Source organism: Copadichromis virginalis, linkage group LG5 (genome assembly GCF_057382275.1).
Source record: "Copadichromis virginalis isolate Kocher_CV1m ecotype Utaka linkage group LG5, C_Virginalis_male_GT1.1, whole genome shotgun sequence".
In the NCBI taxonomy this organism is placed as follows: domain Eukaryota; kingdom Metazoa; phylum Chordata; class Actinopteri; order Cichliformes; family Cichlidae; genus Copadichromis; species Copadichromis virginalis.
The window spans coordinates 21921306-22182969 of NC_140622.1; the positions used below are offsets into that span (position 1 = coordinate 21921306).

Genomic DNA, 261664 nt, shown 5'->3' on the forward strand with positions numbered 1-261664 from the left:
TAATTAAATATTTATGTTAAGGAGAGGTTGAATACACCCTAATAAAGTGTCCAGTAAGCGTGTTAACGTATTACCTCTTGCTATTATTGGGCCACGATCAATAAGTAATACAATAATTTAAAAATAACAACACACTAAAATCAAGTGTTGTTGAAGTCTATTTTATTTATTATACCTTCCAGTTCTTTTACTTGTTTTGTTCTCAGTTCCTCTTTGAAATCTATTTCAAGTTTGTTTTTGAAGACGACGATGACAGCGTGTTTTACGCTTCCTTTTTAGAGGGCGTCCCTCCGCGGAGACACATCCTGACGCACCGTCAGGCACAGAGAGATCTGAAGTTGGGTGAATATATCCTCGAGTAGTGCCGAGTCATGCAAACTGGCTTCTGCTGTTGTGATACCACTTTTTTTTCTTCACTCTTTTGTGAAGTAGGCAAATTACGAGAGCGAGTCGGCGCTCTGAGGCATTGTGTACTTTGGCACAACATCACTGCAGTCCCACACCAGCACAGGCGAAGTGCGCGTGTTTGTACTGGAGTTAGTTTAGGTGAGTGGAGCGCTCCCTCCCTCCACTCACCCCACCCCCTCCCTCCCTCCTCTGGCCTTATCAGCACGGGGGCACCTGCACGCCTGCGCCAAGCTCTCCCAGCCCCTCCATCATCTGTCCCTTAGCTCCCACATCCATTACAGGGCAGGACTGATAGCATTTGCATGTAGACCGAAAGAGGGACAGAAAGAGAGGGAGGGGGAGAGAGAGAGATGTAGGAGAGTGAAGCAGGGGGAGGCGGAGGGAGCATATGACACAAAGGAGAGGGAGAGAGAGAGAGAGATCGGAGCATTAGAGATAGGAAAAGGGAGAGGGAGGCTGCAGATATCGATGGTGTTAACGATGGAGCGTTAGGATCCAGGGAGGTGACAGTTAGCCAGACCCACGGCTGGGGGTAAAGACATTTGAGGAGGGGGGACTCCTCCTCGGTGAGCTCAGGGGGAGGCGGAGGGAGGAGGAGGAGGATGGGCCTCGAACACAGACTTGCAATGGCACTGCAAAAATTGGATTAAAGCAGTATGGTAACGTTTTCTGATATCCTTTTTTTTCTTTCCTTTTTTAAATTTTTCATTTTCATTTTCCTGCGCTGCTTGTGTCTCGTCCTCGCGTGCTCGCTGGCATCACGTCCCCGCGCGTCTCCCGCTGAGTGAAGAATGCACAGGCATCACCCTGTCCTCTTGTTTTCACGCCATAGACATCTGCCATCTCCATCCTCATCCTCACCGCTTCTCTCCCGACCTTCAGGAGTCTCGGCTTCATCCACAGCGTCGCTCCGTGGATCTTTTATTATTATTATTATTATTATTATTATTATTACACGTTTAAACAGAGACACCGCGTCAGGTTTGAGCACCACCGCAGCCGTCGCTATATGCCGATTTGCGCTTTTTTTTGGTTGCCCACTTCACCCCCTCTGATCCTGCGAGTGATAGCCACTCAAAAAAGCATCCCACTTTTTATTCATCTATTTTTTTCAGAGATCAGGAAAAAAATGATGTTGTTTTTCCATCACGGGGCTGCAGTCATGCGTTTTCCTCTCCATCACACCGTGATTGTAACCTACTTTTACAATCACAGCGCGTGCTCATTTCACGCAGTCGCGCAGATATAATGTAAAATAAATCCTCGCGCCATCCCGCAGACAGAAACGAGAGCAGTGCTGTGAGAAATATCTCACAGCACTGCTCTCGTCATGTGTGAGCCCAAACTCGTGTCTGAGGGTCTGATTGCTGCGTTTTGACGTCAGGCGGAGAGTCATTATCAAACGCGCCATCTGCCAAAGCCGCACATAAACATATAATACTGACCAGGGAATCCCGCGTGGATCTGTCAACGCGGGGTCTCGTCGTGTAAAAGGGATTACATCCTCAGGCTGTTATGTTTTTTGTTTTTCTGAAGGAAAAGTCAGACGAAGGTTCAGGCAGAAATAGATTTACATACACGCTCAGCGTGTCTTTAGCATTAAAGTACACGCCACGTGCTGCACACCTTCGTGGGTTTACATGTGTAGTTTGCTTCGATCTTAACTAATCGTCATCGTCTTCTTCTCCTTCTTCGTTTTTTGAGGCTCAGCAGGGCAGGAAGCATCATCTAATTAATGCATGGTGGCCTTTCTATGTGGTCTCTAATCTCTCCGCTAGATCGGTTAAAGCTAATATGCCCCGAGTGGGCAAAATGACACATTTTGACAGTCCCATCGAAGGAGGTTTATTTATTTTGTTGAGTGATTTTACTGAGGTTACTCCGGTGTTTTGTTTCTGGCAGTTGAGATCTGGAAAATATAATCTGCAGTTTAGAAAAACAGAAGAAATTTTGTTTCCTGCAGAAAGTAAAGATTCAAATACTTTACATTTTGTCTGTTTCTGTGAAGATAATTTTTTGAATTACACACAACTAAAAATGAACTGAGTGTTTTATGTATGCGACCTATATGATGTACTTTAATTATAAACGAAGCATTACTGTTTTATTGTCATACAGCACCAGTCTTGAGCCAACCCTTGTCTCTTTATATTTTGCTTCGGCTTTCCAAAGGTCTTTCAAAGTTTGTTCTCACTTTCAGTCCAGTCCTTGTACCTTGTACCTTGTACCTTGTACCTATGAGTCATTCAAGAACAAAAACAACATCTCACTCAAGGGATGAACCAGTGTTGTCTCTATATGTGACAGAACATTAGCAAAGAACCGATTTTAAATTGCATCATATCTAATAAATATTTAATAATAGATTTTTTAATAAGTCTAATCTAGGCACTTTGTTACTAGCAGCCTGTCACAACAGCATATAACTTGTTTCCATTTCTTTAGCTGAATCTTTGAATAATGCTTAATATAAAGTTTAAAGGAAGGAAGGAAGGAAGGAAGGAAAGGAAAGGAAAGGAAAGGAAAGCCCTGACACAGGACCTAAAAGATGCATCTGACCTTGAATGTCCTTCAAGTATCCTGGATATCCCTGAAGGCTACTTAAAGAAATTACAAGAATTACAAGAAAGCTTGAGGAAGAGAGTTCAGGCGGTCATAACAAAATATTGAATTTCAAGCTTGTTGGAGTTGTACAAACTCTGTTTGCCTTAATGTGCTGTATTTATGTTAAGTTTGCACATGTAAATCACTGCACCTATTTCCCATTAAAACACATAGATATAAGGAGTGGCTCAAGACTTTTGCACAGTAATGTTTATGTGAATATAACACCAATAATAACAGCCTGTGTTGGCACCACATGTCTGCAGATGAACTTCTTTTCTTGTAAAACCCAGTCTGTGAAGAGTCAGCTACAGTGAAGATGTTTCTCCAGCGCCGTTTATCTGAATAACCTTTGTTATCTCTACTTTTACACTTTTATACTGATGAGGCTCTGATTCCTTAGTTTGACTAACACCTCTAATGTATCTGGAGCAGTTGTAGCTCTCTTTTCACCCCTGAATAGCAAGTCACTGCCCTCTTGTCCCCTCAGCTGGACAAGAGTGAGGTGGCAACTCTAGGCCTGCCCTCCACTACCAGCCATGGAGGCTCTGACACCAACATCAGCATGGACGGAGCGGGGGCAGCAGCGGCGGTGGGGTCGGTGTCTGGGGGCATGGCGGGGGGAGCGGAAGGTGCTGTGGCCGGTGAGCCGCAGCGGACACGTGCTGCTCTGGAGCATCTGCAGCAGAAGATCCTAAAGGTCACCGAGCAGATTCGCGTGGAGCAGGAGGCGCGTGACGACAACGTGGCGGAGTACCTGAAGTTGGCTCACAACGCGGACAAACAGCAGGCGTCCAGAATCAAGCAAGTGTTCGAGAAGAAGAACCAGAAATCGGCACAGACTATTGCGCACTTACACAAAAAACTAGAGCACTACCACAAGAAGCTGAAGGAGATAGAGCAGGTAAGTGTGTGCGTGTGCGTGTGTGTGTGTGTGTGTATGCACGTGTCTTTCTTCGTGGTCTATTGGAACATTTATCTTATGAGTGACTTGAACAAGTGTTCAGTCTATCTTTGGGAGCGCAGTGGAGTCCAGAAATAGACTGATGATTTCCCAAACACTTATTTAAACCAGTGCATCCCCCCTGTGCCTCACCTGATTCTTCACAGGGACTGCTTTCCTCATCTGTGTTATGAGGGTTAAAACTTACCCTCATAACATGATCAGCTCTCTCCTTTAGGATCCTCCACTTCTCTGCTTCCTCATTCCTTTTCCCCTCTTCACAGAATGGGCCAGCCCGGCAGCCGAAGGATGTCCTGCGGGACATGCAGCAGGGACTGAAGGACGTGGGAGCCAACGTTCGTGCTGGGATAAGTGGATTCGGAGGTGGAGTAGTTGAAGGGGTTAAAGGAGGAGTTTCTGCTCTCACGCACACGGCCGTTGTCTCCAAGCCACGAGAGTTTGCCAGTCTTATAAGAAACAAGTTTGGCAGTGCTGATAACATTGCTCACCTAAAAGACACGCTAGAGGACGGAGTTGGGGGCCACGCTGAAGACACCCCCACGCCCCGCGCCCTGAGTGGAAGCGCCACCCTGGTCTCCAGCCCAAAGTACGGCAGCGACGACGAGTGTTCCAGCGCCACGTCTGGATCCGGAGCGGGCAGTAATTCTGGTGGGGCTGGTGGAGGAGGAGGGGGTGGTATGTTAGGCCCAACGATGGGGAGCCCCAGATTGGACGGGCACCACCACCACCACCATCACATGCATAGTTCATGGGACTCTTTACTTGAGGGTCTGCAGGAGATCAAGGCCAGCCAGACGCACATGGAGGACGCCATCGAGGACATGAAGGGCCAGCTGCAGAGCGACTACTCTTACATGACTCAGTGCCTGCAGGAAGAGAGATACAGGTAGATGTCCCTGCAAAGAAAAGCAATCACTAACGTGCTACACTGAACATCAAGATGCAATTCACACAAGGAAAAAACAACTCAGTCCCCACTGCTCCTTTTAAAATCATCATTAAATATGTACTTTAGAGCAGGGGTGTCAAAATTAAGGCCCAGTCGCCAAAAGTGGCCGGAAAAGTGCCGTCCACTAGACGTTATTGGAAAATGTGAAGGAGGGCATCGGGTTTGAAATTTCTGACTACATTTTCAGAGCTTTACAGCTTTTCCTTCTGATAAACACCTCCCCTCTAACAGTGCATGCAACACAAATTAATTATTCACTTAATAATTCATTATTAATTAAGTAATAGATAAACAACAATAGCACTCAGAGAGCACAACTCCCCCTGAAGGTCAAGGAGTATACTAAAGCTTTTGTTTTGCAACATGCTGTCTGACCTTTGACCTATGACCTTAAAGCCTTAAATGCTAGTGTATTTTATTATCTTTACCCAGACGATTGGTGCAGAATCGGCCAAAATCTTTGGCTTCAATAAGCTGCAATAACTTCAGATTTTGACATTTCTTCATGCAGTGTGTGATTTTGTCATCGTGATCAATTAGGGCATCATATTGAAAAGAATTACAAGCGTGTTCTCTCCATGCCCTTTCAAATGTTTTTTTTTAACCTTGGGCGCTAGAAAATGAAGGTCAAGGTCAAATGCTTAGCCAACCTAGGTAATCATGTCATTCAAGCCTGTTATACTGTTGTGAAGATTGAAGATCCATAAAACACTGTGGGTAATATAAAGTTTATACTGATTTTTACATTTGGTGTGACCATGACCAGATTTCCTCCCAAATGAAATCAGCTGAGCTCTTATTGATCTCTACCATCACACAAAATTTCAAGATGGTAGAGTGGTAGATGGTAGAAAGCAACAAACAACCAGAGGATGAATTAAATACAAGGAAACTTCTATTTTTTTGCCCTCTACTAAATGTATGTTTTGTACAATGAGTCCACAATAATAAAAAAAAGAAAAATAAATGACATCACAGGGATTAAATATGTAGATAAACCATGTAAAACAAGTTTGACATGCATGCTTTGGAGTACAGTGTGTGCTGCGCTGTGTGTTCAGGTATGAGCGACTTGAAGAGCAGCTGAATGACCTGACGGAGCTGCACCAGAATGAGATGACCAACCTGAAACAGGAGCTCGCCAGCATGGAGGAGAAAGTCGCCTACCAGTCGTATGAGAGGGCGAGAGACATTCAGGTAAAAACAAAGACTCCGATAGATCGTTGGAGACTTTGGAGTTTGCTAGAAGTTGGGATCAGAGCTGTGTGTGGGCAATATGTTTCTCCAAAACCTGTATATGCTTCAAAGACGTGAACGTACAAACTGTGTTTACTGACTGTGATTTTCAGAGGTAGTTTCAACTCTGACTAAAGCAGTTGAATTAAGACATTATCATTCCCTGTAAAAGGTGTCTTAGATTTTCAGGCCTTTTAATGAGGTTTTGAAAAACAAAATCGCACTAAGTGGGTTCATTTCTTTGGGATCTGCACACACAGGAGGCAGTCGAGTCATGCCTGACCCGCATCACCAAGCTGGAGCTGCAGCAGCAGCAGCAGCAGGTTGTCCAGTTAGAAGGAGTGGAGAATGCCAACGCTCGAGCTCTGCTGGGGAAGCTCATCAACGTCATCCTGGCGCTCATGGCCGTGCTGTTGGTCTTCGTCTCCACTCTGGCCAACTTCATCACCCCTCTGATGAAGACCCGGGCCCGCGTAGCCGCCACCGTCCTGCTGACATTGCTGCTGTTCGTGCTGTGGAAGCAGTGGGACTTTGTGGAGCTGTGGCTGCTGCCCAGCTAAACTTCCTGAAAGACACTCTACAGGAGGAAGAGGAGGAGGGGATCAGAGAAGCTGATTCCAGCTCAGTTCGCCATCACTGAAGGGACCCAGAGACTGAAGTGAAATGAAAGCCACTGCGGCGAGTTCCCTTTGAGTTTGAAGGCGGAGTGAGAGAGAACAAAGCACGGCACTTTTTAGTCGAGACCCGGCCTACAGGGAGCGCCGAGAGGTGTTTACAGAGCAAAAACAAGTGAAATTCTCTGCTTGCCAAGTGACAAAAGACATCCTTCCCTCTCACCCACATGTACCGGCACTGATGACCAACCGTCGATCGCATCGCTGTCACCAAAAACTGAGTTTCTTGCAAGAAATCTTTGGCCTTTTTCTAATGATTTATGATACATTCATTACAAAGACAGGAGCAAAAATAAAATGCCCGATCATGTTTGCTGTAATCTTCATGTTGAAGCTAATGTGTATTTGAGAGGAACAAGGTGTTTTTTCTTCTTTTCTCCATGAATGTTATGTGCTCATGCATGTCCTCATATGTGCACTGAGATGCATCTAGCTGGCATGAGTTAACATGTCATTACTGACAGACTGAATCTTCTATAACTGCCATTTTGGTGTCAGAATTGCAGCGCGGATCTGTCGTATCTCCACTCGGTGTCATTCCCGGTTTGTTTCACATTCTTCTCTGGTGTTGAAGCAGTGCTTTTTCTTTCGTTTTCCTTTTTTTTTTTCTCTTGCAAATGAATGAATAGTTAAAAAAAATCTGCTACAATTCACCATACTGACTCAACAGTGTAAAAATCTGCTCTGTCCACAAATGCATTTTCATATTATATCTATTGTAGAACTGCTACTATCCACAGTGTCAACTTAACTGGCATGTTCAAAGTTTATATCCAGTTTGCAAAAAAAGAAAAAAAAGAAAAGAAAGAAGAATTATTGCTGTTTTATTAAACAATGTAAGAAATAAATGATTTCATATATTAGGCTGACCTTGATCCATCTCCTCATCGTCCTTCACGCCGACACCCGTTTGTTTTTTTTACTTTTAAAAACGTATTTGCATATGCAGGCACCAAAGTGTATTCTCTTTTGATTGCTTATAATAATTGTAAGATTATTGCATATAAATGGGTGGTTTTGCTGTTACAATGTGAATGCATGGGAAGCATAAAAAAGCAGCAGAGAGTGGATAAAGCTCCAGCTCTGACTGTGTGCATAATCATCGGATTACCTTTGGTTGGAAGAGGTAGGCCCGAAGGACGGGTAAATGTTAGTTTGCGGTGAGCTTGGCCATCCTTTTGCTCCACCCTTGACCATTGCATACAAACAAAGTAACATAGATCTTCCATAAAAGTCAGATATGAAGCATGGAAAAAGGGAAATTTAGGAGCTTCCAGTGTGAAAGAGTCCCATAAGCTGATTGATCTTAAGCATTTAAACACATACACATACCTTAAGGGAGCATTTGTAGAATGCTGTTTCAGACACTGTTGGCATGTTTATGGATCACAATTACTGATTCATATTTTTTTCATTTGGGAGTGGCGGCCACGCCCCTGATCACTTTACTGTTAAGGCAAGAAAGAGATTTACATTTGATTATGAGCACCATCAGATTATATTTCTAAGAACACATTAGTGGTTAGGCCTCGGATCAGCTGTGCATCCATCTGGTAACCTGATTATTTCAGTTCTACTTTACTCTCTTGGCTCAGCCATGAAGCTAAATTCATGAAGCTGCTCATAACCTTCTTTTAATCAGAATCACCACTCCCTCTGGAAAAAATACTATATAAAAAAAATAAATAAATAAGCAAGAGAACCAAAGCATCTCAATTTTGTTTTGTCTTTTTAATAATTACTGTCAGGCAAAACCCATATGACCATTACATTTATGACAGGTATTCTTACAGTACACGACAGAACTCAAGGGGATCAGAGCCGGTGGCATGGCCACACCTGACCGCTAAAAAGTAAGACATTCATCGTCATTAGATTGTTCCAACTGTCACAGAGTTCACAAATGTATTTTGCATTTGACTCGTATCAAACACAGTTTTTCTTGACAACCTAGCAAAATCTAAAGACCTCGATAGAAACAGCAGAGTAGAAAACAAAATAAAAAAAGACAACAGAAAAAAAACCCCAAAACACATTGTATATAACAAGCAGAAGAATTCCTGATTTTCTTAAATTTCCTGTCAAGATGCGAGATGTACAATATATTGCTTTCAGGTGCTCAACTCAAAAATGGGTACCCCAAAAAACAGATAAAAGAAAGAAAGAAAAAGAAACCACACATTCTTCGGTATCTACCCTTTAACTCGCGCCCCGTCTCCGGCAGGTTAAGAGAGGCGGCATGTCCAACCCAGGCTCAGACCGGTCTAACCGCAGGAGGAGGAGCAGACACTTCAAGGTGTTACGGGAGCCGACAGCAACAGCTCCTCCCGCAGCTTTCCACTGAGTGTCTGATACTCGTGCTTTTTGCTTCTTTTCATGGAACAGAGCGGCTACAAAATAAACTAAAAACAAAACCTATTCATGTTCACTGAGAGCCTTGAGCCTAAGACACAGTATCCAGTCACAGCAGTACATCTGAGGGAGAGGACATGATGAGATACAAATGACACAGGGGTGAGTATTAAAAGTTTCCATAACTGACGTTTCACGATAATTAAAAAAGCTGAGCAGAAGGCAACATGGAGCGTGGACCATCAGTGCGGTCGCTGGCAACGTTAAAAATGTGTCGCTTCATGTAAAGCTCAGCGGTCAAACGCGCGATTACGTGTAAAAATGCACATCGTCAACATTACTGTGGCCAAACGCTCCAAAGTCCAGAATCCGTGTTGCCTTTTTAATGTAAAATGCTGTCTCGGGGAGAGCGCCTGGTTGTTCCCAGACTCAACAGACACGAGCCTGATGGTTGTTGTTGTTGTTCAGCAGGACAGAGTCTGACCACAGTCTTCAGGCCAGGAATCAATACGCTGGTCCTACAGGCTGAGAAACCTGGGCTTCATTTACGAAAATGTTTTCTTACAGAGTCAAAAGTAAGACATAAACCCAGAGCTTTCTGATCTACTAGCTATGGCAACATTACTCACCACTATCATACTTCTTATCTGGATTGTGCTGCTAAAATGTTATGACATCTGGGAAAGCATCAGAAAACCTTTTCGTGAATGCAGCCCTAAGTTTCCACGCACAGGTTATCATCACAGCGAGAGGTACCTAAGCAGACCTCTGGGTATAGAAGAGAATATAGGCCTGAGTGTTGCACACTTCCTCCACACTGCAAACCTTCATCTCAGAGTCATTACAGTGGACCCAGAAACCTGAGGATAGCAAATGCACATTAAAAAAGATGTTAAAAAAAACAACAACACAGCAGAACATTTGCATCTTAAATAAACCACAGGATGCTGTGCGCTCTTCCTCACCTCCTTCTGTATTGTAGCAGTATGCGGTGTAGTGCCCTGAGCCGAAGCCTTTACCATGATGCATAACTACAGCAGACAGATCGTAGGTGTAGCCTCCTCTGTGGACAGAGTGACCTGAGCCTGTGCAGCAGTATGGTTTGATGTTCAGAACCTGGTCAAAGGCCACATGGACGCCGATTTTCTCCCTGTGGTTCCGCCCCGACCATCTGCCGTACAACAGGCGATAGTTAGTGTTGCTACACTTCACAAGCCTCGTCTTACAAAAAAAATAAATAAAGGTCGAGCACCCCAAGTTCACAACGCAAACAGAAAAAACAAGATCAAAACTACAGGAAATCCTGAAATTTCTTTGAGAAATTTCAAAGAACTTGGTTTGGAAGTAAAAAAAAAAAAAAAAAAAAAAAAAAAATTATATATATCAGCCTTTACAGAAACTTGCCTGAAGCGTTTGAGGTGCAGCCGGAGAACCTGAGGTAAACGGTAGATCAGAAGCTGCTTACATGCTTCTGACAGAACTAAGGGTTTGTGGGATGATTTCCGTCTTCTTTCTGAAACCATGAAACAAGGAGATCACAGGTTACTGATGCGAGGCTTTGTTTCCGCTGCACAAGTGACGCTTTCTTGCAAAATCTCAGGCTTTGCGAAAGTGTTGTGTGGCTCTCTCAAAGCTGCCAGCCTAGTTTTTAAGTCACTGCCTCCGCCGGAGCTGTCAGCAGGAGATTAAAGAGCTTCTTAGACAATGAATAAATAAATAACACCGTTGGCTTCATTAATCTGTTGAAAGCATTCAGTCATTCAGGTAAAGGTCACTTTACACACAAATGTTCCTCACGGGTACATTCAGATGCACCCACAGTTCTACAGTGTACTCTGTATGCACACCATGGGTGAAATCTGACAATACATTACCTGACAAATCATACTTGAGGTAAGTGTTTACACTTTACTGATGTTTATTTGATGATTTGGGACCACAAGACTTCGCACTTCAGTAAATACAGCAGCTTTTACCTCACCTCCCTGAAATGAATCACTTAAACATTTTTTCCTGATAGATCCTGTCTCCATTCCAGTGAAAACTTCTAACTACATAACTGGAAAATCTGTTTTCTAGTAGCGGGGTGACTAGTTGTTCTGTTTACTTAGAAGAAATGGCTACTTTAGTAGGAAAAATGCAGGAAAACAGAACACTAGTAGTTGAATGCAGCTTACATTTCTGGATGTATGCGAAGCCGGCAGCCTGAAATTTGTCTCAAAATCCTACGTGACCATGTGATGTGATCTGTGCGTGCCAGGCCATTCGTGAGTAGGAGGATGTCTGTAAAGTTTCAGACATTTGTATGCACAGGAATTGTGAGCAGCTGATCAGTATTCATTCAATATTTATTCAAATGTGGATGTGCGCATTTGTAAAACAGTTTCGCGTGTGGTAAAATTGCTTTGAAATTGCGTGGACTGAAGCACCTGCTTGTGTGTTCTCAAACGCTACACACACATCAATACATACATTTGTAAATCTTGCTTTATGCATTTGGATCACACTGAATGCATGTGTAACACTTCGGAGACGAACTTCTCTCCATCCTGAAAAATCAAGTCTTTTAACTGATAACGTCGGGAAACGCATGCATGCGGTCGTAATCCTGTGCAATCCTCTTCATTTATGCGACAGTTTGCATGTTACTATTGTGCGTCTGATGAGAATGAAATGACAGCTTTTAATTAGTCATGACCCGGGTGTGCGTTTAGTTCCGATGCCATCAGATTAACAGGAAAATGTTCTGAACGCTTCATTTTTACAAGTTGCTGTCCTGACATTCTCAGTTATTCATAGAAATACCTCGCAAGAAAAACTGCATTGACCTTTAAAGAAAAAGCAGGGTCCGGAGTCAAAATGAATAAATCATGAAGGGAAATCTATAACTTTAAGTTCCACTTTGGATAATAACTTATTTAAAACCAATTCCCATTAGAATCCAAATTGTGTAGGTATGGTCCACTATCCAGTTCTCTGTCTGATGAATCAAGAGAATAATTTAACTGCTAATTGATATTTTAGGGTTGATAAGCAGCTTTATCAGAATGCATCCAAGTTGTCATATAATAGGCAGATATCCTGAAACAATACAGATTTATTCAACTCGAGCTTAAGAAGCAAAGTCTTATCAGCTAATAATGAACTTAAGACGAGCTTGGCTTGTGGTGCATTAAACATTGTACTGACTGTTGCAGTGGTTGCAGGCGTAGATGCTGCCTTCAAGAGCCTCCATCTCTGTAAACTTGGACAGCATCTCAGTGAGGGTGCAGCTACGCTGGTAAGCCGTCGAGCTCGAGCCTTTGTCTATGCTGTGGTATCGCTCTGGAAACTCCAAAGACAAATCCCAGAATGGCTCTACTGTGTTAGACTTGTGCTTACAGGATAGGCATGTCACCTAAAACATACAGAGAAGAGGAGGAACACAAGCAAAGGTGAGTGTGACGACGATTCCAAGTTTCAGCTGTAGCAGAACTCTGGAAAGTGGTTCAAACAAATAAATAAACTGATTTAATAAATGAAACAAAAATATCTGCCTGAATTACAAAACCAGACACTTCCCCATTCTAACTACATTCCAGCACAGGTTTATGCTCTTCATACATGATCACAATCAATCAACTGTCTTCTTTGGCCTGCTCTTCCAGGCAACTGCTTAACCCACCGTGTCTCTGCATTTTATTCTTTAATGCAGATGCATGCCTCTTTTTTATTACTAAACTCACAATCTTAACTGTGATTGGTCAAACCCTGCAAACAGAGCTGAACAGATGCAGTTAAGACTTTTTTTGTTTGTTTATTTGTTCACAACACCAAAAACACATCACCTTGAAGTGGATTGAATTTTGAATTTTAAAAATTAAATCGCAATTAGAACTGCAGAGTGTCGCCTTTGAAACTGCTGGACTTTGGGGGGAGGGTGTTCTGTGTAATGCGTGCATGTTGCATGGGAAGCGTTTTGGGTACTCCACCGTGCTCCAACAGTCCAAACACATGGATGTAAGGTTAGCTGGTGATTCTAAAGCAGCTATAGGTGGACATCACAGAGACAATACACTACAACGCACCATTGTAGTGTATTGTAGTGTAAGTCTGGTCCTCCTCATGCACCACCCTAAATGATTATAGGAATGTGGTGATGTGACATCTAGAGCAGGGCGATATGACCAAAAATATTTATCACGATATAGATTTGAAAATTTGCGATAACGATATAACTGACGATAATTGACACTAGACAAAATACTTTACAACTCCACTATTTTATTAGTGCAAAAAAACAAAAAACAAAACATGTATTTTCACTTAAACAAGCAGCTGTTTTTTTGCATTAAAGTTATATAAAAACGTAACAGTGCAAATGCAAATTCCTTGCTGACAGTTCAACCAAAAAGCATTTCCAGTAGAAACTGGCCGACATATCCTCAGCATAACCAAGTATAATATCCACAAAACTTAAAAAGAGGTTATACACACACAATACAGTAATATTATGTTGAAGCACCGTATGTATCACTCCGCGAGGCTCCCGCCTAAGATAGCCGTAATGCGCCGACAATCCATCAAGCGGTGCAGGTTCGTAGCTTAGCAAAGTCGTACTAAAACATTTTCGAGCGCCGTGTACATAAAATCGTTTTGAGGTCAGTAAACACAACCAGAATTCAAACATAAGGCACACGGGATTATAATGGGCACTGTCGATTTTCAGAAAAATCAAATGATTGATTTTAAGTGTGCTGTATTTACCAAAAAACACGGTAATAATGACGGCCCGCTAGCACGCTCTACCAAAAATAGTGCTTTGTTGTGTATCTGACGGACGAAAGCTAAACCAGTTCCACACCACTGAAGTTGCAGCATTTTTACAAACCAATTCTGGTTCATCCGTTTCATTCAACAATCCGCTTTCGCCCTTGTCATTCTCTGTCGCCGCCGTGCCTTTTTCGCCATGTGCGTATGAAAACAAAGGCACTGCGCACGCGCATTTTACCCATATTCTATCGTGATATTTCATTTTCTTGTCGTTGCCCAACATTATACCGGTATTACCATGAACGGTATGATATGGCCCAGCCCTAGTGACATCACAGTTTTTTCATGCAACCACAGACTTTGATTAACTGGAAATCTGTATCCATGGCATCTGTATCTGCAGCACAGTGTATAAATTTCAGCTTATATATAATTGATATTAACTGATATGGGCCTTTGTGATTGGTAAGAGCACCTAAGTTGATACCTTTTACTGATGTCAGTGGCCGACGTTTATCTGATGTCTCATGTGAATTTTCTCAGTGTTCAAAGTTAACTGGGGACTAACTGAAGGACAGCTACAGGAGCTGATTACACCTCTTCAAAACAATGACTACAGCTTAACTGTACCCGGTGAAGCATGTTTTTGCAGAAGCATCCCAGAAACAGCACCTACTAAAAATACCACTGGGTCATTTTTTTCTCCTTTTTTTTTATCTTGTCTTCATCTTGTAGGAAGGAAGTTAGACCCAGGAGAGTAAAGAACATGGTCAATTTTCAAAATAAAAAGGCATGAAGACTAAAACGCTATCCTTTTACTTATCACTTATTAATTAACATTTATTACTTATTTTATTATCAGATTTGTGTCTCTGGCACAAAGGGGGAATATAAATATACAGAAATAATAATGAAAGCAAAACAAAACACAAAAGTCAAAATCTTGGCATTAGCCCAGAACTTCACAACAGACATGCAGAAATGGAAAGCAAGAGGGAAAAGAGATAAATACACAAACAAAACAACCTACATCACACTGGACAACACTGACTGCATGCAGTTATAAGTTAGGAGTCTCACCTGGCTGAGTAGCTGCCCGTGAAAGATGGTGTTGAGAACCTTTAGCACTTGCTTGGATAGTTTCCTCTTTGTGATGGGGATGACTATCCGCCTTTTGGACCCCTCTGTGTCCAGCTCCTGCTGCACCTTGTCCAGCAGCTCACACAAGAACTCCTGGGCATCCTGCTGGTCGTATCCACGGAAAGCTGGGATGAGGTTCCACACAGAGTGCAGCATGGCAAAGGGAGATACTAAAGACCACCGGCCTGACCACATGACCCTGAAAAGCGTATGTAACTCATGGCACAGAGACATCTGCTGGCGGGTGGAGCAGCGAGGAGGAGGCGAGACGCTTTCCTTTTTCCCCACGGGCAAATTCCAACAGCCCGCCTTCCCCATACGTCCAAGAGGGTATTCTGCCAGCGCTGTGTTACCACTGCTGACCACACCTCCTGTCACCCCCTTCATCCCCTGGGAGTGGTTGGTCTTGGCAAGTAGCTCCTCAGTCTCACACAGGTCCAAAGTGAGAAAACACTCCCTGAATTTCTGCAGGTGGCTCAGCACTTGCAATATTGAGTTCATGTAGCACGTGTTCCCCAAGTTGCGCAGACCGGTGACCCCCGGAGCGAGTCTCCGTCGTGTGACTGCATGCGTGGAGTAGTATCGCCTCAGTCTGGCAGCTTTGCCATTCTGAGAAGTCTTGCGGGACAGGGTTAAAAGTGAAGGCTTCTTTTGGGCAGGAGGAGGAGGTAGGCGTTCTGGAGGGTCGCGAAATTTGCGTGGAATGAGTGTGATGGTTGAACGTGGCGCCTGAGTAAGAAGCCTAGCACTCTTCCTGGGAGGAACATTGCCAAGTTCTTCCATGAGTCTCTTTTTCACCTCCTTCTTTTGTCTTCTAGCTTCCTCGAGTTTCTCTTTACGCTGATTCTGGAGCTCCTGATGTTTGCTGATCCACATCCGGAGCATTTTCCCCAGGAGTGCTTTCCTCCTGTGCCGCAAGGCCAGCTGCATGGCGGGCTGCGGCCCACTTTCCCCAACCCAGGGAGTACACTCCCCCCCTGTTGAAGAGCGCAGTGAGCGCCTACCCGGGCTCCGAACAGTGGAGAGCGCCCCTCTGAGGAGTTTGAGGTCACCCTCTGCGTTATCGTTGAGTACATAGTCTCCACAGGCAAAGCAAAAAACATCCAGCTCTCGCACCTCCATAGCCAGCGGATGGTGCGACTCCTGAAAGTGTTTGAGTGAGTGCTCCTCCATAAACCGTCCACAGGCCACATGGGAGCACTTGAGGCAGGCCCACACCGAATCGGTGGTGCTGCAGTCGACACAGTGCCATTTTTGCGGATTAAGGATCGAATGGTCTTGGCCTAGGCGAAGGCGTACCACGTGCTTACAACGATCCATTGCTCCAGATACACATGTGGCCTCAGCGATAGGACACACGTCCCGCAGCCAAACAGCAACTCATTCTGTAGAGGAAGAAAAAAAATAAAGCAAGATTACTGCTGATAGCAGAATCCAGTGTTTTTGTTTTTCTAATGAAAAGACTGCAGTGTATAAGCAACTGTCACAAAACAAAAAAGAAAGAAGATGTACTAACTGGAAAAGGAGTTTTTGTGATCAAATTCTGGACAACACATCACAACATCTGCAAAGAACACAACAGGACAGTTCAGCCCGATCACCCATGCCCACCGTCAGCACCAGCGGCTCCAGAGAGAGTCTGAGAAATAGGGGTGAAAGCTGCAATGAAAAAACAAAAAACAGACAAAGCAACCACTCCACCCCACCCCACAACGACAGAGATAAATCACACACTTCTCCAATTAATGAAAACCACGCATTTAGGAAATTCTCAAAAATCTATCTTTACACAAAAAAGTGGACTGAAAACAAGTGACCATAAAACTTCTTAACAAAAAGTAACATAACTAAATAACTCAGGAAGTGACTTTTTTGTGGAAATCTCCTCCAGTTGTGACACCGACTGCCCTGGTTGACATTACTGTGAATAAACGTGGCAAATGATTGACATCTACAGGAATCACACACGGAAAAGGAACTGTTATGTCGCTCTCGTTATTTAAGAAAATCAACATGTGGCCATTTGATCAGGGGCAATAATTAAAACGGAGCTTTAGGGCAAGGAAATGATGACATGAACGTCTGTCTGTCCATTGAAATGATATTCTTAACGTTAATGGATGTAGTTATGTACCTCACCAGTACCAGCGCTGTGCTACATCACTTTCTTTTTTATCCATCTCTTTGTGTAAATGAGCCACTACATTATAATAATAATAATAATAACAATGGATAAAAATAATAATGGCAGCATCAACTTTCAGGTCGGCGCAACTGTTTTTCAGTCGCATGCCACGCTTTTTGCACGCTACAAGTTAACCGCCTCAACTCCTGCATGTGATATTCACAAATGTTAGAATTTCTCCACTGTGTCTGTCCGTGTTTTAAAAAGGATGCCTTCTGACTCAGACAGGCTGGCTCTTAACGCCATGCTAGGCTATCCCACCATCACCATGCTGAAGAACAAAGAGCAGCCAGAGAGCGACTCTCCAGGAACATCCAACAACTTTGTTGGTCCGAGACAGCCCAGCAGGCAGCAACTTAGCTGCCGCCGCTAACCGTTTTTATCCACGGCGGCTGTGCTTAGGGTTTACACCGCTTGCCCCCCCCCACCACCACCTCCTCCCTCCCTTCCCTCTGCTGTGTCTCGCCTAATAACGCGCGGAGTTAAACACGGATTTATTCGCTTGGCTCCAAGCAGCTAACAATTCGCGTTATCTGCTCGCCACAGTTGCTAACGTTAGCTAAGCTGCTAACCTGTTTGTTGAGGACAATCGAAGTTAACCTAACGGCTGCCGTCGGTCGCTAACGTTAAGGCTAGCAAACTGCGCCGTTAACCGTTAAAAAAAAACTACCCGGTGACATTCACCGCAGGAAGCCGGCTGCTGAAACGCGGCTCTCGGCCCTATCGGTGCCCCTCACTATATTTGCAACACCTGATAATGGTAAAGCTGGGTAACGTTACCATCGCCAGCATCCATCCATCCGGTGTACACTCAGAAAGCTGCTTGTTGTCCTCCTCACAGATTGAACAACCCAACTCTCGATCCGAGCACAGACCCCGCCGCTCTCATTGGACTGGGGCTGAGCGGGAGCCGGGCTCTCATTGGCGGAAGGGTTGAACAACAGGCAGCAGGATGGACCGTCCGTCCGTCCACCCACAGCGGCCACATGGAACAATAACCGAGGCCAGAGTGGAAGCCGGGTTTAAGAGGACAGCCGCTACCCCTGACCCCCGGTGTCCCCGTTAAACCCCGTGCGCGCCATGTGTCAGCACGGTAGTGTTAATCTGGTAAAAAACACCTGAGGCGCGTGCGTGTACTGTGCGTGTGTTTAGCTTTAAGATCCCTATTAAGCGCATCTCCTTTGGATGCTGTCGTGGGGAGGGACTACTTTCAAAATGCGTCAGCGCAAATCAGTGTAATTCAAGTTTAAACATAAAAAGAAAGCCGCTGTCTAGAAGAAATGCGCAGCATTCAGGGAGAGTTTGAAAGCTTAATAACATATCACAAGTTCTAAAAGAGAAGTCATGTCAGTTACATATACATACATACATACACATATAGATATATACACATATATATAGATATATATATATACATACATACATGCATACATACATACATACATACATATATATGCATACATACATACATACATACACATATGTATATACATATGTATACACATGTATATATATACACATATATATATATATATATATATATATATATATATATATATATATGTGTGTGTGTGTGTGTGTGTGTGTATATATATATATATATACATACACACACACATACATATATATATATATATATATTTTTTTTTTTTTATTATTATTTTTTTTTTAATTCAATTACTGGTAATTTAATAGGACATTGTTCTGCATTTTTACTCCCCCCCCCCCCCCCTGCTCTAACATAAGAGTCCACTCGATGCCAAGCATAAGTGAGATCTTCAGATTATTGTAGATTAAAGTGTCTATTCTCAGATTTTAGAAGCTAGATCCAGTCTTTTGGACATTTTAACAATCCAATATAAACAATCGAACTTACTGTCACCCTAAGATATCTGCACAGATACTTCTTTGTAATTTAATAAAGCATTTCCACTGTAAACTCATTACATTCGTAAGCACAAGCCTCAACCTAATACTGGAACACTAATCCAACTGCATAAACCTAGGGATTGGACTGACTATGAAATTCCTGGACCTGTAGTCAACATTTAGTTCATTCATTCCTGTCTTTCTGACAGAGAAAAACAAAGAAATCTGATTGTTTAAAAAGGAAAATCTCTCACCTGCTTGTGACATCATCTTTAAACATTCAGCCAGCGCAAAACTTGGATGATGCAACAGATAAAAATCGACCTCTCTCACTGATAAACGTCATCAGATCAGTTGACAGTCAACAGGGCCAGTGTTCAGCTGATAAATTGGTTCATCCCTGTGTAAACTAGCAAGAAATCAATGAATACTTTGTGCCTCTACTCTCAGATAAAAGCGCACCATCAAAAGGGCATCGCAGTATGAACGCTCAGAGACTTTGACTACTTGTTTTCACCGTGTCTCTTTATTGCAAATGCTTTCATCCAACACTAATGTGAAGTTCTGCAGTGATAATAAAACCCCAGACGTTCAAAAAAAAAAAAAAATGCCTGGGTACCAACGCTGATCCATAGGACCAGAAATATACCAACATCTGTACAAACATGGAGAGAAAAAAACAGATATCTTTGTTGCAGACTCAGCGCACATTGGTTCCAGGGATTTGCAGCTTGCGCAGTTTGTTGAATAACTCCAGGTACTGAGTCATGGTGTCAATACAATCTGTTGGTGCAAAGAGTCCCTCGGGCTTGGCAGCAAACACAGATGGCAGTTCAGGGACGCTGGGGCCGAGAAAGGACTGCATAAACTCCTTCATGAGGTTCCAGCAGTCCCCAGGAACGACACAAGGGCAGTACTCCACCTGAGGAAGCAAGCCAGGAGTTAACGCCTCAAGGAGAGAAAGCAGAAGGACGTGACTCGTCTTTATCACAGCATATATACATATACACGCACCTCTACTGATATCCCTCTGGCACTGGAGCTCATCGTCACGGTACCAACTTTTATCAAGAAGTCGCAGTAGCGATATCTCGAACCACGAGACTCCACCTTGTGTCCCTTGGCATTCTGAAAGTGACTTTTCAGCTTCACCATGAGGACATCAAAATTTGCATCCGCTATTAGGCAGGGTCCACCTTCAAACAGAGCCAGGCAGCTCAGGGGGGTTTCGGAGTTGTGCATCACATACAGGAGCTTGGAGGGCTGACCTACAATGGACAGACAACACTTAAAACTGTCAGGTGAGATGAGGAAGGAAATGAAGGTTCCATAAAGTTAGAGAGGCAAGGCTGAGATTTGCAGCTGAGGTTTGGACGTGTACAGTGAGGGATAGTAGATATATTGGGCAATGGATGTTAAAGATGGAGGAGCTGCCAGGCAGGAGGAAAAGAGGAAGACGTCAGAGGAGATTTATGCATGTAGTGATGGAGGACATGTAGATGGTTGGTGTGACAGAAGAAGCTGCAAGGGTGAGATGGAGGCAGATGATCTGTGGTGACATCTAAAGGAACCAGACTTCTGGCCATATAGATATACAACTATTACTTATACTGATGATGATTGTTATTCTCCCACAGATACATTCAAAAACTGTGGCAAAACAGTAGCCAAAGATGCACAGGAGGAATCAGCGGTACTGAAGAGGACAGTAGCAGTATGTCGATGGAACTTGTAACATTTCTAAGGAGGTGCACACCAGGCTGCTGAAGCATAAATCCCCCAATAAAAGTGACTGCCTTACTGTGTTGACCTAACTACAGCCAATCAAACTGGTAAATGAACCAGTACACCAGTACTTATGTAGCTTGTTTTAATGTAGCTGAGTACTCAAAAGCACTTCCTACTACAAGTCTCACACTCACATTCATACAGTACTTTTGTCTATGCCTAAGTGTTTTCTAACACACACACACACACACACACACACACACACACACACACACACACACACACACACACACACACACACACACACACACACACACACACACACACACACACACACACGGATGCATCAGGGGCAACTGAGGGTTCGGCATCTTTTCCATGGATACTTCAGGATGCAGACTGGAGGAGATGGGGATCTATGACGCTCTCTACCAGCTGAGCCACAGCTTGTGTGACAAAAATGTGAATTTTGACGTTTCGTTGTTTTTTTTTAAATATACATGTTATGTTTGCTAATATTGGTAAATAGACTGCACTCAACAGATTTTGTGAAGTGGACATATATATATGTATATACTGGTTTTGCAAGTATCTATATGACACTGACTTCATTGTACCTATATTATAGTCAGTCTAGTCCTTACAAATACTTTATAGAACTGTGACGTTATATTTGTCACAATTTCTCTTGCCCTCTTTGCCAGATCTCTCTAGAATTTTTTTTAATGTCAGTGACACTTAGCTGCATAAATAAGGGAGATATGAAAATCACTTTGCCAAAAAACAAGTTCTGCTTTGTGATAGAAATGTTCTTTCTTACTCAAAATGACTCAGAATCGTTCGTGAGAGATCTGTTTGACAGATTATAGGCCAATAAGTCATTTACAACAGTTCAAATACCGGCAATCTTTTTTTTCTTTGCAAACAATCACACGAAAAGGGGATAAAATACTCTGCAGCCCCACCTAGACATAGACATCAGGTCACCCTCATGGGTGAGTGCATTAATGTGATCTATAAATCTGAATTCTAAAGCTCAGAAACAAACAGATAAAAAATTATTACTGCTGGAATTTCCCGTGGCATGGTAAGTCTCGCAGTCCACGCAGAAGCTGCCTTGCTTCACGGCGCCCAGCTGCTCCAGCTTTTTGTGCAGCATGTCCACAGTCTGCTGCACGCTCTTCCCCTCCGCCACGGGCACCTGGCACACACTGCGGGGCACAGCAAGCAGAGCACTTGAGGGACCAGCATACACTTTGCCCTGTGTCACGTTACCAGCATTGTTGAGTGAGACAGAGCCACGCTCCGCGGATCAATGGGACAAAAAACCACGCAGGATGGTTGAGGCTAGGCTAAAACTGTTTGAATATTTAGGGGTTAAAAAACGTTTAAAATCAAACGTAGGTTTAAAAACCACCTTACCAAGTAACACCCATTGATGTTTTGCCTCTCTTCACTTGTAGTACGGTGTTTGAGCACTTCCGGGTTAAATAAAACCCCTTCCGGTAAAGTGAAAGGAAACAACAGAAAAAAAAAATATTATTGATAATAAAGAATGGTGAATATTAACACCGTTTCACAATGAAACAGTCAACTGACGTTGTTGCACTTTTTTTCTGAAGTGGTCGCCGAAAGCCGGATGTTACGTGAGTGTGTTGCGTCACTTCCTTCTCCCCGGACCTACACACGTGTTGAAGCAGTGACTGTTTACAGTGTTTGGTGAGGTCTGTCCCGTAGCTCGCACATGTCCACGGGAACATCCACACTGTGGTCACAGCTGAAGTAAAACCGCAGCGATGCCGAAAGTCAAACGATCCAAAGGTGGAGGAGAGAAGAGCGGAGCCGCGCCAGTGGCGCTGGCCGACCAGATCCTGCAGGCGGACATTGTCCGAGCCAAAGGCCGGGTCAAGATCAGAGACACCCGGGAAGAAAGCGACGACAAGTACGTGGACGAGCGGTTGTCACGGAAAATCTTACAACAAGCCCGCATTCAACAAGAGGAACTTCAGACCGAATATGGGCTGGCACCAGAAAAGAAGAAAGCACCAGTCACTGTTCTCGGTAATGTTGGATTGGTGTCGTAGTTATCCTTAAATTGGCGGATATTTGAATAGAGTTTGATGAGCCAAGTGCTAGCACCATGGGCACATCAAGTCAGTCGTCTTTAACACACATCGCATTTGTTCAATGTCTTCTGACTAGATTAGGTAGCTTTTGTTTATATACCTACATTTGTCCTTTAACTTTCATAATCCACAACATTCCACAGCGCACATCTTTTCATGAGAAAAAACTAATACTAGCTCTGGTTTGCAGTCTTGTTACTATACATATAAAATACACTCTCACAAGCACATTTTAAAATATAATTAAAAAGCATTTCTCTGGTCTAGATATTTATTTGTAGCAGGTATGTCATAATCTATAAATACAAGTAATATATCCATTAAACCTTTATCATGTGCAACCCCGTTACACTACTAATGTTTTTTGTTTGTTTTAATAAAATTATCATAAATGTTTTTATTAGCTGAAGGGATTGATCTGTTAATCTGCTGCCTTTGTAACTGCTTTTACAAAAAAAAGTAAATATTGAAAATTTGGTAGGTTTTGAAAGTTGCTTAAATGAATAAAAATTGAGTGTTATCTGTTATCAAGTGTGAAAGATGCTCAAGAATTTATTAAACAATATTTTTTAATCTACTTTTTTGGGTTCTGAAGTATTGGCTGCAGAGATGCGCATATAAACAAAAATATCATAAAAAGTTTATCTTTAATGCCTGATCTGGACATATTTAATATTTAGTTTTTTCTTAAATACATACCAGAAAATTATAAAATAATAAGACATTTTTAAAGCCTGAATTGTCCTCCTATTGCTAAATGACCTAGGAGTTTTCCACACAAATACATAGAAGTGCAGCACATGTTGAATCCATGTTAAAGTGTAAAATCTTTCCTTGTGATTGTCTTTATCAAGAGACATTACTTAACTAAAATATTTACACCCAAAACAGTTCAGTGTGATCTTCTAATGAGCCATCTCCATCTTGTAATCTTATTTTAGGGCCTGAGTCTCAGGATGCAGACTCGGATGAAGAATGGCCGGCGCTGGGAGCAGCAGGTCCTGCAGATGTTGAGTACGATGAAGAAATCGTCGTTGACGCTGAAGATGAGAAGGCCATCGAGATGTTCATGAACAAAAACCCTCCAGTGAGGTGAGCTACACCATCGCTTTAACTTGAGGCGCTGCGAGCTCAGCAAATCCTTAGCTTTGTGTTTGTACTAATGCTGTGCAATAGTGGAAAGTTTGGTATCGAGTAGGGGTGGGCGGTATAAACGGTATACGGTTGCAACGAAATGAATTTTGCCAATGGTAGAGATTTTGACTATAGTGCATGTTGATGGTGTCATCAAGCTGCGCCTGTTTTGGTCGAAAGCATTGCAGTGGCTGCAAGCAATGTCATCTGCAATTTGGGCGACAGTAATAGCAAAGAGACGAAGCTCGTTTTAGAAAAAGAGGAAAGCCAAAAACTGCGCTTCCTCCACTTCCCTACCATTGATTCATTAATGTTGAATTCTCTCGCAGCAGCTCTATTCCCATGTTGTTGCAGTATATTAATAACTAACCTCGTATTGTGGATGGATTATCTCAGTTGTTCTCCTGACTGAAGTTTGGTCCATGCGATTGCATTTGTCCCTGACCATCGGACCCTCACGTAGAGCAGGGTGATATGACCAAAAATATTTATCACGATATACATTTGAAAATCTGCGATAACGATATAACTGACGATATAATTGACACTAGACAAAATGCTTTACAACTCCACAACTTTATTAGTGCAAAAAACATCAATGTATTTCACTTAAACAAGCAGCTGTTTTTTATCTGCATTAAAGTTATATAAAAACGTAACAGTGCAAATGCAGATTCCTTGCTGACAGTTTAACCAAAAAGCATTTCCAGTGGAAACTGGCCAACATATCCTCAGCATAACCAAGTATAATATCCACAAAACTTAAAAAGAGGTTATACACACACAATACAGTAATATTATGTTGAAGCACCGTATGTATCACTCCGCGAGGCTCCTGCCTACAATAGCCGTAATGCTCCGACAATCCATCAAGGGGTGCGGCTTTGTTGTTTACCAAAGTCGTACTAAAACATTTTTGACAGATTTTTGAGCGCTGTGTTCCACATAAAATCGGTTTGAGGTCAGTAAGCTCAACTAGAATTCATACATAAGGCACACTGTCGATTTTTGAGAAAATTAAAGGATTTTAAGTGTGCCTTATAGTGCGAAAATACAGAAGAAAAGAGTATATCGTGATATATATCATTACCGCACATGCTTCAAAGTGTACCGCGATATGGATTTTAGGCCATATCGCCCAGCCCTAGTATGAGCCAATACCAGCACTTCTAACCTATAAAGGAGTCGCCTTCAATTTGCAAATTCTAAATATATTTTAATGACAGCTAAATCTCTGGTTTTTGCTTTCGACAATAATTAGTTAAAACAGCAAAGCACATCTTTTTAACCTTTCATTTAATTTGAAACTTGTTTATTGTTTTTTTGTTTTTTAGAGCTGTAATGTTATTATGGGTTTTTGGATCCGGTTCTCTTGTTGCGATCAACACAACAAGGTTCATAGTGCATGTTTGAAGTGTAGTTTTTCATTTCCAAAACATAACTTATCCAACATAATTCAGTCGGCTACATAATGAACATGGAGGATAGAAACAAATTACCGATCAAATTGTGCTGGTATTGATCCGATACCAATACCAGCACTGGTATCGATATTTGGATTGGTCGGCAAACCACTAACTCCTTTGTGGCTCTTGCAGACGGACGTTAGCTGACATCATTATGGAGAAGATCACAGAGAAGCAGACAGAGGTGGGCACGGTGATGTCAGAGGTTTCCGGGTGTCCGATGCCACAGCTGGACCCAAGAGTAACAGAAGTGTACAGAGGTGTCGGTAAGGTAAGTTTACTTCAAGCCTACCACACGTCAACTAACTGGGAGACAAACTAAAGGAAAATAGACACAGTCAGTGGAGAAGCCCACTGGCCCGGTTAGTCATGCATATCATATCGAGCAGAGGGGGAGTTTGTACACATCGCTTGTATAACAGGTGTGTTTTTGTTAATGGAGACATGTTTAAAGTTGCCCTTTCTCTTCTTTTGCTTCAGGTTCTGTCGAAATACCGCAGCGGCAAACTGCCAAAGGCCTTTAAAATAATACCTGCGCTTTCAAACTGGGAGCAGGTTTTGTATTTGACTGACCCCGACTCCTGGTCGGCAGCTGCTATGTACCAGGCGACGAGGTAAACTTTGAGCTGATGCGCTTTGTGATGATTCGTTTTCCGCAAGTTCTCTTAAGTGATATAATGAAGTATTTTTCCTTGTTCCTTTTAAAGGATATTCTCGTCCAATCTGAAAGAGCGAATGGCCCAGAGGTTTTACAACTTAGTGCTGCTGCCTCGAGTACGGGATGATATCGCAGAATACAAGCGACTGAACTTTCACCTTTACAGCGCCCTGAAGAAGGCCCTGTTCAAACCGGGAGCATGGTTTAAAGGTGAGACTGAGGATTCGAATAAATACTTAAGATTGAGAACAGACTGTGACAGAACTGAGTAGAAGTGTGTGTGGAAGTGATTACAGAAATCTAGTAATCATAGTAATATAGAGTCATGTGTTTTCAAACTAAAGCATTTAAATAAATGTTATGTTACTGTACATTCTAGGTGTTATATTTAAATGTAGCAAACAAGCAGAACTAATTGGACTATTTCTGAAAAACCACTGGTGAGCCACATGTGTCTCAGCTGAAACACTGAAATGCATATTTTCAAAATGCTGTGCGTTCATTTGACACACATTTGTTCATGAAGAGTATTCATATGAAAAGAGAAGGAGAGACCATAAAAGTACATCTTTCCTTGTGTTACAGTGCTGTGATTGCAGCCTTTCCTCAATTCCCTGTGAATGGGAGCCATGGCCTTTAATTAATGGTGATGACAATCTGCGCATCAGTTATAATGAAACTGATATTGTGGCTCATTGTTATGCAGTGGTGCTGGAGATGCCTACAGTCTGCTGAGACTGACTAAGTCACTTGGATGAGTCATGAAATGTTTTGTAGATGAACTCTGTCAGCTTTCTAGGATTTCCTTACTCGGGTCGCTGAGCATTTTAACAAAAGTGTTGCATTAACTGTGTAGGAATGACAACTGTTGTGCACATTGAAGAATATGTAAAATGTCAAAGAACAGTTTCCACTTTCTGAAATATCTTTAAGAATTCAAAGTAAAGGGTATCTGTGAAGTCAGGACAAGTTCTGGAAGAGAACATCTCCATAAATTTGCACATATGCTGAGCAGAAAGCAAAATACCCACATGACTGCAGAGCAGCTGCTTGAAGCTTTAACTGATTGGGGTGGTTGTACTGTTTCGCTGTGTTGATGCACAGAAGAGATCTTGTCATTGGCAGCATCTTTGTAAGCTGGGAGGAATAGATTTCACTGACTTTTGGCAAATTTTGCATGCAAAAATGATGCATTCAGTCACGACAGGGAAACTGAAATAAGATTGGGGTATACAACTGGACAGTGATCCAACATAGACTTTGAAATCCACCATGAACTACTCCAAGAACCCCTACAGGCTACAGCTGTGTGTCTCTCGGGCCTGTAAACAGTAACCTTTGTTATTGTTTGATTAAATCTTCATCGAAGGCTTAGATCCAGTTGCATGTAACCCTTGGAAAAGAAGTGGGTACATTAAATGACTGAGAGGATTTGGCAGCTTGTTGCATTGCAGAAAACAAGCTTTCTGGGACATCTCAGATTTCCAATTTCAGCACTAAATTTAGAAATATTATTCTGAAGACCCTGATGGAGGATTACAGTGTCCATAGGGTAAATAGCACCATTGGTTCTGGTAGGAAAGTAATTAACACACTCAAATCTAATTGGGTCAAAGCGTCTTTCATACATCCACAACTGATTGTTGAGGATGATTTTTCTTTAATCTTGTCAGTCTTGTGTTCACAAATTGTCCCAGTTCGGTGGGACTATTTTCCCTAAACATCCTGTGACCTATATTCTGGCAAAACGGTAATGCGAGATGTCACCACTGTGTGGCAGTGTTGCTTACGAAGATGTATTTTATAACCCACGAAGCATGAGAGAGTGGGAGAGTGAGAAGTGATCAGAAGCATGCTAAATATTTAATTTAGTGGAGAATTTGAAGACGCTAGAATAATGTGTTTAAAAAGCTTCAAATATTATTTTTAACATAATTAAGCAGTGGGCAAACTTGTGCAGAATCACCTTAATTTGGATTTCATGAGCACATGCAGCCCAAAGAAAAATAACAGTAATAATAATCATAATCATAACCATGTTATAATGATTCTAGCATATGTATGTATGTTTGTAGGATCCTGTCTACTCCTAGACGAGTGGAGCTATTTTAATGAAACTTTGCATAGACATTGACACTGACCGTCAGTATGTATGGCATATTGAACATCATAGAATGAATGATATATATGATGGGGTGAGATAGAGTGGAATGCTTTGGTATAGAATGGAATAGTATAGAATGGAATATTATACAGTAGGGCTGTGCGATATGACCAAAATCTCATATCCCGATAACGATATAAATCACAAAAAATTTAATATTTTCTGTAAATTCTGTGAATCTCGTCTTGCGTGAAGTGTTTCCAGCTGGGCGTCATGTACCTGGAGTCGAGTGTTTTAACCGATGCATGAAACGACACATTGTTAGACAGGTTTTAACGGCCGCCGTTTTCTTTGTGAGTATTTATTACACGGCGTGCTGCGGGGAAAAGCCTCTTCTAACGTTTAAGTCTAAGGTTTATTTTTTAGCACCTGGCGGCTCTTTTTTGCTTCTCATCCGTAAACACTCTGCATACTTTTTCACATGATTCCGTTTATTTTGAAAATTCTCAACAGGATCTTGAGTTTTATTGTGAAAGGTTTATGTGGAAATTAACAAGAGGACATGCGATGGTTTTACCATCGTTGTTGCTAACGACAACCCATAAAAACAGGCGCTTGTCCATCTGTAGTGTGGTTATATTAAATATAAGAGAAAGAGAGAACTTTAAGAAATTAATATAGCCACTACAGTGACCATCAAAACGATGAAAAAATATTGCCGTAAGCAGTTTATTTTGCGACACCACGAAACAAACGATAGCGTAAAATGAAACAATAGACGTTTTTCTATCGTCATCTGATATATATCGTTATATCGAACAGCCCTATTATACAGTGGAACACCATAGTATAGAATGGTGTGTGTATAGAATGGAAAGTCATATTATACAGTGGGGTGTCATAGAATGGGAAGCTATAGAATGGAATGCTATAACCATACAATGGGATGCCATAGTGTAGAATGGAGCGCTATATAATAGAACATCATAGTATAGAATGTAACATAGTACAGAACGGTGTCACCAAATGAAATCCCATAGTATAGAATTAAACGCCATAGACTGCAATTTCGCAGTATAGAATGTTGTGGCACAGAATGGAATGTCATACAATAGACTAGTGCTGCAGCTATCGATTGTTTTAGTAATCAAATAATGAAAATGTGTATCCTATTGATTAATACTATTGACCACTATTGATTGATACTTTTGTCTTATTAATGAGCAATAATAAATATTCAAGAATGATCAAACACAAGTCAGTCAAAATGAACTGCTCATTGGGTTAAATTTTAGAAATTCTAGTGTTTTAAAGTTTAACTGCATACAACAAGATGTTATATTTAAAACATTTTTAAGATAACTTTTCTTAAATGCAAAAACATAAATAAACTCAAGTACAGTGAAAGACAAATAAAATAAGGTGTATATTCAATCTAAACTAAGGCATCAAACATTTACCTTGACTCTGTGTTCTTGGAAGGCTTTCCCCAGTGTTTTATCAGTAAAGGTTTTAATGGTGATTACAGGAACAGCGCTGCTGTTTTGGACGTAGGAGAAGTGTTTTCATTTACTTAACCTGAGCACACCATCTCAGTAACAGCTCCGCCTCTTTGCTCTTCACGGTGTATAAACACACTCCAGCTCCACTTTGCCACTGTTGCCTTTATCAGTGTTTTTGTTTACAACTGGGCGCTGCACGTGTTTAATGTTGTTTTTGTTCATACATTGCTCCTAAATGCATTTCTATTGCAAGTCTGTTTTAAGTCACAAATGACTTGCCATAGAATGGAACATCATAGAATTGAGTGTTCCATTAGAGTGTATAATGGCATAATACTATAATTAATTGAAAATGTTAAAAAAAAACAACTTGCAGTTTGATCCTTAATTTTTTTACCTTTTTTTTATTTCTGTCTATTATAATTTTTCTGGAACACTTATTTAACATTTTTTTCCTGGACCTTCACACAGGTATCCTGATTCCTCTCTGTGAATCTGGGACATGCACTCTCAGGGAAGCCATCATCATCGGGAGTATCCTCACGAAGTGCTCAATTCCCGTGCTGCACTCCAGGTGAGGCTTCCTCACTGACATACGCTGGCAGACAGATGTCAGCATTTGCTCATGTGACGTATTAACCAGCTGTCCTTGAAGGCCTCATTCTGTGCAGTGCAGGCAAGTTAACACAGAGTTCAAGGTTATCTAACAAGCAGTCTTTCTTGTCTTTCAGCGCTGCAATGCTTAAGTTGGCAGAGATGGAGTATAATGGTGCCAACAGCATTTTCCTGCGCCTCCTGCTCGACAAGAAGTACGCCCTGCCTTTCCGTGTTCTGGATGCCTTGGTGGCCCACTTCCTGTCCTTCCGCAGTGAAAAACGCGAGCTTCCTGTGCTGTGGCATCAGAGTTTACTCACCTTGGCTCAGCGCTACAAGGCTGACCTGGGGTCTGAACAGAAGGAAGCACTGCTGGAGCTGCTCAAGATACAAACACACCCACAGATCTCTGCAGAGATCCGCAGGGAGCTGCAGAACTCGGAGTCGAGGGACATTGAAATCGGGCTCCCTGTTACAGTGGAAATGGACTGATTTGGTTCGGTTTTCTTCCTTAGTAATGTTTCCTCAGCGTGAAAAAAAAAAAATCTTGGATTTTCAATATTCTTCTTGTCATGGGATAAAAGAGTTTGGAAAGATCAGTGTCTTGGAGTTCGCACATTTGGAAATGCACATCACTAGTGATACTGCTAATGTAATTTCGTATCGTCACGCTCAAGCTTTTTCTCTACAGATGCAGAGGAGTGGTCACGTGGCTTTTCTGTTCATCTAAATAAGAACAGCTCTGTTGTTATGAAGCAGAACATTGATTAAAAACGAACTGAATCTTTAAACATTTGCCATCAATGTCCATTTATTGCTTTTGCCTGTTAGAGTTCTGTAGGAGTTGTAACATGTTGAGTATGTCAGATTACCAAGTAGAGAGCTGCCTCTGGTTTTAGACATTTTTACAAATAACTTCACAGATTTATATCACCAAACTAAGTTAATGAGTCCTGCATTACTAGTGTATAATCGTGTCCGTCTTGTGAAGGAGTTTAACAGCCATTAGGTAATTCAGTTTATTGACCTCAAATGGAACATAGTTACACCAAAAAAGTTTGCCCTGGGCCTTTTTGTACACTGCTCAAAACCTTAAAGGAACACTTTGAAAGCATCAGATGTCACTGGGGAAAAAATCATGCTGATCTCTACTGATATGAACTAACTAAAGTGTTAGGAATGAAAGGTTGTCACATCATGTGATGGAAATGAAAATGATCGACCTACAGGGGGTTGAGTTCACCGGCGGAGTCTCAAAACGGGTCCAAGATTTTCATCCTGCCACCTAATGGCAGTGAGCAGATACCGGTTCTGCATATGGTTTAAGGACCACCTTCGGCCCTGTCAAGCTCTCTTAGAATAACTTCCTGTCTCCTGGAAGGAAGTTTCAAAAGACAAGAAAGGACCCCGCTTGTCTCATTGATTTGCTCTCCTGATATTTAGACTGTAGTATTGATATTTTAACCTTTGCCTTTGTTAATTCCCTGAAACACAAAGCAGCTGAAACTGATTAACAACGCCCTCTGCAACTTAACTAACCAGATCAATATCTCAGAGGTTTACCTGACTCGATGCTTTAGTCTGACTAAAAAAAAAAAAATGCTTCTTTGACTTTTTTGAGCAGTCTAGATTTGCTGTTGTGCTTGGGTTTGTTGTCCTGTTGCAGAACTAATTTCAGTCAAGCTTTAGCAATCAGAGGAGTTTATTGTGGACACAATGCAAGGTGCCCTCCACCACTGTGTTTATACCGGTACGCTGTGCTTGGTTTTCACCAAACATAGTGCTGTGCAACATGACCAAAACATCTCAACTTTGCTCCTGTTTATCTAAAGGACACTGTTCCAGAAGTCTTGTTTTCTCAGGTGCAACTTTTTAGAGAGAAAAGACTTTCTTGTGAGAACCCTTTCAAATAAGCCATACGTGTTCAGTCTTTTTCTAACTGCTGTCATAAACTTTAATATTTAGCATGCTTGCTAAACCGGTAGAGTCTGAGATGTAGTTGTTGAGTGAGTTTGAGTGAGCATTGGCTTGAATATAGTTGAACTAAATGCCAACTACAGAAGTTGACCCAAACTGCTTTAGAGACAGCTAGGCACATTTATATTCAAGGTCTCCAAAAAACCTAGTTTCAAAATACATAAAAAATTGAAAGGTTGATTTTGTAAAGTAAATATTACAGTGGTTTAGTGATCATTAAAATGTGTTCAGTATTTGTAAGTTAATGATGACTCATCTCATAAATCCTGACACAGCGCTGTCCTCTATAAGCTGCCTTTATAGGCAGAAAGTGTTGGTATCGACAATACTAGACCTGTATTTACTTGGTATCAAATTTGCTGAATGGCACAGAACAAAAATGAACAAAAAAGAAAGTTCCTAAATAAGGCTATGAGATATGGGTGGATTTTTGTTTAGAGGTCTTCGAGATTTCCAGGGGAAAAAAATTCCAAAAATATTTTTAATTTTTAGTAAATGTATATGCATTTAAAATGGCAAGGAAGACAAGAAGAAGACAAAATGCAAATAAGCTGGAAAATATTCAGCTTTAATTTTTGTTTATTTTTTGAGGGCTAAAATAAAATTCAGTTCAGTTTGAAATTAATACTCTTAAAGAAAATTAAAGAAAAAATATTGGCTGAAAATGGCGTCAGCAGCTACTGGACAGCTAGCTAAAAGAGGAATGGCCGCCATAACGGACCGAAGCTAACGCTAGCTAAACGGTTTATTGATGCTCCTTCACTGAACTGGATGTGCCTGGAAATGGAGGGCTTCAGAGTTGATCCGGAGATGGGAAATGTTAGTGAAACAGAGCAGGCTGTGGTCCCCCGGGCGAGCAGGGACCACGCTATGACCGGTGATCTCAGAGTGCTACACAACCTGCGGGCCTTTGAGGAGACCAGCCGGGTGACCTCCCCCTTTGACGGGGTGCAGACAGAAGTCCAGCCGTACATGAGAAGGATACTAGCTGTGTGGATGTTTCAGGTATACACTCATCAGTCACAGTGTAATTTTCCACCTAGTTCAGGTGAAATAAACCAGATTTCTGTCTGACAGGTGTGTGAGGAGCAGAAATGCGAGGAGGAGGTGTTTCCACAGGCGATGCGTTACCTGGACTGTTACCTGAGCCGTTTTGCAGTTGAGAAGACCAACCTGCAGCTGTTAGGGGCAGTTTGTATGTTCCTGGCCTCCAAAATGAGAGAAACGATCCCCCTGACTGCCAGCAAGCTTTGTGTCTACACAGAAAACTCCATTTCAGTCTCAGACATTCTGGTAAAGGCATTAACTATTATAAAGGAGCTAATATCCTTGATGTTTATCTCCCCCCAAACAGCACAGAAAAACTACCACCACTGACCAAGTCTGGGTTATAAATAAATAAATAAATAAAAGTAATAATCAAATGCACAATTAAGTTTGGTCGCATAAGTCTGAGGGATCCCACATAATAAGTGAATAAATGAATCTGCTTTTCCCACTAAAATAAAATGTATTTATTTGACATCCTTGATGCTTTTTATGCTTCTCTTAAAGCACTTTTTTAAAACCTCTTTAGGCTTCTAATAAAAGAAATTGTGAAGGGATTATACTTATTTTATTTAACAGATCATTACTGGTACATCCCAAGTATACACAGGGAGGCTGGATTTAAACCCAGGACCTTCTTGCAGTGAGGCGGTGTTGCAAACCACCCCACTGTGACCCCTCTTTCTGTTGCATTTATTGCAAATATTCAAAGCGACCTCATGATTTAACTGAGCCTCCAGTTTGTCTCTTTTAAAAGTGGAATCTGTAATACTTGTTTTCCATGGATCTCACGATAATCCCCAAAATCAACACTGTTGCTTCTTAATCTGTGGATAGTTTTCCTGTTTTGGCCGCATCCAGAAAGGCCAGCTACATTCCCATGAACCTCAAATATCCTGGTGGTCAAATGAAAATCAGACGGCGCAATGACAGTCTTGTAGCTTTGCTTTTGTCATGAATTTCATGAGAGGACATTTATAAACTTAACAGAAATGCATACTTTGACCAAAGCAGTGCTTCTCAAACTGTGGTTTAGGCCTCAATGATATGACATTGGGCAACTGCAGATGGATCGTGGACACACCTTTCAATACTTTTATTCCATCTGAAAAGGAACAACAGTTGTAATATTCATTGAAGACTAAATAGAGACACTTATTGGTACGATTTCTAAGGGCACAATTTTATCAAGGCCATTTTAGAAGATCTTTGTAGGTAGGAAGCCAGAAATGTTCCCTTTTCACAATCATTTTTTTGACCAAAGGCTTGCAGGCATGCACACTGTTCAGGACACGGGGGTTTGACTGAGGGGTTAGGGTGACCAGCACTCGTTGGCTGATCTGAATGAGCGTTCCTGCTGTGGGATTTTGATGGTGGACTGGCTTCAAGGAATGTGTGTGTGTGTGTGTGTGTGTGTTGCAGCACTGGGAGCTGGCAGTGGTGTCAAGGTTAGAGTGGTGTCTGGCCTCCGTGGTCCCCTCTGACTTCCTGGAGCCAATTCTTCACGCTCTCCCCTTTGTCCGACCTCCCCACCTTCAGAACATGCGCAGGCATGTTCACACCTACATCGCTCTGGCTGCCATGGGTACGTTGCATAACTGAGTTACCTAAACATGAAATGGTATCCCCAAATGAAAGACAATATCAGTCAATTTAGTGTTCAATTTAAGGCAGACAACTAATGGAAAATACATTTTAACAAAAAAAATCTTGTAATGTAATGAAATCATCTCATTTACACCCCCCTGTAAAACAATCCGTGATAAGACTTTTTACTTCATGATCATCAAGGGACTATTTAAGCCGTGAACAGTGGGCATCAAACAGCCCCAACCATGATTACGATGTGTCAGCAGTTCATTTTGGATAGTGAGAGCAGAGTTTGTGTAATCCTGCATTGTCTGCTATGAAAGACCTGCATCCAGCTATTCAGCTGGCCGAGTTCCCACCTATCTCTATCTGCAATACTGCCCGAGGCTGCAGGTCACAGGGATACAGTTAGTTGCTGCTCTTTCAGGCAGCTGTTACACATTTTCAGCCCCATAAAAATAAGACATTTTAACCCACTCTAAGGGTGTAAAGCAAGAACTGAATGGCTGAGTTTTTGTCTCACCATTTCTCCTGCTTCAAGCAATTAGGATATCATATTATCCTGTTCTGGGAAGTGTCTGTTTTAAGCTTTTAGGTTCATCTGTCAGGGTGTGTCGAGCATGGTGGCGACCATCTGTCTACCATCTATTTTCTTTCTCAATATTGTGTGGACAAAGTGCTCATTATTAATAGAAGACACGAAAGTAATAAAACGTTTTTAATTATCAGAATGCAGGTTTTCAGTCTTCCCGCCCTCCACTGTAACGTGTGCCTGCGTGAGCATTGCCACGCAGAAGCTAAAGCTGCTGGACGCTGGCGTGTCTGCAGATTCAGTGATAACGTTTTTGGCCGACCTTTTGGCCGCTGATCAGGTAAGGCTAATGTTTAACTGACTGAGTTTCAGGCAGTATCTCTTTTGACTTTGCCCTTTCGTCAACAGCGATGGGTGTATTTGTCGTCTTTGATCAAACAGCCTGAGAACTGCTGCAAACAAACCACTGTTTAAAAAGCATCTTAAAACATATCCATGATTATATGTGCGGCCTTGTCACCGCTGACAAATTCATTGTTTCTATGTGAAACGTGGCCCCGAACAGAACGCCCTGCTCCTCTGCTATGACCAGCTCAGGATTGTGTTAGAGCTCAGCCTGCCCTCCAGTTTTCAGGATATGGTTTGCAAGCCAAAGGAACACGGATCAGGGAGCAGTTACACCCCTGCTGACATTCAGGATGTTGTACTGACACCGACATCCCCACCAGAGGAAATCAAACTAAAACACTCCTCCCTGCCTTGAAAAGTTTACTGCCAGGAAATGAAACGAGAAGGCCAGATAAGATGGAAGAAATTCATCTACGTGGCTCTTTGATTAAGATTATTTTTTTGTGCATGCTTTGTTTAAGAGTGTTGTTTTCTGGAATCGCGTAAGCAGTTTTATCCCTTGATCTACATAAAAACCTGCTGTGACAGTGAGAATTAAATTGCACCCAATCCTGCCAGCAGTGTTTGCACATTTTAATTGTTACTTTTTGCAAATCTAATACTAGTGATGGTGGTTCTGTTAAGTTTAAACTGAAGTCTGTCTGCGGTTCGGGCTGTGCTGAATGCAAATGAATCCTGTTATACGCCAATGCAATATCTGTATGAAGGCCATTAACAACACTGGCCAGCAAATGAGTTGTTTGTTGTCGTTTTTTTATTGACTTCCTCATCCCAGCAAGGACAACACAGCAGAACAGTCACACAAATGATAAGCCAGTAACTTTGGCAGACATGGTTTAAATTAAACCTGAAATATATGGGATAAGGGAAAGGGAGAAACAAAAACAATGAAATGCCCACATTACAACAAACACATTAAATTATTTTATAAAAGCAAAAAACAAAACAAACATCCTACAAACAATATTTTCCTTGTCACACATGAAAATCAAAGATCATATGTGAGAATGAGTTTTACCTTCATCTTAATACAATCCATCAGATTCCAGAAATTAAGAAAAAAAACTTTCAATAAAAAAAATAAAAAGTATCTTTTGCAAATGAACAGGCTTTCAATTCCTGATGAGCCTCCTTCATCAGAACCATGTTTCTGAACAACATGGTTCTGCAGCTTGCATCAATGGCTTTGTGCAACTCTTGTTACATGACACTGATACATAAATGGTGTATTTATCAGGTTTCAGTGGCCTGAAAGTGCTATTCCAGGCACTGGCTTAGCATCCAAATTAAAATCAAACATACATGCTGATGTAGCTGAATACCAGGAGTATTTCATAAAGCAAGACAGAGCCAGGTAGCTACGAAAATATCTGGTCAAGCTTAATTAAGGATCAATACCTGCATTTATGATTTTAATTTGAACTCTAGTTTTGATTCAGTGACTACTTTTTGGCAGTGCTATTTTTAACTGGTGTTATCTGGCCTTATAAAATACTACGCTGTTCCATAACCGATGATTCAACTTCATAAAAAACCCCCAAAACAAATAGTAATTAGTTGGGGAACTTCATACTGTTGATTTTCAAAACAAAACAAAAAAAAAATAACTGGGCCCCACCTGTTTTTGTAAAACTCCCACACGTGTATGTAGACTCAAAGGCTATTTGTGCACTTGTATCAGCGCAAGCTAGCAAGCAAAGGCAGGTTCGACTGGTTAGGCCAGTAATTCATAGGGTCACTATTATTATTCAAGTCATTATCCAAACACAGAACAAGTCATTTCAGGAAAAACATTTATAAAAAAAAAAAAAAAAAAAAGTCAGTAGTCCCCGTTTCAAACATCAAAACTTGGCACATTTTGCTGGGGATTTTTAGCGCCAAGGTTTTCCAAATCTGCTCTTTGGCATCTGTGAAATGTTACCTTACCCATAAACAAAACTCATTCCAACATCGAAACTGTGTGCTATTGCCGTCATCATCCTAGACAAACATCATGTTGACAGAAGATTACGAAGCTAGAATCCAAATAACACTCATTGAACTTTCTCAAACTTTCTTGTTGACAATAAACCACAATGCAGAGTATTCTGCTGCTGTAACTCGGACACAAACCAGCTACATTCAATCAGATCTACTGTAACTGTATTAAAAATGTCTCCCGAATTTCTGTCTCTGAAGTGCTTTTGGTTTCATTGTGAATTAATTGACTAGCAACCTCTAACAATGAAAACCAGAGTTCAAGCTCTCTTCTCCTGAGACTGTTTGATGAAAGTCAAATTGCACTCTGTAACATTTCCTTTGCGTAATTGCATTTCCTTATTTTAGTTTCGGTTAAATCAAATCGACCATCTCAAATACAATCAGTCTTCTCCCTTTTTTTGGTACTGTATTAATTCCTGAATTCTGCCAAAATGATCACCTTACAGTGTTCTGGTATTTTCACACAACGCACTTTGGCTTTCATGACCACAATATTGTTAAAGTCACTTCAAAATTCAGGATGACCACTAATTCTTTAGCCAGCATCTTGTCCCTTATTACTGGTCTTCAGCTTGCATTGGAGCTTCGTATGACCATGGCCTGTTTGTAAGCCTCTGTGACGTTATCACAGTCTGAAATCGAAAAGGCACTGTCAGCCACTCCAGACTTGTAACAGTCCCAGGACCTCAACAGCCCATCGGACAGAATTCTGTCTTCTTGGATGTCCAGAAGGTTATCAGCAGAAACGCAGCCTCTCATGCTCGCCTTGGCTGGTTTATCCATTTGCATTGCTGGCCTCACGTGGTCTGGTAGATCCAGCTGATCAAAGGACTCTGAAGATAAAATGCTATCTTCGCTGATGGCTCCGCTTGGTCTTGATCGGCCACCTCCATGAGGCAGAGATGTCGCCAGCTGGTCCAAAGACCCAAACTCATGTAACCCACCAGAGGAGAACTTTCCATTACGCTTGAGGATGCCCTTCCTGTAGGGTGCTGAAGGGCACTCTTTCGTTTGCGTTACCAAGCCAGAGTCACTGTTCTCTGGAGATGATGAGTAATACCCCGACTCTTGCTCAGCAGGCTTCTTTAGGATACCTTTGCGAGGCAGCTGTGCAGCTGAAGGTGCTTTACCTGGTGCAGACAAGTCCAAGATTTTTTGTGGCTCCACTAAACTGACAGTTGATGTTTCGCTTATCGACTTCTGTTTCACACTGTTACGCCTCTTCAGAATACCCTTGGAGGGCCGAGTGTCTGTGCTACCCTCGTGAACTGCCTGGGTGATGTTATTCTCCTTATGTGACCTTCGCAGGGACCGTTGTCGGACTACATCCCCTGCACTGCCCTGCGTGCGGAGCAGGCAGCGCATCTTGGAGCCATTCTCCAGTAAAGGCCTGGATGTACGACGCAGCCAACTAGCAACACCGGCCAGCCCAGCAGGCTGTGATGTTGACGGAGATACTGGGGCAGAGGTCTGCTCCACATGACTGCTCCTTCTCTCACACAGTAACGGCTGCGGATAGCCCCAGTTGAGCCACCAGTGACCGGCAATCTCCTCTATTGTAGCTCGGCGGTCAGGATTCACCATCAGCATCCAGCGGATGAGTCCACATGCATCTGATGGAAAGAAATGGGAAAAATCAAGACTCCTATAAAAGCTAAAATATAATTTAGCTTCACTGAGGAAAAATCCGTTTTAAAAACTTACCAGAGGGTTTGTTTGGTTTCCGGTAGTCTCCGGTGCTGATCTGCTGCACTAGCATCTTGTGGTTGTTCCCGTCAAATGGCATGGTTCCGTGAACCAGCGTGTACAAAAGCACCCCAAGAGACCAAGTGTCCACCTCTGGGCCATGGTACGGACGCCCGTTGACAATCTCCGGGGAGGCATATAAAGGACTGCCGCAAAAAGTCTGAAGTAACTCGTCACCGTGGTAGAGGTTCGACAGCCCAAAGTCTGCAATCTGTGAGAACAAAAGATGTGATGTGAAGCGTATTTTCCCATTGAAGTTCTTCAGTTACAGCGCATCACTGTTAGTTATAAAATGCGTAACGCAGGCTATTGATTTCAATCCACGTGCATACCTTAACATTGCCGTTGTCATCCAGTAAAATGTTCTCCAGTTTCAGGTCCCGGTGTACGATTCCGTTCTAAGAGGAAAAAGGATTTATTTTTGTTTGTTTGTTTTTTTCCTTCTTTTTTCCTTCAGCTTTGTTTCATGCATGCTGTTAGGGATCGGTTTACTGGGAGTTGTCTGCATTACGTAGAAAGGATTTGCTTTACTGGGTTACACCACATTATTCTCTAACAGAAGACCTCTCTGGTACGTCAGCAGTGCCTCATTGTGCTGTGCTCTGTAGGGGGGCATGCCTTTGACTCAAGTTTGCATTTGCTTCACTTACAAAAAAAAAAAAGCAGGTCAGCTACTGCTCCTTACATATGAGCACTTGCTGTAGCAACGAACACATTCTTTGTGTAGCGTGGCGTTCATTTATTGTTAAAATGCCATCATGAAGAAACTTTGGAATTTGTCGCTGTGCCAAATGTAGGTGATATAACAGATGGCCTTTCTCTGTTGAATAACGTGGATAAATAAATGTTTAACGAGACATCAGACCTCTGTAAAGAGGTAAAGGACAGGTGGTTAACACAGTAATATGAAAGGGCAGGTCACTCAGCAAATACTGTCTAGCAAACGTTTATTTATAAATGCTTTGCCAAGCAGAGCCATGATAAAATATAGTGTTCACTGAATGGTGGTAATTGCACAGCTCTGGGCTTGCTAGAACAACCGATTGCTGTGTGTGTGTGTTCTGTTCCTTCACACCCTCATTAAACTGTGAGACCATGCGTGTGCATGTTGGGATTGCTGGCCTTTAGCCTTCACTTGGTCTCAGTACAGACCAACTGTTCATTTTCCCCCAGGCTGACAGTGAATAATACCCATTATGTAACTTTGGAGGTGCCAGCGCCTTGGAAAAACAGTGAATCTGAGCGCAGCCCTGTGTCATTAGGCTTAAGACAACAGCAGGTTGAAGATCCGATATGAGAAAAACTGCCTTACCTGATGACAGTAGTGGACAGCTGACACAATCTGCCTGAAGAAATGCCTGGCCTCCCGCTCGGGGATGCTTTTCTTGTCACAGATGTAGTCATACAGATCCCCCCGGCTGGCATACTCCATGACAATCACAATTTTGTCCTTGTTCTCAAATACTGAAATACAGAAGAGCAGAGCTCCTTTGAATTCAACGCTTCAAACCATTTGCAATACTTGAGCTGTGTGAGAGACGTCCATTATCTGTGCAACCACTAATTTACACCAATTACAGCTATACAGCAAACAAACGTGCACTGAAGTGGAGAAACGCTGAGTGATGACCACCTCATCAGGCGTGAGGGGTGCTGGAAGACACGGGGCTCTGCGCATTATCAGCGGCGCCGGATTACGGCAGGAAGTTGCCACTTACGTAACTCTGCATCAGACTTGAGCACAAAGACGTGCGTGACAAAACTCGGAATCTCAAACAGAGAGACTCCTTCCCCCCACCCAAGATATCACGTTTGTATGTAGTGTGTGGGACAGAATGATTAAAGTCAAACCCAAACATAGTCATTAGCATTTTGTTTTTGAAATAATGTACCTTCATATATGGTGATGACGTGCGGATGACAGAGCGAGGACATGATCTCGATTTCTCTGCGAATGTGAATCAGATCTTGTTCATCCTTGATCTTCTCCTTTCTGATAGATTTTACGGCAACCTTTAAGAAAGAAAAATCAATAAAGTGAGAGGTAAGTAAGAATGAGCTCATGGAATAATTAATCATCCAACAGGGAATCAAACTTTTTCTTCCCCCATGTAAGGTCTAAACCACTTTAATGGGCTTCCTTGTGTAAAAAGGGTTAGAAGTCTGCTGGAGGGGGTTACATGAATAGAGACAAAACAGGGAACGAGTGAGCCTGTACTCCAGCTCCCTCCAGCTTCTAATGCTAATGACAACTCTAATGGTCTAGACCTCGAGGTGTTTCAGCAAATCTAATTTTAACACTCAAAAGGACACAAGAGACTGTAGGAGACTCAATAAATGCTAAACCACAAGGTGCACAAGTTGGGGAAAAAAAAAAAATCAGTGACAGTAATATTCACGTCAACTTTATCCAACTTTACTGGTTATGTTGCTCAAATAAGGCATTTTTTAAAATCAAATTCAGGTCAAAAGTTGCATAATTATTGATTAAAAAGCAAACAAAACCTTAATGCAATGATCAGCAGAGGTATACTAGATAAGTCATGTCTATTAAGTGCAGTATGGTTTAAAAAAATAATAAAAAAATCCACAAATCAGCCGCTAGTTAACATAAATTGCCGTCCTCCCACTGCTTGTTTGATTGCGAGTGGAACAATGAGCATTGAACTGAAACCTGTGCCGTTTTGAACTCCGGGTCAAGTATTGTCTGTTTTAAAGAAAACTAGAGTTGGCCGTTAGGTCTGCGAGGCCCACAGAAGTAAAAATTTAAATGTGAATAGCATCTCAGTCTGAACTCGCAGGCAAGCTGTATTCATGTCATTCTGTTGCCCATTGGAAGCGCAGATGCTTGGGATTCCTCTGTGCGCCGAGTGCGTCATCAGTCCACCCCAAGGTTGAAGAGGTGCTGTGAGGCACCAGATGGTGCAGGCGGTGGGGTGTCCTCATTTCTAACCCTCGAGGTTCCAGAGACAGGAAAATGAGTAAAGCAGCGACTTGTCATATCCGTGTCAACGCGTGACCTGTCTCCCCGTCGTGAGTCACTGTCTGGCGTGGATGCTCTTGCAAATAAACCCCCGTATTCCCTCCACCCGGGCCCGTTTCCTGACTCTGAGAATGGAGGTTTCCTGCATTTGTTTGCGTAGCTGTCAGACAGGCCTGAACTCACACTCATGACCAGTTCACATCCTTGTGAGGTTATCTGTGTGTGTGCAATCTCTGTTACAGACAGTCTGCTCCACGTAATAAGCACAGAGGGGCTGAAATCTTTCACATTTCACAGCAAAGACTCAAACCACATTTCTGCACAACACACACAACTCATGAGCCACCATTATCCCCCTGGCCATTTGCACCAGACAGCCCTGTTAAAATGTAGGCTTAGTGAAGCTTTGTAGAGTTTTAATCAGGTTTTAATCAGGTATGCACAAAATCATGGGTCGATCCAGAAGTTTAAAAACTACATTTTGGGACAGATTTGATATCATTAATATCCTTTTTATTTATTTTTATTCCAGGGAAACAATAAATCATGATATAAAAAAAGCATGTTTAAGGATTTCTTAAGATCCTTAGATCAGCTCTTCAGACCATCTTGGAATATTTATCCCGTGCTCAGCTGATGTGACAACACAGATGAGTCACGCAGGTGAGTATCGGCCTCTGAAATCAGTAAATGGCACTTTGTTTACAGGTATACGGAGTCACTTTATCTAAATAAAGCAAGTATAGACGCAGTCTTAGGAGCTCAAAAAGAAGGCAAATGGACTTTAACTTAAAGAAGTCTGGTTTTTTTTTTTTAAGGCTGTCATGACCTGAATGACTGAGAACCTACACAGACATACAGACACAAGTATTTAACCAGTTTAACTGTGGAGCATGAGTAAAAACGCCCCTGGGAACTCTCTTGCACAATGAATTAATTAACAGCTGATGCAAACCAAGTCTAGGGACTTAACTGGGGCGTCTGAATACACAAACAGCATTCATGTCAGGCACCGAGTGGCAGATCAACCCCTATCCTGATGTATGTTGACACCCCACCCCCCAACCTACCTTACCCCACCTCAGTGGATTATGCAATCAGACTTTTGCACTTAGACAATGGAAACAGCTGTAATGCCACAGCACGCAAGATGAAGCCACTGTTTGTTTTTGTGTCACTCCCCTGAGTCAATGACACATCTCTGTCCATTATGTTGTCAATAATCAGGCGTGCAAAGGCTTCTCTGCTAAATGCCATTTGTTGGGTGTGAGATTCAAAACACGTATGTGGGCTAATCAGTATTTTGATACTTAAAATAAAATAAAAAAATTGTAGGTTTGAAGCATCAGGAAGCTGCCGGCAAGGATAAATCCCAGCCACCAACTCATTTCTAATAAAAACAGCAGAGCCAGTCGGTGAAAGAGCAGAAATGGGCGTGTGTGGACACGGCTCAACTTGTATCACTGCATGTTTACTGTAAGCAGCAAAGGGAAGGGGAAAAGGATTCTAACACTTACTTCCTTGACTTCTCCACTTTCACAAAAGCAGGACTTTTAACAAAGGGCATTTCCGATAAAGTATGAAACAGCAGCCAAGTCAGGCTTCCCAAGAAAAGGCCGAAGTATCTACAGCAGGAACGTTTAGTTTTCATTTTAAAGTCTAGATGTGGGCTTTGATTTGTATCATTTTAACACACTTTCCGTTTCCCGGTATGTTCGATAAGCCACGGCAAGTAAACAAACCATTAGGCAGCACGAATGCAAATCACACGTTTATCGAGAGAACAAAGATTTTAATAGGTTCACCAAAATAAACTCAGGTGCCAGTTTATTATGTGGGTTTGTTTAAATTGGTTTTAAGTGTTGTTGTTGAGTCAGGGTTTGTTTTGTGGTACCACATGACCCTGACCCAGTCCCGTACAGTATTTTTTAACTGGTCTCACAATCAACCCACTTCCACATTCCTTTCTAAAATATTTAGAAGCTAAAAATAAAAGAGATCCAAGATCTTATAATCAAGGGGAAACCCCCCTCCTTTTTATGCCTCTTTTAAGGGCTTATCTTTCTAATGTTTTAAATTCCTCGCATTTCCCCTTAGGCCATGGAGAGCTGGAATTTACCTGGAAGCCCAATTGCAACCCCCGCATCCCCCCCCCCCCCTCCTGTTCCTTTTATCAGAAAAAAAAACCCAACAAAAAGAAAGTTACCTAAACTGCTTCCTGGGGAAAATAACTTACCCAGCCCTCACATGGGCTAATTTAAAAAAAAAAAAAAAGAGAGAGAGAGAGAGAGATAGAGGTTATATAAAATGCCTTGTGATAAATTTCTGTTGAAACGCCATGATAATGACCTCAAACTGGAGCAGATCTCACTGTTTAACCTGAATACACCATGAAGAAGCATGGGCAGATGCTTGCATAATTGCATTTGCGCTTAAGACAAATTTAAGCGCTTATCAAGCAGATCAGAAAGAGTCTGCGGGCTGGCGAGGAGGAAATTATTAGATCATGGTCAGTATATTCCAGTGTGAACGTAAGAAAAGTCCATAAATAAACACACTGAACCCTTCGGCAAACTTTAGCCAATAGACAAACACCTCAGGAGAGATGGCAGGCGCACTTTCAACTTTATTACTTTACAATCCGCCTTATAAAAAATTAACAATATTATTTTTCTTACAATCCAGCAATACTTTGCTTTTTTCAAAGTGAACGCTCTGCGGTAGAGTTTCCACGCCTTTATTTGAAAATTCAAATCCAAGCGAGCTCTACCTGTTTGCAGACAGTCAGTCACCTAAAAATAGCGCTCGCTGTCTAAACAACAGGTGGCCGATGGGACAAGCAGTCCAAAGACTGACGTGAGACTGACTGCAGGTAAAATGTGATCAGATTAAAAATAATAATAATAATAAAAGAAAAATAACACATTGCTTACCAGTCTACCGGACCTTTCCTTGGCCTTCTTCACCTTGCCGTAGGTTCCTTTTCCGAGGGTCTCCAGAAACTCGTACCGGTGTTTCAGGTTGTGTTTGTGGTGGTGCCTCTTCACGGCTTGTTTTTTCACGGGCACCTGGAATTGAGCTTTCCCGAAGGGTGTGTTTTCGTCGTGAAAAGCTCCCCCGACGGACGGCCTGTTGCAGGCTGACGAAAGACGGGCAGCGCGTAAAGCATCCATGCCGACCCCCGGCAGAGGTGTTGTCTTGTGTCGCTTTACTTTCAGAGCCAGGTATTAAAAATGCATTCCCTCTGTGTGGAGCCGCAGGCACGCTTCAGGTTAAAGTCTTCAGCTGAGAACTGCAGGTTAGTGTGATCAAGAAGCTGTAGGCAGGAACTGGAACATCTGCGTGTTAGCTCGGTAATGCTGCTGGAACTCAGCAGCAGGTAGGCAAGAGTGAGGGGGAAAGCGGCGGAGCACCGCCCGCAGACGGACACGTCAAATAGTGGAGGGGGAGTTTCAGGTAAGGGAGGAGCGCTGGATCTGCTGCACCGCGCATACCGTGGAGTGAACAAACAGAGCGAACTAGTTCATGTTGGATTTACTGGCTTCAGCTTTATTTAAAGTTAATGTTAAAAACAAGAAGAAATGATTCAGTGTTGCCTGGTAACCTCTTTTAATTCCCACACATGCTTTGTTTAGTTTTTTGTTTTTGGGTGATTGGTGTAAAAATCTGTGTTCCGCAGAAACAGACCAAGGACACCCCACGAAGACGAAAAATCAAAAAACAAGTGGGGCATAGAAGTTGAACAGGTAGTTGCAACATATCCAGTGGTTGCATTTAAGTAAATTTACTCAAACGACCGCCATCTGAGGTAACCGACATGTTGACCTACTTTGCTGGAATATTTCTATCTCATGTTACTTCTAATTCACTCACAGTTTTAGTTTGAATGCAGATGGCTACCAAACTATGTTATAATATTGCAGATCAAACAGTAGGCCCATACACAGTTATTAAAATAAACTGTCTAAGCATTAATGCATCATAATATATATATTTACATAATGTTATTATTTAAAATATATATATAAATACAATGAGGTTTGACCACGAGAGAAGACAGCAGTGCTTTTTTTATGTGATCATGTTCACATAACGCTTCTTCTGTGCATGATGGATCTGTATCATGCGTTTGTGGACGGCACAGGGATTTGTGGAAGTGTTCCTCAGCCCATGCAGCAATTTCCATGACAGAATCACACCTGTTTTTGATGCAGTGCTGCCTGAGGGCTTGACGACCACAGGCTTCCTTTCTTTAGATTCTCAAAATCTTTTGATGATATTATGTACGGTAGCCGATATCCCATTTCCCCCTATTCATAAGAAAGAAAACCTGCTGGAGTATGAATATAAACATAAACATCCACACACACGAGATCTCATATGAGAATAGTAGTGCAAATGACCCAGTGTTGATTATAATATTAATGCTATCAGCAAATGAGGTAAATGATGACATATGATACTATAATCCTCTGTGATAAAATGCAGATGGATGGTATAAGAGTGTGTGGTATTATAAAGTGTTGTTGTGCATGTGTAGTTTAAAAATGTATTTAAAACCTGAACAGGAGTAAAGCATTACTTCTGACAGAGGTTTGTTGCTTATTTTGAAACCACTGTGTAATCACTGGAGCTTATGCCTCAAAGCTATCCTCTTAAAATGTGATGAATAAGCCAGCTTCTTTCCTATCATTGCTTCTTGCTTCTTCTTCGTTTCCAATGAAGTAGAGAAAAAAACAGTTGCATAAATTGGCTTCCACAAGGGCAAAAAATGAGTTTTTTTCTTTTGCTTTCTTCTATTCCATCAGTGCACCGCATTTTCAGTCCTGACTGACTTCATGCAGCTATTTGTGTTTGGATATTCTGATCTAAATGGGAAGCCAGTGGTGAGCTGGGAGAAGTGAAATCTGGAACAGAAAACGTTTAGATGAATAATGTTGTTACAGCTATGGGCCACTGGAGGTCAGCAAGCAGTCACTGTTTGCAACACTGCAGGCTGGTTAACCTCATTTGAGGCCACACGTTCATCACTATATATTCAGTAAATACTTTAAGGCAAAACATCTGACAAGTGTTTGTCAGTCAAGACAAGATGAGCCGCCTTCCCTGATCTTCATGAATTAATACTTTAAGCCAAGCAAAGCTGCGTGTTCACACGTTCTGTTTTAACTGACAGGACCTCAAACTTTTATCCTGTTCTCCTTCAGAAGCTGAAAAGTCACATACAGCATTACATTTCACTGAAACAAACAAGCTGTTAGTCAAACTTGAACTGCAGTTTTTCCCACTCTGGTTGCCTGCGCACCCCGCAGCGATGCTATGCGTTAGCAGGGGGTCTGCTCCACATTTTGGGAACCAGTGTTCCAACTCGTTGGCCTTTTTCTGTTTACCGCTCAGTAATGTTTCACAGATTATTCACTCGTGCATGCAGAGGAACATTGTGAACAAATAAACAACAGTGATGTAGAAAAAAAAGAACACTAATATAAAAGTGCTTTCGCAGCACTTTTATATTGTTTTGGGAATCAAATCAAAATACCAGCTAGATAACCAAAAATGTTTTGTTGGCAATGAGGTCAGGTCAGATAAGGTCAGTGTGGACTGTGGTGTTCGCAGATGACATTGTGATCTGTAGTGAGAGCAGGGAGGAGGTATGGGAGGTCAGTAGAAGCAAGACAGAATACATGTATGTAAATGAGAAGGAGACAGGTGAAGGTAGATCACCTGGAGTCAACCATCTAAAGGAACAGACAGTGCACAAGAGGTGAAGAAGAAAAGTGGAGTCGGGGTGTAGTGTGTGGAGATGAGTGTCAGGGGTGATTTGTGGCAGAAGGATAGCAGCAAGCGTGAAAGAAAGCATTTACACGATGGTTGTGAGACCTGCCGTGATGTATGATTTGGAGATGGCAGAACTGAGAAAAACACAGGAGGCTGACCTGGAGATGTTAAAGTTTTCACTGGGAGTGATGAGAATGGACAAAAATAGAAATGAGTAGATTAGATCGACAGCTCAAGCTGAGCAATTTGGAGACGTGCATGTGCAGAGGAGGGGACTGTGGATGCATTGGACAAAGGGTACACACATTTAAATCTTTATTAAAAACACATTTATTCTCTTTGGCATTTGACTCGAGTGCAACATACTTCTGGACAATTTTATTTTATTTTATTTTATGTGTTGTGGATTTTATGTGTTGTGGATTTTACTGTAGTTTTTCTTGGGGCTATATACTTTTAATGTATAGCAGTTTGGTCAACGCTGTTGTTTTAAATCTTCTATATAAATACATTTGACCTTTGACCTTTGACAGGTCGCTAAATATTAAGCTGCCAGGTATGAAGACAGGAGGAAGACCATAGAGGTGATTCATGGATGTAGTGAAGGAGGACATACAGAGGGTTGCTATGACAGAGGAGGATGATAGGGGATAAAGTGAGATGGAGGCAGATGCTCTGCAGTGGCAACCTTTTAACTGAAACAAGAAGTTTCAAAAGAGAACATAAATGAATCTGTAAAGGGATTGTACATGTGATGTCCAAATATTATTAGTGTTATCTGACGCTATATCTGGAAATATTATACATTCATTAAATCAGATCATATAAATTTTGGCAGAGAAAATATTCCTGATTTGATCTGACCTTAACTAACCCTTTCAAAGATATTGTTTATGTAATTCAACCTTTCTGCCAGAAGAGGGAGCTCACTAGCAGCTTGTAGTCCTGACACATCTCTGCACTCAGTTTCTCACTCTAATGGGCTTGGAATGGGGCTAATAACAGCCCCATATTACTTGTAATTTCTTAGTGTCTTTGTCTAGCAGAAGTTTGTCATGTGGAGTGATATAAAAATGATTTGAATATAAAGAAATCCATGTGTCATGAGAGGTAACCGCATGCTGGATAGACTGCGAGAAAAGCAAGGAAACTTGTGGTTGACCTAGAATTAACAAATTATTAAACTAAATAATTAAACCAAATGTACATGCCGGTGATAGTATAACCAAACACAAAAGCAAGTTACATTCATTTCCTAGGATATCCATACATGTGTGCTCATGAATTAGTTGGAGAACTAATCAGTAAATCTATATATCTGCCGGGATTATTATTTATCATATATTAGACTGTGTGCAAAAAGCCATAAACCAGATATTTTCCACTCTTCTTTTTTCGTTCATAATTGCTTTTTTCCCAGGCTTCTATATCTTCGCCTCCCGGTGGAAACGGCGTTCTCTCTAATGCCTACACTTCCCAGAATGCCGCCTGGGCCCCGCCTTTTCCCTCCGCACACCGCTCTCGTCGAGTTTCTGTTTTGCTGTGATTTCACTCCTGCTTCTCTCAGCTATGTGATTTGGACACTCCTCGCCCTGCACCACTCTTCCTCTTCATCGCCACCACCAGCGACAGCACCCGGCTCGGTTTGGCCGCTGTCAGTCGTCGGTGTTCGGGGGTAGAGGATGTCCGCTGGCTCCACCGGGCCACTGTTGGTTAGGAACGGTCTATAGCGCAGCCTCCTCTGGAAAAAACGGAGGTTTTTTTTTGGTGTTGTTGTTTTAAAGTCGTGCTTGGGCTGTTTTTGTCGTTGACAGGCAAACGCTAAAGCCGGGCCCTCTCTTTTAAACACGGGGCTGCACTGCTGTGAAAGTGTGCCTCGTTAGGTTAAATGGATATGTGTGCCGTGCCAGGCTAAGGTGGGGACGGATCGGAGATGCCCTCTGGCTAGCAACGCTAACTTTCAGTGGACCGTAGCTAGGTCGCAGAAGCACTGATTTCTTAGCGTTTTGGCCGACACAACATAGCCTTACAGGCGTGCTTTGGTTTTAAGACACTCAAAAGTTTGTAGTTAGTAATGAAAAAAACTGCGACTATCAAAAGGAAGTAAAAATGATTAAATAGCGGTAACTCGAAGCGGTTTTCTTCCACTCAAAGCTTGACGTGAAACTAGCCTAGCCGTGCTTGTCAACGGGACAACAACAAATGCCTTCTCATTCACGGGCACAACAGACTGTGGGGACCGTTCAGCACTGACACACTCCTACTTCATGTATGTTTAAGGACTACCTGTTAACTTGACTCATTTTCTTTCTTTTTAATTAACAAATGCTAGCAGGTGGTTTTGGGCGAGCATGGGAACTAACTAGTTAGCGCGCAAGGAAAGGTGTGTGCATTAACACATTTCGGGTTCACTCAAGGTGTTTGGCACCTGCTTAACCACTTAAATCGCATCGAGGACAAGGCAGCAGCAGCCCAGTCTGTTTAACATGGAGGGAAATGCGCAACAGCAGAAACCGACTCCTCTAACTCGGGAACTGACGAGAGTATTTACCAGCTACAACAAGCACTCCGTACAGCTGAAGAAAAACCTAAAGGAGACTAATGCTTTCTTCCGGGAAATACGGCAAAACTACAGCAATGCTTGTGCATCGACCATGAGCTCGGCTTCAGCTTCTCTGGAGGCAGGTAGGTTTGAACACCACCTGGAAATGCATCAGTACTGCACCCATATGTTTGCATGTTTAAAGCACCCACAGCCGGGGTTACACTTAAGCATGCCGGACGGAAGTAAAAAGAAAAGGCTAACTGCTGCTGCTACTGCCAAGTGATTATTGCACCAGCGGGCAGGTTGGGAGCAAAATCCATTCATTTGGGTCAAAGAAAACTAAAGAGATTAACCCCCCCCCTCTGGAAAACATGTGCAGAATAAGTGCACCAAATATGCTGAGAATTATGCACTGGCTGCTTGAGTCATTTCTGATTAGATTGAAGTTACGGGTCACAGATTTCTTGATATATATATATATATATATATATATATATATATATATATATATATATATATATTACTCGCCATTACATTTGTGTGTCCGAAACTATGAGCACTGTCAGCAGCATCATTTCATCACATAATTATCATCAGATAATTCAGATATCTGTTTCTGTGAAAGAAACGGACTAGACTTGATAATCATCTTCAGGAATTGCATACAGAGAGGGTCAGAGTCTGTACTCCTCCTCCTCTCCGTGTTGAATGTTCAAAGATAACTGAAGGTTAGCCATAATCAGCAGGGAAAAAAAACGAGATTCATCTTGGAAATGTCCTGGGTATATATACCTGCTCTCTCTCTCTGTGTATGTGATTGTGTGTGTTGGGGGGCGGGGGTCCTGTACTGGTATGTACATTTCTGTGTAGACTTGCTTGCGTTATTGCTTCATGTTAGGTCAATGAGGGCAGGTTAGAAGTGCAGTAAAGCCACTGTAGTGTTAGAAAGTAATGCAGTGGTATGTGACTATAAAGGGGTGGCTGTTGCTGCTATGCGCTGTCTTCGTTATGTAAGTGTTTTAGACTGTGACTCAGCATCATTGGGGATTATATCAGAGCCCTGCAATGATCAAAATGAATCGATTCTTCTGTTTGCGCTTCATACCTTAGGGGACAAAAAAATAATATTTGATCAAGAGTGGTTCATTGTCTCTGCTGTGGAATATAATGTCCTGTATTCTTGGAGTTGTGTTAAAATACCAAGAATAATATAGATGTAATAATCTGAGTGTCCTATCTTTGATAACAGCGCTGACTAGGGGTGGGAGAAGACTTTAGTACAATAGTATATTGTATTGCTTCTTTATGTGATATGTTATTGATAAGGGTGCACATGAGCCAATATGAAGGTCATGAATGAAGTGTAAAGATAACCTGTTATTCTTATTAATGTTTCATAAAAATAATTTTAAAAAATCCCATATTTATCTTATATGTACTGTGGTGCATTACCTCACTTCATTCTTTGAACTGTATTAGTGCTTCCTCTTTTTTCAAGCCAGCTTTCTCTTGATTGGCTGAGTCTTGCAAACAGAAGGTTTGAAAAGCAATAATGGTGGGAAGACTGTTCACAACAACAGCTGGGTATCTCTGATGACTGTATTAGTGATATTCAAGTACTTGTAGGATATCGTATCCTACAAGTACTTGGATATCAAATACTTTAAAGGTATCCAGGACACCTTTAAAGTATTTGTGCCCAATTTTCTTTCTACTAATTTTACAGATACAAACCACCTTTTAATTCTGATTAGTTTGTCAGGACAGTGGAAAATCTTTAACCATAATGCCATATCTATACTGGAAATAGCCTAGGAAAGCATGCAGTAAAAATTAGCTGTACTGTGATTAAAACCGGTTAGGAACAGTTTCATTAATAGAATAGCCCTTCATTGTCATTTCGCTTGTACAGCGAAATTATGAGTGCTCCACACTAGGGCTGGGCGATATGACCCAAAATTCATATCTCGATATTTTTTAGCTGGATGGCGATATAAGATATATATCTCGATTTTTTTTTTTTTTTTTTTTTTTTAAGCCATAAAGTAAGAACAAAAAGAGAGTTCTTAGTCAAAGCTGTGTCCCAGATGTCACACAGGCACTTTTATTAACATACAGCACAGATGTACATGAAAAATTACTCAAAATTAAATTATGAGCATTCATTAAATAATCATGCTCCATAAATAAAAGAAAACAAGGTTGTTTTTGTGCTAAACAAAGAGCTCACAATTGTGCAGTCAAAATATAAACTAAAAGACGCTGAGCGTAATAACAAAGACAGATTTCACAGCTGCTCTGTTCCCAAGTTTTGCTGTGTGACTGACAGCCTGGAGTTTGAAATCCGCTTCATAACCACGTCTCTTACAGGTGCCATTTATGGTCCTTATACACACACAATACGGTAATATTACGTTGATGCACAGTACGTATCACTCCGCGAAGCTCCTCGGTAGCCGTAATGCGCCGACAACCTATCAAGCGGTGCAGCTCCGTAGCTGACCAAAGTCGTACTCAAACATTTTTGACAGATTGCTGAGCGCCGTGTACCACATAAAATCGGTTCGCGGCCATCAAGCACAACCAGAATTCATACATAAGGCGCGCTATCAACTTTTGAGAGAATGAAAGGATTTTAGGGTTAGCGCTGTTAGCTCGTTAGCGCGGTTAGCTCGTTAGCACGTTGACGCCGTCCAGCCCCACGCATGGGGCGATGCGCAGTAACTCGTTAACGGAGATTTGCCGTGTCCGTCTTGTCGCTGCCTGCACGTGAAGCGATGGGGGAGGAGGGGGAGTTGTCTTCAGTGAAGGCGAGGCGGAGTAACGTTGCGTAGAGACAAAAGTGGACGAAAGAGAGGCAAACTTGCGGCTCCACAACTATAATTATAACGTAACATAGACTATATCGATATAAAGGATATTGTCACATCTTATATCTCGTATAAAAATATATCGATATGTTTTAAAAACTCGATATATCGCCCAGCTCTACTCCACACTACCCCGGCACACGCATGTGCAGTAATAAATAACAAACAGGATAAATGGATGCAAACTGGAGGAATATATACAAAACAGTAGAAAGGTACACATTAGAGGACAAAGTGCTTGGAAGTAGTGCAAAGGACTTGGTGTGAGGATCGAGTCCATGTGTGAGTGGCCTTAAATAGCATTCCCACCAATTTGAAGTTCAATTTCAGCATCGGTTAAATATTATTTTGGATGATAGTTAAAGCCCTCTTAGTCATTGTATTCAATCACAATGAACAGTTGAAGGGTTCCTCAGAACTTCTAGTAGACATGGGCATTGTGAGGAGAGTGGCAGATATCATAAATGGCAGCCTCCATGTTTCAAACTCCACATCATAATGCTAGCAGCACTAGCTCTTACAGACTCAGCTGAATCTTCACTTATTTTCATTGGATTATTTCAAAGTTATTTATGGGGTCAAAAAGAAACAAGACAGGAAAAATCCAACACTGCCAAAGTGACATTAATACTGTTTACAGGCTTTTAACCGCACAGCTATTGTAGAATGAGCTGAATGAGATTTCCTTTATCTAACCAGAGACTGTTTAACGTGTGGACGTAGCTTTTGTGTTGGGAAAAATTAAGCTAATGGGGCTGTTATGCTCGCAACATCGCCTGTGTCGCACACCCATTTTGATGTCACGTCATGTGTCGTGCAAATAGAATAGAATAGAATTCAACTTTATTGTCATTGCACATGCACAGGTACAGGGCAACGAAATGCAGTTTGCATCCATCCAGAAGTGAACAAAAAACAATCTTTGTGGTGCTTTGTTGGTCATGCGCCTCTTGATTTTTGTAACCTGGTGTGTGTTGTTTTTTAGCACCATTTTCATGATATTCCAGCACAGAAGCTCACAGATATACAGAGGGAGATATTGGAACCGTTTGAAAACTTGAGTTTGTGGAAAAAACTTTGCAAAAAACCTTCAACAAAGTCTTTCTGTTTTCCCGTTTTCTCCTCCTATAGCAGTGTTTATGTGATGATATTGTCTGAGTGGCGACACCTATCCTTCAGGAGAATCCTGCAGTGGCTCCCTGCACTGTAATGGCGGGTAAAAATACAAGCGACTATGAGACAAGGTTGTGACCACTGCGGCAGGTATACTGGGGGCTTGATGAGAAAGTGCCTTAAACCTGCGTTCTGTGTAAGGGCCACCAGATTGCGATAGCTGCTGTTGGGGGAAAAAAGGACGTCTGGTTCTATAGAAGTCTAAGGGAAAATGGCTTACTGTGTTTCCCCCTGTAAACACATATTAATGACAAGTGGTTAGTCAATTAAAAATCATTTAAATTTTTATTTTATCCAAGTTGGAAATTAAAACGCAAATCTTAAAGCTTCAAAACGGGGTTTCTGAAGCCAGTGGATGACATCATGCTAGTTACATCCATGTTTTTCTACTTTCTATGCATCTAAGATGACTGTAACATCTAACAAATGGTAGGTAAAGTTGAGATGTCTAACTGATTGGATTTTTTAAAGGGATGCCGATAGCAATATTTAGTGTAAGATAAGATTTTCTTACAGTTACACGAAACAAACACAAAAAGTCAGGTATTACTTGTTTATTGTTATTTGCTTTTTTTTAATGCTAGGGAATTGAGGAACAGCTTCTCTTTTAACAACATTCAGCTCTTCATTCTGCCTTTGAAAGCAAAACCAGTGCAAAATCCGTGCACAACACAATCTCATGGTGTTTTTTAGATGTAAAAAAAACCCCCACCATAAATGTTTGCTCAAACACACACAGCCAGTTTAACTTACAAGAGTCACCACTTTGACTCCTTGGTTTGATGCGTATCAAACAAGGGTAAAGTGAATGCAGGTTAATAGGACTACAGCAAAGTGATTTACCCATTACAATGACTGATATCTATCCGTCATGTCACATTAATTTTTCGCTGGCTAAACATTCAAAAACGCTGTGAGGAGGAGGTGAAAAACAGATAGCATGCTGATGCTGACACCTGTAGTGCCGACCAAGAGTTTCTAAACAGCTTACTGAGTCTAACTGTTTGTTCTACTATACTGATGTGGTTTTAGATAACATATCCTCTTCATGTTGTCCAGGTCAGCTCAGCTGCATCTCGTTCCCTGCTCACGAAGAAGAGTTCCTACGCAACAATGTGGGTGCTTCCCCCTACATCCTTGTGCTGGGCCAGAACTGCACTGCTCGCTACCAGCTGGTCAACAGCCTTCTAGGGGAGAAGCTGCTGCCACTGGGCGGTGAGGCTGGAGAGCCTTGTGAAGGAGTCCAGGGCACTGTCTGCAAGAGGAGGAAACTTTGTTTCACCCATGGGAGACAGACACGGCTCAGCTTGGCACTGCCTGGCCAGTATGAGCTGGTGCACCAGTTGGCGGCTAATTGTGGTCGCTGGGATACTGTTCCCAGGGAGGACTTGGAGATCCATGAGGAATATGAAGACCCAGCCCACAGGCTAGCAGAGCTGGAAATCACTCTCCACCACTCGCTGCTTCAGGTAGGCTTGAAACATGTGCAGATGTCGAGAATTAACTCTGTTTAACAGTAGAGAGGGTTTGCTTTGCTTTGCTAGCAATAAGTAAGACTCATTCCTAGGTGGTGTTGGACTCTGACAGGGTTCTCCTTTGTCAACATTTTTTTTAAAATAAATATTGTAAAGAGAATTTCAAGGCACAACCAATGTGCACATTTCCTCGAGCAGTGACCTCCAGCCCGTGGTGGGGAGTGTGCAACTAGGTGTGAAGTGTCTTTGAAGAGAATGAGCTGTTTAAATCCGAGGCCATGTCCCTCAGACAGAAAAGTGTGGCGTTCCCTCTCCGGGCCAGGAAAGAGTTTGAACGAAGGTGTGAGAGTTGAGCATAAAAAGCTGTTGATTTATAGGTTTATCCACGTTCTTGCCCTCAGTGATCACTACGATTGTAGATAAAGACTGAATTAATAAGATTGGAGATAGCAGCACGGATAATGAGTTTTGTTCTGAAGGGTGTTTGGGTGAGCCATTCATGAAAGGCTTAGAGTAGAGCTGATACTAGTGTTAATTGAATGGAGCCATTGTTGGTGGTTTACGGATCTGATTAGGATGCCTGCTAAGTGAGCTCAGGAGCATAAGTGATAGACGGCTAGATCAATTTTTTTTACCCTCATAATTTAAATATGTAGTGTGACATGAACCCCTTTATGTGAGATTGGTGCCATATATGTTTCCCATTGATGTACGGTACACTATTGCACACAAAACTTTCTTTTCTTTTTTCTTTTTTTTTTTTTTAAGTAATTCGAAGTGAAAACTATTGATCAATACAGTCGTGTTTACTAGTCCTTTTACAGAAAAGTAAACTAGGATAGTAAGAATATCCTGAAACGTTTTGTCAATGAAGTTTTTCTTGAGGAGCATTTTAATTTTGTGGTCAACCCGCAAAGGCTGATGTTTCAGACATTTAACTGGCCAATTTTGTTCCGTCTGTTATCAGCAGAGTGGATTTAAGCTGTTCTGCCGTTATCAGTTAGACTTTAACACAATAAACTGGCATTAGGTAATGCAATGCACTTTTTATACCCGTGTGGTTACTTGTTTAATGGAATCAATATAACAATAAACATAATCATCGTCATAATTTACAACCTTTCATAAACAAACATGCGTTTCTTTCAAGAACCATTTGACTCCAAAGCTTCGAGCGGTTGTGTAGTTATTGTTGTAAAGTTCATTAGGGTGAAGGCAGGTGATTTTGTCTGATTCTTGATTGAAAAGGTTTTGGTGAATCTGGTGTGAGCAGATTTATGGAAAATGATCATAGAGTCTATTGTTACACGTTATAGACTTCTAGTAGAACATGATATACAGGGTGGGCCACTTATATGGATACACCGTAATAAAATAGGAATGGTTGGTGATATTAAAGTCCTGTTTGTGGCACATTAGTATATGTGAGGGGGCAAACTCCTCAAGATGGGTGGTGACCATGGTGGCCATTTAGAAGTCGTCCATCTTGGATACAACTTTTGTTTTTTCAATAGGAAGAGGGCCATGTGACACATCAAACTTATTGGTAATGTCACAAGAAAAACAATTGTGTGCTTGGTTTCAATGTAACTTTATTCTTTCATTAGTTATTTACAAGTTTCTGACCACTTATAAAATGTGTTCAATGTGCTGCCCATTGTGTTGGATTGTCAGTGCAACACTCTTCTCCCACTCTTCACACACTGATAGCAACACCGCAGGAGAAATGCCAGCACAGGCATCCAGTATCCGTAGTTTCTGGTGCTGCACATCTCGTATTTTCACACCATAGACAATTGCCTTCAGATGACCCCAAAGATAAAAGTCTAAGGGGGTCAGATCGGGAGACCTTGGGGGCCATTCAACTGGCCCACGACGACCAATCCACTTTCCAGGAAACTGTTCATCTAGGAATGCTCGGACCTGGCACCCATAATGTGGTGGTGCGCCATCTTCTGGAAAATCTCAGGGAACGTGCCAGCTTCAGTGCACAAAGAGGGAAACACATCATCATGTAGCAATTTCAAATATCCAGTGGCCTTGAGGTTTCCATTGATGGAGAATGGACCCACTATTGTACCCCATATACCAAACCAAACCATCACTTTTGTTGTTCCAACAGTCTTGGAGGGATCCATCCAACATGGGTTAGTGTCAGACCAATAGCGGTGGTTTTGTTTGTTAACTTCACCGTTCACATAAAAGTTTGCCTAATCACTGAACAAAATCTTCTGCGTGAACTGAGGGTCCTGTTCCAATTTTTGTTTTGCCCATTCTGCAAATTCTGTGCGCCGATCTGGGTCATCCTCATTGAGATGCTGCAGTAGCTGGAGTTTGTAAGGGTGCCATTTGTGAGTAGCTAATATCTGCCAAAGGGATGTTTGACTAATGCCACTCTCCAGTGACATGCGGCGAGTGCTACGCTGTGGGCTCTTGCTGAATGAAGCTAGGGCAGCCACTGATGTTTCTTCATTAGTGACAGTTTTCTTGCGTCTACGTTTTGGCAAATCCAACACTGAACCAGTTTCACGAAACTTAGCAAGTAGTTTGCTAACTGTAGCATGGGAGATGGGTGGTCTCGTAAGGTGTCTTGCATTGAAATCTGCTGCAATGACCCGGTTACTGCGTTCACCAGATATCAACGCAATTTTGATCCGCTCCTCACGTGTTAACCTCTTCGACATGTCAATGGCTGTGAACAAAGAGAAACTTGTAAATAACTCATGAAAGAAGAAAGTTACGTTGAAACCAAGCACACAATTGTTTTTCTTGTGACATTACCAATAAGTTTGATGTGTCACATGGCCCTCTTCCTATTGAAAAAACAAAAGTTGTATCCAAGATGGACGACTTCTAAATGGCCACCATAGTTACCACCCATCTTGAGGAGTTTGCCCCCTCACATATACTAATGTGCCACAAACAGGACTTTAATATCACCAACCGTTCCCATTTTATTACGGTGTATCCATATAAATGGCCCACCCTGTAGTGTGAAAATGAAATTACACTAGCTTGACTTCGATCGAGTTTGCAGGCAGAACTCTCTTGAGCTCCTGCCACAGCATTTCAGTCAGGTTGGGTTCATTGCAACACCTTGAGTCTTTTCTTTTTCAGCCATTCTGGGGTAGTTTAGCTGCTGTGTTTGGAGTCATTACCCTGTTGATCCATATTTTTGATCAAGCTTTAGCTATTGGATAGATGGCCTCCAGTTTGGCTTTAGAGTACGTATACAGAGGAGTTCATGGTTGACTCAACACTTGCAGGGTGTCAGGGTCCTGTGATTGCAAAACAAGCCCAAATCATCACCCCTCCACCACCGTGCTGACACTTGTTATAAGGTGTTCATGCAAATATGCTGTGTTTGGGTTTTTTCCTAACATGGTTCTGTGTATCATGTCCAAATATCTCAGTCTTGTGATTTGTTTGGATGCAACTTTTGCAAACATAAGTCATTAAAGAAAAAAGCCTTTCTCATGGTTACCCTTCCAAACAAGCCACACTTGTTCAGTCTTTTTCTAATTGCACTATCATGAACTTTAACATTTAACATGGTCACTGAGGCCTGTAGCGTCTGAGATTGTAGCTCTTGGATTTCTTGCAATATCTCTGAGCATTGTGCAGTTTGACCTTGGGGTAAATTTACTGGAAAGACCGCTCCTGGGATTATTGGGAGCTGTCTTTAACATTTTACACTTGAGAATTATCTTTCTTAACATTTGGAAATGGCCTTAAACCCCTTAGATTGATGGGCAGGAAGAGTTGCTTCTCTAAGATCATCGCTAATGTCTTTCCTCCCTGGCATTAACACAAACCCAAATGCTCCAGACTTATTAACTGCCAGAACTTCAGCTTTTATAGAGGTGCTAACATTTGTTGTTGATCAGTTAGTCAAGTGTATTTCATTATCAGCACCTGGCTGATGCTGACCCGGGAAAATAGGAATTTAGCGTTTTGGTTTAGTTTTTGTTTAAAGTAATAATTATATATATATATATATATATATATATATATATATATATATATATATATATATATATATATATATATATATATATATATATATATATATATATATATATATATATATATATATATATATATATATATTAGTTTTTGTTCATATCAGGTTTTGATTTAAATGAACTTAGAGCCTGGTAAAGATAACGTTTTTGCTTTAATTTTTCATCATGTGGAAAAATGATGAAACAGTGCTTTGATTACGGTTTATTTCAGTCGTGAAATGCATTTAAAAAAATTCAGTGTGTACTTATATTTTGTGAGCTGATATTTATTGTTCTCCTTTTTTCTTTTTTTTTTTCCCTTCATGGATCGATTTGTTCTTTTCATCATTGTCTCCTGTTTGAATTAGCTTTTGCTCACGTGGCTTAGCTCATAAACAGATTACTGAGCAGAGCTGATTATTTCTTGTGCTGTTCGTTTTTTCACTTGATTTGTGTTGTTGTTTAGGCATGCAGTGTTTCACCAGTGTTCCACGCTCTGCGGTCGTGTGACCAGAAAATCACAGAATCTTGAGAAAATTAAATGATTTGGTTTGGTCTGTGAATTGTAGTCATTTCTTATAATGCTTGACACATGGAAAGGCCTCCCAAAGGATCCCAGATCTCCAGAAACTAGGCCTGGCTTTTCCAGCCCACCCGCCCAACCCCCTTACGTAATGCTACTGGTCTGGTGTGATTCACATGACTAGGTCATGTAAAAAAACAGATCTCAAACCCTTTGGTGTGGTACAATTGCCATGGTTACAGTTGAGATCTGGGACACTGGGTGTTCATATCACTAGGAAAAATATTTTGTTGTGTTTTGTTTTGTTTTCAATGGCATAGATCAGCATTTGATGTGGGCTGTGCTAATAAAAGAAGATCCATTAAAAACTTTTCTTTAAAAAATCCAATAGTGTTTGGGTTTATACACACACATCAGAATATGCGTGTGGGAGAAAAACACAACAGACAGAGATAAATCCCAATCGTGTTAATTTGTAAGTACCAAATTAAAATTAATTTAGCGGCAGTTTAGTATTTTACAGATTAATGTTTGAAGGAAAAACCTCGATACTGAAAACAAAGGCGGTTGTTACAAATCTCCGTTTACTTTCATGTGTGACTGGAGGGCATGAGATGTGCCTTATTGTGACGTTAGAAGCTGAAATAGCTGACATATTTTTCAGTAACGATTCAGATTCAGTAAAAAAATTAAAGACAAAAGGACCAGTGTGATCTCGTATTGTATGCATTTGATTAACTACACTTGAAGAAAATGAAATCCACTTTCTTCAAACCAGACAACTAAAGCAGCCCAGTGCTTTATGTCTCTGCTGAACGAAGAGCAGAGAGTAAGAAATAAATGGAGGCACAGAATCTCTCTGCTGGCTGTGGTATTCACACACTCCTGCCATAGAGGAGGCCAGCAGATGAGAGCTCAGTTGCTAATTGGCCCTCACTTCATCCCGGGGTATTTACTCATGCCTCCTGCTTCAACTTAACTGCAGTCTAACCATGTTGACATATGAAGGTGCTAATCTACCACCATGTTTCTAAAAATTCTTTTGAGGTATATAATCCAATATGTTTACTGCCACACTTCTGCAGACTCTTATGAACAAGTGCGATTTTGCCAGTCACCCTTAAAATATGCATTTAGGAGAAGTTTATAATTACTTTATATGATTGTTTCTCTTTGCTGTGTTTCTTTGTAGAAGCCCAGTCTAACGTGGGCTTTGAAGTCTTATTAAACCTGAACAGTAACATCTAAATACCCTACAGGCTTCCTCTTGAAGGGTTGTTATTGAAAACAGGCTCCATTAAGGCAATTCAAACATTGTATTGATTTTGATTGGTTGCAACCAAATGTTTGCAGGCTATCTTTGTTCCAAAGAGACTGCTCAGATGGCCTCGCTGCTTGTTTCTTGGAGACAGGACTGACTGTCTCCTTTGTGTAGCTGTTGGTCATTTCTGCCTTTTTTCCCCCCTCTGGCTTTTTTTTTTCTTCTTCCTCCACCCCGTCACAGTCTCTCCTTCTATTTTTGTAAATGTCGTAAATTATTAAGGGTTAAGAAAATCTTTTTGCATTAATTTTTTTTCTGCCCTGTCACAGCCATTCCCAAGACCACTACAAATGTTTGTGCCATGATGTGTTCAGAATTAGAAACGGTCTGTGTCGTTTCTTTCCCAGAGGGAAAGCTCTTTGAACATCTTGTGGCATGAATTGTAGATTGTATTTAACAGGAGTTTGTCGTGCTGGTATTTGAGGTCATAAGGTTAATGGCCGAGTTAGAGCCTGACTAATAGCAGTCCATTGGTTAATGATCGGGAATTAACCAATTACAGATTGGTATCGGTGTATTTGCCTTTTGATTTGCACCAATATGGAAGCTTGTACTTGCTGCCAAACCTAATGCAGAAAAACAGGCTTGGACAGTTTGCAGTGTGGCTTCAGCTTTTGTTCAGTTCTCTATTAGCAGGGCACATATCACAGCCGAGCAGTAGGCAAGGGTTCAAATATTTGGTGAGAGTAGCTCTTTAGTTTGTTTTGTACACTGGGTTTTAGCAACCAATCGTGTTTAAGCAGGCATTTTGTTACATGTTGAGAAAAAGATGAATTCCAGTTGCCAAAATGCAATCTCGAAGTCATCATCATCTGATAGTGTTTTATTAGCTCTTTAATGTTCATCTGCATTTGTAAACTAGCCAGTGCACAGCACCGCATCTTGGTTTATACTTGCGGAAAGGAGCATGCGCAAAAAGTGATGCCACGTCAGCTGAAGTGCTGGTGTGCCGCTACACTTTGGTGTTATCTTGACGTGCACATGACACCGCAGGTTGAAGACATAAATGTAAGGCACGCCTGCCACGGCTGTAATAGCTTGGGAAAAAAACTTTTGAAAAAAGAAGACATTTAAAAGACTGTTTCAGCTTTTTTTTTTTTTTTAAATCTATGCCCTACACCAGCACCCATGAGACACCTATAGTGGGGTAAATAATCATTTGATTCCCTGCTTACAAAGGGTTGCATTGATGTCAGAGAACCCTGATTTTAGTTTCATCTGACCACATCACTTTCTCTCAAGCCTTCTCTGAATCATTTAGATGTTCACTGGAAAGCGGAAACTGCGCCTGTACATCTGCCTTCTTGAGCAGTAAGACCCTGTGGGTCCATTACAGCATGATGTGTTACCATTACTGTTCTTGGTGACTGTGGTCCCATCTGCCTTCAGATCATTTACAAGCTGCTCGTGTGTGGTTTTGGGCTGATCCACCACTTTTCCCATGACCATGCTCACCCTATGAGGCAAGGGTTTGACGTTGTTTGACCTATGATTTGGCCCATGATGGTGGAGATGTTTAAATAGAAGAAACTGATCCTATGGACAGGTGCGTCTTATATACATAATGAGTTGAGATCATGAGTATATATAATTGATTGACTGTAATCTGTGGGCCACATAGCGAGACAGCCAATCAGTGGGATCCAGAAGTCTGGCTGTAAGGGGATTTACTTTACTTATTTACTCATAGTCACTTTGTTTATCGGCCTTTTGTTTGGTGCCAAGCAGAGGTTGAACGAAGGTCTTATCTGAAGTTTTTTTTTTTTTTTTTTTTTTTTTCCCCTGATACTGTTGAGTTTTTGTTTCACACATGGGAAATTGTACATATTTTATTACATGTACAATAAATAAGGTAACGCTGTTTTCTGTCCTTATTAGTTTTAATTAAATGACGCCAGTTTCGTCAGATATTTGTGAAATAAACCCGGCGTCATCCTTTTAGTAGTTTTTGTATTGCTAGATTTCACTAAAATGTAAATTTTTATTTAATTTGATTGAATTGTCTGTTTTCTAAAAAGATGAACACGTTGCCTGTAATGATGTCTACATAAACATTTGGTTTTAATAAGCGTCATATTGTTTTGTTTTTGTTTTGTTTTTGTTTTGTTTTCCCTCGTCAGGAAGCAAAGGTCATGGTGGTGCCTTGCCCAAGTGTCCAGCCCATAGAAGAAGCTCTGGAAGACTGCACTCGCAATGTGATCCCAGTCATACTCTATGCCATCAACCAGGACTCCCTCAGCTCAGAACAGGTGGCACAGCTCTGGAAGGTCAAAGAGATGCTCTCCTTTCCCATCTGTTTTGTCCGTTTGCCTGACAGCGTTCCAGCAGCATCCCCAGAACGTGGCCGCCACACAGAGAAGGAGAAGAGCCCCCTTCACAAGCAGCTACTGTCACTTGGCTTTCTCAATAGCCCGACAGGAAACAGTTCCTGTGGCACCCCAACCCAGATGCCCACACCGGGCTCCAAGCCCCAGAGCATGTTGGGTGAATCTTTCGAAAGACCGCATCGGTTACTGGTGCCGTTTGCTCGCCAGGTGCTTCAAAATCAGCAGGTGGAAGCTGCCAGCCTGCTCAATGGACTTCACTGTCGGTGTCTAGATCTTTTTATCAACCAGGTCAGACAATGATGTTTCCTACTACTGTTCGTCTTTATTCATATGTTTGTATGTATTGCTCTACTGTTTCACAGTAGACACAGTCACTTGATGATTTTCTTGGTCACAGTGGGGGTCCAAACAGACCTTTGTCCTTTGTGCCTCACTTTCCTGCAGGCCTTTGACATGCAGAGGGACCTGCAGATAACACCACGCAGGCTGGAGTACACCCGCGAGAAAGAGGGTGAACTCTTCAACTCCCTTATGGCCATTGCTAACCGCAAACAGGAAGAGATGAAGGAGATGATAGTGGAGACACTCACCAGCATGAAAGAGCAGTTACTGGAGGATGCTGCCAACCTGGAGTTTACAGGTGAGCAGATAAGCACCGGTGCTAATAGACAGGCGTAGGATCTTTCATACTATAAGGGAAATGCCATCTCGACCTGTTTGTAAATGGTGAAATGCACAAAAGATTGCGACACAGATTACATCAAAGTATCTTAGTAATCTGATCGGCTTGTTTGTGTCTAAACTGTTTTTCAGCTGTGATCACATAAACTTCTGGCAGATGTTGCTTAGCCTTGAAAAAGTATAAGGAAAACCACAACTAATGTTTTTATTGTTCATAGTGATGATGATGATGATAATAATGTTTTGCACCTCACCTCATCTGTAGTCTTTCTGTGTACGTCTGCACACACAATGTACAAGGTTGCTGTTTGAATGAGCATCGCAGAAGATGTGTTTTAACCTTAGCAGTACTGCGGTTTCCATGTCTGGTGTTTGTGGCTAGCATAGATGACTTGTTGATTTCTGTGGTTTTTGGTAATTTGACTCTGTGGCTGTTAGATGTCACCAAGCAAGATAAGGTTTTCTGTTTCTGAGGAAAAACTTAAAATATTTAATTGTGACTAATTAACATTAATATATCATTAATAGAGCCCCAGTATTTCTATTTGTGATTTGTATAAATGGAACATGTTTACGTTTCCATCTACAGGAGCCTGTTGTTGGGTTTTTGTTTGTGTGTTTTTTGTTTTTATTTATTTTCATATTTTTTTGAGGGGGGCGTATGGGTGTTGTTCGAGATGAATTTAATCACCCTGATAATATTTTTGGCTGAACACTGGCACACATGCATGCACGGTTTCATTAGTTAAATTAATTAAGTAGTTAAATTAAACTAATTATTCCTCTGATTACATGGTGCCATCCATCCATTTGTTTTTCCCCCAATTATCCAGTTTAGAGTTGCTGGGGGACAGTCCACTTTGTAAGGTATACCATGTTAGGAGCAGATTGGACCCCTTCGCCCCAACTTGGGCATTCAGAACATCCTTAATTCTTCAATGCAAAAATTCAACAAGGTGCTAAAATGTTCCTCAGAGATTTTGGTCTGTACTGAAGTGATGGCGTCACACGGTTGCTGCAGATTTGTTAGCTGTGCATCCATGATGTGAATCCCCATTCCAAAACACCCGAAAGGTGCTCTATTGAATGAGATCTGGTACCTGTGGAGGCCACTGGAGTACAGTGAAACCAGTTTGAGATGCTTTGGACTTTGCAACATGTTGTGCATTCTCTGTAAACAATAGAGATGGTTAAGTGGGAAAATCCCAGCAGGTCAGCAGTTTCTGAAATACTTAAACCAGCTTGACTGACACCCAAAATCAGTCAGGCGAGTTTCAGTTTCACCTTTCTTCACGTTCTGATGCACCTTTTAAACTTTAGCAGGTCGTCTTGACTGTGTCTGCGTACCTAAATGCATTGGGTTACTGCCATCTGATTGGCTGATTAGAAATTTGTGTTGAACAGGTATACATACATGGCCAGTGAGTGTATCAGTGTTTACAGCCTACAAAGCCAGACTGTGCATAGTCTTTAGATACTTGCATAGATCTAAACAGATGTAACCAAGCCATCTGTGCTTCACAATCTGCCCCCAAAGTTTGGCACTATCTGACTCAACATATTCAGAAAGAAAAGGCAGTCATTGCCTGTTGCTTTTGCTCCGGGTATGTTTGAGAAACAACTTCTCTTGGTTATCTGTAAAACATTGAGTAATACTCCGTGCAGGTGTTTTAACACTGAACCATTTCTTTTTCTTTTTTCCCCTTTTAATCAGGAAATTGGCAACGTGCACTTTTTCCACCCATAACCTTATCATCAGTGTTGCAACATAAATAGATTTTTCTCCTCTGGAGAAAGATAGTAGAGATCATTGTTGAAACTACAGTAAGTCTGACACAATGCTTTGTACACAAAGGAGAAGAAGAACTGTTGGAAGCAGAATCCAGTGTAAAATTATATTGACAAGTTTGCAAACGCTATTGTGCCAACGTCAACCCTTTACTTTAATTACTTCAATTTAAAAAGTCCAGCTTGGCTCTGGATTGTCAGTTCATCAAATTAAAAAAATTAATTCAAAAATGTATTGAGTTTATCAAGAAATTACAGAGAAGAAAGTTTGGACAGTATATTAACTGAAACTTTCTCTTTCTAAAAAGGAAAAAAAAATAATTTGAATTTGGTACGTGGTGTTGTACGTCGGGACTATTGCACTGACGTTGAATTGTTTTATTTTTTTCATTTTAAAGCTTTATTATCTGTGATTTGGGCTGTTTTTAAACAAGTATGAAGAATTAAGTTCCTTGTTTATGCAGTTTCTACAGGCCTTCAAATCTGCTGCCAGACAATGAACATCAAAATATTTTAAGGACTTCATTCATCGTTCTATTTTAACTTAAACTATACTCTTGAGAGTCCATACTCATAAAATCATAGTATCAGGTAGTTTCTATAAAAATGAAGTTTAACTAGTTTTTTAGCTAATAGAATTCAGAACCTTTTCCCCGCTCCTACAGCACAATTAATGAGTGATAAAATGAAATGTGTGTTGGAGCTTGCAACCTTTTTTTTCTTTCACCTTTCATCCAAAAACATGGGTGTTTTAAAATGTGTTTACACTTATTAATATTAGTGATGATCAGTAAAAGGCAAAATTTATAATATTTATAAGAATTTTTTAAGAATTATTTTTAATGCTGGATGATGATTAAAGTGTATGATCGCTGCTCGTCATCTTTGTTGGCTCAAACCCTGGAGAGTCAATCTACCTCCAAACAGCATGAAGAGTACCTGTGAGGTAGTTTGCCACCCTCTGGGGATGATTATTTTTCTTGTAGGAAGCGTTGTTAAGTTTGTTCTTGTGGAGAAACGTGATTTTCAACAAGTAGTCTTCGCAAAATCCGATGCAGTCATATAAATACTTTGAGTTGATCCTCCAGTACACATGTTGAGCATCAAACGAAAATCCAGTGACATCAGTTATTCAATATTTATTTGTCCTTATTGTTTACATGTGCCACACGTTAACATGACAAACGGTGTTCTTTTACGTCAAATAGACGTCATCGTGACAACAAATGGAGAGCCTGTTACGTCAAAAGAGATAAAATCCTGCATCAACCAGATCCAGGAGCTGATAGTGGCCAGTTTGAATCAGGCTGTGGCGAATAAACTCATCAGCTCTGTGGATTATCTGAGGGAGAGCTTTGTAGGAACTCTGGAGCGATGCCTCAGCAGTCTGGAGAAGTCCAACTTTGATTCTTCTGTTCACAATATCACTTCTGATCATCTCAAACAGGTGGGTGAGAAAGGAGGCTAATGTAACATGTTTGTGTCAAGAAATGTAAGGTGTGAACACTAATCGCATATAAAAATGTCAAGTATTTCATTAAAGCTTAAAGGGGAAACTTTACTGAAGGGCCAACAGGAACAATGGTCTTTTCCACTACAGAAAGAAAGTATCTCCTGTTGGGTTGTGGACTTCTGAGGGCCTCTAAAGAAACAGGAATTAAACCTAAAACCATCACAGTTTTGAAAGCTCATTTTCAGAAGCACAACAAAGATGTGTGACATCCAGTGTCTCTGGTTTGCTTCTCTCTTCTTTTATATCACTGTTTTTACCCCTCAGCCTTTATTGTTGTTATGTGGGCGAGCGGGGTTAATGCGATGGTGACGTAGGATTTTGAATTTATACCACAGATGTGTGTACTAGGATGTGTCTTTTATGTTTTCTCAGTTCAAACGTTTGAAATGTTTTCTATGTTCTATTGCGAATAAAATATGAGTTTGAGATCTGCAAATCATTCTTTTTTTAATATTTCACACAGCACCTCAATTCTTTTGGAATTGGGTTTGTGGTTTTGGTTAAGATGGACTCTTTTGGTGACTTTATCTTTTGTAGAGCGCCCGTCTACAGTTTAATTCTAATATTCTTGTCTTTGAGTCTGACAGATACAGTTATTCATACTTTGTGCTGTGTTGTTGAACGGTGTCACTGTCAAAGCTGTTGCTGCTGTTACATCACCACATTAGGTGAGTGGATGTTACACAGTGGAACAGAGCAGCCTGTTCTGTGAACTTGTGCCTGATTGAGTTCCTGAAGTGGAAAAGTGGTTTCTCACATGTTATTTGAGATGTTTGTTTTTTTGTTTTATTTTGTTTTTTACACAAAAGTAGAATAATGAGCTCTTATTAGTCATGCGAGAAGCTTTTTAGACTCACAGATTGTCTTAAAATTTGGGTTTTGTGCTAACCCTTTTCTCACCTGTCACAGCTGTTAAATGCTGCCTATCACGTAGAGGTCACCTTTCATTCTGGATCTTCTGTCACGAGACTCGTTTGGGAGCAAATCAAACAGGTCGGTGTCTCAAACATTCACACAAATCATTTTTAAAGTACTCGGACTTCTGATGAGATGGCTATGTTTTTCCCTTTTGATATGAGTCTCTTCTTCTTCCTTGCAGATAATCCACCGGATAACGTTTGTTAACCCTCCTGCCATCACTCCAGAGTGGAAGCGCAAAGTGGCCCAGGATGCCATCGAAAGTCTCAGCGCTGCCAAACTGGCCCGAAGTATCTGCTCGCAGTTCAGGACCCGGCTCAACAGCTCCCACGAGGCTTTCGCGACATCTCTGCGTCAGGTTAAAACCTTCTCTTTTGCTTTAGCTGCACTTTTCTTTCCTATTCCTACAAATACTTTCCCCTGTATGATCTTAAATATACGTAAAAAACTGTCAATGAAATGGTGATGATTCAATAAAGGTTGACTACTCACCAGTAACTCTCACTGCAGTCAAAAAAATGTTGGTTTTAAAGTAAGGCACCACCTCCAGGGCAGTGAGGCTGTGAAACTAGAGCTACCGCTGGTGTATAGGGAAAAATCGTGACCACAGCATCTACACATTGTTGTTTGTTTGTTGAGCAGCAGAGATGAAAGTGCCGTGTGATGCTGCGGTATGCCTTATGAGACGTTTCCTGGAACTCTCACATATGCAGAGAGGTATTTGGGACGGCTCTACTATTGTTTGTGTAACATTAGCAGCTGGTTTCACAGGGAGTCCAAAAAATGCGAGAGCTGGGAGCAATTCACAGCAGCTTCTTTGAAAGCCCATTCTCTTTAGCAGCTGCAAGACTAAAGGCTGCTAACCGCACAGCTCGAAAATGGACAATTTATTAAATCAGTGAAACTTATTTAAATACCACTTTTCACAGATACAAATCACAATAAAACAAGAAGTAAAAATGTAAAATAACAATGTCAAACAATCGAATATAGCATAAAACAACAAATTAGTTATTTAATCAGATTCACTGTTATTATTTTTGTATTTATGCAATTGGCATGCATGGCGTGGACATCCCTCCATAAAGCCCCCAACAGATGAGTGATGGTATTTATCACATGACAGACAGTGTGGGCCACATCAGTGTCTCCATTATCATGCAGTTACACAAATACAATGATTTATTGTGACGGAAGAGGAGGTGATGTTGGGTGAACATAACTAATTGAAAATAAGGTTATTTATGCTTCTGATCCACTTGTCGAGTGCCGTGGAAACCAGCTGACTAAAATAACATCATACGTGTGTCACGTTCCTGTTGGAGCGACCAGAAAAACAAGCAGGACATCGGCGAATAACGGACATTAAAACGCAGGCTTGGTGTGATATTCAGGATTAGTAACACTTGAAAGTCTGATAAGGTATTGTTGTCACCTCACCAGACAGGTGGGCGAGCTGCGTGGACTCCCAGCTTTGTGAATTCAATAACTCAAGAACACAGCAACGTAGGATTTTCAAATTCATACCAAGGGTGTATCTACTAAAAATCTCCAATAAGTTTGAATCTTGGTGACCTCGACTTCATTGTCAAGATCACAGATGAAGTTTTCTGAAAATCTTGTGAATGCGATAACTCGTGAAGTTACCTAAGATGTTCAAATTGATTTCATGGTTTTTTACAACGGTGTGTAATGGCCTTTGTGCTGAAAAGAGCACACGACGATGATACTCGGCACTTTACACGAGCCCCTAAGGTGATTTCACTTACAGACTACAGACCTGTAATTTTTCCCATTACTGAGCTGCATCTGGGAATCGGTAGAATCAGATATCAAACTATCGGCAATTTTTCAGCTTCTTGGTGCAAAATATGGATGACCTCCAGTCCCACCGATTCTCAGAGATTCTCACGTTAAGCAACACGTTACAGCTTGCAGCTCCAAACTTTTCTTTTTTCTTATTTGCTTAAATACAAAGCTCATACTTCACATACATGAGTAAATAAGAACCGAGAAAAATGTGTTCTTTATACAATCAAGCATTTTTTTTAATCACTCTAATTGTTGTGAATTTTTTCCTGCAGATGTCTTTTAATAATCTCAGCTTGTCTCGTGATTTATTTACGAGACAAGCTGAGATTAGCATAGTTCTGTCTTTAGCTGCAAAGCTGCCTTGTGTTGAATATATGAACAAATCTAGCTTACTCTGTTGTTGTTGTTGGTTTTTTTTTTTTAAATTGTTGTTTATTTTGTTTTCTGGCTCAGAATCGGCCTGTGGGGAACATTGGATAAACAGAAATGTCTTTTCTGGTTGAGCTGATGAAACCCCAATTAACAAAACTAGTTAAAAAATAATTTCATTACAAGCCGGGAGGGGAATTTCCTCTGGAGCGGCATGAATTGTCTTTGAGTTGGAACCAAAAAAATTCCACAATGCAGGAAAAACCCTGATGTAAACAAATAAGTAATTTAATTTACTTAACAACATTTGAACTTGCAGTATTTTATTAGTTTGGTAATAGTTAATAGTGAGCTGTTAGTGGTGACCAAACCGTGTAGATTAGAGCTGCTTACTGTTGCTCTCTGGTTTAAAAAAAAAAAAAAAAAAAAGAGGAGTGAGTCGGTGAGCTCCTCTGCGCTGACCTCTGACAAATGACGTCACATAGCCATAGGGGTCAAAACAGCTGGCCAGGGGTCACTGAGAACTTCAGGGCCAGCTAGTTTTCCATGGTAGTATCTCACGCTTTAATATAAAAACAACATACAGATGGATTGAGATTATTGAATCCAAAAACATGTGGTCAGAGCTGTACTGATGTACAGGGTGTGCAAAAAGGACAAATTTTACATTTTCTTTAGTCACAAAACCACAAAAACCTTTAGTTGAATCTACAAAAATGGTAACGATAACCCAGTTTGACAGACATAAAATAACATTTTGTACTAATAAGATGATTCACCAAGGCTGTTAGTTGAACCTTGGTATATCTCAGCATGGTGTGATGTGGTGTTCTTAAAAGAAACGGAGGAAACTTAAAATGTGTAATGAGCTGCTTGTGCTCATGCTTCTGTAGAGAGCAAAGCAGTCTTTGACTCATGTTAGTGCGACTCTTTTGAGACCAAACTTGTTTTACTATGAAGGAGAAAGTTCTTGGGCCAAACAAACATGATGGGTGGCTCAATGAAGCATTCATCAGCTCTGTACATGGACTCTGTTAGTTAAAGGGCTGTGCTTACATTAAGTTTAAACCTTTAGAAAGGAGCCTCTCTGCTGGCTTTTTTTCCCTACAAAAATAACTGGTTAGTAACAAATTTTGGAAAATGTTATTGCTAACGAATGAGATCAGCCATTTGATATGTCCTAATGCAGGGCATGAGTTGTTACGCCATGTGTTGTGTTTGCAGCTGGAGGAAGGGCACACGGGTCGTCTGGAGCGCACCGAGGACCTGTGGCTGCGTGTGAGGAAGGACCACGCCCCTCGACTGGCCCGCCTGTCTTTGGAGAGCCGCTCTCTGAGGGATGTGCTGCTGCACGGTGAGTCACCACCGAATTCCTCTGTCGTTCCCACAAATGGGCACAGCGCACTCACACGTTTCTGCTAACTGTGGCTCCGTCAAGTTCTAAATCTGAACTTAACTAATTTAACTCCAAGATGTGTCCCTGCTTGAATGAAAAGTATAAATTTTAGGTCATGGGGGAAAAACACAGGGAGACTTTCCACTCCCAGTAGATGAAACTGTACAGTGAAGGTCACTGTATATTTGAGTGTGAGTACACTACTTAAAAATAGGCAAATCTAATTTAGAAACACAATAAGTGACTGGTTAAAATACTCAGACACTGGCAAAGTTTCAGACTTAGCTTCAAAGCTGCATTTATAAACACAATCTTATTATCTGCAATTCTTTTTCTCTCTCTCTCTTCTCACAGGCAAGCCCAAGCTCGGGCGGGAGTTGGGCCGGGGTCAGTACGGCGTTGTGTATTTGTGTGACAGCTGGGGAGGACACTACCCATGTGCACTAAAGTCCGTGGTCCCGCCTGACGATAAACACTGGAATGACCTGGCTTTAGAGTTTCACTACACACGGTGAGTTATTAGGAACAAGTGTTTGAACACAGTCGCGTCTTCACACCAAACAGCTGGCTCCAAATGCATCGCAGCTTTACTCGCGCTCAGCAGCTGTGACTAAGAAAGTTTCTCAGGCAGCAGGTGCATTCATCAAGAGCAGAGCTCTGCTTATAGAACATGACAGGCTGCTTGTTTTCAAGGCCAAACTCCACCCAGCTTATAGAAAAGTAGTTTTGGCTGTTGAAGCCTTGAGGCTCTTTTGTGTCATGTCAGTGTTTATTTTTAAAGGTGACAGCATGAGTTCGTTAGCACAGTTAATGCTTGTGCGCTATAACCTCCTCAGCTCTGAGGAATTCTGGAATCTCCAAAACTTTGCAGAGGCGAATTTATCAAAGGCAAACAAGATTGACTTCAAGATAACAGAAGTATAAGCAGAAGAAGGTGGACGGGGGTGAGAAGTAAACCTTTTATGATTTTATAGCTAAAATATGTTTTCCCTCCCCTTTCTTTGGGTGTGTGCGTCTCCTCAGGTCACTGCCCAAACATGAGCGGCTGGTCGACCTGCACGGCTCTGTGATCGATTACACCTATGGAGACGGCTCCAGCATATCTGTGCTGCTTATCATGGAGCGGCTGCACCGAGACCTCTACACAGGCTTGAAGGTGACTCGATAAAGCAGCGAATAACAGAGATCTTAGGTCATTGTTTTATAGGAGCAGCTCCGTACTCTTCTACTCTGCTCTTTACATCCTGTTAAGTCTCCGGTTTCTCTCTCTCTCTCTGTTGTTTTTGTTCGTCCCTGCCAGGCTGGTTTATCACTGAAGGAGAGACTGCAGATTGCTCTGGATGTGGTGGAGGGGATCCGTTTCCTCCATGGTCAGGGTCTCCTGCACAGAGACATAAAGCTAAAAAATGTTCTGGTAAGTTCAGATCAGCTGTCAGTTAGACCGGCTATAGTCTGTGACTGTGTAGCTCTATCAGAACTCTATATTATCAAAGTAGCCCACGTTCATAAAATACATGGCACAGTTGATCTGAATGACACCTTTCCAAGCACAGAAGAAAATGCACTCCATAGGTTCAGCATCATACAATTACAATAATCTCTACATCGATTACTCACCTGTGATCTGAGTCACAAATATAAACAGTCTGATTACACTAATAAAATGCAAACAGCTGTATGTCTGTTTCCACTGTGAATAATAGTAAATGGGCAGAGTGCTGACAGAAAACCACCATAAAGGAAAATACAGCATGTCTCAGGTTTGCAAAAGACCACCTGGAGGTTCTCCACACAAAGTAAATGTAAATCTCAGGTTGCGTTGTTTGTGGGAATGCACAAACCGTCTGGACGGTAGTATGTTCAAGTGTTAGTGCAACAACAGGTCAGCAGCTTTTGGAAAATGCACTCTTACATCTGCTTGGGAAGATTCCCTCCTGTCTGCAAAAGAGGATGTGATCCAGTCTCTTAATGCTATAATGTTGAAGTGGGTCAGAGATGATCCTTCCTCTATTTCTTTGTGGAAATCTGTAATCTCAGAGGTTGTGAATATGGAAGAACGTGATCAGTGGAACGTCTGTTGATTTATAATCTGGAATTGAATAGATGACACGGATGATCGCCACCTTTTTGGTCTAAAGTACGTAGACTGGATTTATGGACTAGTTGTTGTATTTCACTATATAAAACGGGCCCTGTGCAAGTGCGGAGTATTGTCTCATTGCATTACTGATGTCACAGCTTCAGTTTAACAGCATCACTGTAGCGTTGTTAGTTTTTTGTAGTTTGTTCTTTTATCTTTCCCAAATTTAATAAACAGAATTGTGAGGAAAAATGAACAAAGCTTCATCCCAGCTCTGAAGTCTGTATTCAATGAGGAAACAGTTAATTCAGTGCACAAAATTAAATTATCAGAGTGGTTGTAGAGATGTTGTGGCATGGTCTGCCCAGGGTTAAATCAGGAAATCTCATAAATATTGGACAGCTTTGCAGGGAGAAATTTTCCTAAATTTGTCCTTTGTGTTGTGTTCGTTCTACAAGGAGCATCTGGTGGAGGTTGTTGCTGCTGAATGAGGTTCCACAAGTTAGTAAAATCAAGAGTTTTCTTAGTTTTTCCAGCCTTCACATTAAATGCATGTGATAATAAAAGTGTTCAACAGATGCAAGTTCAGTTTAATTGTTATTAGTGTAGTTTGATTTAACTCTGTTAATAGCTGTAGCCAACATTAGAACTACAGTTTCCAATCTTTATTTTAAACATTCAAGTAACAAGTGTTAATGCACATAAAAAAATGAATAAACATGAAATCAAAGAAAGCTTCGTATTTACATGGAAAAATAAGTTGACCCCTTCTTGTTTGGAAAAGCGTAGGAGGAATCACATGCTTGTTAATGCCTGCTCCTGTCTAGCAGATCTTGTATACCTGTTTTGATTATACAATTGAAAATATACACGCATGCTATAAATAAATATAAAATTACAGACTGCAGCACAATAGCTATGCATGCGTCCTACAGCTGGACTCTTACAACGAGCCATCTGTGTGCACGAATGCTCTCAGGTGACTGTAAACTTGGCCTTTGCATAAAGATCAGACCACATTTTTATGAGTGAAAATTTAAATACTGCAGTATTTTCTACTTGATTAGATAACCATCTTTTTGCTTTTTCTAGTTGGACAAACAAAATCGGGCAAAGATCACCGACCTGGGCTTCTGTAAACCAGAAGCCATGATGTCTGGCAGCATAGTAGGAACTCCCATCCACATGGCTCCAGAGCTGTTTACAGGTATGATTATGGGGCAGTGCATTAAAAAAAGAAAGAGTTATAAGAGCAGGAAGTCATAACTGCAGCTTGTTTTGTGTGTCAGGTTTTAACTTGTCTCCACTGTGGCATTGTCTCCCGACAGGAAAATATGACAACTCTGTCGACGTCTACGCCTTTGGGATCCTGTTCTGGTACCTGTGCACCGGTTCAGTGAAACTTCCAGAGGCTTTTGAAAAATGTTCCAGCAAGGATCAGCTCTGGAACAACGTTAAAAAAGGTAAACGGCCCTTTACCAGACTCTTTGAATCTTGGAGAATGCAAATCATAGTTCAGTTTGCGAATTTGGGAGAGAGTTACGATGCATGCAATGAGATCATAATCCCAAAACAAAATGTACACTACAGTGCCAAAAGTATTCACTCATTGAATTCAGGTATTCTAGTCACTTCGACAACCACAGGTGTATAAAATCAGGCACGTAGGCATGCAGACTTCTTCTACAAAGTTAGTGAAGGAATGGGTCGCTCTCAGGAGCTCGGTGAATTCCAGCGTGGTGCCATGATAGGACGCCACCTATGCAACAAGTCCAGCTGTTTCCTCACTACTAAATATTCCACAGTCAGCTGTTAGTGGTATTATAACAAAGTAGAAGCAATTGGGAATGACAGCAACTCGGCCATGAAGTGGTAGGTCATGTAAGGAAGTGTAACTGTCACTGCTGAACACACAGATAATCTGTTGATTGTCAAACAGGGTGAATATTTGAGGAAATATTTGGATCGCTCGTGTTTCGGCCAGAGACTCACTTGTATCCATGTTGTCCTCCATCAGGTTCCAGACCAGAGCGCGTGCCTACTTTTGACGAAGAGTGCTGGCAGCTGATGGAGGCCTGCTGGAACGGGGACCCCTCCCAGAGACCCCTGCTTGGTATCGTTGAGCCGAGCCTGCAAAGTATAATGAAGCGGCTCTGCAACTGCAACTCGGAGCAGAAAAGCAGCAGCCTGGAGGACTCAAACTGAATACACTCCAGACAAACTAACACGTGTGTGATAGAGATACTGTTTGGAAAAGTATTTTTGTTGTATTTATGAAGAACGGAGCTGAACGGAGAATTTTGGAAAACCAGGCACCATTTACAAAAACAAAAAAAGGTGTCCAAGTTGACCTCCTTGTTCACACTTGTTGCATTTACATTATTTATGAGATGTTGACCAGAAGTTTGCAAATACGTGTTTTATTGATTGTGTAATTGATTTGTATACAAACTCTATTTGCTTGTTGCTGCACTGCTAATTGCTACTTTGTCATAGAAATGTTACTAGGTTCAAAGTGTTTTAAAAGTAGTCCATTCCCAGTATTATGAAAAAATATAAAATTAATTTTAGATTGTATTTAAACTGAACATGTCTGTCTATACAAGCACATCTTTTTTTAAATAAAATTATCTGTTACAACCAATCAATCCTGTCGCAGACTCATTTTTAACTCAATTTTAGGAAACAAGTTTTTAAGAAGTTTTTAGTAGAAATGGACTTTTGGGGACATTTTCTTGCGTCTCATGCTGATGCAAAGGCAAAGCTGGAGACCCTAAAGGCTCATCACCAACCTTTTATTAAAAAAAGAAGGGGGGAAGGGATAGCTCAGTAGGTAGAGTGGTGGCCCCATGATCGGAAGGTCGGGGGTTCAACTCCACTGAACGGCTACCCTGAGGGTACCCCTGAGCAAGGTACCGTCCCTACACACTGCTCCCCGGGTGCTGCATTGGTGGCTGCCCACTGCTTCACTAGGGAACTATTTCCCTATGGGGACTAACACATACACATTATTATTATTATTATTATTATTATTATTATTATTACATTATCCAGTATTGAAAGTCTGTTTTACAACTGATTGTTAAATATTCTTATTGGTTTTTAATGTAACACTTTTTTTCTTTCTTGCATTTGAGGACTTTTCTCAGGGAAAATTATAATTCAAATGTTTAATAAGCAGTGTTTTTCGGATATATTGAGTTTGTGCATTCATTTCAGAAGCAGCTGGAGCTCCAGACAGAAAGCAGGTAAAGAGCATTAGCACCATCTAGTGGGCTACAGCCTTGAGTTGTAATATTGAGAGACAAGTTTGGACAGTTACGGGTGACTCGTGACACAAAGCTCATACAGTACATGATAAGAAAACAAACAAAATTCATCCAGCTCCATTTAAAAGTCTTAACCTAGTCTCTCAGAAAAGTTTCCTAATATATTATAAATAATAAACAGATTAAAATATCTGAGTGATGAATCACCAATAACTGCAATCATACTTTCCATCAATTTTGTTTTTAGAATGATTATTTTAGCCTTTATTGGACAGAGGTCAGTCAAACCCAGGCCAATTGTGGTCACCTGTGCAAACAAATGATCTATAAAAACACCTTTTATGTCTGTTTTGTGGTAGTTAAATCTTAAGTTAACCTGCTTGTCATCAGACCATGGTTCATGACCAGATCAGGATATTTGGTGTTACCGTATATTTTTATTTCGGTATAAACTATGACTATGCGTCTGTTTTTAAATACATAAACACAAATCTGGCTTTTTTTTTTTTGGTGTCTGTTGTTTTAAAACACAATCAAACATTTTTCTTGTGTGTGGTGATTTTATAGAAACAGACCTGAACTTTAAAGCATGAACTTAAAAACAAAAATGAAAGGAATGAATGACTGTGTTCCCAGCACTCAGTTTTTTCTGTCTGGCAGCTCATCTCTGAGAGCGGCCTAGCAATGACGCCACTGTTAACCCTACAATCCAAAGGTTAGAAAAAACAAACACAGTTTTTAAAAAATGAAAAATGTACAGTTAAAAGGTTTACCAGTGAAATAGCAGCTCGCATGTCTAGCTTAGCTTAGCATAAAAAGCAAAAATAAAACAACATGACTCCCAACAGGCCACATGAGGACCTGGGACTGTTGTGGAAGCCCTTTCTAATAAGGGTGCGGCCCTCCATGACAGTCCGAGCTCCTCATGTGGCCCTTTAGGAAAAACTAATCGCCCACCACTGCCATGGCTTTTCTCAGCTGCCTCTGGACTGCTGTGGGTGGAGGTTAAAGTCCCCACTAAACACTTAATATATAAAGTAAAACTATTGTTTTTACAATTTGTCATTTTAATGTTAGAAAAAACACAGAGATAACATCTGTTTCAATAATCACAGCTGTCAGGCTGAGCTTCATTACCATTTTTATCTAAAATAACCGTTTCCTGGCTGTGGCTCTGGATGACTCATTTTTCTAGCTCTCAAGACATAAAATCACGCGTTTCCAAATTCCAAAAAGATTCCAGTGATGTTCATTTATAAGAACACAACAACACTCTAATTTTTAAAGTTACAGTGTGTAAGTGTGATCAACTCTTTTTTTCTTTTTAGAGAATATAACCCATGCGTGACAGCTGCAAACAGCTGTACTGAAGGACTATCAAACTAACACATCTGAAACGCAGCGTTACCTGAACTGGCTCCAATAAATAGGCCAAAACGACGGGAATGGTAGAAAACAGTTTAATCAGTACAAACAGGAGCGGCAGAGTGAAAGACAATCCTCTGTTTGGACACCAGTGTTATAACACCATGACTGACGTGGTAGTGTTGGCATGAAATTTATACATTAAACTCATATGGTTGGTAAAAAATGGCTTCACATCAATCTCAGTAGTTACTCATATGAGACTTTTTTTTCTCTCAGATATCAAGAGTATTTCCTAAAATCAAGGTCTGAACGTGTGTACATATTTACTAACATTTAACAATATGTTCTCAATTCATTTACAGGCCACTCTGTACAGTAAAAATGAATTACAGCTCAAATTTGCATGTATTTAATTACTTTACAAAAGACACAAGCTTCGCTGCTAGTCTATAAAATACAGCTGTTTAGTCACTGAACTCAGATGTGTGCGTCCCTCGGATAAAACAATGAAAAATTCCCACGTCCGTAAAAAAAAAAAGATGTGCTCTCAGTGGCTTACAAAAAAAAGTGTATCAAAAGTCCTTTGAGTCTTTACTTTTTAAGCTCTGCACATACAGGTTTGTTCCCACCTGTGGCCTCTGGAAACATCCTTCAGTAATCAGTAGCTTACATGGAGAATCCAGGCAGATGCAGTCAGTCTTAGTGAGCAGCTCACGGTCCACGAACACGCAAAGAGCCTTTGAGGACGACCCGCACTCGAGCGTGTTGCGTCTCTTGGATATTTTCAGGCCTGTAAAACCTCAACAGCCTGAGTCTGAAGTCATCGAACGTCAGACGGGCAGAGACGGCAACAGCTCCAGTGACCAGAGAGACGGCACAAAACACAGCAGTAGATGAAAATGGAAAATTTCCCTGAATGTTTGCAAGTGTACAACTAAATGAGCCTGAAAGTATGACTTCTTTTTATTATCTGTCATCAAAACGATATAAAAATCCTGGAAAAATAAACAAAGTTGGAAAAAAAAATGGACCACCAGCCAATCAGGACAGTAAATCAAAAAAAAGTGCATTTCTTCAAGTATGTAAACAAAACCATTTCTGTAAAGGGAGAGTGAGGCTTGTTGTGTGAGGGTGCGGGCGGGGTGGTGGCGCAGGGACTCCTGAAATTTTGGCACACGTGTATGAACTCGCACGCACACATAAACTCCTTCAGATGACGAGAGGGGAAGGGGGAATTCCTTCTTTCCACAGTTTATCAAGGGGGAAATCCAGTGCTTCCTGTTTGCAGTCACTCTATGACCTGCAAAGACACACCCCTCCGTCAGCAAGGTCACATGGAGGTGTTGAGGTGGCTGCTGGGAAAACAGGGTGGGTACGATGAAGATGAATCAGAGGATGATGGGATGGAGAGACAAGTGTTGGAAACGAATGCAATAAATTAAAAAAAAGGAAATAAAAATGACAATGAAACACACACACAGACAGATACACACACAGATGCACACACGGGCTGTGAGGGGTGACCGAAAAAATGATGCACCAATCTGAAGACAGTGATCCTGATTGTTTCTGAATGAGGATCAGAGCTTCATGGGATAAAACTAAAGAATAAAAATCTGAGATTTTTGGAAAGAGAAAAAGGGGGTAAAGAAGGCTGGTTAGTAAAGTGGAATTCACACTGCTGTGAATAATGACTGCATCTTTAAAGTACCTTTTAATGAATACAAAAGTGTTTACGTCTGAACCAGCCGCGGGCCACTGGTTTTATACAGTTTCACAGTAAAAGATTTCCTCTCTTCTTGCTGCATCTCCAGGTTTTTGTCTACATGATCACAAATAATTTCTGTGCCTTTTTTCAAATACTTTTAATGTGCAAATTTGACGATCTGTCTCAATCCTCTTTGCAATGAACCTTCTCCTAACTGAGAAGCTTTTCTAGCATCCGTCGGTATCAAATCTTTGGCCTGATTTGTTCTCCTACTAGAACAAGAGTAGGGTCACTTTTAATTTTTCTTAACAGCTGCTAAAAAAGACTTAATAAAATCCTATGGATACTGTCACTATGTTTACATTTATGGCACTAAAGCTTTCATTACCCTGTGAAAATCGTCACCTATCACTGCGTTTACAGTTAAACTGACTTCATGATCAGTGACACTGAGACGCCATTTAACAACCTTAAACTAGCAGTTTTATAAATGTGGTATTTTTGGCTTGTTGTTCCAGAAATCTCAAACTGTGTGTAAAAACCACACTTAAGAGTACTGTGTATGAGTCTTGAGCCCCACTGTTATTTCTGTATATGTTTTTAGACAATAGCTGCAGCGATTTATTGAAACACGCAAGCATAAATGTAAATATAGCAAAAACAGAGTTTGTACAGCTTTTAACGTGTTTCGAAGTCAATATTTGCTACGATCTCCTTTATTCTTCAGTCTGAACTCTCTCTCTTCTGGCCATAATTAAGACCTCGAGAAAGTCTGCAGAACTCAAAGTAAAATATAAATGGGACTCAAGACATTTGCGCAGTATTATTCACATGTTGCACATGCACATGTTGTCTTTGCTTTATTCTGTACTAGTAAGATGTGTTTGCGTGAAACACTAAGCTGCCTTAAAACAATGACAGAAAGCTGCCGATGTCCAGAACAGAGAAAAGGAGTGATGGCAGTAAAACTCACATCTAAAATAGAAAAGTTCTAAACTGCTCCTTTAAACATGATGGCCACAGAAATTTATTACATATATGATATAGTGATTAATCCAAAAATATATTGATCTTTAAGGTTAGTGGCTATAGTGATAATATGTTAGACTTAAGTGAACTCTTTGAGCCCACACTGACTTTCACTGTGTACAGGATATCAGGAATGGTGCTGTCTTCCTTTGGTTTCACGTTAACATTTAAGCGGTTCGAGTGGAAACGACACAGACTACCAGGAATGAAAACGACCACTGATGGCAGCAAGACTCATAATTTGACAGACAGCTGAACGAAACACTGAACGACTCCAGCAACAAACAGCGGACACACACGTAGGCGACGACACTGATGCGTTTGCATGAGTGAGTTTCCCTTTTCTCAGAATCTGATGCTGGTTTTCATCTGTATCAACTTCCTGATACTCACTCTGATCCCGATGAGTCGCCGTCCACTGTCCCCGCCTTGATGCTCAGGGCGACCCCGTTCAGCTGGTCAGGCAAGCTGCGTTTAGCCGAGGCCGCTCGACTTTCACTAGAGGAAGATCCATGAGGGGACGCCGTACCCGGAGCGTTTTCGCACAGTTCATTGTTGATGCGGTTGAAGCTGTTCCTCTCCACGATGGGAGAGAGCTGCTTCTTCTTTAGGATCCCTGGACCGGGGTAAGATTTGGTTTAGCTTATTTATTTAATAATGGTCAAGCTAAAGCTCTGAGGTTTGGATGAGCTTACCTTTGTGAGGGTGGGCGCTGAAGTTCGGCAGACTAGGCAGCAGTACCGTCACGCTTTCCTTTGTTCTGTCGTCTGATAATAACCGGGGGTCGCGGACGATTGGCTCGTGATTGGCCAGCCCTTCCATCTTCGCTCTGTCTCCACCCGTGAGCTCGCTGTCACTCGCTGTGGCAGCGTACTCTCCGGGCCAGTACAGCTTATTCAGACCGTTGTCTGGAAAACAAAAACACACAGAGTGAGCTCAGCTCCTCTGATGGGTTGATGTTCCTGCTTTACAAACATGTATTCTTGGTCCTCGTAGGTGAACATACACAAATGTAAAGATCATGAAGTAAGAATCCAATTTTCTTATACTGGATTCTTATTATACATGTACACAAATACACACAAATTATACACTTTTCTTTCTGGAACAATGTCCTTTGGACAGATGAGACCGGAGTGGAGATGTTTGGTCATAATGCATATCACCATGTTTGAAATCCAAACACAGCAGATCAGCCCAAACACCTCAGACCAACTGTCAACCACGGTGGGGGGAGGGTGGTGATTTGGGCTTGTTTTTCACGCATGGGACCTGAGCAGTCACAGAGTTGCTCATGCATTCCTCTCCTCTGTCCGACGGCTAAAGCTCGACTGAACACGTGAACATGCAAAAGAACAACAACGCCAAGCAAAAAAGAAAATAAAGTAAGGTGTCGCACCGATTCAGACCTCAACGCCACTGAAATCCTGTGTGTGACCATAAGAGAGCTGTGTGTAAATGAATGCCAGCAAAGCTCAATGAATAGAAGCACCACGGTAAAGACGACTGAGGCAAAACTCCTCCACAATAATGTGAGACTGAACGTCACGCAGAAAACTATTACCTCAAGCTGCTGAATCGCGGCGTGCATTTCGCCTTAGGTAAATAAATACTGACCCATTGTGTCGTGTCATGGTTTTTTGATAATCGCAGCTTGTATCGACCTCATTTTAAGACCTGCTAAGGACTACGTAACTTTTTTATATTCCTTCTAAGACTTTAGAACAGGGGAGGTGGTACAGCCTGTCCTCCATCCTTACATAAGTGCACTTTCTTTTCACTCTGACTGTTTGACTGCTTTTCAGAAAGTAAACCATTTTGTGGTGTGACTTTAGTGTAAAGGCAATGCATGTGAACAGGTTCATGTGAGTACCTTGACTGAGTGGTTGGGGTCTGTTGGCGACATTGGATGCCAGATTTTCCCAGCATTCCTCTGGCGGGAGGGGGGCCTCCTCATCCTCGCTGTCAGAGGAGTGAGTGGAAGCGTAGGAGCCGCTCTGGTCGTCCTCCAGAGACAGGTCGCTGTCCGAGTCGCTGTCGTGATCTAAACATTGACGGGTTAGCGTCAGTGAAAAACAAATCCAGTGACTCCATCAGTGCAAAAGTGGGAAAGTGAAGAACAGATCTGAGGAAAATGAGCACGCTACCGTCCAAGTGCTCCTTAGTTTCATGGAAGAGCGACGTGTGGTCATTGAGAGCGATGTGTGCCTGACTGTTACTCAACCCGTCGTCACTGAGAAGATGGAAACAGTTCAGTTCACTTACTCAGTCCGTCACTCAGCACACTGATAGTAGTTTTTTATTAAGTGGTTTCCTCACCGGAGGACAAATGGCACGTAGCTCTGCTGGCTCTTCCCACTCTGCATGGTGCCGTTCAGCGACACGCTGGATTCGCCAAAGGGGAGGTGGTACAACCTCCCGTCCATGTAGTTCGTGTTGCATTTATAGCTCTGGAATTGGAGGCAAGAGGCAGGCAGAGAAACATGTTATAAAAATACGATGCAGAGTTATTTCAGATGTAAAGAACATAACAGGGAGTTTATTGTTCCTGCAATTTTTTTGTACAGATGCTAAGAAACAAACTTGGATCAGAGAGAAAAAACTTATTTTCTTGAAATTTATTCTCTAAATAATATTTTAACTGGTCTGTCATGTGAACTTGTCTCTGTTTAGTCATTTGAAGGATATATCACACTTTAAAAGACTCTAAGTGAAGACAACATTTTCACCCTTTCTCCAGTAAGCCACCGGATCTATCTCTAAATCTACAATTGAAGAAGGTCTGTCACGAATCGACTGAACAGCCACACTGGAGTATCTAAGAGAGGCCTGGCAAGAGGATCTCATGCAGAAATCACAGCTCCAGAGCATGTGCACACGTAATCAGTTCGTGCCAGATGTAGCAGTTCAGGATACAGCACAGATCCCCCTTTCCAAACTCAGATCGTCTATTTCCTTCCTGATCAGTGCTCGCAAACACCGGCCTCTCTGTCTCTGTTTTTGGAATGATGAGCACAACATTATACTTACAAAAAACGTCATATTGAAACTGAGTTTCATCCTTCTGCCTGAAAATCAGTTTCAATATGACTGATTTTCAGGCACAAGCATAGGTCTTTTTGCTAAGAATATCCATTCAATATCTGAGTGAGTATTTGTCTGTGGATTACATGCCACGCTCCAGTTTACCTGTTTGTTTACAGCAACAGTTTTACGGTGAGGTAGCGCTCTTTGGCACAGATGAATGAGATTTATTTTACTTGTTTAGTAGAGTCAGTCATTTAGGGCGGAGAATAAATCCTTTTTTATAAAATGTCAAAAAAAGCTCAAAGCTCAGTCTGTTGGGAACAGATGGTGCAGTATCAACAGCATAACTGATATCTGAGATAATTACAGATTTATTTCTTTAACAACAGCTGACGCCATATTTTAGTTGTTTTTTTTAAAGAAACTCCAAATATGACATCAGCCTAACTACGTATCCCAGAGGTGTCAAACCGAATGAAATATTTTCTCGCCGCTTATTGCGAGGGACTCACGGAGGCCTTGGATTTGATCATGTGATCGGGTCGCTTGCGGCTGCAGCAGTATTTCATAGCGTTCCTTGCTTCTTTATTGAAGACAATACGGAAGAAGAAAACAAAGGGACCCTGGAGTTGGACGACAGGAAAAGGTTAAAGGTTAGCAAAAAGGCACAACTGAGCCTTTCAAGCAGTTTCAGGGTGAACCGATGGGCTCACCTGCACACAGTTGAAACCAGCGAACAGATAGTGGAAGATGATCATGTCGCTGTTGACGGAGAGCAGTGCGAGAAAACACGTGACTGAAACCAGGAAGAGGACACAGCCTGCGGTCTTCAGGCCAGAGCTGCAGCGAGAGGAAGCACAAAGAGGAGTTGGCGAGGAAGGACTTCTGGAGTGACCAGTGACCTGACTCGGAAACCAACAACAAGAATTCAATGCAACACACGGAAAAACAGAGCAGCACATGGATCTGAGGATAAAACAGCAACAAAAACAGCAACGATAAGCATGCCGAAGCTGTGTGCCTGAGATGACCATATTCTCTCTATGACATCATACAGATCCAAGAGTAGAAAAAAACTGTCTGAAACTGAGTGCTTAGAGTGGCCTGGGTCAGGGGATTATTGCAGAAAATATAAAAAAAAAGAACATGCACAGACAGCAGCTCCCGAAGAGCAAGGGCTAGACTAAAGATTTGATGTTTTATGATGTTTATATTACAACATGCTGATGTCAGCCTCGTTTCTTTTCTTTTTGGAAATACCCAATAATGACATCTGCACTGGTTTCATAGTCCCTGGGTCCCCGACCCTGGTTCAGCTGGATGTTTCTTCCTGTCAAAAGGGAGTTTTTCCTCTCACTGTCGCCAAGTGCTTGCTGATTGTTGGGATTTTCCCTCTACTACTTGTTGGGTAATTTTCCTTAAATTTACAGAGGCTTGAGGTGACTGGCATTGTGAACTGGTGCTGTATAAATAAAACTGAATTGAATTGTGTTGCTAAACAGTGACTGCCTATGTACAAAAATTTTCCTGTCTAAACATCCTCTAATCAGGTAGGAAGTAAACGGCGCTGGTGTTGAATGACAGGCCGGGACACTCACACACGAGACTCTTTCTTCTCGATGCTGTGGTGTCTCAGCGAGCAGGAGGCTCTGGACGACAGGATGTACAGAAAGATGTTCATCTGTGGATACACAACACACCAGTATGTCACTACTGGCAACACAGCAGGAGTTTGTGACAAAACTAAAGTAAAGTGAAGGTCTGCAGTGCAGCATGTTAGAAGAATAAACAATAATTAATGTAGCGTGAAAATGCTATGCACGCTGCTGAGGTGACAGCTTTACCTCCGTGTCTTTATATCTTTTAGTAAAACTACAAGATATTCATGTGCGATTGGATGGATGGATGCAGGTACTCACCGACACCACTATGGCGATGGGTCCTGCAAAGCTCCAGATCAGGGTATCGTACATAGACAACCAACAGAAATCAGGGTTTCCATAGCCTTCGGGGTCCAAACCCACCGCCAAACCTGGAGTTGACCCCAGAAAAAATAGACAGTGTGAAAAGTTTGTTTAATTTTTGTCTTGATTCACTCTTTACTGAAACTATTTTTATCTCCAGAGGATGATGTCACAGTGAAAGTTACTAAAGCTGAATAAATAATGACTTCTCATAGTGTGGCTGGGTATATAGACACGTTCTGTGGGTTTATAATCTGTACAGGAACTAACTGAATTGGCTATTCAACGAAACTAATTTAACTGTAAGACTGTTGATAATGACCAACTTGTATATCTGATATTCAGACCCCCGGTTTGATCCTGGGAAGAAACACAAATCTCTTTAGTTGTTGTGGTCCTGGGTCAGGTTTGTCGCATTAAGTTAGTTAAACTTCTGCGATATTGATCTGGTCAGTTAAGTAGCAGAGGGTTGTTTCAGTTTCAGCTGCTTTGGTTTTAATGAAGTGAATAACAGGTGGACAGATTGATATCCCTGAAGTTTAACTGACTTTGTGTTATACTGTGATGATCGAGTGTTCCCTTCTTTCTTTAGCAGTGTACATTTATAGAAAATCCTTCTGCAAAATAAAAATGTTGGGAAAAGCTAAAAGATTTAAAAAATGACTTGATTCAAAGAAATGTTGGATGGATCAGTGTGGAAAGACTTTAAAAATAGCCAACAGCTGACGGCCAGTAATAATATAATTGTGATTATCTAAAAAAATCTGATCAAGAAAGGTGACCCTGTAAAAAAACACCTTCCTCAAACCTTTTGCGATGTCTTCAGCTCACAAAGCAGATATAATGAAAAAGATCATTCAAAGATAATTCAAATTGGTTTGTTATTTTTATTATCCACTCAGCTTTATTTTAAAAAATTAATTTGCTTTTAACGTCTTTGTGATTGTGTTTGAGACGTGTCTGATTCTTTTCCTCATTTCTGCTCCCGCTGTCACGAAAGACGTTATAAAGGTTTAAGATCCTCGTTATTCCACTCAACACACAAGCTGGGTGGAGTGGTTTTCCTTTGTCGAGTGGGTTTTTAATTCGAGGTTCACACCTGTGATGAAGGCAGGAACTCCCCAGCCAATCAGGTAGTAGAATCTCATGGGTCCATAATTGATGTCTCTGACTTCGCTGATCATGCGGTAAACATGCAGCCCCTCCAGGAAGAGCCAGGAGAAAGTGCAGAGGTAGAAGAAATGCAGCAGGATGGCGATGACTGTGCACACAAACTGCAGAGCGAATACAGAATGATTAAAACTTTGGGAGCTCTCAGAGCCGGAGGGAAGAGGTGAGAGACGAGAACCAAAGCGCTCACCGGGTTGTCGGCCTGGTTGATGCCAAGGATGAAGATGAGCTCTGAGAGGAAGAGAGCGGTGGCTCCATTGTTGATTATGCTCGTCTTGTTGCACTGCATGGCTCTCAGGCAGAGCAGGAAGATCGCGGTGAGGAAGAGGAAGCCCAGCGTCACGCCGGCTGTGCTCCACGTCAGGATTTTGATGGGCAGGATCTCTCCGTTCTGGTGCGTTTAGAATGAGAAAATGCGACGTTACAGTGAGGAGCAACTCTGATTCTGATCACATGAGAAGTGTGAGTGTCACTCGCCTCCCTCCTGGAGATATCCATGAGAACCGCGAAACTCGTCATGTGGTAACACTGGCAGCTGATGTGGGTGCTGTTTCTGAAAACCACCTCGCAGCCTTTCGCCGACCAGCCGCCGCGACCAGCTCTGACAGACAAACACAAACGTGAGCACAGCACAACCTCGCCCGGGCGCCCCCATTCACTTACAGCTGCACTCACAGTATGGTGTGGTTCCAAAAGACACAGATGGGTTTGGAGCGCTCCTCGGTGGCGACCAACCGGAACTGCACGGTGATGGGTTTGTCCAGCGCGTGCTGCAGCAGCGCGTCGTTGTCGTGCACAGTGATGCTGACCACCGGGGTGTTGATGACGGGACGCTTTGGGACACTGAGGCAAAAATACACGAAAGAAGAAATAGTTTCTTTTTTCTCTCCTCAGGAAAGGAAATGAAAACGACTAAAAGCAGCAGCAGATTAGCCTCTTTATACTTTCTACACTCTGAAAAAAGTCAGAATAAGTTTTATTACCGCAGACTTCTCTTATCTGGATCGTAGCTCTCGGGCAGCAGTGAGGCCAGGCTGTGAAAGATGATCACGCTGGCGACGGCGTCCTGCTGGCTGTCATCGGGGTGGCGTTTCTTCCTGCTGGCCGAGCGGTTCCTCAGCGAGGACTCTGGGAAGACGTCCAGGTGTCTGTGGCCCTTCGTTTCCACAGGTGGTTGGAAGACGGAGTCTGGGAGGGTGACAGCCGTCTCCAGATCCGCAGGACGAGGGCCCCTCAGGGACTGATAGCGCGGCAGTTTGGCGCCGGCGAAATTCATCTTTTTCAAACGGTCCACGGAGATGACTGCAAAAACCAGCACACGGGGAAGGTCAGAGAACGCTGCTTCAAAACGGGCTTCGCCGTTTTTAAGTTCCAACAGTTAATCTGAGAGAAACGAATCTGATAACTTTCTCATTTTAGATTAAAAAAAAAAAGAGGACGTCTGAATTTAGGGCTTTTGTTCAGTTCATTTTAATTTCCTCACATTTTATAAACCATGCGATTTATCTGTGAAATAAGAAGTTTAATGGAAATAAAAGGACATAATCTGCTAAAACCTGCGACACAGAAGAAGGCGAAGGATGCTTTCCCTGTGACTGAACTGATATTGTTCAAAATCTTTATAGAAAAATCATCAACACAGCCTGTTTTTAATCTGTAAGTATGAGAACCATACTAAGTGTTTGTTTTTAAAAATAAAGTTTGACCTTATTTTATTAAAACAGAAAATGGAGCCTAACAGGAAATAAATATTCCCAGTTTTTACTGTCATTTTTACCTCCACGTACCTATTTTGTTGTCATGTGGCGGTTCTTTTTTCTGCACACAATAACTGCTAGCTTTTCCACGCTTGAGTCACATGCACAACTTTTTTCTTGCTCTTATTTGCTTTTTAGACTCTTGAATAAATCCCGTGTATCGTTTTCGTCCACGCAGCAAACTGATCAGGTATTGAACTCAACCTTTATTTGATCTCGACTACACATGAATGCTGTGATTGGGGTTTGCACCACTGCCGGTTTCTTCATGGCAAATTCTGCTTTAACAGCTGTGACGTGCACGTTAAACGGTCTTTACTGTGCCTGATACGAACTCTTACACAGATAGCTCAGAAAACCTCACAGCATGCGAGTGGGGAGTCATGTGTGAAGCATTTCCAGCAGTTAAAGGTGTTTGAAGTGCTCCTGTTGCGTGCAGCATGTGTCCTGATCACGGCAATGGCATTATTATTTATATAGCAAATTTCATTACGTGTAAACTCAATGTGCTTAACATAACAGACAAAAACATGCACACAGTGATTAAATGTAAGCTGGGGAGAGTAAAAAGGGTTCGAGTTTGTTCTTGAATGTAGACGCAGCTGTGACTGACCTCAGGTCAGCGAGCAGCTTGTTGCAAAGAACAGAAGCACAGTAACTGAAACCCTGACCACGTTTAGATCAAATTCTGGGAACATTTAAAAGAGTTGCTCTCGTTGACCTGAGAGATATAGCAGGGAGGGGTGCTAAACATAAGGCCCCGGGGCCAAAATCAGCCTACAAAAGACTCCAATCTGGCCCACTTGACAGCTTTGGAACAAGTGAACGAGGGCATAGATTTTGGACTTTTAACTATATTTTCATTACTTTTTCCTGCTTTGACCTCCCTACAGCCATTCAACCATTCCTATTACATCAAACTAACAGACATCTACTATAAGAACTACTATAAAAATGTGTCCACAACAATTAAAAACATTTCACTGTGAAATAACAAAAACTTCCTGTTTTATACTTACAGGACATTCTGGGCAGTGAGCAACCAGGACCTTTTCTGTAATGTTTCCACATTTTTTCTTACAATTTATGATTTCTTTCATTTACTACTGCTGTTTTTATTTGTTATACAGGAAAACTGAGATGCACTGTTGATCTCAGTAAGTGTGCACTTCTTTATATCGATAGAAAGAGGCCCACGATGTACAGTGAGTCTGATATCCCTGTAGCAGGGTTATGGCGACTGAGCGAGTCACAGACGTACTGGGGGGGTCAAACCATTGGTGGCTTTATAAACTAATAGAAGGATTTTAAAGGTAATTCTGTGTTTAACTGGGCATGAATGAAGTGACTTCAGTACTGGGGTAGTATTAGTCTGATGATCTGAACAGTCCTGCAAATACAGCACTACAGTAATCTAACCTGATTGATATGAAAGCATGGACTAATATCTCACAGATTAAGATTGAGATAAGAATTTTCTTTTAATATATTCTTTGATATATTTTTTAAGTGGAGTTCATTTGTGATGACAGCTGTGACAGATAAGCTGAAAACTTAGGGCACTAAATATTGCAAACCTATGTTTGGTGTGACAATGGTGAAGGGGCTGAGGTAAGTCTTCCTCATGTTCTGCGCCAGTGTGTTTGCGTATTCCTCGTAGTGGCGCAGGAGCGCCGCCGTGCCACCCTCCGTGTGCTGGATCAGCTCCCAGTGCTGCCGTGTGTCTGGAGACAGGATGGCGCTGCCCACTCGGACCAGATTCTGTCAGAGAACAGCGAGAGTTCAGTGTGACAGGATGTCAGAGCAGAGAGTGAAATGAAGTGTGATGTACTCCCTGCAGATACAACATGACAGGCTGTGATGTCCAGCCAGGCAGGACTGGCCTCCTGTTTCCAGTTTTGTGTACTGAAACAGCCACAACAGAGCTCTGTTCTTGCTCTCCGTCTGTACGAGTGTTAGAAGTGACGTGGTTGTTCACCTCTGTGAAGTGGACGTCCTGTGTGGCGGTGAGGTTGAAGCCCTGCTGGCTGCTTTCATGTCGCAGCAGACTCTGCGTGAGCCGGTAGGCCACTTTCACGTCGCTGCCGTAGAACTTCTCCGTGTGCAGCGTGGCGTTGGCCAACATCGCCGCCATCTGCTGAATGCGCCCAGACTCGAGGAGCGAGGCGTTACGGAAAAACTTTTCAGACTGAAGAAGAAAATAAATAAATCAATTTTCACAAGAAAAGAAATCCCAAAGACAAGTGTTAGTAACACAGAGATGAGATTTAAAGTGTAAATGTCTGCAGGTCAGACGAGATTAAAACTGAAGCAACGCCTTTGTTGCCATGCATGCTTCATTACTAGTGCCCGAGATGAGGTGGAGTGCCTGTCTCACTGGTGCAGATATAACAAGTCGACAAAAGAACTGATCACATGACTTCAAGAAGAGAAAAATATGAACATTAAGCCTTTAATTATCAGTGGGACGTGTGGAGAGGGTCACAGACTTCTCCTGGGGCGTAAACACCACAGAGGTGGTTAAAATAATAAAGAGATTCACTTGAATTCGACTGAATTCAATTTTATTCCAAGTCCAGAGAAGTGGAAGTGTTGCATCAGGAATCGAACATAAAATCTGCACCAAATCAAATAGTGGATCTGCCCACTGGGGTGAGCGATTAGGAAATAAGTGGCTGAATGTACATTCATTGATTTTTCCCAGAGGATGAATCCGAGGTTTTAATGATCCTTTGATCTTTTCCTGTATTTTGTGACGTGTCATTGCAGCACTTATCAGTTATCCCAGGAAGTAACTGACTTTTCCTGTAGCACCCCTGGGAAGTAGATTGTGAACACTCCTGCTCTCAGAAGCATCAACCATACTGACTTCAGCAATCGCCTGATTTATCCTTTAGTGAGATTTTGTGTGAAACATTTTGAGAAACATTAAACAGACCATCATGAAATCCGGTCCAGCCTCCGATGGGATTAATCACATTAGCTTTGATTTATAACCAAACACCTGCAGCCTCAGCTGGACTTTATTAAGTGCCGTTAATCTGCACAACACATACGCACATATTTAACAGTGTACCTAACGAAGAACAGTTTTTTGGGACTATCACTTTAAGCCAGTGATGCTCAGAGCAGCACCGCAGAGCAGCAGAATGAAAACATTGTATTTCTCCTCACAAATGAGGATGATGTTGTAGAAACTGGAAACTGACTTTAAAATTTAAAATAGTGACAGAGAGAAGCTACACACCAAAGCTTTCAGCTTGCTGAAGGTAACGGAGGTGCAGTTGAAGAGATTAGGAGGCAGCCAGCCCTTATGCTCGTCACAGTGTCGAATCGCTGTGCCTGGGAAGGAGGAGAGGGAGCGTTATCGCATGAGGAAAAGGCTGCAGCTGAGAGAGAGCTTGAGGCAAGTTTCATATAGTGCCATTATTATATGGTAATTTGATGAGCTGCCAAAAAAACATCATACCGAGAGTTCCTTTGGGACAGGGAACTGCTGCAGGGAGACCAAACTTAGTCCTGGGCCACCATATCCCAGCCTCGATGGCCTGAGGGCAGCTGTCATATATTACTAAGAGAGATGGAACAGGAAGGAGATGATGAGGATAAAATTAGAACAATATCTAATGTATTTGTACCTATAATGAAAAAAAGGGACTTGATGCAAAGCTGTAATTAATGTGTTCTGACCTTCACAGCCGTTAGGGGTAACCTCAGCAAACGGGTTGTCACAGCGGTCGCACTGACGTCCGATGACGCCGGGTTTGCACTGACACTGGCCGCTCTCTCGGTCACACGCTCTGGAGAAAGAGCCGACCGGGTAGCAGTCACACAGCAGGCAGGTGTCGCTGTCTTCAGGCCGGTAATGATTGTCCTGCAAATGAGAATTCTTCCTTAGCGCCACGGCAAGCTCAAACCACACGCTCAAAAGCATCTGACTGCCAGCAGACAAGTTGTTCTCCCACCTGGATTTTTTCTAGCCAGAGAAAAAGGTGGAAAACGACGCTACAAACCTTCAGCACACAAAATAAATCTTTAATTGTCCCTCAGCGCAGTGCAATGCAAAGCAAACATAGCTGTAAAAATGGATCAGCGCTGAATGTTGGAAGATGTATAACGACTGTTTATGAAAACAGCTTCTTCCTTAATATTAAGCCAGTCTGCAACACGTGTCGTAGAAGTGTGCAAGAAACCAAGTTTGGACACAGATTCAGAGGTTTCACATGTTCCTGTGAGGGCCACATTTGTGCAGCTCTTTCTTCATTTCTCAGGAAAGAGTTCCCATAAAGCAGCAGACGTCTGATGGATGTCTACAGATTTCTAATGTGTGCTTAGAAAGCATAATTATAGGTGTACAATAATGTGCTTTAACTATGTAAAGCTCAAAGCTTGCAAAATAAAGTTTAAACTGTGGGTTATTTTTCAATTTGCACACAGTATAAAAACTGCAGCAAGATTTTAGGAGTCACTTGAGAAAGGATCATGCTGAAAACAAAATTCATCAGTTTAGACTTGAGAAAAAGAATTGCTGATGCTCAAAAAGCAGCAGATGGCTATACAAAGTTATCACAGTGATTCCAAGTGTCAAGAACTGGAGTGAGAAGTATCATCAAGATCAAGAAAGCGAGCTAAAGAGCACAGAACGAGTCTGGCAGGGGAAGGAAGGGAAATACTTCAAAGACTCTGGAAAGAAAACTAGTGAGAGATGAGTCTAAAAAACTGGAACAACTGCCAAGACAGTGAGTCCAAGTTGGGAATTATAGTGTTAAAGCAGACTCACTAGAACCCTGCAGGAGTGAACTGAACGTATCAGACCAAGAAAAACTCCACTTCTGCAGAAAAGACATCTTCAAGTCAGACTGAAGTAATGAGAATATAACATGAAACTAGAGCTCCTTGACCACAGAGACGCTGCTTATGTTTGGCAAAAGAAGGGAGAGGCGTACAACCCAAAGATCAACGTCCCCACAGTGAAACACGGTGGAGGGCGTATCATGCTGTGGGGATACTTCAGTGCATTTGGAACCTGGAGGGTGAATCATGAAGGAAAGATGATTTGTGAAGGTTTGGGGTCTGGGTCGTCATGATGTCTTGCAACGTGACAAAGACTGCTGGTGAAGAACTACCATCAGAAGACCAAAGTGAGCATTACTCATTGGCCTGCACAAAGACCTGATTTTAATCTAACTGAAAATCTGTGGGTTAACTGAAGAAGACCATCAAATCTGGAAGAGATTGAGAAGAGGCTGAGAGATTTGCTAACGAAGAATGGGCTGGGATTGTGTGAAAGTTGTTAAAAAATGCACATCTTGTATTTATTTGAGTGGACATGATGTGCGCTTTATTACAGATGAATGCATCGGGGATGCTAGCTCACCTTGCAGCGACACTCTCCGCTCGTCTTGTTGCAATCAGAATCAAAACCCTTGTCTGTCTGACAGTTGCAGGGGCCGCAGGTCTTGTGACCCCACCAGCCTCTGGGACACGGCAGGTCGGTCCTGTGGACACAGACATTACAGGTCAGTTGTCCTGTCTGCAGTGCAGGAGGAAGAACACTGCAGTGTTTTACATAAATGTGGAAGGCTATACTTTTTCTCGCAGTAATTGCCAAAGTAGTTGTTGGGACAGTCACAGGTGTAACCCCGAGAGGAGCTCGGCTTCCTGGTGCACGCTGACTCGTGTTCACAGGGGTTCAGCGAGCACACGTCAGTGCAGTTGGAGCCATAATAACCTGCAAAAAAATAAAGCAGGTGGGGACTTTCAGTAAATTGCAGTCGCTCGTGGTAAAAACAATAAACAACAATTTAAAAAAATGATTATTCATTTGAACTAAAGATGAAAGACAGAAACAGAATGATAAAAAGGCAAAAACATGTTACGTTCGTGGGTTTGTGATCATGTGACGAGACTGACCATTGATGCACTTGCAAGAGTGGCTGTCCCAGTCGTCGCTGCAGTAGCTGTTCGACGGACAGGGATTGGAGCTGCAGGGATCGGGCACGCTGCAGCCCTGCTCCACGTTCACTTTCCTCGCCTGAGAGAGACTCACAGCTCCGCCAACACGCAGACCCTGCAGGGAAACAACCATACATTCAAGCAAAGGGGTGAAGCACAATGTCTTTAAACTACACAAACAGCTGTTCAGACAAATTCAAATAAAGCTTAATTTGAACCAAAACTTTAAAACATCAAACTGAACTGCTCGCCTTCACGATCACAAACGCAGACATGAATGTGGTCTGCAGAGAGGACAAACCTGTATGCAGCCGCGGAAGCCATGCTGAATTTTCCCATCAGGCTTTGCCAAACCACCTACGCTCACAGTCTTCAATTTGGAGTCCTGCAGCTTTCCATCCACATCCATGCTGGCCTGAAAAGGAACACGGCAGTGACTTCATGGCTAAAAGCTACAAGAGTTTCATTTATAATCGCAGCTAGAATTTAATAACTCACCAGGTAGAGTCCGTGATCTAAAGATAAAACAGCCTTATGGTAGCTTGCCGCTCCCCCTGTTATGCTGATATCCAGCTGCAGATGATGCCAGTCTCCGTCGTTCACCAGCACCTCCTCCACACGGGAGAGAGTGGAGTCTTCCCCCCTGTGCAGCCCCATCAACACACTCCCACCACGCAGCTACAAAGACGACAGCAGGAGGGAGACGGACACAGGATGAAAAACTGACCGCAAAGAAACTGCACTGCAGAAGAGAACAACCTTTGAACAGCCTCCAGTTCAAAAGATCATCCCTTGTGTTGCAGCACATCATAGGTGTGCAGGGCTGGAAATAGACTGAGTTATGTAACATCAAAGAGGCGCCAGTCGAGACAAGCTCAAAAAAAAAGAACTAAAGTTAGAATAAAGTTGAAAATGTCCCGTGTTTTGGGACATGTTTTCTCTTAACATCAGAGACTGCAAGCTTCTTTGCAACCCATCATCACCCCAGCTCCTCCTCTCCTATTAAATCGCATATCTGCTTCGGTCCTGACAGGAAGTGCGTTTCGGATATGTGGCTCTCACCTGCAGTGTGAGGTTGTGCTGCAGGCCAGAGGAGATGTGAAGCAGCGTGCTGCTGGCTTGGCGTGTGCGGAACATGAGCTCCACATGCCAGGGGACGGAGGCCGCCACCGTGGCGAGGTTATTCCACTGCAACAGGCTGTTACCCAGGAAACGCAGTGGGTTGGCCATAACTACAGAAAAAGAGGGCAGAGACGAAAACGGATGACAAAAATCACATGACATACTTCATGGTAAAGAGAGCGAGTGGCTGAAAGGCAGAAGGGGTGATGCTGAAAATGAGGAGGGAGAATTTCACAGTAGCTGACAGAGGGAGCCATTACTGTCAGAAAGGAAGCTCTCTGCTGCTTTTCTTCAGATTTTAGCCAAAACTGACTGAACAACCGTCACTCTTTGAGGTAAGAAAAGAGACGTAAGAGACCTTACTCTACAGATCTGCTTTCTGAAGTGCAGCTTTTTAGAAATTCTAGAAATGCTTCCATGGAACAGATAAGATGACTCTGAAGTTATCTCTTTTCAACTCTGATTACATTTTTTGCTTTTTTGATCATTTTCTTTTTTTCATTTCAAATTCCAACACGCACTGAATGAGAAGTTTCCTCGGTCCCTTTAGACGCTGAGAAAAGTGACACAGAAGGACACTCTGCTTTATGTGGAGCAGTTTCCTCGTCATTAAGCGGTCTCTGCGTGAAGTGAAGTAAAGCACCTGAGTCACCCAGGCCCTGAGGATTGATTATCGACGACAAATAAACCTGACACACTGTGGCTGCATGAGTGAGATACAGAGAGAGAATCTCCAGTTAGATTTCAATCATTTAGATTCAAAGTAATATAAAAAAAACCTTCATTGAACACCTGGTTACCTTTGGCAGTCGTCATTTATGAATCCATATTTTGTGCATCGAGCTGAAAGCTAAGAAATATATTTTTCTATTGATTTTTTCTGGTAAATGTCAGAGAATAATGTCAGAGAATAATGAAAAACGGATGAAAGTGACGGATAGCTTCACAAATCTCAAGGCACTAAAAACTCCTTTATTTAAAGTATGCTAAAATTTCACATTATTACACTAAAGTTGGCCCCACTTCCACACTCTCATCCTCACTTTTCCTTCACACGTGTCTGTTCTTCACAGCACACCTGTCAGCGCAACTCAGGAACTCCTCACTTGTTCTGCATGAAAGAACCAATAAATAACCCCACCCAACTTCTTGTTAAAACAAAGGTGTTTTTTGAACATTTTTTTTTCCTGCCGTCTCTTCTAAAGCTCGTTTCTCTTCGGCTGTCTCTTCTCAAATTCCTTTAAACCATAAATCAGCGCAGACGACAGCTGTAGGAGATCGAGTGAAACATAAAGAGACGCTGGACAGAAATATAAGCTACATACTGTATATATCTTCAAAGGTTAAAAAACATTAGTATTAAACTGGTTCAACATCATGTAAACCAGAGAAAATTCAACATCAAGCAGATTACATTTAAAGTTCGGTCCTAAATCGGGCGTTTAAGCTGCTGTAATGAGATCACTTCACCCAGAAAGCAGCTATCAGTGTGCAGTAAAACACTCCAGACTGCTCAGGCTTTTTTCTTTGTTTGTTGGCTTTTTCGGGCATTAGCTGCCGCCTCCACACTCACCTACAAGTTCACAGACCTCCATCACAGCTGCAGACAAATTCATATCTACTATTATCTTATGTCTGAGTGTCTCCCCCTCCCTGATGCCTCGCTCTTTTCCACTTGACTCACTCACCTCTTTCGCAGTTTCGTCCTCCAAACCCAAGTGGGCAATCACAGCTGAAGGAGCCCCACAGGTTCACACAGGTTCCTCCATTCAGGCACGGGTTATTGTTGCAGAAGTGTCTCTTGGCAGAGCATCCTTGAAGGGCAGGAAAATAAGAGGGTAATCCACCCGTTTGATCTATCCTAGCTCATTATTTCATCAGTAGAAAAGAGTCAGATGGTAATAAACTATTCATAGCAGGTACAACAATCATTTCCCACTGACTCTACCTTCCCCGCTGCTCTCATTATAGTCACTGCTGTTTCCTCTGCCAGCTTTTCCTCACTTGGCTGATCTAACAGTGTGCACTGTTTGACTGCAAAGCTTAGCCAGGTTTAAGAGCTGAACTAAAGGACAGCGAGCTTAAAAACAATGCATACCTGGCAGAGTTCCATTGTTAGCGATGAAGCTGGCCATGTCTATGTGCTGGTTGTCAATACGCAGGTTCTTCATGCAGCCCACAAACTGCTGATTACGAACAGGAAAATCTTCTGGAAGTTTAGGGACTCCTCCGAGGAGCAAGGGGCCCGTCAGATCCAGAGACCTGACGACACAGAACCGTGAACATACATGCACCCAGAGCATCACTCTGCCTAAACCAAAACACATCATCAACAGTAATGTGGGGGGTATGGGGAGAGAGGTGGTGAAATATTTATTACAGGCACGGTCTTGCTGTGTTATTTTCCCTTGGGAGATAAAAAAGGAAAAAAAAGGATAAATATTGCAGTAAATGGAGAAACCAAAGCTTAGCTAACACCCCGCAGATGTGGAACCTCATTTCAAAACAAGTTTACTCGAACTACTGAGGTGAAGGCAAAGATAGTAATAAAGTAAATGGCTGAGATCAATACAGAAGTAAAGAGAGACTACACAAAGCAAAGGAAAAGAGGGTTAGTTACGGTTTATCTCTCGATCTCAACAGAACAGCTCTTTTCTCTGGTGTATCTGTTGCAAACTTACTTTTTGGACCCTGATTGGCTGCCCTGAGCAGAGCACGTGTAGTTTCCAATCATGTGCCCAAACCTCAGGGCCACAGAGGTGTCGCAGTTGTCCACCGTCACTACGACGACCTTCTGGTCTGAGGGGCCCTGCGGGAGGCCGGCCTGGTTTAAGATTGGCTGTAGAACGAAACAAACTTGTGATAAATTATGGGGCACTTTCTCCATAAGGTGGGGAGCACCGAAAATTGCTGCTTCTGGTTTTTCTCCTATCTTGCCAACTGAGGATTTAACTAAGAATTTCACATTTTCATCCATGTTCACAGGGATTTGGAATTTTGCCATTTTTGTATTGCATGTCAGATATAAATGAGAATTACCGACAAAATCATGAACCACAGAAAAGGAAAAAAACAGTATTACCATGTTGCTATTTTTGATAGGTTGAGGTATTTTTGATCACTCAGCATTCATAAATAGCCTCAGAAATGTGTTATTATGAAAATACTTCATAATTGAACTTTTTGTTCTGTTTTATTCATCTTTTAGCAAATGGAGCACAATAATGAAGTATTTTCATAATAATCAGAATCAGATTCTGCGTGTCTCATCCGGAGCTAAGCTGTTTGTAGCTTTATGAGCCAGATTAAAGCTTCAAGCTTTGAAAGTGGAAAACAACAGGCAAATAAATGATCTTTGGCATTGCACTCAGTTCAGTTCCCGTTCAGCATCAGCTCGCTGCCGTCGAGCATTTTAATAATTCAGATCATAGCAGCTCGAGGTAAAGGCAACGGCTGGCAAGCAAACACACATGCACGCATGCATGCACACACACATGCGGGAGATGGGCTTGCTCTCTGCAGGACATCGCCCGGTCGACAAAGGATCTTTTCATTGTCTGAGAAATCAATAGGGGGGGGGGGGGGGGGGGGGGGGAGTAAGAAAAGGAGGAGGAGGGCTGGAGAGAGAGAATTATGATGCTGTCAATAAAGGTTGCGACCTCTTTTCAAACCGCCCTGTTTCTCCGGGGTCACGTCAAGCTCCTAATAACCCTAAGTGTAGGTTCAAGCTGGTGTCACGAGCTGAGAGCAGAGCAGTGACCACCCTCACGCACAGCTGACCAGTTCAGTTTGGCCGTCTGCAGGCGAGGACGGGCCGCTGAGCCGTCAGCTGGTCAGACAGGATTTAGCAGGAATTATCTAGTCTCATGTGCAGCGATAGTAAGAAAAAACTGGCTCATTGTTGATGGCTTCGAAACACACATTAGGTTTCTGTTTTCGCTGTCTGAAAAACGGATTCCTCCATGAGGTTAAATTAAAACACATCCCCTCTGGATGAGCCTCAGGAATGATAATTTCCTGACTGTTATGACTTCCTTTGTCGCTGACGTCTGATCTCTTAATTTAAAAGCTCTGATGAAAGACACCCAGCGAGAGATATGCTGCAGATTTTCAGCAGCTCAATCCTAGCAAGACTATTAAGAAAAAAAAAAAACAGTATAGAAAGTATGAAGTAATGACAGATAATTTTAGCTGAAGGCACTGCAGCAATTTAACTCATCTCACATGATTTTCATCGAGCGGATTGCATTAAATCTGTAACAGAGAGGCGACAGTTAGTTAAATTTTCCCTTTTGTGTCTTGTGATTGCAGTGTGCACAGTGCTGGTGATATGAACAGCACCAATAATAACCCAATAACATATCTGGCTGTATAATTGGTCTTTTCACAAGACCTCACCTGAAATGCTTCACAATGCAAAGAGGATCACGTAGGTGGATTTTCAGGTTTTGATCCAAGTTAATCGCTAACGACTCTTCAGAAGCTCAAAACATACAGAAAAGATGGTTTATAGAAAAGGTGGTAAAACAATAGTGGGCAGGAGAGGGCTTACTGCTATAATGCTATATCATGCAGAAAAGATTAAACATGAGGTTTTTCTATGAGTTAGCAGTAGACTCTGCACTGAACTCATGCAATCTACGTTGACTCATAAACATCAGGACTTTTGCAAAGAAGTCAAAGTATTCAAAAACACAAAGATCATAGAAATGCTTTTACAGTAGTGGTTTGTTTTTCAGAACCGTATTCCACTTTGAATAAAAAGGGTGAAAAAATACGTATGGGTACATGAAAACAGCAGTGCACCATCAGTGTCTGATTTGTTAAACAAACCAGTAACTGAAAAACACTTCAATGCTGTTTTTGCTACAAAAGAACTCATAGCAGTACACCAGAGCGCCCCCAGGGGTACCCGCACCTCAATCTGAGACACAAAAATTCCCAGATTATCCCTTTAAGCCTTTCTGCTTCCAGCTGCGGAAGATCCACCGGAGGGACTGAGCACACTCAAGTTTATTAAAGAAATCTAAAGTGCTGCTGTCTTTTTGAACATGAAGGCTTCTTCAGGAGGTTTTGAGAGTGAGTCAGAAACAACTTCTTTATAGTAGATTATCTTTCTTAAATTATTATTAGACCTATTTGTATTATTAGGGAACATTTGTAATATATTGTATTATTTAATCTTGGTGCTGTAGCTGTGGAGATGAAATAGTCCAAAGCTTTGTGCAATAGAAAAATATCTTTTCTGATTCTGAAAGAAAAGCATAAACCTGCACATACATCAAAAAAGAACACTTGAATATACGGTAATTTAAAATGCAGGGTACCTAACTGCATGAACAGATCTGCAGACCTCACAGGGGCTCAAACTGAGGCGATAAATGGTGAGAACTGTCAGAAAGGATGCTTAGGCCATTATGTCTGGCCCTGACAGCACACAGCTCATTCAGATTCATCATGGGTGCACTAATTATTTTGCTGGAACGACCGTCGCCACAAATGCCCATCTATCCTCCAGACTGACTCGCTTGAAACCTACAGAGTCAAATATGAAGATGAATCCATTTTGTGCATGTCCTGAAAGTGTTATTTCCAGCAAAGCCCAGAAAAGCACAACGGGCCCTGTTATTGAGCACCTTTCCCACAGGAAGTCACAATACGCTCAGCGGTGAATGGAAAAAGGAGAGTCTGATGGTGGCTTTTGCTTTGCAGTTTTTCCTCCTTGAGACCAATTTGTTACAAATTTGTTGATGATGAAACAAGCAAACATGTTGTCTGAATTGCCAAAGGTGAAATCACCCGACATGCTCTTTTCCACGGTTTTCCCTTCGCTGTGAAAGCTCTGAAACAGGCAGCGCTCCAGCTTGGACGCTCCTTTCACTGACCTCTGCTGTCATCAGTCACGGCTATTGACTCTCCAATAATGACTGTCTGTCAGCGCGTCTTTCTGCCGCACAAAACACGTCCCGTCAGAGCTGATCGGAGTGCACATATTTGCTCTGCGCCGCTTAAAACGCTGCTCTCACCAGCCGCTACAGGGGATTATGGGAATATGAGTTCCCTGTCATAGAGGGTGACAGGGGTGGCGCAGGAGGAGCCTGGCAGCGAGCAATACAAATATGGGATCTAAGATTGACTAGTAAAACCATAGCAACAAGAGGGGTTGGCCCTGAAGCGCGGCGTCCTCGTTCAAAGCCCGAGTCAATACTTCACTTTGCCTTTCTTTACACTCCTTTCGCTCCTCTCCTGCTCTGCCTTTCTGTCCTCGCCGGGCAAGAGAGAGAGGGGCACCTTCCCCGGGGCAGCATCATTCACTGCCCATGGTCCCAAAGGAAGCAGAGGCAAACACAAAGGCAGCGGTCATTGCCATTCTCCACAGTCCCCCGCCGTCCTGAAAGCCACATTTCAATCTAAAAATGCCCCCCCCCCCTTCCTCCCTCACTCACCCTGCCCCACCCCCCCGTGGACAGGGACGGGTCAGAGAGGGCCACCGTGGGATACCTCCTGAGGGAGGAGCCATGTTTCTACCTCAGCGACTCACAGGATGTGGAATATGAGAGGATTAGTTCAGCTAGAGCCTGAGCTGAATCCTGCACACTTCTGGGATATTCAGCCCCTGAAAATATGAGGCTTTCAGTGCAATGAATATTCCCAGCTGCCAAACAGAGAAGTCTGACTGCTCTGCGTTAGTTTGATATTATGTGGCTTACATTCATTGTTATAAACAAGGTGGGAAAATGAGAACAACACCTCAAAGAGGTGCACCACAAACTACAGCCTTGAAATCATCATAGAGTTGTTGAATGAACACACTGAATGAAGTTCTCCTTAACGAAGTGGCCACTGTGCCGAACACATACAGCTCAATGAGTTCAATGTTCATTATTTGTTTAAGTTGTTTTAACTACTTCCCTTTAAGACCACCCTCCCTGTAAGCCAGCTTTCTTCTGATTGGCTGCCCCTCATAAACATAAAGTTCAAACAGCAGCAGGTGGGTGGGGCTTCCACATCCACAGCCAGAGCCATGTGCTTAAAGCATGATTTAGACTTCTGTGGGAAAGCTACACTGTAGTAGTGACAATCTAACCAGAAACCCTTTTAACCCTATCCCATAACCTTCCACGCCACTCAGGTGTTGCGGACCGCACCGACTCTACGCATAGCAAAATTTCTCTACATCCACGTCAGGTTACGCAAAAGGATCGGGTGTAGGGTTAAAAGAGATTCCAGTTAAGTCATAGCTTATGATATCTATTTCACTCAGAAGTATAAATAAGGCGTCAGTTGGCTGTATTGGGAATTTCTACCCTTACTGACATCATACAGAGCCAAGAGTAGAAAAAACAGTCTGAGGCAGCGCATTTAGAGCCCCCTGAGCTTTTGAATCTCATGGACTGCTTTGATACATTGACCTCATCACTGAAAAGCATTATTGTAGCAGTGTATGTAATTTAAACTCAAACTTAATTTCATACTCCAGTCTACATCCCAACAATTCATCTCTAGCTACCTGGAGGTGCATTTAAAATCAGGAGAGCATTTTTTTCTCATACATATCAAATATCTACAGTCTCCATTTGTAGCTGTTAGAAACATGCTGCTGTTCACGCAAAAATCCACACGATGCTACCCGAACCAGATAACAGATTTCAAAGGTAAGAGAATTTTAAAAAAGAATCAGAGCTGTTGGCAGTTTTTGTTATCGATTTGATTAATGAGAAAAAAATGTTGGTAGGCGAAGAATCAACAAGTTTCCATCCAAAAGTTAACAAGATGTGCGCCCCCCCCCTTTTTATCAGTACAACTGGCTAAAATCTAACATGGCCGTGTTATTATACGCATTGAATAGAAGATATGCACTGCGGGGGTGTTGCCTGGCAACATCTTTATGATGCAAAGTGACTTCCTCAATAGACTAAAATGTGACATCCTGCGTTGTTGGTCCTGGGTGGGAAAGTACTGACACAACAGCTCCATAAGTTCCTCCACTGATTGAGTTGTTGTGAGATTCTTACAGAGAAATGTACCAGTCAGACATATTAGGCCCAATCTGAGCATGTGTGGAAAAAACACGGGCCTCCCCACTCATTCATTCACTGCCCCTCCTCTCTCGTCTGTCTCTCTCCCTCCATCAGTGTCTGCTTGGCATGCTGGCTCTCTTCCAGATCATCAGCCTGTCAGCAACGACTCTTTAGTCTGACGGCGTGGCAGAACAGCCAACTTACACAGCTCACAGCTTCCTGTCTGCAAACCGGTTTACATCCACTACAGTCAGCCCTCTATGAACGCCCTGAAGGGCGCTGAGGAAGAGCGTCAGCTGCCAGTTATCGCTGCTGCCAGCAATGCTGGAGCACTGCAGTCTGTCAACTGCAGAGTATCAGGATTTCTCTCCAGATGTCATCACTAACTCAGCCTGGCTGGATTTAACCACCTGGTATATACTTTCCTATCCCTGAGCTCCTTCCAGTTTTCCTTAATGGTTTTATGAATGTTTACTTCATCTTGTTCTTATCTTTACGAGATCATGAGCTTGTTTCTGCCTAAACATAAGTGTAAGAGAAAAGAAGATCAAACACAAGAAAGCACCGATTTCCACCTTTTCCTGTTTCAGTGACTGATTTAGGTTTTTGCACTCGAGTGCCAACTGAACAAAGCCAAGACACCTTTTACAAAGGGGGCATCAAATAGAAAGTCTAGTTACAATGCTTAATGATGTTTTTGTATTCTGAAAAGCAGTTTTTGAATATACACTGCAGCACTGTACTTTTCTAAACATGGGGGGTATATTTGTCTGACTCAGTCAGAACATATGCTAAATGTTCCTTAACCTTGAAGATGAATTATACACACATCACATGACCACATAAGATAACCAGGCAACAATCTCATGCTGTGGTCTACATATGATAAAGGACGTCAGATGATGTCCTGACCTGAACCTCTCAGCATTGTCTGGAGCTGAAGTGTGAAAACGGCTGAGCTGGGTTTCGATGCACAGCATAAATTTAGAGTGACCGACCCCAACGGGTCACTGCTTTTCATGTTTAACCGAAGCCATTTCAAATATTTAATGTCTAAAGTAAATAATTTTACACAAGAAAAATCCGAGTCAAAAAGAAAGGGCTTAACTATTTTGGCACATTTTAAACAAAACAAATGTGTTAATTCGTTTGTCCTGATCCTGGCAAGTAAGCACTTTTGGACATAGACAAGCACAGTTGGGCAGTGAGCCTCTGCAGGGTTGGTGTGGATGATTAGGGGGAAAAAATCATGAGTGAAACTAAGTTGAATGAGCGATTTGAGTGGAAAAAAAATGGAATAGTGCATTTTCTCTATGGTTTTGTGACGTTCCTCCTGCTATCTGCATGAAAGTACCGGCCTACTCTTAATGATTAACTGACATGTGAGCTAGTGCAGCTCACTCGGGCCTTCCAGGCTATAAAAGCTGGCTATCTCTTCCTTTCCACCTGCCATCAATCCTCTTTTATATTTGAATTTTGTTAGTTTACTTGCAATAAATTATATTTATTTAAGTGACAGCTTGCTAATGTGTTTACCTTTCTTTCAAGAAAATTCCCCTCAGATCCATTAGTTTGGTTACTGATTAAACAAAACTGTGAGAAGTGAGTGTAAACTTCTGAAACAAGGTTATGCCCGGGAAAGTGTGAGGACCACTGCTTTGAACCATAGACGCAAAATTAAGAGTTCACACAAACCTTGTTGTAGTAGTGAACTTCCACCGTGTGCCACTGGCCGTCGCTGATACCTCCGAGGATGTAGGGGGAAACTGTAGTCTTGGTTTCACCTGGAGAACAACGAGGTGAATGACTACACAGATTCAAGGATAATGAGAATTAAAAAGGTATTTTCTGAACACCACCCTGATGAAGAACTTCTCTACCTGCGGAAAAGGTGAGCTGTATCTGCTCGTTGATAATTTCCATTGCGATGAAGTCATGCTTTTCATTGAAGCGGCCGTTATAAAGTAACAAACCATTGGGCTCTTTGGTGGCAAACCTGAAAAAAGAGAAAACACGGTATAATCCGGTTTCAATCTCCTGTCTCTTTTACTCAACCCCAAAATTCAAGTTAGAAATCTGTTGCTTTGCATTTAGCAAAATTTGCCTACACAGCTTAAACTTAACTGTTTGTTACTTTACAACAATGATTGTGGTTATTGTATTAAATTATATTTTCATCTCATACACCTGCAGACATTTGGGTTCAAAAAGGAGTTCATGTTAAACTCAATGATGGCAAGGTGCTAAGGTCCTGCAAAGAAAGGGCTGCAAAACAAGCTCAAATCAATCATCACCCTTCCACCACCGTGCTTCAGAGTTGGTATGAGGTGTTTATGCTCATCCTTTTCAGGGCTCCTGTAGTTTATTCAGACACAGCTTTGGAAACTTAAACTGTGCTGTCAAGTTCTTTCAGAGAAAAGAGGTTTTTTCCTGGTAGCCCTTCTAAACAAATCATACCTGTTCATTTGTTTTTTTTGTACCTGTACTATCAGGAACTTTGATATTTAACATCAAACTGGGGTTTGCAGAGTCTGAAATGTATCTCTTGGTTTCTTATTTGCAGTTTCTTCACAGTCTGACTTTGAGGTGAATTTGTTGGGGCATACACTATCATTAAGAATGATGGACTTCTTATTATTTAAAAATGGTCTTGTAACATGTGGCGGAGGTGTGGTCTCTGGCTTAGCTGCAGGGGAGGGGTGGCACACTGAGCTCAAGGGGCGGTGCCAGGCAGGTGAGTGACACTGACAAGGTCTCTACTCCTTTTAGTAACGCTGGAGTGAAGAGGACGGGAGGTCTCTCCTTTAGAAGATTAATGGGAACCAACAATTGCTTCTCTAAGATTATTACCAATGTCCCTTCCTCCTCGGCATTGTGCTAACACATCCCAGACCTCTATAAAGATGCCTGTTTACAGAAGTCTTTACACTTGCTGATGATCAATTAATCATGTGCATTTGATTCACAGCACCTGGCTCCAACTTATGCTTGTAATTCATATGGAAATAGTAAAAGCGTGCTTAGTTTTGTACAGTCCTTTTCCCCATGACTGTAAGTGTATATGCACATTAATGTGTTATGGAAATAAAGTCCAAAAAATGTGTCTCCAACCAAAAATTACTGTATTTTTTAAAGTATTGTGGTCATCAGGAATTTTGTTTGCATGGAATTTGCTTTTATGTTACAGCCTTCAAACATAAGGATACCAAACAACACGACGTCTAACAGAAAAAGCCAACGCAGGGTGCCGTGATTGTATTTGCTGATAAAAGAGAAAAGAAGGAGGGCAGGGGTCTGGTTTGACCCATTTAAAAAGATTCATACTACCCCGTCTGAATCACCTTGCTTTCTTTCACTAAGGAGGGAAACAGCCAGTAACGCAGCGTGATGTGCAGCTTGCTGGCACGAAGATGAGCTCAAGAATTGTTTACATTTTTTTTACAACTATCATTAAACAGATAATATGGTTAATCGTGTGCATAAGGCCAAGACAAAACAAAAGGAGAGGAAAAAGTACTATTTGAAGCACAGACAGTCAAGGAATCAGCGTGCCACGAATAGAAGCAGAGCCACATTAAATGACACACTGCAACACTGAGACAGAAAACTAGGGCAATGTCAAAGCAGCAGAGTGGGGGGAAAACACTACTGCAACTAAGGAAGATGCACACCGTACGACAACTCAGAGTAATGACAACAGCAGCTTTCTCATAAAAGGAGTCAATGCTGTAGTATAGACAGCTGCCACTATATCCACAGCCTGGTTGTTCAGATTTAAATTTGCGTCTTGATGGTGCATCGAGAGAGGAGAGAGAGAGAGGGATAGTCCTCGCATATTAATGCACCTGTCAAAACATATGGACACACAGTTTACAGCCCAGGTGCAAAGAGCTGACGACGCTTTGTCTATGTGTGATCAAAGTGTGTGGTTTAAAAATAACATGCCTTTACCTGTCAGCTGCAGTCTGTGGTCGTAAATCTGATCCTGTGGAAATGGGTCACTGAGATATTTAAAAGTGTGCCATGACAAACTAGATCCGGTGCTAACTACCACATTCATTCATTATCCACCCCACAGGGGAACCAACAATGGGCAAATCTGCCAGCTGAGAAGAATGTGTGACTTTCTGGCATCTGAATTTTCAGGTTGTTTTACTCGATTGATATCCGGCTTAAATTTTCCTCGAAAGAGCTAATTAAATATTTCTTTGAGAAAGGTCACGCTCAGACTTTGAAAATTGCTGTCCTCCACTACCAAAATGAAACTGTAGCCTCCCACTAAGCAAGGATGTCATTCATACATCCAAATATCCATACATGAACAGCTGCCCCCCCGCCAGTCTTCAGGGATTCAGGGGCTACTGTATATGATGCTGTTTGTGCCGTGTTCTCCAGCTGAAGAGCAGCCAGAGGGCATGGCACCACTGACCTGCTTACTGAGAGATAAGATAATCACGACCGCAGAGAAAAGAGGATGCCGATGCTCCGGCTGATAATGACGGTGGAGCGAGTACAGACATTGCCGTCACACTCCTTCTAAACATGCAGTGAAAAATAGAGAATGTCAAGGAGAGTTATTATCTCCGCTCTGGAGGCTCTTCAGCGGTCCTTCGTCTTTGACGTATCGATTTAAAAGGCTGCTCTACAATGCCCCCCTGAGCCCTCTGAACTATGAGGGTAATCAGCCAGAACTAAATACTGACTCCACGGGCATCACTGCGTGTCACATTAGGCACCCATCAGTAAAAATAACAACCAGACTCCCCTTATGTGGGGAACCATGTCACGCTATGATAACATGCTGTGATACAGAGGACGTGTGAAGTCAGGAGGAAAAGAAATGATCCCCTTATTGATGTTACAGCCTCGGGTTGGGTAAAATACTTTAGTCTTTTTGAGCTTTAGTTTAATCTTCCCACACGTACATACTGATTTAACGATTTAATAGTTTTATAACCTCAATGTTTTTCTTTCTTTTTTTGTTTTACACTTGTTCACTAAACACCTTATCAACCAATCACATGGCAGCAACTGACTGCATTTAGCAATGTAGACGACCTGCTGAAGGTCAAACTGAGCATCAGAAGGATGAAGAAAGGGGATTTAAGAGACTTTGATGACTATGCTACATGGTTGTTGGTGCCAGATGGGCTGGTCTGAGTATTTCAGAAACTGTTGATCTGCTGGGATTTTCAGAAACACAACCATCTCTAGAGTTTGCAGAGAATGGTCTGAAAAGTAGAAAATATCCAGTGAGAGTCAGTTCTCTGGGTCAAAATGTCTTGTTGATGCCAGAGGTCAGAGAGGATTAGCCAAGCTGCGTCGAGCTGATAGGAGTAGTAACAGTAACTCAAATAACTACTCATTACAGGTCTGCAGAAGAGCATCTCAGAATGCACAACATGCTGAAGCTTGAAGTAGATGGGCTACAGCAGCAGAAGACCACACTGGGTGACAGCGCACACCATACAGACACGACAAAAACCGTTGTGGTGGTCAGACATACTGTGTCCTGGGAGGACAGACTATTTCTTATGAAACAGAAGAAAGCTGAGAACCAATATCTGCTTAATGAGGTCCTTGCTGAAGTATTGCACGTCTCATTTACCATCCAACTCAACAGCCGTGGTTTTCTGCTTTACTATGTCCTCAAGAAAGTTTGCATTTAAGCTTCAAAAACTAAAGAAAGCAGGTGGGCAGCTGAGACCAGTTGCTTGATGAGAACCCTTCTGCAGGGTCGGTGTTTCACCCCATAGCATCTACCACAACCTGTATGCCTCTCACAGGTGGGGTGTGGGGTGAGACACTTCTGAGACACCTGCTGAATCTGATCAAGGGTTCCCAGCAAAGTGAGCCCTGTAACCATCTAGCCACCAGACTACTACAAGGCCTTTACATCCCGTTGCTTCAGCAGTTTCTGCTTGGGCCAAAGGATGTCTGATGTTTCCTTAATCCTGTAAAAAACTTTTACATTATTTTTGCTCGCTTCTCCCTTCAGGGGTCACAACAGCAAATCATCTGCCTCCATCTCACTCTGTCAAATATCATTTACAATCCTTTTCAGCACTACTTTGACTTTAATGTGAATTAGTAAATGGGATAAACTGTGACCTCTATATTATTTTTCACTTACAGACAATATTAAAAAGATTAATATAAGATAGAAGTCCCCAAAAACCTTTAGCTTGAGTTTTTAAGCAATTTATTTAAATCTTATTCGCTCTGAGCCAATTACACTTTTCGTAATATTGTTGAAATCTCAGCCACCTAAAATTAGTCGTCACACTGAGTGAGTGAACAACAACACACCCTGAGCCATTTTTCATGACAGAAGCTCTGCAAGAAACCCAATCGGTGTAGGCTCAGGTAACACAGCCACTTGTTGACCTCACCTGCTTTAAGCTCTCAGTATTGGCACAGCAGCTGCTTCACAGCTTCTCTCACATGCACACGAAATACAGATGGCTTTGAAAACTGGTCTGAGCAGTTCTCCATCAAAAAAGATTGTCATCTGAACCTCACTTAAAGACATGGACCGGTCCAGAAAGCGCAAAGGGAGGATATTATTTCCACTAGCAGCCATTGTGAGCTGAGCACAATGTCAGGACATACTCCCCGTGAAACCATCCCACAGGTGATACTTGTTGTCACTTGTTGTGACATATATCAAACACAACGGACAGCTTTTATCATTGATTTAGTTTCATAACACGGAGGATTCATGCAAAGACAGCAGGACCTGATGTCTTTGCATGTGTTCACTATCTGCTCTCCTCTAAAGCACCTCCCCCTTTCATGATCCTCCTTAAAATAATCAGAACACATTTAAAGATTCTGGTTTAATTTTGAATTCTGCTAAAGTTGCAAAAAAAATGCACCTATATGATAAAATACCTTTAAGGAGGATATGCCACAAGGAAGGAAAAATAATGCATTCACAGATACTACAGAGCATTTCTGAGGTAAAACTATAAGTGTTATTATCTACAGAAGGACTGTCATGATAGGAAATAAAAGCTGAAAAGATGCAGCAACTTAGAAGAAGAAAAACTTAACAGAGCTTCATGAAATATACATGAGAGGTTTGTAGCTTAGCTTTTTCTTTTTGTATAAAAAAAATAAAGTGAACCTTGGGCTCAAATCATTCCTATTTTTGCTAAATGCTAATTTTGGTTTGAGGTATCGCCTCTAGCTCTACGAGAAAGTGCCAGTGATAGCACTGACATTACTTACGCTGTTAAATTCAGGGAAAAGTTTAAAGGAACAAAAAGACGCTGCTTTTGAGTTCTAACTTTATGTTAGATGACAGAAAATGTGCATATTTGTTCCTGCGATTTGAATAGATATAGATGAAACAGATGAATAGATAATGCTACATTCATTAACAGATGGATATGGGTTGCTTTGTTCTTCTCACCAACAGCTCACCAGGCTCACTGATTTAGATTTATATCTTATTTGTGCAATAAAAATATTGTAGATACACACATCCCCTGTCTAATGCGTCATGGCTCAGTCACACTAGAGTAGATATTTTTCCTTGCAACAATAGAAAAATTGTGGGTTTCTTCGTGTTTGCAAGTAATTATTGCAACTAATAGTGTTGACCAATTGATTGCCCTGAGGTTGACGGTAGTTGCAAGTCAATTATACAGTTCGAGCAAGGGGAGGCAACCAGTCTACATACAATTACAATCAGTCTCTGACAAATATGAGAAGGTTTGCAAATAATTGCTGCCTTTTAAACCCAGACAGAGTTTGCATCTTTGTCTGGAAATAGTAACTGCTAGCTGAGGGGCAGTGCAGCATGATAAACTATGATGCGGACCATAAATTCAGAAGGTTTATCCTCAAAGTAAAAGCTGCGCTTCAGCACTGCAGCTAACATGTTTCAAAGAGTGCAAACCATTTCTGGTTTGTGCTGCACATTTTCACAGTTTCAGTACCGATTGAGGAGCCATCACTTTCATTCCAATTACAATAGCAACCAAAGCAATTAGAAGAAAGTTTTTGCCAAAAACAGACGGCAAAAACCATGACTACATGTAAATGACATTTTACATTTTCATTTAGAAATGTTGACTCTTCTAAGAATTCAAGGACTTCTTTCCAACAACAGGGAGAGATAACCAGGAACTGTGAATAAAAAAACACATTTAAAAGGGTGGTTAAATCTAAGTAATGCCGCCACACATTTTCTAGTCTCTCCCAGTCTTTGTCCTGGTGAGGGAGACTGTGCTAAAATAGGACAGCTGCTGACTCACAGCTCAGTGACCGGTGACACTGACTGTAATAAGATCAGACTAACTCTTGGCAGTTGGATTAGCATCCCCATGTTATGCAGGGCTCCTCTCCAAAACCATAGCTTCTTCAGGTCACCTTCCTTCTAACATTTACTTGTCATGCTGCGCGCCTGTGCAGAGCACACGGGCCAAACAGAAAGTATGTTTGAGCAGTGATTGTGTATTCACAGCACAGATACTATACTCTAAAGTTAAAGTGGCTCTACAGGAGATGGCTGTTGTTCAGTGAGCCCATTACTGCTATTAAACACCATTATGGTTACATAAATGTGAGGTGGCAGAGCACACTTCTGCGGGGGTGAGGGTTGGTGAGTGAGCATGCAGACACAGGGTGTGGGAGTCGATGAAGAGTGAATCACAGAGCTATGGTGCAGAACAGGTGGCGCAGGTGAGTTGCAGCTGGTTGCAGGGAGAAGGAGGGGGAGGAGCTTACGTGAGCGAGAGGGTGAAGTGAAAACGCTGGCGGAGGCCCTTAAAGGTCAGGAAGGAGTGCGGGGGAAAGTTTCGTGTGGTCATCTCACAGTAGGGCTTCTCGTAGCCTCCTGGTAGACACTCGCACTTAAAGCCGCCGACCAGCAGGTTCACACAGGTGCCTCCGTTCTTGCAGACCCCCGGCGCACAGCGGCCTGAGCGGGACGACAGCTCGCAGCGTTCTCCTGGAGGTGGATAGAAGAAAGGAAGGGGAGCGAAATGAGAATTCATATCACTTGTGACAAGACAGGTATACCATCTGGGACGTCGCAGTGCTAGATGCTATTTTCTGTCACTGCAACTCTCCTATATGTGCCGTTACACAAGAGTAACACCTCATATCAGCTCATAAATACCTCTTAGACAGAAACAGAGACGATGAAAAATAAATTAGAAACACTGTTTACAGAGTGTATCAGAGGAAATCATGCACACTGGCTTCTCTTTGATAGTGCCTGCAGTTTCAGGCTGTCTCTTTCCTCTGTATCACACCCAGCATGACTCCCTCTGCTCCCTCTGGGAATAAGGCTGCAGTTTGTGCTGAATTATATTCAGCAGAATGACACGATGGCTGAAAAGCAGCGAGCTGGAAGTGCATTCAGACTCTGAAGCTTTCAAACGATATGATTGCACTTTCTGCTGCAGACTGAGGTGGCTCCCGATGATTACTCCCTGCTTTTTCCACACCTTTCAGACACTTGACGAGTTCATCACTTGAAATCAAAAAAGGGCTTGTCTCCTACCTTTCCTCTAAAAAAAATATCATTTTTAGAACTCCATCGAGAATTAGCTATTTTGATCCATTGGGGTTCGGTAAAGTTTCATAGTGGGTTGGGCAAACTACCGGGCTGGAAACAAGACGTTTACTAATCAATAAACAGATAAACAGAAAATAAGCGAACAGCAATGTTGGTAATCAAATAAATCAGTATTATTCCAAAGCAAAAATATAAGAAGGTAAATATTTTTGTTGATGTTTTGTCTGCATAGAGGACTTTTTAGCACCTCCAAGTTAATCCGTTTTGTTAAATAGGGTTTCATTAGACATAATAGGCATTTTGTGATCAACAAACTATCAGGAAAAACAGTTAAATGTGTAGAATAATGCTAAAAACTGCACATGGACTGAGATCCTGTTTACGCATGTAGTCACCCATTCAGAGCCAGGAAAAACCCTGCAGTTCTTGGATTAACTGAGAGTTCAATCAGTGATGATAGAATTGTTAGTTGCAGTCCCAGATCCACAGAGATGAACTGTGAGATGTTAGAGGTCACATGAGGCCAGTAAAGGAAGACTCTGATCAATGTGAAGCGAAGGACCAGGGTAGCCGTGGGACAGCGACACACGGTGTACTGTGACTCCATGAATGAGTCTTCATCCTTCTCTGCAGCGCTGTCCGTCTCACATGTGCCATTTGTCTCGGTCTTGGGGACGGGAGGCTGCAGCGGTTGCTGAGGCGAGACTGCTCGCTCTCCCATGGGCGAACAGGAATTTGTGTCAAAGCCACTAAGCCAGCAGTGTGGAAGACTTCCGCTGCGTGCAACACTACTGTAACACTGGCACACACACACAGCTCACATCTTCATCCAACAGCACTGATACACAGGCCTTTCATTTACTCCTTCACTATTAATCACTCCATTCACAGTCCACAGAAAGCACGCCTTTTTGTTTTATTGCCGTTGTTGGAAAACATCCATGCAGTCTCAATAAATTCAGGAACTGCCGGTCGAGACTTCCTGATATTGACTCTGAAGGTTTATTGATTAACAGAAAAGATTTTATAAACACAAAAGCAGAGACACGTTCAGAATGCAGAGATTAATGCTGAGAAACAACATTTTTGGGCCCATTTGTAGCCGATATATACGCTTTCACAGCACAGTTTCTCTCAGTCAGAAAACCATCGACATAGTATTCATTCCTTTATTCATAACTTCTTATTAATAATCGCTAATAAGACGTTTTCCTCAGATGAGAGGAATTTGGCCAGGAACAACCTGGGAACCACCCAGTCTGCCATGAACTGTAGACTGCTTTTTTAGCATCCCAGCTGGGGATCAGGGCCCACCGAAGGGTTGCAGAATAAAAATGCGATGGTTAATGGGGAGGTTAAAAGATAAACTGCTGCTTCAACTCTGAGTTGTGGGATAAAATGAATATTAAATGGAAAAATGAGTAAAATATCTCAAAACTGGACAACAGTGTATTTTGTCTCCATCGTGAACACTTTCTAAGTGCGCTCTTTCCTGAAGTGGCATAAAGTCAAAATCTGTCAGTGCTCTGTTCCAGATGGAGTGAAGCCTAACAGTGGCTCCAACCTGTCATCCTGCAGATATTAGCTGTCCTCTTCTTACTGATGCTTCCTGAGAGCAAACAGCCGCTGATGGCCAGCCAGCTGTAAAATAAAACCTTCTTGTTACACTGCTGGCAACCTTGTTATTAATTCAGCAACTTGCTGTTTAGGCAATAGAGCACTTTTGTTTCTTTAAGCAGTTGCTGTGGACAAACACACTGAAGCTGAAGCTGAAGAAAAGTCCCAGTAACATCAAGGTTTTCTTTACTGTGGAAAAGCACATTAGTCAGAACATTTTGGTAGCAATTTGTAGAGATCATGCTCACTGATCTGAGGTAAAATGCTTCTCAGTGTTTGCCGGCTCCCTGGGGAGATGCCTGCACCACAGGTGCTGCAAATGGCAGCTTTGTGTTGCCAGGTGAGCGGCGCAGCAGGGCGGGGACGGGCTCACAATCCCAATTCCACACAATGTCCTGATCAATAATTCAGACACATCTCCTGTGCTCTGTTTACGCACCTCTATAAGTCCATCCAGTGCCCTCACTCTCTGTTTGCTGCCGGCATGAATCATTAAGCAGCAAATTGAACAGACACCTCAGAGATCGCGCTTTAATTTAGACAGGAGGAACCACTGGGCTCCTTCATTTTCTACTTCTTGTGAGTACATCTAAATATATACATTACACAGTCTTTATATATTATTAGCAAGCCCCGTAGATACGCTTTTCTGCTAATAACCATAATTAAACTTTATAGCTAAAAATAAGGCCGACGTCACTTTTGGCACCATCAAACTGTAAAAATGAACTAAAAGCTTCAAAGCAAATAACATCATGGAATATAAAATAGGATATTAACACCTCTGCCTACACAAATAGCAAAATGATTCATGTTTTTCTCTGATAATTTATCTGCAAAATGGGTTCATAGTATTTTTAGATAATCATAAATCCCACAGGATCGTCACACTGAGAGAGAAACAAAAAAAACTAAATGTACCCCTGAAAATCAAAACATGACAAAATAACCTAATAATTATTTGGCTATCTCAGTAAACAACACCTACTCCTTATGGCTCACACTCTCAGCACATAAAAACAACATTCAGCTGCACTTTATCTGAGGCCAATTAGCAATAAAAAATGCATGTTTTGCCTATCGCTTTGTTGTGTTTGATGTAGCAGGGTGAGTATGACGGCATGGATGCTGTAAATACATTAAAAAAAACATATCTGGTCGTAGTGCAGCTCTGCACCACCCGTCTGTGCAAACCGTTCCTAGAGGGGACGTTTCCTCAGAGATCTTAGAGCTGGGTGTTTCTGAGCTGCTAGGTAACAGAAGAGCATCAGCGCTCCTCCTCAGTGAAACAGAGCGGGTGGGTGGATCCCTCCGGACGCACCGAAAAACGCAGAGTAACCGGGAGTAAAATCCACTATCACAGAACAAACAAGAATCCTGTCTGTAACAGAAAGGAGGTCAGGGCGAGCATATGCAAAGTGTTCAGCTAAAGCGAGCAACCACTCGGGAATAATGAGATAAAGTGATCGATAGCCCAACTGATACATGACCTCTGGCTGTATCTGTCATCTGGGTACACGAGCACGCACGCACACACGTGCACAAACGCAAACATACGTATAACACAGAGATCAGATCACTCAGCATCTCTCTCTCCGTTCATTTTCTATCATCTCAAAAATAATTTTAATTAATAAAAAATTAAGGCAAATACGAGGGAAAAATCAGGGACAAAGAATGAGGCAAATGTGACTTGTTCACTTAAATTAGATTTCCTCATCACTAGTCAAATCATCTGTTGCATGCATTAAGACCACACATGCTCTGTGAGTTTTTGATGTCCTGGATCTTTTTACATAAAACAAGTAATCCCTGAAATTGAAGTTGAGGTGTTTACAGGTGTTTCGTGCACCTCTCTACACCACTGACTGCTAAATAAAGACAAAGGGCACACAGTGAGGTAGACGCGAGGTAGTCAGTTCAGGGAATCCATATCGACTGATGCCCCAAGCTAAAGTCTTTAGAAAAAGTGAGGCTGTTGCATCTTGCACATGCTGTGATTAAAAAAAACCAAAACACACACACACACACACACACACACACACACACACACCGATGTGTCTGGTAACATTTTTATTCATGCTATCTCTCAGAGGAAAATTGTAGTGGCTTGCAGTGTGTCTGGCAGGAGTTCATGGTGATTTGTAAATGTGAGTGTGAATATTTTTGTTGCAAACCATGTCTGCACTAAAAGCCCACAAATGTATTCTCAATGACTGTATGAATTAGCAAAGAGGGGAAAAAAATCTCATCATCACAGGGAGGTGGAGGTCAGTAGTTATCTGCTGAATGATCAACACAAACACATCCAGGATTCCTACGAGAAGTCACGTTCACGCAGCGAGCTCGAAAAGAGGAGCATCCTTCCTGCCGTGTGTTTTAAGACGACCATGTGTGAGAGCAAAAGCAGGACAACAGTCTTGTTGTTCGTCATCTACAGAATGAATCGGAGGAGCCAAATCATTTACTCCGTGTTTCTGAAAAACAGCTACGATGATGGCTGTTATACATTTTTGTTTCTTTTTCTTTTTTCATTTTCTGTCCTGCTACCATCTGGTGACGCCTACAGTCCAACAGTTGCCCAGCACGCACGCACACGCACCATTAACACATAAACCTTGCACAGATTGTCCATCCACCTTTCTTTACACAAAATCACAGCTATACAGCACTTAGCCACCCACCTGAACGAGACAGAGCGAGCACACACACACACACACACACACACACACACACACACACACACACACACACACGCACGCACGCACGCACGCACGCACGCACACACACACACACGCACACACACACACTGAGCCCCATCGAAGTGTAGAGAGCGATGAACTGAGGAACGGCAGCAGGAGTTGTACATCAGAGGAGAATACGTCATGTATAACCGTGTATAAATGACCTTGGGTGATCAAACCGATTAAGTGAGACATCTTAAACTGTAAACCGCTGCATCATATTCAGGTAATGCTCTGCATCGGGGTCTAAACCTCATCAAGTGATGCAAATGAATCTAGCTAACTGTGGACAAAAATACGCCCACTTCACCCACTCGCACATTCACTCCCTCTCTGCTGATTCACGTTAAAAGCACCTGCGGTACAGCTCCAACACCCACAACTGTGCAAGAATATGTAAGTGCCACTCAACCTGGACTCGGAGCCACCCAGCCCACACACTCAAATGCCGACACTATTTGAGTCTTTGTGAGCAGCTCTAGGTGAAAAAAAATCTTTCATTGCCTGATGAGGAACAAAGGAAGCAACGCTATTAATGAGAGCACAAAAACAACAGCGGGGTTTTCAGCAATTCTTCAGTTCAGCTCTTTCTTTTTTTAAACTAGAGGCCTTTTCAAGCAGATCTTAGTCAATGTAATCATCTTCGGATTATTCAGGAAGTGAAGTGCTCCTTCACCAGGTTTGCATTCTTGATTTCACAGCTGCTACACATCTGCGCATAAACTAATCAGCTCCAAAACAACTGTCTCTTATTTAAGTATCATCCCTTCAGTAAGTAAAGAATAAATATGTAATGTGCACTCTTTATTTTACACCCTTTTATGGAATATGTATGAGATATGTCAACACTTAATAAAAGATTTATAGTCGTTTTAAGCTGTTGTAAGGGCATTTTCTGCTTCAGCATGCAAAATAGAGAATAAAAAAAAAAAAAAAAAATGCCTTCATAATATTTTGTATTGCTGGGTTTTTAATAATGCTATTTATTAACTGCATGCCTTACATCACACAGATTTATTGAATGTATTTATGAATAAATCAAAACTTAAGGTGTTGTAGATGCATAAACACCATGAAAGGAACATATTTAGCCTTTTGGTAGGTGGTTGCTAGGCAACATAATAAAGCTATAATATCTGATATAGAGAAAAACTTTCAGAGGCCTAAGATGCAGTTGTGTGCTAAGTTTAATTAGCAGGCAAACTAACAAAAACATATAATCTAAAAAAGAAGCTAGTTAGCATAAGCAGGTGACATTCTCCATCTTTTATATACAGTCTATATCTTACACTTACACATAGCTTCTGACTGTGAATATTAATTATTGACATATAAAGTGCACATATATAGATATGTATATATTATTCTGTGTTATAAACAAGCTAAGATGAAAAGAGGGTGTTAAAATGCTCCTCTGTAATCATAAATATACGATCATGGGGGCTTCAAAGACAAGATGAAACTTTAAATCACATTAAAAAGTCAGTATTTGACCCACTTAACCTCTCAACAAAAAGACAGGGTAACTAGCCTAATATTCAAACTGTATTAATTAGCATATTTTAACTCTCACTCTCTTTAAACTCCTTTTCAACTTCCCCCTTTTCCCCTTAACTATAAACCAAATGAGCGGACCCTCTTTAACCCTTTGAAGACGTGAATAATTTTTAGAGCAATGAATGAATTACAATTCCTGCAACTGCTTCACCATTCTGCTGCCAACAGTGATAAATTAATCCTTCATTATCACTGGAAATGGAAGCTTCTGTCCTCTCCGTCTCGACATTGTGTGCGCTCTGTGATGCTTTTTTGTTCAGCCGTGGTGTATTTCACAGCTAGGGGACACGCTCCATCTGTAGCCATGTATATTTAATAATTTCCTCCCCTTGTTCCACTCAGGGCTCTGGTGGTCTTGTTGGGTTTTTTTTTTTGAAAAACACAGTAAACAACTTTTTTTTAATGTCCCCAGTCTCAGAAAAAAACATGAGAGAGCAAACAGAGCTGTTTTATCATCACTTTTCCTGTTCCTCGGATCTTAGTTTTGAGACCCCGTCCACTGCTGAGCCCATAAGTGTAGGTGTGAATGTCTATAACTATACAGTTTATTCAGTGGCTGTGACACAAATACACAAACAGAGAAGGAGAAAAAGTATTCTGATATTTATGGATCTTGTTCCGGTAAGTGAGTCAGAGGTCACACAGATGTGTAGCAGTTAATCAGCTCATGTTTTTACGCTTACTTCTGCTGTGACTTACTGCATGAGGATAAATCAAATAAGTCATCACTCAGCTTGTGTCTGCCGAGCGGGTTATTAGTGAAGTGGACGGTCTGTGGGTATAAAGAGCTGAAAAGGGGAGTGAAAGGGACAGATGTAGACATTAAAGCCCCCGTGGGAGTTTGTGAAGAGACAAGCAGACATGTGAACAGCTTGGCAGAAACTGGTCTGCTTCACTTTCTAGTGGGACCAAACACTTGAAGACAGGTGCTTTTCAGCAGGAATTCATGGAGCTTGAAAGTGACAGTTTGCTAAAACCTCATTTTTGCACACAGCAGAATGGTGCAAAACCTGGCAACTGAAGTTTAGAGGAGGGTTTTTAATACAATATTTTAGGTTTTAACTTTTTATTTCACTTCGAGGTTGCTGGGCGCTGACATAGAGCGAGAGGTGGGGTACACCCTGGACAGGCCGCCAGTCTATCCCAGGGCAAACACCGTCCACAATTATACTCGTATAAATCTTTATGTGATATAAAAATGCCATAACACAACTTTGTACAGCAGCACGATGCTTTTAACTTCCCTAGTGAGCCAACAAGAATGCCTGTTGACGATTTAGTACCTCAAAACAGACCTACTTCAACAACCTCCAACAAAGCACAGTACTTTGCAAACTATGCCAGAAAATCGTTGCAACTAAAGGTGAAACCAACAAACTGTTTTCCCCACTTTTGTTAAATTCAAACACTGTCAAATTGTATAGTGCCTTTCAAGAAACCCAAGGACGCATTACACAAGAGTAGCAAAGAAAAAAAAAAGAGTGGTGGTCTTTGTCTCTCTGTGTTAGCCTTGTGGTGGATCAGGCCCATGAGTTAGATACTAGTTAAGAAAACACCACATGTGGAAGAAGGCAAAGAGGCCGAAAGCTGACAGCTTTTCTTTTCATATGTCTATTAACATGAACGCAACATAACTGGGTCAATTATTGAATTAAGTTGTGTCTAAGAGTGTGCTTATTGTGTTCAGTGAAGTGTCTCACCTGTGTAGTCCTCAAAGCACTCGCAGGTATAGCCTCCCTCTCTGCTGCGGCACACGCCATGAGGTCCACACGGTTTAGAGTAGCACAGGTCGATCTCAGTCTCGCAGTAGTCCCCCGTGAAGCCGGTGGGACAGCGGCAGCGCAGCCCAGCGATGGGGTGGATGGGTCTGAACAGGATGGTATCGGATGCAACAAAGGGCGCCAGGCTGTCAAACTTCAGCACCGACACACACTTCATGTAGTTCTCACACGGCTCGCGCAGGCAGATGTTGTCATCAAAGGGAAGAACCTCCTGGGAGGAAATCTGAGCGAGAAGGCTGCGGTTCAAATACAATCTCTCTTGGAGCTCCTCCGAGCCAAAAAACTCCCCAGGCTCAGCCCCTCTCCCCGGCCCGTCGCCTCCGTGACCGAGCCCACCGGGACGCTGGTGTCCCTCCCCAAACACGGGCACAGCCACCGACAAGCTGACGTTGAGGATGCGAGCGCTGACGTCCGTGTCATCTTGGATGTTGAAGATCACAACGTCTTCAGGGGCAGCGGACAGGACCCGGGCCACGCCGTCCAAGAACTGAGACAGCAGCAGGGACAGGAAATGTTCCTGGGAGGTGTTGGCCAATCGCAACGTGATGCTGTTGGACAGCATTTCATCTGTGATGATGGTGACTTGGAGAATGCACTGAGCTGAGACTGAGTGGACACCATCTGAGAAACAGAGGAGAAAAAGAAAAACGTTTAAAAAATGGCAGTTTTGGAACTTCTCTTAGCAGAAACCAAGTACCGACCTCCAGGACTGAAAAAACGAATGAGTCTCCATAGACTTCAGTTTTAAAATGACAAACTTAAAGGTATCAAAAATCACATTTACAGCCTGGTATACAAACAGGTTTGGCCTCTTTAGAGTAGAGATGAACTTTCCATAACTAACATACTTCACCTGTATTTGGGCCTGAAGTTATGCATTATAAAGACTGCTGTGTGACGGGTGGCTGCCAACTTGATCACTACCTGCTATTCTGATCTTGATCTTCTGAATTTGACCCCTGGAGCATACTCGTGGTGATTTCCTGGAAAATATTATGTCTTACCATGCAGTTAACTGAGCTAACAACCCACCCAAGAAGTCTGGGCTCCATTTGTTTTCCCAGTGAGTGAAATACGTGCATTATTTTTGTTTAAATGTAAGCTGCACTAACAATCAGATATCTGTGTCTGCAGGATGCATACGTACAGCCTACGGATGCAGCTTACTAATGAACACAGCACTCCACCTTCTCGTCCAAATATGGTTGTTTGCTGCTCTAAAGAAAACATGTCGACGGCCAAAACGCCGTACTCAGTGCTTCAAAACGGTAGCCAATAGTAGAGCGATGGGGACGATTGCGAAGTGCTGGTGTGTGGGTTGGATGAAGAAGGCTGAATGTACTCCAGGTTTTATGTCACGTTGTCACGAAAAATCTTTAAAAGATGAAAAACAACGAGGCATTAGTCGATCTGCGGCTCTCAGCTTACCGGCCTTCCCAATCACACAAATGTCAAAGCACGCGTCACTAAAAAATCCACTTTGATTTAGGAAGTAATACACTTCGAAGAAGCTAGATGCAGTCGGTTACTCAGAGGAAAGTAAACGCTGTATTTGTTCGGGGACTATTTTCAGACATGAGTTAACAGTTGGTGCTGCAGCATTTGAAAAAAGCAGGCATGTATACATAGGAGTGACTCAGACGTGTCAGTGTTCACAGTCATATAGGAATGTAGAGCAATGTTGCAGCTCATTAATGTGTTTTAAATAATAAATAATATTAGTATTAAGCAATCCTTGACTTTGATCTGACACACACACACACACACACACACACACACACACACACACACACACGCATACATTTGATTTGGGGAAGTTGAGGAAAAATATGCCACGCCATCATAATGTAATTGAAATAACAGGATGTTTTTATCCTCCAAAGTATATTATAATAATCTAAACTTGAGTCTCGCCAACACACGGAGCAGCTGTAACAGCAGGACAGATGACGGTGCATGGAGGTGAATGGTGGTGGCTTTACACAGCTGTTCCACACAGTGTAGCAGCATCTTTCCTAATGCTCAGGACGGTGATATAAAGCAAAGACAGTAGCCACAATAATGTACAAATTGGTGTTTTGATAAATATTCTAATAATAACACCTTTTTACTTGTTCTTGGCTCAGACGGGTGTTTTTCTTGTTTTGTGCCAGAGTAGATAAGAAATGAATGCCAGCCTAAGAGAGAACAAGTGTATGTTTTCTTTCAATACATTCCAACTTTCTAATCAGCAATTTCACGCCTGTATTCACAGCTCACTCTTTGCTTTCTTTGTCCGGAAGCAGAGATGCTACTTCATTATACATGCCACGCTGAAAGCCTCGAGTCTCAAATTCACCACTTTCAGCAATTCTCAGCTCAGCGGATCTCTTGTTTTTAAAACCAGATCCTGGTAGCATTTAATTATCAGTACACTTCAAATGTTCAGCTCAGAATCCAGTGTTGTTTTACTCCTGCTGTTGTACATGATGTCTTGACTGCATGAATTTGTGTGTTAGGTCTTTACTAAAGAGTCCACTTTCTAATGTAGACATTATGTTGCATCATATCAGGCCAACATTTGCACTGACTTATGACTTTGCTGAGCTGATATTTTTGGGTTATTTTCCCCCCACTGTGAGCCCATTTACAATAAAGTAAAAATGCTCATCAGCAAGTATGAGCTGGAAGTTGAACAGTACGAGTCGGAGCACTGCTCACTGAGGAGTAAAATTATAATGAAAACAGCCTTGATGTGAGTAAGGAGCACACAGGGAAGTCCAGTGCGTGGCTAACAAGCACAAAACCTTTTTTTTTTTGGTCTGTTACAGCTTCAATGTTGCTCTAAATCCAGTTGATAGAAACAGTCTAACACAAATGTACTTCCTAACCTGGATCATTTGGCTTTCTGCCCAGTGACAAAGGGCCAAAGCCAGCATACAGTTACACAACAAACAGTTTGCACTGCATTGTTGAAAACCTAATTCCTTTCTGCTAAATGTTCTCCTAACATTTAGGACCAGTTTAAATGTACATGGCACATCTCTTGCTTTATCGTCATCATAAATATAAATTGCCAAAACACTTTGACAATGTTCAAACACTTTGAGCTGTACAAACATTCTCTTTTTCCCTTTTTATGCCAACAAATTATTTAAAAATGCTCAAAAATCAACAGCAGCAGTGAAAGAAGCATGTACAATCATTTCTATTCTAAGCATTTATAGCAAAATGTCAGAATAAGGCTGATGCAAAAGTTCATGTGTCTTAATTAATCCTAAGTGGCTTTTGCTGAAATGCCACTACTGCAGCCACCGTAATCGCAGAATAACACCATAATCTGTATTTGATTATTTTGAACCAGTCTATTTAAAGACTGAAACATTCTTATTTTCCAAGAGGAAGCTTACATCAATCCGCCTTTAAAAAGCTACACAGGCTTACTTTGAGGTCACGGCGAGAGACCACTATCATTTTGTCTATCTAGCCGGCCCGCGGGTTTCTGTAGCCTCGAGAGCAAACACAAAGCGGGCTTAATCAAATCAAATGTGTCACTAAAACAAGCCTCGGCCTCTCCCTCCAAAACAATCAATGGGACGCTTTGTTTGGGGTTACTGGACGCCGGCCAGAGAGCAGAACCTGTGAGCAGGACTCACACAAACAGCACTGCTCAAAGTTACCAGATCCCTGTTTTGGCACCAGACAAGTTTAAACACAAAGTGCCAAGGGGAGGGGGGAAGGGGGAGGGGGAGGAGAAGAAGAGGAGGGTGGGATGGGGACGAGTGGAGAGGGGGGCTCATAGAGGAAGTGAGACAGAGAAGCATGTTTGACACGGCTTTAATCCTTCAGTTTTCACTCAAGCGCTTCCAGCACTGTAATAATACAGGGCCTTAGCAGAGGAAGTGCAGGGAATAAATCAAAGACCAAAAACAAGGAGGGTCGCTCCTAATTCACACTCTACTGTAAACACACACACACACACACACACACACACACACACACACACACACACACACACACACACACACACACACACACCTGTGTACACAAGGAAATGTTTGCAGATAAGAGTCTAGAAGGTGACAAAGAGAAGACAAAGGCAGATGATGCTCTATCTTCTTTTAGAAAAAAACTAATTTGAAGCAGAAGCTACAAAGTTACAGTTTTCATTATGTAATTATGTAAATATGAGGTTTCACAGGATAATCGACCTGTTATTTCAGTGTATTCAGGGCTTAAACCAGTGATTTTAGTGACAGTCTGCTACGATTTGTCTCTGAAATTACTTTCTGATAGCTTATCTGATAACATCTTGATTATTTTCCAAGTGAAACATACAGTACATTAGAAACATATTTCCACAGACTAAATTGAAATATTTAATTTTCCATTTTTTGCCCACCGTGGAAAATATAAAGACTTTATGATTATATGGATGAATTTAGGTATGTGATTCTTCATCTGCTTACTACTAAAGAAATACCCTGTTTGGGCTTTGTTTCTTGCATGCTGCCGCAGCAGAGCGTTTTACTACTACTAAATAAAGTAGTAGTAGTAAAACTTTAACGTAACGCAGTGCTTTTTGCAAACTGTAGACACACTTTCTATTAGAAAACTAAATTAGAAAACAACAACCCATTTCATCTATTCAAGTCGTATATTAACTGATACTCTGCAGCAACAGTAGCCAGAACAACACAGCTCTCAGTGAACCGGGGCTCTTAAAGGTTAGACCATGTATGAGGAGAGACATCGCCTTAATTATGTCCTCTGCCAATTCACATTCTTGGATGGGGGACTCGGGCAGCGCTCCAGAGGTAGACGCAGCGCTGGGAAACTGAGCGCGAGGAGAATCTCCACTGAAAGGAACCAGACCATCCTTCAAAGAGGTCATTCTCCATGGAAGGATACTTCGCTGAAGGAACGGAGGGCAAGCGAAGCATTTTGGGCCAGAAAAGGAGGAAAAGAGAGATGCTTAGTTGGTAACAAGACAAGTTGCCAGCTCTGAAGTGTGACACTGCTTTCAGCCCACAACTCCAACCCCTCTGGGCCTCTGGGTGCCAGGAATGCTCTCAGCTAGGAAGTGGCGCCAGGGAAAAGATTAAACACACACTGTGGCTGCAGCACTGCCAAGGCTATGTACAGCATTGTGTGTTTGTGTGTGTGTGTGTGTGTGTGTGTGTGTGTGTTTGTGGGTGGGTGGTGGCGAGCTATACGTCAATACAAGCAGAGGCGAGATGGTTAGTTTAGTCATTAGTCAACAGCAAGACTTTTTGCATTTATAATTTAATACGTGCACAGATTTTGACGCATTTATTGCTTTTAAGTTAAGAGTGAGACGAGCACAGGCACTGTCTGATAAAAGCTGAATCGTCTGTATTGTAAACACAGCACTCTGAAGGTCATGACTCACCTTTTCTAACGTAAAATCCAGCATGTCATCAGAGCCAAATACATTTCCAGTAATAAAGAGACTAATGTAAACAGGTTGTCTCATTATGATTTACAGAGAGGTCTCTCAGAGATGCAGACGGGCCTCCTTTGACTGTAGGTTGAGGCCTCCAAGCCAAGAACATAAATTATCAGCCAGGATGTTGCACAGGAGAAATGCTCAGCTTTGCATTTCTGAAATATCAACAAAGCCTGGCTTTAATGGTAAGGAAAATCAAATAATTCATTGGCATGAATTATATGGACACAAAGAATCTTTACAATGAAGTGCTTGATATAAGGAAATATATACTCAAACCAGACTATATGGATTTCTTTTTAAAGCTTTCTCTGGGTCTTAGTGGCTAAGACTGAGAGAAAGGTCAGGACAAAGAGCAAGAGAGAGAACAAATCACTGAGACTGGTCTAATTAGACCACAAAGTTGCCATCAAATCTCCCAGCTGAATCCCAGAAAATGTCAACAAAGTCATGGTGGATAAAGATCAGAAAGACTGTGTGACCAAGTTACTGAGAGGACAGAGACATCACCCAGCACTGTGACACTAACCCAGGCCCTCTGAGTCCCCCTGAACTGTGAAGTGACAGTTTATCAGCTATTTACCCTCCTCTCTGTATGCTGGAAGATGTTATTTTGAATTTTAAGGTGAGATGGGATAACAAAAAGAAAACAAAAAAACAAGACTAGCTGCATCTCACTCAAATCAAATCAAATCAAATCACTTTTATTGTCACATCACATGTGCAGGCACACTGGCACAGCACATGCGAGTGAAATTCTTGTGTGCGAGCCCCACAAGCAACAGAGATGTGCAAACACAACAACACAAACGAGCAAAATACAAGAATGGCCAACCTGAAACTAATAAATATATGTACAATATATAATAGTGTATGCATTTCTGGATGTGTATACTAAATATTTTCCTACATGTGTGTGTGTGTGTGTGTGTGTGTGTGTGTGTGTGTGTGTGTGTGTGTGTGTGTGTGTGTATACACATTTTTACAAATTAAATAGTAAAAAAAAAAAAAAAAAAAAAAAAAAAATAATAATAATAATAATAATAATAAAATATATAAAATATACAGAGTTGAATATGTGCAAAACAAGTGGCATTTATATACAGTGTGGAGTGCATAATGTTGAAGTTCCAGTAGTGAAGCTGAGGTGTCTATGACGTGTTCAGCAGCCTGATGGCCTGTAACACCAAGGAACACAAACCTCTCTAAAGAAAAAGACACAGCAGGTTTCACCTTCAGACGGCTAAAAGCTAGCAGAGAGACAGAGAGAGACAAAAGCTAATTAACGAAAACCAGGAAGTGGCTTTTTTATGTCAGCACTGTCCGTGTTACTCTTGCTCTTTAGCAGACGTCACAAACATATTCGTGTGTTAAACACTAATGTGCTGGTTAAACGCTGAGCCCTAGTAACTAGTTACTTTGAAAGTAACGAGTAACTTGAAGTAACTGAGTTACTTTTGAGAGAAGTAACTAGTAATGTAACTAAGTTACTATTTTAAAGTAACTTACCCAACACTGCATTTAACTGTACACAAGATTGTAAGATTCTAAGGATACTTGAATGTCCTTAGAAGATTTTTGGTTATATTTTTTAGTGTAGCAATGTTAATCGGCTGGTTGCTCCAAAAATATGGCTGAAACACCTGAAACATGGATTTCTGTTTACTCGAGTATGCACATTCAAATTTCCCAGTAACTTTCCTCGAGCGCCATTTAGAGTCTTAACTGAAATGTCTCAATCACTGTATCTTTCTCATTTTTTGTGGATTTTATTTCCCTGCCCTCTTGTGCCTCTTTCCTGTGTGATTACCTGTTCCACCTGGATTTCTTTCACAGTTCTGTTTCCGGATTTTTTCCTTTCTCTGCTCTTCCTGTGTACCAAACCCCTTATTACCTCAGTTAAGTCTGTGAACCTTTACCTGATCTGCAAAGCTATGCCATCCAAGTTTAATAATTTTAGCGTTTTCACCAAGTTAAAAAAGGGCTGTAAGTTATTAATAAATGCATGCTAAACTCATGATATTTTCAGCAGCCTCAGCTGTACTTTGTATTTGGTGCTAATTAGCAAATGTTAGCATACTAAAATGCTAAAATTAGCATGCCAAGTTTAGCATGCTAGATCTTTTTATAGTTAGTACTGTCTGAAATATGGACATTATTTATATTATGTCAGCACTGACGGTGTTGCTCGCTCTTGCTCAGAGCAACTTTAGCAGATGTCACACACACACATTAAACACTAATGTGCTGGTTAAACACTGAGCCAATGACAACACCTCCTGTTACAGTGGGGATGGGAAACACATTAGACCTACTATAAAAATAGCATTTATCATAATGACAGTGGAGAGCTGATAAACAATGGCACTCAAACAGCCATTCATCACATGTCTAATGATAGCACCCAAAGAACATCTCACTCAAGCACAACAGCATTTAATCTGTGACCTGGAGAGGTTGATGCTGCTTCAGAGGGGGCTGTGTGTTTCGCTGCAGAACTGTGTCATGTTGGGGGGGGAACCTCTGGGTAAGAAGGTAATGAGGTTGAGCAGAGCCTGTCTTAGTTGTTCAGAAGAAACGCGCTACAGTATGTGCAGCATGCACCGAGTACTCAGTACATCAAAGAGCACAAAGCCGGGGTCCCATTTCTAAGATCAGCAGGAAGAGCATAAATTAAAAATAAGGCCTGCAAATGTGTTTGCAGTTCGCAGCCTTTACAGCTCCGACCTGCGAGTCGCTCTGCAAACTTACAGATTTGTTTTTCTTATTTGCATACTTGAGGAAAGATATAAATAAAAAAAAATGAAAAGAAATACCAAGAGAAAATCAAAAGCATATTAATCAGAAATAAATATTACAAAATACCGATCAGTTATATTCTGTACAAAACGTCTCAGAAGGTCCATGTTCATGTCTGTCTTATTGCTACTGACATATCTGCACTAACCTTGATGTCTTAATGCCTGATGGGCACATCAGGGGCGACGTGTTCAGTATCACGCTTAAGGATTCTTTGACATGCAGACTAAAGGAGCAGGGGATCAATCCACCAACCGTGGTAGATGACCCCCTCTTTCACTGCGCCACAACCGCTCAGAGAAAACCCCAGCAATCACGTGACCACCTATGAACAAGCACTATGTGACAGTGGGATGGAAAAACTCCCTTTTTGCAGGAAGAAACCGGGACGGAAGAAAGCAGAGAAAAATTAAAAAGCAGCTTAAATCTGTAGCAGCATAACTAAGGGAGAGTTCAAGGTCACGTGATCCTGATCCAGCCCTAACTACAAGCTTTATCACAACAGGAATAATCAAAATCCTGATAATACTGAATAGTCCAGCCTAGAAGTACTTAATGCATGAGTAATACATCATCAGCATCTATTACTCACTCTGAGATAGGATGCTTCTATTCTTAGAGATATTGTGCAGATTAAAGACAGCGGTCCTACATATGAGTGTAATATGCACATTGAAGGCCATAAAATGGCTCCAAGATTCCTCACAGTGTTACCAGACACCCAGGTAATGCCAGAGTAAGCATCTGGTTAGACACCATGTTTCTGAGGTTTTTAGGGTCAGTTACAATGACAAGTTTTATCTGAATATCAACTTTCAGTCTAGTGAAACTCAGTGAAAGCAGCTCCACTCCAAGAGTTCTTCACTAAGTATTAGTATAATATTAACAAGCTTACTGTAGTGTGAAACTACTGTCAGAAGTATTACATTTATGTATGATTAACCAACACTTTACAGTTGTGTCCACACAAGGTCACAGAAAGGCAAGACGTTCATACCGCACAGTCAATCAAACAAACCACAGAGACCGCAGGCTCTGTCGGGCCAACAATAACAGGGACACACACTCATTTAATTTAAATTAAATACTCTTCCCCTGGAGCTGCCTTTAATCACACAGACTAATTACTTGAACTCTGCATGTGTGTTTGGGACCCTGATTCATTCACAGTTAACTTGTTCTTCTTGTAGCGGCTCACTCGCGTCGCTACTTTGAGACACATTTATGGCCTGTTTGTCAGTCTGTGGCTAAACTTTACAGGTGCTGCGACCTGTCGGTATGAAAACAAGTTTGAGGTTACAGAAGACGACTTGTGTTGTGCTGAATTTTGACTTAACAACTTACATTCAAATTGAAGCAATTTTCATGGAAGGTAATTAATAAAAATTAAACCACACAAACTCCTTTTAACAATTTTATGGAGGTTTTTGTTTTTCTTCTTTTTGATCATTGTTTCCTTGGGAAACAACTTAATTTGAACACACAGGAAGAGACTAAAGCCCAGCACGACAACAGGCTTAATACCCACCTTCATACCAGTGAGCAAGCTGAGCTTCTATCAACTTCTTCCAATTAAAAAGAAACGCTCAAATCAGTCTTGGACAGACACTGGTAAGTACTCGTGTGGGCTGAGTTGAAATTGAGTGAACAAAAAGTCTGTCGTGGTGGTGACGGAGCACTGCGGCCCAGTTCCCTGGCAGACTTTAAAATTGCCTAATATCTATTAGATCAAGCTTATCCAGTTCCTCCTTAATTAAAGCTAAGAGGACTCAGTTTGGTGTTCATTTAATTCAGAAGCAGGAGTCTCGGGTTCTTTTGATCAAAATGAGGCGCAATAAAATGTGGCCTGTTTGAATTAAGCAGGGCTGAAAGGTGAAGCACACTCAGCTGCGGTCTGAATGGAGACTGTTGGCTGGTTAGTAGGTGGAAGTGAGGCATTGCACGGAGGGGTAGCTTTTTCATCCCATTACCCCTAACCCCTCCTCACTCCCCTCCTTTACTGATCCCCTTTAGACAAGCAAAGGCTGAGGCTGACATCCCACCACCCCCACCACTACCAGTACCACAACCCCTCTGCATAAAATGCTCTAACAAATCCTGCCAGGCTTCCACCCACCAGCAGCAGCTCACATCATCATCCACTCATCAGAAATTGAGAAAAGCTTCTCAGGAAAGACCAAAGGCTCAGTCACACCACAGGGAGGTTGCACAGAGCCACAGCTAAGATTTTTTAACACTGAGTCCAACACTCCACAGGTTCCCCCACAAAGACCCACCAGCTTAAAAACTTAAAACTGACAATCGACAAGACTTGGAGAATTTTCAGAAGACTTTTTTTCTAAATTGTACCCTATCAATCGCTTCAAAGGTGTCTTAACACTCAGCAATAATCCCTAAATCTCTGAATTGTATTTTTTATTCAAACATATATAAAATCTGATGTTAGAGCTTCAGAATAAAGAACTTTGCATTTTATGGAAATTATACAGATGATGCATAATGTGTCAATTCCTGCTCTTTAGACACGTTGTTTGGCCTTTTATATTTACTTTAGACTAAACAATACTTTTTGCTTCTTCCTGTTTTCTGTCTATATTTCATCTGCTTTTGTCAAATGAAATCTAAACACATATTTTTGATTTTACTGCCAAACACACTTCTATGAGAAGGTTTAACATATTTGAGTGGATCCATTTATATGCACAATGTGGAAAAACATACTGGGCCACCTATATATTACGCTGCCAGGAGCTGCTTGGCCTCGGACACCCATGCCGTGAAGCTCCCAGCGCACAGTCTTTGTGCTGATGTTAGTGCCAGAGGAGGTCTGGAGCTCTGCAGTTACTGTGTCAACAGAGCATTGGTGACTCAGAGACCCTGCTCTTTAACTGCAATTTGGTTTTGTTTCTAAATGCTTCCACTTTGCAATGACACAACTTACAGCTGATCGTAGTGTAGTGAGCTCTTTAAAACAACTGATCAATATAATTCTGTCTGAAACATAAGGTGGATTGTTCCTTACAAGCCTAAACTGTGGAACAGCTTACCGTGCTCTTTTCACACCTTTGACTCTTTGACATCCTTTAAAAGCAGCTTAAACTCATCTGTTGAGAAATGCATTCTGGGTAGTGTTTGTGTGTCCACTTTACTTTGGCGTGGGCTGGTTTTTAGCTATTTACCTTTGTTAAGGACTCTTTGACTGCTCTTTGTTTCAAAATAAACTTTATTTACTTACTAATAATTTGTCTGCTTGTCTGAACAGGTGACATGATAAGCTGTGATCATTTCATTGCAGTGCAGCGTAATGTTCTGTTGGGAAACCTTAGGCCCTGACATTCATGTGGAGGTTACTTTGACACGTACCAACCAGCTAATTATTACTGCAGACAAAACACACCCCCTCAGGGCAGCAGCAGCAGCAACCTCCACACTGCCAGATCTCAATCTGATCAATCAATCAATCCTTAATTATTCCAGACTCATACTCCATAGAAGCAAAACAAGTCACATAACACAAAAAGAAGAGAAAAACAAATTTAAAAAATACACCTAAATCACTTTCCCATGAACAGACAACCACGCCAGTGTCTCCACAATGAACACTGACTGCATGTGGTGCCAAACCTTATATCCGTTAAGCCCACAGTGATCTTGTTCTCAAAATTGTTAAGCCTGCAAATATATACAGTAGATTTCTTAATAGAGCTTCAAATGTACTGACTCCTAACATTTCACTTGCACTGAGAAATCTTGGTGTCTTTAATATTAACCTCATGGCGTTGAGCATCATCGAGCGGCGGCACAAGCCCAATTCTCTAAACTCCCACCAAGCAACGCCATGCCCCAGCGACAAAAAGCAGGTGGTTTTAATGTTGTGGGATGATTTGTGTGCATTGAGCGACACTATCCGCTATCATCATACATTTATATTGCTGTCTTCGAAGTCAACACAGCTGAGGAAGTAACAGCCTGGAGAGAAAAGCAGGGAGAGCTTCTCTAATCAAGAGAAACATATTTGAACAACTGCAGCTCAAAGCCTTACAGACGGTGACAGGCGACAGAAGCAAATGTGCGCTTGGTTTTTGTATAGCCCTTCCAACCTCAAGTGCATTGTTGGGAAAAACAACACAACTGAACACAAACAGCTCGTGCTTTAACAGAAAGCCCACTTGCAGCTCTCGCACGCGGGAGGGAACGGCCGGCACGCTGAAAACTCCTACGCAGCAGATTTACTGCGATCTGTATCTGAGCAGTGTTAGAGCCATTACGTCAAGCAGCAAAAAATACACCGAGCATCATAACTACCCGTGAGCAAGTTTATTTATGTGATTTGACACCGTTTCATTAAGAAAATACAAGTTAAATAAATTTTGTTTTTATTGTTTTCTGCAGAGCAGTTAGGTTTAAATAGAAAGAGACCAGAGATCAGCTGTAATGATAACCACACCACAACAACACATTTCCTCCACCGCCCGTGAAGTCAATAATGAAAACTGCTTGTGTAGCTCAATGTCAACCCAAGGATTTCAATCCTGGGGAGTCGGAGTAAATCCCTCTCTTGATTTCTCCATTCCACAGGAAAGCTGACTTGGCTGGAGAGAGGCCATCAGTACTCATTTGTGGACCCTGCCAGAGCATCCCCTGATGACACTTTTCTGCTGTTTCTGAAAACCTGCAACAAGAGGGCAGCCCACAGATTTCCTTTCCTCTACAGCGAAGCGGCTTCAGAGTCACAGAAAAGAATTCGAGCTCCTCGAATCTGAACATTTACATATCAAAGAAAAACCAATGTCAGCGCAACAGTAAAGAGACATTAGCATGCAGAGACGTGACCAAGCAGGAGGCCGCTACTCAAACATACCAACAGCGAATGATGTTGGATCCTGAGCATCCAACAGCAAAGTAACAACTGTCATCCAACTGAGATGCTTTGAAGCAGGAGTCAGCAAAACAGAGCTGGTTTCTGTCTTTGATAGCTCTGCTTTAAAAGAAAAAAAGAAAAAAAAAACTTTGCACACTGTGACAGGGGAGATATTTTTAGAAGACGATGTGGAAAACATTCAGTCCAGATCAGGAAAGGTGCTAAAAGTAAAAAAAGAACCTAAGTGAACTCTAAAAATAGTTATTCATTCATTCAAATGCCACCAGACTGTGAAAGTGTAAACACACCATTTCAGCTAACTCAGGATGACACCATCTGTGTAGTTAGCTCCCCACCCTTCAGTCTGTCTTAACATAATTCAGTCAGCAATGAAACCTCTTAAAATTCTGCACTCCAGGGTTCACCACCTCTACCAGTCGCACTTCGTACCCTCGTGTCTAACGGTCCTGTGTTGACAGGTTGAACTGCAGAGCTGAAGCATATGAAACCAGGTCACTGTGAAATCTCGGCCTGGTTCAGTACTAAATGAGTGCAATGTAGCGTAAAGGCAACAGGCTGTTGAATAAACATAATCTGTCACGTTCACAGTGTGAGAAACGTCTTTTCGCGTAGTGATTTCTGGACTCGGGTGGAGCTTTGGTGTTATCGTCACTGCACAGGAGACAAGAAAGTGCTCTGTGTGTTGTTGTTGTCAATGCTGTTGTTGTTGGAGAGCTGTGCCTCCCAGCCCTGATGCACCCCCACAGCATAGAGAGATAAACTTTCAAAGTTTTTCACACAGTTTAACTGTCGCTTATGTTGTTTTTGGACAAATTTGCATTTCATCCACCAGCTGTAGATTTAGACAGTTTACCATTTCAAATTCACCTTTTTCAACCCTTTAACTATTACTTGTATCCATTTGAACAGCTACATTTATCCATCCATTTTCTTCTACTTATCCAATTCATGCTCGCAGTGGGCTTTTACTCCAGCTGTCATATGACTGGAGGCATGGTATGCCCTGAACTGGTCACTACCATATGCATTCGCTATAGTCCGACCGATATAAGGTGTTTGAGACGGATAAGGATATTTGGTGAGCCAACATATCGGATCCTTTTTCACATTTTTTATGTGGAGTTAGTTGTGCGCTCCACTATCGTTCCTGTAGCAAGTACGTCTGATAAGGACTCACTGTACTTGAGATTTATGTGTTGTTGTTTTTGTTTGTTTGTTTGTTTGTTTTCTTGGTGATTCACCAAAAGCTTTCTGCAACAGACTGAACTGCAAACCGTGTAATACATGAAGGAACAGCAGGTCTGGTGAGACTCTCCCGTAGCGGACAGGACTGGTGCAAACAAGTGGACACAAAGGCACAAGGAGGTTAGAGGGGTGGGGGCGGGCGGTGGGGGCAGCAGCAGACAGAGCCCACTCCGATTGTCTGCTGGGATCTCGAGGACAATGCAGGACAATGCTACGATATATGCAAGCACCGCAAGGCCTCGCCCCAGCGATGCGCCGGCCTTAATCCCAAACATGATTTCCCCTCCAAACACATAGATGATGTCATTCACCCGCCCCTCCACCCCATCTCACCCGCACCTTCAGTCTGCACTACCTCACCACCTCTGGACCTTCAGCGCAACCAAGCGTGCAGCAGCGAGGCCCACGGGAGGATGTTTTGCTGCCAAGAAACATGCGGGCGGCAAGAAATTGGAGACCCTCTGAGTGCATCTGTGTCACAAATCAAAGAGCTTAAAGAGGACACTATCAAATGTCCATGTGCTTAAAACTCTCTGGTGCTTTCAAAGCAGAGTGCCTCTGAAGTCTCACATGCACTTTAGCGTTCAAAAACACAGCGGATGGAAACTTTATATCTGCAGTCAGGTGTCGGCCGACTCTCTTCGTGTCCTGTTAAAATGAAAGCAGCCGGCAGGACAGGTCAGTGTGTCCCGCAGCATTACAGGTCCACAGAGAGCCTTACATGCTTCACTGGAAAAAACGGAGATGCGGACAGTTGCTCTTTAGAACTTTATGGGTCTCCCCTCCCCCCCTATCTTTGCTCCACAAAAGAGGCCTTACCCCCTCATCCCCACCCACAAGGAATTTCTCAGGCATTGCTGGGTTCTCCATGACAACTGTGTGCTTAACAAAGCATTTCTCTTAGGCATTCTTCCTTTCACAGGGGAGAGAGAGAAGGGGAGGAGGGGGGACAACAGTCAAAGGAGGGAGGGAGAGGAAGGGGAGGACGGGGATAAAGAGGGAGGGTGGAGGAGCTCGAAATGATGGGAGGGAACAGTGGAGGTTGCAGGGGTGAGAGCCATAGACCCGGGCAGATAGGAGAAAAATGGGAAATGGTGACAGGCAAACAAAAAGAGGGAAAGAGAAACAGGATCAAGGTGATAGGTGATGTTAAAGGGATAAAAAAAGAAAAGAAACAGTGCTACAAACATTCCACGCAAGCCTGCGAGTGTGACTAACGCCATCCAAGGAGGGAGGCAGGAAGAATGGAAGGAGTTAGCCGTTACAGATGACTCGAGCTTCGTAAGCAGTGACTTTGATTCCTGCGAATCGAGGGCAAGAGGAAAACCGAAATTTATCAAACATAAAGAGCACAGGCTCTACTAATTATATGAGAGTGTGGAGAAAAGTAATCAGGGCGGTCCAGCTGTTGAGGCCCACACACACACACACACACACACACACACACACAGAAATATACCAGATATGTGCAGCTTGATGGGCTAGTGTAACAGAAGACAATCCCCTCGAGAAAGTCCAACCGCAGACAGCTTAAAGGTTTAATAGATCCTAATGAAATTACACACACTGTGAATGAGTTGGCTGTTATATACATGGCACTTGGTGCAGCAGAGTCCCCACCATTAAAATTCCTGCCATGACAAAAATAAAAAAGCCAACATGGAATTCAAGCGTCTGGATATCTTATGTGCCAAATTATCTTTTGAGAAAAAAAAGGCAAAATCTTGACTCATTTGAGCATATTTGTCGCCTTCCCCAGTTGGTCGAGCTTAATGCCAGCGGCTTTGGCTCGAACACACATTTGACAGAGTAGCAGCTTAACCTTGCAGCATCCGCAGCCACTTCAGACTCACACTTGAAAGTTAAAAGGGTGTTCCCTCCATACAGTGACCAGACAGAGACAATACCCGCTGTCCACCATGTAACTTGAGCGCCTGCACAACCCGCAGTGCGATGTGAGCTGAATCGCTCTGCCGTCTTTAGTGGTGGAGGCGTGTTTGTCTGTTAAATTTTAGCACTCACGCTTTCAAAGTGGGGGCACGGTGTTGGCTCGGAGTCAGAATATGATTAAAAGGGACAAAGTGTCCTGGTGTCACACTGGGGATGAGGTGGGTACTATGTTCTAGCAGTTCGCGGAGTATAAAGCTAAACCGTGCCAGTCACTTTAGAGTGCAACAAATATGCAGGCAAATGAGCGGACCTCACATTTAGCAGTGTGAGATAATGATTAGCTACACTTTCTATATGAAAATTAACAGGGCTTTACGGATGAAAGAAAAGCAGAGAAACAATCTCTGCAATCAAATGCAAACACCTATTTATGCAGGCTCACGCTTGCCTGGGAACAGTAGATGAGGCCCCGGGTATGTCAACACTAGTCTGACAGATCTAAGGATACAGATGCAGAATGCCTAATCCCATGGATGAAAACCTGTGTCTCATGCTGCAGTGTGATGGGAATCTCTTCATAACACTTAAGCGACATGATATAAAACATGCAAGAAAAAAAAAGTCTCCATTTTGTCAAATGCTGAGTTGCAAAACAACAGTTTCCTCAAAGCTGAAATAAAAGACATAATCCCGATTCTGTGTTTATGAGTCTATTTTCACCCACTCAGGCTCAAATACCTGCACACCACTGCTGTAAATCTGGTTCCTTCACTGGCTAACATAATTAAACTGTTATGATTACTAATTTATGCAAGTGCACACAGCCAGTAAGATCCCCAGGCTACGTGATTGTCAGATGTATTTAGTATTTAGTATTTATTTATTTATTGTCATTGTCAAGAACAATGAAATTGCGTTTGGGGCTTCCATACAACCCAAAAAAAAGAAGAAAATAATAAATACCCCTTAAAACCCAAGTGTACATATTTAACCCAGTGTGACTCCAATGCAATAAGACAATCCTTAGCAATAATGTTCGTAGAAATTCAGACAAAGACCTGAGAAACATGACAAAATACAACAATGCAACCCATTCAATATTATTGTACTGTGAGATATGATATCAGATATGATAGTTATCTATTTAAGAAAGAGGGGGGGGGGGGCAGGAGGGGGAAGAGATGATGCACCAATGCAGACCAGTTCATTGCTATTAAGAAGTTGGATATGGTTATTGTCCGTGAGAGGGGGGCAGAGAGTTCAGGAGCCTCACAGCCTGTGGATACAGGCTGTTGGCCAGTCTGGATGTTCTGGCCTGTATAGACCTGTACCTTCTCCCTGAGGGCAGCAGATGGAAAAGGTGGCGCGCAGGGTGATGTTGGTCCCGCAGGATACTGTGCACCCTCCTCAGACAGCGAGTGGGGAAGATATTACTGATCTCTGGCAGACTTGTTCCAAATGTATTGTGAAGAACCTGCTTATTGGCTCTGAGTGATTGTAGTGCCAATTTGAATAGCAATGAGGGACTACTGTTGCTGCTGGATAACATGTATTTCCTCACTAATTATCATAAAGAAATCCACGGGCATATCAAACCCACCTGAAGAAATCTTAGCAAATCTTAGCAAGATAAAGTTTGATCACCTCTATGAAAGCAGATATTAGCCCGTCCCGGGTAATCATTTCTGAGGCAAGCTTTCCAAGTCAACACTTTCTCCTTCTGTTTACTGTGCATGAGCTCTTTGTACAGATACTGTTTCATTTTGGCCACATCACTTTAAATGTGGTTTAGTTTCAACATTTAGCTTTATAAACACTACATCCTTCCATCCTCTTCCGCTTATCCAGCTCAGAGTCGCGGGCGGGCTGGAGCCTATCCCAGCCGCCATAAGGACAGGTCGCCAGTCTGATGCAGGGGTAACACAGAGAGACAGAAAACTATTCACAATCACACCTATGGACAATTTAGAGTCATCAATTAACCTAACCCCAGTAACTGCATGTCTTTGGACTGTGGGAGGAAGTGGGGTACCCGGTGAAAACCCACGCAAACCCCATGGAGAACATGCAAACTCCACACAGAAAGGCAGGTGGTGGATTTGCTGCCTGGGCCTGCTTGCTGTGGGGAAACAGTGCTAACCACTGCTTCAGAAGGCCAATGTCGTCTGATAGTGATTTATTACATATACATATATATACTGTACTGGCATGTATGTTGTCTGATATGAAAACATCTTTTTACAAAAACAGTAAGAAAATAAAGTTTAGGTCATTTCTAAACTGTGTATATCACATCACAGAATGGTGGTGAGGAGTCATTGCTAAATGGTAAATGTACTAGTACTTACACGGCACTTTTCTACTTCTACTACAATTCTCACATTCACACAGACTCTATCCCATAAAGCAGGCGCTAAACACACACTCACACTCTGATCGGGAGTAATTTGGAGTTCAGTGTCTTAATCAAGGACACTTGGCCGTGCTGACTGGACGAGCCTGGGATCAAAGCCCTGACCATCCCGCTGGCAGATGACCCGGTCTGAGCAACAGCCACTGCCCTTCTCATTGCGATACATTTCTAACCAGATTGTTAAACACTGCACATTTTTTCATTTAATAGTTGGGCTCTTCGAAACTCATTCAGTGAATAATTAACCTGCAAAGCACAACCGGGGATCGTTTAATGTTCTTTGAATCACACTGCTCAGTTTATATTTTTAAGAACTAGACCAAAAACTGTATGTGCAGTTTGCAGCACTTTGTATATTTCATGTGGTTTTCCTAAATGCGTAACTGTGCAACAAGGAGGTCTTTTCAAACTTTTTGTCGTGCTGAACTACAGTACAAGTTAGGAATTTTAGTCAGTATGGCAATATCAAAATCGACAAAATCCAACGATCACTTCAGCAGTTATTTATGACATTTAAGTCACAGACTGTTTTATATCTGAGATCACTCAACAACAATCCGAGTGGAAGTGATGTGAATAATATTTTGAAAAGATAAGCGACACTCAGTGCAAAGGGTTATTTTACCAAACCTAACTTCGGGGGGATGGTGTGGATTATTTAAAGGTTACCTTCTCAAAGATGGTGCATATGAAACACTTTAAACTTAAAGCAAAGTGTTGCCACATTTGAACTATTACATCTATTTCGGTGTGAAGAGCGGTGCCCAGAGGTGATGTTACTCACAGTCCAACAACGTACAAAGGAGCCCATCAAAAATCGTCCATCATAAGGGGCCTCTTAAACAGTAGCATAAAGAGAAAGATAATGGGAAGACCTGGGAGGTCCCTGGAGGGGAAAGCCTTTGAAAATTGGGGTCAGCAGGATCTATAGAAGGAGCTCATATTTCTGCCCCATCTCCTCCTCCAGCAGCTCCTGTCTAATGACTTTTCTGCTGGTTTACAGTACCACTGTATTTTCCAACTTGTATTCACTGTACATACACACAAAAAACTCCTTCACCTCCCCTCTGTCCTCCAGCCTTCCTCTATCTCCTTCTGTCTCCTGCAGGGGTGCTGACACATAAACCCCAGCAGGTGCTGGACGCACTGGGGGGACCACGGCCTCTAATTGGTCTTTGGTGGAGTCACAGCTGTTACCCCCAACCACAGCCTGGTATGAGCTCAAGCGCCTGCCCCTTAATCGACGGCTTACCATTGTTCTCCAGAGAGTCGAAGCTCAGCTCATATCTATCAAAACGACTACCCGCGCTAACCAGTCCGTGCAACACCCGTCAGCCAGCGAACGCACACTTCTGCTGCCATCAAAGAAGACCAACACAAAGGTTTCTGCCAGCCTTAATCTGCTCTTTTCCTGTTAAATTGCTATTTTCATCTTTAACCTTCATGTCCAATCTCTTAATACTGTTCCCAGCTCCTTTCACCCTCTCTTAGCTTGTGCCAAGGTCAAAGAGAAGGCAGATTTACAGCAGATCACACTGCGTCAAATAAGCTCCAACAGAGGGTAAAAACAACACCGTCACCACCCCTCCTTCCCATCGCCCCTCTCCACCCACACACAACCACACACTTTTTTTGGGTGCAATTTAGGTTCAGTTTCATTGAAGGAGCAAATAAAACTCTGTAATTTGTGCTGACACGCAAAATGAACAGTGCAGGGGAGACAGACAGTTCAAGACATGCAGAGTAAGAAAAAGAGAACAACTGAAGAATGTCTGGAGCTCATTTGAGACCTGCGTGACATTTCCTTTCCCAATTCATGAACAGAAAAATCAGCAAATTTCGTCGATGTGAACTTTATGTGATTCAAAAGCATCATCAAACCAGGATTATCAGTTTTCACCATCCTGGCTGCTATTGAATGTAAGCATTTTCTGTCAAATTAGAACAAAAGAACAGGGCTTGACACACACATCAACTCTTCATTCAAACAAAAAAAACCCCACACTAACAAACAAAATAAAGCTGCAGATATGAACCATTATTGAATTATGCCTTTCATTGTATGACGGAGTGGGCATGACGGACAATTATGGGACATGATCAGTCTGCCACTGGAGACTCTACTCACTCAGACAAACAGCTATTTATATCTTGACAATAGACTGAGCTAAACCAGGATTGTGTATATAACCAGGGGACTAAAATACATGTGTCAGAAGTCCCCCATTAAATCAGCCAAATTAAACAATTAATAAGAAAGGAAATGCTTTAGTGCACTTTTATGACCCTGAGTGATTTTTCCTGTAAAGTGGAGTGAATTACAAATATGCTTCAATGAATATTAATCCTCCTTCATGAATATTTCTATTATAGGAGAATCACGCTGGAATACTCAAGCCAAGAGAGACACACTTAAGCCGTCATCACTTCCATTACCCAGTGAAATGGAGAGAAAATGTAAATGAAGAGACACTACGCGTTAATAGAATCAGTAAGAATACACCCCTGTAAGCCTGCACTCCCATTACTGCGCTTTTTTTCATTCACTGGGTGGAGTGGAGGTGGATTACAGAGAGTTATCTAACAATCTCACCTGACACTGAGATCCTCATGGAGGCCTCCAGGGGCCGGTTGTTATCCAGGGCCTGGCTCAGCTGGATCTCTCCCGTGCTTTGGTTCAGGAGGACCAGCTTCAGCTCGTTTCCCACGTCAAAGCTGTAGTGCAGCTGATCGGAGACGTCTGGGTCGTACGCGGGGATGCGCCCGATCACTCCAGTGGGAAAACTGCTCGATTTGTCGGTCACATAGTTGTTAAAGATGATCTGGAAGTTTTTGAGGACTGGCGTGTTGTCGTTCTTGTCCACAAGTTTGATGTGGACTGTGGCTCGGCTCACGAGAGGCGCAGAGGTGGCCTGGACCACAATGACGTACTCAGACCTCAACTCATAGTCCAGGTCTATTAAAGCAGTCAGCTCTCCGGAGAAGATATCCAGCTGAAACACCTCTGGGATGTTTCCCTCCACTATCTGATACATAATCTGTGCATTGCTGCCTTCATCTGGATCTGTGGCTGAGATATGTGCAACCACGAGGCCTATGGGGCTGTTTTCCTCCACCATAATGTCAAACTCGTCTTTCTCGAACACAGGAGGGTTGTCATTCACATCTAGGATTGTTACTTGAATGTTTACTGGTGTTTTCAGGGCAGGGATACCTTTATCTACTGCAAATGCCTGCAGGGTGTAAATGGGCACATTTTCTCTGTCAAGCCTGCGCAGAGTGCGAACAATGCCAGAGGTGGATTCAATTATAAAGTCTCCATCGCCATCCTCCCCACCCTGGAAGGTGTAGAAAACTCTGCCATTGAGGCCAGAGTCTCTGTCTGTGGCAGAAACCTGGACCACGCTGGTGAACACGGGCACGTCTTCCATAATCGCACCAACGTAGTGATCTCTGAGGAAACGGGGAGAGTTGTCGTTCACATCGTTCACAAGTATCTCCAGGTAGGTGGTGTCAGATTTCTGTGGGATGCCGTTATCCCGCGCAGTGATGGCCAGCGTATAGGAAACCTGGTCCTCGTAGTCCAGTTCCATCTGCGTGGTGACAGCTCCCGTGTCGGGGTCGATGTCAAACTGAGGGATGCTGTCATCCATGAAGTAGGTGATGCGCGCGTTCTCGCCCGTGTCCTCATCTGTGGCACTGATGACGACCACGGTGGTGCCCACGGGCTTGTCCTCATTAATGCTGACGGTGTAATGTGAGCTCTGAAACACGGGCCGGTGTGTGTTGGCGTCAGTGACGTTAACAAACACCTTGGCGGTGTCAAAGCGGGTGCCGTCGCTCGCCGTGACAGTGAGGACGTACTGGCGTTCCAGTTTGTAGTCCAGAGGCAAAGCCAGCGTAATGAGCCCACCCCCGCTCTGGCTCGTGATGGAGAATCTGTTGCGGGTGTTTCCACTCGCGATCTGATACGTCACCACGCTGTTGATGTCCTGGTCCACAGCTGACACGGTCACCACGCTGGTCCCCACGGCCGCGTCTTCATTTAGTCTCATGTAATACGCCTTCTGCGTGAACTCTGGGTTGTTGTCGTTGACGTCCAGGATCGTCATGCTGATGCTGGCTGAAGATGACATGACGGGGTAGCCGTGATCACGTGCCTCCACTCCGAAGTTGTAAAAGTCCACGCTCTCCCTGTCCAGCTCGGCTGCGACTACAATCCACCCCGTGCTGTTATTGATGGAGAAAGGGAAGTTTGGTGTGGTTTCAGTGAGCCGATACTCCAGCCTGGAGTTTTCTCCAGAGTCTGCATCGACAGCCTGGATGTGGATGATGGAGTAACCCAGCGGCACATTTTCCAGCACGGTGGCCTGGAATGGCGTGCTGACAAAAATGGGGGCGTTGTCGTTAACATCCAGCACCTGCACCGTAACCAGGCCGCTGATGTTGGACAGCGGTGGGCGTCCCCCATCCTGAGCTCTGATTCTCAGCGTGTATTCTTTGTTTGCCTCATAATCCAGGTGGCTCACCAGGTCCATTTTACCTGTCTGAGCATCGATATAAAACTGCCCGCGGGTGTTTCCGCTCATGATGCTGAAGTGAACGACAGCGTTGCTCCCTCTGTCCTGATCTGTTGCGGTGACCTGCAGGATCTCTGTGTTAGGGGTCATGTCCTCGGGCACCTGGACCACGTAGCGCTTTTCACTGAACTGAGGAGCGTTATCGTTATCATCTTCTACCACAATGTGAACAGTAGCTGTGGCGCTGCGGGGCCCGGGGTCACGACCTTGGTCATTCGCCTCAACTAACAGCATATAGGCTTCCACCTCTTCTCTGTCCACCAGCCCCTTGGTGCGAATTACGCCAGACCTGGAATCAATCTCAAAGACATCATTGGACCCATTATTGTTGAGGATGTTATATAGGATGTTCCCATTAATGGGGGCATCTCCGTCTGTCGCCCTCACTGTTAACACCTCATAGCCTATTTCTAGGTTCTCCCTGATACTTTCCTTATAGTCCTGTTGCTCAAACACAGGGCTGTGATCGTTAGTGTCCCTGACTGTGATAGTGAGTGTGGCCATGGCTGTGCGCCGGGGTGTGCCGTGGTCCACTGCGGTCACACGAAACACATGGGTGTCTTTTGTTTCCCGGTCCAGCACTTCTACTGTAGACACAGCACCGCTGGACGGGTCCACAGCAAAAAGATGGTTCGAGCGGCTGTCAAAGAGAGCTTCAATAAAATACTCCAGCCTGCCTGCCTCGCCTTCATCCACATCCACTGCTTTCAAAACAACAACAGGAGTCCCGGCGGGCTTATTCTCTGCCACAGACACTTGATACATTGGTGGTTGAAACTGGGGGCTGCTGTTGATGCTTCTTCTACTCCTGCTTAAAATCCCTGAATCAGACTGAGCTGCCCTTTGTAACAGCTTCTCTATGTGACCCTGCCTAAAGGGGCCCTCTCCCACACGCCAGTGGATGGAGATGGGACTGACTTGAACATTCAGCCCACTACCTGTGAGTACATCACAGAGGACGTCCAGCTCCAGGAGAGTGTCCTGCCTCCAGCACAGCTTCTCAGACACAAACAAGTTCCCGTCGTTGAAATAAAACTCACGGCTGTTGGTGACTTTGCAGCGGATCGGAGGGCCAGGCAGTAGACCTCCCACTGGGAATAGAGCAGAATCTGCTCGGTGGCACTCTAAGCTGTGATGGCTGTGGGTACTGAACAAAGTGAGGACCTCCATGTCCCACTGAGGTTTTCTTTTACGCGTGTTTGAACAGTTCCTACCGTGTACATGCACCTGGTACTGGCTGGTGAGGAGGTGCCTGTAGCCGGAGTCCGCGCAGTCCTCCACGGTGTACAAGGTGAAGGGGTTTGAGCGCAGCGAGGGGCACTTTATGGAGCCCGAAACAAACACGATGCCCGCTACCGCGTCAGTCTCCAGGAACCCCTCGGTGAATTTTGGAGCCAGCACCTGATCCAGAGTGCACCGCGCGCCCCGCTCCGCGCCGGCCACCACCGCGCTCGCTCCGGCATCCTCACCGATGTGAACAACGTAACAGCGGATCAGTGGGACCAGTTTACAACAGCAGAGTAACAGCAACAAATCCCATTTAACGAAGTGCATCGCTCCTCAGTTTGTGCGCCCGTGTGGCGAATTCTGCGGCTCCTAATTTCTTTAAACTTTCCACCGGTAAGTTTCCCTTTGTTGAAGAAGAGCCATGCTCTCAGCGGGCGCACTCCTCTCCGCTCACTCCGGCTGACGTTTTTAAGAGGTTAACCCGCAGTAACCTTGGCCGGAGCTGCACTCACATCCACACAAACGCACACACACACACTCACACACGCCGGCTACAGCAGCAGCAGCAGCAAAACCTCCGCTCCGTCCGCGCAACTCAGCTTCAATGAGAAAAATGGCTCCTTCACCCCCCCAGTGTCTCCAGGCTCCTCATTATAATAAACCTGTGTGTGAGAGAGAGAAAGAGAGAGAGAGAGGGAGAGAGAAGCTCTATAGGGGTCTGAGGACTTGACAGAAAGCCTGCCACTGGAGATAAATGGAAACTTCCCATAAGCGTCATTAATTAACGCAGAACAACAGCAGCAATTCAGAGTCGGATTAAGGAGTTCATTAGACAACATTCAGTTCATTAGTATAGTATTAATGCTGCACTCACTAATAACAATTAAGAAGAACCGTTTTGATCACGCCCAATACCCACCACTCACCTCCGGAATGGTTTGGCTCATTAACCGGTCGGAATTCCTTAAATTGTGGGTTTTGGCTGACCTTGTTTCAACCCAAGATAAGTTGCATTCTCGGGCTCCTGTTAAAAAGAGGAGGATTACATTTCAGCTACATTCAAGTCATCTTTGTTTAGCGGCTGTTTTCTTCAGATCCACTAATTCCCGTGCTTTGTTTTCCCGAAGGCTTCATTCACCTGCTCTTACTTAAAGAGCAGTAAAAGCAACATCCGAGAAACACACGAATCACAAGAGGCATTCGTGCAGATAGGCTCCAGAAGTTAGGAACTTTCCAATTTACTCAAATATTCAGAGCAACACATATTAATCTAAAGCGATGATAACAATATTCAGTTTGGGTGCGGAGCAGCAAGGCGCAACTTTGGACTGAAACTCGGCGCTTCGCTGATGTTCTGAGTGCGCCTGACACCTGCTGGGCAAACTGCAGCCACACAGCCAAGAGAGGATCCTCCTGCAAGCTCGCTCAAAACTGCTCATGTTCATGTCTGCTTGTTGCTTCAGTGAATGAACACGTAAAAAATAAATAAATCCGTTTTGACACAGCAGCATAAATAATGAAATGACAGCATGATGGGAAGCGTCTCAGCACAAAGTCCATGCAATTGTCAGTGCTGAGTTTTCTAAGACCCTTTTGGACTTATTGTAGACAAACAGCAACGAAAATAGTGTTTTATAAAAGATGGCACACTAAATCTAGCCAATTCCATAATCTAAAGATTATGCCCGTTTCAGCTCCGAAGGGAACGGCACCATCACATCTTAATGTCTGTTGACCAGTTGCCCTAACATCTACTTGTGTCAAGCCAGCCTCCAATTCGAGACTTGCAGTCAAGCCAGCCTCCAGTTTGTTTTACGTTCCCTGTGTATTCAAAGTATTACGGGAATGGATGTGGAAACCGGATTTCAAAATAAAAGCCAACTTCGAGTGAATTAACAGATATGTTAAGAACATAATAACATATAATTTAGGCTTTTTTTTTTTTTTTTACAAACTCTAATGTTAGATCTATATGACACAGCCTTGTACCCTAATTGTGCCCTGTCACTATCAAGGCCATCTTATTTTGGATTTCAAAGTAAAAGCCCTGTGAATCTTCATTTTTGAACTACTCTTTCAATGACTTAATAATGCTCTTAAAAGCAAAAGTCGTATTTCCAAATACTATTTGAACTTTATATCAACACTTTCCAACCACAGTCTTTTTACAGTGATACCATATCAATATCAAGTCAGTCTGATTTTGCCTTTCATAGTAATGGCCCTTTGAAATTGTCCATAATTGACTTAATCTTCTAACGATTCAAAATGCTCTAAAATGAAAAATTCTTGTTTCCACAAGGTAATTCCACCTTAGATCAACAGTATACAGCCCCACAGTGATACCATATCAATATCAAGTCATTCTGATTATGCCTTCCAAAATAAAAGCCTTTTTAAATTGTCCATAATTGACCTAACTTTCAGTGATTTCAAAATGTTTTAAAATGGAAATTTCCTGTTTCCACAGGGTAATTCCACTCCAGATCAACAGTATACAACCTCACGATGTTACCATATCAATATCAAGACATTCTGATATTGCTTTAAAAAATAAAAGCATTTTCAAACTGCCCATATCTGAGTTGCTCCTGGAACAATTTCAAAATGCTCTAAAATGGCACATTCCTGTTTCCACAGGGTAATTCCACTTTAGATCAACAGTATACAGCCCCACAGTGATACCATATTAATATCAAGTCATTCTGATTTTGCCTTCCAAAGTAAAAGCCTTTTCAAATTGTCCACAATTGACCTAACTTTCAGTGATTTCAAAATGCTCTAAAATGGAAATTTCGTGTTTCCACAGGATAATTCCACTCCAGATCAACAGTATACAGCCCCACAGTGATACCATATTAATATCAAGTCATTCTGATTATGCCTTCCAAAATAAAAGACTTTTCAAATTGCCAAGATACGACCTACTCTTTTAAAGATTTCAAAATGCTCTAAAAGTGAAAATTGCTGTTTCCACAGGATAATTTCACTTTAGGTCAACAGTATACAACCTGACGATGTTACCACATCAATATCAAGTCATTCTGATTTTGCTCTCAAAAATAAAAGCCTTTTCAAATTGTCCATAATTGACCTAACTTTCAGTGATTTCAAAATGCTCTAAAATGGAAAATTCCTGTTTCCACAGTGTAATTCCACCTTAGATCAACAGTATACAGCCCCACAGTGATACCATATCAATATCAAGTCATTCTGATTATGCCTTCCAAAATAAAAGACTTTTTAAATTGTCCATAATTGACCTAACTTTCAGTGATTTCAAAATGCTCTAAAATGGAAATTTCCTGTTTCCACAGGGTAATTCCACTTTAGATCAACAGTATACAGCCCCACAGTGATACCATATTAATATCAAGTCATTCTGATTTTGCCTTCCAAAGTAAAAGCCTTTTCAAATTGTCCACAATTGACCTAACTTTCAGTGATTTCAAAATGCTCTAAAATGGAAATTTCGTGTTTCCACAGGATAATTCTACTCCAGATCAACAGTATACAGCCCCACAGTGATACCATATTAATATCAAGTCATTCTGATTTTGCCTTCCAAAATAAAAGACTTTTCAAATTGCCAAGATACGACCTACTCTTTTAAAGATTTCAAAATGCTCTAAAAGTGAAAATTGCTGTTTCCACAGGATAATTTCACTTTAGGTCAACAGTATACAACCTCACGATGTTACCATATCAATTTCAAGTAATTCTGATTATGCCTTCCAAAATAATGGCCTGTTGAAAATGCCCATAATTTACCTAACTTTCAGTGATTTCAGAATGCTCTAAAAAGGAAGATTTCAGTTTCCACAGGGTAATTCCACTTTAGATCAACAGTATCCAACCCGACAGTAAAACCATGTAAATTTCATGTTGGTCTGATTTCGCCTTTCAAATTAATGGCCCGTCGAATTTGTCCATATGTGATATACTCTTTCAATTATTTCAGAATGTTTTAAAAATGAAAATTGCTGTTTCAACACATATTGGGTTTTCATTTTGAAAAGCAAAATCAGACTCAATTGATTATGACAGAATTGAATCATAAAGATGATGTAAAAGGAAGCTGAAATTGCCACTAGGTTGTAATTGATAGTACGTTTATATTTTAAGTCTGTGGAAAGATGTCATTCTAAATAAAGAAATTACAAAACAGCTTGCAAACCAACCATGACATCTTTCCACAGACTTAAAATATAAACGTACTATCAATTACAACCTAGTGGCAATTTCAGCTTCCTTTTACATCATCTTTATGATTCAATTCTGTCATAATCAATTGAGTCTGATTTTGCTTTTCAAAATGAAAACCCAATATGTGTTGAAACAGCAATTTTCATTTTTAAAACATTCTGAAATAATTGAAAGAGTATATCACATATGGACAAATTCGACGGGCCATTAATTTGAAAGGCGAAATCAGACCAACATGAAATTTACATGGTTTTACTGTCGGGTTGGATACTGTTGATCTAAAGTGGAATTATCCTGTGGAAACAGCATCTTTCAATTTAAGAGCATTTTGAAATCGTTAAACGAGTAGGTCGTCTACGGGCAATTTGAAAATACTTTTATTTTGGAAGGCAAAATCAGAGTGACTTGATCTTAACATCGTATCTCTGTGGGGTTGTATACTGTTGATTTAAAGTGAAATTATTCTGTGGAAACAGAAAATTTCCTTTTTAGAGCATTCCGAAATCACTGAAAGTTAGGTAAGTTATTGGCATTTTCAACAGGCCATTATTTTGGAAGGCAAAATCAGAATGACTTGAAATTGAAGTAGTACCATGGTGTGGATGTACACTTTTGATCTAACATGGATTCATCCTGTGGAAAGAGCAAGTTTCATTTTTAGAGCGTTCTGAATTCTTTAAAAGAGTAGGTCGTATATCGGCAATTTGAAAAGTCTTTTATTTTGGAAGGCAACATCAGACTGATTTGATATTGATATGGTATCACTGTGGGGTTGGATACTATTGATCTAAGGTGGAATTACCCTGTGGAAACAGGAATTTTCCATTTTAGAGCATTTTGAAATTGTTCCAGGATCAAGTCAGATATGGGCATTTTGAAAATGCTTTTATTTTTGAAAGCAAAATCAGAATGACTTGATATTGATGTGGTAACATCGTGAGGTTGTATACTGTTGACCTAAAGTGAAATTATCCTGTGGAAACAGCAATTTTCACTTTTAGAGCATTTTGAAATCTTTAAAAGAGTAGGTCGTATCTTGGCAATTTGAAAAGTCTTTTATTTTGGAAGGCATAATCAGAATGACTTGATATTGATATGGTAACATCGTGAGGTTGTATACTGTTGACCTAAAGTGAAATTATCCTGTGGAAACAGCAAAATTCTGTTTAAGAACATTTTGAAATCGTTAAAAAAGTAGGTCGTATATATGCTCAATTTGAAAGGGCATTTATTTTGGAAGGCATAATCAGAATGACTTGATATTGATATGGTATCACTGTGGGGCTGTATACTGTTGATCTAAGGTGGAATTACCCTGTGGAAACAGGAAATTTCCATTTTAGAGCATTTTGAAATCACTGAAAGTTAGGTCAATTATGGACAATTTAAAAAGTCTTTTATTTTGGAAGGCATAATCAGAATGACTTGATATTGATATGGTATCACTGTGGGGCTGTATACTGTTGATCTAAGGTGGAATTACACTGTGGAAACAGGAATTTTCCATTTTAGAGCATTTTGAAATCACTGAAAGTTAGGTCAATTATGGACAATTTGAAAAGGCTTTTATTTTTGAGAGCAAAATCAGAATGACTTGATATTGATATGGTATCACTGTGGGGCTGTATACTGTTGATCTAAAGTGGAATTACCCTGTGGAAACAGGAATGTGCCATTTTAGAGCATTTTGAAATTGTTCCAGGATCAAGTCAGATATGGGCATTTTGAAAATGCTTTTATTTTTGAAAGCAAAATCAGAATGACTTGATATTGATGTGGTAACATCGTGAGGTTGTATACTGTTGACCTAAAGTGAAATTATCCTGTGGAAACAGCAATTTTCACTTTTAGAGCATTTTGAAATCTTTAAAAGAGTAGGTCGTATCTTGGCAATTTGAAAAGTCTTTTATTTTGGAAGGCATAATCAGAATGACTTGATATTGATATGGTAACATCGTGAGGTTGTATACTGTTGACCTAAAGTGAAATTATCCTGTGGAAACAGCAAAATTCTGTTTAAGAACATTTTGAAATCGTTAAAAAAGTAGGTCGTATATATGCTCAATTTGAAAGGGCATTTATTTTGGAAGGCATAATCAGAATGACTTGATATTGATATGGTATCACTGTGGGGCTGTATACTGTTGATCTAAGGTGGAATTACCCTGTGGAAACAGGAAATTTCCATTTTAGAGCATTTTGAAATCACTGAAAGTTAGGTCAATTATGGACAATTTAAAAAGTCTTTTATTTTGGAAGGCATAATCAGAATGACTTGATATTGATATGGTATCACTGTGGGGCTGTATACTGTTGATCTAAGGTGGAATTACACTGTGGAAACAGGAATTTTCCATTTTAGAGCATTTTGAAATCACTGAAAGTTAGGTCAATTATGGACAATTTGAAAAGGCTTTTATTTTTGAGAGCAAAATCAGAATGACTTGATATTGATATGGTATCACTGTGGGGCTGTATACTGTTGATCTAAAGTGGAATTACCCTGTGGAAACAGGAATGTGCCATTTTAGAGCATTTTGAAATTGTTCCAGGAGCAACTCAGATATGGGCAGTTTGAAAATGCTTTTATTTTTTAAAGCAATATCAGAATGTCTTGATATTGATATGGTAACATCGTGAGGTTGTATACTGTTGATCTGGAGTGGAATTACCCTGTGGAAACAGGAAATTTCCATTTTAAAACATTTTGAAATCACTGAAAGTTAGGTCAATTATGGACAATTTAAAAAGGCTTTTATTTTGGAAGGCATAATCAGAATGACTTGATATTGATATGGTATCACTGTGGGGCTGTATACTGTTGATCTAAGGTGGAATTACCCTGTGGAAACAAGAATTTTTCATTTTAGAGCATTTTGAATCGTTAGAAGATTAAGTCAATTATGGACAATTTCAAAGGGCCATTACTATGAAAGGCAAAATCAGATTGACTTGATATTGATATGGTATCACTGTAAAAAGACTGTGGTTGGAAAGTGTTGATATAAAGTTCAAATAGTATTTGGAAATACAACTTTTGCTTTTAAGAGCATTATTAAGTCATTGAAAGAGTAGTTCAAAAATGAAGATTCACAGGGCTTTTACTTTGAAATCCAAAATAAGATGGCCTTGATAGTGACAGGGCACAATTAGGGTACAAGGCTGTGTCATATAGATCTAACATTAGAGTTTGTAAAAAAAAAAAAAAAGCCTAAATTATATGTTATTATGTTCTTAACATATCTGTTAATTCACTCGAAGTTGGCTTTTATTTTGAAATCCGGTTTCCACATCCATTCCCGTAATACTTTGAATACACAGGGAACGTAAAACAAACTGGAGGCTGGCTTGACTGCAAGTCTCGAATTGGAGGCTGGCTTGACACCAGTTAACATCTCATGTGGTGAAGTCTTGGTTTCGTATCTCTCTGCAATTTGCATACCAACCAAATCTGACAGCGGATGATGCAGAGCTCACTCCCAGAAGTGAATGTCCTGCGAGGACCAAGCTCTCCTACAGTCCTACAGTGCATTCACCATCTTCAGACTGCTGCTATTGAGGGAGACACTGCAACCGATGACTGAGCAGTCCTCTGTCTTATGTTGATGGGTAGTAGTGGGAAGTATAACCGATGGGCTAAAGGAGGCGTACAGAGCACTAGGGGATGATTTTGTTGGCTAGTCTGAGAGAAATCTAAATGTAAACAACACTAAAGAGATGGTTGTTGTTTTTCAGAAGGAAGAGGGTGGCGGAACACCCATGTCTATCCTGGGACAGGATGTTGATGTTGTGGAGGTGGACAAGTACCTGAGCGACCAGCACAGATGGTGACTAACAGGCTCTGTGTCGTAAGGACAATGACATCCTTCAGTGTGTGCAGCAAAATGTTGGAGAGCTTCATTCACAACTCAGCTGTGGTGGGCTTTCAAAGAGCTGACACAATTAGACTGGTCTGATTGGCTACAAACCTGTCACTTTTGAAGGTGTGGCGGAGACAAGGTCCCTGATCAAGGGGGTATCCATCGTTCCTTTGCATCAAAGGCAGATCCAGGCAGAGGGCTAAAACAATGATTGGGATCAGGAATATGAATCCAACTCATGCTATATTGCACTCAAACTTGACTGCTAATTTTACAAGCTAAACCATTTTAGGCCATCACAAGATCAGATTTTACAGGATGATACTGTATGTTTTTACAGGACAAGGCTGTAAAAACACAATGACACTGCTACAATAAATACTCAAACAGTTTGGTATTATTTTTAGCAGATGAAGTTATACAACTTCAACTATAAGCTACATACCAAAAATCATAAAATGCTTTTAGCCTATCAGTGCAAATAGCTCCTCGATATTCATTAATGATTGCATTAGCAACAATCAAGCTAACTTTACCCCTGTTAGCAGACCTACACTTTCACACACGCGCGCTTTATCTCACGTTGGTGAACACACACTCCGGTGGATACACTGGGGTCCCCAACGACACTTGATACATTTTACACGTAGACTGGAATAGCTGTGAAATCGATCCTCCAACCGCTGTACCACCTGAGCCACAGCCACCCAACCATCACATTCATACAAAGGAATGAAATTAAAACAAGCAAGTAGCTTTTTACAATTTTTATTGTTGCTGGAGGCTCTAATACAATATGAGTCATAAGCTTTACAAAATAAAAACAAACAAAAAAAAAATACAAAGATTCCCCTCCAAAATGGAAACAAAGGTTTCCACTGTGACACCAAGACAAACTGTGACCCCCAACAAAGACATAATAGGTGAGGATAGAGAAGACGTTAACAGGCTGAACAAAGGGGAAGCAAACTGTCATATTATACAGTGTGTGTGTGTGTGAGGGGAGTTGATTATGACGAGGGTGTACCCGGCGATAACAACAGTCCATCCCTATGTTTGAGAAGTTTTCATTTCCACCCTCTGCAGCTCCACAAAGGCTCTCATGCATGTGGACAGAGTGGAAATAAAGTGTAAAAACGTTCTTGCTCACACAGAAAGGCCGCCCTCGTCTTTGCACCGTTTATATCGCCCAGAAGAATAACCACTTGATATACATGGACAGTTTTAATTCTATACAAATATATTTGGGTTTGGGTTGGGTGGGGGGGGGGTGTCATAGGAAAAAAAAAGATAGATGCAAGAATATAATTTGATGAACATAATGACACCACTGCCAAGCCTCCACCACCTACTGCACAGTCTGTGTCCTCGTCACAGAGGAAGAGCAGGGCCAGAGTCGCTCGTTACAAATCGACTGAGGACATATCAGCTGTGAGAACATCAGGGATTATTATTAGAGTGACCCTTGAGATTATCATTAACCGTGGTAATACTATCATATTCATAACATGGGAGGGAGGGGGGGGGGAGAGAGAGAGAGAGAGAGAGGGGCGAAGACAAACAGAGCGTGAGTGAATGGCTTCATGGCAGATGAGATGCATGAAAACAACCAGACAAAAAAAAAGAAAAAAAAAAAAAGCTAAGCATTTCTCCTTTTTTATTTTTCCACAAATAAACAAGAGTGCAGCACTGAAACAGGCATGGAGGAAGAGACATAAAGAAACAGAGAAAAGATGGCAGGGATGAGGCAGAGAGAGAAACAGAGAGACAGAAGAAAACAACAGTAGCATCTCTAGCTGTTATGTTTGCGTTTGAGCGCCTCCATCAGGTCGACCTTCAGAGCATCCTGCTTTGACTTGTCAGCCAGAGTCTGCACACTCCTGTGTGGAGGAGACACCAAAAAACAAGGTGAGAAAAGTCAGTGGGAGCAAAAAAGAAAAAAAAAAAATCAAACAAGAAAACATCAAAGGGCTCGAAAAAGTTTCTCCAGTGAGACAGAAACACTCGGGCTGTAGGAAATTTATTAGTAACAATTCAAGTCTTCCTCTCTGTGGGGAGACCTTTTTATGTCTCACCACAGAGAGATTTCATATGGTTATGACAACATGTTAGCTGTTTACACACTGCACACATAACCACCCGTTAAAGTCAGTTGTCGTCATGCAGTTGCAGCTTTATTATGACCCTGACAAATTTATATTTTACACTCACCGAACACCAAACCTCTTCAACTGCTCTTTAAAGTAAATACCTAAATGAGCCAATCACATCACAGCAAAGTTGGAATATTTTATAAACCCCTGATCTACCTGCACAACCATCTCTAGGGTTTACAGAGAATAATGAAAAACTAAGAGATAAATAAGACAATTCACAGACTGTTTTGAGGTGACAGGAAGACAACAGTAATTCAAATAACTACTCATTATGACCAAAGTATGCAGAGGAGCATCTCGGAACACACCACAGTCTACCCGAGTACTATTACTGGCAAAGTCCATCCCTTTATAACCACAGTGTACCCATCTTCTGGTGGCTGCTTCCAGCAGAATAACACACCATGTTGCAAAGCTCAAATCATCGCACAATACGTACACAGTCACCAGATCTCAATACAATAGAGCTCCTATAGGTCGTGGTGGTCACATCATGTATGTGCAGCCAGCAAATCTGCAGCAACTGTGTGATGCAATCATGTCAACATGGACCATGCCACAAGACTTCAAGCAAAAAAGTGGTGTCCTACCCAGCAGTAGCAAGGTGCGCCTAATAAAGCCTCCGGGTGAGTGTATGTGAACATATCCACTTATTCTGCCTTCTTCTGAAGATGCCACCCCGTTAATCATCCATTTCCTGTTTTCTTTACAGTGCTGTGCTTTCACACACAGTGTTTTCAGTGCTACACGCTGAGTAAACACGGCATCTTAGAAAAACCGTATTAGGGCAGCAAAGTGCAAAACAACACCCGGGTGAGTCATTTGAATACTCTGACTTGGTTAGTATGCTACTCTGTCAGAAATCAGCTGTTGAACACAAAGATAAACAAAACTTGCAATACAGCCTTTTGATCTTCAACACTACACGATCATTCAAACTTCTAACAGTGCACATACGTAAACAATTTGAGGGGGGGAAAGGTGCTTTAATTTTTTTTCTGTACATATCTTCATTTCCCTTTGAATGTCAGCCTTCACTCTTAACAGCCTGTTCCTGTTTTTACATTTGCTGCTCTACTTCCCCATGAAACCTCTTTCACTGCTGTTCCATCCGATCAAAGACTAACTCTCCCAGCAAATAATGATTAACAGAAACTGTAAGGATCAATTGTCAGTGTTATTGAGGTTATGTCATAAACCTTAAGACAAAGATAGACACACCCACATAGACAAACTTCTCCATGCTAGGTTGTACCTTTGACCCCTTCTCAATGGAGGTCTGTCGCTGGGTGAGCACCTGTGACAGCTCCTTTTGGAGCTGCCAGTACTTTTGATTGTCACGCAAAGACTCAATAGATCTGGAGCACAGAGGGGAGAGGCAGCAAGGGAGGAGAGGTGACAGAGGGATTAAAGAGGAGGAGAGACACTGATAGTGGAAATGTGGTACAAAGGGCAGCAACAAAAAAAAGGACAGGAGCAGTTGAGGGAAGGACTGAAATGTTCGAAGCAGTTGTGACAGAACTGTATTGAGTGACTGTGTTTTTTAACAATGAAACACCCATCTCCACGGTGACGCCGTTTAAGTTTAGTACTAATTCAGGACAATGCACAACAAAAACAGTTTATGAAAAAACGCTATGTTGATTCCACATATTTTGTGGACTTGAATGTCGCCTACTTTGTAGACAGGCTACTGTAAGCACCATGTTGTTGTGGAAAATGATTAATCTACTGTGAAATGAACTGAAAGCATGTACCACGTAGCCAATGTTTGTGGATTATGAAGAATCGATTTGAAGAATGAAGAACAAGATTTGTTTTGCAGCCGTTTTTTGCGGCCAATAAACAAATGGATCTTGTGTCCTTGGAATAACTGCATCAGCGAGGAATCTTTTGTGGCACCAGCAGTTCCTCTGTGGGCACCGAGAGTTTCACTAACCTGGCTGTCAAAAGGTCTCTACAATCTGTTGAGTCCTGAGCTGCATCAGCTGCTAATGATGATGGCTTAAAAACGTTCAAGGAGTTTGTGACGTAATCGGGTTTGTTCTACACACGGTCAAACCCGCAAGCAGCAGGCAAACGGCTGATTTACACTTGTGCAGTGAATCTTTGCCTACAACATCACGATTGGCCTTCATTCTAGTGTGTTTTGCGAATTACCTTGTGGTCATGTCCAAGTGTTTTATGCGATAGTAATAAACGAAAAAATTGAACTTTTCTGTCTTCTGGGTCTCTGCTCTTTGTTGTGATCAGTGATTGTCCTCTATATTGAGACTATGATTATTATTCCTTATAAAGAGACAATTATTATTCTCTTACTGATAAATTCAAACACTGGGGCAAAAAAAAAATGCATAGGAGGAATGCAGTAGGCCAATCTCAATAGTTTCAGGATGCTTCAATGCAGCATGTAGTTACATTACCAGAAAGATGCACATCAAATTATGGCGGATGTTACATTGTGGGTTTTCAGAGGGATCTTCGGTTATATCACACGTACGAAAGTATAAAGCCCCTGTAAGCCACTCATTGAAATTGGGGTGAAACACAGCTAAACCTCAGTTACCCACAGTGTTGGTGATTTGAACCACACTTTGGAGCAGTGCTTCCAAAGATCTGCAATTTATAAGCTTGACACAGCGTCAGTATCGAGCATCCATCTCTAGGCACAGGGAAGGAGCAGGTGTAGTGAAAAGAAGACGAAATGCAGCTGAGACGAGGGGCAGCAAAAGCAGACTCAAATAATCAGATACAGGGTTGAGACTGAAACACAGGAGGTGAGACAACATCTGTCGTCTGAGCTGCTGACTGGAAGTGCTGTGGAAGAAAACATGATCCCATGATGTAGAGAGCTAATGCAGCAGTACCTCAGGCCGTTGACGATGTCCTTGGTCTTCCCAAAGTAGATTTCATTCAGTGTGGAGCGGATCTTATTCTCCATATCCTAGAAAAACAATATGAATGCATTATAACTGCTAGTTCTATTCTTCTATTTGATTCTTAAAAGCTTGACTTCGTGAACATGGAGTTGTGTGACAGCGATGTAAAGTATGACAGGTTTTGTAATGTCCTGTGTAGCGAAGGGATTTTCCTCTGCTGAATGTGAAAAAACAGTAAATCAAGAGTGAAGAATGAAGCACTCACCACCACTGTGACTGTGGCTTACTGTCTATGATGCATGTTAAGGATTTTACTTGTGAACTGCTTATGCAAAAAAAAAAAAAAGTCCCCAAAAATATTCCCGCAGAACCTGTTACATGCAAATATACAAAGATATCACAATCGAGATGTCACGAAACTGAAACTGAATCTTATCCATCAACACTACAAAATTTCACACAGCTGCAACAAAGCCATGGCCATTTCAAACCACTTTTTACACTTGTACTCCCTGTATATGCACCCAACACAGGACTCCTATGATTCACTTTCTATCAGCAATGTGAAGTAGCACTGTGGTATGCTAATGCAAAGGCTTCCTCTTAGTCGGTTTCATAACCACTTTTGCGCCGTTTTAAGTCTTTACTTGAACAGCAGTAAGACTGGCAATTGCAAAAAGAGGCATTGCAAGAGAGCAAAACACAAGTAAGCTGCTGGATTAGCTTGTTTATCACATGACTTTTGAAGTCATGCAGAGTCCTGCATAGGAGACTGATTCAGGAGAAACACACTGCAGTCATTTTACGGCTTTTAGCAGTATCGCTGCTTCAGACAAGGAGAGGGAAGGAAATTAAGTCGACGGTTTTACTGACTTCAACGAGGCGGCCGATGTTAGCGATGTGGGGTGAGGACTCTCCAACCGTCTCGTCTTTCTCCATCTGTTTAAAAAACGGAGAAAAAAAGAGATACCACGTTCAGTTAATTAATTCATCCCTATACCATGAGAGGACCAATCAGCCGTTTAGTTCAACACGCTACCTGTCTTGTAAGGCTGCCGCCGAGGTTCATGGTACCGGAGCCAGTTTTCGTTGTCTGGAGCCACAGCATGACAGTGGAGGTGAGTTTGTAGTGAGCGGTACGGCCACTGGACTTCTCCTGTTTGCAAAAACAGAGGCAACAAGCAATTATGCAAAACATGACAACATGTTACCATCCAGAAAAGATAATGGTGCATGTTTGTGAAGCTCTGCTGTGCGTGTGGCACATGGAGCTGAGCGAGGAAAGACAACTACTCGAGCTGCTGTCAACCCGGTCCATTACCGTAAGTGCACTAAAAGCTTAGTTTTAACCCTAAACTCCAGACAGTCATGCAAAAGCATCTTCAATCTGGCAACAGTGTCCTGGATGCTAGAAGCTCTCCTGGCTGACAATGGTACAGCTGCTAAATATCAAACAAGCCTGTAAAATATCAAACAGCTTCATTCATCTGCTTCTCACCTGCACCTCCACCACATGAATGGAGTCCCAGCACCCTTTGATCTTCTTGGATCCATCTCCAGCCTTCTTAATGAGAATAACTCCTGCAAAGCCGTGATCCAAATCCCAGAGGTACACGGAGGAAACCCCACCTTCAAAGTACCTGAATAACACAGACATCAGATGTCACAAGAGGCTGAAACTGACAGGTTATCAAACACTCCACATTAGATTTCTTCTCTGGCACTTACAGGTCTCTGTACTGATCGAAGGCATTGTTTGCCTCAACCTCGAGTTTCCTCAGGCGGGCTGAAGGCATTGCACCGTCTTCAATGGGAGGTTCATACTTATTACTCCACGGGGATCTGAGGAATGAAACATTCAGATTTTAGACAGAGGTATATATTAAATTTAGCTGTTAGAAACATACTTGTGATACTAGTGTTTAAAAGTGAAAACAGTGACCTGCTTGAAGTGAAACCTTAAGCTTGCATTACACAAGCAAAGGTCCAAACATCAAAGGAGGTTAAGTTCACGGTCCTCATATAGGTGAAGCATAAGTTAAAGTATGAAGACATTTTTTTAAAAATTCATTTTATACTTAATTTGATCTTTCTCTCAATGCCCATGATACCGTCATGAACCTCTATCAAATGGGTTGCTGTTACATTGACTTTACATGGTGCAAATTTGTCAAATATTTTGAAAAAATTATAATAAATCAGGTTTAATTCTTGAATTTTTATGTATTAAGCTTTAAATCTAAAACAGAGCTAAATAATGTGCTGGTTTTATTACAATTTTTTTATTAAGACAAACTGAAAAATGTGCGTTCTTGGAAACGTGGACATTTTGTTGCCTTTTAGCGTGACAGACAAAAACTGAAATTTCATTTGTTCTACCTCAGCACTATACTGATTATAACAGACACTGCCTGGCAAAAACAAAACATCAGAACCCGGAGATACCTGAGCAAATGGATAAGAGCCTTGGGAAGAGAGAGGCTCAGGGTGGATGGGAAATAATTTTCATGTGTGGATTGGCCACCACAGAGTCCAGACTTTAACCCCACTGAGAATATTTTGGTTGTGGTAGAGACGATTTTACGCAGTAGTCTGACTCTTCCACCATGATCAAAAGATCTTGGTGAAGAAATGAATGAAACTCTAGATAGAAATATATCTTCTGACATTGCTTAAGCTCAACAATCACAGCGAACTTGTGCCACCATTAAAGCTAAAGGCAGCCCAACAAAATATCCCCATTTTTACCCCACAGTCTGCAGCGTATGTTCCTTTGAGTGGGCTAAAATCCAGCTATGACCGCTACCTGTAGGAGTCGCCGTCTCGGTTGTAATCACAGAGCAGATAGTCTTTCCCCACCACTTTGTCTCGTGCGATCTTTAGGGGCTGGTCCACAGAGGAGAGGAGGTCCTCACACAGACTGGGCACCTGGATGCAAACATGGGGAGAAAAAGCTCAGTACATGACCACAGATGATTAATTACAGCAGCTGCAGAGCATCTAAACCCCTCAAACATTTCATAAAGTATGTTCCGTATGACGTGAGAGTACTCAAGAGACATGAAAGGGTGTTTTGGTAAAATTAGCCTTCCTAGAACAGATACCAGCTTGGAGAGAAGAAAAAAAAAATCACTGATACGTGGAGGAACAGTCTAACAAAACACAGAGGATCACGTCATGTGATCTTCTCATTGTAGATGAAAACATACTTTTAAGTTCTCATCTTTCGCTCACATTCCAGTTTCACCCCATAAGCAGAGGTTACTGAGAGGAGACGGAATAAAATATCATTGGGAAACATAATATCTGCAGGATAAGGGGGTACAAATTAGTTCTCACAGACTGACATGGAGTCCCTTTGCTATGCGTTCCTGCATCAGCGCATAGACACAAAGGAGCGCCTGTTACCCAGGCCAAAAAAAAAGCCCCATACCCCTGAACAAACACACACACACAAACACACGCACGCACACACACCTGGCAGCCTAGACTGGCTGAGACAAGCCAAACAAGGGTGGACAAAATCCAGTGGGAAGAGCATGTAGTGGTGAGGGTGGGGGGTGGTCAGAGAGGAGAAGAGGAGGCGGAAAGAGAGAGGTGATTTCAGATGATTACGTGGAAGAGTTGGCGAAGGGACTGAGCCTAAAGGTGCCTGGCAGCAGAAGTGATTGACAGCTGTGATAATAATCACTAACAACCAGCCACAGTGGTCATAGGGTAAGGAAAGAACAGATGTCCGGGTGGGTGGGGGAGAAGGGTTAAAGGTGAGAGAAGAGGAAGTTGAGCAGGTGGGGAGTCTGGCTGAAAGGGTACGGATATACCCACAAAAATAAGGTGCAATGCAAACAGAGGCACAAGTGTGATTTGATTTGTGTCCAGTTATAACCTGTCAGCTTTAGCTGAGACTGTTGTTAAAATGCGCAGAGTAACTCGACCAACTTCAAATACAGAAAACTGCAGGGGGGGGGGAAGTAATAACTATCACACAAGCAGAAGTTTTTCCTCTTTGGTGTGGCTACTTCCACTCTGAACAAATATGATTAAACCCTTTTTAAAATGCTGAAAATAGTATCAGTTACCCAGATAATACAGTGGTGTGCAGCAAAACTCACTTGTATAATATGAAAATAAATACCACATACAGAGATATGCAAATACTTTAAGACATGCGATTATTTGAAAGACCTTTTCCCAAATCAGACCGACTGACATTTTATGGTAGCTTGATAAAACAAATCCATAATAAATTGTTATTAGCACATTACTAATACTACTATTTATATTCACCAGCCATTTTATTAGGCATAGCCTGGGTTGGACCCTCTTTTGCCTTCCGAAGTCCTTTAATACTTCGTGGCAGAGATTCAACAAGGTGCTGGAAACATATCCTCAGAGATTTTCATCCATACTGACACGACAGCAGTTGACGTGATAGGTGCTGCTTATTTCTCGTGTGTATGTCCATGATGCAAATCTCCTTTTCCACCACATCCCATAGCTGCTCTATTCTTGGACTGAGATCTGATGACTGCAGAGGCCATTTGAATACAGAGCACTCATTGTTATGTTGAAGAAACCAGTCTGAGATGATCTGAGCTCAGTTCCATGGTGTTCTATGTAGCTGGAAGCAGCCATGAGACGATGGGTAAAATGTGGTTATGAAAGGATGGACAAGGTTGGACAGGAAAAATTCTCAGTTAGGCTGTAATTTAAACAACGATCAGTTGGTACAAAGGGGCCTTAAATATGCCAAGATAAACCCCCACACTATTACACCACCACCGACAGCCTGAACTGTTGATACAATGCAGCAAGGGTCCAAGCTTTTATGTTGTTGCAGGAAGTCTGACCCTAACATCTGAATGTTGAAGCAGAAATCAACATTCTTCAGAGCAAGAAATGTTTATCTAGTCTTGTATTGTTAAACTTTGGTGAGCCTGTGTGAACTGTAGCCTCAGTTTCCTGTTCTTAGCTGACAATTAGCACCCAGTGTGGTCTTCTGCTGCTGTAGGTTTAAAAAAAAACAAACAAAAAAACAAACATTACACACACCACACACACACAAAAATAAATAAATAAATCAGAGCTCCTCTGCAAACCTTTGTTGTAATGAGTAGCTATTTAAGTTCCTAAAGCAGTCTCTTCTCTGACGACTGGAATCAACAAAGTGTCCGTGTAAATAGCTGCTTAGACAGCTGCGTTAACAGGCAGTCGTGGTGTACCTAACAAATTATTCAACCTTAGAAGTAAAAGTTATCTAAAGTTTAATAAGTGACTTGTCCATTCATGGGAAATTTTTAGACTAAATACAGAGACACTCTGGAGAAGAACAGATTTCACTCTCAGTTGTGAATCAGACAGTAACTCACCAGGTCAATGAGGTCACTGAGGTTCTTCTCGATCTGCTGAGGAGGCAGACGCCTCATCAGGTCCAGAGCACAATCCAGCTGCTGGTCATTCTGAAAAACAACCAGCAGAGACAACGGCTTACTGCACTGTAACATTAGATCACAGTTAAAAAATGAATTCAAAACAAAATGTTTGCGCTATAGAGAATAAACAAGACACAGATTGTGTGGGGTTTTTTTAACATTAAACTAACATTGGTGGTCTGCGGGCTTCTCTTGGTCACCACTGAAGAGAGCTAAGTTGTTCCACGAAACTGAAGTGAAACTGAGTGTTAAAACTATGAAAAGTGTCCACTGCAGCGACCGTCTGTACTGCTCATGACGTAGTTTTTCATCGCCTAGATTTCTGCACTCTCTTTTCGAGCGGAGCTCTGCTGTCACTCTTCCCCCTTCTGGCCGACTTTTCAACTAATCTGACCAACGCAAAGCATCATCAGTGCCAAACTAACTGCTGGTTTCTTCAAGGACTGCATCCAAGCATGTTACGTTTCTGCATGTTGCAGATTTGGTACTGTAAGTTCACCACAGCTAACCTTTTACATTTGTTTATTTATAAGGAACCCCATTAGCTTCCACAACAGTGGTTGCTAGTCTTCCTGGGGCCCAAACCAAGTGAAAGGACATTTACAGTATTTGTCTTTTTCTGTGCCAAAAGCACAGCTACTAACAGTTAAAGAGGAAAACTTAGATTTTACAGGCAGTGCTGACTGGAAGGATCACCTGAACTCTTCCTGTAACTTCATCTCTTCCCACAGACACCGAGGCAAGTTTGAATTCCTGACATGGTCTTTGTTTTCTGGATGATACACTTTAGCAGCCTGTGTTAACCAAAGTCCGCGGGTTTGTAACACAGAATTTCTTTGAAGGAAATAAACTTAAAAAAAAAAAACCCAAAAAAACCCAACATACTCAATCTGTCATCTTAAGATCAGCTAACACCTCTTCATGCACTGCAGATTCATCTCAATAATATATTCACGAGAATGGGTTTCTGAATGTCCAACAATGGCGTGCAGGGATGACACATTGCTCCAAAAGCAGATGCTCATGTTAAATAGGGCCAACAAATTATTCAGGGGCCAAAAGGTCAAAAGTTTAAGACAGTTTTTTTTTCTATTTGTAGCTGTGCATCATTAAGAAGAGAATAGCATTGTCTTAAAGCACACAGCCTCCATTCATCTGCTGTTAAATCCTTCTGTTTGTGGGGGACAGCCAATCAGAAGAAAGTGAGATGAGCCAAAACAGGTAAATGGCGAATACAAGTCTAATATTGGGGGTTGGGGGAAAAAAGCAGGTTCCATTTAATAAAGAAATGCTCTGCTGTGGTAATTAAAATGTTACTTAAAAGCACAACTTAAAAAAAATGAATCAGCTCTGCAAACTTACAGAGACTCACATTAACTGAGTAGCTGTATTACGCAGAGAAGTATAAATACGCACCCTCATGCTTGAGTAAACAAAGCAACCACACTGTACCCTCATCAGTGTCTCCACCACAGCACGGTAATAAAAGTCCTGCTACATTCTGTACACGGGTACGACTGTAGTTGCCGTGCAGGAAACCCTCACACCCTTGCAGGAAAACCTTTTACCACACTGCTAGAATACAGACACACAACTTTCCAGCTCAGTAGACTGAACATCTCTCATGATTTGTCATGTGAGCACCTTGCAGAGAGTTGTGAAAAGAAAAGCTTCATTTAGGGTTAGGGGTTATAGTTACAGCACCTCAGTGCACAAGCTTGAAAGTTATCTAGGCTGTGTGGTGGTTCAAGGGTTCGTGTTTGGTTGATTAGTTTCATGTAGGAACAAAGGAGGGGAAGCCTGGTTAAAGAATCATCATCATGGGGCAACAGGAAGTGTGGTAGGGTAGCATTTAAAGGTCAGGTCCACCCTTATCATTCGAGTCAAACTTTTACTTTAGGGTTTAGGTAAAGAGACAGTGCAGTACAGTTTTTATTTGGAATTAACTGCTTACGGGTAATTCAGTTTTTAAGACTCAGCTGTTTACTATACATCTTATGTAGGAACTTCTCCGCTTCTGCAGACTGGGATGTGTTGGGAGACCAAAGGTAAAGCTAGCTGCTTGGACTTTGAATTTGGCCACAGATGAAACTTTCACACATTCAAGTTCTGGCAGGACAGAAACTTTCTAATCCAGTTCCTGCCACACACATACAGATATTCAATGACAAAATCCCTCCCCACCCACCTCCAAACGACCATTATCAACTTTGTCTGAATCACACAAGTTGACAGATTTATGCGACAATAAAATAAGGTGAACAATCGAAGCCTTGAAAATCCTGCACTGATGAAGCCGTCGTGATCAAAGGATCTTCATCTTTTCGCCTGATAAGCGTACAACTACGCTTTGCATCTACACTTCTTCCAAACTCCTAAGGTTTTCTCTTTTCCCCAACCTTGTAATTGGAACCTTTGATTAAGTACTGCAGAGTGAGCCTGCAATGCAATCAATCCCCCACCAAGCTGAGTCAGACAGATGCCTCTCATCTCTCTGTCAATCTGGCTTGTAAGACGATGGCTACAACTTCACAGTAAGGTTAAATCAATACACAGCCTAAAGGTACATTTGGTAGAATGATCAAAAACAGTGCACAGTAGCCATTATCTGCAGAACCAAAGGCACCAAAATCAATTTAGTGTCTTTACTACAGTCCGAACTGAAGTGGACTCATTTCGACTACAGTGTGAAGCAGCAGATCCAGTTGTATTAGCAATAACACATGTTGTTACCTTTATATGTTCCTTTAAAAAAGAAAAGAAAACAATGAAACCTGAAACAGCATCTTGGTCGTGCATCAGGTTTAGGATTAGGGAAATGGAAACCACTACAGTTATCTTTCACCAAGCAAACCATTCAGAACTAAATTAAGAACATGGTGATAACCACAGAGCACTGACATAACATAGCTTTTACCCCCAGGGGGTTTTCTGCCTTAACTATGCAGCGAACAGCAGGATGTTGGAGAAGAGCAGTGGATGGACCGGCCACAACATGAAACTCTGGGGAATGTGCCGGAAATTTTTTTTAAGTGTGTGATAATAAAAAGGACCAAACATGTTTTTCGAGCTTCTCCATAGAAGGTACTGGCTTTGTCGCAAACACTTCCAGCCTGGCTTTATCAGACAATGATCAATGTTTTGACTGCCACTCAGCAATCTAGCTAAACATGTTTCATAATGCCTACTTAAAATCCATTAACATATATGGATTTACTTTACAATTCCTCGATCCTGACATCCATTACAAACAAAAACGTGCTTATGATATGTGTTTGGCGGCCAGAAAACACTGAACATGAAGCGAAAGAGGCTTCTAGAGGTGAGACAATCTAATATCACCACTCAAGTAAAGCCTTAAGAGAGTAAACCTAATAAGCCATTACTCATAGCTCCTCAATCCATCCATAAATATTTTTCCTTAAGGGCGACCCCGAACGTAACAGAATTTTTTAACGCAGATTTTCCCAGGCCACTTTGTCTCCTCCGAGATGATTTCTGCCTCGTTTCACGTTTCTCTCAACTGAAGGTTCCATCAGACACCTGTGCTTCTTGACACTGTGTTTAACAGCGCTCCTGTCTCCATGTAAACACTAGCTCAGACCAACAAGCCTCAGGGTCAGGGGGGAACGGCGAGGCTGGGCCCGGCAGGATGGATGAGGTGAGGAAGAGGAGAGTAGGCGACTGTGGAAGAAAAACAGCTGCTCTTCCCATTTTTCGAATGCTTTTATAAACAGTGTAAGACAGAGCAAGCCCATTTTACAAGTGGTCAAGTCAAGCATAATTATATATATATATATATATATATATATATATATATATATGATAAGCACAAATACGGGTCCAGTTAAAGCAAGCCTACTGCTATATGGGCTGAAAACGTAGGAGAATGAGCCAAAATAAGGAATAAGTAAACAGTGAGTGCTGTGTTGGTATGGATTGTTTGGACTGGGTGTAATAGCCTCCTCCAGAGAAACCATTAGCTCAGTCAAGATCAAACTTATAAGGCTGGGAAAATCAGGCTGACAGCTTGTCATGGTTAGGAATAGGAGGAGCGAGCGGTCTTATTTTAGCTACAGGCATCCCGGCGCTTGGCTATTTTAGCCTGTGTGTAAGTGTATGTGCACAGGCGTGTGTGCGTGTGTCAGTGTGTTATATTAGGACCCTTCGCCATTACTATTAACCAACTTGTGTTAAATCCAAAACATCCTGTGCTAACTTTATGCCTACGGGGCATGTAGCCCGGCTAGCTATGAGCTAACTAGCAGGAAGAAACAGCAGTTAGCTTAACCACGAAGCTAATTCATTCTCATCCGGTAGTTCAGCGCAAGTTTTGCCAGCAGTGCAAGTTAAATATGCGTCGATGATTTATATCATCTGCTGCTCCTCTCCGGTTACTACCGTGCGCCTCTAGCCAGCGCTAGCTTTGCTTAGCACCCCCCTCCCTCCAGTTAGCAGCCCCGTCCCCGTCTCTCCCAGCAGCCTGAACGCGGCCCTTACCATGTCTGCGGCGGTCTCAGCTGGGCAGGAGAGAGCACGACTTCACCGATGAGTGTACACCCTAACTTTACTATGGTTTAACAGGTCGCTCCTTTTGTCTCTTGTTGCTTTGATGTTTTTTGAGAGCCGTGATGAAGATGTTTTGTTCGCGTCTCCCTCTCTGAACCCAGCCCTGTCAGCGAAATTCACTTCCTCAACCGGGCTACAGGAAGGAGGCTGCAGTCACAAAAACAGGCCCCGGTTGCATGTCCGGGTCACTCTGGCCTTTCTCTGCAGCAGCCAATAGCGAAGGAGCAAGAAAGGCATTGCCAAGTATGGAAAGAGAGGAGTGGTGTAGTAAATGTGCTGTCAGAGATGGCAGCAGAGGGGGAGTTAAAAAATAAACCCCCAAAACACGGAGACTGCAGGCGGCGGCAAGTTTAACGTATACAGTGTCTCATGAACAAGAAAGCAGATCTTAATTTCTATTTTTCTGTGAGTTATTATGAACTACTTTCTCACTTTTATTTTTGTGCAATTAATCTTAAGTGGTAAGAGCAATTTTATATGTTTTTAAATTAAGTTATATCTTTAAATATTTAATAGTAGTTATTATAAAATAAAATCACTCCTAACTTGTTTTTGTTTTCATGTCATTTGTCTTATTTTATTGCCCTTTGTTCAGTTTAATATAATCTGAATGTTTCTTCAAGTGCATGATAGTGATGGAAGTTAATATATATCTATATGTATGGTAATCGGTTAGTTATTAATGCTAAGGGCACTGCTGTAAAGGCAAGCTGATCACCTTTGATAATTATTACTTGTAATACTGAGAGTTACCGTACTATGCAGAAGTCTCGAGCCACCCATAATTTCTCTATATTTTGCTGGGAAAATTAAAAATATATGCAGCTATTCATTGAAACTGAGTTTCAGCTTATATACTGATACAGTATATAAGGCAAAAACTGAGTTTGTGCTCTTCTGACGAGCTTGAAAGTCAATATTTGGTATGACCAACTTTATATTTCAGCACAGTCTGAACTCTCTTAGGCAAGCTTTCTTGTTATTTCTTTAAGCAGTCTTCAGGGATAGTTCTCGGGGCTTCTTGAAGGACATTCAACTCAGTGTGTTTGGAGTAATTGTCATACAGAAAAGTATATACTGTATATACTCACAACAGCCTGAACCCAAAATTTCAAATTTGGATTTATCACCCCTTCAGACCTACTGCCACTGATTTTCAGTCCAGTTCTTGTATAATTAGTCACACTGCAACCCTTTGTCCCTGTTTCCCTTCCTTAAGACTGACTTCTTGACAGCCACGCTTCCACTAAGACCATTTCTGATGAGGCTTCAGTGAACAGTAGATGGATCCAGTGAAGGGCCAGACGCATCGCTCTTATTTCTTTTTTGTTTTTGTTTCTTTATGTGTGACAAGCTGCTAGCAACAAAGTGCCTAAAGATGTAATTTAAAATCAGTACTTTGCTAAGTTGTCTGTTGTCTGTAGACACAATACTGGTTCGTCCCAGTGTTGTGTCTTCGGAATCATTCAAGCATAAGAGTCCTTCCCTTATGCTTGACTGATTCATAGGTCAGTGATAAGTGGCTTAACAAAGAAAATAAACATCACCCTGAAAAAACTAGACTGAAAATGAGCGAAAAAGCAGCCAGTGTCCAAAGAAAAACTTTGAAAGACCTTCAGAAAGCCTGGAGAGCTATTGGTCAAGAACACTTTAAAAAATGTATAAGAAAGTCTGTGTCTCCAAGGAAACAAAATATAAAGAAACCAGGGGCGGGTCAAGACTTTTGCGTATAATGACATTATGCCAACTAGGTTCTCCCCCTAGAAAGAAGCTGCGTACATCCTATTTTGTTTGCAAATTAGAAACCTGCCTGCAAACTTCACTAACATCTGTATATTACTGAGTGTTTGGAACAGCTCCACTTCCAGCATAAACAATCAGTGTTACACACAGGGTGTTTCTGAGAAAATAAAATAAGAAAAAAGGCTAAATTCTCATAGCATATTTAATCACACGGGCAACCAATTTCAGTGGCAACTTTGTTTATTTCTTTTAATTGTGGTTGCATTAAACTGAAAACCCTGGCCTGCACACATCTGATGTGCAACACTTTGTGAATGCATGCAGAATTTCCTGCACACATATGCGTTTGGGCGAGATGACTAATCAACTAATCAAAGTGGAAGTTTTAAGGTAAGGTCAAATATAACCCAGAAAAAATGTCTTCATCATTTACAGATGTCTCAGTGATTACTCAGAGGTTAATAATTTGGACTGTTTACATCATAGCAAATATGCTGCAACATGAAGCCGGATACAAACTCTTAGTAACATTTTCTCAAATACAGTGTTTGTGTCTAACTGAATGATTAAGAAATCAAAAAGTCAAAGGTCAAATGTAGTTATATAGCACTTTTGAAACAACAGAGCTGATCAAAGTGCTGCACTTTAAAAGTATATAGTATTTATATAGATAAACTACAATAATATCCATAAAATTTGAGCACAATACCCAACATTAAAAGACAATAGAATAAAAAATAATAATAAATTGCATTTGTCTAAAAGAATGTCACACTGGAGCCCAACGCCAAGGAGAACAAATGCATTTCTAATAACAACTTAAATGTGTTTACTGTCTGAGCTGTGTGGATTTTGAGAGGTATTGTATAGACCTGGTGCTGTTGCTGCAAAAGCTCGATCACCTCTCTGTTTTAAGTTTGCATAGGAGGAACTGGTTAGACGACGTCTGAGCTCTTAAAATTGTGTGAATGTGAAGCAGCTCTGACAGATACAAAGATGCCAGTCCATTTAAAGCTTTAAATGTGAGTAATAAAATATAAAAATCAATTCCAATGAAGGGAGCCAATGAAGAAATGGCAGGCCCAGGGTGCTGGGTTCAAGTTTTTTAATACCAGTATAAGGTGAGCTGGTGAATTCTGGACTAACTGAAGGATATATGATTGTTGTATACCAAAATCCAGGGAATTACAGTAGTCCAGGCGGGAAGTGATTAAAAAGCACGAATAACTTTTTCCAGGTCCTTCTGTGGGAGATAAGGCTTTACCTCAGGCATGAAGCTAACTTTAGTGACAGCCCTTATTGTAGATCAATTAATAAAACAAAACAAAAACCACGCCAAGTAATTACAATTTAAAGTTGTAATTTTAATTTCATAAAAGCTAAAAAGAAGAAAACGCATGAAAAGATAAAGGAAAGTGAATGGCAAAAGCCGGAATACTGACGTGTTATTACCGGACAACACATACACTGAAGGAGCCGTGAAGGAATGAGTCATGTGACTTCATGCTTTTCTCGCGAGATCTTCCTGACTGCAGAAAACATGGCAGACGAACACGCGCGGAAGTGGGACCGCTGCCTTGCTGACACAGCGGTGAAAACAGGTTAATTTCTTTTTATACACGCAGTGTAATTGTTTGCTGCTCTTATTAAACACTTGGCTGTGTGTGAAACCTGGAGAATAAGGCGCACTACAGGTCAGAGCCGAGCGAGAAGTCATTTTAGCTGGACCTTAGTGTGACACTAAGGTCAAAGTTGTCTGCTGTACAGATGAAACTTAATATTTGTTAACTCTGTAGTATTATATCATAAAAAAGCAGACATAGCCACGAGGTGGAAGTTATTACCTGTGTTTGAGTGGGAAAGTGTGCGAAGTCACGCCCTAAAGCAGATTAATTTATCTGTTTTTGGACTCTCTTGATCTACCTGCCCTTTCTCCACTACTTGCAGCCTTAATCAGTATCTTACAGCGATTATAAGGACCGAATAATTTATTTTAGTTATAAAACCAAGCAATGTCTGCAGTTGCAGAAGGGATATACAAACTAATAAAAACTAATAAAAATGTTTTAAATGAAATTAAAACAACCTAAAACAATTCTGCGAACCTGGGAAATAACTAACTAAAAGAAAACAAAACAAAAACGAAGCGGCAATATCCTTATTTATATTACTTGTTAGTTTACTTCTCACAGCTTTCCTGACGAGGCTTTGATGGATCAGTTTATTGAGACTCTGGGTGTCTACAACACTGTCAGTCAACAACTTACAGAAAGTGTATTTTTTTTATGTAATTCCTGCACTGATTTTCTGCTATACACTAATAATAAATTTTTTAAATTAAATTAAAAAAATAACAGGAAAAATAATAAAAACAAAACTGACACAAGAAAGCCTGCTCTGGAAACTGAGAGTAAACTTAAAGAAAAAACAAAAGGACATTTTTAAAAAGAACCTGTTAAAATACCAAGTTTTTTTTATGGTCATTCTGTCAGATAACAACCAAATAACAATTTTGTTTGGTTTATTTGGTTTTGTAAATGCTAGTTAACAATCTATCAGTGTCTTTTTTTCACACCTTAAATATCTATTTATATGACAATAACATAGTTGTTTATCACAGTTAATCTAAGTACAGGTTTGTGACATCAGTGTCTGTATACAAACATTTAAAGTTGTAATCTGTAGGGAGCAGATAACATTTATTTTTTGTATATACGTTTGATATAAATCTTAATATGAACACCTCATTTCTTTGCCTCTGTGTTTTTTGCATGTACACCTGGTTTATTGCACTGCTGTTTTTTGTTGTTTTTTATTTTTCCGTTGTGGAGGTCAGGCTATATGGGCTCTGTTCTATTTATTTATTTTTTAATTTATTTTCTCCGCTGCTTTGCTAAGACTACTGTAATCTGCGCTTTACGTCAGGCTCGCTGAAAAGAAGAGGTGTAGTCAGGTGACCTTTGAACTAGTTTTACTGGTTTTTATTCATTTTTTGAACTTGAATCTTTATTCACACCAGGCATTCATTTGGCAGTTAAAGTTTACGCAAAAATCAAAAACAGATGTTTTAAGAATTTCATATTTGTAGTGTAAAGATGTTTGTAAAGATTTTTTTTTTCTTTTTTCTTTTTTTGAACGAAGAAAAATGTTGGCATGCAGTTCAGAGTAAAAAGGGGGAAAAGTCTCATTTTTAGTTCACTGTTTTGCGAGCTAATTGTTAAAACAATTTTATGTAATTTTGTTTAATATTATTTATTTTAATTAGATAAATTTAGCCCATTATTAGCAGGAAGTGAAGCACTGAGAGAAGAGCGTGAATGAGCAAGTCTTTCTTCTACTTGTTGACTTAACAAAAGCTTCATTTTTCACCATTATCTCTTTGATATTTAATATCCATAAATGTCATGGCAAAATAACAATACACAGTATTGAACAGTTTGCAGCAGACAGGCTTAAATTGCCAGAACCATCAGTTATGCAACAACACAAGCAGGGATTTCTTTCACAGTGAGAGCATTATTGAAATTTATAGATGTTTTACTTTCTTCGCTGGGCTCTGGCCCTCAGTGAAAGTCACTGCTGGTGAACCACCAGTGAGTTACAGTGAGCACACCGCCATGGGGTCTTCTGTGGTATCCTGTTCAGTGTTGGTCCAGCACTAAAACACTTAGACTGGCAAAACATCTGTTCAAAGATACACCTAATGACGTCAGTCTTAGCACAATAAAATGTGTAATCTTGCTGGGAGGAAAACATCTGCATCGTGGCACTGCTTCGTGCTCAGTGGAGCAAATTGCCAGCTGTGCCAAGGTGTGTCTGGTAGCCAGAGAAACACTGCAGTACATGCTCTGCTCAGGGGGTTGTTAAAAAAATAGCTTAGCTGATCCTACATTTATATTCATTCAAGCTTATGTGTTTATCCTATCCTTGATGTGTTAAGAACTCCCAGGATTTTAATAAAGCGAGACATAATGCTATTTTTTTTCTCACAGCTTCAGAATATTTAGATAATCTGTTGCATGATTTAAAATAATGTTTGCTTCAAAATAAAAGTAGAGAGTGGGAACTGTGACTCAAAATGTAGCTAAAGATCACATTTTTCTTACAGCTGTGATGAAAACAAGTTGAATAAATCAAGCTCTTTTTATAAAGGGACTGAGTTTCATGTAGAGTGGTGTTAAGAAAAGAGCCGTCATCCTCTTCATAGTCAGGAAAAACGGTGTTTACCGGACATGAAGTATTTAATTTGAGGAACTTGTAAACAATGCTAATGAGAACAGCCATTAATAGTGAATATTCATGTCATTTCTAGAAACACTATCACAATGTTGGAACAAGAAGACTTATGTGTGCATGCAGCTATTTAAAAGTGATTCAGCATAAATACATTTTATAAATGCTTCATTTCAAACTAAACCCCTAAATATCCAACCGATGCTTATTTTGCCAGGGGTGCTTTTGTGTTCCCTACCACTACATTTTGCATACTTTAAAAAAAAAATGTTTGTCTGTCTTCTGATCCATAAAGGTTGGTTAAAACTTTATATAATAGACTGCTCATGGTTGGTGCCTCAACACATGTCCGTGCACCCTCAGCTTTAGCTGTTAAAGACGCGAGTCCGCACCGTTGCAGTTTAAGAGGCGCTACTTTAGCCCCGTTCTCACTGATTGAGACGGGCTGTAACTGTGGTTGTTAAGATTTCAACTGTGCATTTCCAAGCTGCTGTTTTTCTGAACTCGTCTCCCAAAGAAGGTTTTATGTAATTATGGTACATCTAGATATGGCCACAATGACACAGATTCAACCATAAATGAGCCACAGCTTCACCTTTTTTATCCAGAAAGAGCAGATACAGCTGTGCTGACAACCAGCAGCTGTGCACTCTCCAAGATTGGTCTTTTTAGAAAGAGTGTTGAGTAAGAAAAGCGTCAAACTGTTCCTGCTTTCTGTTGTATTTACAGAGCACTTTACTATTATAACCGGACTGCTTGGGTCAGCGGGAATGCAAAAACTATTATATGCGTATAAAGTATTGTGCAGGACGGCAAAACTATTACAGAAAAAAATTCACTCAGCAATCCTTCAGGAGCTCTTGGGTATTTTTTCCCTCTAGGTGTCGACTTGTTTGTAGAGCCTTATTTTCATTGTTGCATCATCTGTAGTTTAAGGTCTTCGGTCGTCTGTCACACACTTCTAAGATTATTTGCATTTTTTCCATGAATCCATGAATCTGAATATGAACAAGACTTGCGAGTCCACAGTCTTGCTTGCTAACGCTGAGACAGTCTTTTGTCTGTCCTGGCTGTCTATCCAATAGTTGTTTTAAATATTCCAGTTGTAATCCGAGTGGTAGACTTTGCTAACACTGTCATGTGAACCAGATGAATGTGGGAATCTGTGTCTCACTTCTTGCTGCAGAATGCATCTCCTGTGCAAACAGATTTCCTCCCGACTTTGTTTACGCCGGGCTATTTGGAACTGCGCGTCTCATTTTGGGCGAGTTTGATTCAAAGACGTCTGCTTTCTGCGTTATGTTTAAATCGACTAATTCATGTTTGCACGTTTGTCTAGTGATGCCAGGCTGTGCTATCCCTAAACGCACCCCACCAGCCAGGCTGAAAGCTGGAAACACAAGTGGTCTGTCCAGAGTAGAGCTGCAGAATAAAAAGAAAATATTGTTACAATTTCACATTGTTATGACCTTGTCATGTTTGGCAGAGTAATTTCTTTAGTTAAAGCAGAGCAGATCCTCAACAGTGGCCTCTGTCCAAACACACTGAATCATCATTAGTTCTAAAAGGAAACTATGCACTCAAAATCATCTTAAAATTGCAGTGTTGCAATGCAACAATATTTGCCAGGGGTATACGACTCGAGTTGTAATTGAACTAAATTCAGTAAATCGGGGTAATTAAAAGTGACTTATTGATACCATTTGCAGAAAATACTTCAGCTAATGATTAAATGAATAGCAACCCAATTAACAGGCTCTGGACTTGATTTGCTGGCAAAGCACGTGGAGTATTTTCAGCCCTGTGGGTTGTGTATTTCATTCTTCTCCAGCACAAATGTTTTTGTTATAATCCACCCCTCCTTTGGAGATGTCAAGACAAAAGGAAAGATGCCAAAATGAGATGTTGATCTGCCCTCAGTTTCTGCCAGTGCTTTTACTGTATTACAGTCAGTGGAAAATCAAGAGGCTTCAAAATATGCTCTGGCTGGAGAGCAAAGGAAGACTGTGGCTGTAATAGACGGCAAATCTTAACTTCATCTAAATCTTTGCTTGAAATGGAAGCAGAAGGAATGATTTATTGTTGATGTGTGCTGATAAAGAGGATGAGCAAAGTCTTTTGTGGTCTTGTTTGACATTTGTAAGCTGTGTAATGGGGAACAGTCTTAGGGTTCTGGTTCAGCCGCACCGGTCATGCTGCATAGCTCTCTGAATCCAATTAGGAGTCGGAGGGGCCCAAATGGCTGTTTTTATGTGCTTTCTGTGCTGGCTGGCCTGCTGTTGGGTGTGGTGTGGCCTGCAGCGAGGTGAAGTTAAACGCACAAACACATTCCTCCTCAAGATCCCACTCTGGACTCAGGAGTTCGAGCAACTTTTGGCAATCTCTCTGCGCACCCACTGACCTCTCACCTCTCCTGCTCTCTGCGTTTCTCCTCTTTGGATTGGTTCCCCCTCTCCTAAACCCCTTTTACGCTTTGCTTTCTTTCTAAGTTGTTTTCTGTGTTTTCTTTTTTCTTTCCTCCCCTTTATTCCTGTCTTTTGCTCATTAGTTTAGTCTTGCTAAGTGGCGCTACCTTCCAACTTCTGCACCAAATATTCGCTCATTACAGCCGACCAGATTTTTAGCTGGCCAGTTTTCACGCTGGATGGGAGATGATCACATTACCTCAGTAATAAAGTCAAATCAATAGGAGGTAGTTTAATAAAACCACTAATAATTCTCTCTCTTTGCAGTAACGGGCCTCGGTGTTGGCATTGTCTTCTCGCTCATTGTCTTTAAACGTAAGTATTATTTCAGAAAACCCTCCTTTTCCTTTCTTTTCTTTTCTTTTCTTAGTAAGCCATCCAACAGGGATTATTTTTCTCCGCTAGGTCGCGCGTGGCCTTTGTCATTTGGTTCAGGCTTGGGACTGGGCATGGGCTACAGCAACTGCCAGCATGACTTTAGGTCACCATATCTGATTCATGGTCGCATGGTTAAGGTAAGCGCACAGTGTAATTTTCATTGTTTATCAGAGGTCTGTGACACACGATCACATCATGCTGCATGACTCCTCTGTGTTCATTTTTCAGGACCAGTAATGAAGGACTGAAGATGACGAGGGCTTTCTCATCTGTTTATTGTAATGCTTGTTTTTGGGGGGGATTGAGTTTTTTGGGTTTTTTTTTGCTGCACTGGTATTAATCTGCAATGATGCCCACACTGTGTTTATAAAACATTAAATATATATTTAATAAAGTCATTGTGGGAAAAAGCTTTGTCTCCTCGGTTTTTCTGTGCGAATGTTCGAGAAGAATGAAGTGTGGTTTGGGGGTGGGAGGTAATTTTGTGTGTTAATGAGCTGGGAGACTCGAGCTCCTGCTGTTTTGGAATGAGGGCCAGGTTCAGCATCTGCAGCCCTCTCGGAGAGTGGGAGGATGAAAAGTTGTGCAGAATGGTGAAATAAAGGGGATCAACTGTTAGATGAACAAACCCGAGCACTGACAGGAGAAAAATCGGAAAGAAGCTATGTTTGCATTCACATATCAGCCGCTAGTTTATGTCATGGATGCCTATATCTCTTTCTGATATCGAGAAGAAAGAAACCCAGTCTGGTTTTTATTCATAGTAGACCAAACAGGCTGCGGCCTGCTGTGGAGCCCTGTTTTGGGTTGCTTGCTATGACTGTGACAGTTTTCATCAGAGATTAGGAGAAAACATACTGGGAGGAATCTCTTCTATCCTGTGTATTCATTGGCTGCATGTCTGCTTGGCGAGATTGTTGTGAGTGTGATTGATCACTAATGTGTGGTTTTGCGGGCTGCTGGGAGAGAAGAGAAATTGTTTGTGTGAGCGTGTGCACATGCACACGTTTATCCAGCCCCCTGGTGAAGCAGAATCTGAGGAATGCAGAGAAATGCCATTTCTAGACTGGAGCTTATTACTAACAGGTGAGTTCTGCACTTTGCACGTCTGAACACAACACATGCCGTACACTTTCACATCAAAGAAAATACTGCTGCATGCACTCTCTATTACACACGCTCATATTTTCCCTCTTCATCACAGTAACGGTTTTCCCGGCACATACATTCCTGCACACAATGGAATCATATTCATTCCCCAAGCGTTCAAAGGCCTGTTTCTTCAGAGCTGGTGTGCTGCAATGCATCAGGCACAGAGTAAGCCTGTCAGAAATTAAGCCGTGTCACTCATCCCCTGTCCATTAAAATATTTGTTTGTAAGTGAAGCATGAAACCGATAGGGGGGCTGATGAACGCATGCCAAGCTGAACACCTGTGAGCAAAGGTGCAGTGGTCGGTAGAAGTGCAGGAACAGGATGCCAGTGCGTGTGTGGGAACTGGAGGGGGAGGTGAGTGGTGACCCAGCTGAGGTGTAATAAAGCAGCCAAAACCCAAAGGCTATACGTGTCTCAACGTTCTCCATGATGAACCATAATTACAAGACCAGTAACACTACCTAAGACCAACTACTCATCTAATGGCTAAAATTGTCAATGCTTGCAAATTTCTGCCACAAAGTACAAGACCAGATCCAGATGTGCCATGCATGTGCTCGGGCAAGACTCCAGCTTGGAGTTGCCGTGGAAAATGTTAGCATGATGTTACCAGAGGTGATAAGGTAAAGAGGAGTGAAGTACACATTTAGTTTACGTTTTCCTTTTAGCAGATTTTATACATAAAACAAGACTAATGGACCTATTTCCATGTAGTTACCACAGCTTGGCTCAGTTACTTAAGTAAAAGTAGTAACACTAAACCCCAGGACACTCTATTATTAGTAAATTAGAGAGGAAAAAGATCGTCCCATAAGTGCTATGCTGTGTTAATTTATTCATTTCACTAAAACATTTGTACATTAATTTATGTCTTGTTATGACAGATTGTAAATTGAATTTAATTGAAGTATGCGTTCAAAATATTACTTTTAAAGGTATAACTCATAAATTTTTAACCTTATAATGTTATGACGGCAGCAATCAATAATAAAGTAAAAGCGTACACGCATCTTAAATTGCACTTCTTACTCATTAGTTAAACCTGTATAATTCTTAATAACGATCATCTGGCACAGTTTTATTCACATGCATGGCTGCTTAATTAGTTACACGTGTTAAACTGCCTATTAACCCAAATATTAAGCGTGAAGTTCAAACATCGTCGAGCATCAGAACAGAGAAGAAGGATGGAATTGTTGCCAGACATTCTGGTCTGAATATTTCAGAAACTGCTGATCTGCTGGGATTTTCTCACACAGCCATCTGATGATGGTTTGAACAGAGGAAATATCCGTTCAGCATCAGCTGTCTGAGTAAAAATGCCTCGATTATATCAAAGGAGAATGACCAGACTGCTTCAAACTGATATGAAAGCATACTGTTGCTTACTCAAACAATCAACTCAGCTAAGGTATACAGAAGAGCTGCTACAGCAGCAGAAGACCACACCAGAGGACACATCTGTTAGCTAAGAACAGAAAATTTAGGCTACAGTTCTCACAGGTGTCACCACAACTGGGAAACAGAAAATTTGCAGATCAACATCTCTGGATTTCTCTTGCGACAACCAGATGGTAGGATCAGATGTGGTAATAATAAACAACATGAATGCATGGATTCAAACTTGCTTGTATCAGTGGTTCGGGTTGGTGGTATAGTGGTGTAAGCATGTGGAGGAGATTTTCCCGGCACACTTTGGGCTGCCTCAGCACCAAACTGAACATCCTTTAAACACCACAGCCTACCTGAGTATAGTTTCTGACCACATCCAACCCTTTATGACCACAAAGTATCCATCTTCTAGTGGCTGCTTAATTTCAGCAGGATAACATACTGTCACCATCACACCTCAAACACCTTGCACCTTTGGGAGTGTTTGTATTGAGAGATTCATATGATGGATGTGCAGCAACTGTGTGATGCTGTTAATATGGACCAAAATCTCTGAGGATTTTTTCTGGCACTTTGTTCCGTTTATGCCAGAAAGAATTAAGGCATTTCTGTGGCAAAAGGGTAAATCTAATAAAGTGTCCAGTGATTGTATTTCAACACTGTGTGTGTGCATGTTGTATATTTTCACAACGGATTCCCCACTGAATGTATATATTTTGGTTCCTGTCAGTGGTTTAGACCAAGAGAAGACACTGACATCTATCAGTATCTCACTTTGGGTATGGACTACACCAAAGGCCGAACTCCAAGCTTGTCCCCTTATGTTTCCGTTTTAAATTAGTTTTGAACGGAGTCCAATCACAAGTCAGGAGAACCGGAGAGCATAATGCATTTCAGCAACTGCTCATGAGTCTGTCAGTGGTTTCACTCCAAAGTGGAGCCTGAAATAAATCAAACCCTCTGAGCTTCTGGTTAGTAACCAGCTATTGTCATTTCATCATCCCGAAGTTTTTTTTTAGTGGTTTAGGGGGAATAAAGGCGAACACAGCAGGGGCTTCACATCTGTTTACCAGTTATATTTCATCAGACATTGTGTTGTTAATGTTTCAATTTTCCAAACATATGTTATCAAAGCAATGCCAGATGTGTGTGCGTGACTTGAAATATGCCCTGTATGTGTAATATTCACATAATTGCATGTGTGTCTAGTTAACACGATCACTCCTGCTTAGGGAAACATTTGAAAGCGTTCCAGCACTTCCCCTCCCTCCCTGCTTTCTCTCGTCCAGAAACGGCACAGCAGGACCCCTGTCTGAGGGCTCAGCCGCGCCTAAACCCAGCCTGAGAGTTTTACAACAAAAGACAACAAGTTGGAGAGTGTTTTTCGGCGCAGTTACACGGGAATTCAACCCGGGACGGGAGGAGAACAAAGGGGAGGGACGGTCTGAGCTGATGGACTCGGAGATGAGATAGCGCTCATACCCTGCCCCAGCTCCCCATCCATCTTCTTCTTCTTCCTCTCGGTTGATCGGACGGTTGCTTGTCTTACCGGATGATGTGACAGTTTTATGACAATCTGGGCAGGGATTTTCACCACGTGATCATACTGTTTAGTTACCAGCCCACGGTGATATCCGACAACCCGGGTTTAGGTGAGGGGGGCTCGGCTCAGCGGGACCGTGGCGAAGCGCTCAATTCCCCGGCTTTCGTGAGCAGTGGTAAGTGCCTCAACTGACCTCCCGGCGCTGTTGAAGAGAAGGTACTTGATTACTTTAGAAAGTAACCCCATGATATAACCGCTATACATCCAAGTGACGCTTTGAGGTCGTCTCACCTTCTTAAATGAGCTGAATTAACTCTGTGAGTAAAAAATAACCACGAAAAAACCCATTTACATAACTGTACAGATACAGAGGCTGATGTGTGATCATTTTGTATGTTTTGGTTTATTTTAAAGGATGTTTAAAATTTTGGGAGGCTAAATGTAAATGTAACGCATGAATGCTAAGTTAATTCAAATTCAGATTTAATGGTCTCAACTATTTGGGAAAACAGATTTTAGCTGTATCACATGTCTTCCCTTATAATTGTATATGAAACACTGATATATTATTGTAACGCTTTCCAGACTTTCGGCTGAAACCTCGCTCTCTTCTTTTTTAAGCTAAAACCCAGAGTCTGGAGTCCGTCAAAGCAGGACATTATAAACATATATATTTATTTTATTAAAAACATTTCGTCGGTCTCACAGCCCACCACAGCAGCCTCTTGTAGGCTCTCTGTCTCCAGAATTGATCCTTTAGAGTCGCAGACATATTGAAGTGCTAAAAAGCGTGTAAAACAGTGGATGTGGGTGACCACATCCAGACACTTTTAATATGCACCAGGAGAAAACGATTTTGTAGCTTGTAAATGACGTTAATGGCTGAGGCATTTTTAAAGAAGAGAGCGAAACAGAGGAGAGCTTTGCCTCCCACTCCCATTGTATCCCCTCTATTCTCTGACACTATAAACCCATTTTAACGTCCTCACTGCACACGTTCAACAAGTTTTTATCCAATCAAATGCACCAAACCCGGTAAGAAGAAGCAATCTGACTGATGCACAAGGACGTGTGGGTTGTAAGATGCTATAGGCACCAGGAAGTTGTCAATCCACATGAGCAGGGACATGCAAAGTTCAGATTTCACACCGACTGAAAACTGGCGCTATGTGACCTGCAGGCAACAGATGGCGTGACGAGACTTTGCCTTTCACAGAGTTAACAGAGCGGCGGCGTGTTGTGGTTTTCTGCTCCTTTAGGTGCAGTCATGTGGGAGAGGATTCAGATTTGCTGCGCACTGTTTGCACTGTATTCAGCGGCACCGCCTGCACACATCAACCGCCTGGCGCTGTTCCCTGACAAGAGCGCCTGGTGCGAAGCCAAGAACATCACACAGATAGTCGGGCACACGGGATGTCAGCCTCGCTCTATTCAAAACAGGTCAGGATGAAGGCCCTCTCTGTCCGATTATCTCTCAGTGCAGCTGAAAACAAATAAAGGAGAAATTCCTTGATATCATTAGGTTACGCTATCAAGAGTCATGCCTCATTCAGTTTGTAGGGCACATTATTTAATCGGCAATCACTAAATATGTCTTTGTTCTTAGCCAAAAAGTTTCTTTAAAAAGACTGTGGTGCTCAAACGAGCTCCAGCAGAGTGCGCGTCTGCTAAAAGCCAAATAAAAAGTTTGTCTCAGCCCATATTTATTAAATCTGTGTGCATGACTAGACGGCTGCATTCAGAGAGGAAGCTAATGACAAGATGTTCTTTGGAAGAGGTAGTCATGCATAAGCCTGGAGTTGTTCATATTTTTTTAACGGAACTAAAACCAAAATTATGTGTGCAAAACCTTTAGGTAATTGACTTTTTTTTAAAGCAAACTACAAAGAGCAAAACAGCTAGCGTGATAGAAGAAAACACGTTTATCTATGCAAAAGATCCCTGATCTGAGGTCGGGAGGACAGACCCAGAGTCATGGGGTTAAAAGCTTGCGCCCACATAAATGACGTCACATCTGTGTCAAATCCAGCGTGGATCAATCCGCTGCGGCGACCCCTGGGAAATAAGGGAGCAGCCAAAACATCCTCTTACTACAGTTATTTTGTGTAGTTGCAAAACTAAATAAAATGGAACCAGAGATAACTCAGGACGTGTGTACACTCTGAGTCATCTTCACAAAGAGTTGTGTTTGTGTGCTGAACGTGTAAATGTTGCCCCTGACAAACAGCGTCCATAGTTTCACATTTAAAAATACGAAACCCACCTCTGAAAGTAGCTCAAGTTTAGTAAAACTAAACTAAACTAAACTAAACACACAGTCTGGAAACTAACTGAAACTAAACAAGCAAAAACTTTAAACATATAGAAATAAATAGAGCCTGACCGATACCGATATCCAGAATATCAGCCGATATTTTTCTCCTTCCAGACACACGGATATGCCTAACATTTGTCACATGTAGTTATTTGCTCTTCCCGATTCTGCTCTGATCAGCTGATTGTTGTTTGTGGCATTTCAAACACGTTGCCAACAGGGAAGTTGCAGAGTGCCCTCTGGTAGACAAGCAATGCCGACATTCTGTATTTTTATAAACGCAAATATCGATAGATGCGCAAATGGCTAATCTCAGTCTATAATGCTGTCTCATTGATAAATAGTACCAGCCCTGGAAATAAAAACTAACTAAATAAAGAAACAACAAAATTGCAATAACTGTGACGCAGGACCTTTGGTTCTTGCCTAAAACATAAATCTAACAAATGTAACTGACCACCACACAGTGTTTATGCCACAGCCCAAAATTAACAGTATTGTTAATCACTCAAAAGCGATTTTTTTTATGTTTCTGTAATGTTTATTCACCAGCATGCAGAGGCATGTTAATAAAAATGACATTTTTAATGCTGAAATATAATTATAGTTGTTATACATAAACTTTTTAAAATTAAGATTAAGATGTCAAACTACAGTTATTTACTTGTAATCTGTAAACTCTGTTGCTAACCTCGCCCTCACCCCCTGTCAGCACCGGCAGGGGTTTATATAACCATAGAGAAAACAACAGCGTGAATAATAAAACAAGCATAAAAACAACAACAACAACAAAACAGCACCCCTCGTGGCAAAGTAAATGTGTTTGGCACAACAAAGGATCCAGACCATAAATGTGTTATCTAAAACAGCTGGATAGGGCAGGTTTTAAAAAAGAAAGATGTTTTTGACAGATTTCAGGTGAAGTCATTAAATAATATTTTATATATATATATATATATATAAATCCCAAAAAATCCCAAAAGTTCCTGAAGCAATTGTCAGACAAACAGGAGTACACAGTGTTTTTATTGTGAACTATTTACTGTACTTTTCTGTACAAAAGATTTTCTGAGGCCAGGCGACAGCTAACTGTTCTTTATACCTTCAGGCTGCATGACTGAGAAAGCTGGTCAAAGATACATTGTTATTCCTATAAAGCTCTCTCAGTAAAACTTGATATGCATTCCTTCCTGTATTTGTTTGAACAGTATTGTAGAAAAACACGTTTTCCCATCACCTTTATCCTGGCTTTCACTTGAAATCACAACTTGGCTGGTAATTCCCATTTACGCATTACACGTCTCTGTGATTTGCCTCAAGGCTACCAGGTATCCTCAGACTTGGTAAATCAGTTCACATTTCAGGCTCTTTTTTTGGTGAAATTATTACTTCTTACTCTTGCTCGGCATGAACGCTGCATCTGTGTAGTTGAATGAGAAATAATAAACCCTCTCCTCTTTCTTGCAGAGCTTGTCTGGGTCAGTGTTTCAGTTACAGCGTCCCCAACACATTTCCACAGTCAACCGAGTCTCTGGTCCACTGTGACTCCTGCATGCCTGCCCAGACACAGTGGGAAGTGGTAAGAGTTATTGGACATTAGTCAGTTAGCAACCCCACACCAACAGTGAAAGCACGCTGTCCTCACCAGCAAAGCAAAAAAGCAGAAGATCTCGAAAAGGAGATCAGAATAGATCATAGTTACTTTTGTCTGACGTGAACCTTTAGCCTGTGTTTTAGATTATTTTAAGGTTCTTTGTCCCTTGTAACCAGAAGGAATCCACTCTTAGAAAAACAAAGGCTTTGTGGTGAGATGTATGTAGTTTGGAAGGCTGCCAGGTAGGCTCGGTGGATGGGACCGCAGGTGAGGTCACCTCATGTTTCAGTGGAAAGATATTGTACCTTGGAGCAGACAGTCGTTACCAGATAGTTTAATTAATTTCTGCACGTTTTTTTGTTTCACAAGACAAGACGGGGGAAAAAGTGCCTTCACGCTCACACCTTACAGTTAATTATCTGAAAATGGACGTCTGCGCCTGCGGTTGTGATTGTTGTTTCAGGACTTTAAACAGAATTCAGTTTGAGGCAAAACAAAGTCAGCTCTCATGAAAGTGGATACTGCTCCCCGCTGCTTTGGCTCTTGATAAAATTGCTGAATGATCATTTTCATTGGATAATAGAAACAGTGAGGGGGAAGTTGCGTGAGGTCTGGAGAACTGGCTGAGCTTGTGTAACTCTTGGGTTTACGGAGGGGGGTTGTGTATTTTTCTGTTTATTTGATTTTCCGGCTTTTCCCAGTATTTCTTTATTCCATCGAGTGTCATAAACTTTGTATGAAAACACAGATCCAGCAAAACAAAAACAAAACTATGAACCAAGAGTCTGGTTAGTGGGACCAAAGACACATTAACGCATTCACAGGAGTCCATCTTATAATAAGCATGTTAAATAGGAGGTGATGGAGGGAAAACTATAAGAAAATACTCTTGTTTAAACATAAAATATATTATCACACCTTGAGATTATTCAAAATAACAGCTTAACTTAAATACTATACAAATCAATGCAAGGAAACAATAAATATTTCATCTTTCTGCTGAGTTACTTTCAATTCTCAACTCACTCTTTACGCATGCATGTGTGCAACTTTGTGTTGGCACAGGTGACGCTGGATTGTCCGGGCAGCGAAGACTCTCCCCGGGTGGATAAGCTGGTGGAGAGGATCTTCCGCTGCAGCTGTCAGTCGTGCAGTAAGGAAGGTGTCCAGGAGGGGGCGGTGATGCAGCTGTATCCAGCAGACAACAGCCTGGATCCTGTCCCGTCTTTATCAGACAGCGGGGTTCAGTCTGACCCCCTGCCCCACACAGACACGCACTCCTACAAGCATGCTCAACTACACACAGACCATCACTCACTACCACACACATCAGACGGGGGGTAGGTCTGTAATCTTGTCGCTCACTCCAGGGGACTTTACCGCCCTCCCCACTCTCCCCCGACACTGCATCCTCTGTACCAAGCTGTAGTATTTTAAAGGCACTTTGAAGATATGACTTCACTTTGTGTTAAAGCGTTTCTCTAAAGGCACACACACACACACACACACACACACACTCACAGAGTCATGTTATCAGACGGTGTGTATGAACTCGTCCAAACACAAAAGCCTGTGCACTCTTTTGTTTGTTGATTAGCACATTCATGTGTGTGTTTGTGCATCCAAACATGACTATAGTCTGTTAATAAGCTGCAGTCTTTTAATCTGCTTCAAATGCATTAAAGTCAGTTGAGATAACTCTCTTTAGTTGTCATGTTTATCTGAAAGCTTTCCTGCTGCTCTGTCACTTTTGTTTTTTATTTTTTCAATGTCACAAGAAATAAAACTGAAAGCGCTTTGTTTGTGTTGGCTCAAAGACCCACTTTCAGCTTCCTGTCAGGGACTACAAAGATGAAGCTGTGACTCTATTATGTGGTTGTTGTGTGGCTCTTGGCCATGGCCACATGGTCTTGTTTTATTGTGACCAACAAAAATGTAGCCATGTCAGACTTTTAATCGATGCTGGTGCCACTTACTGGAGCGAAGAAGAGCTGCAGGATGAGACCCTCCTGCTTGTTGGCCTAAATCTGATCTCAGTGCCACAGAGGAACTTTTCCCTGCACATTTACTCAATTATCTACTTTATTTATGGTGCTGCATTTAAGGGATGTGGTCATGTTTTTCCAGTCATCTTTAAAAAAAATTCTGATATGTCAGTTTTACGTTTATGGAGTTTTCATTGAAGTTATTTGGCAATGAAAGATCATTTTTTGAGGGTTCTTTATTCAATACCACTTTATAATTCTGATCCACTACATTTATTTCAGAATTTTAGTTTCTAAAAAAAAATACGATTTTGTATTCAGAACAGATCAAAAACTTCAGATTAGTTGTTAAATATAGTTGTGCTCCGACGTTTATATACACTCATCATGGGCGTTAATGTCATGGTAATTCTGGGCATTCTTTGAACTGCTGTTTCTCCAGGGTGGAACGATTGTGCAGCACACATCCTTCGTGACTTAAAAAAAAGAACTGGGGGCACAAGTTTTAATTTTCTATAATCCGCACAGGGTCAAAAGTATACATGCATCCCCACTAATATTTGGTTTTTAGTTGGGACACATTTGATAGCCATTAACAAGAATCGGCAGACTTCATTTAAACTCACTGGTTTCTGAAGATCTAAGAATTAGATTTGTAGCTTTACAAAAGTTGGGAAGGTCTCTTTATGGTCAGACTAGAGAAAGTTGAGCTATTTATACAGATAGATATGATGGGAGGAATAAAGATGAGGCATTCAAACGTAATAACACTGTACCAGCTATCAAGCATGGTGGTGGTAGCATCATGCTCTGGGGCTGTTTTGGTGCCAGTGATATTGGTACATTGCACAAACTTGTGCTCAACTTGTATTTTTTAAGCCATTAAAGATACATGTTGTACAAATATATACACATTTATCTATATATTACTAGTCCTATGTGTATATATGTGTAGATTAGTAGGCAGCATTAATTAAATATCCCAATTTTATTATGACAGAAGAAAATACAAACTCCACACAGATTCAAGCCCAGGACCCATTTCCTGTCAGAGCACTGCACTAACCACTGAGCACCATTCTGCACTTGTATAGTTTTTCTTCAGTAACATTTTATACAGGATTTTACATGTAATAGAGTACACAGTGTGCTTGCACGGCTTCTTAAATAAAGGCTTTGACTATCTATTTCATCACTGCTATCAGCGAAATGATCCTTTTCTCTGTGACTGCAAAGTAAGGAATGGGGTAGAAAAACCACAATCCCCATTCTGGCCAGGTAATGCAGAGTACGTATCTGACACAAAGACTTTCAGTACAAATTCTGTCTGTGAGTAACTTGCTAAAATGCAGTGATGTGGTGCAGTTAGTTTGAAGAAAATGCTGATGTTGTTTAATATATACACAAGAAACATGCAGGTCTGTTCTGCGCTTTGTTCAGAAAGTTCACAGGTGCTCCAGCAGATGTCAGCAGATGTCACAGGTAGAATCCAGAGAGACGACATTTATCGTGCACTTTACTTACAAAATCTTCCTCCACACCATCTGCAGCGTCTCTCCACTGCTTCATCAATCAATCTTTCATCTCCATTTCTATGTCCAGGCAATGTCTTTTCTCAGCTCAGTTTCATATCCTCCTATCTTTTTTGCTTGTTCGGTGTAATTAAATTTGAGCAGCGAAAGGTTGACTGTCTGTCTGTGCTGGAAAACAAATCGATTATCTTCTTATCTGCAGCCACACAGCTGACAATGTTCTGAGGACTGCAGAGGGAGAAACTCGCAGGGATATTTGTGGACGTATCACAGCCTTCTTTCCCCCCATTCAGCTTTAAATGTGTTCTGTTTTCAAGCTCATATACAAAGCAAAGGCAAACACTTCTCTTATGTAATAAGCTCTTAACTGTTCTTTTATTGTATGCATTTTCTGACCTTGTTTAGCTGCACTGGATGACTGGAGCTTCTTTTTTTTGCCTGTAGAGGATGTGTAGGCGTGTCCTCTGGTTGTTTTCAGTTCTCTGAATTTAAGCTCACCTTAATCTGATTTTCCTGAGATTTTATCTGATTATCTGACAAGACTGGCTTACATTCACTTCTATAAACTACAGCAAAGGTCACTTGATTGGACAGACACCAAGATAAACAGGTCTGGGCTGTGAGTAGCCAATGATGTAGTACAACTGTTTAAAAACTGATAAAAAATACATGGTGCTACCACTGTCCACTCTCTTTATTAGATATTAGCTATCATTTACAAATGTAATAATGAAGAACATAAACAACACAAAGACTTTATTTAAAGATGTAGATGATTTGTTTGAAAGAAACAACTCTGACTTCTGACACTGACCACACCCTGGAGCACATTTCTGCATCACAGAGAGAAAAAAAGTGGTCTGTGAGCATGAAAACTGACGTATCTGTGGTCTAAATATATCTTTTAATTATGCTGTTTTAAGCTTACAAATATAGTAAACACATATATTTGTGTAAACACTCAGACAATTTATTAGGTATAGCTTGCTAGTGCCGTGCTGACCTCTCTTTTGTCTTCAGAGCTGATTTAGTTCCTCATGGCACAGATTCATGAGTACAGGGAACTCAGTAACATGTTGACCAAACCAGGTCAACATGTTACTGAGTTTTGCGATATGGTGCATTATCCTGCTGGAAGCAGTGACCGGAAGATGGGTACACTGTGGTTATAAAAGTGTGAACATGGTCAGGAACAAAACTTAGGTAGGCTGTGTTAGTACTAAGGGACCCAAAGTGTTCCCAAAAATACCCACGAACATCATTATACCCCCACCAGACTGAACAATGATAAAAGCCAGGAGGGATCCATGCTTTCATGCCGTTAACTCTAAATCCTGACCCTACAATCCGAGTGTTGCAGCAGAAATTGAGGCTCATCATATGATCACAGAATTTGGTGAGCCTGTGTGAATTGTAACCTCAGTCTTCTGCTGTTGTAGCCCATCAGCTTGAAGGTTTGACATGTTGTGCATTCAGACTTGCTCTTGTGCTCACCTTGGTTGTAATAAGCTGTTATTTGAGTTAGAGTCTCATCATTCTCTTCCGACCTCTGGCATCAACATGAGATTTTATGTGGGTGAAAATCTCATCTTTGTTATTTGTCATTTTGACGGTCAGCTTGGACCTCAGCAGGTCGTCTTAACCATGTCTACATGCCCAAATGCCCTGAGTTGTTGCATTGTGATTGACTGATTGGATATTTGTGTAAATAGGCTGTTAAATACATTGTACCTCATGAAGTGTCCCGTCAGTGTATGTGTTCGCCATTTATGGAGGTTTTCTCATTTGTAACTAATGGCTTAAGTAACGGCTTTGTATGTGAGATATGCAATCTTTTCATAGTTTCTATCCTGAAAAATAAAAACTCAAGTAAAGTACATATATCTAAAAATTCTACTTGAGTACAGTAACAAAGTAGTACTCTGTTACTTCCCACCTCTGATCTTAAGGTAAACTCAAACTGTTCAGTATCTGCACTTTGCCTGTTAGGAGTATTTCGAGATGTAAAGAAATGATCGCTCAGCCTTTGGTAAGTAAAGCTTATAAACATCAAACATCACTAAATGTTTTGGATCAAATTTTCTGCATCAACAGTGCATCGCTGAGACGAATGTAAATCACAAAGCAGATGAAAAGAGAACGATTTTCCACAAACTGGCAACTAAGTATGAGCAACTAATGTTTAAATAGTAGATCACGTTTTTAAGTGAAACTTTATAGAGAAAATGTAGCAACAGCGGTGACGTGTAACCATGACACCATCCTCCTCCTCCTCTGTGGCCCTCCCTGTTCACTTTACTTTGTCGTTGATAAAGGGGTCTTGTGACACACTGCCCCCCCCCCCCCCCCCCCCCTACTATACAAACACTTAGGAAAAATAGTCCAAGCTGTGAAGCAACCGCGTGAGCGCGCACTTTAACATTGGAGAGCGCGCTCCGGAGTCGCTCGCTTCCGCGGGCGCACAGAGGATCCCGAGAGCGCAGCAGCATCACTTGAGTCCGACTCACAGGTGCTCCTCTGCCGCTGCTCTGCTCTTGAACTGGCACCTGCCGTTATATTTGCTCGGAAACTAAAAGTTCAGAGTCGATTGCTGGGAGAGAATTTTCTCAAACACACAGGGATTACCGCGGTTTACAGCTACATCAAGGTAAGAAAAAATAATTCTGCTTGTTTAGTGCGTGTGATTAGAAGAAAAACCAGTGTGAAGCTAAAATAAAAAATAAAAATGATTTTAGTGGAGTCAATAAAACTGAGAGGGAGCAGAACATACCAGTGGCTGACAAATTAAAGGAAAACTGAAAGTCTTGGTAAGGTGTTGGGTCATGAGAACTGCTGCGGTGCACATTAGCATTGATTGGTAGAGGAAGCATGGACACCATATTAACCAAAACACCAAAAGATGTGTTTTGGATAATATGGTGTCCATGCTTCCTCTACCAACACTGGCTTACAAATCTGTCCAGAGTCACCCATATCGGTTCATTTGTATTGAGATGCGGTGACTGTAAGGTCACATGGGTCAAATCATTTTCTTACTCATCAAACCAGTCAGTGAGCCCTGGTGCCCTGTGGATGAGGGGCATTTTCCTCCTGGAGGAGTGTGTAATCATTTAAACGTTGGTACAGAGGGATACAAGTAGACAAAAACAATTTGCATCCACAGCAAAACAGACTCTGTTTAAGGGTCTTTTATTTTCCTCTAATTTGCCACCTACATGGATGTCCATATGTGGTTTGTGCCTCTAGCTCAGCAGCAGGTCGTTTAAGCTTTAAGGATTTAGTCATTCAAGTAAAAAAAGAAATGTATTTCTTTTTGGCTTTAGTGACAAAGACGTGATCGAAGAGATCGACCAGACGAGTGACGGGAAGATACTGAAAAAGTGTGGATACAGTATGTGTGTGTAGGTGAAGTCAATATAGGCTTTAAGTTCCCATTTCCATGGTCTGATGGGTTATTGGCTGGTTGAATGGAAAAGGAAAAGGAGGCAATTCAGGGACAGAGCTCTGTTTGCACCTCAATTATTTAATTTAAGTTTCAAAATTCAGCAGGCATGCATATATAATTACAGCATTCAGCCTGGAGAGGATACTTTAGCTACGTATGGTTGTTTGAGTCAACATAATAGTGGTGATAAATAAAAAGAAATGGACTGGTTAAAACATGCAGATATTGTCCATGAATGTAAAATAGGCTCAGTTTAAATAGCCACAGTAATGATGTGCAAGATTTTTTTTTTAAAAAAAGGACTCCTGCAGCACAGCGTCATTCCGTAGCTCGTAAAGTAAAACATTAACTCGATCAGACGCTGTCTCACAGGATGTGCGGTATGGACGTGGACCTGGACGACGGCGGTTCTGCCGAGGAGGAGAAAGAGGAAGATTTCTGGATCGGAGAGGGCGTGAAGATGCTTCCCCCGCCTGTGGCTCACAGCGGGGGCAGCGCTTGGGGCAGCCGTAGGGGAAGGTGTGGCTGCGTGGCCTGCGGGGCGGCTCTCATCCTCTGGAACCTGTGCGTGGTCTTAGCCAGCGCTCTGCTCCTGGCTGTGGTCTTCTCTGTGGTGCTCCTGCCTGCAGGGCTGCTGCTGTATGCTGGTTTCCTCTGCCACTCCAGGGTAAGCTGTAAAAATCTGTAGCAGAGAGTGCCATTTATCACCACATGTTAGATTGCAAAGTCTTATCTGAGTTAGTCATGCCTGCGGATGAAATTTCAGAGAATACTTAGCAAAAGTTGATAGAGACACAGGGCCAAAGGGTTAAAACTATAACGTTGGACACAGGATGCTGTTTAGTGGTGTTGGGAATCACAATGGGCCCCATCGGGCAGCACTTTAACAATGCAAGATAATGGAAATTTAGATAGCCAAGTTATGCACTGAATTTTTTATTTTTACACCCCTTCAACACAGATTATGTCCCCCAACAGTCCTTTTATATTGTAAGAGTTTCCTCTCTCTCTCTATCTTGCCAAGTAGACTGAGGGAACCATCTGTCACACTGCAAACACACACACACATGCACACACACACTAAACGAACTGGAACAACTGCTTCTGTATAACTTGTACACTGTCCTGATTTACCGGACACAGACGCAGGCACAGTAAACAGTCTGCTTTCTGTAACTGTATGTTTGGAAGAGTTCATTCATTTTCAAGGGGACTTGTTATGCTCATTTCCAGCTCCATGTTTCTATTCTCGGGCTCTATCAGACCTTGCATAATCCTTGTTTATCTGGTACAGGACATTAGGGCAGTCCCTCAGTCTATCCTCTGTCTAAAACAAGCTGTTTTAGCTCAATTTCTCCATCCTCTAAGCTGACTTTCTTCTGACCGGTCTACCTCATGAACAAAAGGTTTGCACAGAACTGGTAGCCTTAGATGACATCACACAGAGCCAAGAGTAGAAAAAAAACCCAAGCTTCTGTTTCACAGGGATCAGTTGTTCATACGCTGATGTCTCTATTGGCCATGTTTAATCTGAGTGTCCACAGCACTAACGGTACATATATGACAGACAATAAGGAGAGCCGTTATTTTAACATGTTTATAATTTTGAAGAAACATGCTTACGTGCAGAGATGCAATTACAATATTTTCTGTAGCAAGTAGAATTTAGCAACTAAAGAGGTATTTCCCTTGAGAGACCTTTGAGTCAAAACAGACACCTGATAATTAATCTACAGTGGATTTATTAAGTCATGGCTCCAGATAAATGGTGACGTTGCTCCATTTCTATTAGCTGAATTGATAAGCTGCTGTTTATTAAGTGACAACATTAGTGTTGCATTTGTTACTTACATCATATCGCCAAACATATTCCTTCATCTGCCTTCACACGCGTATGAACTTGAATGACATCCAATTCTTAATCCATAAGGTTTAATTTGATGTTGTGCCTTTGCAACTCTAATAGCATCAAACTTTTCCCGGTATGCCTTCCACAGGTTTAGGAGTGTTCATGGGAATTTTTGATTTTTCTTCCAGAAGTACATTTGTGATGTCGGACACAGTTGTTGGAAGAGAAGGCCTGGCTCACAGAGGTGTTCTGTCAGGCTGAGGTCAGGACTCTGTGCAGGCTAGTCAAGTTCTTCCACACTAAACTCGCTCATCCATGTCTTTCTGCACTGGTGCTCAGTCATGTTGGAACAGGAACTGGATATGAAATTGTACAAAATGTCTTGGATTGCTGAAGCTTTAACAGTTCCTGTTGCTGGAACTAAGGGGCCGACCCCAACTCCTAAAAAACAACCCCACACCATAATCCTTCCTCCACCAAACTTTACATTTGGCACAATACTCTCAGACAAGTACTGTTCCCCTTGGAACCAACAAACTCAGACTGACAGATGAAGAAATGTGATTTGTCACTCCAGAGGACACGTCTCCACTGCTCTAGAGTCCAGTGGAGGTGTGCTTTAAACCACTGCGTCTGATGCAGCTGCTCGGCCATGGAAACCCATTTAATGAAGTTCTCTACACACTTTTCTTGAGCTGATCTGAAGGCCACATGAAGTTTGTAGGTCTCGGCACACTATGCACCTCAGCATCCGCTGACCATGCTCTGTGATTTTACATGACCTACCACTTCATGGCTGAGTTGCCGTCATTCCCAATCGCTTCCACTTTGTTATAGCAACACTAACAGCTGACTATGGAGTATTTAGTAGTGTGGAAACTTTACAGCTGGACTTGTTGCACAGGCGGCGTCTTATCACAGCACCACGCTGGAAGTCACTGAGCTCCTGAGACCGACCCATTCTTTCACAAATGTTTGTAGAAGCAGACTGCATGCCTAGGCGCTTGATTTTACACACATGTGACCATGAAAGTGATTGTAACACCTAAATTTAATGATTTGGATGGATGAGTGAATACTTTTGGCAATATAGTGTATGTCTGGTGCCTCCACGTTTATAACGCAGGCACAAGAGGCTAGTACTTATCTAAGTGTACAAATGTATTTGGTTAAAAATACATATTTTGTTTGTATTTATGAAGTGAAAAGAAGACAAAAACAGACCCTGCAAAACAAATGTTTCAGGCACACATTTACTTGTAAAGGCTTAGCGCTCCATTAGTGCTCAGGGCTTTAATTTACTTCCTGGCATTTGCAAGGCAGGTGAAGAATTACTAGGAGTTATCAGAGACTCCGACTCTTCAAACCCTGCAGTAACATCTGACAAGCACTTCTGAAGTAAAACTGACAGAGGAGCTGGAAATGACTACTACAAAGCAGCATAGAAACTTCTTTGAAGGCAGGCACAGAAGTCATGCCAACACTTTGAAAAGCAAGAAATGGACGTCTGATGGACGAAAAGATAAACATGAGGGACTGACACAGGCCTCGTGGTGCACCTTTCCATTGGGGAGGGTTGATGCGCACGCAGGGTTAGCATAGGAGAGTCAGCAGAAGAAAAATTGTAACCTGTAAAGCACCTAAAGAAACACAAACAAGTCTGAGTCATTTCAGAGTTAAAACTGAGGTTTTTAGGTTATGAAGAAAAAAACAGGAGATGCAGCTTTTGGAGCATCTTGTTCAAACAGGCAAATAAATATTCTGCTTCGAGGTTATGCTGCACCAACACAAACAAGCCTTTTTGAGAGAAATATCACAAAATTCATCCTGCAGCCAATCAAGGAAGAAAAACCTAAGTGTAAAGAGGGTTACTTCTCCGAAAGGATGATGATCCAAAATGGAACAATGCACGACTTCATGAAACATCAGCTAAAGTGTTGAGAGTGGCCCTGGACTTCCATGGACCTGACCATCATTGAAAATCTCCGGTGAGATAAAAAGTGATCTGCAAGAGGAGTGGGTGAAAATCCCTGCACAGAGAGCCTCTGTTACCTGGCTGTAATATTTGGCACAGTCTATTATTTTGTCCTATTTCTTTTTAATTAAATAAAACAATTAAGCTAAAATAAGTGTTTGAATCTGTTGCTGCAGGGTAGTATGTACTTCTTTTCATTAAACAACCAACAAGATATCTGCTCAGGGCTGCCCAAATATTTGCATACAAGTCTAAGAGTCAGTTCAAATCATTTGAGAGAAGGAATCTGCTCTGCCACTGAGTCTTCTTTAACTTCTCTGGAAGTTTAGGCAAGTAAGCCCATGCCATTTGTAAACAATAGGAGGATTATCTGTCATTAAGGTTGGCTCTGGAACCTGGAGAAGGCAAACAGTCAGCCTTCAGGCCAAGTCTTCTTGGCAGCATTTTCTACATGTGTACTTCACACCTTCCCCTCAGAGGTGTTCAGACATATTCTCTGGGTTTGCACAGCAAAACAAACACGGTAACTTGAGTTTGAATGTTGGAGTTTGTCAGCATTTCTGACAGGTGCGGCTCTTCTTGTGTGAGATACACGAAATGCAGTTAAATCAGTAAAGAGCAGTGGACCTGGGCATCGTACCAAGTCAGGCAGGAGAGAGCTACAGTTCGGTCCTTAGCTTACCCGATAGGTCATAAAATCAAAGCCCGGCTGAAGACCCTGGTTGTCTCAGTTAGGAGTGATTTGTGCACAGCCATGTAGGGCACTGCACATGAATTAAAAACATGCAACAAGGGGACACAGAACGAGAATATAATCACGATTAGGCCAGAGTGAATGTCAGAACAGGCCAAGCAATTACAGACAATGTCAGTCAGACTTCTTCCTTTTGTGGCAGCAGAGCACGAAGCGAGGGAAGACAAGACAGTCTGATTTGGTGCCAGCACCAGCTGTGCACAGACACACTGTCAGCACGACAAGGAAGGAAATGTACTCAGTGAAAGCATCACTTTACACTTCGCGGAGGGGTGTGTGCGCTTGCAGGTGTGTATTAAACACCGCTGTTGCTACGGTGCATTTAGAAAAAACAACTTTTAGCTTAGAATCAGAATCACTTGTGCAAAAGAAATAGAAACAATAGTAAAATGAGAGTGACTCTTTACATTTAATATGCCTTAACATGCGATTTAGTCATGAAAGTGTCTCCGCTTGCATTTTTCTAACAGATTTGTGTGAGACAAGTATGTGATGTACACTCACTGGACACTTTATTTCAGCTTGCTAATACTGGGTTGGACCCCCTTTTGCCTGAATAATAATAATAATCGTTGATGATTGCTTCTTGGGGGTATCAATTCAACAAGGTGCTGGAAATGTTCCTCAGATATTTTGCTCCATGTCAACATGATAGCATCACACAGTTGCTGCAGAGTTGTTGGCTGTATAACCATGATGTTAATCTCCCCACCACATCACAGAGGTGCCCTGTGCTTCTTTGCAAAACCTCTCAAGCTCCAATCAGGCTGGATGGGTGTGAATTTCAGATCTCTTGACTAAAGTTCAGTTGAGTTCAAACCTAGGCTGTGGCTGAGCCACTCCTTTGTTATCTTGGCCGTGTGCTTAGGATCGTTGTCCTGTTGGAAGATACATTTTTGCCCCATCCAAGGTCCAGAGCTCTCTGAAGCAGGTTATCATTAAGGATGTTCATCTTTCCATCCACCCTGACTAGTTTCCCACTTCGTGTACTCACACTGTACTCTTCCCCACACGCATGCCTTGATACAATCTTGTTTATAGGCCTACAGACCATTCCTTGAACTTCATGCCTTGGTTGGTGCTCTGACGCGCACTGTCAGCTATGGGACCTTATATAGGCAGGTGTGTGTCTTTCCAAATCATGTCCAATCACCTGACTTTACCTGTGAAAAGGCTGTGAATATTTATAAAAATGTACGTGTTATATTTTTATTTTTTCTTTGTAGTACATTTCCAAGAATTTTTCATTTTGTGTTTGTGTGTCAAAATGTGAGGTGAAAAATGAATTAAATCCGTTTTGAAAAAGGCTGTAACACAACAAAAATGTGGAACACATGAAGTGCTGTATGTTTTAAGAAGAAAAACAGTGACATTTACTTTCTTTTCAAATTGAAAAACCATTTAGTAAAAAGTGGTCATCAGATGTGTCTGAATTGTAAGCTCTTGTAACAATGTCACTGCGTCCTCACACAGGTGTGAGTTTCAGCTGCTAACTTTGCTGCTAGCTTTGTCTCTCTGCTTTTTGCAAGCTTCTGACTTTTACTATCTGACCACCTGCTGTCCTCCTCCTCCTCCTCTCGCTTGCAGGTGACTGACAGCTCTGAGGTTTACTGACAGCACTGAGCACACTCTTATCTTGCAGAGAGAAAGAGCGAGGCAGGGAGAAACTCTGTCACGCCCCACTGCCCACACAGTCCCACTACTGCACCCTCAGCACACATCCAAACACGCCTCATATTTAATGAATACAAATCCTGCCTATTTGCTTTTTCACAGATGAGATGGAGCTTCTGCTGAAGCCAAAGTGCTCATCACATGTTTTGGAGCACCTCTGTCTCATCTACTCTCCCTCCTGTGTTTGTCCGTGCAGGTCCTTGATGCACCCTCTGCCATCTGCCATTATCTCGATGACAACAGCTGCTCTGCCCTCATCATCCTGGGCTTTGTGATGATGTCTCCGCTCGTGATTGTGGCGGCGGCAGTCTTCTGCGGGCTGCTCCGAAAGTTTCGACTCCTGCTTTTCATTCAGCCAATCAAGCGCGCCTGGTACAGAGGGAGGCTGCTGGACTGGGCGGGCAGCATCCACGCCTGGGTTTGATCACAACAGAGAAGGTGGTGCTGAGGGTCACAGTGATCGGAAAGATTGATTTGTGCAAGACGAACCTGAGGGTTACAGATGTTTTGCAAAAATAGAAACATCATTATAGTCGATAAGACAGTCATACAGCTAATACTTACTTTGTCAATGGTTGTAAAAATGTTTGACATTTTAGAAATATTCGAGTCCTCTTTTCTCCTGTTAGTTTTGGTGAGAAAATCAATATCACCCTCATGTCTGTGTGGTGATATTGAAGCTGCAAAGACCAGATAATTAACTTAGAACGGGATAAAGACTGAAAACTTCGATTCAGGGTGAAACCCAAAACACATACATTAATATAAACCACCTAAAAAGATATTCCAGAGCTTTAGAGGTGACAGTAGGAAGATTAAATTAGCCTTTCCAGCTAGATGTTGCTGGGATTTGTGCTTATCAAACAGCCATCTGCCTTCAGCCTCCTCTTTGAGAGTGCAGTCACCTCTCACTGATCTCTCAGACAGAATACAAAAGTGTAACTTCTAAAATGTCAAACTGTTCTTTCAAGACCAAGACCTGTGTTATTGTGTCACATATTTCTTTTTATTCATTTGGTTACTCGCGGCCCATTCTGGGTAATTTTGTGAATTGTTTTTTTTTGTTTTGTTTTTTTGAAAATGACCCTAGATGAGGGTTTGTTGGGTTTGTGTGGCTTTTACACAGAAACAGACCAGTTTTCTTAGATATGTAGTGCCATCTTACAAGAATCTTAAAGCAAAACACATTACGGGCTCATTATTGAAGTAAACCAGATGCATATTAGAACAGACGAGAAAAAAAAAACATGCAAACTTCTTGGAGAGTGAAGGATACCTGCAGGGTATTCACGCAAGCTTTAACAGCTCCTTGTTGGTTTATTTTGAGGACACATCAAACACCAGTTTAACTATGATTTTGTACAAAAGCTCATATTGTTGTGATTTTGTATTGCCTGTTTGCGAACTACATGGATGTGTTTAAATGTGAGACCTTCTCAGAAGGTTGTATTTGTGGTTGCACTTGAGAACTCTCTAAATAAGAAAAACTGTTTTTCCAAGCATGCGATTAAAGCCCCGTCCACACAGGGAACAATTTGTTCGTTTCACTCCCGGCTTTGTCTCTGACAGTTGGTCACTAGCGGACATTCCAGGTTGCCTAGGTTACCCTCTAATGTACAGTGTTGTGCAAAAGTCTTGGCCCACCCTTCATTTCTTTATGTTTTGCTTCCAAAAAGCCAAACTTGATAGTAATTTTTAAAACATTTTCTTGAACATCAGTTTTGTTGTTGTTTTTTTGTTTTTTTCCCCACTCATTTTCAGTTGAAGCTATAAAAATGCCAAAGATATCAAAGTTTGAAGGCATTTTTGCACCAACAAGGTAATACCCAAAGTGCTATTAGCTAAAGATTTGGCATATCTAGAAAAAAGGAAAACTGCAGCAAAGACCTGACACAGGACCTGAGTGATGCATCTATCCCTTCAGTTGATCCATGTTCATTCAAGATAATTCATTCAAATCATCAGTATATAGAGAGGAGGTCAGGAGAGATGAACAACAGTGAGTGTCTGCAGCCATCTGCAAAACAGTGGAGGCGCTGTCATGGTTTGGGGATGCATTTCAGCAAGTGGTGTTGGAACCATCAGAAAAGCATCAGATTTTTCAGTGATCCCAAACACACCTCTAATTCAGTAAAAGCAAACCTGGCTAGAAAAGCACGCAATGAAACACACTGAAGCAGTGTGGGATCATCTTCACAGAGAACAGAAGGTAGCCAACATCCAAAGAAGAGCATTGAATGGCCTTTAAGAAGCCTGCAGAACTTTTCCTGAAGACTACTTAAAGAAATTACAAGAAAACAAGAAAGTTCAGTTCAAATAGAATTGTACAAGCTCCATACACTGCATTTCTATGTTTGCTTGCACATGTTTCGATAAATTATTGCACCCATTTGCAATTTTCTCAGCAAAATAAAAAGAAACAATGGGTGGCTTGAGACTTTTCCAAAGTTCTGTAGCTCATATCGTTGTCATGTGTCAATCAACGGCATTCCTGCCTTCTCATTTATAGGTGCTTCAATCGCTCACCTGCGATGGGGCTTTTAGGAGACCCTTAAAAACAAGGCGAATCTTGTGAAATGCATTATAACTAGAATTACTCTCTTGCGGTTTTTGCAGAATATGATGTCATTATTTTGACGACATCTAATAGGATTTTTTTCCTATTAGACATTTTTGTAAGTTATGGCCTAAAGTGTCACGAGGAACATCAAAGCTTTGATTATGAGGATCATCCTTGAGTCGAAGCGAGTTTTTGTGCCAAAAATATGAAGCAGTTCCTTCATGATGTTCACATGGAATCATAAACGCCCACCCAGTGGCATAAAAAACTTTCACAAAGACTTAAATTGACAGTAAAGTTTATTCCCAAGGAGTTTTACCCAATGTAGCATCATCAGCAGTCATACCTTGTGAATGTGGGGGCGATATGAAACATATTTCATTTTAATGCTTCTTTTAGATCACATTGTGCCATAAAAAAACACCCCTCTTCGTGAACACAACTAAAGTCGACAGCATGACAAAGTAATTGCCTTTCAGTGGGATCAGACTGTTAAAGAGGGATTTGAATCATCACATCAGGAGTTCATTGTGTTGCCTCTTTGCTTTCCGGTCCTTTAAATTCACCAGTGACACGCTGCAAACCCTTTTATCTGTGTCCTTGCTCCATAGCTAAGTGTTCAGACTTGTGGCTTTGCCTTTCAGAAGGAAGAAATAAATCATATTTAATGATGGGCATTGATTATTCATCCTCTGCCACTTGTATCATGCTAAATTATATGTATTTTTTAGCTTATTTATTTGTGTGTTTTGTTTGTGTTTATTAATCTGAATGTGCTCTGTTAATCCAGCGAGATAAAGAATGGATCGAAGTTAAGACCAGTGTTTTGGAGAACCGTGTAGGAAAAAGGCTGAAATAGTTTTTTTTAATGTCACAGGGTTGTATACCACATCTGAAGCAAATTACTGGGAAAATTGCAGCAGCTAATTGAGGTTTATTTATTTTTTTGTTCAAAGTGAACTTTGGTGTTATCAACAAAACAGCATGTTCTGACCTTCCATCAATAAAAAAAGAGGACATCTCTTTGTCGGCATGTCTCTTTTGTGTTGTGACCCGTTTTTGAAGGTTGGAAAGCTTTGAAGATAGGGTAGTAACATTTACTTCTCACTTTCTCTCAAGCTCACAAGCAGAGCACACACTTGGATACTAAGAGGACACTATCACACTCATTTCTGAGGAAAACAATATGATAAAGTCTGCGATAAAACTCTGTGCAGATCAACAGAGCAAATGAGCTAATTAAAGGAAAATGTTGCCTCTGATTATGTTTTCGTCCAGTCTGTTCTCATGATTTATGCTGCCCATTAATGCAGTTCAGCACTCTTCATATTGACAAATTAAAACTATCCTGCGGCCTGAAGTGCTGACATGCGTCTGCTTTCAGTAGGATGAATGTTTATCTTGCAATTTGCAAAAGCAATCTTCAGTATCTAAAGGATGTAATTTTGCTTGAATTAGTCAAAATAAAATAGTCTGGGCTAAGTCTGGAATCTTAAAACGTGTTTAGCCATGCCGCATGGTTTTAGCGCAGTGTCGTCTCACTGCTGGTTTACTCAGTAATACATTTTCACCAAAAACAATAAAGGCAGACATTTGTAAAAGCACGGGTCCTTTTGAAAAGCTCACTGAATTCAAGTATGGCACTGTAACGGGATGCCACCATTGCAACAAGTCAGTTCACAAACTCTCTTCCCTCCTAGATATTCTTTACTCAATCAGTAAGTCTCATTATTGCAAAGTGGAGGCATTCAGGAAGCACAGCAACTTAGCCATATAATAGCAGACCACATAAAGTGACAGGCCATGTTCTCCGAGTACTTAGATGAATAGTGAATAGAAGTTGACAACCCTGTGGTGCGTTTTAAGCCTCCTCTGGCATTAACATCAACATGAAAATTGTGCACTGGGAGCTTTATGGGTTGCCTCAAATGGGTTTCCGTGGCTGAGCAGCTTCTAAATTTATTGAAGATCTGCTGTTTAATGACAATAAAAAGGATAATACTAAGAAGTAAACTTTGCAAGACAATGTGCACTAATATTACTGCAGAGCTCCTGAAGGTGTAATGTGTTGGTGACCCAGTAGTTTTCTCCAAATGCTGCAGGGGCTCATTTTCAGCCCACATTCACCTTTTTTTTTCCAGTGGCACATTGTATTACCTAATGCTAGCTCAAAGGATGATCAATCACACACAAAAAATGCAATTATATAGACTAAAGAAGTAAAGAAAAGAAGTATTACATCTGTAGAAACAGCCATGATTCAATAATAGTCATAAAAAAAGAGTGAAGTGTTCCTAAATTAACATACTATACTAAAATTGGACATGAAAATTATTATTCAAACAAGTAAAAGCTGGACCATATCACCACTGAGGGTAAATGTGTGCTATAGTAAAATTTCGGAGATTTGTGACGCTTTCATGACAAACAGAAACAAAAAAAGTTAGTCATTAGAATTGGGAAAGAACTCTGTTTCAGTAAAATCGGCTCAAGGTCTAAAACATGTGAAAGGTTCTGAGTAGTCGCCCAGTGTGGGCAGTAAATCAAGCCGCAATCATCCAGTCCATAAATATAACTCTGAAGTGCAGGCCTTCAGCTTTAATTCAGTGGGATGAACAAAAAGATTGCATACAAATGTGAGGAACTAAAGCATTTTAACAATCCCGTCATTTCAGTATTTGGACAAATTAAATAGCTCAAAATAAAATGTTCACTTGGTTGAAAACCCATGGCTGGTAATGACAGCCTGAAGTCTTGAACTCATGGACTTCACCAAATGCAGGGTTTTCTACTTTTTAATGCTCTGTCAGGCCTTTACTGCAATTGCTGTTTGTGGCCATTTCTTTGTGAAGTTTATCCTTTAACAAGAGATCAGGTGACTGACTCAGCCATTCAAGAATATTCCACTTCTTTGCTTAAACTCCTGGGTTGTTTTGGCTGTATGTTTTTGGGTCATTGTCCATCTGTATTATGAAACACCGCCATATCAATTTGACTGCTTGTAGCTGGATTTGAGCAGACAGTATGTCTCTGAACACCTCAGAATTCATTCGCTGCTCCTGACCTGTGTCACATCTTCAATAAACACTAATGTCTCAGTTCCACTGGCAGCCATGCACGTCCAAGCCATCACACTCCCTCCGCCATGTTTTACAGATGGTGTGATATGCTTTGGATCACGAGATGTTCTACGTCTTCTCCTGTACTTTTTTCTGAACGTTTTTCCAGTACTGTGCTGGCTGTTTTAGATTTTTTTTTTTCAGTCTTCTCTTTGTCGTACACTTGGATATTGATGCGCCTACCTCCTGGAGAGTGTTGTTCACATGGCTGGCTGTTGTGAAGGGATTTCATTTCACCATGGAAATGACTGTCTTTTAAAAATCTGAAACTTTAAGCAACATTCAGACTTGGTCTGTGCTGACTCCACACATGCCCAGTTCTATGGATCCATCTTGTTGTCTTTAAAGTTTATCACCTTCACATATTTGCCAGATGGTCATGGTTAACTTTTTTCCCATTTAGATTAACTAGGTGGATCATGTGAGCTTTAGTGTTCCCCTTTCGCATGCTCCACTTCCTCAGCGGAGCATGCTACAGGGAAAATTGACATCTACCATAAGTCAATCTGTTGCACAATTTTCTGCCATTTTCTGCTGTTAAGTGCTTGGCAATTAGAAAAGATGTCCAATATAGGGAGGAAATTGTGGGAGGGTGGAGCGGAGATTGAGCTCTGAAAGCCAGAAGCCATGACAGAAAGGGCTCTGGTTTACTGCTAATAATAAAACAAAACAAAACATAATAATCAAGCTATTATTATATATTTGAAATCCTGATATCTCCTCTAGACAATGCTTCATATCTGATTTTCATCATTGATTATTTTCCAAATGGAAATTTTGAAGGATTTGTTTTAATAATTTTGAAGGACATTTATTTTAATATGCAATGCTGAACTGAGGCTGTGAATATTTCCATGTGTTAAGAGGAGATAATGGCAATTTTGTTTGTGTGAAAATGTGTATTTTTCATTTCTTCTCTTATTTATTTATTTAGTTTCATTAATACTGGTAGAGACAAAAATGCAGGGAAAGTGCCATTAAACAGAAAAACAGGGGATGCGCAGTGCATGCTTCTATTGGTGTGCAAGACTTCACAGCTCCAAGTGTTACTGTACTAAATTTTACTCACCAAAGTGCTAATGTGAATGTCGTGGCAGGTCCAATAATCTTTTGACATGGCAAAGTTCCCGAATGAAACAAGGAGTTAGAAATGGTAGATTTTTATTGTTTAATCCTCTGTTTTTATGAAAAGGGACTTATGATGTGTGGAAGCAAAGTTTGACACCAGAGTTATGATAAGTTATCCACAATATGAACAAGAAATGTATTTATTTATTTAATGAAAACGGTAAATTCATGAAAATCCTAACTCCAAGAATCTGTATTCTTTACAGTAGAGCATTTTTATTGTTTTATTTCAAAGTATAATACTTCATCGTGACTTAGAAATCAAAAAAATATGATGCAACATTATTTAGCTTTTTAGTAATTGAGTTGGACCTTTAATGAATTCACAGATTCAGTTCACTTAGTTACATAAAAACACAACTGAACCTTGGTGAGGTGATAGAAGAAGTTAATTGTCTTGGTCCTGGGTTGTCGGTGCTCTGTTTTTGGACTTTCAAGTGTTTATATTTTTCCTCATAGTTCTGAGTATAGAGTTTAGTTCTTCTCTCAGTATTTCTTTTTCCACCTCTCGTGTCAGTTCCTCCCAGTGCCTACTTCATTCATGTGTCGACATTTCCCTGTTCAGTTCACTTCTCATTTACTGCTTTATTTTGATAGTTATTTGTTCTTTGTGCCTTGCTTCAACTTTTATGTCCCTTGTCTTGTTATCTTATTTTGTTCAGCTGTGTCTCGTTTTCCCCAGCTGTCTCACTCTCCTGATTGTTCTTCTGAGGGTATATATAGTGCTGTTATCCCCTTAGTCTTTGTCAGAGTCTGTTCTTGTGGTCAGTGTGGTACTTTGTGTATTCCAGCTGGCCCCCCTTCATGTCCCAGTAGTTTATAGTTTTTGGTTTTCCCGTTTGGATTATCTGCAATCAGCTTTTTCTTGTAATTAGTTTGCTTTCCACATCTGTTTTTTTTTGGCTTCATTCGCACTCCATTCAGTCTGCCTACAGATTGTGACATTAACAGCAAAGACTGTAAAGCTTTATCTTCTGGGTGTGATAAATGCATGTACAAAACCACAGGCCTGTGGTTACAGTAGTCCCTAGCATAGATAATATCTTTATTTCAGCAGTGCAAAGCATAGACCTTTTTAATGGTTGAGATCACTTGTTCAACACAATGTCACCTGCGATTTTAAAAGAAAGTAGACTTTTGTGATGAATATATCTGTTTAGATGACTTCTATTTTTAATCAGTCTGTTGGGAAGTTATTCAAAGAAGTCATAATGCCAAAATTGGTGTATGTAAAGGGGCGTCCACACAGGAAGCCTGTGGATGTTAGTTGTGCATCTCTTTGTCACTGATCACTAGGTAACCCTTTATGCATTTAATACCCCATTATATGTAAATTAACAATATGACACCGGTCATTCGCCTCAGATTTGAGAAAAGTTTAACTCAGCCTGACCGCTTAAGATCGTAGTGAATGTTTCACCCACTGTTGTAGTGTGATTGCGTGTGTGGACGCCACTTAAATGGTATGATGTTTAGTTATCTGGATTTGAAGAAACAAATTGTTTCTAAAGTGAGCATATTTGTTATAACAGCATGGCACATGAAGTTAATGTGTCTATTTTTGGTCTCAAACAGCTCAGACCTCGGAGTAATAAACATGCCACGTGGACTTTTTTCCACAGAGAAGTATTGTTTTACTTAATAGCCAATCGGAGGGCAGATGTCCCTTTTAAAGGTACTGATTGTCTGAGACAGTTGTTTACCTGGCTGGTTGTTTGCTGAATAGCAGACGCAATGCAAGAAGATAAAAAAAGGTAAGACCAGCATGTCCTCAGCTCCCTGTATCAGGCAGTCAGCTGCTCCCCGTCGTTCTTCTCAGACATAAATGGACAAACAACTAATCTGCTAAGCATTCTGGTTAATATTTGTACATTTACAAATCTTTGGGACTCAAGTGTTTGATCTGAAGTGGCCCCATTTAACCTCAGTTATTCTTCTGGATGTACATGGGTAGGTTCTAAACATTAATTTTTTACTTCCCTGCTTCTCAGCAATAATCCTGCTGTTTTTATGAACATGCTGTTTGTACTGTAATTTAAATCCCATTCAGAGCAATGTCCTTGTGTTCTAAAGTGAATTACTGGAAAAAATCTGCTTGCTTTTCCACTTAGAGAGGAAATGGAAGAAGTCAGAAATGTTTGCTGACCTGATAAATGGAAATGTTCTAACAACAAAACCCATTAAAAAACAGAAGAAATAAGGCGAGCCGTTTTGACTAAACGAAGGGTTGACTAAGGGTTTTAGAATTCAAATCTACTTATTTGCTAAAGTTAGGAATACTTACATTTTAACACTGTCAACCCTTAAATGAGTAATTTTGGTAGTCTGACTTTCCAGACTGATAAATGTCACTGAATTAAACATGAAAACATTAAAAAGGGGTGTGCATCAAAGCTTGGATCCAAATGCAGACCCAATGGACAACTGTTTCTTTAGAAAAATAAAATCTTAATGGATAGAGTTTTACGAGGAGCGAGCGCCATAGGGGGTGAGTTCACTAAAAGAGAGGAAAAGGTGGATTAATCCAGTGAATGTGAGCAGGGACGTTGAGGTGAGAATTTTCAGAATGATAAGAACTGAATTGCTTACTTGGAGAGACGGAGAACAGTGGCGGAGTCAGCCAGGTAGATGAGAGAGTGGATGGTGGAGTGGAGTAGCTAAGATGTCCAACCCTTTTCACAGGATTGTTGCGAGCAGGAGGAGAGGCGGGTAAGTGTCCAACAGGAAACATGGAGACTGAGCCGGCCAGCACTGGAAGATCAACCGAGAGGCAGGTGAGTACCCAGTATTGACACGACGAACAAGAACACTGAGCAGTATCATGGGAGATGATTTACCACCGAGGCAGCAGATGATCTGGCAAAGACTGGAAGCTAGAGCTGGTCTTTAAATGCTGCCTGGGAACACAGACATCTGCCCAGGAGGAAGGAACATGGACTCAGGGACAGGAACGGAAAAACATGGCATTTTGTTTCTCTGCTGTTTCTTCAGATCTTTTAGCCAACTTCACACTGTGAGACAAGTTCTTTCAAATGGTTGGGAAAGATCAGTTCTTAGGTTTAGGGTATTAGGTTTTTTATATTTGTTTAATATTTGTAATATTTATATTTCTATAATATTAAAAATTATTTGATCTCGAACATGCAAATATGATGAATATCCAAAAATTCAAAGAAATCAGGAAAGGATCAAACACTTTTTCATGCCAAAGTACAATTAGATACACATCCTGCGCTGATGTGGATGTAAATCCTTCCACTAAAAGCAAAGAACAGAGATACAGTGTGTTTCATTAGAGAAGTGTGGGCAGATCTTTAAACTCTGAACAGAGCCATGTTCGATGTTCCCACTGCTCTAAGCTCATTGACTCCTAGCTGAATCTCCACTGTTAAAAGGCATGAGTGGTTTGTTCCCCCATTGAAGTGAAAATCGTTCCTTTAAAGATGCAAATTACTGACCTCAGTCATCATGATGCAGACGTAACTGTCTTCCTGCACCCTGAATACACTCGCTATTATTGCCACATGAAAAGCCTCCGTAGCCCTTCTGTGCTGAAACCGAGGCTTCCTGAATTCAGTGTAGAGCAAACGAGCGCTGACAATTACACACTGTCAACACATTAATCTGCAAATATTTCAAAAGCCTAAACACTGATCCTGGCTTCATCAAACACAACAGGATTAGATGAGGCTGATGCTTTTGGCAGCAGCAGTTTGTTTGTGAAGGTAGAGGCAGCAGTGAGTTTGTTTGTGACCCTCCTCCCTCTGCATCCTCTGGTCCCGCAATTTTCTTCTTCTACCTGAACAGTGCTCCCAAATAAGCCATCATTATCTCTATTTAAAAACGTAAAAATAAAAAACAGGCTGGTTTCCTGGGTGAAGCCACTGAAGGTTAAAATGTACTGCAAGTGGCTGCAGAACGAACACTGCGCTCTTTGCCTAATCTGTCTCTATGGCAGCAGTTTGTGTGTTTTAATGTCAGTGATATATATGGGTGTGTGTGCTTTTCTACTTACAATGTGCATGCAGTCCAATATGTTTGTTTTGGACCTGCACCCAGCTCTGTGCCTCTGTTGTGGGCACGAATGGCCAAGCAAATAACTACTTTGCGAGTACACAGATGTTCACGGCCACAAATGAGCAAACACTTTCAGATTCCTCATTTTCTCTGCACATCCTGTGGTGGCCAACTGCTGCTGATAAAGCACAGGAACACAGAGGAATAATTGCCAACAGGCAGTGAGGCGTGGCGCTCACAGCATGCTGTCAGAGGAGACTACACATCCAGGACAGGACGAGGGTGTGAAGAGGTGATGGCTTTTATTTGGCACAATGAGCCTTTTCTCACATGAGGTTTATGTATACACACTAATCCAACTATCTGCTACGTTATAGGTGGGATGAACAGTCTGAAGACCTCTGGAGGAAAAGTGGGAGGTGGTGTCAAGAGCTGGGGGTGGCAACATTGAAGCCAAACTTGTGAGCCAGCTGCTACCACCAACCAGGACCTGAGTCAGTGCTCAGCCATCCAGAAAGAAGCAGGGCTTCAAGCAGCACATCTAGTTAACAGCAGAAAGATAGCGGCGCGTATGGACGTGTGCAGCGGCACAGCACTCCTAACTACTGTGCACCTTTTTGTGTTTTTCTGGTAATAAAATGGTTTTAGTTAAAAGATTGAATAGAATCTGATGCGCGAATGTCAAGGGGAAGATTATTCCATAATTTGGGTGCGGCAATGGCAAAGGCACGGTCTTCTCTGGTCTTCAGCCGGGGTAACAGTATTACTAGCAGCCTGTCGCAAAAGCACATTCATTCCTTTTCTTTAACAAAATCTAAGATAACCAAAGATTGGTTTGAGAGGGATAAAATAGTATTTTGCATTCCCAAAGAGCCATATCTCAGCATGGTGTGCAGTGTGTCCAAATATTTGTAAAACTACAGAGATACAGATAGATGGAGTAAAGTGGAAAGCAATTAGTCTGATTTTGGTTTTTCAAGGGCCTTAAAGGTGCAGTTGTGCCTAAATTATGGGTTTTGTATTAAAACAATATTCTGATACATCTAACCCTATCTTTCTGTTGTTATGAATCCATGGAGCATATCCTTAATTAAGATGACAATGAATCAGCTTATGCCATAATAATCTCAGGAACACAAGTCACTCAGGAGCAACCCAGAGATTCTGGTTTTGCCCCGAAGTTGTTTTAATCAACCCTGAGCAGCATTCTTTTATTGTCACAACACAAAATGTTTTGTGATATTAAATATACTACAGGCTTTGGCCAGACAATGAAACCCTTTGGCTTTGTTGATCCCCAGCCCCTTCATCTCCTTCCACCTTGAGGCTGACATTTGTGGTTCAGAGGCAAATGTCATGACAACTTGGGGTTTATGGGTTGGGCTACTTTCAAGTGTTATCAGGGGTTCTAGTGCCAAATTATCGTAATGGAGCACTTTGCTCCCAGACTGCTGGTTTATTTGTGGTTCCTACATTTTTCAAAAGTAGAATGGGAGGCAGAATCAGCTCCCAGTTGGAATTTCGAGATAGACACACTCTCTACTTTTAAGATTAGGCTTAAAACTTGCCTGTTTGATGAAGCTTGTAGTTTGGGCTGAACCCTCCTTTGGCTACAATCCAATAGGCATAAGCTTCTGGGGGCTTCCCATGATGCAGTTCATGCCTTTTTCACTCACATCTTTTCATTCTTGTGTCACATACTCTGCATTTAATCATTAGTAATATACTCTGGCTTTCTCTCGCCTGTAGTTTATCTCCAGTTATGTCTGAACCTGCTCTCTTCTCTTTCCCATCACCCATGGCCGGACACGGCTGCCTCTCACTGAACCTGCTGTTCAAAGGAATGTTTTTGTGTTCCCAGTGTCCTACGACCACCTATGAGCAAGCTAAGTCCTTGAACGTAACCAGTTGTTTGCACTTTGTTGCAAACCAAGGCGTCTCTTGATTGCAGACTTTGACAGAGATACATCAACCTCTTTCCCAAAAGTTGATTCTATTCATCTGGACGTAGCATTTTCCAAATGAACAGAATTAACTTTTTGGGGGTATCCTTACCTGGATGACTGGGCATGCATCAAGACACCTACCTCCTTGGTTTTTCTAGATGTTATTGAGAATTTTTCTTAACTATGGGAATAGTTCTGTCATCATCCACTTCAGATGTCATCTGTGGTCTTTAAGGCCTTTTGATGGTGCTGAGCTGGCCAGTTCATTCCTTTGGTATCCAATTGTTGACTTGGCCACTTGTAAAGTTTCTGCTGTCTCTCTAACAGGATCATATGTTCTTTTCTGCTTTCATTTTTACCATTTATCTGGACCTCATATCGAGAGTTCCAATGAAACACTTTAATTGTGATTTGTTCATTACTTGTCATCAACTCCAGATTTTTCATCTGTTGTCATGAAATAATGAAGTAACAGGCCTCACCTGCCATGAAGCTGCTTGTTCGTTACTTCTCAAACCACTTTTTATGGTTGGATTTTAAAACACACCATGTTGGAGTGCATAGGCAAAATGAAAAGAACAGTCTACATTTTATTCTAGCCCTCTGTGTATATAACCTGATCCTTACAGATGCAGGAGTCTAACACCTGAAAGATTATGCTGTCAAAGTCAGTTATATCTCCTCCAGGGTTCCCAATCATGGCTGGTGGTCTGATTTCTCTTCCTGTGTGATCTTTAGCAGAGCGCTTGTAAAATGCAAAAGATTTTCTTCCAGCGCTTTATGATGATGGAGTCGTGTCTTCCATTTTTAGGTTTACTCTGTTAATCAGGGCTAATCAAGCTCACTGCTTATTCACAAATCACAGGCAATCACCAGAACATTCACAGGGATGCCTGGTGTGACATTCCTCATCTTTTCCATAGAAGCTTTGTGAGGTTCAAAATGTCAGCAACAGAACTGTGATTTAAAAAAAGAAGAAATAATGTTTTAAATATGTTGTCGTCAGAAACATTACATCTGGCGGTAAAAAAAAAAAAAAAAAGCTCACAGAAACAGATGTGGTTTTCTGCCATCCTCATGATTTTTGCCTCATTGGTTTTCACTCTCGTTCTCTTTCTCTGCTGCTGTTTGAAGCACTCTTGTGAAAATGAACCTGTCCTGTGAGCCATTTACATCAGGCTCTCGATCCATTTTTCACTTTTTTACTATCTCGCGCACTCAGCCTCACACTCATGCAACAGAAATTACACTTCTCTCAGTATTTACCATCCCATCTACCATCTGTAAAATCACTCTTTGTATTCCTCTCTGTCCTGAGCAGGCACTTTTGTTTATTTCTGATAACTACTTGGAAAAAAATATTATTTTTCTTCTCTTTACCATCGTCTCGTGCAAAAAATTGCCATTTTTACTCACCATCTCAGTTTTAGGTTAGCGAGTAAATCTTTAGGAAATTGCACACACATAATTATACAAAAACATTAAAAAGTATGTTTTAACCTCATCTTTTTAATACTTACCATCAGGTATAGCTATATCGTTTTTATTTGTGAAGTACTTTAGAGAATGGCCAAATAGCTATAAAACTCTGGCTTCTTTGCTGATGTTTTATTATAGTGAAATTCAGAAAATAATATCCTCTTTGTTCTCGATTTTGGAAATCTAGTGGAAAAAAAGTCAAAATCATTAACCTGCAACCAATAGCCATTTTAGCCATTCTTTCAAGTTAACACAAGTGAGTGAGTACACTTGTGTAACTGCTAAATGGAGAGAAAATGTGTGATTACATATTTAAACACACTTAAACACACACTTTACTTTTTCCACTTATATAAAGCCGTCAGATTGATTGGTTAGAATGTATGTTTTTAAAAACACTGCTGTCAGTCTGCATTTTATGTTGCGGCTTATGAGCCAGACTGCAATGAATAATATGTTTTCTATTTAATTTAAAATGTCGTTCAGAAAGAGAAATATGAAGCGTGAAATGTGAAGCCTACCAAAGTGTATGTAATCTTTCACTTTTTTATCAAAAGTATAAAACAGAAGCTGATTTACCAAACAGTAAAAGAACTGCAACTTACTATAATACATGAAATCTCAGACTGTCTGCAAATTACTCCTGGATGATAAGTAAATTGAGCAACCAAGCTTGGCACACAGGTGCATCTTGGGTCCTCGTAGATTCTTATCTATATCAGATATTCTGGCATTATTATGTTGCCTAGCAGCCACTGAGCAATAGGCTACAACAGCAGCAGCATTTATGCACTTGGAGCAATTTGGAAAGCACCCTGTTTGTTCCCTGATAATAACGTCTCATGTCCACAAAAGCTGAATTATACATCATATATGTTGCTCATTATGCCACTATGTTGCCAAGCAACCACCTAGCAATGGGCTACAATGAAACATTTTTTATCAATTATGCAGGTATAATGGCTCATAAAAGCTTTCATGACAGTACCATCTAATTTATATCAACAAAAGTTGAATTGTGCACAATACACTATGAGACCATCACATTGCCTGGCAACCTGTGTTGACCTATTTTTAGGCTTCATGGAGTACACCCTATGAAAGGATACCAAGGTTGTTGTTTTTTTCCAGTAACAACAGTAACATTTCATTTATTTGCACAAAAGTTAAATTAGGCCTTTACATCTTAAACCTAGCACATAAAGTGAGGAAATTTGCTGAGTATTTCTTTGTTGTAACAATGCTTCTTTACAAGAAGTCTTATAGTGGAAAGCCTGTTCTTTTTTTTCTTTTTTTCTTAAATGGTGCCATATTTATAAGCAAAAGGCATTTGTGGGTCAACCAGCAGAGCTGAGAATGTGGATTGCACATGAAAAACTTGTCAAATCTTCACTGCCAATACCAAAAAGCTTATTCTGCTTTTGATGCTTCTTTTCAACTTCTGGTAACACAGGTGCTAACAGCTGATTGGCGCTTGATTTGCAGCACCTGAGAGCTTGCACTCTTCTTTCCCAATTTTGTTACTTTTTGTCCTGTGTTTATATTATAACATCATTTTGACTAGCACCCATCTAGCAACAGGCTAAAATCAGGCATTATAAGCGATTATCAATCTGTAAGAGCTTACTAATGGACAGCATTGGGACACTTTGATTTCACAGCCAACAACACAAAAAGGCAGAACAGTACTGTAGTATGAGCATATCCATGTCCTATAAATTAATTACATATGTTAGTTGCAAGTTAAATATAGAGACATACCTGCTATTCTTTGCAACGTCTGTATGAAATCAAACAAATGAAAAGTCAGAAAATGTATTTTTTCACATGTAAGTAGAAGGAAGACATGGTGGCCTCTGAGGTATGTAAATATCTATGATTATATCCATGAGTGAGATCTAAGAGGGTTGGCATGTGTTTGGATATAGCTCAAAGGGATGCTTTGTTCTGTTCATGTACAGCATCAGAGTTTAAATAGGTTTATGCTCTTAAGGCACTGGTATGTCTACCCAAAGCTCCCCTTCTGAGGTGGGAATTGTACAGGTTGGGTCCAAAAATGTCTGCATCTTTCTGAAATTGACAGTTCAACAAAGAGGTAGATTTGGAATGACAATTACTGCAGTCAGCTTTTGTGTATGCTGCCAAGTACGGCTTTATGACTGCCTTCCAGCGGAGGATTTCTTAAAACATGTTATCCTCATGTTATCCCAGTTCAGAACAGCTGTAAACATTTTCCCCTCTTGGATGATCAAACAGGGTGTCCTACAACCCATATAAATGTCTGCAGGCTTTTAATTTACTGCCTTTTCCTGGATTATGAAGTATGCTCATCTTTCCAGACAGCTGCCATTCTGCTTTGTTTTTCCTCCCCAAATGAACACAACAGTGTCTGCCCTGGCGTCACCTATGCTTCTTCTCTCATTACCCCCCACAGGAGAGAGCAGCACATATTATCTTTCCCCTCTCCTCCACCTTCTCATAACTCTCCTCAGTTCATAGCTTGGTACTTTGGGTCTTTGCTGAGTGCTACTGTTCTCCCTCGGCCTCTTCCTATTTTCAGAAAATTAAAATCCATTTTCCTTTGTTCCGCTCTTGCCTTATTATAGCTTATTCCTCATCCCCTGTGGCTGGAATCAACACAGGCTTTTCATGAACACTAATTTCATCCTCTGCAGGAGACATGGAGCAGGCAAGAGGGGATTACACTGCACCTCATGGGGCCACTCAGGCCATATCACAGAAATCACAGAGGTGGGTAATCATCTCTGTGCAGTGTAATAAAAAACAGGGAGATTTGTGTGTATTCACTGAATGATAGCGGTGGACTGCACCTGTAGATGATTATTTCACTCAGTTATGCATTAATTAGATATGTGAAGTAATTTTGAACCCTTTAATTATTCAGAATAAAACATTTTTTAATTCCTTCAACAAGCCAAAATGATAAATGGGATTTCCTGCATTAGGATCCATGATGCTCATTTAGATAAGTGATGTCTTCAAATCTGCCTAATGATTCTTAATATTGATGACCACAAAAAACAGGTGTTGTCCGATCAGCCAGTAATATAACACAACCTGAGTGTCCATCTCAATTAGGCCACAACAGATCAGATTAATCTCCATTTTAATTAGGTAACATAGATTAAGTGCTGAAACTAAAGGTGAATGTGGGCACTGTGTGTGAAATTACTCACATTTATATAGTGCATTTATCTGTTGTCCACATGTGTGACAGTTATGTAATGCACCCAAAGTATTGCATAATGAGTTGGCAATAACTGAGCATTATGCAGAGGTGCATATAGAGTAATGACCTGCTTAAATGACCATCAAAAATGTAGATGCTACATAAGAGGATTTATATATAGAAATACTAATATACTGCAGTGTCTGCTGATACAGGAATATTGTCATTAACCACGCTGCTCAGAATGATAGTGCTGTTGTTCAATTCAATTTTATTTTTATAGGACCAAATCATAGCATTTGCCTCAAGCCGCTTTATATAATAAGGTAAAGACTCTACAATAATAGAGAGAAAAGCTCAATGATCTCACAGCCCCTATCAGCAAGCACTTGGCAACAGTGGGAAGGAAAAACTCCCTTTTGACGGGAAGACCTCCAGCAAACCAGGCTCAGGAAGCCACGGGGAAGAAGTAGGACAAAACATTAATAATAATTTAAGATTAAATGCAGAGTGGTATATAAACACAGATGGAAAGAAGGTGAGTGAAGAAGAAACGTTCAGTGCATCATGGGATGCCCTCAACAGCATAGGTCTAATATAGCAGAACTAAGGGTGGCCCAGGTCACGTGATCCAGCCCTAACTATATGCTTTATCAAAAAGGAAAGTTCTAAGCCCTAATCTTAAAAGTAGAGAGGGGGTGTGACTCCCGAATCCAAACTGGGATCTGGTTCCACAGAAGAAAGCCTGAAAGCCTGAAAGCTGAAGGCTCTGCCTCCCATTCTACTTTTAAATTTTCTAGAAACAACAATTAAGCTCACAGTCTGAGAGTGAAGTGCTCTGATGAGGTGATAAGGTACTATAAGGTCACTAAGGTTAGATGGCTCCTGATTATTCAAGACGTTATATGTGAAGAGAAGGATTTTAAATTCAATTCTGGATTTACCAGGTGGAGAGAAGCCAATATGGGAGAAATATGCTCTCTGTGAGTAAACTGAAGGTTTTTCAGAGAGCTTTTAGAACAACCTGATAATAATAAATTATAATAGAAGTAAAAACAAAATGCACAAATTAGTTTTTCAGCATCACTCTGATACAAGATGTTTCTAATTTTAGAGACATTAAACTGATGCCAAACTTCAGGAGTACAGTGGAATCCATGCTGACAAATGGGGAAACAGCTTTACAGGGGAAACATCTACATCAAGAGGTGAGGGCAGCACAGCCAATTGTTGGGATGGCGCTCCCACATCTGGACTCCATCTATATGCTGTCAGGATGAGGAAGGCAGACAGTATCAGTGAGGACAGGACACACCCCGGACATTCTCTGTTTGAAGTCATCTGGCAAATGGTTCTGAACACTAAGAACAAAAACTCAGGAAGAGTTTTTTATCCCAGAGCAGTGGCCGCCAACACACGACACAATTGACTGTGTGCACGCCATGGAAATACTTAAACTTCATACAAATGCATACAATATGGCACTGAGGATACTTTACGTGGTTAATGACACAATCGTGTACAGTGACACAATGTTTATTCATTTCAAAGAAACAACATGGTCATATTTAATAAATGTGTTTATAATATTTATATAATACAGTTCAGGTGTTTAAAGTGTTTGCTAAATATTTCCATATGCTTCCAGTCTTTGAGCTGAGCTAAGCTAACCATCATAAGACAGTGAGAATCTGTGCTGCTGCAACATCACTGCTTTAACAGTGACATCCTTGATAAGCGAGGAAAGCTAGTCCATTATCCTCAGATGTGACTGATAGAGGATGATGATCTCAGGTCTCAGGGGCCCTGGCTTTCTTTGTGTACTTTCACATCGAGGTATGCCTGCACATTCCTGCACTGACAGATGAACTGAGCGGCTGCTGTATGGCTGGAGATCTCTGGGATCACTGTCGTGTCTGTCAGTAGCAAGAATACCTTTGACACAAGAAAAACATTTGAATTTTTTTTTTCAGTATAAATTATATTGACATCTATTCATTACTTCATGCTTCCAGTGAAATTTAGAAATCTTTGTAACACTTGATAATGTGGCCGACTACTGACTGTGTAATAAAAAGTGTTTACAAATTAAATTCAAGACTCTTGTTACATATAAATCCCTACATAGCTGAACTCCTGTGTATGTAGCAGCCCTGCTGAGACCTTATTTCAGCAGCCGGTGTCTCAGATCATCTGATGACGCCTGCTCTGTACAACCACACTTCTAAGGTCGTTCCTCATTTCATCGGTTCAGCTGAATCAGTGTTTTGATTAAAAGCAACTGAGAACTAATTTTTATTGGTTAGCTTTTTCACACCAAATGTGGGAATGAGGAATGTAAGACCACATGCTTGACTCTGTGTTTTCCATTACTTGTATAAACAGCAGGAATTAAAACATAGATCTGTATGGTAAACTTGGTTTGTTCAAAAGAAAATAAATGTATATAAATAAGTTTTACCTGAGGTGATGTGATGGAAACCAAATTTACACCTTAATAAGAAAAACATTTTTTGTCTTTTCTCCCCAAAAGGTGTTAGGCCAAAAGAGTCCCCGGGTATCCTGAGGACAATTTAAAGGTTCCAGGTAGCAACAAAGAGGAGAGGATGGAAAGGGAGATGTTTTAAAATTGGAGGAAAAAATTGGAGGAAAACAAAAAGGCTGCAGATGTGTGGTCAGCTGTGGAGGGAAGTCTGGAACAAACACACTGTGACGGCAAGTGTTTACTGCATAAATATTAATATGGCTAACAGCAGAAGCACCGGGTAATGCTTCCAGCTCAAGAACCATGAATGAAGTTGAACAAAACAAGCAAAAAGAGCGCTTTGTGAATAAATTTCCTTTTGCATTTACTCCATTTCAAAAAAATCAAATGGTGGAGCTGTCAGTGTTTTCTCCATACTCATGTAAAAGGGCTCTGTTAATATAAAAACACTTTACATCAGAGACTGTTGGATATTCATACATAAGAGCATAGTCTTTTAGCTTCATATCTGTGTTTCTGCAGTCTCTCTCAGTCAGTTCATGAAGTGCCTCAGCTGAAATTGAAAGGATTAAGATGACATTTTGTACAGGCCTTCAGACTCCTGAGAAGATTATTCTTTCAGACTTTGGTCAGGTCTTAACCTCAGGTTGATGTCCAGCTATGGGATTCAAGTCAATGTTTAAACAAAGTCCTTACAAACCACAAACTTTAATGAATGGGGTGATCTGCTTGGTTTAGATGATACAAAATAATAGATTACTGTAGAAAAAAGAAGTTTTACTGAATTTTCCAAACAGAGCAGTGAGAAGGCTTTCATCGCTGAACATGAAAGCGGTGTTTTCCTGGTAAGTTAAAAGGGTCAGCAGCTAGTTTAGAGTCAGAAAAGATAAAGCGGCGGCATATTTTAGGCCGGGCCCTTGTTAAAGACAAGTAACTCCCAAATGACATGCAGTTTCTCACTCAGATCCATCTCTGGCTTATCACATCCAATTTTAAAAAAACAAACACTCAACAGGCAAAAGGCTTTGAAAGCTGACTTCACAGACCAATGTGTGATGTCACTGTTAAATGTGCAGACTATGGCTTTTAGCTGGAGATCGTCACTGGTGGCTGAGTGTCATTATCATCTCAGCCTGATTCACCGAATGTCATTAAAAGTTTATTAAAACAACATTAACAAAAAACACTAATATTATCCAATAACTCAGTCATGAATTATTCGTAAATGTGCATGTGTGGGTGGTCAATTTCTGTGTTCTGTTTAATGGGATGCAGTAATGTTGTAATCGATAAAACGAGCAATTGGTGACTTTGCAGGAGAAACTAATAGATGGACTGCAGTCTGAGGGGTTAGCAGGTGTGCTATTTCATTATTGCTGTTTCAAAGTAGTTTAAAGAGCCATCATAGTGGGTCTGATATCAGACAATGATGAGACTCTACAGACAGGTGGTGCAGACCCAGTGGTGCTTAGACAACCAGGAACACCAGGAAGACAATATGGCTATATATGTATGTGTGTATATATATATATATATATATATATATATATATATATATATATATATATATACACATATACATATACCGGTACTTTTGAAACGGTGCCGGTGCTTAAACGGTGCTCGAACCGGTGCTTAAAGAATGGAGAACACAAAATTGGTCCAAAAACCTCTCATGTTTAACTGTTTTCCACTTTTTCTTTGGTCATTTTAGCCTTTTTGGCCAGGGTGAAGGGAGTATCTGCCATCAAACAAGAAGACAGCCATGTAACTACGACGGTGTTTGCTAGTTCACCTTACCTGCATTAATGTAATAACGTGGTTAGCGTACTCAACGTAAATTACACACGGGGAACATGCAGAGAAGAACGGCTGCTGCTGCATCATCATCCGTCATCATTTCTGCTACACTGGCAGGGCTAGGGGCCAGGACTCTCCTCTTCGGGTTTTTGGGGGATGTTGCTAACTCCGGGTCCGATAACAGGCAACCCACCCGCAGTAGATGTGCTCGGTGTGAGATCTCGCAGCAAGCTATCAAATACGGCGCATTTCTCGGCTTTTAACAAAATGCTATATGTCGCCAGGTGTTTCATCAGATTCGAGGAGTTACCTCCTTTGCACAGTATCACAGTATCACCTTAAAGCACTTGTTGCAGGCTGCTGAGTTTGCATCTTTTGCTGTGAAATACAGCCAGACTTTGACCGCTTCGCCTTGGGCATTTTTAATCTGTAGCTCTGCTCTAAAAGAACGTACGTACCTGGGCCCGCCTACTACGCTAAGGTAAAATGATTGGCTAGAATCCAAAGTGTATGACATTTCAGGAAAAAAAAGCACCGAAATAAAGCACTGAAATGTGTGCTGCTTTTCGGTCTGGTTACTACCGTTTATGTAGGTGCCATAATGGCACCGGATACTGGTACCCATCCCTACTAATAGGACTCGAAGATGAAAGCGTATTGAAGGCATTGGAGGGTTAGAAAAGTTAGACTAGCTGGCAAAAGAATCTGCCACCGCCTGCACATAGCTACATTCACGTTAGGCTAACATAAACACAGCAGCCTTGGTAATGTGTGAGAAGGGGCGTGGGTTAAACTGATGTTAAGTACACATTAAGGCTCAGTCTATGAGGTTCTGATCATACAGAAGGCAAAAACTGGAGCGGAAAAAGCAAATAGTTGCCTCAAGATGCTTTACTTTGTAAGTTAAACATCCTACAATAATAGAGAGAAAACAATAACAATCACATGACCCAAGTACTATGGCGACAGTGGGATGGAAAAACTCCCTTTTAACAGGAAGAAACCTCTGGCAGACCAGGCTTAGAGAAGTGTGGCCATCGAAAGTAATATCTAACAGCAATATATGAACAAATTTTTTAGCATCTAACTTGTCTAATATACACACTGAATAACATAGCCTGGCAAAAAATGTACTGACTTCTTAGACGGCCTGTCCAGAACTGTTTTTATCATCTAAGAAACATTTCTAAACTCAGACTACTGAGGTAAAGGCAGAACTTGAGATGATTATTCATGCTTTTATCTCTTCTCGTTTGGATTATTGTAATGGTCTTTTTACTTGTCTCAACAAATCAGCTCTGGATCGCCTTCAGACTGCACAGAATGCCGCGGCAAGAGTTTTAACTGGCACAAACAAAGGGTCACACATTACTCCAGTTTTGGCTTCACTTCATTGGTTGCCAGTAAATTTTAGAGTTCATTTTAAAATTTTAGTTGTAACTTTTAGAGCTCTGCACGGTGAAGCTCCCCAGTATATCTCTGACCTGTTGAAACCTCATGCTTCATCCCAATCATCTAAGACCCAGCCAAAGCAAAGCAGACCTGTGGAGATGCACATATTGTATATCTGGTAACAGGTAAAGAGACCTGAGAAAATAAACTGAATCTGAAACCATGACACTGTGTGATAAATCTGTGTGGCAGTGCAGGCTATATCACTGACTCTGCACATTAACTCGCAGGAACGTGCGCTGATCCAAAAATATATCTGATGTTTAGGCCCACGGGCGAGCAGTTCCTAAAAGGTTCTGCAAAAACCAAAACGTGAAGACTCATCCTTACTCTCTCCCCAAAGCTCCATCCTCTCAATCCAAATATCTTTAAAATAATATGTATAAAATATTATCGTGTTCTTTTTGTGTTTTGTTATCAGCAGACATACACGCATCCATAAATAGACAGTGTGTGAGAGAAAAAGGTGGAAAATTTTAAAAAATAGATGCACTCAGGATTGAGTTGTAAAAGTCAACCAGGATGTACAATCAAGACACTTTCATTAGGTACATGTCACTAGTACTTGTAAGTACTTTTATATTACTATTATAGTACTTTTATATAAATATCCAACAGTCTCTGATGTAAAGTGTTTTTATATTAAAAGTACTTTGTAACCACTTTCTCTAGCTGCCTCAATACTTTATAAACACCGACCAAATCACCGAATGCGCCCTCTGCATTTCTATTTCTAAATGAATCTCTTGATAATAAACTTTGATGATTATACAGTTGATTAGCTATGAAGTTGTTTTTGTCAGTCAAGGAAATAATTCTGCGATCGTCCTCTTTAGTTGTCCTCTGTGGTCTTTTGATGTGATTGAGCTGGTCAAAACACTTATTATTTTTAAAAATGCACCAGACTGTTATTATGGTCGCTTCTGATTTCTAAAAAGGTTTTTTGTGTGTGTGTGTGTGTGTGTGTGTGTGTGTGTGTGTGTGTGTGTGTGTGTGTGTTTTGTTCATTTGTTTTGGTTTTTTCCAGCCTACTGTTGGCTGAGTTCACTTTCATCGACATCTCATTGGACCTCATAATTCATGTTTCTGTGAGCAACTGCCAGAGTTAATCAACTCCAGAGCTTTGATCACTTTAATTTGTGAAACAATAAGACAGGAACAGACCCCACCAGCCCATGAAACTGCTTTTCACTCACTTGGACAGTTACTTTTGTCCTTCTGAAAGTGAAGGACCATTTATAGAAATTTATGTAATTCTCAAACAGCTCATGTGTGACTTTTATTAAACCGTATTCCATTAAACTCACTTTGAAAGTACTACTTTGTCAGTCAGGGGCGGATCCACACAGGGACGAGAGGGGCCATTTACACCTTTTATTTAAAAAAAGTTTTCTGATACAATGATACAATAAATAGTTTTAAAGTGTTTTTGTGGATATATTGTTGACTCAATTTATATAAAGGGGATTTTCACATACTTCGCTGAAGAGGTATGTGCCGCCCTCCCTAGTCCTTTTGCCCCTTCTTGCCCCCCCCCCCCATGTAAAACTTTCTAGCTCCACCTGAAATCCCCTTGCACAGTGTTGTCCTTAAAAGGCATCTCTAGTGTCAAATGTAGAATGAATGTGTGCATACACAGCACAGCACACAGATGATTCAAGCCACGCTGCAGTTGAAGCTGTACGGGATTTTGTGTTTAGCTCTGATCTTCAGATCTGGGTGAAACCTTTTCATAGATGATTCATAGATGATGCATCTAACATCTGCTCACTCCCGAGTCACACCTTGAATCTATTCCTGTTCTGTCTCACTTGTCTATTTTCACCTGAGTCAAGTATACAGCTGAGGGTCCTTCTGCTGCTGTGCATACCCTCTCGGCAGTAATGGTGTTTTGACACATTTTCCTGCTACAGTAGAAAACAGCCATCATCACCACACACAATAAATGCCTGAGAGAACTCTCCTGTTCTCCAGACAGCACCCAAAAATAAACTTGCTGCTTCCCTCCTGATGTGCAACCCTGAATGTGGAGCTACACTTTTGAGTTTGCCCCCAGGGGCAGATGAAAGAGAAATCCTGATGAGCTGGATGCAGGTGAAAGACATCAGAGACAGTGAGGTGAGAGTGGAAATTAAGAATGAGGTTAAGAGGAGTGGAAAGGTCAGATGAGAGGAAAGGCCACGTGAGGGGGAAGAAGTGAAATCCAGATGACCAAATGCAGCAGGAGGCTGTTATCTTCCTGTGATCTGTTCAGCATACAGAGCATGGAAACATCTGGCGAAACTGCATATCTACTTCATGGATCTAAGCGCACATTAGCTGATGGTGGTGATGCAGAACTTTTTGGATTAAGATGAAAGACAAAGCAAATGGTGTTAAATACAACAATCCTGGGCCTGCCATGTTTCAGATTCTTCCTTTTTGTTTTGGTTATGAGGCTCTGCAGTCCTCACACATGATGAGGTTTCTGGATGTTTCTGGAAGTTATTGTGTATTGGCCCTAAATGTATAAAATTTGCAGAAAAGAGGGAAAAGCGGCCCCAGATTTACACGTTTACAATCCTGACAGAGGTAAATGAATGCATGATAATCGAGCATGCACAGTAAGCTGTGACAGAAGCATTGTTTTTGTCATCATCATTGCAGAGTTTCTGTTGTGCGCTATAGGAACGACAGACAACTCGATCTGCAGGATTGCGGTCGACTTACCAGCTCTTTTCATTAGCAATGTGTTAATGTATCACTAGCTTATAAAAGCACAGAATGCAGATTCCCCAAACTCACTGTGATGTTTGTGCATTTGTTTTTGTTGTTGTTGCTGTTCAACTAACAACTCAAAACCAAGTATATTTAATGTAAACTATATAGGGAGGAAAGCATTTAATCAGAACATGAATGTCAAACAACTAATCGATTAGCCTTGTAATGCCAAGTTTGTCATATTTGATTGAAAAAAAAATTTTTTTTCAGGCCTCACTGTGTTTTTTTGTTTGTTTGTTTGTTTGTTTGTACTCCCTAACTCCTTTATTGGTATTTGTTTTAAGATAAACAAGTTGTGAGCAGTAAGTGGTACAATAATTGTTTAATTTTAATTCAATTTTATTTATATAACAGCAGTTGCCTCAAGGCACCTTACATTGTAAGGTAAAGACCCTACAACAAAACAGGAAAAAAAACAAACCCTAACAGTCAGATGACCCCTGTGAGCAAGCACTTTGGTGACAGTGGGAAGAAAAAACTCCCTTTTAACAGGAAGAAACCTCCAGCAGAACCAGGCTCAGGGTGTTTAGTTATACCTTTCATTACAGCGCCATAGTTAGATAAACTTAATACTATCTGTGAGAAAACTGGAGCTACGTGGATTACATGAATGGTATTGCCGCATTTGTGTTCAAGGATTATGTTATTAAAGCAATGGCTGCTTCAGGTGGATATTATGAATTTATTGAAAAAACAACAGATGCTGAAATACTCAAACTGCTGCATTTTAAAGTAATGAATAAAACACGACCAAACAAAACAATAAGAGTATGTATTATAGATGGTCCAGTAGAGACAACCTAGCTACAGGATCTTTTATGCTAAGATGCACAAACCAATCCTTGTCTTCCCATTAATATTGACGCCCTCTTCTCATCTGGCTTTTGATAAAAGAGCAAAACAATTTCCCTCAAATCATTCCTCCATTCCTCCAACAATCACGCATGTAGCAGCAAACAGTTTTGACTCCCTTGTCATCCATCTTTGACTATAATTTGTTATATTATGTAGCTGGTGGGGAACAAAGGATATTTTTTTGCTGTTGATGATGTTCAATCAAAATAAAAAGTCAATCAAAACAAACTGGGGAAAAAATCAATGTAATTACACCACCGGAAGTATCAAAGTAATTTTCTTCTCACCTTACTGAAATCATCTTAAACAGGATGAAAGTAATTGCTTCCTGTGCTAAGCACTTCAGCATACTGGCTGCACTACAAGGACAGGGACGGTGAATAAGAGAAATGCAATAAGGACCCTGAAGGCTTCATTTAATCTGAGCAGATGCTTGAGACTAAAATACAGCAGCAGCTCTTCAAACATGAATGAGCTCTGTGATACAGAGAAACTGGATCTTAATGTCTTAGAGACAGACACAATCTTGATGACCTTCATCACTCGTCCTCACTGAACTGTGGTCATTAACTATTAGATAATTTGACAGTGTCACCAAGTGCTGGCTGAAAACACTGAAGGCAATTTTCAGCTCTTGAGTTCATAGATGTGAAAAAGGAAAACCTCAGTTAATAAATGTGTGGAAACATGAAGCAATAACTAGATCCCTTCCATCCATCCCTTTTCTGCCTCATATTCAGGTAGTCCCAACTTCCTTTTCCCCACCCAGGGCTTCACGGGGGATAACAAAACATTAGCAAGTCAGCCAAGAGATGTAATCTTTACAAGATTTCCTCAGTGAAGTCCTGAAATACACTCAGGCATGAAGAAGAGCTCGATTTCTTCTGTAGGCAAAACTCCAGGTCGATGTCCTGTAAAGCTCAAGTTATTCCAATACACAATAATTTGCTGAAGAACAAAAGAACAAAAAAAACCCCCCAAATACTCAGACCCACCACCTAGCTGCACACAGCACAGCGACAAAGAACAAAGAGGACCCCCTTCATCTGAATTTTAGCCTTTATTCCTCACAAAACACCTAAAAACATGCTTTAAATTTTCAGTGGTTCATTTCCATTAAGAGAAATGCACGAGAAAAAATAATTTACCTGCAAAATGCTCCAGGAGCACACACGCAGTGAAGAGGTCCAGTTTAGTAACTTGAAACAGCGAAGTTGAGGCTTAGCAGACATTCATTCATGTCACCTACAGATGCCAGTCAAAGTGGCCACACCCCTAACTCTAGCAAATAGCTGGATTAGTTGTTTAAAAAACAAAACAAAAAACACCGAAAGAGTTTTTCTACCCGGGTGTAAACGAGCTTTTAATGCTGTAAAGTTTCATCATTTGGGACTCTGTGGGGATTGGCTCGCTTTTGGAGTCTGCCTGGAGTTACTGCAATTTCTGACGCATGGCCCTTGATAAAGACACCAAACTGATCCTTCAATCTTGTTTCTGGAGGCTTGATCAGCTGGTCACAGCAGGTCTCACATGTTCCTGCTCATTTTTCTTTCCTGTCAATTCCATCTCAATGTTTTAAACAAAGGTGAATCAGTGCATTCATTGGTGCGCCTGCAGCTTCAGCACAGATGATGGAATATTGCGTGATATCGACCTGGCTACTGTTTTTTATGGATGTAATAGTGGTTATTACCTGCAAGCTGCCAGAAATCAGGGAGGAAATGTGATTTATCTGTGGAGGGCACAAATGTATGTAAATGAGCTGCAGCTTTTTAAAACACTTACTGCAATGAAAATCTGCTACATCACAGAGAAGCTTGTCATTTTCTGCCCTGTGGTAAGTCTGCTGGGGATAATGACGAAGTGGTGTTGATTGTAAAATGCTGTGAAGAATCAATCCATCAGTTAAGCGCTTCATGAAATGAAAACATTCCTGTTTTTTTTTAGCTTTATGTGCTTTCATTAGCTTTTAAGGGACTTAAATAAAACATTACAAAGTGTTTCCCTGACAACCAGTGGTCACCAGGTTACTGAACAGTCCCTAGGTCTCTGTGACTGAGGTATAGAATATTGCAGTGTTTACTTGACAGCATTAGGTATATCATATTTGCCTTCTTCTTCTTCTTTGCCTAATTCTTTTCCTTCTCCTTCTTCTTCTTTAGGGGTCACCATAGATCATCTGCCTCCATCAGACCCTCTCCCTAGCATCATTCTCTGTCACATCAACCGCCTGCATGTCCTTCATTAGATCCATGAGTGTAACCTCATTGAAAAATCTTAACACTTCCAGCTTAACTACAAGTCTTTACATCCCATCTCCAAACAATACATCACAGCAGGTCTCACTGTTTTACTGGCTTATGTTTTCACCTCTAATAAACCAAAAGTAAAATGTTGGAACTCGTATATATAACCCCTCCTATCTAAGAGACATATTATTTGTTTTAATATTATAAATTTGGCATCTTGTCCAGGTTTGAAGTCTAAAATAAAAAAAAATGATGAAATAAAATGTAAATGTAAGTCCTGCCCATTGATCCACAAAAGGCAAAATAAACATTCTAACCTTAGTTTTGCTGGAAAATGGGCTCCGATTGCTGTGCTGTTCCATTACTGAAGAATGTGTGTTTCAGTGTTTCGTAATAGTTACATGACTCCTTTGGACTAAAAGACACTGCAGGCTTTATGTAGCTCCCATACTCAAAGCTGAGGTTCAGTACTCCTCCTAAAGTCTTGCCTTACATGACCTTAAACTCAACATGAAAATGTATGAATACATTAATGCATTTATGACTACATGCATATAATCATCACAGCTAACAAAGTGTTCATGCTGTTTTAGTGGTTCTCAGACACATTTCTCTCTCCGGTTTGTTTCCAGGCTTGTTTTCCAGGTTCGGTGTAAAATGAAAGCTGCTGGCTTCACGTCAGTTTCAGTCTCGGATTTCTCTCCCAGTATTCTTTTTACAGCAGGATTTCCCTCCCTCACTCTTTCTTGTAGCCTTTATTAAAGCTTCTGCAGCATTCTTCATAATGACTGTTGTAATATTTTTATTTGATTAGAAAGTTGAATTCCAAACATTAAAACTCAACTGCTCGACTTCAGCTGCTCTATTAGCTAAATGCTGTTAGAATCAGTAACTTGCCATCATATCTTTTATAGCGGTCAGCAGGGGCAGCCTCCAGATGAATGGCTGAATGGGAGTGTGCTTTCAGAATACGCTGACCGAATACTCTAAATGGCTAAATGGCCTTGGCCTTCACTTGTAGCCTGAAACGGATTCATGAGCACTTCTCTGTGCTTTATGAGGCAGGTGAACGTTAGTGCTCTAAGCTCTGATTCTGAAGGGTTTTATTTATTGCAGCAGACTAATTTCCGACCAGTGATTAGATTTTAATTTATGCCAAATGGACGCACACAGGCACACAAGAGTGCACTGTTCTGTTGAGATTTGTCTTTTTCTTCGTGAAATATAACACCATGTGCAGAGATCACTCATAAATTGATAAACACTTAATAATGACTGAAGTGAGAAACTGAAACTGACCCTTTTCTTTTTCTGCTTTTCACCACAACGATTGATTCTTATAGTCATTTAATTTTTTAAGTCATTAAGCATTTCATTGTCATCGTCTCGATGCATGCTCAATCATCCAGGTAAGTAAATCTCCAAAAGTTGATTCTGTTCATCTGGACGTAGCGTTTTCAGTGGGAGAAACGTTTCGTTACTCATCCAAGTGAGTGAAGCGAGACTGAAGAAGTCACTTAGATGAGTGAGTGAGCCTTAATGAGGCTTAACATCAGTTTAACCCATGCCCCTTCTCACACATTACCAATGCAGATCCTTTTGCCAGCTAGTCTAACTTTTCTAACCCTCCAATGCCTTCAATACGCTTTCATCTTCGAGTCCTATTAGTGCTGAATTTCAGTTTCATAGATGCTGTGTTTGACTGCAGCATCTTCAGGAACATCTGTGCTGATATGTTTGAGGAAACAGAAACAGCTGTTTTTGACCTTCAGTTGTTCCTTGGCGCTCGTTTGCTTTTAGTAAGTGCAGGCGATGAAATGGCAAAAATCTAATGACTGGGGATATATGTCCAGTCATGAATGAAAAACAGTCAAGTCTAAATACACATTAAGATTCAAAGATTCTTTATTTAAAGAAACGTTGTAAACTTGAAAATAGTAGCGTAGGACACATGATGTAAAGTACACTCAAAAAAATGAAATTGGGTGGTTGTTACAAGATTCAAGCTTGTAATTTGAACTAAATAATTTCATGTTTCTATGGTGAACGTAATTAAATCATGTAGCATCTGCATGAAATTCAGCAACTTAATTTGTTCTTGTTGAGATGACATGATACAATCTAGTAAGAGTGGTTAGTTGCCTGAACTCATGAAATTCACAAGATCTCACAAGATGTCAAACTGCAGGAAAATCAAGTTAAGTCTGGATTGGTGGCATGATGGTTAGTGCTGTTGCTTCATAGTATGAAGGTCCTGGGTTCAAATCCACAATCTGGCTAGTTTGCACTGTGTTCTCTCTGGGTGTTCTGGTTTCTTCCCACAGTCAAAACTCATGCAGTTATTAGAGTTAGGTTAATTGGTGATTCTAAATTACCTGTCAATGTAAGTGCACATGGTTGTTTGTGATAGACTTGTGAGCTGTCCAGGGTGTACCCTACCTTGTAACCTATCACTTCAGGGTTATTTCCCAGCCCCCTTGCAACCAGGATAAAGATAGGAGGATGATAGTTGTTGTAGATCCATTCAATTTTTATGAATCTAGACTTTGTTGAACATTAGTTATTGAATAGTGTTGAAATATAGGGTGAGAAGTTCGGCCATCCGGGAGGGGCTCAGAGTAGAGCAGCTGCTGCTCCACATCGAAAGGAGCCAGCTGAGGTGGTTCGGGCATCTGACAAGGATGCCCCCTGGGCGCCTCCTGGGTGAGATGTTCCAGGCATGTCCCACCGGGAGGAGGCCCCGGGGCAGACCCAGGACACGCTGGAGAGATTATAGCTCTCGGCTGGCCTGGGAACGCCTTGGTATTCCCCCGGATAAGCTGGAGGAGGTGGCTGGGGAGAGGGAGGTCTGGGCCTCTTTGCTTAGGCTGCTGCCCCCGCGACCCGGCCCCGGACAAAGCGGATGAAGATGGATGGATGGATAGTGTTGAAATAAAATGACAAAATTGTGAAGAATTAAAATATTCCCAGAGCTCAACTTACTTCATCTAAACATGTTTCAATCGCGTTTTATGAACACAAATGTTTATTGAATATGAAAAAGTTGTGTTGATTTAACTCAGTTGTTTAAGTTTCTGCCAAAGCAAAACATTTGTGTGCAACCAATGTCCACTACTGAATCAAATAAATCCAACATGGCCTTTTTTTCAGTAGTGATCATCGACAAATATATTTCATTCACAAACTTGTGCTTCTATTTTTTGACTAGTTTATATGAAATATGACAAAACATAATTTCATGTTATTACAGTACCTCCTGCTACCCAAAATGTTGTCTTTAAGTTGAATTTAGCATCCAATTCAATATGAACAATTTTTTGTGATATTTGATGTGTTGTATATGTCTGATTTTGAATTAAATATAGAGTTTAAATCACTAGACCGTTTTTTCTTTTGGGGAGTCTTTGGGGATTTGGGATGGCAGTGGTAAAAATATATATATAATCAATTAGATATTTTGCAAACTAAATATTAAAATGGCACACTATAATAATTAGTGCAAGTGGATTGTGATACACCACTTAGAAGCTTGAGTGTATTAGGTGTATTTCATGATGCAAAACAGTGAAGCTCTGAGGCATGAGGCGTCTTTGCACCCTGCAGCTCTTTGTCAGGTAAATGCACACAAAATCCCCCATCCACTTTCACACGTGCGTATTATACTCCTTCCATCCATCGTCACATATATATTTGTGTTCAGTTGTAGTGAAAGCTACCATTTGCAAACTCACTTTGTGGGAAATTCCAGGTTTGTCTTTTAAAGGACGTGCTGGTGATGCTGCAGGCCCGGACATGCACCAGTCAGTGGATGAACACCGAGACCAAAGGAAGGAAATCTCCATCCTTGTAACTTGTCCTTTGAGTCAGTGCCTTCTAATCAATGTCTGTAAGTGCTGCACATATTGCATTTTTCCTCTTTTTACAAGAGAGTCCTTCGGTTCAAAGCCGTCCTTGACAGCTTTCTCTGCCAGCCTTAAAACACTGAGGCAGCTCAGATGTAGATGTGCACTTCACTTTTGTTTTTCATATATATATATACAGACAGACAGACAGACAGACAGACAGACAGACAGACAGATAGATAGATAACTGCTGTGATAACAAGCCCTATTAATTGTGCTGAAGAGGCAGAGGTCTGACTCAAATTAATCAATATCAATCAGCAGAGCACATAAACACATTTAATAAAACGTCTGTTTGATCATGCACCGTCCTGCTTTGTTTAGTACAACACCGAGAACAAAGTGCTGGTAGTTTTTGATCAAATCCAGATAAAATATCTTCATGCCACAGGCGCCAACAGAATTTATAATACAGCATGCACAGCTTATAGCACTGGGTTAGGTAGAGTATAAATCTTGGAGACACACATGTAACATGAGGAGCTAATGTCCTCATTATCATGCACATAATTATTAAAATGAAAGTAAGGCTGCGGCAGTGATTTAGTATAAAACTGTAAGGATTATAACTGGAATCCCAAACCATGCTCCCTGAGCACTGGCAGCACTGTGAGGTACTATTGAAGACTCAAAAGTTATGCTAAATAATGCAGTGGAGTAAAAGTGCATCATTTACATCTTAAAAGCATTACAGTAAATCTAAGCTGTGGTTATTGTCCTGCATTGCTAAATGCAGAGCAGATGAAGGAATGTCTGTAACTGAAGTAAAGCACAAAGTGCAACAACATCAGGGCCAACAGCTGTTGAGATGTTTTCACCGGGACCATCACAGCGAGCCGTCTCACTGATATTAGCATGCCTAAAATGTGAAGCAGGGTAAGCCATCTGTCGTGATCTGTGTGATCTATAGGTTTTGATGATGGGGTTGTTTTAATTTATTTATTCTTTTTATTCACTTTTCCCCACTCTTGTATTCTAGTTTTTCTTCTAACGTTTTTTTTTCCTTGGTAAGTGTGACTTTCCCCTGCCTCTGTGTTTTGTGGTTCCTGTTCTGGTTGTTTCCTGTTTTATTTTGATAGTCCATGAGATAGTCTCACTGTTGCTTTCATTTTTATTCACACTTTGTAAAAGTCTTAATTAGTTGCAGCCGCATCTTGTTCCCCTCCTGTTTCCACTTCCGTGATTACCTCATATGTATGTATGTATGTATGTATGTATGTATATATATATATATATATATATATAGTCCAGCGCTTCCCTTTAGTGTTTGTCTTAGTGTCTGTTTATCTTCCTGATTGTTTCCTGGATTTGTTATTTCTTTGTGTATTTTTGGATGAGTGTTTGGGGGGGGGGGTTTGTTACTTTCTGCCTGCTTTCTGGAGTTGCACATTTTGTCCCTTAACCTGAAAATCCAACGTTTGAATTGTAATTACCAGAAACATTCAAAAGCCAGTGAAAACTGATTAGATTTCTGACACACAGGTTAGAAACGTTTCTAACAATATTTCCTGAATTAAACCCAAGTATACATGTGAAATATCCACAACAAACTGAAAAGAAAAGTTTAAATGTGAAAAAGTGTGTGTGTGTGTGTGTGTGTGTGTGTGTGTGTGTGTGTGTGTGTGTGTGTGTAATGTTTGAATTCAATTAGGAAGGGTCTGGTGAGTTCAAGAGTGTGGAGTCACACTGGATTTCCAGCTTCATACATTGTGGCCTCAAATATTTAACATGAAATGAGTGGGGAGGAGAGCCAGAGAAAATTTAGACAAGAGTAACATTACAAAGCTGCAAAAGAAATTCACATTTTTGAGTCAGACTTCAAACATTTGGGGTTTAGAGTTACCGAGTGCTTCTTTAAAGGAAATTATTTGTTTTCACTTGTTTTCTACGTAAGTGAGCAGTAACCCTTCTTGAAAGTCATTTTTAAAAATTGCCATGTTATTTGCACTAGCGGTTTATACAATTGATTGTTTGGGGGAAACTGTATAAATTCTTGAAGGATATTTACATGTGTGCTTATGTTGTTCTGACCTGTGGAATTGTTTTTCATTTTCATTTTTTTTACAGGAGTAAAAAGGTAGATGTGATGTCTGATTAATGGCATATACACATGCAAGATGCTAATCGGCCATTAAGATTTCTTATTGTATAATTGATATCTGACAGCACGTGTATCTGTATAATCTTTTGGAAGTTTAGCTAGCTATGTTCTATTGTTGTGATATCAACTTTTTCCCCCTCAATTTGCCTGTGAGGAAGCATTTGCTCAAAATTATTATCTGAATGCACTGTTATACCAAACATATTTGCTTTTCAAAGATGAGCTCTATAGATTCTCTATAGACAATGTCAAAGCTGCCAAAGGGGGGAGTAGGAGAAAGGATATAACAAAAGGTTACAGCACAATGGGTCGCAACTGCTTCACCTTTAAGAAAAAAAAAACCAACATACAAAAACAAAAAACTTACACCTGGGACATAAGCATATGACAAAAAATAAAAGATGTTTTATTCAACATGTGTCTGTCCAACAATATTAAAGTCTGCCTGCCAGTGCCTCTTAGCCTTATTAACTATAATTGAATTATTGTTTAATCCAGTGATGTCAAACATGTACTACACCAAAGGTCCCACTGGGTGACTTTGCAAAGTGTAAAAATTGCAGAGTGGCAAAAATTTGTTATTTTGTTAAAAATGGATTGTCATGAGTGATTGCGCAAAGTGCTGTAGTCTGATCTAGACATCTCATGATTATAGCCTTTCAAATTAACAATACATAGCCAATACATAACCTAATGAAAGTAGTTTGATCAAGCAGAAGCAAAACAAAATAAGTATCATGCTATACTGCTAGAATGGGTCTACATTGCTGAGCTTTTTCTGAAACCAGATAACCTGGGAGTGACATCACTTATGAGTTCCGACACAACTACACATCAGGTTGATGCATGCCATAACAACATGAATGGTGTGAGAGGGATGTAGGGATAAAAAGAATTTCCGGTTACTACGTAAGTTGGGACGTAGATCTCCTGCAGAAGTCTAAATCAAGCTTAACTTGGGATGCTGTGACGCTTAAACCGGAAGTAGCCTACTCAGGCACACATTTCCATCCCAGAGACTGACAGACACCACGAAACTGCACTTTCGAGGACATGGTTCACGTCATGGTTATATATAAATAGCAATTTCCCTCTCTCTCTCACACACACATCCATACAGTATGTATCGAGACAGAATAAAAATGTTTCCTCTTTAAAACATTATCTTTCCGTCTTTGGATTCCACCCACCACATAGGAATTAATATTGTCATGTTTGAGCTATTTCTCTACAGCAGCTTCATCCTGGCAGCGTGCTCACACAGGGCAGTGTCTCAACAGGCCACATTCAGCCGGTGCTTTCCATTTATTGATCCTTATCTGGTTATAAGGGTACACATTCACACACGGGGGGCAGGAAACTTATCTGAGAGAAACATGTGAACTGGCCTTCGCTTTAATTTTCTTATGATCCCGTCACGGTCTTTCTGTCTCTGAAAGTGGAGTTCAATTTTGTGGTCAGCTAAGGGGGCTAACAAAAAAAAGACAAATAAACTGTAGATCACATCATCCAGCGTTTGTTAATTTGCAGAGAAAACAGGTGAGCGCATTTTCTTGCAACCAGCGCGGACACAAGAAAATGCTTATGATTAGCATTTCAGGACATGGCTGCTGATTTGGGCTATGCCAGAATACGTGATGACCTTTGGACCTGGTTATGAAAGTTATAAAAGACCAAAGTCCAGAAAAAAAAACCTAAGGCTTAATTTCACTGCTCTGCAGCTGGTGGAAGAATAGTCTAAAGTAAGCTTTTCTCTGCTAAGGAGATACGATGTCCGACACCTTGTCCTGAGACAGGAGTGCGCATGACGCAGGTGATCGCTGAAGCTTTCAGCCGTGAGAGCTGCACACACCTCCGCAGACCGAAGGAGCACGGAAGGCGCTGTAACCAGATCCCGAGTCTGTTATTTCACCTGCCCGTGCTGTTTCTAAACACATTCATGTATTTTGAGGTCGATCGGGAAGGATGAAGAGCGTTTTTCTTCACTACGTTTTTTTCTGGGTGACGTTACAACTGATTGCTGTACCTGCCACAGGTGAGTCGCTGACTTCGGGATACCACACCGATACGATAGAGACGATGGGAAGGTATGACGCCGAGTGAAAGATAAACAGCAGCACGCAGGTATAATCCACAAGCTGAAAGCTGGCAGTGGCATTTTAGATCCAGAATAGGAAAACATAACTTTTTAAAAAATCGAATTGTGGGCGGAAAGCGCGTTTTAAAAAAAATTCTTACAATGAGTTCAATGTTTTGTTTTAATGTGTGTTGAGTTGTTTCGCAGGCATTTCATGAGTAGCAGACCAGGAATCATTTCCACATGCAGTCTGGTTTGAACAAGCTGTCACACGGATGGCGTGTCCCAGGGAATTTAGTGGTTTATTGCATAACAATGTTTTATTACTTTTTAATTTAGGAGCCCGTAAAGAAAAACGATATAATCAGTATAATTATCTATAATAATCATAACGGTTTCTAAAGGCTGTCTGCAATGTCACTATAAAGAACAGAGTTTTATTTTTTTTTTAGGAAACCTTTAATCAACTAAAAAACTTTTAGTACTCAAAACATTCAGTGTAATAGTACTAAGTGCTTGCTCTCCATCATAGTTGAGACATACATATTGTATTTGTACACCTATAGATAAGTTAAAGGCTTTCAAATGAAATAAGATGCACTGATGTAACCAATAATGTGATTCTGATAAGGGGCTTTTCCCCTTGATGAAGTCCAGGTGGCTTTAACTGGACTAAAGTTGTTTTTGAGCCTTGCTGTGGAACAAATTATTATTTTTAGTGATATTTAAATTCACCAAGCAATGGAAATGTATGACACCAGCCAACGTGGATGTCAGCCATGTTGAAGAAACTAATGCAAGCTTTAAGTGTCTTGACTGGCCGCTCTATAGAGCCAGGAGAAGTGTGGGCGTTTTTAAAAATTGATGGGTTTTGGAGCTTTTCCTTTCTGCTGCACTTCTGATGCTGCTGGAAAGAGTCTGTCTGACTCCTGAGCTGCAGCCAATAAATCCAAACTTTAGACAAAGTTAAAGAAAAATAACAGTTGGAAAAATGGTAAATCAAACAAACACATTCATAAAACTGTAAAGAAAAAAACAAAGTCAAACAAACGGGTAAACTCCATGTTCTTATAGTTCAACATAATCAGTATAATATTAGTACATGTCTGTGCTTTAGGAATATTTAGCCTGATTGTGCTGTTGGCCATCACACTGAGAAAAGTAGATGTATAGGTTGTTGAGGTACTAAAATGGGCCATTTTAACCCGTTGCTAGGTGGTTGCTAGGCATTTATAATTAAACTTTTGTGGATAAAAAAGATTTTTTTTAATAGCTGTGAAATTAAGATGAGGCTTTCTTAAGGCATTGTAGGTGCATGGAGGCTAAAAACAGATCATTTTAGCCTGTTATTAAATGGTTGCCAGGCAACATATTAGTATCATAATATATTGTGCATAACTCTGCTTTATGTTATTGTTGGGAAATAAAAGCGATACAATGCTTTAGTGAGACGTTATAGGTTCGTAAATGCTAAGAATGCGTCATTGTTGCATGTTGCTAAGTGGTTGCTAAGCAGTGTGAGGACATCACAACATCTGATATTCACAAAAACCTTCCTAAATATACCTTTCTGCCAAATTTGGCTGCTCCAATCACTGTTGAAGATAAAGTTGCTGACAAACACACCACTGAAACAAGCCCCTCCCCTCAAGGCAGCTTTCTTCTGATTGTCTGCCTATTGCAAACAGTTGGGCAGGGCTTCTGTGCTCAAGGTGGTGAGCTTCTTAATTCATTCAGTAAAAGGACTAGATGCTACAATCCCTGATATGGCATTGCTTCGAATCGAGAAAGTCTTGAGGGATGGCTGTTATGAGGAAAGGCAGCCCAGAAACTTTACCAGGGGGACGCATTGTTGTGTGCCTCAGCTTCACAGGGTGTTTTGTTTTTTACCCAAGCTAATCTGCCATTTTTACCGTTTACCTTCCTTTGTTAGCTTTAGGGATTAGAGATCTGATCTAGATTATCATATTACAATTTAGGAGACATCATCAGTAGTGGACCTTGGATTCATCGGGTGTGCCAAGGAGGCCGTGCCAGGGTTGATCAGGCCCCAGAGTGTGTCAATGGTTTATGTTAATTTTTTATTTCTTTACTACTTTCTTCTGTTTAGTTTTCTACAATTTATTTTCTTCTATCAATTCACTACAACTGAGAAGTAATACTTACCTCTTTAATATTTATGGAACCTCACTTATTCAAAGGTATAGAAAAGATGATAGAGAGAGGACAAAAGAGACAAGATAGGAGAGAGCAGAGCAGAGAGGAGAGCCGGAAGGGGGGGGGGCACCTGATCTGGCGTCCCACACCTCCCCGCCGGATCGGGCTGTACGCTCGACCTCCCCACTGCCTCCCAGAAAAGGGAAGAAGCAGAAGGGAGAAGAGCGGAACATTTTTCCATTTCTTTTTTCTCTTTCATTCCTCCTTTAGGTTTCACTACCATGAGGTTAACTGCACGGCTCCCAAGAGGACCTGGGGTCAACCAGCAAAATTTTTAGTGTTAGGTTTTCTACCCTTTTGTCACCCTCTACTGAGGCAGGCCCACCACAGGTTGATCAATCCTGGGCGTGTGTCTCACGGTTAGCTGGCTGCCTTAGCTGCCCAAGTGATGTCAGCCCTCTTTAGCCATAGCCGGTGACTGGTCCTCTCAGCAGTGTTAGCTAGTTCTCTTATAGCCTGCTGTTGCGCCTGTCCTCTGATTCCAATCTCTCTAAGCAGTTTTGCTGTTGCATTGTTAACAAAGCCCCTGCACCCCACTTCCAATGGGCGCTCCTTGATCTTGCAGCCTCTGTCCTCTGCCTGTCCTTTCCAAAAAAAAAGTCTATTAGACTCCATTCCCCAGATTTCACTCCATGTGAGTTTCCTCTTTTCCACACACTCCCAATCCATCCAGCGACCCTGCTCGGCCAGCGCTACAGCTCTGGCATGTCTTACTGTTTCCTCCTGTCGACGCACCTCCTCCACCACCATTTTTTTGACGTTCCATTACAGATGTCTGTTGCCACAGAACCAAACTTGTCAGTGTTTTCTCTCCATTTCAAGTCATTACAGCAGGCCAGTCAAACAAACTGGAGGCTCTTACTGCATTTGAACCACAAATATGGGAGTGGTAAGAATCATCGTGTGTGTGCGTGCGTGCGTGTGTGTGCGTGCGTGCGTGCGTGCGTGCGTGATGTCATGTCCACGTTGCTCACAAGCTGTTCGCCATATTACAGTGTTTTCCCCAACTACAGGGAAAGTGGTTCCTGGAGGTTCTCATTGAAATTGATTGTAAAAAAAAAAAAGAGAAGAAAAAAGTGCTACACCAAAAACCCACCAAGATATTGCTTTGGTTGCCAGCAGATTACCATGTTGCCAGTAGTTTTTCCATGTTTTCCTGCAATTATTTGCTAACTACTACCCCAGAGGTAATACATCATGGTAAAGGAAAATGGAGACACTTCACCTTCAAAGCAAAAGCTGTGCTTCAGTGCTACACCCAGCATTTTTCAAAATGTGGAACTTTTATTTTGAAGGCAAAGCGCCTCCAGTCTCCCTTCAGCTCAGAGCTGTCAACGGTTTCCATTCAGACTGTGACCGCAGCACTATGCTAGCAATCAAAGCAATTACAAGCAAGCTTTTTTCCAACTGGTTAGAGAATACATATTGTTCCCTAGCAACAGGCGGTTGCCAGGGGGTCACTGACTGGTTAACAGGTCTGTGCGATTGGGACTTCAGCAATCACTTTTCTGTTGAACACCATCAACTTGAAGCAATCACTCAAGTGTTACAATTTTTTCCCTCCTGACCAGTGGTTGCCAGATGGTTGCGTAGGCATGTAGGCTGGAGCCTTAAGAAACTCCTGTGGGGAGCTTTATTTCCGGTGTCCTATTCGCGCCTTGTTTACGGTCCAAAACAAGTTTAGCAAATGAATGAATCAAGCGGCGATTTACATTTCTATATATGTCTTGGGCATTTACCCAATATATCTGTAAATGATGTTCATCGACTTGTCGATATTTTTCCCCCGCGCCTCAGAGCAAAAGAGAAAAGGTATTCAAATTTTATATTTCTCAGTATCTATAAACAGCTGTCCCTCGTTTATCGCGGGTGTTATGTTCTAAAAATAACCAGCGATAGGTGAAATCAAGTAGCCAATTTTATTTTTTGACGGTGCAAAACGTTTCGCGGACATACAGTACTGCACTTCAGAGTCACACTGCTAGCGATCGATGCAGCGATTCTGTACTGTACAGGAGAGACCGTCTGCAGCGATCAGGAAGCAGGACACAATGTGATGTAAAAAAAAATAAGCATGCAAACGTGCACTAAAAAATCTGCGAAACAGCAGGTGAAAGGTGAACCACGTTATTAGCGAGGGACCGCTGTAATTTTGAAGGTAAGTCACAACATACCCTTCGTAAATACTAATGCATAGAAACCGTTACCAGCAATCATTCATTTTTTGTGTGGCTTTTTTTCACGGTTTGTTAACATGCTGTGTAGGTGTGTACTTGACTAGCTGATATCGACATAACGGGGGAAACATCTGGTTTGACTATTGTTCACCTGTAGTTTGAATGCTGAACATTTGCCTATTTAAATCATAAGACCAGTCACTATACAGAGATGTGCTTCTGAATGTGGACGATGTGTCTTCTGATTCTGTAATGCAGTTCTGCTTGTGTTGAGCGATGTAAACAACTGATCGATCTAAACTCCTTAAACGTCAAAATTGATCATTAGATTTTTTTTATGACACAACAGTGGTGAGTGTTCCCACCTTCTGCTCTTTGTAACTTAACGCGATCTTTCCGTTTTCGAGTTTTGGACATGATTTTGGAGTATATCTTCGCAGTAGCGGGGGCGATCATGGCTCAAGAGTTGGGAGTTCGCCTTGTAATCGGAAGGTTGCCGGTTCGAGCCCCGGCTTGGACAGTCTCGGTCGTGTGTCCTTGGGCAAGACACTTCACCCGTTGCCTACTGGTGGTGGTCAGAGGGCCCGGTGGCGCCAGTGTCCGGCAGCCTCGCCTCTGTCAGTGCGCCCCAGGGTGGCTGTGGCTACAACATAGCTTGCCATCACCCAGTGTGTGAATGTGTGTGTGAATGGGTGGATGACTGGATATGTAAAGTGCTTTGGGGTCCTTAGGGACTAGAAAAGCGCTATATAAATACAGGCCATTACCATTACCATAGCGATTGACCGCAAAGTAAAGCTACCGGAAATGTACAACCCTACATCCGGTCTCAAACCAGGAAGCTAGCATTTTCTCGTGCACAGGGTCTACTGGCATGCGTTGTGCGACACTATCTGTTTTGTTTTTGTTTTTTTTGTTTGTTTGTTTGTTTGTTTGTTTTTTGTTTGTTTGTTTGTTTTGGGGGGGTTTTCTTGCTTGGGCCATGCAACAAAAGTTTCCCACTGTATCAAGCGACTCACACGGTGTGACGTACCTTCGCATGACCGTGTGGAATGACAGGAAGCGGACGCTCATGGTACACATGAAGACCGTGAGGGCTGCAAAAAGTCATGGCATACAGGCAGATTGCAAGTGTGCTCAATGTTGACAAGGACATAGTCAAAGCTGTGGTCCTTACAGATGGCTACATCTAATTAAAAGTAAATATTTGACCTGATTAGCTGTGTTTGAGATCTGGAAAGCAAACATGGAATGAGAGCAAGTTTTAATCAAAATGAGGTTTTTCGTTTACTGCCTGAAAAGCTGAAGAGCATTGCACGAATAGTGTGTAAAATATTTTAGATCATGATGAGTTTAGAAAGTAGCCTTTGTTGATTCTTCTCTGACATGAACCGGGTACTGTGCCATCTGTCTGTTGGACTCACAGGGAGCATATCTGTCACTGATCCGTGCAGCACCGCGTCATGGCATATGGCACCGGCACAGCTCGAAGCCAATTATATGACAGATGATTCGCTCAAATCTCTCACACACATTTGCATGCATTTCTCCTCTGAGGAATGCACCGAGATGTACAACTTCTGTACATCTCAACAAGCAAGTCCAATCTCCCCTCATCTTTCTGTCTCACTTTTGGTCTTTTTTTCCATCCTTATGACTTCTCCCTTCTGACACAGTGTACATTTGTCACAGTGCTTTCACTTTATCAAAGTTTCTGCCCTTCCCTCTAAAAGTTATTACTGTTTCATTAACAAACCTCAGATATATGAGGGATAAATAGACTTAACTCTATTTGGGTAGAATCACCTTCTGTCCAAACTGTGCTAAGAACCAATGTCAGTCTATTTGCAACAGATGTGATCTATTACAAATATAGAGCATTTTGTGAACCACAGGCATGAATTTAGGAGAAATCACATGCAGAGAGCACAATAGTTTGTCAGAGCAGATAAGTGGCTCAATCATTAACTGGATGCAGGCAGGATGGTGCTTGTAGTTAGGATTGATTTTTTTTTCTTGTTTAAAATTATCCCAGTAAGACACCTGTTTGATGACAAAATTCGCCACAATTGCTTCTCAGAAGCAAAGCAACCAATATGTGTTTGTCCAAGTCGAGAGATCCTATAGAAACTGGATGTATATTCCCTTTTTCTCACCGCATTGGTTCTTCTTCTTCTCCTCTTTTTTCCCCTGATTTATCTGCAGTGTAAACCCATCTCCACTTTCATATAATAAATCTCCTTCTGTGACCAATCCTGTTGGTTCCTTGCTATTATAAATCCTCTGCGATCGCTGCACCTGAAGTGTTCTAGGTGAAATGTTTTTTCTGACGTGTGTTGGAAGCAGCAGAGAGGATTGTTCTCAGTTATGCATGAAATAAGACACCTCATATACGCCAACTCCATGTCATACTTTATATCAATGCCTCCCCGCGGACAGTAACTGCACCTGTGACAATGATACGATCTGCTTTGTATGGGTTACATGAAAGCAGTGTCGCTTTTTTATTTGACACTAATAGAGTCATGATGGCGTCATTTGTCACTGCCAAGATTTTAAACTTTCTCTCAGGAGGAAGAGCCAACCTTTTAAGACACACTTTTTTTGGAACATTTTATATTAAAACTAAAAATTTATCTGCCTGAGCTGTCATTCAACCTGCACAAATTATGCTAATATTGCTTTTATTGCTAATATTTTTTTTAAATATAGTGTCATTTCATGTCATTTCATCAAATGCTTCCCATTTGACCATCTCAGATTTGTCTGAAAAGATTCCAGGAGAAGCAGAGAAACGGTTTTACGTCCCTTCTGTCACTGTTTTCTGAATAAATATTTCAAGGAATGAAGGTTCATTTTCTTCCTTTTGTGATTCTGACTATTTTCAGAGGAATGTTTTTGATTGCATGTTAATCTAATAAACAGTGTGACCTATGAATCATTAAAGCATTAAAAATACTCCTAACTTGAGGTCAACCAGTGTTGTCTACACATAACAGACAACTTAGTAAAGAACCCATTTTAAACAATATCTTTAGGCTCTTTGATACTAGCAGCCTGTCACGTAAACAGAATTTATTTGTGTTACTTTAGATGCATTTATGAAAAATTTAAAAAATGACCCAGTTTCACAGGTATAAAATTGTATTTTCAATTAGATGATCCCCAAAGAAAGCTGAAAAGTAGATGTACTTAAAAAAAAAAAAATTAAAACTGGCAGTTCCTAAGAAAAACTAGATCACTTCGATTTAAAGTAGCTTAACAACTACTGGAATCATTGGCATAAAATTTGTCAAATTGTTTGAAACCCTGAGGTAATGCTTTCTTCTTCTTGCCTCAGACTCAAAGCTGAGTCTGTGCCATCAGCCTCAGCTGTGTTTAATATTTTGAGCTGACAGTCAATTGATTCCTTGATATCTCGATGAGTTGAAGTCGGCATGTTGCGTTTAATGAAATGTGAGGTGTTAGATGTAATAAAGAACCCGCACACATTTATCATCCGTGACGCTTTGATTATGTTGTCTTTAACTTTAGAGATTTGTTGTTTACAGGCCTTAACTAATTAGATTCGCCATCACTGCTCTCTGTGGCATTCATCGATGCAGCAGAGACACACAAAAACAACCAGCTAATGAACATATTGGAGCTAAAAACCGAAACACTTGATTAGTAAAGATGAAAACTAGAGCTATAAATATTTCTATAAAATATGGGAAGGATTTTGATTCAGTTTTGATTCAGGTAACACAAACATAGTGTTATGCACTTCTGTGCGATGTTTAATTAAACAGTCTTATTGATAATATAATGCCTATAATATATTTTCCTTAACAAGCTTGCTCTCATGGCTCTGTTGAGTGCATTCACAAGAAGATCCAAATGTACACATGGGAAATGTAGTCCAAAACTTAAAAAACACTTCAGTTAACTGTGATGATTCTACAAGCAAAAGTAAAAATCAACAAAAGACACAAAGCAGGGAAGCAGAGGATGACTCGAGGGATAAAGGCACTGATTATCTAAGAAAGGAGGAGTAGAGCACACAAAATGAATACCCAGGAAAGCAGCATAACAAATTTAAACAGGTAAGAACATAAATAAATGGTGAAGGAAGTGCATCAGGTTTAGTTAATGAACCAAATAACTAAATATGATACAGCTACTACTTGTTTGAATTCTCTATGATGGAGGATCATTGCCACATGTTGAAAATAACCTTCCAGTTTTCCTCCTCTTCTGTGTAGTGCTGAACTGCTGTGAGGGGGACATTCTCCTTTTGCTGGACTCCTCGGGAAGTATAGCAAACTATGAATTCTCTCGTCTGTCGTTCTTCGCCGCCGACTTGCTGCGTCCATTTTCACTGGGCCGTGGGCACGTGAGAGTGGGGTTGCTGCAGGTGGGCACCGACCCTCACCTGGAGTTCGGCCTCGACGTCCACAGCAATCAGGAGAGTCTGCAGTCGGCCATGCAGGGCATCAGGCAGCTGAAAGGAGACACCAACACTGAGGCGGCGCTCGGCGTTGCCCGCGAGCTGCTGACGGAGACGGATGTGAAAGTGCCAAAGATTCTCCTGTGGCTGACTGACGGAGTGCAGCCTGGTGACGTGGACAGACCAATGTCAGAGCTGAAGATGCGGGGAGTCTCCGTGTTAATAGTGTCAACTGTACATGGGAACTACCAGGTGCTAAAACGTGTGGTGACACCTCCGCTGGACTCTCACTTATACTCTGTGGACATAGACAACATTGACATCATCACAGAGGACCTGAGGAAGGCCATGATAGGTGTGCATTTGTGTGTTTGAAATGCAGTATGCGGTCTATTGTAGACTCAGCAGATGGTTAATGACGTTCAATTCCAGAATTATTTTCTCCAGTTTCGTGTTTAATGCCTGCCTCCCCTCTCTTATCTCATCTGTAGAAATCATTCGTGCTGAACGGCTGCGTGTGGTTGATTTGACCTCCCACAGCGCTGTGTTGCAGTGGCGCCCTGTTCTGAGTGAAAACAGTAGTTATTATGAACTCTGGTATAAGTCTGTGAGCAAACCAGGTCGTGAGATTAGACGTACTTTAACGGGAGACTCCAGCAGGGCAGAGCTGAAAAATCTGCAGCCTGACACGACCTACACAGCGTCCCTCCGCCCAGAGTCCAACCAGGCAGTGTTTAATACACTCACCGTAACCTTCACTACTTTTCCTGGTAAAAAACATTTATTATTTATTATTATAAAAATTCATCTTCAGAGCTGCAAACTTCAAAAATACAGCAGTAAATAGCTTCAGACTTGCATGGAAACCTAAATAAAAGCAACATAATAACATCTGAAATCTGAATAAAAACCATTTAACAATTACTCTGTGAACATTGTCTAAGTAAGATTATGAGAAAAGAGCCAAAGCTCCTTAACTGGTGCCTTTGGTGAAAGATATGCCAGTGATTTCTACCAAGCTCTTCAATTATTTTTCATTTTAGGGAATCACATGCATTAAAAGAGAATTTTCCCATTAAATAAGATTTATATAGTGCCTTACAAGAAACCCATCGTCAAAAGCCAAAGGACTTGGTCAATATGTGGCATTTGAACTCTCCAAAAGTTGATTCTGTTCATCTGGACGTAGTGTTTTCAGTTGGAGAAATGTTTCGTCACTCATCCAAGTGACTTCTTCAGTCTCAGCAGACTGCAGGTTTCCCCAACCTTATAAACAGCGTTTAAGCCCAGTATATTACAATACCCCATTTTACTCATTCAGTTGCAGTTTGAAGCATGCTAGGGTTTCTACAGGAAGTTAAAACTGATACTACCAGTGTTTTAGCACCAAAAGTTAAAATTGAATCCTGAAAGCCATCTTCTCACCTGCTGCTGTGTGTGTCCCTTCTTCTTGTGCACTCCTCAGATGTTTTAAGCCCAGCAGTGGTCCACCTGTCAGATCATGGTCCTCATCAGATCCGTGTAAGCTGGGGTCCTCTGCAGCTGGCTCGGGTACAGCAATACACAGTGGAGTACGGAGCTATTCCCAGTTCACATGTCCGCACTGTGACCTTACCCAGGCATAAAAATTCAACCTTACTGACCGGCCTGGAGCCGGGCACTCAGTACCTGGTTACAGTCACTGCTCTGCAGGTGGATGGAAAAGAAAGAGCTATGTCTGTGAGAGCCTGCACACTGGCAGGTACTGATATTCCTTCTTCTTCCAGTTCAGTCCCATGTCTGCACTGGAAGCTGACATTTAGAAGTTGATACTTAAAGGCTCTTTTGTTGTTTTTAAATAATTGCTATTTGTAGATTCTGTATCAGCCTTACTTATTACCAGGCTGCTTAAATCTTTGCCTCTGTTCCCTCTTGCAGAAGCTCTGCCTGCTCTGATTGACCTTCAGCTGGAACCAGTAAAACGACGGGACTTGGGGGTGGAGGAGATGCAAGTAAAGTGGCAAGCCAGTCAGGGAGGATTAAGAGGCTACTGGATCAAATGGGAGACAGAAAACCCCCACAGCACCACCTCTTCAATGTACCTACCTCCTAGCTCCCGTTCAACGCAGCTCACCCATCTTGCACCAAACAGTCGAGTGTGTGTGTCCCCCATCTACAGCTCGGGCCGAGGAGACGGGCTGTGCTGCACTGCCACGACTCACAGAGGTTAGCTGGGCTAATTATCACCACTTGCATGTTTCCCTCTGCAATTGTGGTCATGCAGAAAGTTAAAGGAAGTGCAAATTTATGTTTTTCTGTCTCTTTTCTCTGATAGATTCCAGACAGTGGGGTTAACAACCAGTCTAAACCAATCAGGCAGCCAAAGCAAACCACTCAAGCACTAAATAAGTTGGATGCAAATATTTCATCTTGAAATTAATTCTAGTGTGAGGAAAAGGCTTTTTCAACAACTCCACCACCAACAAAGATGAACAAATACACATGCCACGTACTTAAATCTTTTTTCCAGGCAATGCGGGAAGACAATATGCCACATCAGCAGTGTTGGGCAAGTTACTATGAAAAAGTAATTAATTATAGTTACTAGTTACTACTTCAAAAAAAGTAACGGAGTTAGTAACTGAGTTACAATATTCTAAAAGTAATTCATTACTTGAAAAGTAACTATTGCGTTACTTTAAAAAAATGTTTAACCCTCTGGGGTCCAGGGTATAATTGGCCATTTTTAACTACTTTTGATTTTCCCTCCACATTTTACCTTTAAAAACTATTTACTTTGCCTTGTTTGGTCTCATTCTTTTCAGCACAACCTCACGTGTCTAAATTTGCAGTCCTGTTTTCATTTTGACATACTCTATTAACACAATTGATCTAAAATCAGACAAAAAACATAAAATCAGAGTAGAAAAAGTTATATTTGTACTGTAACAACCACAAACATGTTTAATGAATCATATTTCATAACTTTAAATGCAAATATAAATTGTCAATTTTAAAATCCTATGCACAAGTTTTGCAAACAACAAAGTTATTTGCATCCATTTACTTTTTACCTTGATTTTTTTAAAAATAACCATTTCAAACTATTTACAGAACAATCAGCTGTTCTGCATTCAATAAGATGCCACACAAATTATTTGTGCCACTCCAAAACAATAATTTCTGTCCACTATAAAGGAGAACATCACAGCCTGATACCTGCAGGTCTGACAGCAGCAGGTGTATCACTCCTTTTTCTACCTGGGGACAGCAGTCGCCTCATTGTTCTGACACACAACACAAAACTATCCACAACACTACACACTAACTACACAAGACAACACATTAACTACACACTCCAAACACGCTAAACTTCACAAATCTCTCACATCTCAAAACTCTCTCTCTCCCCCTCTCTCTCTCTCTCGCCGTCACTCCTGAAACTTCCCGGTTTTGTTTTGTTTTTTTGTTACTCTCTGCTTATGTCTGCATAAGCAGAGAGCGCTTGCTAGCGCTGTCCTTAGACAGTAAACGTGATGAAACTATTGAGGAAAAAACGCCGCGTATATATTGTTTATCGTGACTCTGGTTTTGCGTGGCCTATCAACACAATTTACAAACTGGTATATATCACCTTGTTGCTTTGTCTTTAAGTGGTCATGTGATTGGCTTACCACGACTACTTTATTCTTCCTCAGTCAAACAGCAGCACTCTTGCAGGTGTTGTAGACAGTGATCGTGATTATCGTCCGCGGGAGCGCGCGCAGCTGCTTAAAGCTGTAGCGTCCAGATTACTTACAGCTACTTTCGGCAACTGATATAAAATGCGGTAAGCTGAACACAGCTTCAACTGCCTGTTTGTTGAAAAATAGTAACGGACCGCATTTTCTTGTTAGTAACTGTAACGGCGTTGTAACGATAGGAATAGTAATTAGATTACTCGTTACTGAAAAAAGTAACGCCGTTACTTGTAACGCCGTTATTCCCATCACTGCACATGAGTAATCCAAGGAGCTTGAAAAGAAAGCAAATGGACTCCTTTAAGTTGTAGTTGCTTTCCTTTCCAAGCTCCTCAGATTACTATGACCATGCTGACTGAGAACCTACACAGACATGCCACATGAGTTTATCCATATCAGTCAGAGGTATCAGTCACAGATACATTCACGTACACACACTCACATACAGTTGTGCTCAGATGTTTACATACGTCATGTTCATTTAGGACTTTTAATCATTTCTATGAACTGTTCTTTTTCCAGGGTGGAATGATTAAACACAATACACCTTTTAATGGCTTTAAAAAGTCAAGAACTGAGTGCACAAGCTTGAAATTATTTTGGATTTTCTTTAATCCACACAGGGTCAAAAGTATACATACACCCTCACTCATATTCTGTTGTTTTTCTACCCAAGTTGAAACTTGAAAATAAACAACGACAACCACTTTCAATGTGTGTTTGGGATCATTGTTCTCTTGAAACAGCAAGTTTCATCTCTCCAACTACTGATTGGAGGTGAATTTAGGGTAGTTGTCTTTCTTGATTATTCCATCCACATTGTGTAATGTTGCAGTACCACTGCTATCAAAACATCCCAGAGCATGATGTTACCACCACCATACTTGAAAGCTTCACCTTTACTTCTTCAAACTTACCTCTTGTCATTGTGGCCAAATAGCTCAAACTTTGTCTCGTTTAACCATCAGAAGCTACAAATTTTCCATTTTTTTCCTTTGTTGGCACTGCTCAGTCCATGGTGATGTAAAACGAGTTTCCCTGTGGACAGTGATGCTGATGTTTCAGCAGATTCAGTGTCATTACATGTTTATTCTCTTCTGAGAGTGACAGGTTGCCAACGTCTGAAAGATGACCCAAAGTGGAGACACATCTGAATAACTTGTACTTATGCACAACTTTTTGAGCTTGTGATCTTGGAATCTGCATTTGTTTGGAAATGGCTCCAAGAGGCCCTCCTAACTTTTGTAAATCTACAGTTCTCCTTAGAGTTCCTTGGTCTTTGCCATTGTTCTGAGTATTGGTCAATCCAATGACTGCTGTCAAACAATCCTTTTTATACTGATGAAGAGAAACTCATCTGTATGTATATTTCTGACCCTGTGCAGATTAGAGAAAAACCTAAATAAATTCAAACTTGAGCATCCAGTTCTTGTTCTGTCAAGTCATTAAAGATGAATGCTGTACAATCACTCCACCCTGGAGAAAGAGCAGTTAAAAGAAATCGTTCAAAGCTCAAAACTACCACGGCATTCATGCCCACAGTGAGTGAATGTAAACTTCTGACCACAACTGTCGACAGCATTGAGAGCTAGTATGATAGTTAGTGAAGTGAGTGCACTTTTGTTCATTTGAAATAAGCTCTTGTTTTTCTTAAAAGTATATTCAACAATTTTAGTCTTCTGTTTGTAAATTAGTTACTTTTTGGGTTATTTTTAAGTAGAATCTGAATGGAGATTTGGTTACAGTGCCTGGAGCAAGATCTGTTTTTATGATCAGCTGGAGAAGTCGCCAGTGAAAGCATGCTTGCAGTGAAATGAAGAACTTAAGTGCCCCATTCATCTGTGACCTGAGCAGCTGAACTATACCCTGATAATCAGGCTGAGATGCATTTTGTTTTCTCTTCCTTACTCAAGATGCAGGCATCAATTCAGGTCGGTAACAAGACTGGAGCTTCTGTGAAAGTCTTTACACAGCTCAGCTAAAACTTGAAACCACTTTACTGCGTTATTTTACCATTTAATGATGGCTACATTTACAAATGCACTTGGATTTTTTTTTTTTTAAAACACATATTAAATCATTCTAATAAAGTTTGAGAAATTTTAAATAAAAGGTAGAGGATTGTGATCTCAGCTGAAATTTTGTAATCCGTGAAAACTTTCTCTGGCAGATGATCAGAAACTGTTTAGTTTCGTTACTTTAACAGGGCTGTAGCTTTGTTTGGCAAAATCACCCGTTCATTTTAGGATTTCATTAAAAAAAAAAAAAAAACACACACACACATTAGGAGATGTGTCAGAGCATTTTTCATCATCTTTCTTTAGTTACATGGTTTATTATATCAAACCAGTTCAACATGTTCTGATCATGAATGAGTCAGAAAGTGTTACCTACCCGAACAGACGATATACAGTCAATATTTTATATTTTCCTTTCTCTGATGGACACACTCATCTCACAGTTGAATGTGTCTCCACGTTATCATAAGTGATGTGTATATAAAAATGTTTTTAAAGCTGATGGGATTAAATTTGATACTTGTAAATTATGAAGATGATAGTTGTATTTTTAGCCTCCAAAGGTGCTGATCAGACATATGTAGGCTACTGTGAATTTTTTTTTTTTTTTTGAATGTGCTGACATTGTATGTAACGCTACTAAATTTACTTACAGTTTTGTCTACTAACTAATGCTGTACAGAGTAAATAAACATTTGTTTAAAAAATGAATTAAATAAATAGAAACTATGCTGTTTTGTCTTGTGTGTTGTATTTGGTTTGTTTAAGGCGCCATCTAGTGGTCATTAGCTGTAATCAAGAGGCTACTTTCACCCGCTCAGTCTTTATGCCAGATGACCTTCCTGACGCAGCCCTACAGATACTGAGATACTGAAAACTAAGTAAATGGGGAAACTTCCTGTTCTCTTGTCATAATGCACTCATTTAGGATGAGTAGAAGTGATGTTCTGCTTCATAAATAAGTAACTCATGCGTTCACAAAGGGGATAAAGATGTTAACTGGAGCACTGATTTGATCCCTCGATGCAATGCAGAATGCATTTTGTCGTTGCACATCTCACATTTCAGAAACTTTTTCTTTTTTCTTGTCTTACAGTTACGCTAACTCAGTGCAACCTGTCATCTAATTTAAAAAGATGAGTATACCCCCTGCCGGGTGCTGCTAGCATTAATGACACAAATAAGAAGGAAGCCTCGCTCAGTTGGTGATAAAAATACTCCATCTATCTTTCCTTAATTGCTAATCCAATTCAGTGATATGGGGCTGGAGTCTATCTCAGCTGTCACAGGGTGAGAGGCGGGGTACATCCTTGACAGGTCGCCAATTCATTACATGATTAACACAGAGGCCGACTCATATTCACAAGTAGGCCCAATTTAGAACCACCAATTAACCTAATATGTCTGCCTTGTCTTGGACCTTAATAGAAAGCTGGTGCACGCGGAGAGAGACCATGCAGAAAGTCTTTGGCCTGGATTTGAATCAAATACATTATAACGTAACCTTATAACATAAATGGAGAAACCCTCTGTGCATTTTTGCCTAGAGCGCCAAGAAACTGTAAAATTTCTACTGGTGAACACTGCAACGTGTCCTGAATAAGGAGAGAGGAATTCCCACTAAGTTACTTATTCTAACAAAGGTGCAAAGTATTGATTTTCTTTAGGAATATCTGTTAGTAGGTTTCATGACCACACGCTAAACAGCCTTCACTTCCCTTAGGATGATGGTAGCAAACTTGCAAGGGAAGCATGTTTATGCAAGGAAGTAGATTAATCTCCTGTGTTTCATTAATATACACCTCATGCTCTCCGAGGATTCGAGTATCATGGATGCTTTGTAATGTTCTGTGGCCTGAACAGTGGTTGTGTTACAAGAGCACAGCTCCAATGATACAGGCAAGATCATTTTATTCCAGTAAGTCCATGGAGGAGTAATGCAGGTGATTCCATCTTCAAACTGAAAAAATCAACCAAAAGGCCAGTTAACTACAGTCCAGCGTCTTACTAGCTTGTTCGAGGATAATAACTAATATATCTTCACTTGATATTCATTCAAATCAACGATGAAAATTTCTTCAGAACTTTTCGTGAGCTGTTAAAACTCCTTTACAGCTTGGTCTATTTATTTGTGGAACAATGAGCAGCCTCTCGGACCAAAGAAAAGATCTTGCAGGGATGAGAATGCATATCTTTGTTTCCCCTGCACAAACTGCCTTTTACATTATCCTGGTGATAATGGGAATTCTGGGCAATACCACTGTGATTCTGGTCATTGGTAAGAGCATAATCTTGGAGCATAACTGGGGACGTAACTCGGACATCATCATCGTTAACATGGCAATGTCTAACTTGCTGGTATCACTACTGAGGAACACACTCCTTATCATCTCAGAGTTTGGACTGCAGGTATTGTCATTGTCCATAATTCACTCTTCACTCATTTCATAGTCTTTCTTTTTTTTTTCAATACTCTATGTTGGTTGTGTTTCACCGAATGATGTGTTTTACACAGAAAACATGCATGAAAGATCAAATTAACCAAATTAAATCTAGATTTAACTTGTGAGCCCTTTACGCTTACACCTTTAAGCCCCTCTTATGTTGTTACAGATATATACAGCCAAAGGGTTTTGTCAGTTGCTAATGGGCATGTCGGTGTGGCTGCGGTCAGTCAATGCGTGGTCAACACTTTTCCTCAGTGCGTTCCACCTCCAGACGTTGAAGCGTGTGGCTCCTGGTGCTACAAATGGGCCCCGGGGTGCTCCTAAGACCCTCCTGATGTGCCTGGGCCTCATCTGGATTGGTAACCTTATTTACTCGATTCCAGCTCATATATTTTCCTCTAATGGGAACAAGAACACTACAGAGGTGAGAGGGGCACTGCCAAGGACCTTCCAAGTAGTCTATTTCTTTTTATTTGTCATCATGAATAGTAATTTTTCAAATTATTTTATCAATCAATGTTTTCCCTGTCGTTATTCTATCACATAAAGTGACACGTATAACAATGACTGTCTGAAACATTACATTACACAATTAGTAAAAAATACTTAGCTTGTATTCAAAACTAATGCAATAGTTTTGTATGTACTGATGATACTCATATGGTTATCAAATCTTTGACACTGTATTTATCATTTAATTACAAAAAAAAGAATGAATAAATGCATTTCACATTTTAACAGTCATATAGATCTTTACATAGACACAGATCTGCCATTTTAGTAGGTACATCTGTTTAACTTGTCATTAACAAATATCTAATAGGCAACTTCAATCATTTTGGCATTGACATGAGGTCCAGATGACCTCTGAAGTTTAAACTAAGCATCAGCATGGGGATGATTGTTGTGTGGGCTCCTCTGAGTATTTCAGAAACTGCTTATCTGCTGGGCCTTTCCTTCAAAACCAAGTCTAGAATTAACAGAGGAAAATACCAAGTGAGCGGCAGTTCTCTCTGTAAAAAGGACTTTTTTTGATAACCACTTGTTAAACCTGAGATATGCAGAAGAGAATTTTGGGCAACACGTCAAACCTTGAAGCCAATGAGCTGCAGCAGCAGAACACTGACAACACTGTCAGCAGCAACTGGAAACTGAGGGTACAGTTAACGCTGGCTCATCAAAATTGGACAATACGTGATTGGAAAAATGTTGACTGATCTGATGAATTTTGACTTCTGCTGCAGAATTCAGATGACAGGGTCAGAAGTTAGTTTAAATAACATGTAAAAATGGATCCACCCTGTTTTGTATCCATGGGTCAGGCTGATGGTGGTGTAACTGAGTGAGGGATAATTTCTTGGCACATCCTTGGCATTGTAGTATCAGCTGAGCATCTTTAAATGCCACATGTGCAGCTGACAAATCTGCAGCAACTGTGTGATGTTACCATCTCAATGTGGACCACAGTCTCTGAGTGACTTCTAATAAGGTGTACCTAGTATAGTGTATGTGTTGTTCTTCCAACCCCTCTGATTTCATCAGGGCCATAATAATAATTACATATTTTAAAAGAGACAAGAACCAAAATGAGGTCATCTAAAACATTATCAGCAACCATAATCATCATTAAACTCAGACTAGACCATTTGGTATTATTTTAACTACTACAGTAATTCTAGTATTACTGTGTATTGCAGTACTGCATATGTTTTGTCCCATTGGTTTTGCCATAAGCATTTGCTTGATTTACTTTTTCTCTATTTTGTTTCTCTCAACTCTATTTTAAAAAATTAAGAATGTATTACGAGTTCACAGATTCTTGGCTTATCGGCTTTGAGTGCCAAAATCTATCAATGATCTAGAAAAATAATAATCTCTCTGACTTGCTGGCTGAGCACATGACCCACCCTCTGCTCTCCCTGCTCTTTCCTCAGACATTGATGCTGGTGAGCAGCACAACACGCCCTCTGCTGGGCTGTGTGTGGAACTTTCCCTCCACCATTGGCCTGGCCTACGCCACCACATCTTTGGTGATACATGAAATGATTCCTTTAATCTTGATGGCCATTACAAACCTAACCTCGCTTTACACCCTCTACACCCATGGTCGGAATCCACAGAAAGACGCACCGGTATTAAAGCGGGTGCCAGCCGAGAAACGAGCAGCCAAGGTGAGGAAGAAGGGGGCACTGGAGGTAGATGAAGGAGTCAGCGAGCTGTGTAAATGAATGTAAAATGTAATAAGTTGCTTTTAAAAAATGTAAATGCATTGCCTCAAAGAATAGGACATCAGCTTGAGAAGGGACAGCTGCACATTCACACTGTCATCAAACGCATCCTCCCAATGTGCTGGTTTGTTTCAGGTGCAAATTCTCTCATATCTCCCTGTGACATATGAGTGCCACTGCAGCCCTGCCTCCTGTTTCAATCGCTCCAGCAACCACTTGCAGTCTCTTCTGAGTCATCACTCTTTGTTTCAGTTTGCTGTATTTGCATAGAGTGATGAGCTCAGCTGTAAATCAGTCTTTTTAGATATGAGCTATGTGACTGGATGTGTTTAAGAGTAAATCACTACAGCAAATTCAGCAAAGTCTTGAACTCTGAAAGGGCTTTCTTTTTAATTGTGTGCTTTTTTTTCCCAGGTGATTCTCACCCTCATACTACTCTTCATCCTCTCATGGGGGACCAGTGTTATCTCTGTCAACTACTTCAACTACAACCGTGGCTCCTCAGCCAATTATCTGATGGTCATTGCTCGTTTTGCCAACATCATCTTCATTGCCTTGTCACCTGTCATTCTGGCGGTCGGCCACCGGCAGCTTCGTTCTTGTATCAAGTCCACACTCGTGCACTGATGGTACTCTGCAAAAGCTCTGGAGATGCACCTAATATGCCATCACTAATCATGATCTATTGTTTTTTTATTTATTTTTTTTTTTTTTGTATTCATTATAGACAAAAGGGTCCAAAGGAAAGAAAAAAAGTACCACGGCAGTGGCTGAAGCATTTTGTTTTTGGTTCAGTATAACATCATTAATTACCATTATGGCTTCTGGTGATGTTTTTTGTCTCACTAATTTTAAATGAGTGGGAAAACACAAGGCTAACCTTCAGAAACGTATGTTTGTAGCCAAGAAGAGGTTTCCAAAGAACAGTTTTGGTGTATTTTTGATTGAGGATGTTTCTATGTTGTAATATGTTGCGCTTCAGTTCATGAAAATTTGGTCAATGTCAAGGTGACACCAAATGTGAAATTGAAAATTAATATTGCCCCAAAACAATATCCTAGACCTTGAGGGACATGAGTATCTAGGTTGGCAGTCGACCTCAACCTTCATTGTTAGCACCTGAGATAAAAGATGACCTTAAAAAATGATTAAAAAACCATATTGAGTAATAGTTTAAATAGAAAGGTCTTGAAGAGAGCTGTACAACATTCTTTTTATTTATTTAATGTCACAAAGACGCTAGAAAGTTTTGCAAAATCCCACACCGCATGAATATATGTGAAAATCCCAAATTTAACCGTTTATAGGAGCCAAAGATTTCATTCGACTCTGCTCCAAACATATGAGTAAAGACAATAAAATAAAGACACCATTTTAGTATGTAATGCTTTAAGGTCATGAGTCAAAGGTCACACCTCAATGTGTTGTAATAAAAACATAATAAAACATGAGAGTTTTAGTATAGTCCTTGCTCTTCTCTGAGTGCTCTTGTTCAGAATTTATTTTTATTTAATCTTCTCTTGCACTTTTATGACCTTCATCTCTCTTTGAACAACAAAAACTGTTTTTTTCTTTCCTGTAGCCGTTGGGGATTTAGTCTGCTTTTCGGCACCCTTACTGTGACATTTAAGAATTGTAGCTCACCCTAGCATCATACTCAGGATTTTTCTCCTCAGTTTTCCATGTCCCAGGGCCACCACCAAGGGGCTGAATCCCACAAACAGTGAAGAAGAAAAATGGGAAACAGTCAGCAGCCCTTCAGCATGGTGCCCCCTGTTGTGGTTGTAGTACGTTACTGCAGCAACCTGTAGCACCCAGCAGACAACAAACAGCAACACCAGAGACATGATTACTTGAGCTGCCTTACGTTCGCTAGACAGATGTTTGTCGAGTTCGGTGTGGGTCCCTCCTGAGGCAACAGCTCGGATGTGCTTGGCCAAAGCGTGCAGTGTGGCAACATTGGTGCAAACCATCAGCACCAGCGGCAACACCTCGTTCACTGCCAGCGAAGTAGAGGCGAAGACCGTGCCTTGTTCTTCTGATGGAAACTCCCAGACGCAGCCTAGCAGAGGCCTGGTGGTGGAACTGATCACCATCAGCTCCACTGTGGCATTGCCTCTAACATGAGTGCTGTATACCAGTGCAGGGACAGAGAAAGCCAGGTTCGCCCCCCACACCACCCCCAGGACAACCCAGAGCCGCCGCCTCTCCCTCTGGACAGTAAGAGGTCCAAAGGCCACATTTTGGCGTCTCAGTGTGGTGCACTGAAAAGCACTCAGCGTCAGGGTCATCCAACATCCCACGGCTCGCCACCACACCCACAGCAGCATGAAGACTCTGCACCATCCGGAGGACAAATACAGATCCAAGCCCAGGTCTGACACAAAAATAGGCACTGTGCGGAAAAGTGAGCTCAGCAGGTTTGCTAGGGACAGGTGCACCAGAATAAGGTCCGAAGGAGGGAGTCTCCGAGGTGGAGTCTTAGTGACTGACTGAAACACCTGATAGCAAAACGAGACAGACTGAGAACAACTCAAACCAAAACATTCAGCCCACTTCACACTCCAAATACTGTGTGCTTTCTCACCACATAGATGACCAGGATGTTTCCCAAAATACCAGAAAACACCAAGACCCCAAACAAAATCGCTTCTACAGTGAGGACCTTTGACATGGTATCATCCTCTGCATGGCGACGTACTTCTCCTTCTCTTTATAACAAAAGGCTGGTATGTGAGCTTGAAGAGCTCTACTCCTCACAGTTCTCATTGTGTTTTATACATGCGCACACTGATAAACAAACACATTCATCACACATAAACAAATGTTGCTGATCAGTCTCAAGGTCAATTTAATCTGACCATTAGAAGCTGCGAGAGCACGAAGGTACGCATTTTCCAGCTATCCATGCGTCACAGAGCAGTTCAACATGCTGCCCATCAACACACGAACACCTGCAAGTCACTACTCATACTAACCACAGCACATAACTCTGCAATGGATTAGCAATCTGACCTGGGTATTATTTGTTTGTTTTTATTGTCTCATGATAAGCTTAGCTAAAGGGCAATAAAGTAACAGGTGACCAAATGCACCAGAAAGAAAACGTTCAAGTGATTCAGCACTTAAAATCTTTTAGTCAGCCATTCACACTCACTCCCTTGGTGTTAATTATTTACCGGTTAATCTCTTGAGAAAACTCAATTACTCTTAGCTAAGCACATCTTAGTTAAATGTACACTGAGAACCGAACATCATCATTATGAATCAGCAGTGGAATTTTTTTCCGCTTTGTTTTCTGTTTTTATCATCAGGAGAGTTTCCATAAGAGAACCCATGAATCTCCAAAATACTAATGTATTTGTTTTGTTTTGTATTTACACTGCATATTGCTGTAGACTGCACAAAGTTCTTTTTGGGGCGGGGGGGGGGCTTGTATTATGTGGAGGTCAGATGTTCGTAACCAAAAGGTTGTTCATCAAACTCCCAGAACCAGTCTCAACAACAGCAAACATTAAGACTCTCACAGAAGAAGGACTGCATCAGAGTATAGCCGTGCATCAACAGAGTCCAAACTCACAAGCGGATATAACAACATGTTATGAGCACATGCAAAGTGCATTAATGTGATTTTGAACCACATTTAATCAGCAGCAGTGACTTTGCTTTGAAGAACCTGTTAATACTCATGTTTCGAACATCAATACAAGATGTGTCATGAGTGTCATGTCATCAGTCTCGGTGTAAACTCGTCAGTTTACAGACATGCAAAGTACTTAAATATTAAATATCCCAGCTTTATGTCATCTAATGCTGAGCAAAGTGTATGCCTTCCTGCTCTTTCATATGACAAAAACTGCGACCAGCAACAGTAAATTATATACTACAAAGTATATAATTACAGTACAAATACTGAATGATAAGATTGCTGGACTGTGGCTTTATAACCCGAGTACACCGCGGACCAAACAAATTTTAGCTGTAGGCTATTTAATACAAACGTGGATGCAATCAAAAGCACTCTTATGTTAGCTTAAGTTGGCACGCTGTGTAAAACGTAAATAGAAACAGAATGTAATGATTTGCACATCTCATTAACCTACACTTTATCTATAATAGAACACAGAAAACATATAAATATGTAAACTTTGACATTTTACTAGTGTGTGACAATTTTCAGCTTACTTGAATTTGATGCCCTAATTGGGATGGGGGGGAAAATGCGTTACTAAAAAGAAACAGCTGGAGGATCAGTCTGCATCTAACTACTCTTGAGCCGCTCCCTTATCACAAAGTGTTTTACACTGGATGTCCTTCCTGACTCAAGCCAAAAGGGAATTATATCTCTGACTGGAACCAGGTCAGCAACCTTTTGCTTGCCTAACAACTACGTAAAGGACTATGGAGCCACACTGCAACTAATTAGGTTACTTAGCAACAGGTCATTAATGTCATTTGGCATAAAAAGAGTCTTTGAGAGGCAGATTTTGTAGTAAAGATGGGCAGAGGTTTAAGCCAAATGTTTGTGGAAGAATTTAGAAATAATGTTCCTTAATGTGAGGAACATTATTTCCTCACATTAAGGAGGAAATAATGTGAAGACTTTGAATATCTCGTCATGTGCAGAGCGTAATATCATCGACGGATTCAGAAAATTGGGAGAAATCTCTGTGTGCAAGGAACAAGGCTGAAAATCTATATTGGATGCCCGTGATTTTCAGGCCCTCAGGCAGCACTGCATTACAAACTGTGATGATTCTGTCATGAATCACTGCATGGGCTCAGGAGCA

General features: G+C 41.3%; 15 protein-coding genes and 1 long non-coding RNA gene across 24 annotated transcripts; 10 read left to right on the plus strand and 6 right to left on the minus strand.

Annotated features, from left to right (window-relative positions):
- Positions 1-888: 888 nt before the first annotated feature.
- On the plus strand, positions 889-7710 carry tmcc2 (transmembrane and coiled-coil domain family 2). The gene is made up of 6 exons (XM_085457946.1): positions 889-895; positions 980-1062; positions 3503-3916; positions 4240-4862; positions 5987-6122; positions 6422-7710. Exons 1-6 carry the CDS (start codon positions 889-891, stop codon positions 6719-6721), a joined length of 1563 nt encoding a protein of 520 aa, XP_085314072.1. The 3' UTR covers positions 6722-7710.
- An 837-nt stretch (positions 7711-8547) lies between these two features.
- On the minus strand, positions 8548-18107 carry usp49 (ubiquitin specific peptidase 49). 4 transcript variants are annotated; one of them, XM_085456696.1, is made up of 7 exons: positions 18045-18107; positions 16596-16643; positions 15020-16464; positions 12377-12584; positions 10592-10700; positions 10153-10358; positions 8548-10047 (listed from the first exon to the last, which is right to left on the minus strand). In XM_085456696.1, the coding sequence occupies exons 3-7, from the start codon at positions 16397-16399 to the stop codon at positions 9944-9946; spliced, it is 2007 nt and encodes a 668-aa protein (XP_085312822.1). In that variant the 5' UTR covers positions 16400-16464; positions 16596-16643; positions 18045-18107; the 3' UTR covers positions 8548-9943. The 4 variants fall into 4 exon arrangements, with proteins under 4 accessions (XP_085312822.1, XP_085312819.1, XP_085312820.1 ...); XM_085456693.1 differs by having other exon boundaries at positions 16596-16718; XM_085456694.1 differs by lacking the exon at positions 18045-18107 and adding an exon at positions 17837-17901 and having other exon boundaries at positions 16596-16718.
- Positions 17959-18363, plus strand: LOC146709643 (uncharacterized). Its single transcript, XR_014920466.1, has 2 exons — positions 17959-18024; positions 18106-18363. It is a non-coding gene; the product is annotated as an uncharacterized LOC146709643 (long non-coding RNA).
- A 1277-nt stretch (positions 18364-19640) lies between these two features.
- Positions 19641-22490, minus strand: med20 (mediator complex subunit 20). The gene is made up of 4 exons (XM_085456699.1): positions 22284-22490; positions 21927-22072; positions 20148-20401; positions 19641-20055 (listed from the first exon to the last, which is right to left on the minus strand). The coding sequence occupies exons 1-4, from the start codon at positions 22295-22297 to the stop codon at positions 19834-19836; spliced, it is 636 nt and encodes a 211-aa protein (XP_085312825.1). The 5' UTR covers positions 22298-22490; the 3' UTR covers positions 19641-19833.
- Positions 22491-22529: 39 nt separating this feature from the next.
- Positions 22530-31236, plus strand: bysl (bystin-like). The gene is made up of 7 exons (XM_085456698.1): positions 22530-22922; positions 23929-24079; positions 25720-25858; positions 26068-26201; positions 26295-26455; positions 30323-30425; positions 30583-31236. Exons 1-7 carry the CDS (start codon positions 22658-22660, stop codon positions 30935-30937), a joined length of 1308 nt encoding a protein of 435 aa, XP_085312824.1. The 5' UTR covers positions 22530-22657; the 3' UTR covers positions 30938-31236.
- A 1609-nt stretch (positions 31237-32845) lies between these two features.
- ccnd3 (cyclin D3) lies at positions 32846-36734 on the plus strand. Of its 2 annotated transcripts, none has more exons than XM_085456705.1 (5): positions 32846-33427; positions 33500-33715; positions 34892-35054; positions 35789-35931; positions 36000-36220. In XM_085456705.1, the coding sequence occupies exons 1-5, from the start codon at positions 33194-33196 to the stop codon at positions 36063-36065; spliced, it is 822 nt and encodes a 273-aa protein (XP_085312831.1). In that variant the 5' UTR covers positions 32846-33193; the 3' UTR covers positions 36066-36220. The 2 variants fall into 2 exon arrangements, with proteins under 2 accessions (XP_085312831.1, XP_085312830.1); XM_085456704.1 differs by having other exon boundaries at positions 32852-33427; positions 36157-36734.
- nuak2 (NUAK family, SNF1-like kinase, 2) lies at positions 36732-46097 on the minus strand. The gene is made up of 6 exons (XM_085456701.1): positions 45642-46097; positions 41618-41738; positions 41038-41189; positions 40058-40123; positions 39684-39936; positions 36732-39592 (listed from the first exon to the last, which is right to left on the minus strand). Exons 1-6 carry the CDS (start codon positions 45879-45881, stop codon positions 38547-38549), a joined length of 1878 nt encoding a protein of 625 aa, XP_085312827.1. The 5' UTR covers positions 45882-46097; the 3' UTR covers positions 36732-38546.
- A 3985-nt stretch (positions 46098-50082) lies between these two features.
- On the plus strand, positions 50083-77925 carry dstyk (dual serine/threonine and tyrosine protein kinase). The gene is made up of 14 exons (XM_085456700.1): positions 50083-51171; positions 56134-56543; positions 64518-65012; positions 65169-65364; positions 68402-68640; positions 69616-69699; positions 69806-69982; positions 73030-73159; positions 73556-73712; positions 74225-74357; positions 74502-74615; positions 76374-76488; positions 76610-76744; positions 77299-77925. Exons 1-14 carry the CDS (start codon positions 50973-50975, stop codon positions 77484-77486), a joined length of 2772 nt encoding a protein of 923 aa, XP_085312826.1. The 5' UTR covers positions 50083-50972; the 3' UTR covers positions 77487-77925.
- A 2071-nt stretch (positions 77926-79996) lies between these two features.
- celsr2 (cadherin, EGF LAG seven-pass G-type receptor 2) lies at positions 79997-147946 on the minus strand. 4 transcript variants are annotated; one of them, XM_085456709.1, is made up of 34 exons: positions 144174-147946; positions 122822-123523; positions 114408-114630; positions 107552-107667; positions 107367-107455; positions 100332-100489; positions 99749-99912; positions 99339-99464; positions 97591-97760; positions 97027-97206; positions 96830-96943; positions 96487-96643; positions 96163-96304; positions 95951-96071; positions 94264-94447; positions 94043-94144; positions 93821-93915; positions 92552-92761; positions 92151-92334; positions 89800-90118; positions 89492-89659; positions 89294-89417; positions 89007-89207; positions 88746-88920; positions 87602-87714; positions 87281-87363; positions 86396-86522; positions 86195-86305; positions 84975-85105; positions 84803-84888; positions 84529-84699; positions 83351-83563; positions 83049-83271; positions 79997-81218 (listed from the first exon to the last, which is right to left on the minus strand). In XM_085456709.1, exons 1-34 carry the CDS (start codon positions 147712-147714, stop codon positions 81212-81214), a joined length of 9030 nt encoding a protein of 3009 aa, XP_085312835.1. In that variant the 5' UTR covers positions 147715-147946; the 3' UTR covers positions 79997-81211. The 4 variants fall into 4 exon arrangements, with proteins under 4 accessions (XP_085312835.1, XP_085312834.1, XP_085312833.1 ...); XM_085456708.1 differs by having other exon boundaries at positions 79997-81270; XM_085456707.1 differs by having other exon boundaries at positions 79997-81273.
- An 8259-nt stretch (positions 147947-156205) lies between these two features.
- On the minus strand, positions 156206-170685 carry capzb (capping actin protein of muscle Z-line subunit beta). 2 transcript variants are annotated; one of them, XM_085456710.1, is made up of 10 exons: positions 170421-170685; positions 165858-165947; positions 163295-163416; positions 162217-162330; positions 161987-162128; positions 161528-161644; positions 161362-161427; positions 160477-160553; positions 158865-158967; positions 157252-157333 (listed from the first exon to the last, which is right to left on the minus strand). In XM_085456710.1, exons 1-10 carry the CDS (start codon positions 170421-170423, stop codon positions 157313-157315), a joined length of 855 nt encoding a protein of 284 aa, XP_085312836.1. In that variant the 5' UTR covers positions 170424-170685; the 3' UTR covers positions 157252-157312. The 2 variants fall into 2 exon arrangements, with proteins under 2 accessions (XP_085312837.1, XP_085312836.1); XM_085456711.1 differs by lacking the exon at positions 158865-158967 and having other exon boundaries at positions 156206-157333; positions 170421-170684.
- Positions 170686-173718: 3033 nt separating this feature from the next.
- On the plus strand, positions 173719-179719 carry LOC146709651 (MICOS complex subunit Mic10-like). Its single transcript, XM_085456712.1, has 4 exons — positions 173719-173833; positions 179198-179245; positions 179336-179445; positions 179537-179719. Exons 1-4 carry the CDS (start codon positions 173719-173721, stop codon positions 179543-179545), a joined length of 282 nt encoding a protein of 93 aa, XP_085312838.1. The 3' UTR covers positions 179546-179719.
- A 3704-nt stretch (positions 179720-183423) lies between these two features.
- nbl1 (NBL1, DAN family BMP antagonist) lies at positions 183424-189126 on the plus strand. The gene is made up of 4 exons (XM_085458048.1): positions 183424-183572; positions 184657-184837; positions 187179-187290; positions 188371-189126. The coding sequence occupies exons 2-4, from the start codon at positions 184665-184667 to the stop codon at positions 188647-188649; spliced, it is 564 nt and encodes a 187-aa protein (XP_085314174.1). The 5' UTR covers positions 183424-183572; positions 184657-184664; the 3' UTR covers positions 188650-189126.
- A 4129-nt stretch (positions 189127-193255) lies between these two features.
- On the plus strand, positions 193256-204116 carry tmem88bl (transmembrane protein 88b-like). Its single transcript, XM_085456714.1, has 3 exons — positions 193256-193469; positions 194640-194934; positions 200716-204116. Exons 2-3 carry the CDS (start codon positions 194641-194643, stop codon positions 200941-200943), a joined length of 522 nt encoding a protein of 173 aa, XP_085312840.1. The 5' UTR covers positions 193256-193469; position 194640; the 3' UTR covers positions 200944-204116.
- Positions 204117-237248: 33132 nt separating this feature from the next.
- On the plus strand, positions 237249-252935 carry LOC146709654 (von Willebrand factor A domain-containing protein 1-like). The gene is made up of 6 exons (XM_085456715.1): positions 237249-237597; positions 246278-246817; positions 246954-247232; positions 247928-248203; positions 248380-248667; positions 248777-252935. The coding sequence occupies exons 1-6, from the start codon at positions 237528-237530 to the stop codon at positions 248794-248796; spliced, it is 1473 nt and encodes a 490-aa protein (XP_085312841.1). The 5' UTR covers positions 237249-237527; the 3' UTR covers positions 248797-252935.
- A 1403-nt stretch (positions 252936-254338) lies between these two features.
- Positions 254339-257578, plus strand: ora3.1 (olfactory receptor class A related 3, tandem duplicate 1). Its single transcript, XM_085458049.1, has 4 exons — positions 254339-254608; positions 254813-255070; positions 256581-256817; positions 257289-257578. Exons 1-4 carry the CDS (start codon positions 254339-254341, stop codon positions 257499-257501), a joined length of 978 nt encoding a protein of 325 aa, XP_085314175.1. The 3' UTR covers positions 257502-257578.
- A 325-nt stretch (positions 257579-257903) lies between these two features.
- Positions 257904-260955, minus strand: ora4 (olfactory receptor class A related 4). Its single transcript, XM_085458050.1, is given in 2 exon segments — positions 257904-259375; positions 259462-260955. Coding segments are annotated over 2 exon segments (1083 nt in total). The 5' UTR covers positions 259549-260955; the 3' UTR covers positions 257904-258379.
- Between the last annotated feature and the right edge of the window lie 709 nt (positions 260956-261664).

Excerpts from the sequence above, each read along its gene's own strand:
- med20 (XM_085456699.1), bottom strand. Across the intron at positions 20,402-21,926 it reads TGCCACGGGAAATTCCAGCA|GTCAGCCCTCCAAGCTCCTG; the intron begins GTAATAATTTTT and ends TGTCCATTGTAG. Across the intron at positions 20,056-20,147 it reads CCAGAGGGATATCAGTAGAG|GTGGAGTACTGCCCTTGTGT; the intron begins GTGCGTGTATAT and ends TTGCTTCCTCAG.
- capzb (XM_085456710.1), bottom strand. Across the intron at positions 162,331-163,294 it reads CGAGACGGCGACTCCTACAG|ATCCCCGTGGAGTAATAAGT; the intron begins GTAGCGGTCATA and ends TTCATTCCTCAG. Across the intron at positions 158,968-160,476 it reads GACATCGTCAACGGCCTGAG|ATCTATTGAGTCTTTGCGTG; the intron begins GTACTGCTGCAT and ends TCTGTGCTCCAG.
- bysl (XM_085456698.1), top strand. The coding sequence starts at position 22,658 with ATGCCGAAAGTCAAACGATCCAAAGGTGGAGGAGAGAAGAGCGGAGCC. Across the intron at positions 24,080-25,719 it reads AACAAAAACCCTCCAGTGAG|ACGGACGTTAGCTGACATCA; the intron begins GTGAGCTACACC and ends TGGCTCTTGCAG. Across the intron at positions 25,859-26,067 it reads TGTACAGAGGTGTCGGTAAG|GTTCTGTCGAAATACCGCAG; the intron begins GTAAGTTTACTT and ends CTTTTGCTTCAG.
- LOC146709651 (XM_085456712.1), top strand. The coding sequence starts at position 173,719 with ATGAGTCATGTGACTTCATGCTTTTCTCGCGAGATCTTCCTGACTGCA. Across the intron at positions 173,834-179,197 it reads TGACACAGCGGTGAAAACAG|TAACGGGCCTCGGTGTTGGC; the intron begins GTTAATTTCTTT and ends CTCTCTTTGCAG. Across the intron at positions 179,246-179,335 it reads CTCGCTCATTGTCTTTAAAC|GTCGCGCGTGGCCTTTGTCA; the intron begins GTAAGTATTATT and ends TTTCTCCGCTAG.
- tmem88bl (XM_085456714.1), top strand. The coding sequence starts at position 194,641 with ATGTGCGGTATGGACGTGGACCTGGACGACGGCGGTTCTGCCGAGGAG. Across the intron at positions 194,935-200,715 it reads GTTTCCTCTGCCACTCCAGG|GTCCTTGATGCACCCTCTGC; the intron begins GTAAGCTGTAAA and ends TTGTCCGTGCAG.
- celsr2 (XM_085456706.1), bottom strand. The coding sequence starts at position 147,714 with ATGCACTTCGTTAAATGGGATTTGTTGCTGTTACTCTGCTGTTGTAAA. Across the intron at positions 107,668-114,407 it reads CACTTCACCCTCTCGCTCAC|GTTTGCCACCAAAGAGCCCA; the intron begins GTAAGCTCCTCC and ends CTCTTTTTTCAG. Across the intron at positions 87,715-88,745 it reads AGTTCCTGCCTTCATCACAG|GTTTGGCGGTGGGTTTGGAC; the intron begins GTGTGAACCTCG and ends GGTCAACTCCAG.
- nuak2 (XM_085456701.1), bottom strand. The coding sequence starts at position 45,881 with ATGGATGCTTTACGCGCTGCCCGTCTTTCGTCAGCCTGCAACAGGCCG. Across the intron at positions 41,739-45,641 it reads AGGAAAGGTCCGGTAGACTG|GTTGCCGTAAAATCTATCAG; the intron begins GTAAGCAATGTG and ends TCTTTCTTAAAG. Across the intron at positions 41,190-41,617 it reads CGTCATCACCATATATGAAG|TATTTGAGAACAAGGACAAA; the intron begins GTACATTATTTC and ends TCTGTATTTCAG.
- usp49 (XM_085456697.1), bottom strand. The coding sequence starts at position 16,399 with ATGGATCGTTGTAAGCACGTGGTACGCCTTCGCCTAGGCCAAGACCAT. Across the intron at positions 12,585-15,019 it reads ACGGGCAGCTACTCAGCCAG|GTGACATGCCTATCCTGTAA; the intron begins GTGAGACTCCTA and ends TGTATGTTTTAG. Across the intron at positions 10,359-10,591 it reads CTGCACCTCAAACGCTTCAG|ATGGTCGGGGCGGAACCACA; the intron begins GCAAGTTTCTGT and ends GTTGTACGGCAG.
- ccnd3 (XM_085456704.1), top strand. The coding sequence starts at position 33,194 with ATGTGCCTGGAAATGGAGGGCTTCAGAGTTGATCCGGAGATGGGAAAT. Across the intron at positions 33,716-34,891 it reads TTTCAGTCTCAGACATTCTG|CACTGGGAGCTGGCAGTGGT; the intron begins GTAAAGGCATTA and ends TGTGTGTTGCAG. Across the intron at positions 35,055-35,788 it reads CATCGCTCTGGCTGCCATGG|AATGCAGGTTTTCAGTCTTC; the intron begins GTACGTTGCATA and ends TTTAATTATCAG.
- dstyk (XM_085456700.1), top strand. The coding sequence starts at position 50,973 with ATGGAGGGAAATGCGCAACAGCAGAAACCGACTCCTCTAACTCGGGAA. Across the intron at positions 73,713-74,224 it reads TTAGAGTTTCACTACACACG|GTCACTGCCCAAACATGAGC; the intron begins GTGAGTTATTAG and ends GCGTCTCCTCAG. Across the intron at positions 76,489-76,609 it reads GGCTCCAGAGCTGTTTACAG|GAAAATATGACAACTCTGTC; the intron begins GTATGATTATGG and ends GTCTCCCGACAG.
- tmcc2 (XM_085457946.1), top strand. Across the intron at positions 1,063-3,502 it reads GCAAAAATTGGATTAAAGCA|CTGGACAAGAGTGAGGTGGC; the intron begins GTATGGTAACGT and ends TTGTCCCCTCAG. Across the intron at positions 4,863-5,986 it reads CTGCAGGAAGAGAGATACAG|GTATGAGCGACTTGAAGAGC; the intron begins GTAGATGTCCCT and ends CTGTGTGTTCAG.
- nbl1 (XM_085458048.1), top strand. The coding sequence starts at position 184,665 with ATGTGGGAGAGGATTCAGATTTGCTGCGCACTGTTTGCACTGTATTCA. Across the intron at positions 184,838-187,178 it reads CCTCGCTCTATTCAAAACAG|AGCTTGTCTGGGTCAGTGTT; the intron begins GTCAGGATGAAG and ends TCTTTCTTGCAG. Across the intron at positions 187,291-188,370 it reads CCCAGACACAGTGGGAAGTG|GTGACGCTGGATTGTCCGGG; the intron begins GTAAGAGTTATT and ends GTGTTGGCACAG.
- LOC146709654 (XM_085456715.1), top strand. The coding sequence starts at position 237,528 with ATGAAGAGCGTTTTTCTTCACTACGTTTTTTTCTGGGTGACGTTACAA. Across the intron at positions 248,204-248,379 it reads GAGAGCCTGCACACTGGCAG|AAGCTCTGCCTGCTCTGATT; the intron begins GTACTGATATTC and ends TCCCTCTTGCAG. Across the intron at positions 248,668-248,776 it reads CACTGCCACGACTCACAGAG|ATTCCAGACAGTGGGGTTAA; the intron begins GTTAGCTGGGCT and ends TTTCTCTGATAG.
- ora3.1 (XM_085458049.1), top strand. The coding sequence starts at position 254,339 with ATGAGCAGCCTCTCGGACCAAAGAAAAGATCTTGCAGGGATGAGAATG. Across the intron at positions 254,609-254,812 it reads TCTCAGAGTTTGGACTGCAG|ATATATACAGCCAAAGGGTT; the intron begins GTATTGTCATTG and ends ATGTTGTTACAG. Across the intron at positions 255,071-256,580 it reads GGAACAAGAACACTACAGAG|ACATTGATGCTGGTGAGCAG; the intron begins GTGAGAGGGGCA and ends CTCTTTCCTCAG.